This window comes from Ochlerotatus camptorhynchus, unplaced genomic scaffold (assembly GCF_037179485.1).
Source record: "Ochlerotatus camptorhynchus isolate MF236.1 unplaced genomic scaffold, CSIRO-AGI_Acam_v1.1 ptg000021l, whole genome shotgun sequence".
NCBI classification, from domain to species: Eukaryota; Metazoa; Arthropoda; class Insecta; order Diptera; family Culicidae; genus Ochlerotatus; species Ochlerotatus camptorhynchus.
The window spans coordinates 621,456-883,793 of NW_027040513.1; the positions used below are offsets into that span (position 1 = coordinate 621,456).

At 39.4% G+C, this 262,338-nt stretch overlaps 4 protein-coding genes across 4 annotated transcripts; 1 reads left to right on the forward strand and 3 right to left on the reverse strand.

Annotated features, from left to right (window-relative positions):
• Positions 1–9,126: 9,126 nt before the first annotated feature.
• On the reverse strand, positions 9,127–195,048 carry LOC135703848 (regulating synaptic membrane exocytosis protein 2-like). The gene is made up of 5 exons (XM_065225184.1): positions 194,114–195,048; positions 175,680–176,665; positions 49,288–51,041; positions 10,096–10,293; positions 9,127–10,029 (listed from the first exon to the last, which is right to left on the reverse strand). Exons 2-5 carry the CDS (start codon positions 175,702–175,704, stop codon positions 9,721–9,723), a joined length of 2,286 nt encoding a protein of 761 aa, XP_065081256.1. The 5' UTR covers positions 175,705–176,665; positions 194,114–195,048; the 3' UTR covers positions 9,127–9,720.
• A 5,296-nt stretch (positions 195,049–200,344) lies between these two features.
• On the forward strand, positions 200,345–201,659 carry LOC135703568 (mitochondrial genome maintenance exonuclease 1-like). The gene is made up of 3 exons (XM_065224819.1): positions 200,345–200,400; positions 200,459–201,245; positions 201,304–201,659. Exons 2-3 carry the CDS (start codon positions 200,461–200,463, stop codon positions 201,599–201,601), a joined length of 1,083 nt encoding a protein of 360 aa, XP_065080891.1. The 5' UTR covers positions 200,345–200,400; positions 200,459–200,460; the 3' UTR covers positions 201,602–201,659.
• A 15,246-nt stretch (positions 201,660–216,905) lies between these two features.
• On the reverse strand, positions 216,906–232,017 carry NtR. Its single transcript, XM_065225309.1, has 9 exons — positions 231,906–232,017; positions 231,637–231,837; positions 231,056–231,340; positions 230,699–230,999; positions 230,416–230,629; positions 230,171–230,354; positions 229,967–230,107; positions 217,130–217,296; positions 216,906–217,070 (listed from the first exon to the last, which is right to left on the reverse strand). Exons 1-9 carry the CDS (start codon positions 231,988–231,990, stop codon positions 216,951–216,953), a joined length of 1,698 nt encoding a protein of 565 aa, XP_065081381.1. The 5' UTR covers positions 231,991–232,017; the 3' UTR covers positions 216,906–216,950.
• A 12,562-nt stretch (positions 232,018–244,579) lies between these two features.
• LOC135703579 (ovochymase-2-like) lies at positions 244,580–246,815 on the reverse strand. Its single transcript, XM_065224830.1, has 6 exons — positions 246,696–246,815; positions 246,580–246,642; positions 246,430–246,524; positions 245,144–246,370; positions 244,909–245,083; positions 244,580–244,849 (listed from the first exon to the last, which is right to left on the reverse strand). Exons 1-6 carry the CDS (start codon positions 246,745–246,747, stop codon positions 244,635–244,637), a joined length of 1,827 nt encoding a protein of 608 aa, XP_065080902.1. The 5' UTR covers positions 246,748–246,815; the 3' UTR covers positions 244,580–244,634.
• Positions 246,816–262,338: the final 15,523 nt, after the last annotated feature.

Consider the following 262,338-nt stretch of genomic DNA (forward strand, 5'->3'; position numbering starts at 1 on the left):
TCATTATCATTTTCACATCATTTCCATCTGCTGGTCGACCGTAAAGTAAATTCATCAATACCACAGAGAACAGACGTTCAAGTTCGGTCAGAAACTTGTGTAAAATAAGTGGGAACGTCGCCGTTACGTGGCGTTAGCATCTCCTGATTTTCTCTATAAATTTTCCTCTTTCGACCAATTTGGCGCTAGTATCGATAAATTTTCTGTTGAAAATTGCCACTTGCGCTACTAGCACTTAGTGTCTAGTGTAATTTGTGCAACGCCAGCGCCATCATGTTGTCAAAGAGGGTTTTTAAGTGGGGAAGTCGCCGTTAGTGACGCTTAAGTCGAACAGGAATCTTTAAACAAGTTTTTGGAGAAATTTTGTTCGAGCCTCCATGTCTGTTCTCTGTTCCTCCATGTCTGTTCTCTGTGAGAGAAGTATTGTAATATTATGAGCACAAAAGGCTTTCCACACTCCACATTCCGATTTATTTCGCGGACAACGGAAGAAGGAAACATAAAGCAAACTGTTCCTCGATTCATTGATGTTGCAAAGATTTGCTTTGTAAAGATAAGTGGGAACGTCTGCGTTACGAAGCGCTAGCATCTCCTGATTTCCTCTATAAATTTCCACTTTCGACCAATTTGGCGCTAGTATCGACAAATTTTCGGTTGAACATTACCACTCAGCGCTACCGGCAATTAGCGTCTAGTGTAAGTTATGCAACGCCAGCGCCATCATGTTGTCAAAGACGGGTTTTAAGTGGGGAAGTCGGTGCTGGCAGCTCTTACGTCGAATAGGAATCTTTACACAAGTTTTTATAGAAATTTAGTTCAAGGTTGCAAATACTCATTTCTGCTAAAACAATGTTTTTTTTTTATTATGAAATAATTAGATGCCATGATCATATTTTGAATTGGTAGGATACAAGAAGAGGCTGCAAAGAATGTGTTTGACATATTAAACCTGTTTATTTCACTTCATGCACAGAGAACAGACGTTCAAGCTCGGTTAGAAACTTGTGTAAAATAAGTGGGAACGTCGCCGTTACGTGGTGTTAGCATCTCCTGATTTTCTCTATAAATTTTCCACTTTCGACCAATTTGGCGCTAGTATCGATAAATTTTCTGTTGAAAATTGCCACTTGGCGCTACTAGCACTTAGTGTCTAGTGTAATTTGTGTAACGCCAGCGCCATCATGTTGTCAAAGAGGATTTTTAAGTGGGGAAGTCGCCGTTAGTGGCGCTTAAGTCGAATAGGAATCTTTACACAAGTTTCTAGTGAAATTTTGTTCGAGCCTCCATGTCTGTTCTCTGTGTTTTTAGAGAAATTTTGTTCGAGCCTCCATGTCTGTTCTCTGTGCCAAAGTAGAGATTGATGACGTTTATCGTACGCATACTACGTCACGTATGAGTATACGCAAAATGTTTTCATCAGAAAAAAAAACTTCATAGCGGATAATTTTCCTGATGAAAACAAATCACTGACACAATTGATGAATTTACGCGAAACTGCACCAGTGCATGCGACAGCTAGGTTTGAAATCCAAAACCACAAAAGTGATGATGTACTAAAAAATATTCCATACGATTTGACAGGTAGCAAAACGTCATTATCATTTTCTCATCATTTCCATCTGCTGGTCGACCGTAACGTAAAAACATCAATCACACTTTAGCATTCTCTATTGACAAATCCAAGTTTCAATCGGCCACCGTGGCGCTGCAATCGCAGCGGTGATAAGTCCGAAATAATGTGTCAAACTGAATACATTTTTGAAATTTCAACCAAAAAACTATTATTTTGTATTTATTCTAGCGAGTTTCTGTGGGAGTCAAAACATGATCCGAACAAAAAAGTAGTACTCGTAATAATGGTATATAATTCTGAATTTTATCGTGCTTTGTTTTGAAAATATCTTCCAAATAAACAAACATCATCCAGATCACCCGATTCGTCCACCGACTAAATCTATTGCCACTTAAAAATTAATTTCAGTCGGTGTATTAATCAGCAGATTAAATCGTTTTTCGTCTGGTGCTACACCGAGAAATCGGCCTATTTAATAGTTTTTCGTCGATGGATTAAGTCGGCCAACTTTGTCTGCTGTTTAATCGGCAGATGATTTCAAACCTTAACATGTTTTCTGTAATTTAACCACCGACAAACCGACATGAATGCCCATAGCAAAAACAATAAAATTTCTAACCAAAGCACACTACTGACATCTGGCTCCGTGTTTGCGGGAAATATTCAGCTAAGCCATGAACCCGCATGTAAAATTTATGAATTGGTTCGTGTCTGATCTATTCTGTACACATTATTTTTATCTAGATCAAAAAATCCTATGGTTTTGACAGATCGGATCACTGCACATTTAAATCGGCCGTTTACGATTTTCGGGCATAAGTCAGAATTAAGTGTCATGTCGGTTTGTCGGTGATTTAACTGTCTTGAAGTAGCTTTTTATTTAGGAACAATGCATAACAAAATAATTTTATGCATTTTGTATAAGGTTCATCCATGCTGACAAGAAATTTGCATGAAATTACATTGAAATTAAACAATTTTGCAAACAATCAATGAAATTGTCAAGGGCTGTCACAGACTTATCACCGTCGGTTAGTGCTTATTCCTGCCACCAGGCGCGCAGGAGTTTAAGTTGGATTTCTCAATTGATAAATCTACGTTACGGTCGGCCAGTAGATGGAAATGATGTGAAAATGATAATGACGTTTTGCTAGCTGTCAAATCGTATGGAATATTTTTTAGTACATCATCACTTTTGTGGTTTTGGATTTCAAACCTAGGTGTCGCATGCACTGGTGCAGTTTTGCGTAGATTCCGAGGGGCACGCAATAACCTTTAACTCCTACGCAAGCCTTTTTTAAGTACAATAATTACAGTTAACTACATGATTAATTACTTTAATTACGAGCGTCGGAAATGTTTTCATTTAATTACTTTTAAGTACAAATTTCAGTTTTAATTACAAGTCACATAAATTAAGTACATTAACTCCATTAATGTACAACGAGAAATGTACTTAAATTTCCCCCAGCGTACCGTTAGACCCTTTCGTTATTGGCCCGTGAAACAAAAATTTCACAGGCCCTTTTGCTACGTTAAGGATAATGTCAGCTCTGATAAATTGTATCGGTACCGCTGTTATGACTTCAGAATAGACCCTATAAACATACATCTCCTGGGACCTACGAGGAAATCTACGTTGGTGATTGGTGCCAATTCACATGCAACGATCGGAACGTGATTGGAAATCTAGACTAACATTTGAAAGGGGCGTAAGAGCCAAAATGTAAACAAACCATATTTTGCCACATATAGAGAGAATAGTTCACAAACTTCTCGATAAACACGAAAAAGTAGAAGAAAATATCACTTCAAATCACCAAAAACGTTTCTTCTTACATGGCGTATTTCCAACTTTCAAATCTATGATGAATATGGTTGTTACGCCTTGCACCAGAACAACGAATTATATTGTTTTAATATGCCAAACGTATTGACTCTGTAGTATCTAGTCACGCCCGATTTATTTGAAACGCATCCGATTGATATTTCACGTGTAAACAACGAACAAAAAGAAGACCAAAAAATCTCCGGGCGTAATTCCACTCTCACAAAATTTGCGAACGAAGAACCAAGGCGGAACAACAAACAAAAAATCCCGAGGGTGTACTTCCACGGCGTATCACCAGTGTTGGCAGTTCAAAGGGTGGATGATCTGGGGGGTAACAACATGTATGAAATTATCAGGGCGTATGATGTTTTCTTCTCAATTTCACGACAAAGAAAACTTTTTTTGAATTTTTAGTGATGCACGATGATAGATTACACTATTAACTATATGTCAAGCTTATAAAATCAACCAGAAAATGGAAAGTCGTGTAATAGGATTAATTTTTAGGTCAACAAAATTCAGAAGCGATTTTCTCGATATGGTCATTTTGGAATTACGCCCTTTTCAAATGTTAGTCTAGAAATGTAGTCGGATTTCAATACTGCCGAGGTGTTGGCAGGGCAATGAACTATATCCTGGATCACGCCCCTGTCAAAGCACCGGAGAATGCGACAATGAAAGGAATGTTTGTTTGTGCTACCGCTACCTGGTTCAACCTAAGAAATAACGAATTTAATTTGGTTGATGCGAACGAAACCAGAATTACAAAAATTATGTTAACCTTTGCGTGCCTAACGTCTAAATTTGCATAGATTTCAAAAATCAATTAGCTCTAAAAACATAATTTCTCAATATTTTTCTTTACAACAAATTGAATTTGGTCTTGAATCTATTGAAGTTTATGAATACATCTTAAAATATTTTGATCAATTCATGGTTCCCGAGTTATATCGGTTCCCGTTGGGGTCACTTTTGGTCGGCATACGGCTTTATTGTTCTGTAATAAGTATACACACGATGAACATCATGTTTTTTTCTCTCAAACGATGTAATTGGACCAGTGGCAGCTATTTCGATGGTTCACAATCACATTGGGCATCCCGGAAATGTTCCGGTGCCCCGGGAAGTGGCCAATTCTCAACAAGAACCAAAACCCATCATGCGACATATCAAACTTCATGATTTTACAAATCTTGGCCAGTAATGGCCTTATTGAAAGTCCATGGTCACACTAGCCCTTCCGGGAATGTTCCGGTGCTCCCGGGGAAGTGGCCAATTCTCAACAAGAACGAAACCCATCGTGCGACATTTCAAACTTCATGATTTTACAAATCTTCGCCAGTAATGGTCTTATTGAGAGTCCATGGTCACACTAGCCCTCCCAGACATGTTCCGGTTCCCCCGGAGAAGTGGTCAATTCTCAACAAGAACCAAAAACCCATCGTGCGACATATCAAAATTCATGATTTTCCAAACTTTGGCTGGTAATGGCCTTAATGAGACTCGACGGTCACACTAGCCCTCTCGGGCATGTTCCTGTGTCCCCGGGCAAACTTCAAACTTCATGATTCTGCACGGCTAATAATGGTCTTAGACAGTCCACAGCCCCATTTAATTGTCCCCCCCCCCGGGTAGATATCCAACTCCCAATAAGAACCAGAACCCCTCGTGTGACATATCAAACTTCATTATTTTACGAAAATCCGTCGGTAATGACCATATTAAGAGTTCAAATTTGCTATCCCAGACAGTGTCCGTTCACTGGAGCTGGTGAATACTTTGGACATTCACACGCTGCGCTACTTCCGGGAAAAAATCGCAGCTGGTATGCAATTGTCTTCCCAGCAAGGATAACTTGAGTGTGTCAAGTTGATCGGTAACGATCATTTCGTGTCCTGTGCACATGGGACTCATCGTTTCTTATCGGTTTGGAGTTCTGCCCATAGTATTGTTTAGTTGACCCATGGAAATACGAACAATGGGGAGGCGAATTTCATAAATGCTATCGCGTCAATTCTGAATACGGATGTGATCATATGATGGCGATAATACAAATAAAAGCACACAATTGGTTTGAATCATCTTAGTGTCTGCAACCAAAACCTGATTATATTTTTTTTTTGTTAATGAACTCTGCCTTAAATCTGTTAATTATTATTAGTATAATAATATTAAGCTTGAAAGAAATATTGAAATAATCGAAGAATTCACGCGTAACATCAAAAAATTAATGCAAATGCATATACATCTTCCATTGAATCTGTTAATTCAGGCACAAGCTAATATCATCATCTGTCGAACTGTGCTGCGAGCATGGCTTAAAATTCGAACATTTTTTGATCGGGAGGAAATTTGCTCGAGGAATTGCTTGAATTTAAGGAAATGTAAAATTCGAAGACTTGTCGTCACAACTAAGAGATTCCCATTTCATTTGTATGGCAATCACGGCCCTCATTATGAGTATCACTTCCTTTTCACTATATATTGTCGCTAGAGTTGTAAACCGATATAACCCACTCGTGACAATCGATTTTATTCTAGTTCTGCATTAAAGCGCATTATTCAACGAATACAGTGCACTAGATACGACATTATGTTGAACGTACAAAACGAAAATGAAATCGATTGTGGATTATTTCAGTTTCCAACTCTAGCATGGTTCTCCAAGAAATTTAGTATAAGTATTCGCAGAATTGGTCATGTTTGTAGTCTAGTAAAACATTAATATGCGTATTTCAGGGTGTAAGAAGAGTTTTTGAATAAATTAATTCATTCGAGTATGTGTTAAGGGTTTTCTTCAACTTTTTTAAATAGCTCAAGAATAAGGATTTGAGTACGTTTTTAATTACATTTGTGTAGCTTTAATTACATTTATTACAGAAAATTAATTTTTAATTACATTAATTACGTAATCAAATTGAACTACATGTTTTAATTACAGTAATTACACTGGCACTGCTTTGATTACGCGAAATTAATTTTAATTACATGACATACTTAATTTTCATTTTTAATTACTTAATTACATAGTTAAACACCTTGTACTTTAAATCCAACGCAGTCAAAAAGGCTATTGCGTGCCCCTCGGTAGATTCATCAATATAGATTCCATAGATAAACGGAGGAAAAGTATAATGTAGCCAAATGAACTGTCAGTTAGACTCTGAACCATTTGGCGATTTTTTTTTTTAACTTTTGGTTAGAATTTGACAGATGGAAAGTTATTGATTAACCCTGCTATCCGAGCATGGTTATTTCTGACATACAAGAAGTTAAATTTTGACAACCGTGGGTCGAAAACCGGTTGATCGACAGCACGGATCGAACATAGAAAATAACTTTCGAAATGTCACTTTTAACCACGAGTTAAATATAACTCGACAAATGGTCAAACCACAGACAAACAGACATATCTCTCGCAGGTTGCTCATCGAATAAGCATTTAACGGTAAATTTAAAAGTATCGTAGTTGATAGTACCATAGAGGTAACTCTAAGACTAGAAGGTTCCGAAGAAACGTGTTCATCTTTTTGGCTCAACTCTGGTACTCTCTTCGGTCCCAAGCTAATCGATTCACCCCTCGAAACATAAGAAAATCAACGAACCCCACATTTTATCTGTCAAACTTTCATAGCGAATCAAAACAAACATAGTGTAGTACCATAGAGGTAACTCTAAGACTAGAAGGTCCCGAAATAACGTGCTCAACTTTTTGGCTCAGCTCTGGTACTCTCTTCGGTCCCAAGCTAATCGATTCACCCCTCGAAACATAGGAAAAACTAGAGTCTGTGTATAATGAGTCACGCCAACAGTGAAGCCAAGTCTACCTATCGAACTGTCAAACCAGCTACCTATCGTGCAAAGTAAACAAACATTACGATGCTATGAAAGGTCCACGAAAGGTATTGCAATAAAATATAAAATATAATCGAAGAAATGATAATTAACACGCAGAGAGCATTCAATTGACATGGGATACGTTTGGTAATGATCGGTAATAAGAATTTCTAATATTTTTTGTTAAGATAATTTGACAAAATCACTGATTTAATGATTTACTACAGCCGTTATTATTTTTTCTCGCTAGAAGTCATTTGAAGTTGATGTAGAAGTCCTCTGTTGCCAAGTTAAATGAAAGGGAATCTTTCGAAAACCGTGATGCGAGTTCAACTGTTTTTCTCTTGGCGTGACTCATTATACACCGACTCTAGGAAAAACCAATAACCCCTCATTTTATCTGTCAAACTTTCATAGCGAATTAAAGCAAACATTGCGTAGTACTAGAATTTCGACTAGAATGGGGTACGTTAATCGTTTGCTTGGGACCAATAGGCTAGTCAAGTAATGAGCCAATTTAAAATCGTTAGTTTCTTATTGATTGTTGGCCTTAGTGTAGCCAAACGAGCATGACGTCATCATGGTGTTGTTTGAGGGAGAAGTATTATCTGTTTCTTTGGTAACAAAACACGCCGAAAACGACGCAGAAATCATTGCCATACAAATTCCTATGTCGACGATTTCTGCGTCTTTTTCGGCGTGTTTTGTTACCAAAGAAACAGATAATATTGTAATATTATGAGCACAAAACGCTTTCCACACTCCACATTCCGATTTATTTCGCGGACAACGGAAGAAGGAAACATTAAGCAAACCATTCCTCGATACATTGTTGCAAAGATTTGCTTTGCACTTCATTTTGAACTTGTACGCACGAAACAAAACAAAACTGCACAACGAAGAGCTCTATGATGGCATGAACTTTTTTCACGGATGCCAGTAAGATCATTGCCAAAACAACTTTTTATTCCTCTGCTTATCTATGGAATCTATAGTAAGGGAGAACAGCCCATAATGCACCCCTGGGGTAAAATGCCCACTTTTAGAAAAACAGCGATAACTTTTCCTCAGATGCATTTTCCGGGTAACGGTTTGTGATTGTTTTCAACTGGAGGTTTCACAAATAATTCTTGATCATAAAATCATGTATTGACCTGCTGATTCCTTAAAAAAATTACATTTTGTGCAAAACAGGGCACAGTTGTTAAAATCATCGACTGTAAATTAAGCTTTTAACATCATATATCACAAAAAAAATAACAAATTTACGTTTCGTATATTTTTTAGATATTTTACTTGATGAATCACACATTCTATTGAGATTTTGAGACCTTATTTCTGATGTAACATAAAGAAATAATCATTTGAAATACCGCAACCCTTTGCATTATCTACTTGCAGGGGTTATGGTTTGTTTACCATGGGGTGCATTTTACCCCAATGTTGTGGTGCGTTTTGGCCATTGTTGTCGTGCGTCTTGTCCCAATGTTGTGGTGCATATTGCATCATGAATCAGGCGTTTTGCCCCGCTATCATTTTGGAAGCAATTTAGAAAATACCTTGAAAGTCATGGAAAATCATCCTTTTGTAGTTCTAAATCACTCGATTTTTGTAGAAAACATGGTAATGAACCAAACGCCATTACTTTCTTCTTGATTTTAGCTTCCATTCGCCAGCCATTGACGATTTTGCTTAAAGGGTGCGTTTTGCACCATCCTACCCTATCTATAGAACGGACAGATTGCCGGGGGTCCACGGTATTTCAAAATCTCAAAATTTCAAGGGGTTTTCCACACTTGTATGCCAAGCGCTATGGCTGAACTCCGGAATTTCTTTAGTCTATTTCGATTCATGAAATCTCAATTCTATGTATGTATTCCTTTTTATTCGTATGGTTGGGTTTACTGGTACATATATGTAAATAAAGTCAAAAATAATACATTCATTCCATTCCGCGCGTGCCGGAAATAGAGAGTAAAATGATTTAACAAAAGAAACATTGAGTTTTCAAAATATCTGTTCAATATGCGCAGAAAGACACTTGTTTCGCGCTTCGTGTTGTATTCATTTGATGACAATCCTTTGGTATGGTTATACGAACTAATCGTTATTTATGTGGATAGATATTTTCTTTCGACGATGAACTGTGTGCAAACATTCAAATTTTATTTAGGATCATGGACTAGTTGTGTCTGCATACATTGTTCGACGTTGTTTTACATGGAATATGAAACACACAAAATGGTAATAGGTAGTTGTTTTCGAGTTCATAATTTGGTTCGAGCTAAGCTAGCTGCCACGGTTTAATATTTTTTTGGAAGTGAAAGTGTCAATTAGGCACTTTCTTTCACTTTTGTTTTCCAAATTTTGTTCGGCTTCTTAGGACTAATAATTGCAGTTGTGGTTAGAAATCCTTATTTTTAAGGTTGGTAAAAATAAACACTCCACTAATAGGTATTTTTACACCAAATCGAATTTATCAATCTCGCCCTTGCGGGGACGGAGTGTCCAACTTGCGGCGGTTGTTCCTCCGGCCTATCAAAATGACAACGTCGCCAGTTTTGATCGATTTGAACACATTGATCGCCTCCTGATGGGACAGACCCTGGAATGCTTTCCCGTTGACCGAGAGGATTTCGTCTCCCTCCTGGAGGCTTCCCTTCTCCGCTGCCTGACCGTTCGGGTAGATCGTTTTGACATAGATGCCCATGGATCCTTTCGGTGAGTCCTTACCGCCTACAATCGAAAATCCAAGCGCTTTGGCGCCATTACCTTTGACAAAGCGGGCCTGGAACGATAAAAAAAATGTGGTTTTAGAAATCCGATGTCAACTAAACCACATGACTGGCGTTACTTGTCGAATGGTGAATGCATTGGGGCCACTTCGTGGTAGTGTGCAGAACTTGCTTTCCTCGATTTCCTCATCTTCGAGGTCATCTTCGTCGCCGTGGCCATTCTGCTGTTGGGCATCCTGAACCTTGATAAAGGTGACCGATGTGGGCTTCGAGAGTCCACTGGTCGAAACGGACGATTTGTGTGAGCTGTCGGAAATCTGAAACAGAAGAGTTGAATTAATGATTATTAGTTAAGGTACTTTCTACTGGCTTTCTCGATAAAATCAAAAAAATTAACTTTATTTTCACCAATTTTCACATTCCAATTAAACGGAACATTGCCTATACCCAATTTGCATTCCTAAATCATTTGAACCTCCGCATATCATTTATCCATTGTTAAGTCTCTAATCAAGCGATGAAACCGTTAAAATTGGCCACTCTCTCTACTAGCTAGCTACCAGCAAACAAACAGTTCACCGAAACAAACATAACTCCAGAGAGCCAAAGGTGCTACCGCACTGAATGGGAAGTAGGAGTAGGGCACCGCCGTCGCGGACAGCGGGTGCGAAACCGTTAAATTATTATGTATATTCTAATTGTTTTTCCATTCCTTCTGCATAGGTACATACACATTAGCACACTACTGACTGAGTGACTGACTAACTGGTTGGCGTTGTTCGTGCAAATTCCTTCCTAAGTCAGTCACCACACTCCACAACTATAGAATCTCATGGAGATCACGAGAATTGCTGACTCCGATAATAATGGTGGTATATCATAAGTAGCACTTTGACTCGTTATCCATACCCGACTTGACGGGGGAAATGTTGTGCAGGGAACAATAATGCAAATTACACCTCATGCATAGTGTCAGTGGTATTTGCTCTGTATGCAAATTTTTCGAAGGCACGTGCCTCCGGAATTTGGACCTCAGATAGCCAAGTCAGTAAAGGTACGATATTATCAAGCCGGAAGTGGCCGGTTCGATTCTCGGTTTCCGGTCGAGGAATCTTTCGGAACAGACAAACAGACATAACACTATCGCAAGTTGTTCATCGCACAAGCATTTAACGGCGTTTACACACTACTGCCCACAACAGTGTACTCAACAGATGCACGTAATGTTTTAGCGACGAAGTTTCACAGTGAGAAATATTCAATGTGTTATGTCTGTTAGTCTGTGCTTTCGGGTTGGACATTTTCTCGCCTTCCCTGCTCTCAAGCTCTCAATAATTGATAGCTTGAGAGCAGGGAAATCGAGAAAATGTCCGACCCAAAACGACTGATGAAGTGCTCAAATAATACTAAGTTGAGGGCTGGTGTAAAGTCCCACTAGAGACTTAACTCGAGACGTAATAAAGCCAAACAAGCAGAAGTTACTTATTCTGCATTAATTACGAGGAGGATGACACTATCTTCGATGCAGGAAAGATTTAATTTTGCTGTGCTGTGCCTATTCTGATAGATAGATAGATAGATAGATAGATAGATAGATAGATAGATAGATAGATAGATAGATAGATAGATAGATAGATAGATAGATAGATAGATAGATAGATAGATAGATAGATAGATAGATAGATAGATAGATAGATAGATAGATAGATAGATAGATAGATAGATAGATAGATAGATAGATAGATAGATAGATAGATAGATAGATAGATAGATAGATAGATAGATAGATAGATAGATAGATAGATAGATAGATAGATAGATAGATAGATAGATAGATAGATAGATAGATAGATAGATAGATAGATAGATAGATAGATAGATAGATAGATAGATAGATAGATAGATAGATAGATAGATAGATAGATAGATAGATAGATAGATAGATAGATAGATAGATAGATAGATAGATAGATAGATAGATAGATAGATAGATAGATAGATAGATAGATAGATAGATAGATAGATAGATAGATAGATAGATAGATAGATAGATAGATAGATAGATAGATAGATAGATAGATAGATAGATAGATAGATAGATAGATAGATAGATAGATAGATAGATAGATAGATAGATAGATAGATAGATAGATAGATAGATAGATAGATAGATAGATAGATAGATAGATAGATAGATAGATAGATAGATAGATAGATAGATAGATAGATAGATAGATAGATAGATAGATAGATAGATAGATAGATAGATAGATAGATAGATAGATAGATAGATAGATAGATAGATAGATAGATAGATAGATAGATAGATAGATAGATAGATAGATAGATAGATAGATAGATAGATAGATAGATAGATAGATAGATAGATAGATAGATAGATAGATAGATAGATAGATAGATAGATAGATAGATAGATAGATAGATAGATAGATAGATAGATAGATAGATAGATAGATAGATAGATAGATAGATAGATAGATAGATAGATAGATAGATAGATAGATAGATAGATAGATAGATAGATAGATAGATAGATAGATAGATAGATAGATAGATAGATAGATAGATAGATAGATAGATAGATAGATAGATAGATAGATAGATAGATAGATAGACGGATAGACGGATAGAAGGTTAATGAAGATTTCCTGCAAAAAGATGAAGTATGATACAAATTGATGCGAAACATGAAAGTAGATTTTTCGTAGATTAATTTTCGAGCAGCTAGTATTGAGATTTAGATGTGTCACACTACCTGATTAATTACGCCACGCGAAATTTATGTAAAATGTATCCCCTCAGCCCTTGTGCCCGATTTTCTTATACCTAATGCATTAGGGTGGTTCAAAATATCGATTTTGCTTCACCAATCTCAATCGATTTCAAATCAGGTTCTGACAATTCTCCCGAGGGGCGCGCAATTGCCTTTTTGACTGCGTTGGATTTAAAAATACAAGGTGTTCAACTATGTCATTAAGTAATGAAAAAACAGTGTCACTATTGTCGCTAGAGTTGGAAACTGAAATAACCCACTCGAGACAATCGATTTCACTCTCGATCTGTACGTTAAACATAATGTCGCATATAGTGCGGTGTATTCGTTGAATAATGCACACAAGATGCGACGGACGTTATGTTTAACATACAGAAAGAGAATAAAATCGATTGTCACGAGTGCGTAATGTGCATGATAGAGGGTGCTAGCAAATATATTATATTAACAATGGCATGAATGGCTTTTCCAAATATTGCAATGGCGACCAGCAAAATATTGCTGCACGCACCTTCTAGCGTTGAAAAAGGTCAGCAACAATCATTCAATTACAATCAAGGGGTGCGAATATAACACTTATTACAAAAGTAAGAGTCACATTATTTTCATTAATTACATTGTGTATATTACTTTAAAATCTGTCTGACATGTCACTGTGGGCATCAAATAAAATAATATGCTGAAATACATGCATTTGAAATATTAAACAAATTTTCATTTGGTTTACCCCTCGTGACGATAAACAAATACATTGGTAGCCTTTTTGGCCACAGAGGTGCTTTCATCGATAAAAATTTGGTTGGCCAGTTAAGCGAAAGAGTGGATCATATTGTTAATATAATATATTTGGTGTAATATTCAACATTTTTTTCTGTACTCTTTAGATTAGTATGTAGTGTCAATTTTGTCAACCCCTCCGCGAATTAGATCATTAAATAATTTCATAAAATCGTAATTCCAAATCATTTTCATGCATCTTCAAGATGGGTGTTTAAGGTATACTTTGGTCCAATTGATGAATTTACGCAAAACTGCACCACCCAAGTAACCAACAAGCCCGTTAATCGCCCATTTTGGTATATAAGGCTGCTATACGACTGATATAAAGTTCGGAAATCCTATATCTACCTTATATCGCAAAAAGGGCGATTATCGTGTAGTTACCGGGCTTGGTGGTTACTTGGGCAGTGCATGCGACACCTAGGTTTGAAATACAAAACAACAAAAGTGATGATGTACTAAAAAATATTTCATACGATTTGACAGGTAGCAAAACGTCATTATCCTTTTCTCATCATTTCCATCTGCTGGTCAACCGTAACGTAAATTCATCAATAAGACCACTGAAAAAGTGCATGGGTTTTGTAGAACTTTAGAAAATAATTTCAAAAAAGGGACTGACAAAATCGGGTCATTACTGTATATGTCTCCAGTGGGATGCCTTGGTTCCCTTATCATTATCAAGAGCTGACATATACTAATATAAGCAGAAAAAAACTGACATCACTGATAAGTTCAAAATATACTGGCTTGCTTAACGCTTCAGTGGCGCCATCATGACAAATGCAAGCATATTCCCAACTAAAGCCTTATTTGCGAAGAATGTGATGGTGAATTTGATGTCTGTTTGTCTGTGATACGGTGATAAGGAAGTGATACTCATAATAAGGGTCGTGATTGCCGTACAAATGAAATTGGAATCACTTAATTGTGACGACAAATGACAAGTTTTCAACGTAAAGTGACATCCGTTATAAGGCCCAATAGCAGTTTCAAAATGTGTAATTAGAACCTCAACTTTGAGTCTTCAAATTTTACATTCCCTTATATTCAAGCAATTCCTCGAGCAATTCCCTTCCGATTAAAAATGTTCGAATTTTAAGCTATGCTCGCAGAACAGGTTGACAGATGATGATATTAGCTTGTGCTTGAATTAACAGATTCAATGGAAGATGCATTTGCAGTTGCATTAATGTTATAATGTTACGCGTGAATTCTTCGATTCTCTCAATATTCCATTCAAAGTAAATTTTATAATACTAATAATAACTAACAAATTTAGGCATACATTTTGATTTCTTATTCACCTTTCATACATTCTGATAATTAAATACGAAGAGCAAAACGTGCTTAACATAATTTTCAATTATAATTCTGTTTTCGTTCACATCCACCAAATTAAATTCGTTATTTGTTTCGTTGAACCAGTTAGCATAAACAAAAATTCGTTTTATTGATAAATTCTCCGGTGCTTTGACAGCGGCGTGATCCAGGGTATAGATTTTTGCCCTGTCAACACCTCGGAAATATTGAAATCTGACTCTATTTCCAATCACGAACCGATCTTTGTATGTCAATTGGCACCAAAAGGCGAACCAAAAGGTGCCTTGCTAAATTGATTTTCTACGCAAAAGATGTGAATTGCCATAGTTCATTTTAGTAAACAAACCAACACCAACAATCAATACGAAACTAACGATTTTAAATTGGCTCACTACTTGATTAGCCTATTGGTGCCAAGCAAATCGATTAACTAGTGCTACACTATGTTTGTTTTGCTTCACTATGAAATTTTGACAGATAAAATGAGGGGTTCATGGATTTTCCTATGTTTCGAGGGGTGCATCGATTAGCTTGGAACCGAAGATAGTACCAGAGCTGAGCCAAAAAGTTGAGCACGTTTCTTCGGGACCTTCTGGTCTTAGAGTTTACCTCTATGCTAACACTTATTTCTTCTGTGAAACCTTTGCTTATCCGTCTTGCTGCTAGTCTCCCGAAATTCTCCCATGTTATTTTTAATGTGCTACACGATAGCTCATTATCTTTGTATGATGATCTTGAGTTCCTAGTTGTTTCTTATAAAACTGTAACACCAACGTGGAAAATTTTCTTAACGAGCATCACTCCATTTCCATATCGCATGTGCTCCATTTTGCTGCTCTCCTTTCACTTTTAAATTGTTGACTCCATGGTACCGGAAAAGATATAGATATGTGCATTATAAGCAATGCTGTGATATAAACACATCGGGATGGCCGTTTAGAGTGGATCTAACTAATATCTGGAAGCATTTACTTGTGTTTTATCTAAGACAACAAATCAAGAAGACTGGCAACTCTTCCATTTTCTCATACGAACGCTATGAGACAGGTACAATCGCGTTATTTTCCGCTCAAAGGTAAATGCTTCGAACGAATTTGATAGCACACTCAAAAAAATTCACACGTTTGATCGAAGTGTTTAAACACTTGATTTTTTAAATGCAGAATCACATTTACTTTAAGTGTATTTCACCTTGGTTCAATGTGTTATACACGTTAATTTATAGTGTTTCAAACTTTGAAATGTTGAAATTTTTTCACTATCTATTCAAGTGTATTGCACATTGAATCACGCTACTGTTCAAAACAGATGGATTTAAAGTGTTTTGCATTTCAATACGATGTGAATTGCTTGCTCAGAAAGGTAAACATCGAAAACAAGAGTTGTGACTTTTTCCTATCAACCCGCCTCATATATAAGAACAACCGTGGCACAGTGAGATCGAACGAAGACTCTGGCAGCAGCACACCCCAACAGTTCATGATCGAATCGAAAATCAGACCCATTAAAAATATATGTGAAAGCTCTGGCCTCTGGCAGTTTTGTTTATATATTTGTCGATTCATTTTTAGAGTCGGTAAAGTAGAAGTCGATAAAGTAGAATATTGAACTATGGTATACAAAGCTATTGATATCACCATATGAGGCACATAGAATCCAAGTGTGTCACAATTCAAATCCATAGTGTTCAGGCATGGTTCATAGCATAAGATTCACACATGAAATGGATGTGTTTCACAATAAGCGCAAAATTAAGTGTGAGACACATGATGATGGCGTGTGGAATTTTTTGAGTGCAGAGAAGAAGGGTTTTTGTATTTGCTCATTTTTCTATGCGTTGCTTCCAACTACACTCAAGCGCAGCGCTATTGTATCTGTCGCTTGGATTCTGGCAAAGCTGCCAGTCTTCTTGATATGATGCCTTCGATTTTATACAAATAGCACAGACAAACAGACATACCACTCGCAAGTTGTTCATCGAACAAGCATTTAACGGTCAATTTATAAGTATTGTAGTTGGTAGTAACGCCACCTGTGGCGCGCATTGTCAATTCCCTTGAGGTTGACGTTTACACACTACTGCCATCTGTTCAGCGTACTACCCACCACAGTGCACTCAACAGATGCAGGTTATGTTTTAGCGACGATGTTTTACAGTTAGAAATATTCAATGTCTGTTTGGTATATCAATGTTCCGTCATATCGAAAGCGCACCATTTCATTGCACATAACAACGACCAGTGTCATCACTTACGCGCCCTAACCCTCCTTCAGAATGGATGTATGGACCCAATATTACGGAAATTAACCATATGTCATAAATTCAAGATGCAGTTTTACCCTGAAATATATTGATGAATCATATCAGAAGTTTATCGACTCTGAAATTAATTAATAACTAATAAATACCTTGTAGTCTTATATCAAAAAATGGTCTTCATCAAAGTTGTAGCGGATAAAATTTCACATATGAGCAAATAGCAAGATTTTCTGTAGCTCATTATGGCAGAAGCACAGACAAACAGACGTAACTCTTTGAAAAACTTGTTCTTGAAAACATAGTATCTCAAAACATATAACCTCAGTAACGACATCTCTCTGGCTTCTCGCGGAAAACAAGCTTGCTCGCTAACTCGTAAACAATATTGCATAAAAGTTCTATAGGATGTATAGAAACGTCAAAGTGATCTGATGCCAGCGCTGCGGCGAGTAGTTCGCGGAACTGATAATATTCAAATCAACCGTTAAATGCATGAACGAAGATACACAATGAAGAGTTACGTCTGTTTGTCTGTGGCAGAAGGCTAGGACGTTGAGATCAAAAAGTTCACTTTTTCCATAGTAATTCCTATATAAACATCAAAGGGCTAGTACAGTATGCGCTTGCATTCAAATAAACTCACATCTACACATTACGAAAAAGTCATGTAAATTTCGGTTCCCTGAGACCGACACATGTAAGCGTAAGACGTAAGAATCAGTCGATAAAAACGAGAAAATCAATTCAATCAAACCAAGACCAACAATTGAAATGGCCTCAACTCCATTTTGTAAACAAACCTTGTATACCCCATTTTCTCGCGAACCGAAACCTACATTCGCAAACCTAAACCACAATCGGGTAGAGGAGAATTTCCCTCGGAATTTCCCCTACCTGTTCATTCTGTTGGTTTCCCTTGGCGGACTTCGGTTCACGAGAAAATGGCCTTACAAGGTTTGTTTACAAAATAGAGTTGAGGCCTTTTCAATTGTTGGTCTTGAAACGTTCTCTTCGTCGAGTTGCTTATGTTTCGGTTTGAGAACAATTAATTTTACATGAAATGTTTGCTTACGTTCCATGAATTACGTCCACTATGGATTACGTCTCGTGTAAAAGTAGTTATTTCTAAGTGTATAGGGAGAATAATCAGGATTAGAATTCATAAGAATCGATGGAGCTTGGTGGAGAAAAATCGATATTTTGAACCACACTAATTATGCATTGCTTGTCACAGAATCTAACACCTCCCCACCCTCCTTATAGCGTATCATAATATATGTTATAATGCGTATTAGATGTTACAATGGTAATTAGTACTTGTAAGTTACAAGAAGAGGTCGTGAAGTATGTGGTTGACACATAAAACCTGTCAATATTGAGCATTTCTAGCTCAAATCGTTAAAAAAAATGTCAATTTTGTCTCGACCCCTTCTGATTTTAATGAAACATTGCTCACGTGTTCGCTGCTACTAATGGTTGCATTTTTCATTTAAATATGATTTTTTCCTCCAGAGTAACTTTTGAAAAGGGCGTATAAAAAAATTGATTATTTTTTTTTCAAAAAATCATTACTTGAAAACTATTGATCTGATCAAAACGGCATATGAGAAGAAGTTTTAGGTAGTTAAATTATCTTTGCTGAAAAAAATACATTGAAAGAAAAAACTTCGTAAATTAGTATTTAAAAGACGTAAACGATGATTATCTCAAAACACCCCCCCTTCGATCTTTATAATTTTTTTTTTCAAGAAAATTGATGAAATACACTTAAATTTCATGAAAAGTGTATGCTGGTAACTTCCTTAAAAATAAATCTATAATTTTTTTAATTTTTGTTGATTTTTACAAGTTCATGAAAATGCATATTTTTTTGAAAAATAACAATTTATTTGGATTCTACGCATAATTTTCGATAACTTTGCGTATAAAAACTTTTTTCCTAAGTCCAGCCGTTCTCAAGTTAATGCAAATTAAAAAAATATAATTATAACAATTTTCAACATTTTAGGCCATTTTAAAATGTTCGTCGAGATGTCCAGCAACGAGATTTTATTTCATGATTGTATATTAAAAAACAAACAATTCATTCTCAGATATGGTAGCTGTCAGACTTACCCGTTTCTATCTAGAGGCAGCGGAAGAGAAGCACGTTGATGTGGTCAAATGAAAGATTTGTTGAGATAAAAAACAGTATATATTTATTATTTTATTTTACAACTCATATTATTTTAATACATTGAATAATTTGGGTGTATCGTTTGAATTAGAGAATATTTTTACTGCAATTTGGTTGTTTGAAACTGGAATATAGCAATGATATTTTCGAGTTCCAGGAATTGGTTTCACTTTCTTAAAAATTGGATCAAATTCCGTGTCAGCCTTTTTGTATTCTTCCGTAGAAACATAACAAAATGACATTTTTGTTTGAAGATCTTCTTTACGACTATTTGCCCAGTCGTACAGTTGTTTAGGGCTCGTTATAGGGTGCTCGTGTTGCTTAGCTAAACTTGCTCTGGTTGCCATTCTCTTAAGGGTACCGCCAATCACATCACAATGACCTTTGCCGTGTGAAGTTGCAAAAAAAATGCCATTCATTATGCTTATCTCTATATCCAAAAATGCTAGCAAATTTTTTTATGTTTTTGTATTGTGATGCTGCTCCATCTGACATAAAAATACACTTTTGGACTGTTATTTGCAACTTTAAAAATTCTAATAATTTTGAGATAAGCAACTGAACTGCTACTGTGTCATGCTTTGAAATTGATTTAGGTAGAGGTTTACAACACTTGAAATTGTTATCCATCGTAAAAAACTACTTGCTTTTTAACTTGAAACGCTAAGAGAGATGAACTGAATGGAACAGGTGAAGATCGTCCCAATATATATATATATGTAGCAGAATAATTACAATGTTGACATTATACCTATCTTCATTAGGTACAATTGATTATAGCAAACTTTTTTAGGTGTGAGTGTAAGAAGCCTCCACGGGGTGCTTTTTTTATGTAGTTGTGATATCGCGGGATGAGCTCTTAAGGCACAATATGGTATACGTCAGAGAAGTACCTAGATAATTTACCTCAATTACAGGTTTAATAACATATTTGTTTACCTGTTTATGTTTTGAGCCTCTGTTATGACATACACAATTCTATCCAGGTATACAACTAATAGAGAACAGAAAAAAGGCACATGAGTGGGTTTGTTGATTATTTGGGTATATTTGAGAGTATTTACTTATAAACTTGTTTCTTTTCCGCTGCGTCTAAATAGAAACGGGTAAGTCTGACAGCTACCATATTTGAGAATGAATTGTCTGTTTTTTAATATACAATCATGAAATAAAATCTCGTTGCTGGACATCTCGACGAACATTTTAAAATGGCCTAAAATGTTGAAAATTGTTATAATTATATTTTTTTAATTTGCATTAACTTGAGAACGGCTGGACTTAGGAAAAAAGTTTTTATACGCAAAGTTATCGAAAATTATGCGTAGAATCCAAATAAATTGTTATTTTTCAAAAAAATATGCATTTTCATGAACTTGTAAAAATCAACAAAAATTTAAAAAATTATAGATTTATTTTTAAGGAAGTTACCAGCATACACTTTTCACGAAATTTAAGTGTATTTCATCAATTTTCTTGAAAAAAAAAAATTATAAAGATCGAAGGGGGCGTGTTTTGAGATAATCATCGTTTTACATTTTTTAAATACTAATTTACTAAGTTTTTCTTTCAGTGTATTTTTTTCAGCAAAGATAATTTAACTACCTAAAACTTTTTCTCATATGCCATTTTGATCAGATCAATAGTTTTCAAGTTATGATTTTTTGAAAAAAAAATAATCAATTTTTTTATACGCCCTTTTCAAAAGTTACTCTGGAGGAAAAAATCATATTTAAATGAAAAATGCAACCATTAGTAGCAGCGAACACGTGAGAAATGTTTCATTCAAATCGGAAACACTCATGACCAACCGGTTTGCGTTTTGGGCTGGAAATGCTCTATTGCTTTCAGTGCATCACAATAAGCGATTTAACGATTCGTGAGCGCTCACTCTGAGTGAACGGTCGCGAATCATAAGCGAATGATTGTGACGCTCTGAAAGCGAAATTGACAGGTTTTATGAGTCAAACACATACTTTACATCCTCTTCTTGTTACTTACAAGCACAACATATCATTATATCGTCTAATGATTTCATAAAGCATCGTTTATAGCAAGTGAGTGGAAAAGCATTGTTTTATAGCAAGTGAGTGGAAGCAACCCTGCATCACGGCTTACTCCCGTTCATATAGTACGTTCAGACTACAGCGATATAACATGTTATAACGGTTGTCAAATAGTTGCAACACAGAAACCACCATCATGATAGCGCTATAACATGTTATAACCAACAATCAATACGAAACTACCGATTTCAAATTGGCTCACTAACTGACTAATTGGTCCCAAGCAAATCGACTAACGTACCCCATTCTAGTATGAATTCCAGTACTACACTATGTCTGTTTTGATTCGCTATGAAAGTTTGACAGATAAAATGAGGGGTTGGTGGATTTTCCTATGTTTCGAGGGGTGAATCGATTAGCTTGGGACCGAAGATATTACCAGAGCTGAGCCAAAAAGTTGAGCTCGTTTCTTCGGGACCTTCTGGTCTTAGAGTTACCTCTATGTTATAACTCTCTAGTCTGAACGTACTATAACACAACAGCAAAACTAAGGGCAAAATTTTGCACGGTTGAATCAAACGGAAAACTAATCCTGCGTTCAATGAACTCAATTAACCACTTCATTCGAGCAGTTAAAAGGACGTTTACTACCACTCGAATTTTGAAATGAAACATTATTTTGAGATTTTTTCTTCTAGAACCACGAGAAAAGTAGTCAACATTTGTGCGTTTCATAAAAAAAATAGAAATTAGTTGGTCCAGTTTTGTGAAATCACTGGTAGAAAGTCACGCCAAAACTGCTTGACAAAGTGATCAATTAATTGCTGATTTTACATTCATGGTAAGTGGATATGGGACTGGTGTGGAGTTCCTCAACCAGAAGTTTTATTCAGCACTGGCTTCAAAAATCTCAAAACGCACTTTTGCCCCACCTTACTAAATAACGCGTCGGAATTCTATAAGAAAAGATCATACCTTTGGTGCTAACCGCGCAGCATTCTGCCGAAAATGGGCAGATAAAACACTCCGACAAGGCGCTGAAAAGGGGGCGTTTGAACTGAAGTTCCAATTCAGCTACACAACAGCTACTCCGTCATTCTCCGACGGACTTGCGTTCCCGTCAATCAACAGTACACAGCTATGAGCTGCAGGATGGAAGAGCATAACAACGAGAACTGAAACATGAGCTAGCACAAAAGCAACACAGAGCAAATTTGCTCCGATAATGCCCAAATTCCACTTCTGCTTCACGCTAATTGACGGCTGGTTTTGTTCAAGGATCTTTCGCTCTCTACCTAGGATTTGATGATGCCCGGGATCGGAATCGTGCAGCGCATATCTGATTCTTCTTTCTTCATTTGTATTAAACCGTCGTAATTTGTTATTCGTTAACTAAGTAGTTGAAGACGTGTAATTGCTTCCTTATTGAAGGATGATTTGCAAAACCAGATCAACGAGCGACATGAATACAAATTGAACCAATCGAGTACCAGAAATCGCACGAATGTGGTACTGATGGAGCAGTTCCTATTTGACAGGTGATTGAACTCCCGTTGAACTCTGGCTGTAGGGCTGCTGAGGAAGATGTCGTAATTTGACGCAAACCACGTGCTTTGCCAGTCTGGTGCTAATGACGTCTTCCGCCAATTCCCAACTACATACACCACAGATGGAATTAATCAGCCGATGCCCTCTGATTTTCCGCCGTGAGATGACTAATGTCGAATAAACCATCAAACCTAATGCTGGGTTGGAAGGTATCAGCGACTTTCGCTGCGCCCGGCCGGCGCTTATACAGCACACACTGCTATTCGCAGTTTGGGGGGTGCGGCGCAATTTTCGTTCATGACCTCATCGCCTCGGCTACTGTATTTGAGTTTAGCCGGCTTCTTATTTGGTGCCAGGCTTTGGGCAGCGACGACAGTTATGCTCGGCAAATAAAGACCGGTAGCAATGTTTGCCGATCCATTTGCTGTATACATTCATTCTTGACTGGACGGTGTTCTTTTTGAGCAGAGGTGTTTAAGCCATTTACGTTGACGCATATTTTTGTTTGTTTTTGTATTTGTGCTTATATCAAAAGGTTGGGATTGCAACATAGTGGACGTTTTGCGATTCATATCTTTCAAAGATTATCAACTCTGGGTAAACTTTTATCAACTTTGTATGTACACTCAGTTTTGTTTTCACACGATTTTATTTTTTTTTTGAACCGATGCGTTCATACATTTCAATACAACCATATTCTTCTTTGATTTCTTTTTCTGATTTGTTGAAACAATTTGTTGCACTAAATTTGGTAGAAATTTGAGATCACACCATAGAGGTAACTCTAAGACTAGAAGGTCCCGAAGAAACGTGCTGAACTTTTTGGCTCTGCTCTGGTACTCTCTTCGGTCCCAAGCTAATCGATGCACCCCTCGAAACATAGGAAAATCCATGAACCCTACATTTTATCTGTCAAACTTTCACGACTAGAACTAGAATGGGGAACGTTAATCGATTTGCTTGGGACCAATAGGCTAGTCAAGTATCGAGCCAATTTAAAATCGTAAGTTTCCACCGGTTGATCACACGGTCAAAAATACGGGCGAAAAAAATCTCGTTAAAACAGATTTGAGGGTAGGGTGATTTGCCAGTTGTTGCACACATCACATTGTTTACTGTACAGCATTTATTCATGACCATGACGTTTATTTATAAAGCTGCTGAAGGAATATCAGCGATAAGTTATAATAAACTACTGACAGACCTTATATTCTGATTCAGAAATCTTATAACAGTTTTGACATTTTGAACTAGTCTAACATTTTTCGAATTTTTGCTCTAGATAAAAGTATTTTGTTAGACTTAAATAAAATGGGCAGTTGAATTAGGCTTCAAGCAATTAGCCTGCAACAGATTTTTTTTATAAAATATGTTCAATAAGTTGATTTTTAAGCGGGTGGCCATATTGCTCCACTTTCCACTTGGAAACTTCTAGGGAGCTTAAAAAACTTCAAGCTGGTTTCATTTGCTGCAGGAAAACTGCAGAAACTTTTAAGAAGTTCTACGTACTTCAGAAATATCCAGAAAACTTCAGGGAAGTCAAAAGAACTTCAGAGATGTAGAGAGAACTTAAAGAAAATTATGGATTTCAAGTATCTCAGAGAAGTAAGGTCTAGAGTATCTTTAGGGAATTATAGAGATCTTATGAGTAGTTCCAATAACTTCAGGGAAGATCCGGGAATTGCAAAAAAGTGCAGACTTTCAGGGAAGTTTTAAGCTTAAGCAAAAGTTCCCATAAATTCAGAACAGTTCCGTGAACTTCAGGAAAATTTCTAGAACTCTGAAAAAGTTCCGAGAATTTCAAAGTAGTCCAGAGATCTCCAGAGAACTTAAGAAAAGTTAATTGAAAATTTGGGAATTTCAAAGAAACCCAGAGATTATCAGGAAAGTTCAAAGGATTTTTAGGACAGTTCCGTTTATTTCAGGGCAGAACCAAGAACTTCAGAAGAATTCAGAGATCTTTAGGGATACATATTTCATAGAAAGTACAGGAGCTTTAAAGAAGTTCTGGGACATTCAGGGAATTTATGAATTTCCGAGAATTTCACTAAGATTTTGGAAAGATACATGAACATCAAGAAATTTGTGTTTCAAGAACTTCCAAGATATAGCAGGAACCTTAGCGAAGATCAACGAACTTCTAAAATGTTTGGAGATTTTTAGCAAGTTTCATTATATTCAGGAAAGTTTCGACGACTTCAAGCTCGATCGCAGGATGCTTCATGGAGTTCCAAGGAATTATAAGAAATTCCGAGAATTTAGGAGAAATTCCATAGCTTTTAAGAAGCTTTTAGAGCTTAAGAAAAATTATGATACCTTCAAAGACTATCAAGGAATTTAATGGCAATTAAATTAACTTCAGTAACATTACTGGAACTCTAAATCTAGTCCTAGTCATATTCAATCCAAAACCACTGAAAGTCTGATTGAAATACTAAATAGTACTTACTTGGTTTGAAAAAAATCATGTAAAATTCTGCGATATCTAGCGCACAAGTAATAAACGCTATACTTGTCGTAAATTGGCACGATATTTCATTTAAATTTAAGCACGATATAGCAAAAATCAGCAATGTTGTATACAAGCTTGCAAACAATTTCGTAGAGTATGTCAACTTTAGCTCACAAATGATTGAGGGAAGATTTTACGCGATGGTAAAAATTCAGATTCTTTTAAAGGTAGTAGAAATTCGCGAATGAATTAAAATTTGATTTGAAGGGCAATCATGGCACCAATCCAATGCATAACATTTCAAAAGCTATTTAGATCTTATTTAAAACATAAAATTTTAGAAATATGTGTCATGTAAAATTTTAAATCCAACCCACATCCTTTTAAAAATCTTAGCAATATCCAAGCCAAATCCAATCCAAATTGAACCCAAAATCAATCAATTTTTTTTTTCAACTCCTATTCAATCCAATGGAAATCAAATACAAAATCGAATAGAAATTCAACCCAACTCTTATCCAATCCAAATCAAATTCTAATCCAATAAAAAAGCCGAATCCAATTCAAATTCAAGTCTAAATCAATTCAAATACAATTCAAAAAGGACTTTGGGCAATTTATTCATATTCTTTATTGCAAAAATATAAAGAAACTATTTCAGTTTAAATCTAATCCAAATTCATCCAAAATCCAATTCAAATCCACTCTAAATCCAATCCAAATCTAATCCAGATCCAATCCAAATCCAATCTAAAACTCTTAATCAATATTAAAACCAAATTCAATCCAAATAAAATTCAAGTCTTATTAAATCCAATACAAATCCATATCATAACCCAAACCAAATCCAATCGAAATCCAATCCAAATCCAATCCAAATCCAATCCAAGTTTAATCCAAATACAATCCACGTCCTATCCAAATCCAATATAAATTCAGTACAAATCCAATAAAAATCCATTCAATATCCATTCAAAATCCAATCAAAATTAAATAAAAATCCAATCCAAAGCCATTCCAAATCATACATGTCCAGAGAAGTTTAATTTTTTTAGGCGCAGTTTCATAACCTTTTAACACTCTGAACACGATGCCGTCGGTAAAATGTGTAAAGTAGGTAGTTTCAAATGACATCACTAGATTTAAAATTCGTCAATAATATAATCCAGACCCAATCCAAATCTAAACCAAATCCACATTAAAATCCAAACCAATTTCAATCCGAATCCATTTCAAGTCTAATCCATGTCATAATCCAACCCAAATCCAAGAGAAATCCAATCCATATCCAATCAAAGTCTTAAACAATACAAATTCAGTCAAATTCAATAAAAAGCCAAATATATATAAAAATCTAATCCAAATCTAATCCAAATCCAATCCAAATCCAATCCAAATCCAATCCAAATCCAATCCAAATCCAATCCAAATCCAATCCAAATCCAATCCAAATCCAATCCAAATCCAATCCAAATCCAATCCAAATCCAATCCAAATCCAATCCAAATCCAATCCAAATCCAATCCAAATCCAATCCAAATCCAATCCAAATCCAATCCAAATCCAATCCAAATCCAATCCAAATCCAATCCAAATCCAATCCAAATCCAATCCAAATCCAATCCAAATCCAATCCAAATCCAATCCAAATCCAATCCAAATCCAATCCAAATCCAATCCAAATCCAATCCAAATCCAATCCAAATCCAATCCAAATCCAATCCAAATCCAATCCAAATCCAATCCAAATCCAATCCAAATCCAATCCAAATCCAATCCAAATACAATCCAAATCCAATCCAAATCCAATCCAAATCCAATCCTAATCCAATCCTAATCCAATCCAAATCCTATCCAAATCCAATCCAAATCCAATCCAAATCCAATCCAAATCCAATCCAAATCCAATCCAAATAAAAATCCAAATCCAATCCAAATCCAATCCAAATCCAATCCAAATCCAATCCAAATCCAATCCAAATCCAATCCAATCCAAATCCAATCCAAATCCAATCCAATCCAAATCCAATCCAAATCCAATCCAAACCCAATCCAAATCCAATCCAATCCTTTAACTTTTTTTAGAAATTGATAGGCCAATTTTAATGAACCGGTTGCATTTAGGTCCAAGTGTAGATTTATCATCCTATCCAGTATGTTGCGTTCATTAATAACCACCGTGAGTGCCCATGACGATCAAGAAAGAGAAAATATTAACATGTTTCGCATACTCATTCTAGATAGAGCTGGAATTAGGGCGTAACAGCCTTTGTAAACAATGAGATCTATCGTTGATTTTTTCGGAATTCAAGGTACGCCTACACAAAACAATCCATCGGGTAGGAGAAGTCTTCCTCTACTCGATGGTGATGTCGATTTGCCAGGCTTCCGAGAAATCATCGAGAGAAGTCATTGTTTACAAAAGCTGTTACGCCTTTAATTCCAGCTCTATCTAGAATTTAGACTCTTCGAAGAATAGATGAAAAAGTCGGTAAAATTTGAAATGGCCGTTACACGTACACACTTAGATTGTTTTGCTGATATGGGCACCACCGAGCAACTCGGCGTTTTATTTTGCTGGATCTAAGTGAAAAACTTGCTGAGATTCAGCTAACAAACGGGAATTTTGCTGAATCTCGGCAAGTGTTTCACTGAGATCCAGCAAAATAAAACGACAAGCTGCTCGGTGGTGCCCATCTCGGCTAAACAATCTAAGTGTGTACGTGTAACGGCCATTTCAAATTTACCCGACTTTTTCTATTCTATTCCAATGTGAAGCCCAATGCAGTAAACAAAGAAATCAACCTTAGCAACGATTAGCAAAACGTCAACTCTTGACAGTGATGCCGTTTTATATTATGCTGATTGTATCCTACTTGTCAACGTTTATCCTCAAGTACCGAATAGTGTACCATGCTGAGTTTCGGCACAGTGTGCAGAGTTGATTACCCCTTGACTCAACATCAACTTCAATGTACTACGGATTAAGTTCTACACCACTTACTAAACAGTCCGGCATATTCTGGTGACCATAATATGAAATTATGCTATTTAATATTACAAGAGAAAGGCACTTGTGACCGGTAGGCGGAATAATCAGGGTTATTATTCCAAAATCGGATTCAGCGCTACAAAATTAGATGACGTAAATTTGACAGTTAGACAATATATTTAGCTGTCACTTTGTCGCAACGCATCAGCATTGCGGCCAAATATATGTTTCTGCATTTTCATCAACTTTGACGTGTCAGTTACACTTTCTAGATTCACTAGGTCCAAGACCTTACAAATTATCTACAGCGGTAGAGTAAAATATTATCAGAAATTTAAACAGATCTTATAAAAGTTAAAAAGTTTGACACTGTTCTGAATGGCGCCTAACCCCTTAGGCCATTTGGTATGCTAATGTTTCCACACACACACAAATTTGCTCGCCATAGCTTCGTCAGCCAACCGACACAAGTGACAGCACAAAAGGGCAATCATAAAATCTTTTAGCTTTCATCTGGTCACGATGCACTGCAACGTCTATGATCTGGGTGCGAAACAGACCAGGTCGTAAAAAATGGGACTAATCGTTCCAGATTTTGCCGATTAAGCGTGAGAAGGTGCCGTGTGCGGTAGAGATAGCTCCAATCCAACTCCAATCGACGCGGTATATAAAAAAAGCAGCATCAGTTGGATTTTCATCTTTTCAATTTAAATGTTAATTACCTCCACAAAACTATCAAAACAAATGATTGCGTTGAGCGGAGAAATGGAGTAAGAAATTAATTAAGTAGTATAACTGCTTTTCACTTCCTCCTCGCGGGGTCTCTCCGGGTGGCGGTCCGAAAAAGTTGCAGCTTTAGTGAAAGAATGCGTGTCGAGCCGAAAATTGTGCTTTTTGTTTCACTTTCCGAAGCGTTTCATCAGTTTGTTGATGTAAATTTGACGTAAAGGGTAACCTAGGTTTCGTTCACCGTTGAATAATGACTCAATTTACATAGATTTGTTTTTTTGTTTTAGTGATGAGGCATGACACTCTAGATTAAAAGGGTTACGAGCGGTGGTGTGTCACTTGAAAATGTTGGACATATTTACGAAATCTCATTGTCAAAATATCTATATAGCTAGAAATATTTCAACAGCGCCAACTAAATTTCTTAAATCGCACCAATCTACGGATGTGTTAAGTAACGCAACTAATGGACATAATGCAAATACGGAAAGTAAATTTCCATCGATGTGCCCATTCCCAGATAATTTCAACACATTCGCTGCCCGAATGCCGAAGTTTTCGTTTCTTGGCAATTAAAATTACACCATATTTTCGACATTGTTGAGTTGTATTGTTATTATCTTTGATAGAAATTTATATTTTTCGCTGAGTAGTTATAGCGCATTTTACACATTAAAAGTGCGGGCACGCTACCGAAAGTGTTCTTCTACGGTAAATTGTTTTATAATGAATAAGTGCGCTGAAGACACCAAGACAATACAAGGCAAAAGTGTACTTTTATCAGCGATTCCGCACTTTTGAAGAGTCCAGATAAAAAAGGGAAAATACAATATATTTCTAGATAATCATTACAAGAGGTCTTAACTGCTCAACAGATTCTGCTGTGCTATGATCGAATATTTGGATTATCAGATCCTTTGCCCGCAACTTAGTGTACTTTTTTCCTTGATCCTCTCCCTGATATGTTAATATCTGACTTGTACTAACTCTAGTTTTAAAATATCATTGTAAAAATCTATTTAAATTTCGAGTCCGGTTCCGCATTTGAACCTTGCTAAATAAATAAATCGATAAAAAACAACTTAGTGTTCTTTAAGCATTTTCACTAGTGATGGTCTAAACTAACTTCATAATCGATTAGGCGAGAGGTTTCTCCTCTCGATCCAAAAATCACCGGTAAGGTAATTATTTATTTTTAGCATGCCGGCATCGGCGGCCTACCAGGTAGGTATAATGATGATATAATCAAAGGTTTGTAATCAGTTACCCTCATCAACGTGATGGAAAGTAATACCCCCCTCGCACGTGGGCGCCGTAGGGTTTATCCGATAGAAAATCGTCATTCTCCGGTTGACCTGGTTGTTGGAAAGCTTTTTCTTCGGCGTCGTCATCGTCTTCTACAACTTATTGCTCCCATAACCACGATCGCGGCGAGCGCGCGCGCGTCTAAAGTAAGATTGTGAGTAAAAGAAAATCGCTGTTTTTCTTTTCTTGCACTCACCTTCAACCGATTTTGTTGTGGTTTTTAAGGTGTGCGCGCTTCTTACCCGATCGCGATCATATGATCAGCGCAAAGTGATTAACCGATCTCTCAACTCTGTGCCGCATGATGCCGCCCGCCGCCGGTAGGATTGAAGGATTTACGTTCGAAATCTCCCATCTTTATGGCCTGATTAGCGCCCGACTGGCAATGGATGGTGGGGCGTATGTGTGCGGTTTATTTTATTCAATTAAATTGGCGCGATTGGTGCGTGATTATCGGAGCGCCTCCTCATGGAGCAAGTAGCAGTGCCTAATTGGCAGGTATAATCAGATGATTAGGTGGAATAAAGTGGTTTTTAGATCCGAGGGTGCGGACTTTCGCGAAAATTGGTAGTGAATAGCATCTTCTATTGTTGCTATCTATATAGAAAGCCTAGCGAACTGAGTCGACTTTTTCACAAATGATTGAGGCGCTTTATGGGCAGTAGAGTGATGCAAAATTTGAAATTTTCGCTCCACAATACTTAAACGATTCCAAACCAGATCCTGACTAACCCCTCAAAATTTGAACCCATTTGGTGAGAAACTGAGAAGGCACAAACCATTTGAAGTTTGTATGGGAATTACTATGGGAAAACCAAGATTTTTTTTCATGTCTATCTAATAATTCACCATATCGGTCTGCTTCAAAAACTTTCATTTGTTCTTGTAGGAAATTTTCCCAGCTACAACTTTGCTCAAGACCACTTTTTGATTAAATGCAAGGATCAAAAGTTATCAATGGTTCAATGCGCTGATGTCTTATGAGCATGCTCAATCAATTGCTCAGCAGGCAACATTGGTGTTTCTGGGGCGTTGAATAGGACATAAAATCAAGGCTACTATGTCACACTGCAAAATACAGTGTTGCCTACAGAGCAGCTGCTTGATCATGTCATAAGTTTACCAATCTCTTAAATAATTAATAACAATATCCTGTCTCGTTTTACATAGAACCAATCTTCAGCAAAGTTGTAGCTGAGAAAATTTTCTATAATAATAGCTATCGAACTGTTTCGCTGCTCAATACGGAAAAAAGACTAGAAGGTAATGAACAAAAAGTTGAGATTTCCCATAGTAATTTACATGTAAACTTCAAATGGCTTGTGCGAAGTCTGTTTCTAACCAAATGAGTTGTAACTTTGGGAGGCTTTTCAGAACCCAATTTGAAACCATTTAAGCACTGTGGAGCGAAAAAGTCAAATTTTGCATCAGTCTAATGGGCAGCCTTTAATGTCAAATTGTATAGTTTCCCTGCAATAACTGATTTAATATTGTCAGAAAATTTTGAGATACAGGATTCTTGACCATATTCTGGATTGCATGCACACTTTTTTCCTGTACTTTCATACATTCATTGGCATAGCTAGAAAATTCCTGTAAGCATCTCTGGAATGAGACTCATTCATTGCTTGAAAAAATATGTAATTATTAGGTTCACCAGAATTAAATTGAGAGATATTTCATCGGGATATGGTCCGTATGCCGAATAGCATGAGGTCCGGTAAAATAGGTGTTTATGCTGAATGGCTTCGTTAGGTCCTGAGTCCTGAGTCCTGTTAGATCGCTGTTTGAAAAACTGTTCACTAGGGTGGACTAATTTGACAACCCCCTGTTTCTCAGTGCTCATTCCATTACTATTGTGTTCTTTTTTTTGTATCTTTATTAAGGAGACTTTCAGCCCTGGGCTGGTTCGTCTCCGAAAAAAAAATATGTTCTTCAACAATTGTGCCAGATTTGAACGAATTTGGTTGTAATTGAACATTTTTAGGCCAAATGGCAAAAAAAGTGAATTTCAGACTCGACCTTCTCCGAATCGCATGAAAGTTTACATAATTGTTTGTTTGTTAATTACCTAAAATGACATTAACAGCAGAACTTCAAGTTAAGTTGCTTTCATTTAAAAACTCTTGACTGCATTATTAAAGCACAATTTGGTTTCAGACTTATGCCGCAAAAAATGAATCCAAAATTAGTTTTCATTATGATAGGAACTGCAAACTTTAATTACGATTTGCTTTCATTTTGTTAACCGACTTTGCTCGGGTACTGAGTTCCGTGAAAAAAAAATTAAGGGAAATTTATTCAAAGGGCTACGTCTGTTTGTCTGTGGCTATATTTTTTGTGCGAAAACTTAATTTTATATGGATCAATTTCGTTAGATTAAGGATCATTGTTGGACGTTTTATAGATAATTTGCTATATGAGTAATTCGTACAATTTCAATGCTCATTCTTTAGAAATTTATCGGTACATTTTTACAAATTTGTTGCAAAATTTTAAACAAAATATGAAATTTGATACTTTTTATGGATCATTCACACTTTTTTTAGGGATCAGTGTAGGAAATATCGCCAAAATTGTGATGTTTTCATTAGGATGGTTTGTGATGCAAATTTCGCAAATCGTTATTTCCCAAACGAACTTTCTTTTTTGAGATTGACATTTCTCGGCAAAATTCCCGTTTGTTAGATGATTCTCGGCAAGTTTTTCACTGATATCCAGCAAAATAAAATGCCGAGCTGCTCGGTGATGTCAATCCCGGCAAAAAATCTAAGTGTATGGATGGCCATTGACTCATATTCAAAGTTTACTGAAAATTCGGAGACATTACCGTGAAATAATACCGACATAATGAACTCTCTTTGATTTAAGTCGAGCAATGTTGCCATCTACTGGCCGAACTCTGCATCATGGATGGCCACACTGAAGAGCCCTTGAGCCATATTCCACCTTTTCCGAATATCCGGTTTAACAAGTACGCTTTTCATTTATTTAATTATTTATTTACTATATTTACTCATTCAATCAGATTGCATGAGGTTACGTTTTTTTTAAAACTAAATCGTAAATGTGTTCCCCGCCAATGAATGTCCTCTTATATAGAGTTACACTTGTCATACAACAAGCAATGAGTACCAATACGTTCAGCCAACTAATTCCATTTGACCCGAATACGCTACCTGTTCGTTAAAGTCCGGGATACGAATCAGTATATTGAAATTGCATGATAAGGAAAGAGATGTTGCATTGAATGATTTTCAGAGAAATATGATGAGAACCCAAGTAACATTGCATGTTTTATAGTGGGTTTAAAGCATGCTACAAGTCTAAATCATGGTCTACAGAACCCTCATAAAACCAAAATTGTTACTTGGGAATTGTCGTTGAATTACTTCGGTAATTTGACGTACTTCCGGCCACGATGACCGTTGAATCCACACCTATCTGAGGGTTTCTGGAACTTCTACTCGTTCACTTTGACTTGAACCGTGGAAGAGGCGAGAGTGCGAGTAGTTGACACTTAAGTGTACTTAGTGTCGCGGTGTGTTTTTCGTGGTATCCCGAGCAGGAGAAAATAACTAATGAATACCTAATTCTGACCTGATACCAAAATTTGGTATTGACCAGCATGACATAAGAGGTAAAATACCAAAGAATAATACCAAAAATCTACATGTGAAATACTTTGTAAATACCAAAAATTGATACTTGGATACCAAAAGAATACCTGTGTGGTATTTTTTTGGTATTGCATTATCATAATTTGGTATTGGAATGGTATTGTGGGAACATTTTTTTGGTATTATTTTTTGGTATTTTACCTCTTATGTCAGGCTCATCGATACCAATTTAAGGTATCTAGATATTCGTTCCTGCTCGGGATGTGAAGTTTAAAATGTGAGAAGTCTAATGTTAAATTTCTCGTTCCTTTCCGTTAGCCTGTAGAGTTCAAACATTAGGTTAGAATTTACGTGCGGTCAACTTTTTGTGTGTGCAAAGTGTATAGAAAGGTAAGGTGAATAATGTCTTTTGGGTGGAGATTTTACTTAAATGTGTCGAACAGCCGTTCGACGGCTTTTTGTGCAGATTGGAGATTGCACCGCACCGCTTCTAGCGATACATGGCTTTGCTCGGTACACCACACCCATGATAAAAGTTCGCGCTCTCTAGACCCCACGCTTCAGCGTCAAGGTTCCCGGTTTGGGAAGAATCCGGAAGGGAGACACCGTTAACCTATTCTCCGACAGAGCGTTGGCCAAATCCGCCAGCATCCACCACGTGAACTAACGTGCTTCCGTGCATAACCGAACCAGATTAGAAAACCGCACACACGATTAGGGAGAGCTAGCAAACAAAAAAACATATGGAAAGGAACAAGTACGATGTACAAACCTAGGTTAGGAACTCTAATAAATTATAAAATGACTTCCGTTATTTGCCCCTGAAATAAATGTTGTTTTTTCGTAAAATTAAAGCTTTCCATGTAATGTTAATTTTGGTTGACTAGTTTTTTCACATTTGGCGTCGTTCTATTTTGCGTTATTTGTTGTGGTATTTTTTGTTAGCATAATTTACTCCAGGTTGAACTGCCTGGAAATACATTCTCCGCACTCACGTGTCGCGATCGGTGGAGGAAATCTGAAAGGGGAAGTTCCTCCAGTGATGATAAATGTGAGTGGGGATTGTTGTGTTTCGGTAGAACGGCGGCTAGCATCAACTTTCCCTTAAGACTGTTTGAAGCAGCCTCTATCTGTGAGGATCTCAATCCCTCATGGGATTTCAGTCTGCTGAATCGCCCTCAAACACATTTTCGGTCTCTTCTTCACATCAACCCGCCCTGAGGTTGGGTTTCTTGCCGGACAAATCAAACCGTGACGATTGGTCCTCTTTGGAGATGGTGCTTAAGCTACTCGTTTTGAGACAGGAAGCGTATTTTGGGGTTAAAATCTCGCAGTTTGCGAGGCTTCCGTTGCACCGGAACCAATATTTCGTTATCCAGTTCTCTAAGCGGCGTCGGTGGTGTAGTGATAAGCGTGACTGCCTCTCACTCCAAAGGGTTCAATCCCTTCGTAAAGCTGTTGGCCCCCGGTCCATGAGTTAAAGGGTCGATAGGTAAGGTTCATGCACAGACAAACAGACATAACACTCACAATCACATTCATCGCAAATAATCTTTGAGTTGGGAATGTGCTTGCATTTGTCATGGTGGCGCCACTGAAGCATTGAGCAAGCCACCACATTTCGAACTTATCAGTGATGCCAGTTCTTTTTCACGTCTAGTTAGTAAATGTCAGCTCTTGAAAATGATAAGTGGTCAAGGCATCCCACTGAAGACACATACCACATCTGACGAATACAGAAAAAAAAGTTGTTGAATATTACATCAAAACTGCTGCACATTAGTCATTCCGTTCCTAATATTACGTTGTACGATGTACACAGAGATCGAGAACAAATCATGTTGATGACTGTAATATTCTATCAACTTTTACCAGTTATTGATGTTCAATATTTCACCATGAATATCATTGATTGATACATTTTTTTTTTTCTTCTTCTGTGATCACATTGAAATGATGAGCGGTGGTAGAAAGGGCTTTAAGTGATGCATTACCTTGCTTAAAAACTTGTTTCCAGCAAAAAAAGCACACAAAACAAATCCCTAAAAAAAAGTCTTTGCTTCTGAGAATTTTTCCTACGGATCAGTATTTCTGCAGAATTCAATCAATTCTATAGATGTGCGGAAAATTTCGTAGAACCGACATCACTGACTTCCATCTGTTTTGTTTTTATTCAACACAGCTGACGCGTTGACAGAACGAGGGAAAAGCAACTAGTGAAAAATTGGATGCACGAGGGATGCTCCGGTTGCAAAACATTGCTCGGGAATGTGGATGATAGATGGTGCTAGTGCGCATGCAAAATACGCTTGACGATATTTTTGAAGAATTTTCTTCTAAGAGTTATGTCTGTTTGTCTGTGGTTCAGGTGTGAAAAAATCGAACTTTTGGATCACCCTAACATGGAAATGGTCACACTAATGACAAAATAAAGAAGGAACAGAACTTCCAAATTTTTACGAAATTCTTAAAACCACTATATCGTTTTGCTATGGAATGGCTGTTTGATTCTATTCGAACAGTGTTTCCATCTACCGCCTTTTTCCTTGTTTTGTTTTCCGTCGATCTTGTTTTCCGTACTGAGTACCAATGCTACCGACGCCTGGGAGGTAGCTCCCAGACCTGGACTCTACCTATCGACCCATGGACCGGGGACCAAAGAACTTTATGCTTCAGAAAATCCCGGCGACTCCGACTGGGATCAAACCCAGGCTCTTTGGACTATCTACTGGCCTAATTTCAAATCATTCATAGTAACATCCAGCGCTCTTGACTTTGCTGATCATTCGAAATCACTATCTAGGTACGATCCCGAGATATTGAGCTTCCTTAGATTCTACTCGAGCAGTGTTGCCAACGGTATAATTTGTAGCCATTTATTGTCATCATGAACGGCCCTTGACTCATACTCAAAATTTGTAGAAGATTTAAAGTTGCTATCTTGAAGTAATACCAACCGGTGGAAACTGACGATTTTAAATTGGCTTACTACTTGACTAGCCTATTGGTCCCAAGCAAATCGATTAACGAACCCCATTCTAGTCAAAATTCTAGTACTACACTATATTTGTTTTGATTCGCTATGAAAGTTTGACAAATAAAATGAGGGGTTAGTGGGTTTTCCTATGTTTCGAGGGGTGAATCGATTAGCTTGGGACCAAAGATAGTACCAGAGCTGAGCCAAAAAGTTGAGCACGTTTCTTTGGGACCTACTAGTCTTAGAGTTACCTCTATAACGTGCTCAACTTTTTGGCTCAGCTCTGGTACTATCTTCGGTCCCAAGCTAATCGATGCACCCCTTGAAACATAGGAAACTCCACAAGCCCCTCATTTTATCTGTCAAACTTTCATAGCGAATCAAAACAAACAATGTGTAGTACTAGAATTTCGACTAGAATAAGGTACGTTAATCGATTTGCTTGGGACCTCATCCCCTAGGTAAAAAGGGTAAGGGGGTTAGGTTTTTGATAAGTCTTTAGTGGGAATGACACTGATGAAGACTGCACATTGTAGTCGAAATATGTATCTGTCATGGATACCAAAACTATTTAAGTGGAATTAAATGGAAGATATCCTTTTTTCCTGTTTTACACATATTATTGTTTTCGTTCGAACCGTACTTTTCATATAAAACATTCTTTTTCGTATGGAAAAATTGTTCGATCGAAAACGAGAATATGGATGAATATTCTTTTGGCCCAGAATTCGAATCGATTTTCTGTCTTTCGAAAAGTTATTCTGCATAGCTCTAGGTCTCAGGTATGGACAAAATTAAGCAATGTTTGAATTTTTGACAAGCAAATGAATATTTTCATTCCGGAGTGCATGAGGAGGGTTGTTGATGAAAGTGCCTGCTAAGCAAAAATGTTATTTATTTGGAAGAAAAGTTATTCATATCTATATAAAGAAAGAGAGAAGGATAAGTAATTGCCATTTATTTCCACTACCTTATTTGCAATTACAATTTGCAAACTTCTTCAGTGTCTTGTAATAGTACTAATAGTCAATGGATGTAATGTCGGCCTAAATGCCCCTAATTTGGGCCCATACATAAATTCAGCAATTCACTAAATTTTCAATAGCGACCAAAAATACCCATTAGTACCGTCCCAATGACGCGTTTATCTAGATAAAATTGATAAATAGCAGATTTTTAGCGATGGGCTCAATCTTAGATCCATAGGCCAACATTAGAGCCATTTCCTATATTAGTTCAACTGAAGATCTCTGCACATTGTAGACGAAATACGCATACAGTCAGGAATCCTTATTTCCGGGGTAACGGGGGCGTAAATAAGGAACCGCGAATAAGCATACCCTCAGCTTATGGGATTTTCACTAATAGGGGCTGTGGTGGATTATCTCATTTGTTTCAATATATAGAGTTATACTGTCTTTGACAAAGTTGTTGTACTGCCCAAGTAACCACCAAGCCCGCTAACTACACGATAATCGCCCTTTTTGCGGTATAAGGTAAATATAGGGTTTCCGAACTTTATATCAGTCGTATAGCAGCCTTATATGCCAAAAAGGGCGATTAACGGGCTTGTTGGTTACTTGGGTGGGCCTCTACACGTCATCCCCTTTCCGAAAATACCCATATTGTAGCGTATTTGACAGTTTTTCTTGAACTGATGGCCGCCATCTTGGATTTCAAAATGACGCCTGGAATCGATTTCCGGCCTCCACACGTCGTCCCCTTTCCAGAAATACTCATATTGTAGGGTATTTGTTAGTTTTTCTTGAACCGATGGTCACACTAGCGCTGCGTAGTGAGAGTGTTCTGAACTAATATGAACACCATACAAAAGTACATGATCACATGAACAACTTTGCTGAAGACAGTAACCTTCTATATGGCCAGAATTTTGGGATACAGCTTATATACGAAGCTCATGTGCACACTAGTGCTGTGTAGTGAAAGAGTGCTGAACTAATATGGCGACCATCCGAAAGGACTTGGTCACTTGTACAACTTTGCTCAAGACAGTAACTTTCTATATGGCCAGGATCACGAAATATTGCCCGTCATAAGTAACATAAAAGTGAAGCGCTAGCGGCGTAGTTCCCAATCAAACCTAAATTCAATGACACAGGCTTGTTGGTGTATCCCAGCACAACAACTTTGTCGAAGACAGTATAGCTCTATATATTGAAACAAATGAGATAATCCACCATAGCCCCTATTAGTGAAAATCCCATAAGCTATTGGTATCCTTATTCGCGTATAGCCCGGCAATAAGGGTTACCGGCAATAAGAAATCTGGCAATAAGGATTCCTGACTGTATTTTGTATGGGTTGGATGGGTTCCCGAATGTTTTCTGTTATTTCTGGACTAAATTAATACAAAGGTGCTATTTGAAGTCATAGTGTATGCATCTGTCCAATTGGATATCGATCATGGATTGATTCGGTGCGTTCGTCCCAGTTGAATAACATTCTTATAAATTTAGATAGAGGTGGAAGTAGGGCGTAACAGGTTTTGTAAATAATGATTTCTCTAGATGATTTCTAGAAATTCAAGGCACAAACACGCAAACCAACATAACATAACATAACAATGGTTATGTTGTTTTGCGAGGGGAAAGCCTTTACTTTCTAGAAATAAGCGAGGGCAGCCCAGCTCTATCTAGAAATGTATTATCATTTTTCTTGATTTCCTTTTGCAACCTTGTGGGATAACTTGGACCACGCGTGATCTATTGTTCGGTTGGAGCGGTTAGGTACGTGTGATAAGTTTAGGTTTTATTCATGTTTATTTTATGATTCAGAATTCATGAAGGCAAAACTGGTGTAATTATAATATGGTAAGTTTTCGATTTTCAGAGTTGGTTTGAAATGCTATCTAACATAAAGCACAGACAAACAGACATAACACTAGCAAGTTGTTCATCGAACAAGCATTTAACGGTCAATTTAAAAGTATCGTAGTTGGTAGTACCGCCACCTGTGGCGCGCATAGTCAATTCCCTTGCGTTTGACGTTTACACACTACCGCCATCTGTTCAGTGTACTACCCACCGCAGTGTACTCAACAGATGGCGGTAATGTTTTAGCGACGATGTTTTACAATGAGAAAAATTCAATGTGTTATGTCTGTTTGTCTGTGCATAAAGCATTAGTGTGGTAATTTATTAGCTAGAGAGAAAGGTCTGAAGAGGGTAGCTAGATAGTTCCACTAGAGTACAACAGTATGAAAATGGAATAGAAAGTGAAATTGAGCGACAGTACTAGTCAAACGCACACTTCTTTACCTAGGTCATACAATGTCTGAGGAGATTATGCGTGTGTGTGTTTGGCTAGTGCTGTCGCATTAATGGCCCTTCGCTTCTGTTCACCTTCACACTTTAGGTGCTCTGAAACTGACATATACGAGCGTCAATTTTGGCATAAAATTGAGTCATAATAGACGCGAAATTCAGCTGAATCAAACGTACTTTCAAACTTTTCAGTCTCGGAACACTTAATTTTACAATACATGTTTCTTTACGTTTTATCCTTTATGTCAAAGATGAATTCCGTCACGTGTAAGATTAGGTATTTCTAAGTGTGTTCTATTCAATTTTCATACTGCCGTACTCTAGCGGAACTATCTACCTACCCTCTTCAGACCGTTCTCTCTAGGTAAAAAAATTATCACAATGAAGCTTCATGTTACATAGCATTTCCAACCAACCCCCTTGTTTTATTGATTTTAATTATGGAATAAGCATATCTTATAGCATATCAGCAATGCAACTCAGTACTTCATTAAAAAATCAAAATGGCAATGGGGCCCAAGGGGTTGAAATGTGCCATTCAAACTTGAACCACCCTAATGTACGTATGTACACTGCATCTGTCTGATGCATTTCGATTTGCTGAGTGCTAAACAACAATATTTTCATTATGACTATAGCTATAGCTACGGCCACAGTGATCTATTTGAAATGCTTTGATCTTGCTTACTCAATCACTTGTCATAGACAAAAAAAAACTCAACAGTTCAGTGACTTCACCTAGAGCAAGTGCCTGTAAACACTTCCGACAGACGGTGCAAGACTCTCGGAAAGAAATGCACTCACAGCACCAAGGGGAAATCTACCATGCACATGATGCACACGCATAGAATCATTTATGAGAAACCATAACAACGGAATAGGCACCTATGCCACTTGCCACTTCTGAAACAGAGCCCTGAACGTGCTCGGCACTTGTAATTAATAGAATTGAAACGAGATTTATTACTTTTCTCACCCGAGAAGAAAGAACCCATCTAACAGTATAGCATGGGACGATGCGTCACTATGATAGGTGTAGAATTTCTCCTCAGTCATCGAGGGGTTCTCCGGTAGATTCCACCAAGCTGATATGTTGATCAGTTCGGATCCAGTAGAACCCCTCGCCCGTTTGGTTTGCACTGTAAATGAGTGAATCGGCAATGAAGAATTTCCCTCGATGGGTGTAATTATTCAATTCTAAAATCTACACACGTCCATTACGCGCCCTTTTTCGCTGTGGATTCGCCGTACCGTGCGAGATTGCTACCGTACCGATGGGCGTCGGCTTCCTAGTTAACGGCAGCAATATGAAGTTGAGGAATTTGAACTTTCCATTCCGCGAGTCCCTCCGAGATGGTGCTATATTTATATAGCGTTTTCTCGGGCAGTGTTTGACTTTCTTATTGGGTGCACTTGAAGAATGCTTTTTTTTCGTTCAATTTCCTTTCCTTGGAATGAACCCTGCGGCCAGCTGTGATCGGTCAACCGACCGGGTGTTAATTATTTAAATTAGTTTAAAATTTGAAATGCTGCTACCTCTAATCCTTATGTAAATATTGTTACGCTTGCGCGGATATTTTGAGGCCCCTTGGTGACATCTTCTTCTTCTTCTTCTTCGTATTTCAAGCTTATTGCATATCGCATATTAGCTTATTGCATGCTCTCAACTTAGTGTTCTAGCTGCACTTCCACAGTTATTAATTGAGACCTTTCCGATGCCTGTACCATTTTTGCATTGGTATAATTGTGTGGCAAGTCTAATCATACATCTATTGCCCAGGGAAGTCGAGAAATTTTCCAACCCGAAAAATTCCTAGACCGGACCGGGAATTGAACCCAGCCACCTCCAGCATGGTCTTGCTATGTAGCTGCGCCTTTACCGACTGAGCTTAGGGAGACCCCAGGTGACATCTTAAACATGATTAATCCACATCGTCCGAATTTAGAGAAAGCCACCTTCCGGATAGCAAACTACTGAAAAAGGAAGCAGTGGTTTCGGAAACATTAACCCTCATTGCGCTCCAAATTAAATTGGGCAATTTTGTAAATTAACTGGATAAAACTTTGGCTTAACTCGACAGAGTACGTTTACTACTAGCGGCCGGCACGCTCCCGCTTACTCTCCTACCGTGCTGTGGTGAGTACGATTTATGACTAACCTAATTTTGCACCATTAAATCATCACGGGAAGCCTCTTTTGCTGGAAGCCGAGTGGCGTGCTACTCGTTGACCGCTTGTGGTGCAAACGACAACAGCGGCGACGCGAAGTGTTATAATTACAACGTGCTCTTGCGGTGCGAGCTCGAGTTAATCATTATTGCCGGCCTGTTCGTCTGTTTGTTGGTAAATTGCTGAGATGCCTGCCCAAACGGACGATCATTCAATCAGCTCTGCTGATTTGTTTATTGCATCACACATCATCCATCCATCCATCCATCAATCCGTCCATCCGTCTGCCGTTCCATCCGTTAGATCCGATCAAGAACCATACGTCGGTATCGCGTGACCGAAGAATGGTTTGTTTTGATCCAATTCGAACATGGATAATTGCATCGGCGGAGGGTAGGCGGTAGTACGGCATGGTCACGAGATGTCGCCGTAATGATCTGATCTAATGGAGGGCACAATCACTAGCACGATCACGGGTCCAAGTTGACGTCTCAACTGTAAACGGTTTGACCGAGTTGCATAGCGAATCACGCCTCCTCCGGATGGATGGGTGTGGGAAGTTTCTTGCTCTTTTGATGTGGGTGTTCAGTGTGTAGGTTGGCTATGGGAAAGGCCGATGTTTCTACATGGTGAACCGTAGTGGACGTGTTTTGAGACTTGATAAGATAAAGAGTAACTTGAGTAAATGAATATTAATGGCGGTCCTCTTTAGCTGGATTTATGCTTAGGATTCTTACGAGGGTACAATTTTAAAATAGGTCCTAATCGAAATTCTGAGGTTTAGTATAGTAAATTTATTTGAAATTCACCTCAGAATATACTTGAATTTCAACGAAGAATGATCTTGGAATCCTGCTTTGAAATGCCTTGGAGCTCGCCATGGTATTACGTTGGAAATATTCTCAGAACACTCTCAAAACTCTCCTCAAAGTTACATTTACTTCTTCCTGAAATTCTACTCTCCGCAGATTTCCTTCCGAGTTATGCTCAGAATTCAATTCCCAAGGTTCTTCTTGAAATTCCCTTAGAACTCTCTTTCTTAGAAATTATCCTCAGATTGGGGACGACCCCGGCGTAGTGGTGAACAACCATACCTGTCACGCCAAAGTCACGAGTTCAAATTTAACCCCCGGACAAGTCACGAATGACCCAAAGGTGTTAAAGTGACTATAATGTGTTAAACATCTATCTTGAAGATGAATGAGCAAGATTTGAAACTACGGCAATGTAAAATTATTGAAAGATATAAGTCTGATGCACGGAGGTGCTGACAAAATCGGGTCATTGCTGTAGAATGAACGCACTCATATATAAAAAAAAATCAACATTTTGGGCCCTGAAAAATTGTTAAGATTTATGGAACCATGAAGAGTTTCAAGATGATTCTGAAATAATTTTCATGGGCTTTGGGAGTTACGTCAAATACTGAGAAGAATTCCATGGGAATTGTGAGAAGAAATTCAATAGAATTTTATGCAGAATTTTAAACGAAATAACTGTTAAACGAATTCCACGAGAATCTGGATTTGAAGATAGTTCGAAATGCATTCTAAGGTGACCAGTATTCCAAGGGGATTTTACTTAGGGAATGCTAAGGAGTATTCCTAGAGGATAGTTATGGTAATTTTGAGTAGAATTCCAAGGAAGTTCTGACGCTGAACTTCTGAGAAGATTTCCATGGGGTTTGTTAAGAGAATTCTGTGATAAATCTTATGTTAATTGCAACAGAATTTTGAGAAAAAATTTAACATGATTTTTCGAAAATTCCAATGGATTTTTGATTTCTGAAAATAATTCACAGGGAATTCAAAAAATCATTCTGTGGATGATTCCAAAGAAGTTCTAATGAGTGTTCCAATGGAATACTATCAAGAATTCAAAGAAATTTATTTTAAAAGCTCCGAAGGCACCCTGCCAAGAATTTCATATAAATTGTGATACAAAAATTAAAGAGTATCTAAATCTGAGGATGGCTTCAAGGGACTTCCGGAGTGATTTGAGATTTGTGCAAGACTGTTTTTCGATCGCCTGTTTCTTGCGAATTAATGCTCACCCTCGTAAACTAACAACACAAACAAGTAGATAGATATTTACTCTAGTGTAGTTCCTGGAGAGCATTTCCAGCACAAAACGCTGAAAAATATGTCAATTTTGTCTCGACCCTTTCCGATTTGAATGAAACTTTGCTCACATGTTCGCTGCTATCAATGGTTGCATTTTTCATTTAAATATGATTTTTTTCTACACAGTGACTTTTAAAAAGGGCGTATTATAAAAATTTATCAAGTATCAAAAAATCATAACATGAAAATTTTTAATCTGATCAAAATAACTTCTGGAAAGAAGTTGTAGGTAGTTAAATTATCTTTAAAGAAAAATACACTTAAATAAAAAAAATCGTAAATTATTAAAAAAAAACGTAGAACGTTGATTATCTCGATTATCTAGTCGTTCTCAAGTTAATGTGAATTAATAATAATAGTTGCAACAATAGTAGCAATTTCCAAACCTACGACTGGATGCCTTCCTTCAAATAACAACTGAAGTGCGGTAGCGGTCGGTTTTCATCTCTTTTTGCCAGTGGTGGTGGGGGGGGGGGGCACCCCTCACCATCCCTCTCCAAAGGGGGAGTTTGGTAAAGAGAGATGAAAAAACCGATTTGTACCTTCCTTAAAAGTTGTCCTAGCTCGCTATTCTAATATCTATATGCAATCTTCACACTGCCGTACTCTAACGGAACTATCAACTCTATGCTTTCATCTACTCCATCTATCGTATAAAAATTACCACTACAGTCTGTTATTTGAAATTAGCATCTTCAACTAAGTAATAATAATTTTCAACATTTTATACCATTTTCAAATGTTAGTCTTGATGTCCAGCAACGGGATGTTTTTTCTATGATTTTAAATTTAAAAAACAAACAAATTCATTCTCAGATATGGTAACTGTCATACTTACCCGTTTCTATTTAGATGCAGCGGAAGAGAAACACGTTGATGTTGTCAAATTAAAGATTTGTATAACTGTGAGCAACCTTAGGGAAGATCGGGTAGCCAACCCCGGTGGGAACTTTGTTCATAGGCTGACAGGGAAGGGGGGTTTGCTTCGGCAAGTCTGAGCGTCTGTTCTCCAGGAGGAGTGGCTCACAACAGCGTCTGTTCCCCATGTTAGGGGCGGCTGATCAACGTCCGAGCGCTAGTGAAGGACTCTAAGCACAACTGTGCACCCTGGTCCTCCTGAAAGTTAGGGGGTTGGTGTCAGGCCCTGCGAGCCAGCCGTAAAAAAGCATTGCAACGGAAAATCAGCAACAGAGGAATACGAACCGAGATCAACGGCAACGATCTCAGCGACGAAATAGGACTTGCGATTGGAAACTCGGCACGTGGAACTGTCGATCCCTCAATTTCATCGGGAGCACCCGAATACTCGCCAATCTACTGAAGGACCGCGGATTCGGCATCGTAGCGCTGCAGGAGGTGTGTTGGACAGGATCAATGGTGCGAACTTTTAGAGGTAATCATACCATCTACCACACGCAAACCAAAAATCTATTACAATGAATGTTAGTTCCGTTTCCTATCATCCTCTGTTCATGAACATCGCAACGAATGGTAGAAATTGACCATGCAAGCGATGTAATGGTTTTTCGTGTTTATTATTTCGTGTTCTATCTACGCTTTCGACTATACCAGTAAGCTTGTAGAACAACGCACATTGTAGAACATTGTAGAACGACGCACACACTTGCCTCGAATCTGTCCAGCAGAAAAAGCATACGAAGTCAAGATCATCATAGGAGACCTACACGCTCAGGTAGGCCAGGAGGAGGAATTCAAACCGACGATTGGAAAGTTCAGCGCCCGCCAGCTGACGAACGGGAACGGCCTACGACTCATCGATTTCGCCGCCTCCAAGAACATGGCCGTAGCACCTTTTTTCAACACAGCCTCCCTTATCGTTACACCTGTAGATCACCACAGCAGCGGAATCGCAAATCGACCACGTTCTGATTGATGGGCGGCACTTCTCCGACATTATCGACGTCAGGACCTATCGTGGCGCTAACATCGACTCTGACCACTACCAGGCGATGGTCAAACTGCACTCAAAACTTTCCGTCATCAACAATGTACGGTACCGACGCCCGCCACGGTACAACCTAGAGCGACTGAAGCAACCGGATGTCGCCTTAGCATACGCGCAGAATATCGAGGCAGCGTTGCCAGAGGAGGACGAGCTCGATGTGCCCCCTCTAGAAGACTGCTGGTGTACAGTAAAAGCAGCCATCACCGACGCAGCCGAGAGCATCATCGGGTACGTGGAAAGAAGTCGACGCAATGAATGGTTCGACGAGGAGTGCAGAGCGATTTTGGAGGAGAAGAACGCAGCGCGAGTGGTAATGCTGCAGCATGGAACCCGACAGAACTTAGAACGGTAAAAAACGCCGCCTGGAAGAAGCAGAGTGCGAGGAAATGGAATTGCTGTGCCGTTCCCAAGAAACACGGAAGTTCTACCAGAAGCTCAACGCATCCCGCAACGGCTTCGTGCCGCGAGCCGAAATGTGCAAGGATAAGGACGGGAGCCTCTTGACGGACGGACGTGAGGTGATTGAAAGGTGGAAGCAGCACTTCGATGCGCACCTGCATGGCGAGGAGAACGTAGGCACGGGAAACCAGTGCAATGGAGGAAACGACTACGTCAGTGCAGCAGAGGTCGGAACTGACCCAACTCCCACGCTGAGGGAAGTTAAGGATGCCATTCAGCAGTTCAAAAACAGCTGGTAAGGATGGTATCGCAGCCGAACTCATCAAGATGGGCCCAGAAAAGTTGGCCACCTGCCTGCACCGGATGATAGTCAGGATCTGGGAAACAGAACAGCTACCGGAGGAGTGGAAGGAGGGGGTAATCTGCCCCATTCACAAGAACGGCGACCATTTGGAATGTGAGAACTTCAGAGCGATCATAATTTTGAATGCCGCCTACAAAGTGCTATCCCAGATCATCTTCCGTCGTCTATCACCTAAAATGACCGAGTTCGTGCGAAGTTATCAAGCCGGCTTCATTGACGGCCGATCGGCAATGGACCAGATCTTCACAGTACGGCAAATCCTCCAGAAATGCCGTGAATACCAGGTCCCAACGCATCAATTGTTCATCGACTTTAAGGCGGCATACGACAGTATCGACCGCACAGAGCTATGGAAAATCATGATGAACGAGAACGGCTTTCCTGGGAAGCTGATCAGACTGATCAAAGCAACGATGGACGGTGTGAAAAACTGCGTAAGGGTTTGAAGAGTACGCATGAGAGTCCGTCACCTTGTCGCAGTCCCCGGCGAGATTCGAATGAACTGGATAGCTCTAGAAGGTGTAGTGCGACGAGCCGGGCTCAACAGCCGGGGTACGATTTTCACGAAATCCGGTCAATTTGTGTACTTTGCGAACGACATGGACATTATCGCAAGAACATTTGGAACGGCGGCAGAACTATACACCCGCCTGAAACACGAAGCAGCAAAGGTCGGACTGGTGGTGAGTGCGTCAAAAACAAAGTACATGCTAGTAGGCGGAACCGAACATGACAGGATTCGTCTAGGAAGTAATGTCACGATAGACGGGGATACTTTCGAGGTAGTGGAGGAATTCGTCTACCTTTTGGATCGTTACTGACGGCTGACAACAATGTGAGTCGTGAAATACGAAGGCGCATCATCAGTGGAAGTCGTGCCTACTACGGGCTCCAGAAGAAACTACGGTCAAAATAGATTCACCCCTGCACCAAATGTACCATGTACAGAACGCTAATAAGACCGGTGGTCCTCTATGGACACGAGACATGGACTATGCTCGAGGAGGACCTGCAAGCACTCGGAGTTTTCGAGCGACGTGTGCTAAGGACGATCTTCGGCGGTGTGCAGGAAAACGGTGAGTGGTGGCGAAGAATGAACCACGAGCTCGCTGCACTATACGGCGAACCCAGCATCCAGAAGGTGGCCAAAGCCGGAAGGATGCGGTGGGCAGGGCATGTTGCAAGATTGCCGGACAACAACCCTGCAAAGTTGGTGTTCGCTACTGATCCGGTTGGCACAAGAAGGCGTGGAGCGCAGAGAGCACGATGGGCGGACCAGGTAGAGCGTGATCTAGCGAGCATTGGGCATGACCGAGGATGGAGAGCGGCAGCCGCAAACCGAGTATTGTGACGTACTATTGTTGATTATGTCTTCTCTTAAATGTGATGTTGTACAAATAAATGTATGTATTATTTGAATACATTGAATATTTTGGGTGTATCGTTAGAACTAGAGTATATTTTTACTGCAATTTGGTTGCAAATTACAAAACAAAAAAAAAAAATAAAAAAAGTTCAACCCTTTTCAAATGGTACTCAGATTTTTTCAAAGAAAAAAAGTATGCATTGCTGCTTAAGTAGACGAAGTCTGTACATTCACGAAGTTTCATTGGAATCTGAAAGGGTGCTGCCAACAAGTTGTCCAGTTGCCGTGAAACTCGTCGCTGGCGGAAAATCGTATCCTCGGACAAGCGATAGAGATAGCCCACAATATTGAAAAACTATATTCATTTTATGTTGCTCTTCAACCTCTGGACGAAAAAGTCATGCAGAAAAATTACACTCAGAAAAAAATGCACTCAAAATTGGCGGTGTACTTTTTAGAAATATTCCCCACCTTTCTATTGAGGAAAATGGATCATACTTGTAAAATGGAGAAATTGCTTTACTCAATCACGAGAATCACGCTCCATCACAAATTGGAGATTCAATACAACACTAATCGTTATCAGTCCAACAACCCATAGAGCCCATCAACTTCCCATTAAGGCAATCATAAATCATATTCCACGCCATACTCAAATCCCCTTCTTCCAGCCGTACATACCTGCTTAGATTTCCGGTCACGTTCCTTGCCGTTCGCTTCCGCCTTGATGGTTGCCGAGTCCCGTCGATTCCCACTGCTTAGCTGCGTCAGCTTCTGAATGGTGGATTGTTTACTAACATTGCCGCTATAGCTAACGGACGCCGGGTTGCCGGCAGCCTTTGCAGCAGAACCGTTACCACTGTCCGTTTTCTGCCGCACTGGGGTAGCTCCATTTACGGTCACCGCTGCTGAACGGTTGGACTTTTCCGGCGAGGGACTGCCACCGTGCATCATACGGTTCAGCCGGCCAAATAGGCCAAATGACTCACGCTTCGGTTTCGGTGTCACTTCGCTGGTAGTTCCACCGATCCCGATGCTGGATAGATTGATCTTGATGTTCTTCAGCGGGGAATGGCTACGGGGACGGGCCTTGCGCTGTTCGGTTGACTTTTTCGGCAGCGGACTAGCTGACGAGGAGTTGACGCTGGAGGTTTTCGATCGGAGTCGGTTGAGGTTCATGTTTTCGACGCGCTCACGTAGCGATACGCGTCCTCCGATGACGAAGTTTGGTTTCTCTTTGGCGGTGTCGGGTTGATCCTCTTCGGTAGCGGAAATGGATGGTTTCCCATTTTTATTGGTTTGGCTTGATTTGGGTGTGTCCTGATCGGACTTTCGAACGGGAGCGCTGAGATCGATGTTGCGGTACCAGGTTTTGATTCGTTCTTTTCGTGGACTGAGAGACCGATCACGGAGGTGCACTTCGGATTGATCAACTTTTAGGAGGTTTTCGTTGATGTATGGTAAGCTAACGGGTCCTTCCTCATCTTCGTTGGGTTCCTCCTCGTATCGGGAGGGATTGTGAGGGCTCCGTTCGCCGACCAGCGGGGACGGAACGTAGAAGGTAGGTTTCGTTGGAGTGACCTGTACTGGCGTTTGGAACACTTCTTGGACGGAAAGTGCTCGCCTCTTGCGTAGACCTGCGTGAATTCGATTGAATTTACTTCGAAGCAGCTGTTGCACTTCGTTGATGGACGACTTTTGTCCCGGAAGGCGCATGGACGCCGATTTGAAATTCTTCAGACTAGGCAGTTTGATCTCTTTGGCAATTTTGATTCCACTCTCACTTTCACTAGCACCGAGGGAGTTCTTCTTTGTAACACTGGACACTTCATCGTAGTACTGGAGCTTTTCGTGTCGGAAAAGTCGAGCAGCGGACACTTGGGCTGGCTCGACCATGTTTTCGTACTTGTGGACGTTGTACTCCCAGTCGATACTGTGCGCGCTGCGACGCTGGTTCGGAGTGACTCGAATCCTGTGGGCGTAGGTCTGGTGGGCGCCGAGACGCCACAGTTTTACATCTCGTTCGTGGATTTGCCAGTACTCTTCCGCGGCGTAGATTGGTGGAGGACCAATCGTGGAGGACGATGTGGACGTTGAGCTGGAGCTGGAGTGCCGTAGCTCCCAGTTCGGGTCATGCAGATGTCCGTAGTGTGTCTGATCGGCTAGCTGGCGTTCAGGATCGTGATGATGATGGTGGTGATGATGGTGATGTCGATGATGGCCGTGGTGGTGATGGTGATGGTGCCCCTGATGATGTTGCACCTGCTGTTGAACTTGAACCGGAACCGGCCCGGCTGCGATTATTTGGTAGTGAGACGGATGCTCGGCCAGAATAAAATTGGTGTCCGAATCGAGTGACGCTGGGCCGGAGACTGTTTTGAACGATGCACAGCGACGGCGGAGTTTGTTCCACTTTTGCGAGATGCCCGTTACATCTGTAAATGGGTTCGGAGACAGAGAAGAAAGAGAATTATTATTGAAATTAATTGAAATCATTGCTCCGGCTAAAGCCACGAGCGATCAAATAAGACACCATCAGCGAATGCAATATGGAAGGCAGAAAAGGGGCAATGTAAGAAGAAAGAGTGAATGACTGACTTTATTTGTTTCAAGTGCCCCGTGGCGAATGCGGCGACTGTGGGAACGTGGGAGAGATCTTTCCTATTTGGAACTAAAAGCGGTGCATAAATGTGAAGCGTTCCTGTTTGTCAACCTGACCTGAAGTCCAGTCAAAATCCATCAACTGACGCGCCGAGAAAGCTTTGATTCGCGTACAATGCCGCAACTTGTGTGCGGTGATGTATATGCCATATGCATGCACCCAATGCGGCAGCCGTGGTGACTTCAGCTAGCGCACACGAGTACGGTAAATTCAATTTGATGCACTTCATTAGACAAATGTGATGAATATTGCTGTGTGCCCTGTAGGGAGAGATTAGCGCACGAGTTTCGTATGATAGAATGCAATCAACAAACGTATGGCAAGTGGCTGATGCTGGTGATGTGTTGTGTGGGTGAGCTGATGTCAACGAGTAGTGGGCACATAGAATTTGACGTGCACTTACACAACAACTCCTCCGGTAGGTGTGGCATCCAGGGCCCTTCAGGGCTGTCAGGTGCACGTAGTTAAGTTCAAAGTGGAGGTTACATAATTATTGTTTTATTAGTAGCGTTTGAAGCTGTGTTGGTTCGTATCTTTTAGGATTTGAAACTGTGAAGGGTAATATTTGCATTGTTCGTTAGCATTACTGATTTGCAGTAAATTTATGCTTCTTTAAATTGGCATATTTTAAATTAGTTTATTTATTTCACTGTCTTTAATTTTAAAGAACAATCTTACAGACTGCTAACTTATGCCAAGCTCAAAGTTCTACGTTAAACATACGCTTAGACACATTAAAATCAAATCAAATATTCACTTCCAAATACCAAACTTTCAAAACGCGTGTCGATGCCGTGATCAAGCTCGCTTCTTGAAAACACGACAGTCATGAAGGGGTCACAGCATCGACACACATTTTGCAGGTTCGGTATTAAAAAAGTTTGCAATGACATCTTCCATTGCTATCATCGGCATAATGTATCGCAAAATCGTGAAATGCGTTTATTTGTAATTGACATACATAATAATTAAAAGAAGCCCTGACACAATTTTCAGATGAATGTAAAAGTTATTCCTCGCCGGACTTAGTAACGCAAATAGCTTTCAAACCAGTTCAATGCAATACCAATTATTCATCGTAAGAATTCGCTAAAGATGTTTTACTATGCATTGGTAATATATAATATATGTGGTCTAATAAATCAATGATAAATATATGTTTTCAAATAAATTATTCAATGCTGAAAAACGCAATATATTCGAAACACTTTTCGTGAAAAAACCGAGAGTGATATGACTTCTTCTTCTTTTTCTTCGAATTTAAGCTTATTACTTATTACTTCCACAGTTTTTAATTGAGAGCTTTCGATTCCTGTACCATTTTTCCATTAGTATAATTGTGTGGCAAGTACAATCATACTCGATGCCCAGCTATGACGAGAAATTTTCCAACCCGAAAAATGTCTAGACCGTACCGGGAATCGAACTCAGCCACCTCCAGCATGGTCTTGCTTTGTAGCTGCGCCTTTACCGACTGAGCTAAGGGTGGCCCCGAGAGTGATATGAACGGAGTGTGAAAAAACGAACCGTAAAGCTCGATTCAAAATAAATCTGGACGCACGGTTTAATACACCACCGCGCCCCTGGTGTTTGGAACAAAAAACGTTTGACAGGCATTTGTTGATGTTTTATTGACGAAGAACGCATCCCGAAATTACGGATCATGGAACTTGAGAAAAGAAAATTAACTGTGCACAAACATCTAGAGGACCCTTCGTGGTCTGCCTCAAAAATAGCAAAAGTGTTAAAATTCCCAAAGTCAACGGTGAGTCTTGTAATCCAACGTTACAAGGATACTCTGAGTGTGTACAGAGCACAGCGCATGTATCTTAAAAGTGGCAATAGTGACAAAGAGCTGAGGAGAAAGGTGTTGAGGTACGTGAAAGGCAACCCAGGTATCTCCATACGTGATTTAGCAAAGAAATACGATTACAACTTTTCCACCGTGCGTAACATCCTTTTAAGAGAAGGATATTAGTCTTTTTGTGCCAGTAAACATCCGAATCGCTCCCTGAAACAAAATTTAGTGATCAAAAGGCGAGCACGATTACTATACGAACGAGTTTTGACGAAATTTGATGGCTGTATTTTAATGGATGACGAAACATATGTCAAAATGGATTATAAACAAATCCCCGGACGAAAAAAATACCTGGAAACTGGTCGTGAGGATGTCCCTTCCAGGCAGTCTTGTAAGTGGTCACGGTAGTCGACCGTGATAATTGACTGCCTTTGCCTCCGATACTTGCAAAATAAGCTATCATAGTACAGTACCAAACTAAAATGTCGTATGACAGGCTCTGTCATACGACACTGTCGCCGAAGACCGTCACGAATGTATGTATTTTAGTTGTTCTCATAATAAGAGCTGCTGATGGTGTGCTTGTGTGAATTCTGAAAATAGCAAGCAATGATGTCCTAGTAATAATATTTGTGATCAGAAAAGGTTTGATTTACACCAAATTGAGGAATTACAACGAAATCACACATGTCATATGATAGCTATTTTGATCATTTTCTTTTAGCTCGAATGTTATTCTACCGCTCGTGTTGTGTGAGAGAGACGACGGTAGAGCATGAGTGTTCGAATACAAACAGACTGTCGCGCACGACAACGAAGCGAGTGTAGTCAAAAACGTCAACTGTTTCAACCCCTGCTTCCAGGTATAAATTTGTTTTTGCTGATAAGTTTGCTCGGAAACTAATGATTTGGCAAGGAATCTGCAGTTGTGTTTAAGGCCAAGGTTTTCATCACATCTCACACAATGACGTCGAAGGTTTACATTAAAGAGTGTCTGAAAAGGCGGATTTTACCCTTCATTCTGCAACACAAGCCCAACGTTATGTTTTGGCCGGATCTAGACAGCTGCCACTACTCTAAGGAGTTACTAGAATGGTATGCTGCAAACAATGTTAATTTCGTCGCCAAAGAGAATAATCATCCTAATTGCCCTGAGTTCAGACCGATCGAAAAATATTGTGCAATTGTCAAGCGAAAACTTCAAGGATGCGGTAAAGAAGTGACAAATGCACAACAAATGCGTTTAAAGTGGAATAAGTTCGCCGGTACAGTGTCACCAGCGACTGTGCAGATCATGATGGCATCGATCACAAGTAAAGTGCGACAGTTCGTTCGAAACGGTGAAATGTAATAACTTGTTTTATATCGTTTGAAAGCTGAGTAAATACCCTTTTGTTTGACGTTTTGATCAACCGAGTATGTTGTTTAATTCTTGAGTTATGATCACTTGAATGCGTCCAAATTTACGTTGAATCGGGCTTTAATAAAACCGAAATGCCACTGTATATTGAAATCCATTATAGTACAGTGAAGTTCGGTTTTTATCACGGTTTATTTTTCCACACTTCATTTATTTGCCTCTCGGAAAATATTTCGCATACATCACATTTTTCAGTATAGAATTAAAAATTTGTAAACTTATATTTATCATTGATTAATTAATCCGTATGTGAAAATAAAACGAAACTATAATTGCAAAGAATTGTAAAACACTGTTAACGAATGGTTTATCTAGTTCGTTTATTTGGAAAGCTCAATCATGTTTGTGTTACGGAGCCGATAAGTCATTGTTCATTGTTTGTAACAAAATTCATTAGAAATAATTCTATGTCAAGTACGGGGTGGGCCAAATACTCGTGGCTTACCCGAGGTTAACGAATGGTTACTTTGGTTAGTTTTTATTGTGCCCGTAAATTTCTGCAATTAAAAAAAAACAGTTTGGCTTCAGGTCACGTCACGTGACGAATAATTTGGATGCCTCACGGGCGACGTGTATTAGTGCTTCTTTTGTTTATTATGTTTATCAATGATATCTGACGTATTTTACGATTTTAAAATAATTTTTTGCCGATAATAAAGTACAATGGATAGCTAAAAATGTCACTTTGTGTATTGTAAACTGTCCTTATACAGCCAGAATTTCGTAATAATTGATAGTTTTGTTCCTTAAGGCAACATATTAAACCCGTATTTTTTATTTTGTCATTATTAGAGTGGTCCAAAATATCTATGTTTTTTTAAATGACTCTTTTGAAAAAAAATTAAATGAAAGGTAGTTAAAAATATATTTTTTTTTATAAACATCTATTTATTAAAAAAAAAAAAAATTGATTTTGTTTTGAAAAACATTTATTGTATTTGTTTTCATGGTTTGTAGATAGAGGCCGCAATATGTTTTTATATTTTTCCTTGAAAATTAGGGCTTTTTTTTTACACATTTTATCACAATTTCAGCGATGCGTTTTTTTTCCGTTTTTGAGTTATATTTTTTTGAAGTTACCAAGTTTTGGGTTTTCGCTCAATACTCCTATGGGACTAGACTACCATGCATCTGCATCGATTTATAGGGACTGTAACTTGGTCACGATCCACTGGAGGGTGGCCTGCAAGCCATAGATCGAGAAACGCTGGGTATAGCTTATATATTTCTATGACCTCTATGAACTATGAAGCATTCATTCAGGTTAATTCTAATATACGTATCATCACCGTCTCTTTAGCAATCATAAAAAGCATGATTTGTAGATATCTAAATCTAAGACGTGGAATCTAATCAAGCAATTGTCAAAGAAGCATATGTGACAGGTTCTGCGATGGTCCGATAATTTTGTGAAATTGGGTTTCTGCCAGCTGTTTTCAAATAGCATAAAACACCCTTCATAATTCCTAGAAATTGTAAATTACACTCTTATTCATTCAATTTCGCAACCTATCGTCTTCTTCCAATTTTTTAACGCATTATTGATGGTCATGGCATCATCAATTTAGTGCTTAACTTCCGTTCATTCGCTTTTTCCACGATGATGACAACAGCCGCAACACACCGCACCCGTTCGGTCGGTCCGCGGTGATGCGTGGCATCGATGCACCTTTCATCTCCGTTCCATTCCCTATATTGTCTCTCTAAAATTACAACCGTGCTGTCCATTTGCGGTTATGAAGTTGATTGCATTGCGTTACTGTTACTGGGTCAGTGGCGCTTGCCTGGAGACCTCATTTCCGATCGTTATGACCAACTGTTGTAGCGGTAATGGCAAACATCCGCGCTTCTATCGCGGAAACTGTCATCTTTAAGCGTTCTAATCCACTCCCTGACAAGATAATGTGGACCGAGCGGAATATGAAATATACAACATATTTTAACGACGACGTTAACCTCGGTTCCGTGACACCTGCTGCCACCATAGTAACTCATTCATGGGGATCTCAATTTGGACCAGCTGACCAAAATTTTCATTGCCATTGCCGTGAGAGTGAGCAGGTCACGCGGACGGAATAAATTGTGTCAGCTGGTTTATTGAGTTATACCGATTCACATCGCGGCGATACATACCGGGAAGTGTGCACGCGAATACAAACAATAGAAATTAGCGTTTATAGCTGAAACTCGGATTAATTTTGGCGCACAGCAAAACGATATTGGGATAGTTGGGGTAGTGGCGTTTACAGTTAGTGCACAGGTGAAACCGATTGTAATCGGCTTGGGAACTTGAAACCGAACCAAGCCCCTCTATCTGTCCGGGTGATGTCAAGTTCATTGTTGAACTTGCGGAGGTTTTTCGATTCTGGTACCGCTCGCTTGTAGTATACGCATGTACAAACTACGATGGTGGGTGCGGATCGTGACTTTTGTAGAAGAACTGTTTTACATAAACAGAACGCCTTTTTCGGATCGGTTTGCCATTTATTTTGTGAATCAACAAACGTCATTACGCCGGGGATGTACGCTAGCTTGCTAAAGCACAGGTTGGTGCTATGATTAATCATTTAATTAATGATGCACTGAGCTGCAGCCTACGTATGCGCCTTCGTTTTAATTATGGTTTGACATTTTGATGAAATTAACTCTGGCGTTTAGTATCAGGGTGGTTTTGCAATGAGTTTTTTACTTCTCCTGGGAGTATCTCTGTTAGTGATGGCATTTAGATCCATTGAAGGATGTTTATGAGTACAATGAGAATCTGCATTTCATCACAACTGACAACCGTATTGAATCAGAATTTAGGAATAGCTTCTATTGGTTAATGATTTTGTTGAGAGCCTGCACAATGCTCGCAAAAGAACCTTAAGGGGAGGTTTACTTGGATTTGGCTGAAAAACAGTTGAACTTTGGAATTTTTTTTCAGGAGAATGAAAAGACATACGAACTTCCGGTTTCGATAATTATATTTGTCCACTATTCCTTAATACTTGGAAATTTTTTGAAGGTAAAAAAACAAAATGGCGGCTCAAAATGGCGGCTCGCGTGGAGGAGTGTCAGTCAGGTTTTGCTGCAGAACTTCGAGTGCACACCCTCTGGTGGTGAACTGAAATGAATTTTTTTTATTGTGGTTAAAGTTGATAATATTCCCTATGGCTTATACCTAACTAGAACGAAATCCGACAAAAATTGACCAAATTATGGACATTTGAAAATTTAGTGCTTTTTTTACCCCTTTTTTTTCTCACTTTGACCTTGCTTAAAAAATAGTAACTAACAAGGTATAAGCCATACAAAAAATAGTATCCTTCAAAGCGCAAGCCTATGCTCTAAGTTGTTATAAAAAATATGGTTTCGAGAAAAACGCGTTTAAAGTTTTTGTAGCGTCCCTCAGCGCGCATGACAAAGGTTCACTCAAAGCGCCATAACTCGCTAAATATGTTTCGGATCGTAAAATCCTTTGGCCACATATTCTACACACTTGTAGCTTTCATTTTAAGCAAAAAAAACAATTTTTTTGAAAAAATCCAAGTAAACCTCCCCTTAAGAAGAGTAGAAGATGGGACTTGAGGAATTTTTTGAGATGTTGGTCTAATAATAATTTCTTTGTGAAACGCTTTGGGTGTTAATGGGGTATAGACCAGTGGTAGGCACCGTTAATCCAAACCGTTAATAAGAATGTCAGTGAATTTAACGCGTTAACGTTAGAACGTTAAAGCTAAAGATGAATTTAACGGCGTTGTTGTTAACCGTTAACGTTAATTTTAGAAAAAAAAAACACATGCCTAAAATAATTAAAAAAAAATATATAATGATCACACACCATGGACGCCAGAAGGTTTTCGATAAATTCTTCAACACCGTTCACGCTTCACCAAACTGTGCACTACCCTACTGCCCCAATCAGGACTGGCGAATTTCATTTTCAATGAAAGATCTCACGCGATATTTACAGAGATACTTCTGTCCAGTGCTGTAAATTCTCAAAATCATTTGAACATTTTTGATGAAAATGAGAAAAGTAGCTATTCGCTATCAAAGGGGACCTCCTTCGAATGGGTGATATCAGTTGCTTAGTCATTTGACGAAGGCATGGATCATTCTCATTTGAGAAACACTATATATCATACAATTGAGTGTAACCACATAACATATGTGGAACTTCGTGTCAAATCGATCAGTCGATCAGTCAAAATTAAATTTTCGTGATTCGACACTGAGTCTTCATATGGGCCAATGTCAGAAACGCAAGCAATGGCTTCTTTCGTAAATATCTTGTAATTCAAAGTCAATCCATGTAACCCAGCAATTCTATCAGCTATATGGACTTTCCCTATACACAATGGTGGCATCATGGTGGCTTACTTGAGCGAGTTTTCATTCTCAAGAAATTCGTGGAAAAGTCAGTGTTTAAGTTTGTGACATTGGCCCTTAGGAAAGAAAATCAGATGTTTGGTTGCATGCTTAGTACTCGCTATTTGAAAACTACCCAAATTTGAGTAAAATCCATCCTGATCGGTCAAAACTGAATCTATCATAACATGGATAAACTATGTTGGGAGTGACAGGTTAACAATTGAACAACGTTGGTCGGATCCATGCCAATGTTGCTCATGTGTCAGCTTGTCACTACCAACATAGTTTACCCATTTTTGAGAAGGTTCAGTTGTTACCGATCTGAGAGGATTCAACCCACATTTGAGTAGTTTTTAAATAACGTGTAAGTATTGACGTTGACGGTGGCTTTTTAATTCTTTACTCCTATGGTAAAATCCCAAAGTCTTGGCGAGATGGACCGTAAGTGGTCTTAGCCGTCCAAAATAAGGACAACACAAAGAAAAAAAATCCCGAAGTCTAGCGGATTTTGTCTTACCTCTTCACTCCACCATGGTACCAGCGAACCACCGTCTCTTCATGCAAAGATTAACAGGATCTTATGAGATTTTTCACTGGAGTAAAAGGGTAAGATAATGACTGTTTTACGTATTAATTCCAAGAAGAAGAAGTTCCACTAAAGCATTCAAATGAACAACCCTAATAAAAATTGTATGGTTAATTTGCTTAACGACGTGTTCTGGGTATCATCCAAACCATTTATGGAATAGTTCAATGATTTGGGTTATCGGTCGTTTATGGTTATTTTTTATTAGGGAAGGCTTCAAAGAACCGTCAGTAAATATACTTCAATTTCTCAATGCACACTGTGCCAGTGTTGTGAAAATATCAAAAGATCTTATCTCACCAATGTGCATAATCTCATTTGAGTATCGTAAACCAAAAACTCAACACGCAAACAACAGCCGATGATATTACAAGCTGTGATACGGTTGCTATGATATCATGCTAACAAAACTCCCCGGCTACAATTCTCACCAAACTGTGTTGAGTTTGAGCTTCAAGATTTTTGCTGTACATCCGAACACGAAACGAAACTTCCATCACTGTTGGCAGCAGTAACTTCGTGTCTGCCATCTGTGAAGCGTAAAGAAAGATAGCAAACTATGCTTTCTCTTTCTAAGAAAACGATGTGCAAAGGAATCATTTTTGTGGTAAGTCAACTCGTGGCTGCAATTTTACATGTTCTGAATAGTCTCGCAACATCAAAGGAGCTTGTCCAAACAATATCATGCTTGATATTTTATTTCAATATCATGCGTGATATTGAGAGCCCTTGAGAGCGAAACAAAATCAATTGAGTGAGGATTATGCCATCACTGATGCACACTATGTTTTTTTTTTCAGTATTCAGCTCTTATTATACTAGTGGTAGAACATTGATAGCTTCTTAAGATTTGCTATTCTTATACATATATAAACCAGGACGCACGCAAATTTAAAGTAATAAACAAGTATTCGCTTGGAGTTTCTCCAATTTTTCGTCATAATTACAGAAAAGCAATACGTATCACTTTCAAAATTCAATTGTAGACAGTTCCGGACAACTTTGATATTAGGGCGTAATTGCTTTTGTAAACAAACACATCATTTGTCGATTTCTCGCGAATTAAGGCTCAATCTCAAAAACTAACAACACAAATAGGTAGAGGAATTCTTCCTCCATCATTTGGTATAGTTTGTCCGCGAGATTGTTATTTTATTCGCAAGAAATTAGTGATTGACGTATTTGTTTACAAAAGCAATATCGCCCAAATCTCAAAGTTCTCTGGAGTTAACACATGGCAGCTTAAAATAACGTTTTTTTGGGTCATCGCTTAAAATATCTTCAAAAAATGTCTCCTTTTATGCAAACGATAATTTATAATTATGAATATAATTATAAATAAACGATGTATAATGCTATTATAAATAAACAATGTAAATTATTATGGTAATACAAAGACATGAGTTCAAGAGTGCTAAGAAGACATAGGATTATAAACCACGTTAGAAACATTTCAATATAATTGAATACCCCCTTGATCTCCTTTCTCATTTAACAGCTGGTATACTCAGTTTACAGATCGATGTCCTGCTATACCACTTGAAATCACTGAAATGGTGTCGATTTTTTATGACCGAGTTTCATATATCCGGAGTTATTTGAGATTTGGTCGTAATTGCATTTGTAAACAAACACGTCAATCACTGATTTCTCGCGAATAAAAGCTCAATCTCGAAAACTAATATCGCTATGAGGTAGAGGAACGAGTCTTCTATCATTTGGTATAGTTTGTTTATAAGATTGAGCATTAGTCAAGAGAAATCGGCAATTGACGTCTTTGTTTACAAAAGCAATTACGCCCAAATCTCAAATCACTCCGGATATGTTATGTGGTGTAACCTACACATAAACGGAGCTCTGGTCGACATTCCGGCGAAAAAGCTAAGCCAACCCGACACCAACCTGACTTCTACCAAACCCCAACCCGATGTTGCCCCGACATTGACCTGACATAAACCCAAAATTGATCCGACAACAACACGACATTGGGTCGACATCTACCTTAATTTACCCTTACATTGATCCGACATCGGGTCGACTTGTCTGTTTCGGACTATTTTGCTGGGTTTCTTCCATACTCCACTGTAGTATATCAAATGATAGTGAGTGACTCAATTGACAGGGACAATGAGCTTTGAATGAGAAAGGGGCTCTTCAAATTATGGTCATGTGAGAATTCGTTTACACAGAATTGATTGAATGGTTGTATTGGTTCATCTTCAATCGAATGATATAAAAATTTACAGCACTGCTTCTGTCACTATCATCGGATGAGAAAACGATGACAGAGATTTTCTTCAAAATCTCATCGATTTTTTTTTGTCATGAAAGAACGTGACAGTGCTGTGATCATCGTGATTGTCGGCTCCACTAGCCAACGTTACGATGGGACAGCGGGATACTGGATGCTCGATATCCACCAGCACCAATCTCGAACGGCTCAGAGGACCTTTCGAGGAATAATCTCTGGCGCTGAACTATTTATGCCCTTCAATCGTCTACTGTCCCTATGGCTAGTCCTGAAAAGAACTTAAGCTAAACTCTTTCAAGGTGGAACAGTAGCGAGGAACTGTGGCAAGATAGCAGCTTCAGCCAGAAACTAAGAGAACTACGCAGCAGTGAAAGGTCCTCCAAGCGGATACGGAGTCAATCAGCAGCAGCGGTGGTGGTGGTAAATAACGACAGCAGAACTCAATTTGCAGCAGGTCAATTCGGCGACAAAGACGAGCAGCAGATAGCTGCACTTCCCAAGGCTCTAGTTTGAAAGAACTTCAACACTGCTTCTTTGCTGTTTTATTTTTATTCTGCACTGTATAGAATACAAATTACTTCTATCTTATTCTTCTAGACAACACTTCCTTAAAACGTTTTTGAACGTCGTTTGATTTGCGGTGTACAAAAAAAAGTGTTAGCTTGGGTGACCGATTTCCCGCGGTTTGTTCGGGGTTAGTGTGTGTGTGTTACAGAAAGGAATGAGGAAAGGGAAAGGAAATAGAATAGACGTCGTACCGGCTTTGCTTTGTAGCATGGCTGTTGAGTGACGCGATGCTAGGTGCTATGCGACGATGGTTAGGCCAAGAAAATTCGCTATCGCGAACAGTGATTACTAGATCATGTATTGCTATTAAAGTTACTTGTACCAAGGATATCTTAAAAATATATTCACTCTACCGATTACAGCGGAGGGGCAAGAATCCCAAAAAAGTATCAACGTAGTTAATGAACAGCCCCTAATACCATAGAGGTAACTCTAAGACTAGTAGGTCCCGAAGAAACGAGCTTTACTTTTTGACTCAGCTCTGGTACTATCTTTGGTCCCAAGCTAATCGATTCACCCCTTGAAACATAGGAAATTTTACTAACCCCTCATTTTATCTGTCAAACTTTCATAGCGAATCAACACAAACATTGTGTAGTACTAGAATTTCGACTAGAATGGGGTACATTAATCGATTTGCTTGGCACCAATAGGCTAGTCAAGTAGTGAGCCAATTTTAAATCGATAGTTTCGTATTGATTGTAGCTAATACGAAACGCGGAAAAGTTATTTATGCAAAACACCCCCCCCCCCCCTCCCTTATAACGACAACCCGAAAAAACATGGACTTTAACGATCACTTTTTTCCGGCAAATAATTGTTAAGCAAACTACAATGTAGTAAAAAAAAAGGTTTAATTCCGTAAATTTTTTACCTAACAGGGCAGTAACAGAGAGTTTTGAATTTGAGAAAAAATCGCTCACAATATTTTGGATGTTATTCTGTGGGTGATTTACCACCATCTGACTTAAAACATATCTGGTACCTCTATATATGCAATTAGATAAACATCTGAAGTCCATCCTTTTTTACATATTCTGCACAAAAGTTACTTTCTGCCCCGCCCCATTCATTAAAAAACGGTGGAAAATCCTGTCAGGGATGGGGCTTAGCAAGTATTTTTTGTGCAGAATATGTAAAGAAGGAGGGGCGTCGGATATTAACCAAATGCATATACCGTGCATCATAGAGAAAGAAGCTCTATCTACTGTTTCCAATTGGGTTCTTTAAGGGTATTGAGGTAAAGGCATATTCGTAATCTACATTAAACATGGAACCAAAAGCCGAAAATTGATCAAAATTGAAGCACTGGAACTATTTTAAATAAGTGCGATTAAATTAGCAAATATCACCATCTTAGCGCCCCTCAGTGGGACTAAGTATGGGAGCGAGCTGTCAATTTGTTATTTTAGTGTCAAACAGTGGAGTTAATATTTTGCTTTAAACTTTGATTAAAAAATCGAGATGAAAGTCTACGGTTTCGTAAAAAATATCGTTGTGCTCAAAAAACGAAGCTCTTTCAGCTGATGTACACAAATTGACACACTTTTTTTTTTAAGATTAAAGAACCCAATTAGCGCAATTACTCAGGAAGGCTTGTGTGATTACGAGCTCGTGTTTCAATAAAATCCTTTTAGTATTATTAGAAACTAGAAAGTTAGACTTTTTCACCAAACACACATTTTTCATGTCCATATGTAATATTCTTAGAAAAAACACGGCATACATTTAGACGCAGTGCGCAAATGACATGAAAAGGCCCGACCAAAATCCATTACCCTACACCGGGGCAAGTAGAAACGCGTGGGGAAGTTGAAACGGTAGATGTAGCTCTTAGCGGAAGTGAATAATCACTGAGATTATTTCTACTGTTTCAACTTTCGTACTGTTTCAACTTGCACCGGTGTACCTTAACTATGATGTTTACTATCAAAACATTAAACAGGTGGAGAACCTGTATACAAGCTTTTGCTCTGACTTTGAAATTCAATAGCTGAATCCCCTAATTTTCAATTAATGTTGTACTAAGCACCTAATTATTGGAAACCAAACGGTTAATTTGAGAAAAGTCACTATTCTGCAATCATTCTACGAACACACTGTAAAGTACATAATGATGATGCATGGTAATTTTATGTTAGGGTTGAACAAAGAGGTGCTTAAACCCCGTATGATCGTTATACCCCTTCCTCCCCTACTTCGTTGACATATGAACCAACATTTTGTTCAATATTTAAAGTCACCTTCTGACAGGTAAAACAACTGCCTGTTGCGTTATCATAAAATGCAATCTTCACTTTCTTCTTTGCTTCAGAAACCGAACTTAAAACTATTATTATTTTATCCCACAACATGCATGACGTTTTTGCGTACTATACTGAGGTGCAAATCAACAAAAAATGTATGAAGAAATAGTTTCAGTTCCTATTGTAGTCGACGTCGATGTCAAATTTAGTGTACATTGATCACAGCAAAATAACGCAACATTGATGATTATTATATTGATATAGGGGAAACTCTGTCAATTCTTAACCATTACTTTAAATTTAGTTTTAGAGTTTTGAACCAAACCCGAAACATTGAAATACTTCAAAAATTTAAGATAAAGTATAATAATCAAAAAATCATTGCATACATCAATTTTGCGTAGCCGGCGCCGGTGGTGTAGTGGTAAGCGTGACTGCTTTCTAACACCCCAATGGGTCTGGGTTCAATCCCAGCCGAGGTCGGTGGGATTTTTCTGAGGCATAAAAATCTCTGGTCACGTCTTCCTTCGGAAGGGAAGTAAAGCCGTTGGTCCCGGCCCATGTGTGTTGAATGGGTGCGATATCCTACACAGGTCGATGAGTTCGTGTATTTAGGCTCACTGGTGACCGCCGAAAATGATACCAGCAGAAAAATTCAAAGACGCATTATGGCAGGGAATCGTGCCTACTTTGGACTCCGGAGGACGCTCCGGTCGAATAAAATTCGCCGCCGCACGAAGTTGACTGTCTACAAGACACTGATTAGACCGGTGGTCCTTTACGGCCACGAGACCTGAACTATGCTCGTGGAGTACCAACGTGCCCTTGGTGTTTTCGAACGGAAGGTGTTGCGTACCATCTACGGTGGAGTGCAGATGGATGACGGAACGTGGAGGAGGCGAATGAACCACGAATTGCACCATCTGCTGGGAGAACCATCCATCGTCCACATTGCAAAAATTGGGCGACTACGGTGGGCTGGGCACGTCGCAAGAATGCCGCACGACGACCCAGTGAAAATGGTTCTAGAAAGCGACCCAACAGGAACAAGAAGAAGAGGCGCGCAGCGGGCAAGGTGGATCGACCAAGTAGAAGGTGACCTGCGGACACTTCGTAGACTACGAGGCTGGTGAACTGTGGCCATGGATCGAGTAGAGTGGAGACGACTTCTTCGGACAGCAGAGGACAACAAGGCCTTAGCCTGATTGGTAAGGTAAGAATCCTACGCAGGTGTGGAAGCTGCCTTCCTGCACATTCGATTGCCGTCAATGGATGGCAATTGATGTCCGTCGGTGATTGGCACTAGATTGCGGAACAGAGACCGACGTTAAATAAAGGAATGAAGATCAATTTTGCGTAGTTCTACGTCATACTATATATACCCTTTAATTTTTTTAAGTCGGTCGCATCTCAGTACGGAAAACAAATCAAGGAGAGAGAAAAAAAAACATTCCGTCAGGTTCCACCTCCGGGATTACTTCAACACCATGCGATCATCCCAATCCAGCTTAACGAATTAGTCACAAAATGCACGGCATCTTTGTAGCAGTTGTTTGTTCTCGTGAGTGATTAAATCCTCCGCTTAAATTACGCGCATGCGCTCCTACAAATCCCTCGGTACAAAACGTTCTCACCATAAAAGCAACCCGCAGACACGATGTCTGTAGCACCTAGTTCTACCCATAGTGGACATCCAGCCACATCCGAACACCCTCAGTGTACGAATCCCACATGATAACTACACACTGAACCGTTCTACGGTGGATGCTGCGCAATAATCTCGACACTGGCAATGCATCCTCCTCCGTAGCCCGCTTCAAATATGGTACAGACGATTGCCAATGCCAATGTGCTTATAAAGCCGACCCGAACTTGAATCATGAGATCTTCCTCTGGCGAGATCACATTACAATGGACACGTATAAATATCAATTCACGGCAATTTACTATCAATCAGCTTTGCATAAAGCATCGATTTGCATAAATATGAGCTCGGTTGTTAGCTGCTATTTGCACTGCACCAGTGAACTTCTACCGAGTGGCCGGTAGTGGCACGTTCGCTTCCACCAACTCGGGGGTTGAGATACAATAGAGACGGTTGAAGTTTTATTGCCCATGATCAGCGCCTATTTATAGCAGCAGCTCGTTTGATTCCGAGAGCGCAATTGAGTCATTATTGCTAAATGAATCTTTGAACTTGCCCGCAGTTAGCAGGTTCCCTTGTATACTCGCATTGAAGTCGCCAATTTTGACCTACCGGTGAGAGTCCTTCTAAGCTGAGGCATCTGGTAAAAGTATCGATCACGTCCAAAAGTGCAATAAATTTCGAAGGAATTTGAAATGAACCAAATTGCATCACATCATTCTCAATGCATATAGCGTAAGTAAGCGAGAGAAATTTAAACACGAACAAATTATAGGAATACCTAAAATTCAAAGTGCTTTCTGGGCGGTTTTATTTTTTTTTGTTCGAGATTTGTATTTGTAGCACATAGAAACAGAAACGAGCTGCAGGCCATTGTGCGGTTTGGGGAGAAACATGTATATAGCAGCGTCAATTTTGTGCCCACAGTACAGCCAGACCGGTGATGCAGCAGCAGTAATGTAGTTAATATTCACCTTGCGTAAGGTTTGGTATTTTTATTTGCAGGTAATGCATGCAGAATGGTTGGAATTTTGTTGCGAAATACGATCCAGCTTGTTTGTGTGTGGTGGAACTTATTGAAATGGAAATTGAAATGCTAGATGAGGAAGACTTCTTCGTTGCAGCAAATAATGCCTTTATCATGGGCATGTAGAGCAGGCTATTTGCAATCTGCCTAGTTACAACCAGTAGCCATTTTTGTTTGAATTGGTTGGAGCCATTGCATCTGAATATCTCTATTATAACGGTTACCTAACAAAGCGTGTAACACTTTCAATTTTAATTACGGACTACTTCTAAGGGAATCGTCATCCTTATTACACTAATCAACCACATGAAAGTCAAGCCGAAAAAATCGTAATGATCCAGCTCATAAAACCGCATTCACGATGCCATGTGATGGCAGCTCGTTGACAAGCAAAGCGACATTTATGCGGTACATTATGCACCCCATTCATTATGCTGCAGCATTTTAGCACGTTGTGAGCGCTGTCGTCAGGTACCTGCGTTCACGCAACCAAACCGAGTCACATGCATGCAAATAATAGTAAAAATGGAAAACAACACGTTTTTAATGTGCCCTAACAAACAGCAAACACGATATGCACATTAAGGCTATGGGCCGGGCGCAATTATAAGCGGAGAGACACCAAAAATGCGGGCCTTTTATTAGAGTTGTCGCCGTTCATACACACCAGCGAGTGTATCCGTTTTGACACCCGGTATCGGTCTCTTGACGAAATATGAGAGAGAAAGATGATGGTTTGAAAATGTCGGCATTTTGCTTTTACTACCGGCATTTTACAATTTTTATAGACAGGAGAACCCGAGCAACCCTCATCGCTCTCGGCGGAACGTGAGAAAATTGAATTTGATGCACCCCACGGCAAGCACCTGTTTTGGGCTACACGTTGCTAGCGTCGGTAGGTGAAACCGTTTTCGAAATTGCCTTTTTTTTCGAAATCGAACGAAAGCATCGGAGTGAACATTAAATTGGTTGCTTGAATTAAAAATTTATATTGCTCTTTTAAAATGCATCTGTGAAACTTGAAATCGTCTTCGGGTTGCCTTTGAAATGTCGGATTGAATTATTAATCTGAAGAGGCAGCCTATTCCTTCGAATCGAAGTAGGTCCCTTACATAGTTGTGAGCTTGAATCGTTAACTACCGGTAGCTAGAATGTCTTTCATTCATGCAGCGTTTTTTTTTATTTTCTTTTAAAAAAAACGAAGGAGAAAACTAATCACGTAAAACCGATGAAGTCGCAGCAGGCGGTCTCCTTCCCGTTTATAGTTATGGTAAAGGTAGGTGTGGTGGACTGGGCTCGTCGTTTCTTGATTTTAAAATCAGTTTGTATTTCAAGATAATAATCAAATAAATAAAGTCATTTATCTTGTGTTTCAGTCATTCGAAGATTTGCTGCACTCTTCTCTCACCCGTAAGCATTGATAGTTTTTGGTGATTTGATTTGGCTCCCATTCGTTGATCTCTTTAAATCTGGGTTTAGACAGGTCAAGTCAATTGCATTCAACTAACTTGAACGCGAATTGAACGTGTAAACCATGCCATCCAACTGACTTGATCAACTCACTTGAATTGAAAAAAGTTGAACCAGGTTCAACTTTTCAAGCCAATTGAATTCAACTGAGTTGATCATTTGACTTGCCTAGTCTAAACCCAGCTTTACTCAGAGGCAAAGTTATAGAAAGCAAAAAGCTAGGGTAGGGATCGTGTTTTGGTGAATTTTCGACTAAATTTGACACATCGGAAATTGAAGTTTGCAACAACGTACCAATGAATTGATTTTGAAAAAAACACCTAGTCGATAATAGTGTTCCTTTTGAGCTTAAAATTAGCCAATTGGAAACTAATTAGAATACTCGAAAATAGATTAGTTCACCGGGATGCTAACATTGCCATTTTTGGGTGATTTGATTTGGCTCCTTTTCGGCGTTATCTCTTTCAATCTGATGCAAAATGAAAGGAACACAGTACAAAATGTGAGGTAAGGGACTAGAAATACTCAGAGGGAGAGATAGGCGGAGAAAACAAAATACAATTCGGCAGCACGGATGTGTTCCTAAATTATCTTACAACCCTTGCTAGAAGCTAGCATTTCAAATTTTTGATTCGATTTAGGTGCATAATAATAATTGATTGCATCGCAATATTTTGCACATTTCTTGTTGCCATTCATTAACCGGCGAAGATCAATTAATCATTAGAGTTAGAATATTGTTTTTGATTCCAAAAACTAGTTGAATTTGAGAAGCACACAAAACATAAAGGTGATTGAATTTCTGTTCGATTACAATACTCTCAAATTTATTCTAGTAAGAATAAGAAAAAAAAAAATCTAATGGGAATGTTCGATTGGCTCAGATTTTGACAGTTCATTTGGCTCAAAACATTCTCTCCGCTCATCTCTCCCTCTGAGTATTTCTAAGTTAAACTCAATCATTTTTACTTTTACATATTTGTAAGATAAGTATCCTTTAGCTGAACTTTGTTTTTTTTAAGCCTTTTCAGCTAAAGGTCTTTCGGGTAGACTAGGCACTGGACGTTAGTGTATTAGAAAAGATTCCCTCTGTTCAATTCAACTAAATATCCACCAATTGGAACACAACTTTAGTGCAATTATGTGAGATGTTTCCATCGCATGTTTTCGAATCCGCAGCACCCAGGAGAAGGTTACACACGTGCGTTTAAATGAAATCATGACTGACGCAAAAGGACCAAATAAAAGGATGCAACAAGATGGTAGGTAGAGAAGGAAACGATTCAATTCAAATTGCTGTTCGTACGCATCGCCGCCCTTACCACTAATGTTGTTTACGACATGGCAGTGATGGAAAAGGACATGAGACGGAGCAAACCTTAATTCGATGTCTGGTTTTCAAGAAGAAAAGAGCAATCAACAGGAACTGTTTTTGTTTTGTATGAGAAGAACGGAGAAAAAATTTTCGTTTCCTGGACCTAATCCAGATCCCACAGTTGTAGATGCGTACGGCGGCAGTTGAGTGATAATAGAATTAATTATCGGTTGGAAGATTTTGTCAGGTGTTTCTACCGAAGTGGTAAAGCAAAATGCAAGATAAAAAAGGAAGATTTCCTCTACCTAAAGAGAACAAATGCGGGCCTTCAACGGGCCTGACAGTGGTAGTGTAGGTTTGTTGTTGTCGAGAAATAGACGAAAGAATTGATCATGATCAGTTACCTATAATTGAGAGCGTAATCTTTAAGACGTGTGTGAAGTACACAACGTAGGACCTAATTGTTGGCCGAATCATATGGTGCCGCGACCAGGATTTAGTGGACGTCTTTGAAATTAATCAACTGGTTGCAAGCTACCCGATGTTGCTTCATCGTCATCCGTTTGAGAAGATAAGTCAAATTACGGTAACGGCTACATGGTAAATATCGTACTCCTATACCTACTTACACTATCCTATTGGTTGAAACAGTTCAGCTATCCGTCCAGTGTCGACGTGAACTAAATCAGGAGCCCAGTCTTCCGTCATCGATTCAATTTGTCAATGATTTAGAGTCAACTTCACTCGCTACATACTAGTACTCAGGGTATTCATGCCTTGCACTTGGTGAAGTCAGACCAGAATTGTTGTCACCACGAATCTCCCTTCGGCAGAACTAGTACACAACATAGTTCTCTCTCCCTTCAAATTCTCCTAACCATGACGTATTTGGAACAAGAGACACGAGGACGCCGTTACTTCCATCAATAATGGGTTAAGAAGCTTCATGGAAAAACCAGCATCGACTATGGAGGCCAGTATAGGATCGATGATTCATTTTTCAGCATCAGAAATGGGACAGCCTAGGCCAGCGCTGCCCAACGTAAGAGCCGTGGGCTGGACGTGATATCTGGATCTCAGCAATGATTTCATTCTAGTTCAATTTTATTCATCATTATGAATTCTAGCCCAGAATGAATGAGCATTATACAAAATGCAGCTTGGAAAATGTTCATCGAACATAGATAAAGCCATTTTAAAAAGCAAGTTTAGATAGGTTGGGCAGGCCTGGTCTAGGTGCAATCAATTTATTCCTCCTAAATACGGCAGTGGTCCAAACTGTGTACTGACGAATTCATGTCGACGACCCCAATTTACATTGACGACGCACTCCTAAACGAATTTAAATCCTTTATTGTATATTCCACGATTTGATTTATAATGAGTAGATATGTTTCCTTATACCACGCTTATGTAAAGCATTGCAAAATTGAAGGAAATATCCCAAGAATTTATTTAAATCTGGTTTTATAATCCCAGATCCGTGTTGAGTTACATGCATTATAATATCCTACTAGGTCTATATTAATGCGATCAAAAATTCGGTTGCTATATTGTAACTAATTTACACTTTTATACACACTAATTTTGTAACATTGTTGCTAATATGTTTTAAATTAATGTATGATACATATCTAAGTTTGATTCAAATGGGTGATTTATGTAATTTTTAATACGTCGAAAAATGCCGAAAACAATCAAAAATGTTTGCGGTCCTTTTCCTTACTAGGCAGATATCTCATTTTCTGTGAATCACAGGTTTTTGAGGTTCAAAGATGAAATCGAGCTTCACCTATGCGGCGTAAATATGAACTAATCAGAATCCGTCAAAAGTTCACCATTTCTAAACTGGGCAACTTTGTCCAAGGCCGCAAATCTGTAGGAAGCATATTTCTAAGGCGCTAGAGGTACTGGCCACGATACTGGTTTCGCTACCTTACTGTGAAACAACACAGCGAAAAGAAAAAAACTTAAACGAGGGATAAAGACTGACTAAAAGTTAATTGGTACACACAAAAAGACCTGTAATTCGCGATTAAATAAGTTTAAAAAAAGTCCATTAATGGTTGCTTTACAGTACTTTTATTAAAGTAAGTTACAGCATTAGATGGTTACTACTGTGATCAAACTTGCACCAGTTGTTCTCTATGGAAGTGTAAACAAACCACTGTCAAAGATTTTCGATTTCCAACACTAGAGGCGTGCTAGCGACGCGCAAGAGGGGCGTACCAATTTACTTTCAGTCAGCCTTTATTTGCCAACACTGTAAGGGGGCGATCTACTAAATACGTCACGCTCTTGCGTATAATTTTTTATGAAACAGTTCCTGTGATTATTTTTCCTAAGTTCATCGGTTCTCAAGTTATTGCGAATTAAAAAAAAAAACAGGGAATTATATATAACCATTATTTTAGACCTTTACGAATTTTAGTCACGATATTCAGCTATAAAAGGTATTTATCATGATTGCATAATATAAAACAATAAAATCATCCTCATACAAGAAGACTGTCAGAATCACCCGTCCTGTTTTAGACTCAGCCGAAGCAAAACAAATTGATGTTGTCCAATAATTCGACCAGTGGTTGGCAGATTCCAGATTTCAGATGCAACTAATTTGGTTTTCCGAGAAAAAAAAATCCGGACGACTTTTCCATAAGCTGTCTTATTTTTTTAGGAAAACAAGTATCCAAAGATATCTAAAAAGACATAGCCTTTACACTCAATTAGTTTAAATTGAAATATGAGAAGGTACTGCCAACCACTAGTCGAGTTGGCATGAAATCAATCTTGGGTATATTGGATAACATCAACTTGATTTTCTTCCGCTAAATCTAGAACAGGACGCGTGATTCTGACAGTCTCTGTGTCTGAGGATGATTTTATTTTTATATAATATGCAATCATGATATACGTATTTTATAGTTGAACATCGTGACTAGCTTTCTAAAAAAGTCTAATAGGGGAAATGGATGTAATGTATGGAGCCTAATTTGGGCCCATACATAAATTCAGTAATCGACTAAATTTTCAATAGCGACCAAAAATATCCATTAGTACCGTCCCAATGACGCGTTCATCTAGATACAATTGATAAATAGCTGATGATAGAGCCATTTCCCCTATAATGGTATTATATCATTTCGTATTTTTAAATTCGTAATAACTTGAGAACGGATTAGCTTAGGACATATTTTTTTATGAACTAATTCATTAAAAATTATGCGCAGAATCTTTTTTTCTAATTAATATATTTATTAAATATTTTTTAAATGTTAGTAAAAACTAAAATAATTCAGAGTTGGTTGGAAATGCTATCTTATATCAACATGCTGCTTTAGCGTGATAATTTATTAGCTAGAGAAAGTTCTGAAGAGGGTAGGTTGATAATTTCGCTAGAGTACGCAGTGAAACAAATCGGCATGTACTGTTTATTGGATCCATCTTATAATATAGCAATGTCAGCAGATTTAACCATTCTATGTGATGATTGATAGATTCCATTGGATTATCACTTAAAACTATAACTGCGATATGGAATGATTTCTATCGTAATTTCACAAACTTAGTGCTTGATAATACTTTGCTTCAAACGTGGTTAGCTATACGTAAGATGTATATGAATATTGTCTGATATATTTCATGGTGAAAAACTGTTTATATATCATGGGTGGGAACAGATATCACGAAACTAATGGAAAATGTTTGTTGGAGTTGATTTTAACGATTTTTGACGTTTGTTTATATGTCGCGTGTAAACAGACATGTAGAAACTATTGGACAGTCATTTAACTTTGCAGTATGTGAAAACATGTACACACTTAATTTTTTTCGCCGAGATTCCAATAGCCGAGTAACAACTGAGTAAAACAATTGCCGAGACTCAGCTAACGAATAACATTTTGCTGAGATATCTGCTAACAAACAGATATTTTGCAGAGATATCAGCAAAAGTAAATGCCGAAGTAATCGGCTGTTGGAGATTTTACCGAGCTAGATTAAGTGTGTATATCTCATTGGAATAGCTTCCTTTGATTTTTGACGGTTGAAGATTGTAAACAGATCTATCCCAATCATTGCCTTTTAAAAACTCCAACAGCAAACATTTGTTTTCTCATGGTTTTTGGGTTGAATATCACTCCCAATAAAATACATCTTACATGATTGTTCGTCATAAATTATTGAAACAATTTTCAACGATGTTATCGTACACTTATTAGTAGAACTAAATATTGCTAACAACAATGATACTGTATTGAATAATTTTTGTTTGATATTGTTACATAAGATAAGGGGTTCCGGAAAAGAATGTATTGAGATTCAAAAAAAAAATGATGGCTTATTCAGATTCTAGCACTAGCACTGGAACTTCTTGAAGCAGTTCCATGAACACTTACAATGTAGTCGTTATTTTATTGCACACAGAAGCATTAAGAACGATTTGAATACACGACACCACCGAAACGGAGCATAAATTTATGCTATTTTTCTTCACTCTAGTAAAACGAGCCTAACGTTTGCACTACATTCGATGTCGGGAGAGCTGTTCTTACTTCATGCTAATTGAACGAGCTCAATCTTGAAGTCAGCCGTGGTCCAATGGCATCGAGCGCAGACACCGAAATCATCACACCTCAACAGCTCTGGATCGAATCCCAAATCAGTTACAATAAAAAAAAAGACACAACTGTGAAAGCTCCCACTTCACTGCCTGGTTTTTAAATTTATTTTTAGAAATCAATTAAAAAAATATGTGTCAAAAGAAGAAGTAAATTTCATGTGATTTTCACATAAACTTTAATTCGATTGATTTATGACACATATATTATATTGTGGTGAAAAATAAAGATTATTTTTATGGGTTTCAAATCCACTTCAGTTAATTATTATAATTTGACCGATTTTCATTTATCACATGGCAAGATTCAAATAGAATTTACCTGACACATTTTCAATCATATCATTTTCATTTGATTATACTACAGTGCAAATTTATTAGACTTCCGCATGACAGGAATATGTCATATTGGTTCAGTGTGCCAGTGTTAAAATAAAATAGAAGTTGAAAATGAGCGAAGGGCCATTAATGCGACAGTACTAATCAAGCACACACACACACACTCCTTTACCTAACTCCTAACCTAACTATCAAACATTTTACTATCTGACAATTTGCACCATATTTGAGGGCCTAACTTCAGCTTACTTCACCTACTTTTCAGAAAATTAGTAATTTTTCTTTTATTAACAATATTGATGTGATTTTTCGCTCACTGTATTTTTTATATACATACAACTTTTTCTTAAGTGGACCCTACACGACTGTTTGTAGTGACAATAATCGTATTGTCAATACATCCTATATTGACGTCAATACATCGGTATTGACAATATTTCTGTATTCACATCATCAATATTATTGTCTATACTTGTAAGTATTAACAATATTTCTTACCGTGTGGGGTTCGCTTTTGACATCATTTTGTTTGATCAAGATACCGCTTTCAAGCTATGATTTTTTGAAAAAAATAAACCCATTTTTTACATAAGCCCTTATAAAAAATAGTCCTGAAATCTTTATTGGAAAATGTTATTTTGGGTACGCGGTAAGAAGAAAGTACCCAACGGCCAGTACACTTTTACCTACTTTTACCAAACTTTTGACTAGTTTGTCTCTAATGTTGAGACGCACGAAGACTCAAGCTAAAAGTTCCAATCGAACCGTCAAACGCGGTTCCAATCGAGCAATATAAATAACCCGAAGAAAAGCGTGGGAAGTATTGAGATTGGCGTTGAATTTAATTGTTGAGGTTGGTTGTCATTATTAAGGAGATTTTCAGCCAGACGCTGGTTAACAGTTGAGATTTAAATAATTATAATTAAGTTTGCGTATGAAAAGTGAAACTGGACAGTGAATATTATTGTTATTCACCAGCTGTATTCTCGTTACATTCTCACGAAATTTTGTGCAACGCTCTGTGGAATATTTGGTTTCACTCAGTGTTGTTTTCCATTGAATAGCGATACTACCGATACGGTTAAAAAAGTATTAATTTTACCGTGATGCTGAAGCAGACGACAGTCGCTCAAATTAAAAGTCACTTGAAGTAAACACAAAATTGCGGGTTGCCAAACCTTCCATAAAAAGAAATTAGTTGGCCGTGCAACCAGATTTACTTTTATTCTCTCCGCGCGTCTCTTATATAACATCGTCTCTGAAAAAGGGACGAGCAAAACCACCCGGTAGTAAAGTGTGGGAACCCAACGTTGAGTATAATCATATTTACCTACTTTTAGGTACAACTAACTTACTTTTGGGAAGAAAGCTTGTGGAAAATTCCATACGAATTGCTCACAAGTAAATGAAAGCTACTTTGACCTGCTCAACCACTCATGCGTAACCGATTTGCTATTTGGCGTGGAAATGCTCTCATAGTTAAATTTGTAACATTGTTAAATAACTGAACATTGTTGTGAGATCACATTTGAGTTTTGATGCATTATTGGCAGGAGCAGACCAACTGGAACTTCCTTGAATCTCACCTGTATTTCTACTGAAAATTCATTATATGTACATTGATGTGGGTCAAATTTGCATGGCAGATCACACTCTCCACTGCTCTTTTAATATGTATTGAGGTCCCCAACAACTGGCAATTAGCGAACAATTGTAAGGAAAATAAGTAATTGTAGTAACACTTCTAGAGGAGGCTACATTAATCCTAGGGTGCTATAGCCTAGCCCCTCTGTAGTTATGCCAGCTTACTTAAGTGTCCTGAGCGCCATCCCTGGCGCAAAGGGCCAACGTGAAAGATCTCCATCCTGGGCGATTGTTTGCTTTCGCCTTGACCTGGGCCCAGGTCAAATTCCGGTCGACTTGCTTAATCTCCTTGTTTAGGCTTCGCCGCCATGAGCCCCTGGGTCTGCCTCTGCTGCGATGTCCGGCTGGATTCCAATCCAGCGCTTGTTTGCAGATTTCATTTCCGCTCTTCCGTAGAGTGTGGCCAACCCACCTCCACTTACGTTCCCGAATTTCTGTCGATATCGGCTTCTGGTGACACCGTCGATGGAGCTCGGCATTCGAAATCCAGTTGTGAGGCCACCAAGCACGAATTATATACCGCAGGCATCGGTTGATGAACACCTGCAGCTTCTGTGTGATCTCCGCTGATACGCACCATGTTTCGCTAGCGTACAGCAGTACAGATTTCACGTTAGAGTTGAAAATTCGGATCTTCGTGCGGAGACTAATCTGATTTGACTTCCAGATGTTTCGTAAACTCGCAAAAGCAGCCCTTGCCTTCTTGATCCGTGCACCTATGTCACTCTTGGTTCCGCCGTCCGACGCTATCTGGCTGCCAAGATATTGGAAACTTTCAACCTTCTCCACTTCCTGACCAGCTACCGTAAAATTGGATGGATTTCCCGTGTTGATATCCAACGATTTAGTCTTGCTGACGTTGATGTTGAGACCTGCCGCTGAGGAGCGTTCGGCGAGATCGTCGAGCTTACTCTGCATGTCAGAACGCCGTTGTGATACTAAAGCAACGTCATCCGCCAAATCTAGGTCGTTTAGATGCTCCATTGTAATAGGCTGCCAGAGCAACCCACGGTTCGGCACACGGTCGATCGCACCAACCATTATCTCGTCGATTACGATGAGGAACAGTAGCGGTGATAGAATACATCCTTGCCTCACTCCAGCGACTACCCGAATAGGGTCAGATAGGGCTCCGTTGTGCAGCACCCTGCACGTGAAAGCCTCATACTGAGCTTCGATGAGGTTGACGATTTTATCCGGAACTCCCTTGCGCCTTAGGGCGCCCCACAGGTTTTCGTGGTTGAGTCGGTCGAAAGCTTTTTCGTAGTCAATGAAAACCAAGTAAAGGGACTCTTGGAATTCGTTGACCTGCTCCAAGATTATACGGAGCGAGACAATATGGTCCACACAGGATCTTCCAGCACGGAATCCCGCCTGCTGCCGTCGGAGAGTCGCGTCGATCTTCTCCTGTATCCGGTTGAGGATAACTTTGCATAGAACTTTGAGAACACAACACAGTAACATAATGCCACGCCAGTTATCGCATACAGTTGGGTCCCCCTTCTTTGGGACCTTCACTAAGACGCCCTGCATCCAGTCAGCCGGAAAAGTCGCGGTGTCCCAGATATTGCAGAATAGTTGATGCAACATTTGTGCAGATAGCATGGGGTCAGCATTGAGCATCTCTGCTGATATGCGATCGACCCCGGGAGCCTTGTTGGATTTCATGGTTCGGATAGCAGCTTCGATCTCCGGTAGGGATGGCGCCTCAGAATTGACGCGAGTGATGCGTCGCACTCTTGGCGGTTCATGCCGAGATGTTGATGGCTGGTTGACCGACGAAACTTGTAGAAGCTGTTCGAAGTGTTCAAACCAGCGTTTCAGCTGATCAGTGGGGTCGGTGAGCAACTGACCAGTCGCGTCCTTCACTGGCATCCTAGGATTCATCCTTGCTCCACTCAGGCGTCGTGAGATATCGTAGAGGAGACGGATATCGCCTGTTGCTGCGGCTTTCTCACCTTCATCGGCTAGGGAGTCCACCCACGCTCGCTTATCCCGCCTACACGAGCGCTTCACTTCCTTCTCGAGAGCCGAATACAGTTGGCGGGCCTGGTTCTTCGCTCCTCTGGTTCTCGCCCGCTCTATCGCGGCTTTTGCATTTCTCCGCTCCTCTATCTTCCTCCAGGTGTCATCCGTGATCCACTCCTTTCTCTGAGCGCGCAGCTCGCCCAGGTTGTTTTCACTCGTTTCAGTAAAGGCATCCTTGATCGCCGTCCATTGCTCTTCTACGCTGCCACCATCAGGAATATCCGCAGCTCTGGTCTCCAGTTCCTCGACGAATGACCTTTTTACTGCTGGATCTGTGTTGAATCGCCGTCCGAGCCGCTCCTCCCGCCGCTGGACCCGCGCGATACGAAGGCGGATCTCTCCAACGAGGAGATGGTGGTCAGACGCGATGTCGGCACTGCGTTTGTTCCGAACGTCAAGAAGGCTCCTTCTCCATTTTCGGCTGATGCAGATGTGGTCGATTTGATTTTCGGTATGTCCATCACGGGAAACCCACGTGACTTTGTGCACTGGTCGATGGGGGAAGAGCGAACCCCCGATCACCATGTCGTTATTGCCACAAAACTCTGCCAACAGCTCACCGTTTTCGCTCATTTCGCCAAGACCATGGCGCCCCATGACACGCTCATAATCCGTGTTGTCGGAGCCGATCTTCGCATTGAAGTCGCCGATGTAGATCTTGATGTCACCTCTCGGAATTTTATCCACGACTGCATTCAGTTGACTGTAAAAGTTCTCTTTGTCCTGTAACTCGGCAGCATCGGTTGGCGCATAACATTGGATTATGGTTAGGTTACGAACCCGCGTTCTGAATCTGGCAACGATTATCCTCTCATTGATAGGTTCCCACTTGATGAGCGCCGCATTTGCTTGGGCGCTAAGCAGGAAACCAACTCCACGGTGGCGGGGAGCGTTTTCACCTCGAATACCAGAATAGAGTAGTACCTGTCCCGACGGCAGCTTGTGTTCTCCAAAGTTTGGCCAACGGACTTCGCTTAGTCCCAGGATTTCGAGCTTCATGCGTCGAGCCTCGCTGGCGAGTTGTGCCAGCTTCCCCTGTTGGGCTAGCGTTAGTACATTCCATGTTCCAATTCTTGTCCGTTGTTTTGCGCTAAAAGTCGTTGCCGTAATATCAGTCCGTGATCTTTCTCTATTGGTTTCTGTAACAGTTGTAAAGTTTCGGGGACAGTAGGTAGTTAGCCTAAGGTCTCCTATCCGCCGTGATGGGGCTGCCATCTTGGGTATAGCTTTCGGGGATAAGCATTTCTTGTTTCAGCCGCTGGATGCCAGGCAGACGCTGTTTGAGCCGCACCTCCATGGTGGACAGACGCTCAGTTATTGTGTAGATGGGGCTGCCATCTTAGATTTAGCTGACACAATACAGCATTTCTTATTCAGCCGCTGGATGCCAGTCAGACGCTGTTTGAGCCGCACCTCCATGGTGAACAGACGCTCAGGCCGTGTAGGCCGAACCCGCTAGGGGCCCCCTTCCCTGTCAGCATATGACCAAAGCTCCCACCGGGGTTGGTTACCCGATCTTCGCTAAGGTTGCTCATATCCCAGGAGACACCACGAGGAGGTAGGGATAGGAGTTACTGGGTAAGAGGCTAATGGACCACTAATGGGGTCTATTTTATCCTTCAAGTACTCGCGGTACTGGTGGTACGCATTACCCAGTCGTTTGCCCCGCTGGCCAATGGCCAGCGGTGATGAAAAGAATATGATACTTTTACATCATCCCAGTTATGCCAACGGTCCATGGCTTTTTGAAATCGAAATCGAATGAAATTTCTAATCCTACTATCAATACTAGCTAACATTACTACACATTTTAAAACTAAAATACTTGAACATATTGCATACATGTAAAATCGGTGACGGTTACTCAGAATCACCCTGTATACAGGTATCCGGGGAGCACTTGGCCTAATGTAAGAGGCTAGTAGCTTTTTTCACAGAAGTCAAATTAGTTCAGGTAAGTGATGGGATCAATAGTAACTAAATTGGATATATTGGATTAACAGCAGACAGTTTGTAATTTTAAATCTAGTGGGGACAGAATAAGGCATAGTGAAAAATAGCAAGAAAGGGTACGGGCTTAAGATTGAACTCCCGAACTTTCTGCTCAGTTAGCAGAAACGGTAACCACTAAAAAAGACCGTGTTTATCGTAGTTGCTACTTCGTTTCCTTCGAACCAGATAGATGGCGCGCTTGGGATGACCTAGCTTATCCATCTTCAATGTGCAAGTTCACTAATTCAAGCTATTATAGATCAGCACCGGCGCCGGCCATGTCCACACGGTCTTCTGGGAAGGGGAAGGATGATGAATTAGTATGACAACCGTTGTTAAAAAGACCGTCTTTACCTCTGCGTATCTACGATTGTCATATGAAGGAAAGTTGTGTTAGTGTGGGTCAGGTTATATTTATGATCTAGATTCATGCGATCGGTAAAGCAGATCTGTTTCTTTAAATCTAATGGGGAGAGATAATTAGGCATAGTGACCAAAACAAGGAAAAGGACCGGCCTGGGATTGAACTCCCGACCTTCTGCTCAGGAAGCAGAAACGGTGACCACTAAGCTACCGAGTCTCGCCAATGAACAGTTTTGTTCCGTTTCCAATACAAACTATAAAGTTATCCCGCAAATCCACACAGTTCGGAAAAGTAGTGTAAATTTCGGTTCAATATGATGCACATAATTGGAGCGTCACATATCATATAAGTTTACATTATAAATCATGAAAAGTTCTGAGACATTTCATGCAATGTTGCAAACATTGTATACAAAAGCCCATCTTTGTAAACAACATTGTTTGCAAGTTGCTCGGTTGCATGAAATGAAATACAAGTTTACGTGGATGCATGTTTTCATCACAATTAAAATTCAGAATTTTTATCTGTGCAGATTATAACCAAATTCGTTTAAATTTGGCACCACAATACAGATGGAAAGAGTAGTGGAGAGCAGTACACACCAACTGCTCATTTGTTAATAACTTTTCACTCAGTTATTGAAAATCGATTTTCTGTAAAGTAATTGATAGATACGGATCCTAGCTTACTATAGATATGCAAAGAGTACACAGATAAAAATTCTGAATTTAAATTGTGATGTAAACATTCATTCACGTAGACTTGTATTTCATTTCACGCAAACGAGCAACTTGCAAACAATGTTGTTTACAACAATGGGATTTTGTATACAATATTTGCTACATTGCATGAAATGTGTCAGAACTTTACATGATATATAGTGTAAACGTATATGATATGTGACGCTCCATTTATGTGCATCATATTGAACAGACATTTACACTACTTTTTCGAACTGTGTAGGTAAATCTTAACATTTGAATCAACACCAATGAATTTTTATACATAAAGTCCACGATGTGCAGCGAGCATTTCTCACTTGATTTTTACAACGCTAAAACAAATACAGCTTATTACTAGAATTAAAATCTACTTTGTCTAACGTACTTATTACAAGATCAAACTTTATTCTATCTACTGCTTCAAACAGAACTATTTTTTGTCAACTGTGTGCAAAGTTATTAGCAAATGAGAAGTTCGTGACCAAAACTGTGTATGCCAAGCATGGTGGAGAGCGGGGGTTGTATAGTTTACCCACCCTAATGTAGATTTCCAGAAATTGCAGCAGAACTATTGAGACATTTTTAAATGGTAATCTCTTCTACCCATGATAGTGTGCTCAACAGATGGCGGTAGTGGTATAGCGACAGTTTTTTACCGTGAAAAATCTTCAATGCGGTATGTTTGTTTGTGTGTGTATTTAGTTTAAGAAAATTACAAGTATTTAAAAACGATCCACTACACCCAAATGCTTCGATATAGTATGTTGGTATATTGTAGAAAGTTGCTCAAAACTATAAAATCTGTAAATATGCTCAAGGCCTGCTCTTTCTAGCTTTAAGTACAACCAAATGTTGAAATCAGATTTTGTATTTCTACAGTGTTGCCATCTTGCGATCTGGAATTTTTACTTTCCATCAAATGATGTGCGAATGGTGGGAAAGATTACTACCATTTGCATGATTGTGTGAAATAAATTGGCAACAAAATGATTCTAAAAAGTAATGCTGAATGTGCTCTGTGATTTTCGGTAAAATTGAAAAAAAAGCAATGACATTTAAACTGAACATTAGACTGATGCAAAATTTGAAATGTTTGCCCACAGTGCTCATGCAGTTCCAAATCGGGTCCTGATTGGCCTCCCAAAATTTGAACTAGTTTGGTAAGAAACTGACATGGCACAAACCATTTGAAGTTTGACTATGGGAAAACCAAAATTTTTGTTCATTGTCTTCTAGCTAAGACAATAGATCAAGAAAACTGGCAACTCTTCCATTTTCTCAAACATGCGGCAGGCACAATCGCGTCCTCTGCCGCTCAAAAGTTAATGCTCCGAACGAATTGAACGGCAAAGGTTCCATCCTCAGAAGAAAGGTTTGTGTATTTGCTCATTTTTCTATGCGTTGCTTCCACCTTCGCTGTATGGAGGCGAACCAGCCTAAGGCTGAAAGCCTCCTAAATAAAGCTAAATAATAATAATAATTCCACCTTCGCTAGAGTGGAGCGCTACTGTGTTTCTCGCTTGGATTCAGGTAAAGTTGCCAGTCTTCTTGATATGTTGTCTTCGCTTCAAGCCTTTTCCCATATTGTCCTGTAAACAAGTTGTATAATTATTCTGATCGGAAAGTTTATCAGCTACAACTTTGCACAAGATCAATTTTCAGCCAAACGTTAATTAAAATAGTTATTGATTGTTTAAGAAGCTGATATTCTTATGGCATGATCAAGCAGCAATTTTGTGGGCAACATTGTATTCTGCAGTATGACATAGTAGCTTTTTTGCTCTATTCTAGGCGCCAGAAACACCAATTTTGATTGCCGAACAGTTGATTCAGCATTTATAAGATATTAGTGACTTGAACCGTTAATAACTTTCCTACAAGTATAGTTATCAATTTTAAAGCAGACCGATATGGTGAACAAAAAAATGGGTTTTTCCATAGTAATTTTTATATAAAATTCAAATGGTTTGTGCCAAGTCAGTTTCTTACTAAATTAGTTCAAATTTTGGAAGGCTAATCAGGACCTAATTTGGAACCGCATGAGTTTACCCTTGATTTGGTTAAGTTTGATTGAAAGCCAGATGATTTTTTTTTTCAAAAACTGTCCTAACTTATTGATTTAAATTAAAATAGTTTCTATCATTTTTCATATTCACCCTCAAGGCTTTTCGATGGACCAATACCTTAATTTTGACAGCAGGGGGTTTTAATTTTGAAATTCCCGGTGTTTGCCTGGTTTTTCCGGTGCAAACCTAAAATATATCCCGGTTGTTTATATTCAGTAAGCAACGAAAGAATTTAATACATTTCGGATTTAAGAAAATTTACAAGATTGGTTTCGACATAGGGGAAATGCAGGTAATATCGGCCTAAGTGTCCCTAATTTGGGTTCATACATAAATTCAGCAATCGACAAAATTTTCAATAGCAACCAAAAATATCCATTAGTAACGTCCCAATACGCGTTTCATCTAGATAAAATTGATAAAAAGCAGATTTTTAGCGATGAGCCCAATCTCAGATCCATAGGCCAACATTAGAGACATTTCTCCTATGTTTAGAGTCTTAGACTGCTTTAGAAAAAATACTCAAAATGTGAAAAAATCAAGATCAATGATTTTCCCCCTGAACATTTTACAAGTCTTTGAAACTTGAAAGATCTATCTAAGGGCAAACTTTAACGGATTTAAAGTGTTAATCAAAGGAAACGCTGGGGAGGATTCTCAAAAAATCCTGGGAAACATTCAAAAGGAGCTCTGTCCAGATTTCCAAGATAATTTTGAGATATAGTCCAAAGGAATTTTGAGGTGAATTCCAAGGTATATCTGGGGAGTGGAAAGGAAGTTCTGAATTGAATTTCTAGGTTATTCTGAAGAGACTTGTTTTTTTTTATCGTGAGGAATGGTGAAGAAGATTCAGAAAACATTTTCAAGGAAATTCCGAAAAAATATTGGATAGATCATTTTCTGAAGATAGCTCAATCAAAAAAATAGAGCGCAATTAAAATTAAAATTCAGAAGACAATTTCAGGATTTCTGAGAAAAAATCCAAACAATGTATGAGGAGCGTTTTTAGCTAAAAACAAAATTTAAGAAGAGTTTCAGAGGAATTTCTTTATGGTAATATGTAGTGGCATAGGAATTTAATAATGGAATCCTTATTAGGTAATTCTTAGAATCATTTCTCGGGACTTTCAAATAAAATTCCAAGGTAATTACGAAGAGAGTAACTGGGTCTTTACTGGTAAGTTTAAAGAGAATTGTGGTAATCCTGAACATGATATATTGATATTTTTTGACATGCCATGTAGAAAGAATAGTTTCTTTTAGCAATCATGAAGAACAGAACAGTAATAAACATAAACCTTTAAATTTATGATGAAAATTGGATAACATTTATTCCATGTTTAGCCTCTCTAAGCTGTGAAGTTTGAATAATTGAGGTTTTTTAAATACAAGAATAATGTTTCACAATTGTTCTGGTATCGTAGTCTGGTATAGTTTATAACGTAATACGTTACAACTCCTAGTTTGAACATGGCATTAGAGTGACCAAAAATTAATCTTATTAATCTTAAACAATTTTCAATTTATGATTTCATATTGCTTAACTTAATAATAAACTAATTGGAAATGTGAAACATAAGTTGATAAACTTGAAGTCTGCATTGATAAAAAATCATGAAAAATTCTTAAGTTTAATTTAGAAAACTTTCAAATAAGTTTTTGTCGAAAAATAATGTATATTGAAAAAGCTTGTACATCCATAAAAAATACAACATAATTTAAGTGACCGACGACCGTTCCTAAGGTTTATTGATTTTTCTCGGTTCTCACATCAAATTCCTGGGATTTTCCGATTTTCTCGGACACTTTTCAAAATCACTGTCTAGCCCCTGTGATAAATTATTTATTTCTGCTTCGCAATCAACCCTAACTATAACATTAAAATCTCACCAACTTACGTGAAAACGTGTTATCCAAAAGTGGCATCTCAAAATCGTGAATCTAAACGCCATATCCACAACCGTTTATCGCATCGAATCGATCAAATCACAAATCAACGCTCACTCAAATTTAGGCCATAGTATAGTTCCCAAGTAGTAGTAGTAGCTTTCGTCAAGAGGTCCTTCACTCGAACCATTGCCACTAGAAAATATATGTAACGTAAGCCCGTTCGATGCCTTCAAAAGCCCCCGGTGTAGCATCGAGCTCGAGCATAAATAATTTCCATACTAATGAGCTTAACAACCGGGACGTTGCGTCGCGTCGTGCTGTACGTGTGTGATTCCAATGTGCGTAGGTGGCATCACAGCGCAACGCCGCCTCCACATCATTTCTCAGATCTGAACTTGGTTTGTGCGCGAACGACGGTTAAGGTAAATCTGTCATATCGGACACCACCAATCGCAAAACGTGTGATAGTTTATTGCCTCGCTGTCGCTATATGTGGTGATGGAAATTTTGTAGTTTCAGATTTTACGAGGGTTTATCAACCGGGCGCGAAAGTCTAGGTGGCAAACTGTGCTAATGTGTCGATGGATTTGCTTAGTTCTGGGTGCTGACGACCGGGAATAGGACGGGTCATGAGCTTTTAAGTCAAAAGAAATAAAATCCAAGTCTGTGGGAGGTGAAATTTGGAACGAGCTGTACGGTTCTTCGGGTTAATTTAAATTTTTATTGGTCAAATCTACGACAAGTGATGCAATCGCCGGGTGTTCACTAGCTTGAAGTGAATTTCCCTGTAAATCCCATCACCAAAAAGTCTCGTATACCCTAACGGGAGATTTGTCAAATTCAGGCCTTGACATCATGAAATATTGTCAGAGACAAATTGGTCTTCAGCGAAAACTCTAAACTCCATCCCATGTCGATGATGGAACTGCGTTGCTTCACACGCTGAGTGCATTTAAATTGGGTAATATCCCGTGAACACCTTCGGATTAGTCTACCGACCTCATCTGTGACTCTTTTCACGGTCACCGCCTGTGCCAAGAAACCCATCACATACGTGATTTTGTTACTACACATTTTGTTTTTTGGTCCAAAAAGAGCCACGACCAAATTAAGGTGCAATCTAGAGCGCGACCAATCGGTGTTCATCGTTGCCACCATCGTCAAAAAGTGTGCGACATTAATGATTCCGACAGCGTAATCGTATTAGACGAGGGAATGTGCAGGTCGATTGCAGGTCAGTGGAAGGTGACATTTTAGATCATGTGCCGGAATGCTGAGAAATTGTTCGTTCACGTAGAATCACTTTGAAAATTTGTCTCCAAATGACTCCATCACATCACATTTTTTGCATGCCTTTACTCGTCATGAGACCCCAACTAGAACACTACCGGAATTACTTCATATAGACCAATCGAAATTCTTTTGTGGAAAAAAAGAAGGCAGAATCCATTTAACTATCCTTCTGTCTGAGATCGGTGATCGATTGACCCAGTTGTTAAAATTCATGCGACGATTTCTCAATCTTCGCGCAATCCGAAGCGAATGCGAATTGCTGATTGTAGTTCGATGTTTGACTTTGACTGAGAAGTGACCGCAATGTCGTTCGCGAAGGAATGCTCCATTATTGAGATTACGTCTCTATACCGGCCCGGCAGTTGGCTGGGGGGATCCACCTCGCCATGAATACGAATTCCATTCGTCCTTCCAGCCGGACCGGAGAAGTCCAAAGTTCGGACGGATCCACGCTGGGACGCTTGCTGCATGGGTAAATCACTGCTGGCGTTCGGTGTTGATTGTTTTTGCGTTAATTTTGAATTTGATGGCTTTTCAGATTGATGTGAAACCTGACTCTGCTGCAGCGGTGACACCTGTCGGTTTAACTGCCATGCAGATGGTTTTACAACCGGATTGCCTTTGGTAGCATCAGTAAAACGAGATCGTAAAATTAGTTGACAAAAGCTCCAATACAGGGCTATGAACTGGATTTAATCGATTTATGATCAAGTGATTTGCATTTACGCATGTGCGCATGTGGAATGTGGAGTATTTTTTTTTTGAGTTGGAGTTGTTTGATTTAGTATTATTTTGGAAAACAAACATTATGTCAACGTTGTCGTAAAGCAATTTGGTAGGCAAAATGCGTGCCATGGTTATATGTAACAGGTAAAATACCATTAAATTAAAGATATAGATCAATACCGGTGTCCATAAAATAGACTAACAACAATAGCCAACCACAACGACCAATTAATCAACCGCTTTAAGGTGAATGCAATTATCCGATTAAATAAAATTGAATCAAATCATATCGGTCTATTCTATCACGCTCGTCGTACGTTTATTTTTTTTATAAAGTCATTGATATCAGTACACCCAACCGAGAAATGTATAGAATCTTACAGTGATGTAAATAGAACTCTAAGGGTTGGTGTCACTTCTTCCGAGACACCAACCCTTAAGAAGAACAGAAACAGGAATACAATTTAGCGGAGCAAAATTAATAACTCCGAAACTAAGCATTTTCGCGACTTGGTGTCTTGGACAAAGTTTCTCATCATAATAAGGACCATCTATTGACAAAAACAAATAGTTCAAAACTCTTCCGCAAAGATGGCGCCACAATCTAACTTCTTTCTCTGACGTTTTGGATACTTGCCTATGGAGACCTATTGCTTAAATGCAAACAAAAAGAAAAAAACCATATTTTCGACATTTTTTTCTTTAACTTCATATAACTCGGAACGAGTAGGCTGTGGAAATTTTACGTCTTGTGCAAAGTTGTTTATTTTGTGAAGGTGAACAACTTTGCAGAAGACATCAAGTATCCAAAACGTCAAAGAAAGAAGTTAGATTGTGGCGTAATCTTTGCGGAAGAGTTTTGAACTATTTGTTTTTGTCAATAGATGGTCCTTATTATGATGAGAAACTTTGCCGACGACACCAAGTCGCGGAAATGCTTCGTTTCGGAGTTATTAATTTTGCTCTACTACACACTTAGATTTTTTCGCCGAGATGGGCACCACCGAGCAGCTCGGCATTTTATTTTGCTGGATCTCAGTGAAAAACTTGCCGAGATTCAGCTAACAAACGGGAATTCGCCGAGATCTCAGCTAACAAACATATTTTTTTGCTGAATTTCCAGCAAAATAAAATGCCGAGCTGCTCGGTGGTGCCCATCTCGGCAAAAAAATCTAAGTGTGTAGATTGCATTCCTGGCCCAGTGTACAATGGCCATTAGACTGATGCAAAATTTTACTTTTTCGCTCCACAGTGCTTAAATGGTTTCAAATCGGGTCCTGATAAGCCTCTCAAAGTTACTACTCAATTGGTTAGAAACAGGCTTCGCACAAGCCATTTGAAGTTTACATGTAAATTAATATGGGAAATCTCAAATTTCTGTTCATTGCCTTCTAGTCTTTTTCCATATTAAGCTACGAAACAATTCGATAGCCATTCTTATAGAAAATTTTCTCAGCTACAACTTTGCTGAAGATCATTTCTATGTAAAACGAGGCAGGAAAAAGTTATTAATTATTTAAGAGATTGATAAACTTATGACATGATCAAGCAGCTGTTCTGTAGGCAACACTGTATTTTGCAGTGTGACATAGTAGCCATGATTTTTGTGTCCTATTCTACGCCCCAGAAACACCAATGTTGCCTGCTGAGCAGTTGATTGAGCATGATCATAAGACATCAGCGCTTTGAACCATTGATAACTTTCGATCCTTTCATTTAATCAAAAAGTGGTCTTCAGCAAAGTTGTAGCTGGAAAAATTTCCTACAAGTACAGTTGAAAGTTTTTGAAGCAGACCGATATGGTGAATTATTAGATAGACATGAACAAAAATCTTGGATTTACCATAGTAATTCCCATACAAACTTCAAATGGTTTGTGCCATATTAGTTTCTCACCAAATGGTTTCAAATTTTGAGAGGTTAGTCAGGATCCGATTTGGAATCGTTTAAGTATTGTGGAGCGAAAATTTAAAATTTTGCATCACTCTAATGGCCATGCTAGAAGATTGTATAGTGTACAGGTATAGTGTCCGATGTAAGTATAGGGAGTTATTCTACTTATAGCACGGCCTGCACTAACTCGCTAATTGCACATTATTCGCCCTTTTTGCGATAAAAGGGTAATATAGGGCTTTCAAGCTTTATATTGCATAAAGGGTGATAAGCGAGCTTGTTGGTTACATGGGTTGTTCTTCACCCACAAACGCTGTGGAAAAGGAAGAGAGTTGCTGTGGTGGAGATGGTCATATTGTGCGTGCATTTGCCTAAATCGGGTTTTGTGAAAGCTGTGCAACTTGTTCGAGATCCGGCTTGTACCTTTGTCTTCTTTCTTCTTTTGATTGATAATTTATTCTGTATGACAGTCGCTGCATAGAGATTGCTAAAGTATGATTGTGTCAGTGATTTATTTTCATCGGGAAAATTTTCCACTATGAAGTATTTTTTCCCGATGAAAACATTTTGCGTATACGTATACGTGACGTAGTGTGCGTACGATAAACGTTATCAATCTCTATTAAAGGTAATACCAACACACGACCAAGGTGTTCGTACCGGTCGCAGCGATTGTTGGGTTGAGGGTCTCGGATGCGTAGTGGTGACTGTTTTTTCTTTTTCTACTGAGCAGAGGATTGTATGTTCAATCACAGGCTCGTTTACATTGTAGCGATATTCGCATAGATTATGTATTTATTGTGTGGGTTTTTCTTTTAAAACATGCTTATTTAACAACCACATGATTTATCAAATCATTTCCATTTTTTTCTTTATTTATGAGATTTTTAGCCGTAGACTAGTTCATTTCCGTAAAGGGTGAGAAGCCTTAGAAAGAGGTCTTCCAGCGACATTACTTGAGTATCATGCTACTTCAACCTTTGATAAACTACTTAGCTAAAAATATAAACAGCTAGTACAATAACACAGTAAACAGCATACGAAGAAGACAGACTAAAAATATCCAAAAAACTAATATCAAAACATAGGTCCACTGTAGGAGGTCCTTGGGAGCCCCGTCCAGCGGGGATATCCTGATGGCCGAAGGATTCGATGGTGCTAAATCCTGCAGTATAGCTTCGCCGCCCTCAAAAATCGCAGTACAGCTGCTTGAGTTGAGGGTATGTCTGATAGCGTGTCCCGTACGCTGGCAGGAAGACCGTGGAGGCAACGAAGGTGCTCGAATTGTGGACATACGGCTAACACGTGCTCCACCGTCCACAGGTCTTCCTGAAGGGTCCTCCGCTGAAATCCCGTGAGATTAGGGAGTGTCCTTTCCGGAGTCTGGAAAAAATCCTCTGGTCTCGCAGGTTTGTAAGGTCCATTCAATTTCCGATGTCGCCTTTCTTGTTTTTAAATAAACGGAAGTCTGGCAGTCGACCATTCCGTTGCCCACGCTGTCCGCACTGTGCAAGTGATCCATCTCTGCACGTCCTGCAACGGCACCTTGTGCGAGTACCGAGGACCAGATGGGAATGACCCGGCTTGTCCGCCTCGATATTCCCTGGGATCCCACAGTGTCCGGGAATCCATGCGTAGGTAGTGTTTGGTGGCGCAACCTTCAGGATGCCCTGGATCCAGGGGTGGACCGGGACCTCCGCCGAAAGGGGCTGAATAAAACTGTGGAAGTCGGACAAGATCAGGATTGGGCGATCCGCAGAAACCGTGACGGCATGAAGAATAGCCGCTGCTTCTGCCGAGAACACCGAACATTGTTTTGGCAGACTTCTACTCGTTGGGGAAATGTCATCAGCGATTCCCATTCCGACTCCAGCTCTCGATCTTGACTCGTTTGTGTAATGATGCATGTAGTTTGCGTACAATCCGGTCAGCTCTGCTACCGATCTCCTAAGGGCTATGGAATTGTCCTCGGCTCTGAACTTCTCCTTTATCCGGCTGTTGATGTTTGGTGAGAGATCTTGGCCACTGGGGGGAGCTCTGCGTTGACGATTGTACGGAGAACTCTGTCCCCCTCGCTGAGGAGGCAGATTCTGCCGTTTCCAGCGGTATTTGCTGAAAATGTAGCGGCTTTGTTGGCAATGGCTGCGTAGATGCGGTACCGGAAAGGGAGAGTACCGACTTCGACACAGCTGGCATCGGCTGGCGTCGAGGGTAGGAGACCGGAGATGATGTGCGTGTAGCTATTGTACACCGGAGCGAGTCCATACATCAGCCGGCTGGGGCATGAAGTAGTTCGCCTCCTCGTGGTGTGCCCTGGAAACGTTAATTATCGAACCCAAGGGAGAGATATTGCGGCTAAACGAACTACCACAGAGTAAGGACGCTGAAACCTCATCCAGCTCGTCCCAGGAGGTTGATAAGCCCTGCACAAACCTTCGTTGTGCAAAGGCAGGAGTGACACCGGGTTCTTAGAGTGCTTAGCACACGCAGCTGGTAAGCGGTCACATCTGTCCTGTTTGGCCCTGGACAGTTGGCTGGCTATCACGTCTGCTCTAGAACTCAGGCGAACAACTAACAGCGATCAACAAGAGGAAGGCCCTGCACAGCTGCTCACTGTGCAGTAGCGAGTGTCACGTCTGACACAACACTAGTGATGCGCCATAGCGCAACCGGCCCCCTCCCATGACGTAATGCTTTCGGGCGGTTCCGGGGTGGGCAAGGGCCTAGAGCACAGGGTAAGGTTTAGTGGGTCGGGAGCAGGGCGTCACAATATCAGCTTCAATCGACCAAATCGATGCGACGAAGAGACTGCTGGCTTTCTTTTTCTGTTAAAGTCGAACAGCTTCGCAGCATTCTAGAACCTCAGTCGGCGTGCACAAACAAATGTTCAATCGCTTGTCTCTCTTTCTCCCGTCGCTCCATTGGTCTTCCTTTCAAGCTTCGGTGAAACGGATGATCGAAAGAGCGCTCGACTTTGATAGTTTTCTCGTTCATGAAACACATCAACAGAGGTTTCATGACGTATGTGACGGAAAATGAAATTACATATTTAAAACATTTCTCACGTGAAAACACTTGAAGATTACACGTAATATTTTTAATTTATCTTCCATCCATATATTTATCTAAAAAAATGATCAAAAACGGGACATAACGCATTTTAAACAAATTGAAAGAGCGTTGATAGAGTGTTCGTGAAAGGGGATTGAAAGCCATAATGAGGTTTCGTTTAACTAGAAAATCGACGTTAGTTACATTGAAAGCGATGAGCAAAGCAACGACGAGAAGTTCCACAGCCAGCCTTTCCTTCTAAGCGTCTTGCTTTTTTATTTTCGTTTCTTGCTGATACTCTAGCTAGGCATCATAGAAATGAAGCATCGAACTCGTATGTATGAGAGAAACAAAACACGAGTTCATTTTAGAGCATCGAAAATGTAGAGCCCTGGTCGGGAGTGCTACTTCTCCCATCCCCACACCCTGAGTTATCTTCTCAGATGTCTGGGAGCAGATTCCCCCCTGTATATAAAAAAAAAATCATCAGCCGGCTGTCTACGATTAGTTGATTCCATTTACACGACGTTAAGCATACGGTCGTTAGGCATACGGACGTTAGGCATATGGACGTTAGGCATAATGTACGATAGGCATAATGGACGTTGGGCAAAAAGTACGTTAGGCATAAAGTACGTTAGGCATAATCTACCCGATTACATTTCCAGAAGGATGATAATGGGGACCGTCTATTGATTGCTGACTTCGGTGGCAATAATGAAAGAGCCTTAATTTTTGGAACTCATGAAAACTTGCGACGTCTTGGACAGGCAAAGTATTGGGTTACAGATGGTACGTTTGCCACAGTTGCTTGTTTGTTTCGGCAACTCGTCACTGTTCATGGTAGTATCGCTCCCTCACATCAGCAGACGGTTCGCTAGTTTTCATTCTGATGACAACAAAAACAGAATCGTTGTATCGAGAAGTATGGCAGGAAATCCTGGAAACAGCAGGTATGTTTTTTTTTGTTATTGAATGAAAAACCACATAATTCGCCATTATTCATTTCATGAGCTGTTTTTTGGCATCATATTTTAATTCAACCTTAGCTGTTTTTTTTTTATTATTGAATGAAAAATCACAGAATTCACCATTCTTTATTTCATGACCTGTTCTTCGAGGAAAACTTTTTCTTCTTTGACAATTGCAATATGTGTGTAAGAATATATTACGATAAAAGTGTGATTTTTTCATTTTTAGATGCGGTTGATTTCATATCTTGAAAATCTAATATCTTCAAAACTATGCTGAGTTTTCATTGCCAGATTACTTAACCGATATTGCTACTAATTTTAGATCTAAGTAAATATGTAGCTACGTCCCTAATGATATTTTAAATCATGGATTCCAAACTGTGCTTATTAAATAAACTATGTTTGTTTAACATGTATCATTTTTTATTCAACGCTTAGCCTAATTTAAGCATTGTTTACCATGCTCGAAACAGGTTTCTAGAGTTGCACAGCAGCAAGATATTTTATGCCTAATGTCCATTATGCCTAAAGACTTTATGCCTAACGTCCATTATGCCTAACGTCCATTATGCCTAACGTCCATTATGCCTAACGTCCGTATGCCTAACGTCCATATGCCTATCGTCCGTATACCTAACGTCCGTATGCCTAACGTATTTATGACTAATGGGGTACACTCATCTAGAAGTATCATTAGACTGGCCCACAAAAATAAAAGTTCGAATTCGCTACGGTCCAACCCTTAGATTTGTTTCTTTTGATGAGAAAACCGTTCTCTGAAAAATTCAGCTCATTTGGTTGTAAAATGAGCTAGCGTTTTTAGTCTGGATTTTGTATGGGGAATTTTCCGTATTCTCGGTTTTCAAAACTTGTAGTTCAAACCATGAGTAACAACTTTGCTCAAGACTGCACCATGAATCCAGTTAGTTCTATTCAGATATTCGCTTTTGAATGCATATGAGCATTTTGCATATCAACATTTGGACCAAATCCCCTATATAAACATTAACGTCAAAAACATCTGACATATTCAGAGAGTGGTTATCTCACTAAAGAGTCTGGATGTTGGCCTGTGGAAAATATGAAATTTTTTTTAGTGGTAATCTAGATCATAAGTTCCATACCTAAGCCTGTATTTTGTTGCAATATACGATCAAAATTCACATATAAATTCAATAAGGAATATCTCCATAATACTAACTTCAAACATGATGCAGTCTTGCGCAAAGTTATTCCTTATAGATACATGTGCGGAAATTCTGAGCTTAATAGAGTTTGTTGAATCAGTTCTATGCACAAAAGAGTGAAGGCATATTATTTCTGCATACATTCCAATCCAATATAAACCAAAAGCGCCAGCTCGTGCTACATCCGAATGAGCTAAAATTTTCAGAGAGTGGTTTTCTCATCTAATGGCACAAATCTTGGGGTTGTCGTGTTGAAAAGAAAAGATTAATGTTTCCACCCATATAAATGTGAGCAGATTTTCATGATTTAAAAATCCCAGTTTCCTTGGTATTATTAGTAGTTTTATTAGTAGTAGAGAACGTGGAAAAACTCTGCTGATAGATCCCCGTCGGAAGTAGGGGTTGAAACTGTTGACGTTTTTCGACACTCGCTTCGTTGTCGTGCGCGACAGTCTGTTTGTATTCGTACTCTCATGCTCTACCGTAGTCTCTCTTACATAACACAAACGGTAGAACAACATTCGGGCAAAAAGAAAATTTTCAAATAACTGTCATATGACATGTGTGATTTCGTTCTAATTCCTCAATTTGGTGTAAATAAACCATTTCTGACCATGAATGTTATTAATAGCACAATATCAGCAGTTCTAACTATGAGCAAAACTAAAATACAGAAAGTATGTCGACTAAGGTGACCGCTTACAAGACTGGTCGGAAGCAGTGATGGAAATCAAGCGAGCATAATCCGATTTCCAGTTTGTCGTAAACTGTACAGATCGTGATCTGTACAAACTACGACCAACGATTAGTCCTCTTCCACCTTGAAAATACGTTATTGCGTAGGCAACTCACAGATAAAAAAAAAACAATGTTAGACTGAGTCAAGCTCAGAGAAGTGAGTTACCCTTTTCGCTCAATATATCCACAAATCGCAACATGTGCTTATTTCACGAGACGAGAGTGAGTGTCTCTCTGTGAGTAGCATTCTTTGGCAGTTTGGGGTTACAGAGCAAGAGCAAATTTGTTTATTCCCAGGTTGCTACCAGTTCCAACCCAGTGCAAACCCGAACTTTTTGTCAGCGCGAAAGTCGACCCGTGCCAGGTTATAAAAACATACGATCAAACTGACGTTTGCTAGAAAACAAGCCGACCCTAACTTGATACCCAAATTCGCTATAAGCAAGCAGGCGCCGTGCGGGTTTTCGTTGCTTTCCCATTGCTAATTCTGGAAATATCATGTGCCAGAATGTTAGTTCAAGCACTGAACTAGCAATGTTGATTGTTAAATTCACGAATTGACAATCGGAAAACTATGAAAAACAGCGCAGGGCCTTTTTACCCCAGGGGTGCGTTTTGAACCATCCTACCCTAACTTTTAACACGAAGGCTGAAACGGGGCGATGTGCGGTTTCTTTAGGTCAGGAGGATGCAAACAAGTCGATTCTTTCGTTCTCTCGGTTTCGAATGCAGCAACAGACGTGCGTAGTATAAGTAATGTATCGTGAGTGCACACAGCAATGATGTTGTTATCGTCTTGCGCTCTTGAGATCTTGGTAACTCACTGTTCTAAATGCTATCTGCGTATTAGTGTTAAGAGTCAGAGTTCATCGTTAGCTTATGATGAAACCAAAACATCTTGTAGCAGGTGTGTGCGTATTCATTGATCGTTTTGACATCACTGGTCGGAAGTGTTCACTCGGTTGTCGACAGAAGCATGCCACTCTCGATGTGTGTCACGAGATCGTTTGTTTACTCGCCAGCAACCATAGTGCGGTGCTCCTCACTGTTCTTCATCAGCAGTTGTTTCGGTTGATGCGTCGTCGACTTTGGAAAGCAACCGTTTCGTGATGAGTGTGTGAGTGCTGACCACGTTTTGCGTCCATTGCTGCAATGGAAGCGCTCTGCCCCCCGTTGGCGATACTGCCATACAATGAAACCACTGGAAGCCACTCCCGTTCTGATGGAGGATGCTTATTGGATAGCGGAAGATAAAGTGTGTATTGTGTTGTACCTTTTGACTATAGTTTTAAGATGTATTGTATAACAATAAGACATATAATATAATATAACAATATAACAAGAATACTTGGCTCTGTGAAGTTAATTCGATTGAGCCTTATCAAATAAATTAATTATAAGTAAAAAAGATCTTGGTCGGAACTGTGTGGAAAAATGGGGCATCAAAACCGTCTTCCTACAGCCTCACAACATTTGTAATACATCAGTCATAATTTAATTTTATTTAAGTAACTAACGTTGTAGGTTTTCGATCAAAAGTTAAATTTATGTTCATATTGGTTTGTAGATGGTAGAAAACCAAGCGTTTAAACTTATATTTCTAATCACGCAAACTACCAATTAACCACTTCATTCAAGCAGTTAAAATGACGTATACTACCACTCGAACTTTGAACTAAAACATTATTTTGAGATTTTTTTCTTCTAGAACCACGAGAAAAGTAGTCAACATTTGTGCATTTCATAAAAAAAAATTAGATATTAGTTGGTCCAGTTTTGTGAAATCACTGGTAGAAAGTCACGACAAAACTGCTTGACAAAGTGGTCAATTATTCATTAATGATTACACTATTGCCAGTTCACAGAAATCTTAGCATTCATTGATTTTTCAGAAACAAGAAGAAGACACAACCGCAGCTGTTATACATTCCAAGCACTGATACAAAAACATATTATTAAATAAATTGTAGACTCCTAGGGGTAAGACAACTGTACTCAGAGTTAATATATTTGCAGTGAGTAAATTTGAGTTACTCATATTTACTCGAAAACAAACAAAGTAGTTTAATATTTTTCATCAAATAATGTTCAAACAATCCCCGTCTGACAGAATGTTTTGATTTCAAGATTTAGGCTGTGTTCCATTTGGTGAATTTTCACTTAAATTTGACAGATGGATAATTTTCAAATAAACCTGCTATTCCAGCAGACTTATTTCTGACAGACAAGGAATCAACTTTGACAGATGCTTTCTCGAAAATCGGCCGTTCAACAACAGAGGGATTTTCGAACATCATAATTTATTTTCGAAGTGTCAAATTTAAGTGAAAAATTTCCAAATGGAGCACAGTCTTAGTTTTCATTCATTAAAAGATCCAAGTTAGATGGCTCTTGTCCAGGCCAAGGGATGTTTAGGTTTCTTTTGCTTTCTAGGATGGCTGACTAAAGTGTAATGTCTTTAAAGTTCTTAATGATGTGGTGGTGATAGTGTTTCCATATTCCAGTCATTTCTAACTATCCGGGAATCTTAAAATAGCTGAAGATTCTTCCCGGGAATCGGGAAAAATTTTCGATAGTTATTTATTAAAACTTGAACTTCGTCAGGATCTCGCCCGGAAGATTTTTCCGACAATTTCTGGAAGTTTCTTCCAACTTTCCCGTTGAAGATTTCGACCAGCTTCTTCGGAAGGATTCATATGATTTCTCTGGGAGGTTTCGTCTGACTTTGCACAAAAGTTTCTTCCAACATCTCCTGGAAGTTTTTTTTAAAACTTGCCCTGGAAGAATCTTCCACCTTCGTCCATTGTTCAACGGAAGTTTCATCATCTTTTCATTCCAACAGTATCAGATTACAATCAGTAGTCCTACCGCTGGAAGTGGAAACTGTTTCCCATTTCATCCGGACTTCCCACGGAAAACTTTTCTGAATTTGCTTGGAAGTCTCTTCTAACTTCACCCGGGAATTTCTCACAGATTGTGTCAGAAGCGTCTGCCGGTTTCGTTTGGAAGATTCTTCGCCAGGAAGCTTTCCTGACTTCGCACTAAAGATTCGTCAAACTTTCTCCGGAAATTGCTATCAATTTTCTCCAAAAGCTGTGTGGTCATTTTTAAAATAAAATATGTTGCACGTGGTTTTCGTACAAAAAAAACTGCTTCTCGGGAAGTCAAACTAGTTTATTGGGAATGGTGGAATGATAATTCTGGTAAATTGCCCGGGCAGAAAACACTAGATGGTGTGATTTCAAGACTTAGGAAGTAAGAATTTGGTCAAATGTTTTCAGAAGATTAATTTAGCTCATGAAAATTAATACTCAATCTCACAAAATCAGTCAAAGAGGTTTCATATTCTGTTGCACTACATGCCTGGAATGAGGAAACTCATCATTAATAATAACGGTCTATCGTGATAAGCAACATTTTATTTACCAGCATTCATTAAGGAAGAGGGATTTAAATCTCCGAGAATATTTAGCTGGAAAATGTCAGAGTTAGGGTCAACTCTCTCCAGAAGCGTTCGTTGTTTTCCCTGATACTCCTGCAAAAAGACATCAATAGGCAAGAGTTGAAAAAGGTTGAACAGAAACAGGTTGAATTTTCATCGTCTGGTGTTGTTGTGTTGATCGATATTTAGCACAAAAGGAGCATTGTTGAATGCGGTCTTTTATTTAACTGTTCATCCCAGGTGAAAATAGGTTAATTCTCGCCAACTTCATAGTTGATTCTATTCTGAAACTTATATGAAGTTTGTCAATGAGCGATCGTCGAAGGGATGTAGGAACCACCACATACCATGTTTTCATACTGGGATTGTCCAGAATCTACCTTTGGATTTACTGGATTATTTGGAATCCCCCCTGGACAGTCATGAATCCCCCTCAATATTGAGTGAAATTCTTCCTGTGATTGTTCGGAATCCTCCCTGGGATAGTTCATATTCCTTCTTTGGTTTTTTTTCCGAAGTTACCTTTGATATTGTTGGGAAACCGAACTGGGATCGTCTGAAATTTCCCCTAGGCTTGTTCGGAATCTCTACTGAGACTGTCATAAATCTTTTTTATCTGATTCTTAAACCTCATTTTCTGACCTTTCATGTGAGGTTCTGCGGATATCAAAGAACTCTGTTGGTACCGAATATCAAGCATTTTATCATGATATATATTTCGGAAGTTTGAGAGTAACAAATATCGTTTATTGTCCGTTTTAGGACAAAATTAACTGTTTTCCGCTGACCCGCTAGATGGCTTGGTTGACGGATTCGAACGTGTTGATTATAGCTGGATCGCTCAAGGATCGCTATAAAAACTTGCCTAATTTAACTAGATTGCAGGCTAGAATGCAGGATGAATATTCGGTAAATTTTAGGAATAATTGGAATGATTGGTGGCTGGATTGTCAGCTCGATTATCGACTTCATCACTTTGTACATAACATATTTTAAATCTTTATTTTTTCTCGGGGATGCAACGCTACAAATCCACACACAAACTTCATTTATCTTCGATTTTCAATCCGAACATTCATTTGTTTTATTGATGTTTTGTGATACTTTTCGCGTTGTTATGAGGACATAGCCTTCGGCGAATAGTTTTGGTTCAGTGCTTCAAAGCTTCATTGGCATTGGCTGTCAGTGACGATTGTCAATTTCGGTTGTCAAATCTGACTCCAAATGCTATTTTTTCTCTGAATCGGCAATAGTTTACAGCACATTTGAACTTTGTACGCTGATGGTCATTTCCGATGTAAAATCGTGCACTGAATCAAAAAATGTAGTCCTAAAAATGTCAGTAGGATAGTTTTCGAAAAATAGCTAAAAAATGGAAAATCACTTAAAAAAACGGTGTTTACTAAAATACAAATATCTCCGACTGTAATGAAGCTGTAATATTTATTTTAAGGCCAAATTAAAGACGATACAATTTACTTTCGATCATCTTAACCTCATTTTTCAGTTAGATTAATGGTACAGCCACTACAAACATGTTTATTTACACACTGCTTAAAAACTTAGCAGAAATTCGATTTTTCTTAGAAAAATGCAAAAAAAAAAACAATTTATTAATTAACAACAATACTATTAGTTTAGCTTAAAATTTATGTTTAATAGTTCAAAAAAAAATGTCTTAACTTTAATATGGCGTTGAAATTATTGGTATAGTATCAATTGGTATAGTATCATTAAATCCGGAGATATTTGTAATTTAGTAAACACACTTTTTTAAAGTGAATTTTCATTTTTTAGCTGTATCTCGAAAACTATCCTACTGAGATTTTTTTTGACTACATTTTAGGATTCATCACGCGATTTCACATAAGAAGCATTGGTCAAAGATTTAAGTTCATTTATTACATTTATTTGTAAACTAGTGTTATTAATTCATTAAATGTCTCATCACTTTACACAATCTATAATGAAATATAACGCACATATTTAATAGTAATTTACTCTACTTTTTTGAACTGTAAGCGTATTTTAGTAATTCAGTTCATTTAACACCTAAAACCAGATATTGTTTCAGTATTGGTCACTTCTTCGTTAATAAGCAGCTCTGTTCAATACTTCAGTAACCTAATTTGTATTAGCAATGTAGAAATATAGTTACGCTCGGATATATCCACGCCTTACTTCGCGGAGTATTGAAATGTTGAACCTTCAAGAAAATCACCCGAGTGAAAAGAGGAATTTATTACCTACATCCCAATCCGCCACATATGGAATGTTCACGCGCTGCACCGATTGCACCATAAAAAATTGCTGCTAAAAACCGGCAATTTGCCGAACAAGGTGAATAGTTAGTTTTGACATTTTGCACAACAAACACCCAGGACGCACAGCCAACTTCGATGCGGCAATCCAATGGATGATGTTCGATAGGATTAATGTCGAAAGATTGTCCGGTTGCAACTTTGACGTGATCAATTTTCATCAGCTTCTCACGATGGCTAACCAGCAGCGTTGCAGTATTTGATTGCCTACATGATACTAATCCATATTCATAAACGGCTTAGTGTCGGTTCCACGCCACCCGAACTGGTTGTGATAGGTTTTGGATTTGCTTTGACCGTCTCCGTTTGGTATCAACACTAATCGCCTTACAAGGTTTTTGACAGTTATAAAAAAATGAGTAAACTTCGATAAGTGTTTGCCCTAGGCAAGAGCACATTTCTAAATTGTGGAATGCATTATCACCTAATTGATCTGCAAAAGTAAAGCAGCACATATCGGTGCAGATGTGATTAGGTGCGAGCGAAACTAGATCGTAAATCAAGTTTTAAATCACTCATTCGTACGTTCGATCGTTTGCTTGGGCCGCTCGCTTCGGTAATTGACGTTGTCCCACGGTGTATGGTTTTTGCGAATTTACCATTATCTCCCGTGTAGGGTAGAGCATTACTTCGCCATAAGCGCCCATTTCCGTTTTATCTAGCAGAAACATAAAAACTATCAATGATTTCGATGTGAACGAATCAATCATACGTTTGGGACGATAGTTTAGTGAATCCAATTACGTTTCACGGACGCGACGGAATTGAAACTCGTATGACGGAATTGGAATTAAGAAGCAGTGCTAGATTTTGAACAATATCTCAACAATTTGTGACTTTTTATCAAATCCAAAGGTACGTTTAGATGGCAACATTCATTTTGTTGTTGTTAAAAACCGCTTGAAAAAGAGATAAAGTGCGGGTTGTGCTTTAAATGACGGAAATTAGATCTTAACCCTACTGAAGCACATGCAAGTGGAACGGCTAAACTAAACCATTGACACCCTGGCAAGCGGCACGCGTGCTTGTTTTGATAGGAACATATATATTTTAATTAAATGTGACTCTTGCATAATCGCTATTGATGCTTGTTTAGGATAACTGGAATAGGTGATTTATCTATGTCTTTATTGGCTCTGATTTATCGCTTAATGATTTATTGCAATATTGCCAAAAGGGATATTTTGGTTAGTTCGATGGGAGCACGTAATAAATTGCCAATTTACCTAATTCATCTATTAAAGCAATTAAATTTTGTTTTAAAATAACTTGTGCCCTTGTTCATACCAGTTGAACTGCAGCAGATACACAAGACTTATATTGCATTAAGTTTTCGCAACAAAAATAACATGTTTGCAAGCTGTAAAAGCAAAACAAAAACATTCCTTGTTGTGAATAGGGAGAAGTGATTCATCCTCACCCATCGCAGCCGGCTGCAGCTGTTGCCTGTCTTGCGCTGTATAATAGAAGACCATACCGACCCCTTCTCTACCGTGTCAATGGATGGTTACTGTTCGTCAGCTCAGCGTATAATAATTTGTATTTCCTTGGAAAATTATCTGTCCACAACAGCGGATGATTCTGGTGAAATGAATGTAATGTCGATCCCCTTTCGTATGGATGGCTGAATTACTATTGGAGGTCACGGGCACGGCTTTCGAAGTTGGTTGTAGTTTCTCTGTCCCTTTACGTTATGGGTGCGTGTGATCAATGCGGTAATTTCGTGACCATGGAAAGAGGATGGGAGGACTAAATTTGCACCCCTTGTTTGATTTTTTTTTACGATAATGAATTCTGCAAGGACCTTTGAATTTTAATTCCGTTTCAGCACCCTCTTATCAGCAGATGGAAAACATTTGCAATTAATGCCAGCGGAAATTGAACGTGAACACATTACTTACTTCAGAACGCTTGAAGATGAAATGTAATATGGGGATTTGTGTTGGGACGTGGCTAGTTTGGAATCTTTATAATTGATCAACAGCAACAATCTCATCAACCGGATTTTCAATAAATGGGCTGGGTGATATTTGTATAGCTGCGGTGAATGTAAGTGCATAATATTCCCATCGGAGATTTGTTATACAATCAACTCTCTTTACGCGTTTCAGAAAATATTGAAGTTTTACGAGTTATTCCTGATAGGGATCTGTGCATTAAGTTAGGTACAGACATGCCGATGTGGGTTGGTTGAATCAATATTTGTTCCTTCTTCTTATATAATTATAAGAACAGAAATCCCAATTCTCAATCAGAATATTCCGTGACACGACATTTGATCATTCGCGGCAGGACTAAAACATCCGCAACAAAGGAAAAATATTGATTTTCAGAGTGGCCAGTGAATTTTCATTTCGGAATTCCCGGTTTTCCCGGTTCAAATTTTAAAAAGTTCCCGGTTGTTAATATTCAACTAAAACTGAAAGGAATTTACTGAAAAGATTAAAAAAAAATGATTTAAGAGGATTCCCAAGATTCTGGGACATTGAAATTAGTGTGCAGTCTGAAACTAAACTTTTCTTCAAAATTTGTGATTAATAACAATCTTCGTAAAAAAATAATTAAAAAGGGAGATTTTGAAAAATTTCAAGATCACAGATTAGAAAACAAAATCATACTTATGAGTCGTGGAGTCATAATTGTCAAGGTTCTGAGAATAATTGTCAAGGTTCTGGGCTTCGAACGTTCAAGGTACAAAAGGCCCCTAATCGCGACGAGAAGCAGAACAAGTCCGCCAAAACCCGTGCCAGGAAGTTGTACCTCAACATGCTGACGAAAGTTGAATGCTGCATCATGGACGACGAAACATATGTGAAGGCCGACTTCAAACAGATCCCCGGCAACCTGTTTTTCACGGCCAAGGATAAGTTCAGCGTTCCGGAGCATGTCCGCACTCAGAAGATGTCCAAATTTGCGAAGAAATTCCTGGTTTGGCAAGCCATCTGCACGTGCGGGAAGCGGAGTGCACATTTCGTGACCCAGGACACAATGAACGGACAGGTGTACATAAAAGAGTGCCTCCAGAAGCGGCTGCTTCCTCTCCTGAAGGCCCACAACGTCCCAACAATCTTCTGGCCCGATTTGGCCTCATGCCACTACTCCAAGGACGTGCTGAAGTGGTATGCGGACAATAAGGTCAATTTCGTGCCGAAAATGTTCAACCCTCCCAACACTCCGGAGCTCCGTCTGGGGACCGAAGTGTTGGCGAGTCGGCCACTTCGTCCAATAACTGCGAGGTGGTCCACTTCTATGTTTACGGCAATTCCGCAGTGTCCCGCTATCCACATGAAAGTGGAGCCAGGGGGGTGTGGTTTTGTATGGCTTGAATCCAGGGGTGGCAGGCCGTGGCGGATTCCAGTTCCGCGAGGGCGGTAGCAGAGTCGGTTAGTAGGAGGATGGTAGGGAAGCTGCGTAATGAAGGGCTGCAGTCTCGGCCGAGAAGACCGAGCATTGATCGGGGAGTGTCCAGAAGTGTGAGGTCTGTCCGTCAGTTACTCCAAGGCCGACCCTGCCTCCTGCCTTGGAGTCGTCGGTGAAACGGAGTTCGTAGTTGTGGTACCGTGTTTGTAGTAATTCGGTGAGGCAGGATCTCATTGCCGTAGAGTTGTCTTCTGCTCGGAACTGCTTGGCCATGGATTTGTCCACTCGGATGGGGGAAGAATCCCACTCTCTGGCTTCGTTCCAGTGGAGCTGGGCTACTGGTGAGCGATTTCCTGGAGGATTCGTTTTCCTTCTGTGAGGAGATAAAATTCTCCGTCTCCGCTTAATTTTTCGTCGAGGCCCACGGCTCTGGTACAGATTGTTTCCGCAATGTAATACCGGAAAGGGAGCACTCCGATTTCAATACAGGCGGTATCGGCTGGTGTTGAGAGCAGAAGTCCAGCCGCAATTCGTGTTGCCTGGTTATATATCGGCGCTAGTCGGGTGACACACCGCTAGTCGCTGGACGCACAGAGGAGCTCAATTCCGTAGGTCAGTCGGCTGTGAACAATGGCTCTGGCGGTATTGAGTACGATGGCCCTGTTGCTCGTTTTATGCGGTCCGGAGAGGGAGCGGAAGATGTTCAATCATGTTCGACAATTAGTCATTTAGGTGGGTGCCGAACCAAAAGTTCCGATCAATCGTGACCCCGAGGATGAATATGGTCTTCTTTCTAGGGATAGTGTGGCTGTAAATTTTGATTGTTGTCGGAAGTGGTCGGTGGACAAGGCGGCAGACGTGGGAGATTGAGCTCTTTTCGGCAGGTTGATGAAGCTATTTTCTCTAGACTATTCAAAACAATTTTAGTGAAGTATTAAATTGATTTCCAGCTGATCGTAAATATCCTCTGGCTGTTTTTCAAGAATTAATGTTGATCAAGCATTATTCTCAGATACTCTCCCATGATGTCATGTTAGTCATGACGTATTTAAAAGATGTCCAGCTGTTCGAAGATTTCAATAAAATCCTCTAGAGGAACTTAATTCCGAAGATATGAAACTGTTCAAACATTGTCGTCGGTTGTGCAACATTTTTTTTGAAAATAGTTCATTTGACAAAATAGCACAAGCTAGTTAGCCTGACAGAGATGATGATATTGATGTTGTTCATCACAATGGTTAGGTTACTACCTAGTAACAATTTTGCTTATATCATAGTCTTGTAGACCATCATTTGATTTTGAAGAACTCTTTAAAACCTTGATAAAATTTTCAATCTTACAATCTTGTTACTGAAACATCAGTTCGCGAAATTTCTTGAACAACTGTTTGAAGTAGATTGACGAAGAGTGAAAAAGGCTTTTATTCAAAAGGGATATGTTTGTAAGAACTTAAACTTAAACGCTTCCGGAATGTTCAACAGCTTCTGATAATATAGTCCGGATCCATATCTCTCTAGGTGCGGGTCAATGTTTGTCTGAGGCTTGCTGTACTGGAGTGGCGTTTGGAACAGGCCTTGGCCTTCATGACGCTCCACACTGAAAAATCCATGGAGTTAAGATCGGGGATGGATGGTGACCACAAATCTTTCGGTCAGAACAACAGATGTTCCTTCAGCCAATTATGCATGCGGCTCGAGGCGTGGCATGGTGCCCCGTCTTGCTGAAATACCACATTTGGTCCGGTCCATATTGCTCAGTAATCAACGGAAGGAAATACATACTAAGAATGCCGATATACATCTTCGTATTCACTTATCACGCATACGGTAAAGTCTCAACATTCGAAATTCTAACTTTGAAAGTTGTTTTGCATATAACTAGCTCCTTAGCAGTTAAGGAAAATCCAATTATTACCTTACGATTTACGAAGATATGAGAGGTGGGCTTTTATTATTTGACATGCTTTGTAACAGGAGTAGGAAACACGTGACGAAGGGAGAAGATGTACTAATTTTTCTTAAATTTCTCGTGACTTAACTAATGGATCACTGATTAGGTGTACTATCAATTATGATTTTTTTGTAATATAAATATACTCTCCACTTCAAACAGAATGATTACAGAACTTACCATAGCATCACATATTTCTTTGATTTCTTCCATCATATCAAATTTCCTCAACACTCCGAACACGATGCCTCCGGAAAAATGTGTATCGGCAAATTATCAATGATTGAAAAATCAGTGCTCAACAATTTTTTAATAGATTTAAGAAAAACCCTTCAAACTCGCCGGAGCTGCAGCCAATTGAAAAATATAAGGCAATCGTTAATCGGAACCTCAAGAAAACTCAGAAAACAGTTGGAAATGAGAAACAGTTCAAAGCAAATTGACGTTCAACATCAAATATGGTTGATACAGCTGCGGTACAAAATCTGATGGAAGGTGTGAAAAGTAAAGCCCGACAGTTCGCATTTGTAAAATCGGAAGCCTAGTCAAATAATTTTCCTGTATTTTTTTAGTCATTGAACTTCAAAAAGCTAGTAACTCATACCGGAAATCTAAACCAATGCCTTCTGCTTAGTATGTTTCGCCGGTACTGACAAAACACAGCATAAAAATACTCCAACAGTGCAATCGCAATATGCTAGAATGCACCAAAATACGAATGCAATAACGTAACAGACGGAAATCTTGCAAGTAGATAAATTTAGTTAGGGCCTCCCTTAGCTCAATCGGTAAAGGCGCAGCTACAAAGCAAGACCATGCTGGAAGTGGCTAGGTTCGATTCACGGTCTGGTCTAGGAATTTTTCGGGTTGGAAAATTTCTCGACTTCCCTGGGCATAGAGTATGATTGTACTTGCCACACAATTATAATAATGCAAAAATGGTACAGGCATCGAAAGCTCTCAATTAATAACTGTGGAAGTGCATCTAGAACACTAAGTTGAGAGCACGCAATAAGCTAAAAATGCGATAAGCATTAAGCTTGAAATGCGAAGAAGAAGAAGAAGAAGAAGAAGAAGAAGAAGAAGAAGAAGAAGATAAATTTACTTCGATGTGCTCAATCCCAGCTAATTCCAGTTCATTTGCAGGCTGAATTCCAAATTTTCCGTTCGTGACAATTAAAATCGAACCATATTTACGACGTTGTTGTAGTGAACGTGATATTTTTTTGCTATGTGCGTACGAAAATTTCAAGACATGTCAAATATGGGCCCTCATTCAGCTATACATTATAATTTATTCCCGTAGTTTATCGATTGGGATCATCACATATAATTTCACCTGAACCTAAACCGGAATTATCGGATGGAATCCCAGGGGGCTGTTCAGTAACTACGTAGACATTTTTGACGTAGGACTACGTCTTTGATGTCTATATTGGGGTGCACTTTGTGTAAACCAAAAATGGAACATGTAACGAAATTATGAAAGATTTTGAACTTTAATAACTCAGCTGCCCTTGGACCATTTTCAATAATTTTATCACGAATTGGTCAGAAATATTTTTACGCATCGATAACAATGCTTTCTACTGTTGATTTTAAACAAAAAACTATTCAAAAAGTGGTAAATGTCAAGCATTGTCCAAAAGCGTCTAAATAACTAACAAATCGACCAATTACGTACATTCGGGCGTGTGCGAATAGGGAGGATGCAATTGCGTAACATTTTGCACACTCATCGCCATATTCAAAACCACGCGCCCCCAACGACCACACAAAATGCTCTCCAGAGTTGTAATCTTGTAACCAAACTTGGAAGCAGGGGTGCAAGTGATTTTGATCAATTATCTTCATCGACTTTCTGATACGTTTGTTGTTCTGGATAATAGAAGAGCATAGCAGAAATAGTGCGAAATAGGTTAGTGAAGCCATGGACATCAAAAGAGGAAATCGATGAAGATAATTGACTTTCACCCCTCTGCTTCTAAGCCCCTTAAGTTATAGTCATAGCAATGAAAACTAGCATCGCACTGTTTTTGGTACTTGCTGCTGTTGGACATTTTTGAAGGACCACCAACAACATGAAATTACACTATTTTCTAGGGATGCCTAAAAATCCATTTATTCGATTAACGATTAATCGCAAAGATTTTTCCAGCTATTCGATTAAATATTTATCGAATTTTCAATTAGGGCCTGTTCATAAACTACGTAGACAGTTTTTTGGGATTATTGACCCCCCCCCCTCCCCCTGCGTAGACAATCGCCCATACAAAAAATTTAAAATTTATATGAACCGTGGATAATTTTCAACCCCCCCCCCCCTAAACTGTCTACGTAGTTTATGGACAGTCCCTTATTCGAGGAGATGATTTAGCGCAGTAGAGAAAATAAATAAAAGTACTTATTTATTTGAATATGCGTGACGTGTAACAGGATCATAAATTCGCCTAAAAAAGTGTTAAGAGCCTCTCTGCTAAAGGCTAAGATTTACCAACTTGTTGAGAGAAGGAGTTTAACGAGAAAAACTAAAAAGGGGAGGAGCTTTAGCTGGGTGGACACTGATAATCTGCGGCCTTCCAACCTGTCACAGACACCAGTACAACTCTTGCCCAGCAGCAGACGGGCTGAGACTCTTGCGAGTGCCAATCATTGAACCGAAGAATATAGGATTGTCCGGTCCGATTTGCTGATCCAGATGCCTACACGTCATGATCATCTTCCAAAGGCTTTAAGCCTGTACTACCATCGGCCCTTTTCAGGGCCACCAAGATTTTCCAAAAGAGGTATATTTCTGAACATGTCCCAAGTAAAAATCATATCAATAGATTCTTTTCAGGGCAATCATAGTCATATCAAAGAGTATAAACTGAGAGAGCCCCGCTCAATTTCCTATTCCTACACAAAACACAAACTCCTGCTGCACTTAACAAATAACATTCATTACACACTTAGAAAAATTCATATAAATTTAGGTGCTCTGAGAGTGAAATATACGAGCGTCATTTTTGACATAATGCTGAGTCATAACAGACGCGAAATAAAACTCAATCAAACGTACTTTTCGTCGAGCAACGAACTTTTCAATCTCCGAGCACTTAATATTACATGCCATGTTTGTTTACGTCTAATCTTCTATGTCAATGATGGATTCCGTCACGTGTAAAATTAGTTATTTCTAAGTGTGTATATAAGACTACGTAGTCCTACGTCACCATTGCGACAACCCCATAGGACTGTCCCTTGTAATTTTTGTGATTCTTGCCCCCCTCCCCATGCGTAGACAATTGTCCATACACAATTTTTAAAATTAGTATTAGCCATGAACAATTGCACCCCCCCCCCCTCTAAACTGTATATGTAGTTAATGAACAGCCCCCAGGTGCGTAAAATTTCCACATTCAATTACCACCCAATCGGATAAAATAGATGACAACCTTATACTTTCATTGAGTAGGTAATGCTTTACCCTGAGGCCCTTCCGCGACGAAACATGATTACATCGTCGGACGGCTGACTGATTGACTGACTGTGACTATTGGATAATTTGGGTACCCATACATAATTCTTCCGGGAGAGCAGCATGGCAGGGCAATCATTATACACCACCCAGAAAACGAAACTGAATCGAATCCGTTGAAATTGATCGCTAACCACCCAGAAGTGCGCTGTCCGTTCGTCTATGAATGACATTTGGACTGCACTACTATTCAGTGGGGTGGGGAAGCACGGTTATCAGCTTGCCTCCGGGGCGGGGTTCGTTATTGTCACCGAATAGGTTGTCTTTCGTTGATGGACTTTGGATTATAAGACGTATACGAAGAAGGCAATAATAAAACAAAAAGTCATTTCGGACGCGAAGAAATGTGTGTTTCCAATTTCCGTTTTATGTGAATGGCATTCAACATAAAAAAATGACTCAATTTACGAGCATGTGGTGTGACGAAATCTATCGAAGCATGAGCATGGAGTTCTGGAATCGCTTATCAATGACACTTATTGGGGAGTGGTTCTGTGGTATTTCGAAAAGGTTTTTTTTATCAATGAACTGCTTCTCACGACGTTAAGTAAACAAGAATGTGCCGTTTGATTATTTACGATTGCGAAATGCCCCAGTGCAGTACAATCATTAAAGTTAAAAATAATTTCATGTCGTAATACTACATCGAACCACCCGAAAGAAATCATCGTTATCAGTCAGTGTCACTCTGCGCGACCGTGCACATATGATTATGATGATTTAAGTGCCCATGCTCGACTCGATCCCGCCTTTATTGATCTCATAATCATGGAACAACAGTTGCCTTTTATTTAGCTTGCTGATGCGTATGACTCGCACGCAGCCCAAAGAGTAATTTGGTACGGTTCAAACCCAGATGCCCCACATTTTTCGTGCCCATGGGCCTGAGCCAGCGAATGCACGATAATCACTATGAAGGCGATACGCAATGGAGTGTCCGACTGAAGGCTGTGATACCTTCAATTATTATGTAAGGTGACTCTCGGGGAGAGGGTAACTTAATTGTTGTTGAAATATGTATGTCAAATTATGTGAACAGAACCGACTCCATTTGGATGAACCCATGACTGAACCAGAAAGCTGTAATGTCATTCAAGTCAAATTGTTCAATTGTGTTGGGGCGATTTCCAATAGCATTAGATTTGTTAACACTGACATCAGACCAAATATTTGTCTTAAAAACGCAGCTGTTACATGCTTTAATCATCATTGTAAATCGATCCTTAACCGGTTGTTCTGAATCAACCATGCTGATCAAACACAAACGATAAACAACCATAATTCGGCGATCCCTTGAACAAATTCAAACAAACTCACATCGCTTACGCTCCTATGCCGGCAGCGGAGATTATCAGCTGGTCCGACAGAAAACGGGAAGCCCTCACTCACGATGACGATCTGGGCTCGTTCGTTTTATTTTTATTCGTATGCTTCAGTTTAATTATACGTTTTCACTTTCACAATGTAAACCAGCAACATCTGCATATTATGTGACCAGGCGTCGTCGCGAGGCTACATATGTGTGTTCATTTCCTTCCTTATGGATGTTTTTTTTTATCAGCAACGACCGCCACCAGTTTGTCTCTTGATTGCTCTGGTCGCATTCGTAAAACTTCATCATCACACTTTATATGGCCATCCTCTTGATAGTCTTATCGAAAATGCGTCTCCAATCTCCCATCAGCTACTGTTGAACATATTCAATCTGAATATTTGACGTGTTAATCGCTCGGTTACGAAATCAGGGCTAGCAAAGGGTGCTGATTGATGCCATCCATATCAGCTCTATATATTGATTTACCGAACCATCCATTCGCTGACTCAGCGGACGCGACCGTTAGATTACGCCCGTTTGTTTACCAACATGACACCTCTCGTCTTTCCTCGACTGCGACTGGCTCTGCTGACAAAATCGTATCAACTATCAAATCAAACACTAGCACGAGTATAAGCCGCTTTCATTCATAGATGCATCGGCGGATGGACGGCGATGACACCCACCACCCACCATACCAACAACGGAGTTTTAATCGTTTCCGTTCCCATCGACGGGTCGTGTACGATTTTGGTTAATTGAACCCGGGCAACGACCAACGGGGGACGTGCCATCTGCGGTCACACGATTCTTGGATTGCTTCCGCCATTGCCGGGTGTTTTAGGTTTCACGGTAAACAGAAACAAAGCCGATGCGATGTTTGCGGTGTCCAATGTAGTGCTTGTACCTATATTGTCTAATCTAGTGGCATGATGGCGGATTGTGTCACCATCATGCTTGCTTTGTCATCCTCATCGTGCATCGATGGGATGATGCCACGTTTCTATAAAGAAGAGCCATGCATTTATGCATTAGGTTTGAGGACACGTGGGAGATTTAATTACAGTTTGGAAAGTGATAGCTGCGGGGTAGTTCTTTAGGAAATTTGTAATTACGAGTTCAGCGGGTCGATGTCCCCAGTTTTGAATTTGATGGTTCTAAGTAAGCAATTTCATTCCAAAAATGAATGAGAGTAGAGACAAACTTGCCAGCCCTGCTTTTTTGTATAATCCACTCCACTACAGTGCGCGTCAGAATTAGAGGGTCCTGTTTTCCGAGTTTGAAAGAATTCCGGGATTCGGGATTTTATTTTTTGAAATGCCGGGAAATCCCGGGATCCCGGAAAAAATGTCAACATCCTTAAAACTAGCAGAATGCTCAAAAATATATTCGTTTATGCAACATCGAAGCTTGATAAAAAGTATTTAGACTAGAAAATAAGACATCTTTCAGCCTTAGTAGCCAGTTTTCTTTAAATAAGATGTTAAGACGCAACATTTATTTTAGTAACGGCATTTTATTTTAAATGCCTAATCCTCCCACACCTCTATTGAAAGCACAATATAATTTTTCAGAATTTTGAAAATTTATTAGGTTTAGGAGTATTTTGGAAGTCAAATTTTTTAAATATTTTGAAATATAGCTAAGTTACCTATACATTATTAAAAGAACATTAGGTCGAATTGATAGATTGAGCTAGGAAATTCTTTTCGAAAACAATAAGATCTACGAAAATTTTATTACAGTTTTATTGCATAACAAAATTATTAAGATTATGAGACTAGGCCAGTTTTTCATATTCGTACTTTTGATGATTTAAAGATCTCAGATTAAATAAATAAAGGGTTGTGTCCTAGACACGACCGTAGTATGACGTAGAACTACGCAAAATTGATTGCCTGACGATCCTTCACACCCAACTGACTGTCAAACATATCTGGTACCTCTATATATGCAAGTAGATTAACATCCAAAGTCCATCCTTTTTTGCATATTTTGCCCAAAAAATACCTTCTAAGCTCCACCGTTTCGTGACCTTAGTCTCCTTCGACCCCATCGTTGGTTGTCATCACCACCTCCACCCACCATGGGCATGACTATGTAACTATGCGGATTTGCTGACACTAGTATACTAGCCAACTAGCACATGCTGGTAAATGCTGATGCCCTGCTTACATAATGTTGGCTACATATTTGCACAGTGATAGTACACTAGCGCTAGCAAATCATAGATTGAAACACTACATTAACCGCTGACTTGCTCCTGCTTGCTGCAGGACCCAATGCCACGCCATCCGAAGCGGTAATGAGCAGAGGCACGACAGCAGTGCTATTTTATATCTTTTCAGGTTCAAGCCGAACGTGGTACTCGATTATGACGACTGGGTTTGGGGGAAACGTTTATTTCAAGAAAACAATGATCAAATTATCAGTTGAACATTTTCCAAAAGTTTTTTATACAAAATTGGAAAAGTATTTATTTCAGATATTTGTAAAGTAATATCCTATCGATTGGCGAATTTGGATTTTGATTTAATCTATAAATGACAAAGTTACAGGCGTTCAAAACCTAACACTATTTCACTAGACATATTTTCTGATTTGCACCCCAGTATAGTCGACAAAGACGTAGTTCTACGTAAAAAAATATGGCTCTTGAACTTGGATAACATTGTATGAGTCAGACACTTAATTTGGCTACAGAATTATCATGAAAATGCCACATGAGTTTAGAGGATAGTTGTAGAGGAAATCTAGGGAAAATTCTAAAGGATCTTTGGGGAGAATTCCAATGGAATTTAACTAGAAATTTCAGGAAATTTTGAGAAGCATTTAAATAAAATAGAAAAGGGTGAGATTTAAGATTGTTCTAAAGAGATAATGAATTATCGCACTAAGGCTGCATGTTGATATTAGTACTCCGACTCTGAAAATCGTAAAATTAGAGTATAAAGTAACAACACACTTTGATTGGATGTAATTACTCAAGGCGGGAGTAACCATCAATAATGCTGATGATGGTACAGCACGAAATACCACCCTACTGCCTCTCTGAGATGATTACGTTGGCCATGACGAGAGAAGCAAAACAATTGTTGGGTAAAGAAGAGTTGCATTATAACACACCATTGCCTGGAAATGCTGTGGGCAACGTGGGGCTTTAGGTAGTGATAAACGTCGTTAGAACTATTCCACAGCCAAGCATCAAGCCTGTGTCCGGACACTCCCACCCGGTTGAGTCGATCCGGAGCTCATGCCACATCATCGACATCTTCATCAGCAACATTGGCGATAACATCTCTCAACCTATCGCCTATCAGGAACTGAGCTCGGACCACTATCCGGTGGTGGCCGAAGTAGGTTCCTCGGCCAATAGGTTTCAAGTTTCCCGGCGAAATTACCATCGTGTCAACTGGCAGCAGTATCAAAGCTGTTTGGACACAGCAATCGACTACGACGTCCTACCGGAGTCGTTCGAAGAAGTCAATCAGTGTCTTCAAACCATCGAAGAGGCGATATCCCGTGCCAGGGAGCAACACGTACCAGCATCCAGACAGATGAGTAATACTCTGAACCTTGACAGCCCAACCAAAGATCTTATCAAGTCCCGTAACACCATTAGTAGGCAGTTCCAGCGTTCTGGGCTGCCCCACTTGAAGACCAATGTCAATAGGCTAACCAAAATTATCCAGGCCAGGACGGTGGAACTCAGAAATAACGATTTTGTCAACAAGATTAGCTCTCTCCCAGATTGTGCAAAACCATTTTGGAAGATGACCAAAATTTTGTAAAACAAGTCGATACCGATCCCTCCGCTTTCCTCTGTTGACCAGAACTTGGACCCATCCCTGCTCATAACCCCAGTTGAAAAGGCCAATGCTCTTGGCCAACATTTTGTGATTCCACATAATCTTGGCCAAACCATGGTGAGCCCCCATGGGCCTGCCGTACTGGAGGCAATGTCTAGAGTCGCTGACACCCCCGTAGTAGTGCATGATGATAGTAGAATATCGGCTGATGAGGTGATAGCAGCTATCAGAAGCACTAAAAGCATGAAGGCTGCGGGTCTGGATGGTGTAGTCAACCTCGAGTTGACAAATGTTTGAAGCTTGGCTACTCCCCTGCATGCTGGAAGTTAGTCAAAGAGATTCCAATACACAAGCCTGGCAAAGATTCTACCAGTGCCAAAAGCTATCGCCCCATCCGCCTCTTGTCCGCCATCTCGAAGCTATTCGAAAAGTTCATACTCAGCCGTCTGCTGGTGTTTTCAAATGACAATAACATCTTTCTCAAAGAACAATTCGGGCACTCTACCATCCACCAACTCGCACGGTTTACTAACATCATCAAGCGGAATAAGTCCATTTCCAATACATCTGTCATGGCATTGTTGGACGTCGAGAAGGCGTTCGACAATGTCTGGCATGATGGTCTAGTGTACAAGCTGCATCGATGCAACTTTCCGATCTACCTCGTGAAGATCATCAAAAACTATTTGTCGGGCAGATCATTCCAGGTCTACTTGAACAATGGCCCCTCTGATACGTTGAACGTTGATGCAGGGGTCCCTCAGGGTAGCCTGCTTGGGCCTATCTTATTCAACATTTTCACGTCAGACGTCCCTCCCCTGCCGGATGGTGGTATCCTGTCAATGTTCGCAGATGACACCTCCATCATCTATAATGGTCGAGTGATCCGTGCTCTGGCGAGTAAACTACAATCAGGCCTGGATGTTCTGTCCGTCTATTTCAAGAGCTGGAAGATTTCTATCAATGCAGCTAAAACACAAACCATTCTGTTTCCACACTCGAATGCACCTCGACTTGTTCCGCCTGCTAACGTTAAGATCCATCTTGATAGCACTCCCATTGTCGAGTGAAGTAGTCTACCTTGGTCTCACCCTCGATAGCATATTACTATTCCGATCCCACCACATCCACCAAGTGGACATCTTGATCAGGTCGCTCTACCCTTTGATAAACAGGGAGACCACCCTGTCCCTCAAAATCAAGCTTGCTGTCTACTAGCAGATCATTCTGCCGGCTATTGAGTATGGTGTGCCTATCTGGGAGAGTTGTGGTAAGCGCCACCACCTAAAGCTTCACAACAAGATCCTCGGAATGATCCTTAACAGTCCACCGCGAACTCGCAATTCTGAGATTCACCACCTGGGCGGTCTTCAAACACTCTAAGAGCGAAAGACGTTCACGCTGGAAAGGTTCAGAGTCGCCTGTCTGCGATCAAACTACCAGATCATTCGTGATTTGGCAACCTAGTTCAAGTAGTTAGGTAGGTTCCTGTGCTCAAGTCGGTAGGTTATCAAATTTTTAAATTCAAATGAAAACAATCCCATAAAAGGGTATCCTGTAAATCAGCACTAAGCGCAATCATCACATTAGAATATAAAATTAACTAGAACAAAGATGATGAGCCAAAGGCTAACTAATTGAAATATTTAAACCAAATGTTGAAACATAAAAAAAAAACCAGAAAATAAACGCAAATACATTCCACAGCCGCAGATAGTTTATGAACAAGTCAAACACGCACTCTTTTGTCTGTGGATTTGAGAACATACCTTATATCCCCTCAACCATAAAAGTATGAGTTGGGTAAAGGAGGATGCATAATGGTCCTTCGCTCAATTTCAACTTCTTGTTCAATTTTCACACTGCTGTACTCTAGTGAACTATCAATCAATCCTCTTCAGAACTTTCTCTAGCTAATAAATTATGGCAGTAAAGCTTCATGTTAATATTAGTATAGCATTTCCCTTCATCTTTGAAGAGAGTATTATGGGGATTATAATTATAATTCTAGGGAACTCTAAAGCAAATCGAATGGGAGCATTCTAAGGGAATTCGGAGCCTCTTTATTTAAAAGTGAATTAACCGTACGGCAAACTTGACGACATGACTACGATCCTGAAACTACACACTTAGATTATTTAACAGAAATCTGTGAAATTTTACCGAAATCTCAACAGCTGAACGTTCGGTAAACAGTTCGACGATTTTTGACAGAGTTTCTGTGATTTTTCACAGAGGTTCTGTGATTTCTCACAGAGTTTCTGTGATTTTCACAGATATTCGTTGAAAAATTACAGGAAAACTGTGAAAAATTACCGAACGTTCAGCTGTTGAGATTTTGGTAAAATTTCACAGATTTCAGTAAAATAATTTTAGTGTGTACGGCTGAAAATCTGTTAAATGTCAATCAATACATCAATCCATCAATCAATCAATCAATCAATCAAAGCGAAATTTTGAGGAGGGCTGCAAGGACACATCTATAAAAATCTAATTCTTAAAATACCTAAAAAAAAAAAATCTTCGCAGTATTTCATGCTAGTTTGAAGATAGTTTCAAAAGAATTCCTATGAGAATAAAAAAAATGAAAAGAATTTCATGGAGTTTTCTGTAGAGTTTGGCAAGAAATTTTGAGCATATTTGAGTAGTGCTCCAAGAGGATCAGAATCAGTGCAGATAAAAATCATTCCTTCTACACTCAACTTAGCTGACAATGAAGACAACCTTAACAGATAGATCAACTACCTGCATGAATTTGAAATTTGACATAAACACATTCTCTTGATCAAGGCAACCTCTGAGTATCGAAGTCAACATTTGATTATTTTCATATTACTCAAATATACTACTGCAAAACGTGTTGTGTTGGTTTTTATACATAGCTTGATGGCAATTATTGCCCCATGCTGAATTGACGGTAATATCGAGGTATTAGGCTCTGGAGTGGACAATATTCAAAATAATCATTTTGCTCAAAATGAATTAGACTATTTTGCTTTTGAAGACCGCTTCTGATTTTGGCAATTTTAGGTTGGATAATTAAGCAGTAGTGAATATCAACAAACGCGTATTTGTTGATGTATAATAAACTCATGTTTTGCTCGTACTTCACAGCGAAAATACTCAAAATGAATGCAATTCATCTACACTGGGTTGCGCTACTCCTTGCGTGTGATGGTAAATGATAAAAACAGACACTAATCAGAATAAATTTCCAAGAAAATACTAAGGAGAGTTTCATGAAAATTCCAAGCTAATTCTAAAAGATCCTCTTAACCGTTTCAGTTCTAGTTTTTTTTCTAAGACCTAATTTAAGGAAGTTCTATGTTTTCCGTTAGAATTAAGTTATATTAGTACTAAAACAGAGAAATATCTGAAAACAAAACTTTTTTTGGGATTAAAATAAATTTCCTTACAGATTTTATTCAAACATATGTTTTCAAAAAATCCTCGAAGAGCCCAAACATACCATTTGTAAAGGGTGTCCACGATGAAATTGCCACACACAAAATTGATTCGCAAAATTCGAGTTTTCATCCGATTGCCATCAAATTTTCAGGGATTGAGAAATAACTATTAAACTTCATTTTACCATTTTACTCGTATTTTATTTACAGTCCATACGCAAATGCCCGCACCTTGGCCTTAACCCCGGCCATAAGATTCTGCACAACCTGTGAATCAACCTTTTTTTGCATGTAAACCCATACTTTCTTCAGTTCCTCGACTGTCTTCACTACCTTAGGTCGTTTAAGAAGGTGCTGCTTCATAATCGCCCAGTACTTCTCGATGGGGCGGAGCTCCGGAGTGTTGGGAGGGTTGAACATTTTCGGTTGAACGAAATTGACCTTATTGTCCGCATACCACTTCAGCACGTCCTTGGAGTAGTGGCATGAGGCCAAATCCGGCCAGAAGATTGTTGGGACGTTGTGGGCCTTCAGGAGAGGAAGCAGCCGCTTCTGGCACTCTTTTATGTACACCTGTCCGTTCATCGTGTCCTGGGTCACGAAAGGTGCACTCCGCTTCCCGCACGTGCAGATGGCTTGCCAAACCAGGAATTTCTTCGCAAATTTGGACATCTTCTGAGTGCGGACATGCTCCGGAACGCTGAACTAATCCTTGGCCGTGAAAAACAGGTTGCCGGGGATCTGTTTGAAGTCGGCCTTCACATATGTTTCGTCGTCCATGATGCAGCATTCAACTTTCGTCAGCATGTTGAGGTACAACTTCCTGGCACGGGTTTTGGCGGACTTGTTCTGCTTCTCGTCGCGATTAGGGGCCTTTTGTACCTTCGAAGCCCAGCCTTAGTTTTGGCCTTCTGGACAAAACTTCGGCTTAGGTGCAGCTTCTTAGCCACATCCCTAACGGAGGCGTTCGGATTTCGGTTGAAGGCCCCAACTACGCGGTTGTGATTTTTGGTGTTGTACGGAATACTTTTTCCTTCACTTCTGGGCTTCCGATCGGTGGTCAACCGTTCCTCGAATCGCTTAATCACTCGCGACACCGTTGAATTCGCGATTCTCAACGTTTTAGCGATGGAACGATGCGAGAGATCCTTGTTCTCGTGATGAATGCGCAATATTTTATCACGCACGAGCTGTTCTTTCGACTTCATTTCCGCGAGTTTTGATCACAGGACTTTAAAACTTGCAGGATGTAATGCACTATGAACTAAATCCACCCAAATTTTCATTAAATTCTACCCAACGGTTAAAAAGTTAGAGCAATTTCATAGTGTGGCAATTTCATCGTGGACACCCTTTAATCATAAAAGTAAGAGGTTGTATCCAAGACACAACCGTAGATTTGACGTAGGATTAAGTGCTCGGTATCAATATTCGGCGACTGTGTTTGGGGAAACCACTTTTTTTCCATCACGGAAACGCCTCTGATGGCAAAATTACGCATTTTCGTGCACAAAACACACGGAATTTTTGGTTTATTCCATAGATAATAAAAAAAATCGAATATTGATTGGAGGAATTTCTTGCTAAAATTTTCCAATCGCAAGATATTCGCGATCAATAATTAAAATTCGAATATTTTCTTTTTTTGCTTTTTTCTAGTGTTCTGGAGAAACCCCTACCTTAATTTGAAGTGTTTCCAGTTAATTGAAAAGGTCATTGCGAGTATGTTTATGTTTGTGGTCCTAAAAAGAACCGTTTTACCGTGATGGTTGAGTAATGCTGAGCTATTAGGGTGTTCAACACGGGTAAGGCTGGTGAGCTGTATGTTGTTTGGAACGAGGGTGACGCGCTTGGCATAGATGGCCCACGACAAGCAACTGAATCCGATCAGCGGTTGAGGGCAGCCTTGATAGCTAGCTGCTTGCGAGGAATCTTTCGTTGTGACCTGGAGAACACCACCACTCACCAATCACGCGGTGATTGAATGAACACCGTTAGGTGAGACCGTATGGAATTTAATTTTGAAATCTGTGTTAGGGAAAGCGCTTTTCGCAGGCAATCGGTGATAATTTTAATTATCATAGAAGCAGTGGCACATTCGTGAAATGTTCAATAGTAACATTTTGAAAAATGATAAAGTCTTAATTTCCGATCGTTTGGCATATTAAAAATTAAAATCCATCATCTCTGGTTCAAAATCAGACCACTTTCATTCCGCGACCGACTTTGGTTTTTGAAATGGAATCCCCAATGTTGCCATAAAAATAAATGGTATGTTAGATTTAAACTTATGGGAACTGACATCCGATTGATGACCTTGACAAATGTCCAGAAAAAACTCTTTAACAAATTTATGGTGGTCCTGAAAAGAACCGTTTTGTCGTGATGGTTGAGTAATGCTGAGTTATTAGGGTGTCCAACACGGATGAGGCTGGTGAGCTGTATGTTGTTTGGAACGAGGATGACGCGCTTGGCATAGATGACCCAGCTACTGATTCCGATTAGTAGCAGTGCGGCCTCTTCGGTGAATGGACGCTCATGTGGGCTGCACCTCGCTGCTTGCGGGCAGCCTTTAGTTGTGTACTGGAGAACAATGTTCAACGCCACGCGCCAAAAGCACTGCTGCTGCTGTTGCTGATGACGACCGACCGGACACTACCACACACGGTGATTGAATAAGCACCGTTCAGTGAGACCGGAGGAATTCGACTTTGAAACCTGTGTTAGGGAAAGCGCTTTTTGCAGGAAGTCGATGATAATTTTGATCACCATTGCAACAGTTGGACATTTGTGTAGTTTTCAATAGTGACCTATTGAAAATTAATAAACTGTTCATTTCAACAGATTCGCAGATAAATTTCCAATCGATTGTCTTGTTTACAATTAAAAACCGTCCGCTATTGACAGAGTTATATGTGGTCAAAACCTGACCACTTTTCCGGCTCCAGTGAGCATTTTTAAAGCTCATTATATCACGTGAGATTTTTTTGAATTAACCAAACATCTTAGATTCCCCTTATCATCCTGTAGTTCATATCTTAAAGTTCTACAGACTAAACCAAAGTCATGTATGATGTCCTGACTTATTATTTGCATCCATGGAGCTACGTGTGACCTCATCACACCAAGTAAGATGAGAAGTAATACGAACACAATCTGTTCCATTCTCCTAACTATACTGGAGATCAGATCTTAAGGTTCTTTAGACTCAACGAGATATTGTACGATGTTTCAACCAAATGTTGGCTTTCGTAGATCATAGTGGACCTCTTATTTAATGTAGGAAATATAGTAAAAATGACTAAATAATTCAAGTCCTCCAAATCATCCAGAAGTTGAGATCTTGAAGTTCTACAGGCTCAACCAAACTGTTGTACGATATTCTGACTTATTTTTAGGAGTTACGTGGATCCTCATCACATCATGTGAGACATACAGATGTGTTCAAAAATTATCTTACGAACACATTTTTTGAACACACAGAGCTTCATAGAGCTTCCCCTTATATATCATGCAGGATATACGATTGTAATGACAAATTATTCATTCAGCAGAGATTCATGTTCTATAGAAGCATAGACTTTGTTAAGCCTGTAGAACATCAGTACCCAATCGTCAGGATAACTTGTTGCTCCTGTAGAATGTCAAGATCTGAATTCCAGGACAATTTAGAGAATCAAAAACATTTTGTTAATACAACCTCTTAACTCACTTGATCTGATGAAGTCCCACGGAGCTGGATGGATTCGTATAAAAAATCTGGATATCATACAAGACTTTGTTGAGCCTGTAGAACATCAGTACCCAATCTTTAGGATAACTTGGAGACACCAACATGTTTTGTCTTTACAACTACATATCCCACATGATAATATGGTCACGTAGCTTTTTGGGTTCACAAATTTAGTCAAGACATCATAAAATACCTGGTTTAATCAGTAGAACGTCAAGATCCGAACTTCAGGTCAATCTGGCGAATGGAACATATCTTGTTAGTACATGATTTTATCTCACTTGATGTAATGAGGTCCCAAGGAGCTGCATGGATATAATAAATCTGGACATTTTTTTTGACGTAGGACTAGGTCTGTAATTTCTATATGGGGGTACACTTTGTGAAAACCGAAAATGGAACATGTAACAAAATTATGAAAGATTTTGAACGTTAATAACTCAGCTGCCCCTGGACCAATTCCAATAATTTTATCACCAATCGATGAGATATATTTCTACGCATCTGTTAAGTTTAAGAGATTATCATTTTTAAAAATATTATTATTGAAAATTGCATGAATGTGCAACTGTTGCTTTGATAATTAAAATTATCACCGATTGCCTGCGAAAAGCGAATTCCCTAACACAGATTTTAAAGTTGAATTCCGTCCGGTCTCACCAAACGGTGTTTATTCAATCACCGCGTGGTGAGTGGTGGTGTTCTCCAGTACACAACGAAAGGCTGCACGCAAGCAGCTAGCTACAAAGGCTGGCCTCAACCGCTGATCGGATTCAGGTCCAATCACCATGTGTGGTGGTGTCTGGTCTTCGGCATCAGCTGCAACAGCAGTAGTGCTTTCAGCGCATGGCGTTGAACATTGTTCTCCAGTACACAACGAAAGGCTGCCTGCAAGCAGCGAGCTGCAGCCCACATGAGCATCCATATATGGAGGAAGAAGTCGCACCGCTATTGATCGGAATCAGTAGCTCTTTGTGAGTTGCTGTGGGCCATCTATGTCAAGCGCGTCATACTAAAGAGTTTAAACAGAGAGAACCCCGCTCAAATTCCTATTCCTACACAAAACACAAGCTCCTGCTGCAGTTAACAAATAAGATTTATTATATAAGAGCACGTAGTTCTACGTCACCATTGCGTACAACCCCATAGGGCTGTCCCTTGTAGTTTTTCTCTGTTTGGGCCATAAAACCACTGCGACCAGTAATTTGATCTATTGTACTATATCCCGTGTCTTTAGTTTAGTGCATGTCGTCCATCACTATTGAGAAATGATGAAGTATTCGGTTTTTATACAGTTTTCATTCTTGCCTTCATCGCATGGAATCGATTCTACTTGAAAGCATCCGCTATTTATACCCTTCGAAGAGTGAAAGCACCCTCCAAAGGCACGTCCCTTTGTCAGTCAAAATTGGATTCCTTAGCAACAAAATTAAGGAATGACATTGATAATGACCATGCATCAGAACCCTAGTCTTAACCACTTCAAACTAGAGAACAACGAATAGAACTTTAGGAATCACATAGATGAAGACTAACTAACTATTTTTTTTCCGTGGTGTAGTGGTAAGCGTGATTGCCTCTCACCCCAGCAGGCCTGGATTCAATCCCAGTCAGCGCCGCCGGGATGTTCTGAGGCATAACCCGATCCCCGGTTCATGAGTTGATGGGTCGATAGGTAGGGTCCAGCTGCCTCCCTGACATCGGTAGCATTTGTGCTCAGCAAGGAAATCAAATCGAAGGAAAAAAAGGTCATCCTCGGTGGAAAAAAGCCGAATCTTGTCACTATCAATCAGGCATAAAAAGTAAAAATGACTAAGATGTGTTTCTTTGATTACTGAAACAATCCATTCCCTTAGTTTGAAATAGTCAGGACCAGGGTTCTGTATTTTCGAAACAAAGAAAAGAAAATGAACTCTCCGCAAAATCGCTTCATTTCGAGCAATATAATTTTCGTGTAAGTCATCGTGTTTCTTGTTATCAAGTCACGATGAACATTTCTCTTTTCAAACATGACTGGACTATCACTTGTTTCGTTCGTCGAGTGCTTCAGTTCATTTCATTTGAAGCAAAGACTTGTTTCAATTGACGCAATGAATGACTCGAAAACTGCTTCCTTCGTTTTTTCCACTTTCACTTCAATTCGGATCTCATTCGACTTGTCACGACCCTACGACGCAGTAGTAGTATCCGGATAGTATCCGCACAATATAGGTTTCCGATAGAGAAGGCATCCAGATTATATGCAGTAATAAATAAATTACTTTATATTAAAAAAAAAAAAAATTAACGAGGCCATTCTGGCCACCCCAAAATATTTTCGGAACGAGGACGACACGAAGGTATGGAAAATCGATATTCGACGTTATTTTGGAATCCAAAATGGCAGCCATCAAGTTTCCTAAATCGTGTCAAATACCCTAAGATATTGGTATTTTAAGAACGGAGACAACGCGTGGCTGCCGAAAATCGATATCCGATGCTATGTTTGACTCCAATATGGCGGCCATCGGATTTCACAAAAGGTGTCAAATACCCTAAGATCTGGGTATTTTCGGAACAGGGACCACGCGTAGATGCTGAAAATCGATGCCATTTGTAGAATATTTGACACTTCTTCTGAAATTGGAAGCTATCATCTTGAATTTCAAGATGGCCTCGCACATCGATTTCTGTCTTCTAGATGTCAGCCCGATTCCAAAATACCCACATTGATCAGTATTTGACAGTATTTCACAGTTTTTTTTTTTCTGAACCAAAACCGCCATATTCTGTTTAGAGACGGTGTGACATCAATTTTCGGAAGCAAATCGGAAGACGCCGTCTTGGATTACAAAATGGCGTCGTATATCGATTTCCAGCTTCTAGACGTTACCCGGATTCTAAAAAAAACGTTAGTATGGGTATGTGATAGAATTAACAACTTCTTCTCAAACCGGAAGCCGCCATCATGGCTTTCAAAATGACGTCGGATATTGATTTCCAATCTCCAGACGTCACCCCGATTCCAAAAATACCCATATTGATGGGACGACATCAGCATCTCCCATTTTTTTTTCCGAAATAGGAAGCCGTCAATTGGATTTCAAAATGCCTTCGGATATCGATTTCCGGCCTCTAGACGTCATCACAATTCTAAATTTACCTATATTGATGGGTATTTGATAATATTTCCCACTGAATTCGGAAGGCACCATCTTGGATTTCGAATTGCCGTCGCATATCAATTTTCGATCTGTAGACTTCATACCGATTAGTACAAAAATACCAATATTGATGTGTATTTGAATGTATCTCCACTTTTTCGTAAATCGGAAGCCACCATCTTTGATTTCAAAATGGCAACGGATATCGATTTTCATCCTCTAGACATCATCCCGATTCATAAAATACATTTATTGATAAGTATTTGACAGCATTTTCCACTTTTTCATAAACTGGAAGCCGCCATATTAGAATTAAAAATGGCGTCACATATCAATTTTCGATCTCTAGACTTCACCATGATGCAAAAAATACCCATATTGATGGGTAAACAAACCACCCAACAATGATAAATTTTACAACCACGTGCACAGATGTATGCGCTCACGCTTAAATAAACCGAGTGAATAAAAGTCATAAAAACTGCGTGAATTTGGATCGAATAGCTTCGCTTTAATGCAAAAGTAAGTTCATTTGACAATGAAAGACGAAATGAACACGAGTCAAGCCAAAACAATCAGCATGAAAACCGATCGAAAGTGGTTCTGTTGATGTTGACGGGGATCTGCTCGAAGAGAAGACAGAATGACTTTCAATTGAAAGTGATGGTTGACAGCTTCATCGTCGCTTGACGATTTTCGATTGAAAGTGACTTTGTGGGGCCCTGGTCAGGACTAGGAATCGGTGGCAGATCTTACATCCCGTAACGTACCACGAAAAGGTGATCTACCCACGTTACGGGGTGACATCTGGATATATTACAATACTTTGTTGAGCCTGTGGAACATCCCAACCCCCAGGATAACCTAGAGACCCCAACATGTTATGTCATTACAACTACATATCCGTCATGACATTATGAGGCTCCTCGAAGATTTTAGGGTTCACAAGTTTAGTCGAGGCATCGTACAGATACCTTGTTGAATATGTAGAACTTCAAGACTTGATCTCCAGGTCAATTTGGAGAATGGTACATACTTTGTTAACACCTTTATATACCTCACATGATGCTATGGGGCTCTATGATGCGAGTTGGGTGGTAGCAATCTGCTGGTGCACCATACAAGACACCGTTGAGCCTGTAGAACTTGAAGAGCTAAACTTCAGGATGAGTTGTAGGACCAGAGTATATAACAGAATTTTATATACTAAAGAATGCTATTGGGCTTAATGAAGCTCTACGGGATCAAGACAGTGTATGCTACTTTTGGAAATCGTATAATACTTGATTGAACCTGTAGAACTTCAAGATTGAATCTCCAAGATGATCTGGATAACTTTTACTACCACGTTTGTCCTGTTTATGTGTCTTGTATTGAGATATGTCTTCTTGATCATACTGATTCAATATATAGGCTCGTTATTCGAAGGAAACTCGTCAAATTTATGCATGCTTATTATTTCATGATGTTTTGGAAATCCAGGTCATCAAAGTGTTCATGAAAATTCAATTTTTATTTTTCTGAATGTTCTCCCAAAATTTCCTTGGATTTTACCTCAACCGGTCAAATTAACATTGGGCGTGTGGTTTCCCTTGTGAAGTGGCGCTTAAGCCACACGTTTTTAGAGACGGATCGCCCGGGCTGGCTAAAAGTTGCGAGGAGACTCCCAAAAGAATCCTGAGGAAAAAGTTTAGAGCATTCAATGGGAATTTCAAAAAGAAATTTTACGGAAGCTCAATGCATGCTTTTTTGGGTATTTTAGATAAAAAAAAACGCTTGTCAAACGCTTAGGAAAATTATATGGAATATTAGCGGCGGTGGTGTAGTGGTAAGCGTGATTGCCTCTCATCCTAAAAGGCCTCGGTTTAATCCCAGTCAGTGCCGCCGGGATTTTCTGAGGTATAAGATCTCTGATCACGCCTTCCTTCGGCAGGGAAGTAAAGCCGTTGGTCCCGGTCCATGAGTTGATGGGTCGATAGGTAGCTGCTTCCCTGGCGTCAGAAGCATTGGTACACAGAACATAAAATAATATTAAGTGGAATTTAAGCCGAATTGCAAAACAATTGTGAAGAGGGGTAAGGGTAAGGGACTTCCGTTTATATTTTCAAGAAAATAATGAGGAGAATTCTAATTCAAATTAATTGAAATAATTTCAAGTTTATTCTAAGGAGAATTCCAAGCAATTTATGAGAATACCAGGATAATGCTAATGAGAACTCGTTGTAAATATTGAGGGTAATTGAATTTCAAACGAATCCTTTAAAACATCTTATAGGAATTCTTAGAAGATTTCCGCAACAAAATAAACGGAGAGCTTCAAATTAATTTGGTGGATTATTCAAAGGTGGTGTAATTTTATGATACTCTTGAAGTTGCATTATGAAATACCGAATGCAACAAAACTTATAAAGCAATTGCTTTTTTAAAGAACTTCCAAACATAAATGAGAACCAACAAACCTTAATGGTGCATTTCATAGTTAATGACGGATGAAATTATGTACCTGAAAAAGAAAAAAAAAATGTTAATATTCAATCACAACAATTCGATGCTAGAGAGATTATATTGAAATGACATACTGTTTTCCAACTTCTTCCATTGTTTCCCCCCACACATTCTACCCTTTCCCATTACATTCCATTCGTCAGTATCTCGATTTCGAAAATAGAACCCACGAACAAACCTCATATTACCTCAGCCCGGCATCCACCACACCCATAGCGCACGCTTTTCCACCCAGTCAATTCGTGGAAGTAGATGCTAGGATCAGTCCAATATCTTCATCTCGCGCTCCATCAAACACCATTTAGGTCGTGACGATCGACGACACGACGAAGGCTTCCAGCTGAGCGCATTCCAGACCCAGGCGGACGGACGGACGAGGTCTAATGTCACGCTGATTACCGTCAGTCAGGCCGCCAGCGCCAGCAGCGGTGCATCCGCAATTCGGATCCGCCGCTGACTGCTCCCAGAAGCATAGAAACAAAAGCAAGACCAGAACATGGAACACCATTAGGCAATCGATGCCGATCCAGAAAGTGTTTAGTAATCGATTTCGACAGGGTGGATGCTGTGATGTAGTCTTCGTTCGTTACGATTGCGGTTTCACTTTCAATAAGGTTAGGTGCTTGTTATGGTTTTATCCGCCGTGCGCAGTTTCGCTGTGCATTCCGGCTTCCGAGAGGCGGCTGGAGGTGGACCCAAACAAGCGAATGCGCGATCGGATTAATCATCGAATCGGCAAACACGCTGCACGACTGGTGGGTGTTTCAGCAGAGCCTGGTGCATGCTCTACCACGCAACATTTGTATTTGAGGTGGCGAATTTCCACATCTGCGTCGCGTGGTGAGTTGGGGGTGGCAGGATATCTCCGCAATTTGATCTTTGTTCGCTCATTTAGGAAAATTGGAATGTTTTACAGAGCCAATTATAGGTAGTCGATGTGTGTCGTGTTGTTTCACTTTCGATTCGAATTGTGACAACGGACATATGGGCCACATTTACGCGCGCGATCGGTGTCTTTTTCTTGCATGACAACGACGACGACGCGTGCAAATTCTTTTCCCATGAGACACCAACGGCGAAGCTTTTGGCATCCAACCACCTAGAAGAGGCTACTAGAAGAGGCCACTGAACCGCACCACATCAAAACATCAACCGAGAGTAATTAAACGTCACTCAAACGTGCCTTTGCGGCACCGCACTTTTACTCTGTTTTTCCCGGCGAGACTGCATGTCGCATCACAGTCCTTCTGTTGCTTTAAATGTATTCGCTCACTTTTTTCGGTTAAGGTTTCATTTAAGAATTGTGCCAAAAACGACGACCTGGGTCGTCCCACATTCGGGACACGTCATCGTGTGATTACTGTACACTGACGGGTCGGTCGAGTTGACTTGAAGATTTCCCACAGCTCAAGCTTCACACTTGGTTAATATCATCAACTCATCAAGACTGTTTGGTGCTGGTGGCGGCGTTGGTGCTAATCTCAGTAATACATATTCTGGTTATGAATTTGGCTAGCTGCTCGATTTCGCGTGAGTCAGGTGAGGTCATCCGCTTTTGCTGGCACTCATCAGAAGAGAATTTATTGCCGCTGCTGGCGGCGTTCTTGCCCATCATTGTGCGTTGGCGGGTGAGATGTGGGGGTCAGAACTTTGCGGATGGAATCCCAATTTCGTACGGATAATGAATTATAAATTCGAGTTTAAAATGGTATGGCGAAGGGTTAGTGGCTTTTAGAAGAAAAGAAAGGTGAAATATCTTGGAAAATAAAATGCAAATCGTGCACATTACACACAGTTACACATAGTAACTCGGAGCGTTTGGTACGGTATGTCCACGCATCCGTCCACCCCTGCAGATTCATGAATTGCATCGCTGTTGGAATATACTTATTCGAACTTGAAGTTTTTCAAAGGCCATCTTTGCAATTAGGCATAATCTAATATCGTTTTTGCGGTGTAGCACCGGTGTAGTGTAAGCAGGAATAAGTGCGAGTCATTGACAGCTCAACATCATTTGTTTATAAACAAAGCTACACCGCAAAAACAAAATCGACATAGCCTAATTATTTTCCAGGATGCTTTCTCGTACTGGCTGCGTTTGTATTAGATTAGTTTAGATTATATTCCCAGAACATTCACCATTCGAAATACGGGATTTTTTCGTCATTTTGGTGCTATTAAACTTTCCCAACAATTAAAAAAACGTTTTAAAACCAAGTAATATTATTGTGACAAAACATCAATTGTTTTCAAGATTTTGGAACAACAAGCATAATTTTTAACTCTAAATAAAATCAATCAAAGTGTTTTGTTACTTCATACGTGAAGTTAACGATTTGCAGAATTGGGAGGAAATGCAATACTAATATCAACGTGAAGCTTTAATGCGATAGCTAGATAAAGTTCTGAAGAGGATAGAGTACGGCAGTGTGAAAATAGAACAGAAGGTGAACTAACTCACTTGGTGGGTGAGACAAAGGTAATTTATTAAATCCACAGGCAAAAGAGTGTGCGTTTGACTTACTTATATACTGTCTGCGATTGTGCAATAGTTCTAGTGGGTATATGTATTGAAATGTATGTCAATGTTTCAAATCAGTTCCGCAGTAGCCTTGAAACATATAACAAACCCAACGGCAACGGTTGTTCTACGTAACTAATAACACGTTACCGATCGTTGCAGGTTGAAATGCGAAAAATTGCAAATAACGTTCAATTGCATCATTACTGCAATCTTCAACGGAAAACACGCATCGCAATGCACATCACCACATAAGACTAACAAAACACTCATTAGATCGGAAACCGCGTTTTCCGACGCTCATCCGAAAGATCGACGAAGACGATGACGAGCCTCTCGCAAAGCAGCTATTATCCATATGATAGCTGGACCACTACAACCGGTGTGTGTGCGTGTGTGTTCGCTCAAGGACGGATCTATTACGAAACAATAGCGAGGAGAAGATGCATGGCTTTGGTACCCTCCTCCCCGGTAGCACAGTTTCACTGGATGAAGGGGGTAGTCCCCAACCTAGTAGCACTCAGGTGAAAAATGCTCTCCATTCAGTTTGTTGCATCTTTCCGTTTCCCCTGTGTGATGGTTCAAAATCAAGATCGAGCTCCGCACACGGCTCGGATTCGGTCGGCTGAGTTCCCAGTTTCAATCGCATTGTGCCATTTTGGTTTTATGTATGTTTTGTTGTTGTCGTTGTCTCTTTGTCTATTATATTTATTAATCACCAGCAGCATTCCCTCAATGTTGATCGTGTGGCGGTGTTGATGATGGTGAGATAGCAAATTTAAATTTATAATTTCATTTTTCTCCACCTCGGTTGATGATTCATCTTCTTTTGCGGTTTGCTAGTTCCAATTAAAGTTGTGAACAAATGTAAGGGAGCACAATAAAATTATAGAAATAGTTATATGGAATTAATGAGTGTGGCAGGTCTTCGGTTGTCGGATGTTGCAATGGAAATTATGTGGAGGCATAAATCTAATTTAAAACGAAACTTATCTTATTTATTTTTACGTCACACTCACGGCTAGGATGGTTTTACTGGCGATGCTTGTCGCAGTGACTTATCGTTGATATCTATCACAACGTTCACCCCATTGTTTATGGATATTAACCGTTGGAAATGACTTTTCAGTCTTGACAAAATTAAAATGCTGCTACATATTTTGTTTTCATCTGACGTCTGAATCAAGTACCCGGAAACCGGGAATCAAAAAAACGATATCTCGGGAATATCCAGAATCCCGTGAAATAAACAGAAAAGCTTGAAAATCAGCACCAACATTGTTTTTTGTTTGTTTGTTTGTGGTTAGAGAATCGAATTTTTTTCTCTCATCTCATTTCCCAGGAATTCGTTACCGAAAATTTAATTTTAATAAAATCTCTGATTGTTGGTTGTCCCAAAACAGCTCAACAATATGATTAATTTAAAAAAATCCAGAAAAACCTTACGCACTGTCATTAAATACTAGGATGCAAAATAGTACAGAAGTATGAAGAAGTAGCACAAGAGGATCTCAATTTCAATCCGAGGAAGAGCTTTCCCTATGTTGAGGACAGCCACAAACTTCCAGCTGAGATGTAATAGCCAGAAAGATGAAGAAGAAAAATATTGCATATGTTCCACGCTTCTAAAGTCAAGATTCCGCGAAAAACAACTACCCTCATGGGTGGTCGAGAATCGAAGGAAAACTACCAGATTCTGGGAACATATCATTACCCGGCCAGCATACACATATCGCACCACGCAGATCTACCGAAAACCACGAAAATCGTGTTCCGAGAGCGGAGTAAACTTTACGACCCCCCTAGCCCAAGTCACTTCGGAGGGAGGGCGTGCATTGTTCGCGGCTTGTAGCACTTAATTTAGTACCCCTTCATGGTTGTTCGCGACGGGCTGAGCGTGATTTATGCTGCAGCAGGCAGCAGAATGAAATTTTGACATTAAATACCGCCCAATTGAATAGAATCATTATGGGCTCGACCATTCATTGTCGGCGAACGAGGAGGGGCCGGGCCAATAGTTGTATGCCCTTTTGAAGAACCACCGACTGAGATATTTCGTGTTAAAACTCTTTTGCTATTGGAAACAGAACCCAAATCGTTCCGGAATGGTCTCACAATTGGCCCGCTCAGTCAGTGCGTGTGAGAGCGAGGAAACACACCACGATCACGATCGAACCTCACAGGTCCAGAACAATGCAAGATGTGCTGCGCAATTGATGACCGCTTTTAGTGGAACGGATAGTGCAAGATGGCAAAGATCGATGGGGCTAATTGAAGCGTGATTTAATTGGCCACTCAATCGTGTGTCGGACAAGTGGACCCCCATTTCGGACGAACCTTGAGCGTTGACTAATTGTTGCACTTGCGTCTTGCCTGTGTGATTATTTGAAAAATTGCAAAATACTGTACAGTAAGACACCTGCGAACTAGTCGGGGTCCTTAGCGGAGCTCCGATTTTCCTTTCAAGGTTATTTGTCTTGCCAGCTCTTTCGGTGATACCGACACGATCCATGGATTCCTATAGATCACACATCAAGTCTTTTGATCGTCATCCTCGTCATGCCCGGATAAGCGTGACGATTTAAGTGGATTTTATGCTTTTCTACGCCAGACTCGAACAAGAAAAAAAGAGAAGCTCTACGCTGAGTTACCTACCCACTATCGTTAATCGTGCTCCCGTTCCCTTTCTCCGCGAGCAAGAAGCTCGAGACAGTCGAGAGCTATTAAACCCTTCTGACTGACGGAGTGTGTTCCGTCCCGGGGAAGCTCCCTCAACCGGAAACGCATACCTCTAGCTCCGATTGTGAGTGTACCTACATATCCACATGACGACCAGTGAAACGCGAAAGCAAGTTGGCTGCAGGTTAATTTTTTGTTCTGCTATGTGTATGTGGGGATTTCTGCATTGAATATTAAGCAGTTCGTCACAGGCTGGAACAATGGGATTGGGCGCGCACCGGTAGTGAGTGCTTTTTGTGTGGGTTATGCTCTGAGGAGTCCCTCTATTATACGAACTAGACCCCTAGACAATATGGTAAATTAGGCTTGATTTAAACGCGTTTTGAATGGTTCCCTCGCTACAATACTGGTGTGTTTCCGGTTCAAAAATGAAGGTTTTATGCCTAACCTTTCTGGTACCCAAGTTCTGGATCGCTGAAGATTCTATTGTGTGATGCAAATCTCACGCTTCAGGAGTGAAACTGACAATGACATGAATCATGGCACTAGAAGGCATCAAAGGGGTACTTCCGCGGAACAAATAAAAAAATAATGTATGAGCGATGGTCGCAGAGGGAGGTGGGAGGGTCTTAAATCACTCAAAAGGTGTCTACATAGTTTGTAGACGGGCTCCAAGTTCATAATCTTCCTCAATTAATCTCCCATGCTCAGATGCATGTTTCTTATTTTCCCCGAACGGTCTAAAATTTGCGGCAATTAGAAATATTTTTTCTTTAAGCCTCAAATTCCAACTATACAATTGGAAATATGGTAAATTATTCCACAAGAATTATGAAAGTTTTCGGAGCAACTTTTTTCCAATAACAAAATACTATTTAAAAATTACGTAACCATATTTTGACCTTAAGATGATTAAAGTTACATAAGAAGTTGTCATTTGAGGAAAAAAATAATAATCGCAATCATTCCAAATAGTAGTCGAAAACAAATTCTAACTACACCATCTTCCCCTATAAGATACATGTTTCTCCAAACACTGAACAGCAGTATTATTCTTTGAAATGTTCTAATATGCGACTTTTGCGATAACAACTTTTACTTATATTGGTGGTATATGAAATCCAGAGGCATACATGATCATTGTTAAGAGAACCTGGAACGTCCGAAAAAATGGTTTTGTATTTAGTTGACTACTAAACAAATAAACTCTTCCATAATCTAATAAACTCTTCCAAAAACAAGAGAACCTACGGAAACTACACCGTTCGAAAAATTCATGTAAATTTCTGCGACATATAGCGCACATAAAATTAACGCTAGATTTGGCATAAATTTACACGATATTTCGTGTACATTTAAGCGCAATATCGCATAAAATTGCAATATTGTATACAAGCTTGTAAACGATTTCGCAGTTTATGCCAAGTACAGCTCAAAATTAAACGAAGGGAGATTTTACGTGATTCAGATTTTTTTTTCTGTGTAGAGTGGGTCAAATTGTGCTCTTTAGATTTGTGCAGGTCTGTAATGGTGGTTACTCATGGGTACTGCATGAGTAACTAGCTCCAAAATCGATTTGATTTGTTTTACCAAAACTACACGGATACAAATCCGATTCCATTTTCATGAATAAAAAATCATGAAATGAAAAAACTTGCCATCCCATGAAATCGTAACAATGATTCATGATTTCGTCATGGAAATTCATGATTTCATAATGTAGTGGAATCAAGACCGCTACAAGCGTTACACGTACTTGACAAACCTTGTTAATAAACCGTACTACATAGGTATCTCTTATACGCCTTTTGTCTTTCATCTGATACACGTACTGATAGTCTAGTGGTCAAAGTATGGGTTAATGATCTCAAGGTTCTCGGTTTGAATCAAGTCTGATGCTTTGTTTTACTCTTTTTGCATTTTTTGGTTAAAAGTTAAACTCCTTGAATTTAGCTCATGATTTCAACTCGGATGATTCATGATTTTGGGAATGTTTGCTGCGTTACGCAAAAGTTGCTCATGATATCATGAATATTATTCATGGTGTATTTTCATGACATGAAAATACGCTGTGTTCATGAAATCATGAGACATTTGTCTCATTTCGGAGATCGGATTTTTTCCCGTGAGCTGGGTGCTGAAATGTTGATCTAGGATTTACCAATAACTTTCGAGAATATTCAAAGTATTCTGAGTTTTCGGCAAATTTATGGGTTAGTTCTGAGAACATCAAGGCAGTTCCATAGACACCATGAATGTGTTGTCAATGACTTCAAGAACATTTAAGGAACATTACAAGAACTTCAAGAAAACATCTTGTAAGTTTAGGGTTCTTAAAAAAATGTCAGAGAGCTTCGGGTAAGTTTTGATACCTTCAGGAAAGTTACATGAACATCCAAAAAATGTGTTAACTTAGGAAAATATCTAAAACTTCAGGGAAATATTAAGAACTTTAGGGCCGTTCGATTAATTTTAAAAAATGGCACGTACTTTACAGATGTTCTAAGAAAAATGTCCAGAAATCTTCAAGAAAGTTTGAAGCAAGGTTGCAAATACTCATTTCAGCTAAAATAATGTTTTTCGGAATAATAAAACCAAAAGATGGTATGATGACATGTTTTACTTGTAACTTACAAGAAGAGGTTACAGAGTATGCGTTTGAAACATAAAACCTGTAAATTTCGCTTTCTATGAGTCACAATCAGCGATTTGCTGATCGCGGAGTGAGTGAGTGAGTGTGTGAAAAATCGCTGATTGTGACTCTCATGAAGTGAATTAAACAGGTTTAATATGTCAAACACATTCTTTGCAACCTCTTCTTGTATCTTACCAATTCAAAATATGATCATAGCATCTAATTATTTCATAATTAAAAAAAAAACATTATTTTAGCTGAAATGAGTATTGGCAACCTTGGTTTGAAGTGTCATCAGGGAAATTATGGGATCTTTAATGAAGTGCCGAGAAAATATACGAATATGTTGAAAACTTTATGCTAGTTCCATTAACATAAGAAAAATTTCAGGAGCCTTCAAGAAGTTCTGAGAATTTCATGTAAATTCCAAGCATTTCAAGGAAGTTCCGGAAAGTTCAGGGCAGCGATGTTAAAATATCAAAAGATCAAATCTCACAAATGAGCACGATCTCACTTGATTTTCGTAGACAAGAATCAACAAGCGTACAACTGCGGATGATATTACAAGCTAAGATACGGTAGCTCTGAATATCAAGCAAACAAAACTCACCAACTACAATTCTCAGTAAACTATGGTGAGTTTGTGTTTCAACATTTTTGCTTTACACCCGAACACGAACCGAAATATTTACCACTGCTGGCAGCAGTAGCTTTGTGTCTACCATCGGTGAAGAGTAAAGAGAGATGGCAAACTATGCTTCCTCTTTCTACGAAACGATGTGCAATGGAATCAATTTTGTATAGAGTCAATTCGCAGCTACATTTTTACATGTTTTGAATAGTCTCGTAATATCAAAGGAGCTTGTAAAATCAATATCATGCATGATATTTTGTTCCAATATCACGCGTGATTTTAGGAGCCTATGAGAGTGGAAAAAAAAAATCGGTTGAGTGATGATTATGCCATCACTGCTTCAGGGTAGTTTTGAGAACTGTAAGAACGTCCAAAACTAAGGGAATGTGTTAAGATCAGATTTCAAGAACCAATCCAATAAAGTCAGAAAAATTGCAAGAACTGTACAGATGATTCCATTGAGGTTAAAGATCTTAAGGGGGACACCTGTTGGTGGGTTTCAAAAAATCGAAAATATTTGTTTTCCATTTGCGGCATCCTTATACCATCTAGCATCTCAATTGTTGTGTCAATAGCAATGTAATAGCAGAATGAATGTAAGTCGCTGTTAGTCTTGTGTTAAACGCACTTAACCTTCCTAATGCATTAGGAAACAGTGGCAGATTGTTCATTATTTATGATTTATGATTTTTCATCCAGAAGTAAATAGTCATCATGCCATGAACCGTAAGGTGAATCTGGCTACATCCAGATACCCGGAACTGATTCCGGTAGGGCTAAAAAAGGACACTTCCTCAACCTCAAGTACTGGTACCATCCGACGGTTCAAAATTGAAGATTATTCATCCAGAAGTAAATATACATCATGCCATGGACCAACAGAAGGATCTGACCACATCCGTTTACCCAGACAGAACCAGATCCGGGAGGGCCCAAAAAGGAAACATCCTAATCCTCATGTACTGGTACCGTTCGACGCATACTTCCAGAAACGGTGCTTGGTTTCCGGATGTGACCATATCCACTTGTGTGTTCGTGACATGTTTACTTCTGTATGAAAAATCATTAATTTAGACCCGTCGGACGGTACCAGTTCATGACGTTTTGAAATTGTTTTTATAGGCCCTGCTGGAACCGGTACCGGGTATCCCGAGGGGGGCAGCACATCTAAATCTCAATTGTAAATGCACAAAAAATCTCACACTAGTGAATTAATCTTCGAAATATCTTCTTTCATTTCGCGCATCTACTTGCATCGCGTATCATCTTTTTGCAGGAATTCTTCAGAATTGTCATCAATCTTCTTTCTATCTACTCAGCGTGCGAGCAGCTAGCCACAGCAAAACACAATATTTTCTACATCTTAGATAGAACCGTCCCCCTCGGGGTATCCAGATAAGGCGAGATCCACCTGTCGGTCCATGGCATAATTTCTATCTTTTTCCTCTGTTTGAGATCTAACACCACTGCGACCAGTAATTTGATCTATTGTAGTACATCCCGTGTCCTTAGTTTAGTGCATGTCGTATTACACCATCACTATTGAGAAATGATGAAGTATTCGATTTTCTTACAGTTGTTCTTCGGAGTGTTGAAACACCCTCCAAAGGCGCGCCCTTTTGTCAGTCAAAATTGGATTCCTTAGCAACAAAAACAAGCTATGACACCGATAATGACCCTAGTCTTAACCACTTCAAACTAGGGAACAACGAATGGAAGATTAGGAATCACAGAGATGAAAACTAACTAACTCATTTTTTTCTTGTTTCAAGATCATCCTCGGTGGGCCGAGTCTTATCACTATCAACAGGGCAAAGTAACAACGACTGAGATGTGTTCCTTTGATTACTGAAAAGTCTTGTTCCCCTAGTTTGAAGTGGTCAGAACTAATAATCGGTGACAGATCTTCGGGCACTTCAGGGAACCTTCAAGAACTTCAAGGCGGATTCAACAGCTTCAAGGAAACTACAGGAACTTTTGAGAAGTTCTAAGAAACTCAGGGAAGTCATGAAAACTTCAGAGAAGTCCACAGAGAAAAACTGTGAATACTTTATAGAAATTGCAAGATCCTCAGACCAGCTAGGTCCAGAGATCTTTAACCCTTAAATGCATAGTGTTGCCATTTGGCAACATACCTATGTTGGTCTTTAAACATGGTGAAACAACATTTTAATAGTAAGAGCAATATATACTACAAGAAAAAAAAAATCACCACAAAATAAAAAATCATGCATTTAAGGGTTAAGGGGAAGTTCACCGCTTCGAAAAAAATAATTACGGTTTGATTTTTCTAAAAATATTGAAAAAAAAGTATCAAAAATCTAAAAAAATCACATTTTTTCTAATTTTTTAAAGAAAATTCACGTGCAAAAACATGTTTTATAAGTCATTATGGCATAAAGTTGGACTCAAAAAACCACAAAACATCAACTTTTCGGTTTTTCTGAGAGTCCAATTTTTTTTCATGATGAGATAGAAAAAAAAATTTTGCATGTAATTTTTGACAAAAATCTAAGGAAGAAACTGATTTTCTTGGATTTTTGATAATTTTTTCCAATATTTTTAGAAAAATAAAAACGTACCGAAAATATTTTTTTATTTTTGGGCCGGTGAGCTTCCCCTTAAACAAGCTAAGAGATCTTATGGACAGTCCAAAAATTTTCTGGACAGTATTTCGGGGAAGTTTGAAGATCTATCAGGGTTAGTTTCAATTCGTTTTGGACAGCTCCATGAATTTCAGGAAATTTCAAGAAACTTTAAGAGTTCTGGACAACTCAGAAAAGTCTCATACAACTCTTGTGACATTAAAAAAAAACTTCATACATATTTTTTGAACTTCATGTCCATAAATGTTCAGGAAAGGAACTTTATGAGAATTGCGCAAACATCAGGGTGATTTCGAGAAGATCAAAGATGATCAGAGAACCTCAGTGCAGTTCAATTAACTTAACTAGAAACTCAGGGATTTTCCGAAAACTTCAGTTTTGAAATCCTCAGGGAACTCCAGGGAACTTAAGAGAAGTTTTATACCCCGTTCACATTACACCCTATATAACGTTATATAGGCTGTCTTGCAATGAGCACTCATGCATAGGATTTCCAGTGAAAACTTGATGTATGAGTGCTCATTGCAAGACAGCGTATATCACGTGATATACGCTGTAATGTGAACGGGGTATTAAGATTTTTATGCAATATCATAATTTTTAAGGATGTTCCGATTACTTGAAGGATAATCAAAGAACTTCAGAACAGTTCCATTAATTAGTTGCAGAAACTTCCAATGATTTTCAAGGAATTATTTAAAATTCCTTGAATGCCAGGAATGTTTCTAAGAATATTGGGGAAACTTATCAACCCAAAGGTTGATGTTTTGTGGTTTTTGAGTCCAACTTTATGTCATGATAACTTACAAAAAATGTGTTTGCACGTGAATTTTCTTTACAAAATTAGAGAAAATTTACTTTTTTACAATTATGGGCGCTCATTTACACTTCGTACAGACTATGGCTTATATCATGTAATATAGGCTGTCTTGCAATAAGCACTCATACATCTAGTTTTCACTGGAAATCCTATGTATGAGTGCTCATTGCAAGACAGCCTTTATTACATGATATAAAGCCATAGTCTGTACGAGGTATCAAGGGGGCACATGGAGTCGAGGTGAACGGGGGCACACATTTACTAAATCAGCAAGTTACCAGCTTTAGATTTACCGTGACAGCACTGGACCTGTGTAAAGGTCCCCAAACAACGGTGCTAAATATGAACGAATATGGTAGCGAACTGGATTTACTGAAGAACTTTAAAGTTTTTATGAGAAAATGTATGGTACGTGATTGGTTCGAAACTATTCAATTTTGGCGAACTTTGATCCAATACTCGATTCGACTTATATGCATACATATATTGAATTTTTGATTAAGGCCTAGTGCTCCTCCGATCAAAAGAAGAAGAATACCTACTGGTGTATATATGAACTTGTATTATGTGAGGAGTACTTGGCCTTAAACAAAGACATCATACCAAGAAGACTGGCAACATTGTCACAGTAGCGCTGCACTCGAGCGAAGGTGAAAGCAACAAATAGAAAAAAAAAATGCAAATACACAAACCTTTCTTCTGAATCAGGGCCCCACAAAGTCACTTTCAATCGAAAATCGTCAAGCGACGATGAAGCTGTCAACCATCACTTTCAATTGAAAGTCATTCTGTCTTCTCTTCGAGCAGATCCCCGTCAACATCAACAGAACCACTTTCGATCAGTTTTCATGCTGTTTGTTTTGGCTTGAATCGTGTTCATTTCTTCTTTAATTGAACTTACTTTTCCATTGAAGCGAAGCTGTTCGATCCAAATTCGTGCAATTTTTATGACTTTTGTTGATTGTTCACTAGGTTCATTTAAGCGCACGCGCATAGATCTGTGCACGTGGATGTCAAATTTATCATTGTCGGGTGGTTTATTTACCCATCAATATGGGTATTTTTTTAATCGGGGTGACGTCTAGAGAATAAAAATTGATATGAGAAGTTATTTTAAAATCCAAGATGGCGGCTTCCAGTTTAAGAAAAAGTGAGAAATGCTGTTAAATTCTTATCAATAAAGGTATTTTTTGAATCGGGATGATGTCTAGAGGATAAAAATCGATATCCGACATTATACACATAATATCAAATACACATCAATATTGGTATTTTTGCAGTCGGTATGAAGTCTACAGATCAAAAATTGATATGCGACGCCATTTAATTTTCCTAGAGGCTGGAAATCGATATCCGACGCCATTTTGAAACTCAATATGGCGGCTTCCTATTTCAGAAAAATGTGAAAAGCTGATGCCGTCCCACCAATATGGGTATTTTAGGAATCGGAGTGACGTCTGGAGATTGGAATTAAAATTAAGATGGTGGCTTCAGATTTCAGAAGAAGTGTCCAATAACCTACAAATGGCATCGAATATCGATTTTCAGCATCTACGCGTCGTCCCCGTTCCGAAAATACCCAGATCTTTAGGGAATTTGACACTTTTTGTGAAACCCGATGGCCCCCATATTGGATTCCAAAATGGAATCGGATATCAATTTTCGGCATCTACGCGTTGTCCCTGTTCCGGAAATAACCATATTATAGGGGTGCACGACGTTAGGCATACGGTCGTTAGGCATACGGTCGTTAGGCATACGGACGTTAGGCATACGGACGTTAGGCATAATGTACGATAGGCATAATGGACGTTGGGCATAAAGGGCGTTAGGCATAATGGACGCTAGGTATAATCTACCCGATGAATTCCAGAAGGATGATAATGGGGACCGTCTATTGATTGCTGACTTCGGTGACAATAATGAAAGAGCCTTAATTTTTGGAACTCATGAAAACTTGCGACGTCTTGGACAGGCAAAGTATTGGGTTACAGATGGTACGTTTGCCACAGTTCCTCGTCACTGTTCATGAAAGTATCGCTCCCTCACATCAGCAGACGGTTCCGCTAGTTTTCATTCTGATGACAACAAAAACAGAATCGTTGTATCGAAAAGTATGGCAGGAATTCCTAGAAGCAGCAGGTAGGTTTTTTTTGTTTTTGAATTTTTGAATTTTTTTTTTTTTAAATTCACCATTTTTCATTTCATGAGTTGTTCTTTGGCATCATATTTTATTCAACCGTAGCTGTTTTTTGTTATTGAATGAAAAATCACAGAATTTACCATTATTTATTTCATGAGCTGTTCTTTGAGGAAAACCTTTTCTTCTTTGACAATTGCAATGTGTGTGTAAGAATATATTACAACAAATGAGTGATTTTTTTTATTTCTAGATGCGATTGATTTCAAGATATAGTTCAAAACTATGCTGAGTTTTCATTGCCAGATTTCTTAACCGCTATCGCTACTAATTTTGGATCAAAGTAAATATGTAGCTACGTTACTTATGATATGATAAATAATGGATTCCAAACTGTGCTTATTAAATAAACTATGTTTGTTTAACTTGTATCATTTTTTATTCAACGCTTAGCCTAATTTAAGCATAGTTTCCCATGCTCAAAACAGGTTTCTAGAGTTGCACAGCAGCAAGGTATTTTATGCCTAACGTCCATTATGCCTAACGTATATTATGCCTAACGTCCATTATGCCTAACGTATTTATGCTTAATGGGGTACACTCATATTATAGGGTATTTGACAGTTTTGCTGAAGCCCTGTCGCCGCCGTATTGGAGTCCAACATAGCATCGGATATCGATTTTCGGCAGCCACGCGTTGTCTCCGTTCCAAAAATACCCATATCTTAGGGTATTTGATACGTTTTATGAAACTTGATACATTTTATGAAGCAAAATGGCTTCGAATATCGATTCTCGGCATCTACGCGTCGTCCCCGTTCCGAAAATACCCATATTGTAGGATATTTTACACTTTCTGAATCCTGATGGCCGCCATATTGGATTCCAACATAGCATCGGATATCGATTTTTAGCATCTACGCGCAATCCCCGGTCTGAAAATACCCTATTGTAGGGTATTTAACACTTTTTCTGAAACCAGATGGCCGCCCCCAAGTAACATTATATTTTTTATGAAATACTACAAAGCAACTTTAAAATAACATTCATAAAACTATGGTCAAGGCTATTTTGTCATTAATGCATCCATCAAAACCTCATTAAGACTAGAATATGTCTAGTTGGCCCACCCTGGAGAAGATTCTGAAGAGTGTATTATCGAAGCTCTTGAAGATTGATTTACTGCAAAAGGTTGTATGACGAATGCATTGAGAGCCATTTGGAAGTTACAACAAAACTTATTTAGCAACAATAAAAACCCTTTCCAAGCCATTTCCCTTACCCTTGCCAGCACCATATTTGACGCGTCCCTAATGATGACGCACTCGTCTAATTTTTATCGCATCTCGATTTTGACAAGATATTTTTTAAAACGTTGTTACATCAACATCCCTAGAGCACAGGAACTAATACTTGCAGAAGTAACATTTCAAAAATAATTATTGAAAATAGTCAAACATTATTGAGTGCGTCGATTTAGGAACCGCTTCGAACATGGTGCCTCCACGGTAGCCGCTAGCTAAATCCAATAGGAAAACATCAATCAAGATAGAAAAGGATTTATGAATCCGATCTTATCAAAATAATTAAAATAGAAACTGATGGTATAAAAATCTTGTTGAATATCCAAATTTATTATAATAGTTCTCATTAAGTGGCATAGTTTTAAATGCTTTATAAAATGTTATGTGAAATGTACGTGAAAACAACGAAAAAAAATAAGTTCGCCCTCGTAAAACGTTGATTTGATTTTACATTGAAACAAAATTCATCAGATCGAGCTAGGCCAAGATTTTTTTTTAATGATTTTAGCTCATTGTTAAATTTACCAAAATATAGTTATATCCAAGGACCTATAGATTGAAAGTTGAAGATTGTAAAAAACAAGCAAACTAATTGTAACATGGCGGTGACATAAAAGTTGATTTTCATGAGTCTTTTATCGAAAAATTGTTTTGCTTTCAAGAAATCCTAAACAAATTCACAAGGATAAACGCAAGGGAATCAACTATGCGCGCCACATGTAACGGTACTACCAACTACAATACTTTTAAATTAACCGTTAAATGCTTGTTCTATGAACAACTTGCGAGTGCAATGTCTGTTTGTCTGTGCGGATACTATATGTTGATGCCTGCGTCGTCAGGTCGTGACAAGTCAAAGCAGTTTTCGAGTCATTCATTGCGTCAATTGAATCAAGTGTTTGCTTCAAATGAAATAAACTGCAGCACTTAACGAACAAAACAAGCGATAGTAGTCATGTTTAAAAAGAGAAATGTTCATCGTGATTCGATAACAAGAAACACGACGACTTAAACGAACTTGATATTGCTCGAAATGAAGCAATTCTGCGGAGAGTTCATTTTCTTTTCTTTGTTTCGAAAATGCAGAACCCTGCTTCTGATATTGAAACCTTTGCTATCAAACTCGTTCGAAGCATTTACCTTTTGAACGACAGATGACGCGATTGTGTCTGGCTCATAGCGATCTATGAGGAATTGTGAGAGTTTCTAGTCTTCTTGATATGTTAATGCGTCTAGTGCTAGTCAAATGCACACTCCTTTACCTAGCTCATACATTAATGGATGAGGGGACTTGAGGTTTTTCCTCAAATCCACAGACAAAAGAAAGTGCGTTTGACTTACTCAGATCACAAACGAAGTGACAGACGGAGCGGCTCGAAAACTTTGATGACGAACCTCCCGCATAAAGGCGAACCATAACTTGATCTTACCGAAAATGGTTAAAATTTGATTATAATTCCTACTATACTTTAACTGAAATGGTTATGGAACTTTACATGAATGTTTCTACCTTCCACCCCCGCTGATTCCGCTTGTGTTGAAGCAGGGGTTCTACCCTTTCGGTACCGCATCATTAATGCTACCATGTTCAAAGCTGCATCCTTCGCCGCCAAGACAGCAGGAAACGGCAGAATCTTCCTCCTCGACGAGGGGGACAGAATCCTGCAGACGATCGCCAGCATTGACCTCCCCCCAGTGGCTAGGACCCACTGGCACGGAGAGAAGAACTGGCTCTCTTCCAGCATTCATATTGACTATCACATAAAAAATCGATTTAAAGCAGGAGACAACTCCGCGGCCCTCCGTCGCACAGTAATCGAACGCCTCCGAACCCATTACGCCGAACACACTCACCGGTACACCGATGGTTCCCGATCCAACACGGGCGTTGGCATCGGAGTATCCGGAAGTGGCATACTCGCTAGCAGCAGCTTACCACAACAATGCTCCGTTTACTCGGCCGAAGCGACCGCAATCTTCCATGCGGCCACGTCACCAGCAAACCAGCCAATCGTAATACTAACTGATTCCTTCAGTGCTATCCAAGAGCTAGCTTCAGCAGTTCCCACCCACCCGTGGATTCAAGCTACCATCGAATACGCCCCGAGCAGCACCATTTTTACATGGATCCCCAGTCATTGCGGAATACCTGGTAATGAAGCAGCAGACCAACTCGCTGGAACTGGACCGGCGGGTCCGAGATTCACGGACAAAGTCCCCCTTCCAGATTTCCGGAGATGGATCAAAACAACCGTACAGAAAGCCTGGGCCGACCAGTGGTTCAGCACTCGAGAGCCTTTCATCCGGAAGATCAAAGGAACCACGGAGGCATGGACGGACCTCCCAAACCTCCGGGATCAGAGAGTGCTCTCAAGGCTGAGGACTGGCCACTGTCGGTTTTACTATAACTTCGGCGGCGGAGGTCCCTTCCGCAAAAGCTGTGCCATCTGCCATCTCCCGGCCACCGTTGAACACGTCCTCTGCATCTGTCCTGAATTCCAGGACCTCAGGGAATCCTATGGGATTACCTCCAGCATCCGGAACCTACTCGGAGAGGATTCAGCCGCTGCAGACGCCCTGCTAGTTTTCCTCAGGGAAGCTAACCTATACCATGAGATCTAGGAAAGCCATAGCTGTTATATTCGTTTGTATACTCGTTCATTTGTTTATATGTTTAATTTCTTCTGACTGTCGGGACGGCACCGCACGGGATGAGCCTTTGGACCTCGTCACGGTGTCGTCTCGTTCAGTTTTGTGTTATTCATTTTGAACTTGTTGTCGTCTTCGTGAAGAGCCAGGAGAGCTGTCACCTTACAGCCTCAGCAGCCGGAGGGGCATCACATGGGATGAGTCTTCTGGCCCTCATGAAGGTGTTCCCCCCAGGCATTGTCAGGAGAAACTCATTTTAAGCCTACTACCCAAGTAACAATCTAAATGCTTGGAAGATTTATTCTTATTTTATCATTGTTTTACCATAGCATCCCTTCCAGCCTGTGGTTGTATTACGGTTTTGTGTGCTTGTCTTAAAATCAGGCCGTCAAGTCGACTATAAAACTGTTTTATGACTACTAAATTAAAACTCAGACTTCATAGTTTTAACGGTAGCTGTAAGGTGGTTCTGCATCACTACTTATAACTGAAGAATAAAACCACAACAAAACATACAATTATGTTTTATGGTACACTTTTTATGACCGATATAAAACTTGAAGCAGTCTTAGACCTTCATTAAAGCTTCATTACAACTATCATCTTTATCAGAGGCCTAAGATTCACAGATAAGAAATATACTGCTACAACAGAAAATACTCTGAAATTTTTTGTCATTATAAAAAACAAATCTATTCAAATATATGAAATGAAAACCCCTTCAGTGATTCTGAATACGATGAAGATGAGACGATCGACAATATGAAACTCCTGGAGGAACTACAGTTATACGATCCCTACATAAGGCACAGTGCGGTGAAGGAGCTCTTAAAAATATTGAACAAGCGGCTTTCCGAAGCGGCTTAAAGCAACGCAGACAGTTTCACTAAATCCGTTTGGAGATGGCCAGTATTGACATCACGACTTTAAACCTTTTATTGTAAAAGCTTTTAGTGGATCCAATAAGCATTTCTTACATCTTGATTACAAGCGAAAATAAGAGGATCGCTTGGAATGTTGACTTTTTGACAGGTGGTCATGGTTTTTGTTTTGTTTTGATTCGCTGTACCGAATAAAACCAGCAAGCTAGTTATATAGCTTAAATATAACTTAACGCTCTCAATTTGGACTACGAAATGCTAAGATACAACCATTAGGTTTATGTTATGCTATAGAATTCCAATCTAGGAGAATATGTTATATTGAGGTATTTTTAAGGAGTAGCAAGTTATAATGAAAAAAAAATGTCGCCGTATGAACAAATTTCACACAGTATGAATAATTACGCTTTAATTGATAGGCAATAAAACACTTTCATACATCTATGTATAATTAAATAATATGTGACTGGTTATTGCTCAACAGTAGTAACAGTTTTTTACTAAATAGATAATCTTTGAATGACTCTTTAATGCATGGTGCTAATGCAGACAAATTAAAAATATCCCTATTTGTTGGTATTCATATGGCGCACTAAATTTGGCTCCTATTTGGTATAATAATCACCATAAATATTGCACGGCATGCTGTGAAGCATATACAGATTGGTTTAAAATTATAATAAAGTCGTCTTATTTTCAATGTACATTAATATCAGCCATTATTACCAACTGACAAGGATCATGATTTCACATCAAACATCGAAAGAATAAAACCACAATAAAATATTTCTCAATATTAACTATCATCCAAAAACCCCAACTTAAAACCTTCAAAGTTGTCAAAATGTTTTGCGTATCATGTTTTATCAACTTCTTCAGGAGCGATTTATGCGGTTGTAATATAGTTTTATGGTAGTCATTAGAAGGCTGTTAAAACTTTCTGACCTGGAGGAGGTTTTATGTTTTCATTTTTAACAATCACGTCTAGAGTGTGATAAAACTTACATAAATCCTTTGCTCCTAAAGTAGTTCGCATATCAAGTTTTAATTACTGCATTAAAACTGGGCCAATTGGCCATGACATGGCTGTATTGCGGTTCTCAGGAGATTGTTAAAGCAATGTGGTCGTCAGTGAAGGTTTTATATTTTGGTTATATCAACTGCTATAAAACTTAAATAAAACAAAAATTGTTGCTTGGGTATGTCCAACAACTCCGTAGGAGGTTCTCCTTCTGAGACCTCAACAACTGACTAGAGATGAACTAGCCTAAGGCTAAAAATCTCTTAAATAAAGAATTAAAAAAAAAAAAAAACATGAATGTTTGTGTGATAAAGTTTTAACCTTATGTATTATGGTTTTTTGGAAGTGTACTTACAAATAAGAGGTTGTTAAGAAACATAACCATTCAAAATTCTTGTTTTCTCCATATATTTTTGGAAAGAAAACTATATTGGAACCTTTTTACTTATGGATTGAGAATGTTGATGGTAATGGTTATGGTAGTCAGTAAGGTCCATTAATGGTTTTGTATTGTCGGTCAATATTGCCGGCCATGGATGATTTTTTATTGTCGGTTTCGTGGAATATATCGCGAATTGGTGATCATAAATTTACAGGCAACCTATTCGCGATATATTCCACATAAAGTTGATCGACGTTGCAAATCGGGTTAAAACTTTATCACACAAACGTTCATGTAAAGTTCCATAACCATTTCAGTTAACGTTTGGCTGGGATTATAAACAATGTTTAACCATTTTGGGTAAGGATATGCATTGGTTCGTATTTATGCGGGAGGTTCTTCACCAAAGTTTCCGAGCCGCTCCATCTGTCACTTCGTTTGTGATATGAGTAAAACAAACGCGCTCTCTTTTGTCTGTGAATTTGAAGAAAAACCTCCAGTCCCCTCATCCATCAATGGCCTGCTATTGCATATTTTCTGTGTACCACATTGCAACACTACTACTAGAATGTTTTGGTTCTATCTCATTCACTCTACTCAAAAATGATACACTCCTTGCACATTGTCAAAGATCATTGCACACAAAATCAACATTGTTCAAATCAAAACAAACATACTAGCCCATCTGGTGGCACAAGCTTCTAGGAAAATTATATTAAAGGTTCACTATTTTAATTGATTTCTTCGCCAGTTAGTCGTCTGTCACTTCTTTTGTGCTCATATACTGTTTGCGGCTGTTCCAAATGTGAAATATCTCGGAAACGGTTATATTTAGGTAGTTTATCGATGTAATTACTATCGTTTTAAATTATTTTTATAATAATTTTCAGTAATCAAATTGTGATTTTTGATGTATATAATCAATGTTTTATAAACGCCTTTCAAAACGCTTAAAGTTCCTTTCAAAACGTCCGCTTATAATTATTTTTATAAAATAAAATTAAGGAAAACAATTTTTTCTCTAATGGTTTGATGGCATACTATTTTTTTTAATAATGTTTGTGCGACAACACATAAGCCGTTTTCAAAAATAACTCTTGAGTCAAAATGGTCTTCTCACTTGCGAAAATTGTCTGGTCTACAACGTATGAAAAAATCATGTAAATTTTTGCGATATATGGGCATAATTTTACTCGATATTTCATGTCAGTTTGGCGGGTGATACGCAATATTTCAAAAATTACCTATGTGATAAAACTGAAATTGGGTTGCTAGCGGAATGCTTAAATAAAACCGCAAAAAATATGTTATTTCTATTTAATTCCACTTAAGTAATGTTGGTATCCATGACAGCTACGTTATAAATGATATTAAATGGAAGATAACCTTTTTTGCTGTTTTATTTAAGCATTCCGCTATCAACCCAATTTCATTACTTCACAGGATTGTTTTGTTGCTAGCTTTAACCAATATAGTTTGTTATTGAATCTCTTAAAATTCCACACCACTGTTTCTCAGACAGACCAAACTATTCATTTTTGATCATATGAATATGCATATATTTGAATTGATGAACTATGTTATAAAAAATAACCTTGTGTTTCACATAATGTGACTCGAAACAAATACAATAGATGCAGTAACATCACGCCAGACCGGCCAAAAATAATTGAATATATCTTAAAGGTGTGTCAAATAACGCTTTGCTTATTCACGAACAATAACAACCCAGATAGCAAAAAAAATTGTAAAGAATGTCTCACAATGTGAGTTAATCGAGGTTAAGAACACGAACAAACCAACGATTCGATTGTCATCCTTCCATACCCTGTGCTATGTATGTGTGTGTGTGTATTCAAATGACTAAATCGTTCCAATGATCAAGAAATAACACACAATAAAACAGCAAGACGGAAACGACCAGCAAAAAAAAAGCCACACAGTGACAATCAACCACGAAATCCATCAGAAAGATCAAGCTCAGTGTCAAGTTCCCCGTGTAGCAAGGTCGAACGTCATTGAGCGCTCGCACTCGAAATGCCGAAACCGATTCACCGCTAGAGTGTCTTCACGCAACGTTAAATCTGTGTCATTTTGGAAACGGATCGGACGTTGACTTTTCCCCCTGACATTTGCGTGGAAAATGCACTTTTAAGTGGAAATGACAATTTCGCGCTAATTGTGTCCGACTTCGCGCGAAAGAAAGCACGCGCAACCTCAAATCTGCTTCGCGCGAGAAAGGGAATCTCCGTCGTCGTTGTCGCCCAAATGAGGGGCGTATAATTTTTGCCTAACCTCGCTTTCTATACGGACAAACGGCCGTGTCACTTGCTTGGTGAGGATGATAAGGGGGTAAGTGCTTTCTTTGTACATTTTCAAGCCATTTGCGGTTTTGTTGGTGCGGTTTGCGGTGATGATGAGTCACTTGAATATTTGGGCACATAAACAACCACGAGGCCAGTTCAGAAGAAGGGAACACGGTGGTGATTTATGTATATTGAATTTTTCGTCTCTTGATGGGAACGCACTGATGGAAACCACCACCGGTTAAGGGGGGCGTGTTTCATTAGCCTACTTTTGTTATTCGAATTTGGGAACTCAAATTAACAATTGACGAGGAGACAGTTTTTCCCATGTTCCTAAAAGAGAACGGTCTGAGTGTGTATTTGAAGAATGCGTGCTTTGAGGGGGAACAAAGCATCGAAAGGGGAAGAACATTTTTTTTTTCGGTGTCATTTTACGACTCCCTGATGATTGTTGTGGACTGTGATGGATTGAATGTCACTCCGACGGTGGTGTAGCATGTAGATGACATTATTTATCTCACGCCAACCCGTTTTTGTGTGTTAGCGGCATGTCTTTTGGTTACTTAAGAACATCACAAAGCATGCCATGCATGCATCTGTGGGATAGACAGCAAGGCGTGAAGAATGCAGCTTCTCCGCTGAAGGCAATAATTTTCCAATTTGTATTCATCATCGCTTCTCTTGAATTGCATAAATGAATATTATCTTTCCGAAACTATCAATTAAAGTTTATCATTCTTGGAACAATCTCAACTTTTTCAAACTTGGTAGGTCTAAACATTTGTAAAAGATCAATTTTTCAAACTTAATTTTAAAATATTACTAATCGTTTTCCTAATTCATGCAGACTCATCCACTTGATTCTTATTTCACATGCAGGGCAACATTTTCCCTGTTATCTTTACAGCCCATCTATAGCCCCAATAAGTTGTAGAATACAAAGAACGTACTAAAACAAAACGAAACAACTAACTTTTCGCACGTAAACCGTCATCAAGACTGTTCTCATTCTACGTCGGCTTTCGTCCATAATAGAAGAAAGATGTTCAGTTTGTCCAAACAGACCACTAAAAATTGTTCCTTAATTGTGCCCTGTCATCACGGTTTATATACGCTTTGAGAATCCAAGTAAGCGGGAGGATGGTAATGCCTACAAATTGCCGCCGCCTCTGTCAGGTCGTTTTTCTTTAACTTTTATAAGCTTTGTGCGATCAGCTTGCTTGTAAAGCAGTGTCCCACAATTTGTAATTCTCATCAGGTTGAACAAGGAATATGATGCAAAACGTAATTGGAAGCTCAGTACCTCCGGTTGGATATTCTTCTGTATACGGACTTGGGATGAATAAAAGATCACGCCACAGTTGTTCTTAAGGTAAATGGCACACAGTAATGAATCAGTAATTGACTCTGAACTTTCTCATGCTCTCAAACAAAACATAAGAAAAATAAATGAGACCATTTTAAAATAATCAAGAAAGCAAAACAGTTAAAGATTTTTTGAAACATTACAATCAATGCCAACTAAGATATTTCTTATTTGACACTTAGTTCTTAGGGGCGACGCCTCAATTTAATTTGTTTGTAAACAAATTGATTCTTTTATCTTCATCCAGACGCGGAACTGCGTGTAAGGCGGTATCATCAAACCAACCAACCAACCATACTATCTTCTAGAAAGCGATTCTTCCGGTATGCATGAAGATGCAAATGTAATCAAGGATGGGGACGCCAAAGAGTCACGTCAAAAGAATACCCAGAAACAAAACAAAGAACGCTTCTCTAGGCCGGCCCCGGTCGTCTTTGATCCGTAAACTTTCTCTCGCTCAGAATATGTAAATATTTACCGAACGTTTAGAACCTTTCCCTTTCTCTTTTCGTATATTTTCCTCTTAATTCTATGAGCTTCGGTGTTTGAAAAGCGATAAGTGGCCTTTGATGATACTTTATTTGGGGTTTGGTTTTGTAGCAGTTCGTTGGAACTCGTTAATAACCATGTTTTTGTTTTTACGGTGGAAAAAATGTATGTTTTCTGATTGGCCCTAACCTAAAAAGCAAGGCCCCAAATATGGTGCCCCCTATTTCAGCTAGGGAGAAGACATCCTAAATCAGTGTTCGGAGGATTTCAAAAATTAAAATCGCACGCTTCAGATTATTCACCTACAAGTTGTGCCTTGCGAAATTGAACTGCACACAAATCAGCGATGAGTGTTCTGGTTAAAAAGTTCTTTTCATTTAATGGTTATTAGTGTTGCTTTTGGATCAGTGGATGGAAAATTATCAAAACTTTCATATGAAAGCCACCGACAAACCGACATGAATGACCATAGCAAAACCAATAAAATTTATGACCGAAGCACACTACCCAAGTAACAATTTTGGTTTTATGAAGGTTCTGTAGACCATGATTTAGAGTTGTAGCATGCTTTAAAACCACTATTAAACTTACATTGTTACTTGGGTAATGACATCTGGCTTCGGGTTCGCGGGAAATATTTAGCTAAGCCATGAACCCGCATGCAAAAGTTATGAAGTGGTTCGTGTCTGATCTATTCTGGCCAAATTATTTTAATCAAGATCAAACAATCCTATAGTTTTGACAGTTTGGATCACTGCACATTTAAATCGACCGTTTACGATTTTTGGGCATAAGTCAGAATCAATTGTCATGTCGGTTTGTCGGTGTGAAAGCTGCGGATTTTTTAAATTATTGGACAAAATGGTTAGAATTTTATGAATTTTCGCACATAAATCTTATGAACAAAGCAAAAATTGAAACAATTATGGAATTTTAAAAGTTTTTAAGGTCCGGGAAATAAGAAAAAAAAATAACATTTTTTGGGATGTTAGTTTTTTGATCATAGCTCATAAACGCTAGAAGGCTAGATTTTTTTTCTAAACATAAATGAAATAATTGAAAAGGTTTTCATCACTCAAATAGTTTATCTGTGGTTTTCCTCCATCGTGAAAATTTTCGTGGGAAACCACTTTTAGATTATATTTTAGATATAATTTTCATTATATTACAAAAAAATTGTTTTACGATGCTAGGTTCATGAGCTATGAATTTACAAAGTACATGATGAAAACTTGAACTTGAATTTTTGTTTCGTTTATATAAGGATATTATTATGATCATAAACTATTGTGGGTGAAATTTCATAGCATTCTAAGATACTTCGACCCAAGCCTGTCTGATAATAAAACAAACCCAGCTATCAATTGACATTTTTGTGGTTTTTATGAGCTGGCGTTGCGAATAAAGTGGAACCCCGCACATTGCGTCACAACGAAAGGGTTCGACCCAGGGTTCGTTCGTCAAATGACAGATGTAGCGTATGTCAAGTTGCTTTTCCACCAACATTTGACGCTGACGCAATTTGCGATAGTGATTTTTTTTCGTAGACAACGTTATAGTAAAGCATGATTCACGTAAATTGTACTTAGAATTGTACTTAGAAAATAAATTAATCAATGTTTAGTTGACCAGAGCGAGTCACCTTCCTGTATTCCATGTCACCTGGTTGTAGCTAAAACATATTAAAGAACAGCAGCACCACTGATGTTTACGGTCGCTAGTCGACACGAAGCATTTATTATCTGAACAAAATTGTCGATTCGACGTGCCTGTCATTTGACTGTCATTCGTATCCACCTCAGCTGATTTTCAAACTGTGCAACTTTAAGCGAATTCGTTTATTATCGGGGTTGGAACCAGTTCCAACCCAGTGCGAAATCGAACTTTTTGTCAGTGCGAACCTCAACCTGAGCTGGGTTTTAAAAACAAACGAGCAAACTGACGTTTGTCAGAAAACAAGTAGACCCAATCTTGATACCCGATCCAGGTTCGAACTGAATAATAAACGAATTCGCTATTTGACTCATTGAACTTTGTTTACAGTCTTCAGTACACTAAATATAGAAAAATCAGGTTACGCTATACGTTGTCTTCCTGATGATCCTTTAGAGATTGATGATGTTGACACGCACGTCGCCCACTAACGGAACTATTGCTTGATCTGTCAAAATGAGTATTACAGTGGTTTATTATAGCACAAAGAACAGCCGTCCAACTTCAGTCAGGAACTTCTGTAAATATAAGTGGGAACATCGCCGTTACGTGGCGCTAGCATATTCAGATTTCCTCTATATTTTTTTTTACTTTCGAGCAATTCCGATACTGGTGTCGATAAATTTTCGGTTGAAATTTGCTAACGACACTCAGTGTCTAGTGCAATTTGTGATAATTGAGTGCAATGTGAATCTTTATACTAGTTTTTGAAGAAATTTTGTTTGAGCCTGCTAATAGCATATACTAACACTAAGACCAGAGGGTTTCGAAGGAACATGATCAATCTTTTGGCGCAGGAATGTGGGGTGTACAAATTACTGAATATATTACTATTCACCAATGAGTAATATCCATCGTAAAGCCCCCTGTTGAACTGTCAGATGGATGAACTCATTAATTCACTAGCAACACTTTAGGCAGTCATCACGGCGATCGTCCTTTTTCCATAACAGATCATCTAAGGTGTAAGGCGTGCGTTGCTGCAGTTCCGTGTCCTTTATGGGTGATTCTGTCCCAGGGTAATAGCGCAAACTCCACAAGGAAGTACCAGACTTTCGGTTCCAAGCTTTCTGAGTCCCCCTCGAAACTAAAGAAAAATCTACGAACCCCTCATTAAAATCTCTCAAATTATCAAGGTAAATCAAAACAAACACAAATTTGACAGCTTATAGTACGAATATGGTGTAACGTGCCAGTGCGATGTTATTCTCAGCACTGATGAGACTCCCGTCTTCAATCCTCAGGGTCGGCACATGCTCGTAACAATTCCGTGAACTATGAAAACACTTACGTTCACTACGGATAAAACTCCCACTTTATTCGCTTTTATTCGTATTGCTCGGACGATCTCGAACCTAACGTCTCCCACTTCCTTACTGTTATACTCCTACCTTGCGCTAGTACCATAGAGGTAACTCTAAGACCAGAAGGTCCCGAAGAAATGTGCTCAAATTTTTGACTCAGCTCTGGTATCTTCGGTCCCAAGCTAATCGATGCACCCCTCGAAACATAAGAAAATTCACAAACCCGTCATTTTATCTGTCAATCTTTCATAGCAAATCAAAACAAACATAGCGTAGTACTAGAATGTCAACTAGTATGGGGTACGTTAATCGATTTGCTTGGGACCAATAGACTAGTCAAGTAGTGAGCCAATTTTAAATCGTTAGTTTCCAACCGGTGCTAGTACTGTTTGCTTCGTTGTTTTCGGGGTCCCTTCACCTGCCACTGCCTTCGCCGACGCTTCACTTCTTCCGCTGGTCCTGCTTCTCCTTCGTTGGCCGCTCCTTTGCTTCCTTCTTCTCGCTTCGCTTGTTTCGGCTGCAGCCTTCAGTGGACCCTTTTCACCTGTCCCGTGCGTCCCTCGAGTATGGTGACGGACTCGAGGCTTCAACAGTCCCGTGGAACAGTTGGCCTGCCTGGTTTCGTGGTGAACACGGTTAACTCGGGGAACAGGTTAACGATCGTTGATTCCACACTCCGGCGTTTGGCGTGGTTGATTACACGAACGATGAACGGTCTACCGTGAACTTTACGGTGAAACCGCGAAACTTCCTCTACTCTGTTTAACTCCACTCCGAAGTTTACTCTCACTTGACTCTGTTTATCGTCTACTTCCACTTGATTATTATGTACGATGGTACGATGACCCCGAACCGTGGCCGTTGAACCGTCGTACGTGCCACAAATACTCCACGCAATGGCCCCCATTACGCCACCCCTATGGCCGTCCATTCATGACTGCATACTACGGCGGTAGCTAGTGACATTGGCGGTGGCTAGTGACATTGTCCTACATTTTATATGGAAGTGTCTTCTACTGGCTGCGTTCGTGGGCATTCTGGGACGTTTTATCTTTTACAAACATGTAAACCTTTTCTTGGATTTTAAAAACAAAATATTCGAAAACTACTTCTTCAGGTTCCGCTTGACGATGGCCCAATATTTTTCAATTGGGCGGAGCTCTGGCGTGTTGGAAGGGTTATTGTCCTTGGGCACCACCTGCACGGTGGCATACCACTCCATGGTCTTTTTTTTCGTAACGACAGGATGCCAAATCCGGCCAAAACAGCACGGAACAATCGTGTTGCTTCAGGAAAGGCTGCAGACGTTTTTCCAGATGTAAATTTTTTGGTTGACTGTCCCGGTTGCAATGAAAATGTCGCACAGATAGCCTGCCAAATCATATGTTTCTTGCGTACTTCAACAGTTTCATATGTTTGAAAATGTCTGCCACCTTTCACCTTCCGGTTGCCGTATAAAACTCCTGCTCAGGAAGCTGTTTGAAGGGGAGTAGTTTGGATTTTCGCGATGCGCGTGCAAAACTTTGATGCGTTGCTCCTGTTGCTTGAACGCTATTTTGATAAATGAAGAGCAAATGTATAAATCAAAATAGAGGCATCATTCTGCACGCACACACACCTACACAATGAGGGGTATGTTCAGGTCTTTTAGATGCTCGATTAAAAGAAATGCGAAAAGTTGAAAATTTTGATCGTAGCACCCTTCATACTAATAGACTGAGTTAAACTTCTCTCTATTCTCATATCCGAGAAGTTTTTCTTGGACAATCTTTGAAAATTTTACCCACTTTATGAACAAATCCACCTTAGGCAAAATTGAGTCGAATATTCAACTCAATTTTAAGTCGATCTCATCGACTGTGTAGGTTGGGTTGATGCTTGGTTATTGTACAGTATGCACGGCTGATATTCGTCAAATTTCTTATTCAAGAATTATTCAACATCAAAATTACCATGATAAAAAGAATCAATAATTTATGTGAAGTGGATTGTACGTTACAATTACTCCACACAGATAAAACCGAGTATCAACCTAATCTACACTCATACCTAAAATCTATTACATTGAATGTTAGTTCCATTTCCCTTGGACAGGATACGTCAGCTCAAATGTAGCATCCCTCTTATAATATGTATAACGTTTTGTGGCACTAGTCCCGTCCAGTGTTGTTGATTAGAAAGAGAAAAAAAACTTTTTGTTGCAGTATTTTTAAAAAGCGAGATGGGCATCAATAGTATTTTCAGATAGAGTAGTGGATGTGGTATCAAGAATAGAGTTGATAAAAGTGAACCCGTGCCAAAAATGGTCACCATTTTATATTAGATTTTTTTTATTAATGGTATTTAATCTATTTGAAAATTTGAAATCTCGTAAATTCACCCACGAGAAATTTTCTAATAATTTAAATGATACTGTTTTTGATTTGTATAAAATGCAATATCCACCAAATTAAACAATTATTTTGCCCGGTTCTAAACAACAAACATATCGTATATTAGCTATTATTGAATAAATTAAATTCAAACAATCATGCTCCTGCTATCAAAATTAGTTTTACGCTGCTACTGCTTTTTCCCGGTTTCAAGCTAACCAAAATAGAGCAGATTTGAACAAAATTAAAACGCATTTCGCGCCAAATCGAATCGAAGCTGACAACACCCTCTCAGATTTCAATGAAATTTTCTGGCAATCGGATTCTGGCAAAATCCGATAATTCTATAGCAACTTAGCATTCTAAGCTAAAATTATCCATAAAGAATTAGGTATGAATAAAATTTAAATTGAGATCTTCTTTCGTATCAACAACGATTTGGGAAGTCAACGTATCGCATCATAATTCTATATGTCCTTCTGTTATGTATACCTAAACCATTAACATTATATACCTATCACTTCATTCTACCTATAAGCACTATAAAACTAAGGTTGGTTTCATACTAGCAGCAGTCAATCTGATAACAAAAGTTGTGAAGACAAGTTTTAGTAAAATTATTATCATGGACCAAACCCTAGCAGCACACTTGTTATTGAACAATTGTGGTTACTTGTGTGCAACTTATTCCAGTCACAATCAAGTTGCAGGAACTAATTTCAATGGAAGTGTGTCGCTTGAGAAGTAGTAAATTTAGGCTCAAAGGATTGAAATGTTGTGCAAATATAAATAATCCGAGATGCAACCCAAATAAGTAACGAGTCATCTCGTCAAAGATGGTAGAAAAAATACATACAGTCACGTAGCGTGATATCTCATAATAGAAGTCCAGTTATGAAAAAACGCCGATCGTGTGGAAATGAAGTAAATATCCAACCTTCAACTAGTTGGCAGCAGTATAGTGATGATCCAGGTCCATCAACGAGTGGCCATCAATCCGTAGATGAGCTAGGTAAGAACAGTCATCCTGATGATTCTATCAACGTTTAACTGTAACCTCCTAATTGCACTTATTTTTTTAAATTTTCTTCTTTCCTTCATATACGGTACCATCGGTTCCATCATTGGAGTCAGTTCCATCAGCAGATGATCTGCAACGCCCACACAATGTTGAGAAGTATAATGGCTTTGTGGAAACGTTGAATTTATCTCCAATTTTATCGAGGAACATGAGGAGCATGGATTATCGTTCAAAAATCTCTAGAAAATACACAAGCTGTGCGAAAAAATATATTTAGCCTAGATACAGCAGACATTAGTAAAGTAGAGGCATACGAAGAAATGATCGTGCAGCTAAAGGAGAAGTTCAATTCCCCTACAGCTGACAGAAAAGATCAGATAACAGTATTATCAGTATTGCCAAACTCTTGGTCCGTGAATAAAGTCGTAGCAGAATTCAACGCACCAACGTACATGGTGAGGCAAGTGAAGAACCTTGCTAATGAGCAGGGTATTCTAAGCACACCCAACAAAAGAAGTGGGCATGGGATCAACGATTATTAAAAAAAATAGTAGCGGCAAAAAGGTATTCTAATTCAGAAGATGAACGAAAGGTATTCTAATTCAGCAATCGACTAAATTTTCAAAAGCGACCAAAAATATCCATTAGTACCGTCCCAATGATGCGTTCATCTAGATAAAATTGATAAATAGCAAATTTTTAGTGATGGGCCCAATCTTAGATCCATAGGCCAACATTAGAGCCATTTCCCCTATAAATAAATGATAGGAGAAATGGCTCTAATGTTGGCCTATGGATCTAAGATTGGGCCCATCGCTAAAAATCTGCTATTTATCAATTGTATCTAGATGAATGCGTCATTGGGACGATACTAATGGATATTTTTTTAATTGCTATTGAAAATTAAGTCGATTTCTGAATTTATGTATGGGCCCAAATTAGGGACACTTAGGCCGACATTACATACATTTCCCCTTTATGAAAAATCTTGTCTTTTTTCTCTCACATATTATCATATTTTGCCTCAGTAGCAGACAACAGAATAAGGGAATAATATTTTTTGACAAGTTCTACATGTCCAGAATGTTTTATTGAACCCTGAGAGGGTGCTGCCAATTCCGAATACGATTTGGCGAGAAATGCATGATGAGCCCTTTTCATATGAAATTCTCGATTAATCAAAGTGAACTTAAGTGCTGATTAGACAAAAATGAATCGCAAATTGAGCTTCATTAGATTCTGAGATGATTTTGAGCTTCACTGGTTTAGTTTTGTGTGAAAACGGCAAATTAAAAAAAAATCAGTTCAGCCATGAAAATGAAAATATTTTTTTCCTTAAAAGTGCCCATCTCGCAATTTATGGACGGTTGGTAGTATACATAATTACCTATCTTGAGACAAAGTTTCATCCAAATTCACATGGCCATTTTTTTATCGACTTCAAATTTTAAAAATCAATATTTTTCAATTTAGATCTCTAATGGAATTTTTTTAAATAATTTGGACAATTTACCAAAAGTCATCCATACAACTTATTTTTGTAAGAGTTGTCATTTTTCCATATTTTTTTTTTTGAAAAAAAAAATCGGCAACAAAAGTTTAACCCTTGTCAAACTTTAGTCTAGATAAATTTTGGAAAAACTAAGTATAAGCAAAGTGCCTTATTTAGTCAAGGTCCACACATCCAGAATGTTTAATTGAAATCTGAGGGGGTGCTGCAAGCTCCGAATACGATTTGGCGCAAAATGCGTCTATGCCAATTAAAGGGTGTCCACGATGAAATTGCCACACACAAAATTGATTCGCAAAATTCGAGTTTTCATCCGATTGCTACAAATTTTCAGGGATTGAGAAATAACTATTAAACTTCATTTTACCATTTTATTCGTATTTTATTTACAGTCCATACGCAAATGTCCGCACCTTGGCCTTAACCCCGGCCATAAGATTCTGCACAACCTGTGAATCAACCGTTTTTTGCATGTAAACCCATACTTTCTTCAGTTCCTCGACTGTCTTCACTACCTTAGGTCGTTTAAGAAGGTGCTGCTTCATAATCGCCCAATACTTCTCGATGGGGCGGAGCTCCGGAGTGTTGGGAGGGTTGAACATTTTCGGCACGAAATTGACCTTATTGTCCGCATACCACTTCAGCACGTCCTTGGAGTAGTGGCATGAGGCCAAATCCGGCCAGAAGATTGTTGGGACGTTGTGGGCCTTCAGGAGAGGAAGCAGCCGCTTCTGGAGGCACTGTTTTATGTACACCTGTCCGTTCATCGTGTCCTGGGTCACGAAAGGTGCACTCCGCTTCCCGCACGTGCAGATGGCTTGCCAAACCAGGAATTTCTTCGCAAATTTGGACATCTTCTGAGTGCGGACATGCTCCGGAACGCTGAACTTATCCTTGGCCGTGAAAAACAGGTTGCCGGGGATCTGTTTGAAGTCGGCCTTCACATATGTTTCGTCGTCCATGATGCAGCATTCAACTTTCGTCAGCATGTTGAGGTACAACTTCCTGGCACGGGTTTAGGCGGACTTGTTCTGCTTCTCGTTGCGATTAGGGGCCTTTTGTACCTTGAACGTTCGAAGCCCAGCCTTAGTTTTGGCCTTCTGGACAAAACTTCGGCTTAGGTGCAGCTTCTTAGCTACATCCCTAACGGAGGCGTTCGGATTTCGGTTGAAGGCCCCAACTACGCCGTTGTGATTTTTGGTGTTGTACGGAATACTTTTTCCTTCACTTCTGGGCTTCCGATCGGTGGTCAACCGTTCCTCGAACCGCTTAATCACTCGCGACACCGTGGAATTCGCGATTCCCAACGTTTTAGCGATGGAACGATGCGAGAGATCCTTGTTCTCGTGATGAATGCGCAAGATTTTATCACGCACGAGTTGTTCTTTCGACTCTATTTCCGCGAGTTTTGATCACAGGACTTTAAAACTTGCAGGATGTAAATAATGCACTATGAACTAAATCCACCCAAATTTTCATTAAATTCTACCCAACGGTTAAAAAGTTAGAGCAATTTCATAGTGTGGCAATTTCATCGTGGACACCCTTTATCTGTATCATACGAATCTTCTAGCAACACGGCCAAAACAATTACAAACAACCCTGTACACAGAAACAAAATCCATTGGCAAAAATACTATATTGATGGTTTAAATTGAATAAAGGGTGATACGGTCAAAATTTGGTCAAGGGAAAACGCGTGTAAATCGGTGAAATCGTTTATTTAAAAAATCAAATTAAATTTCTTTTTCAAGTTCAATTAGTATAAAATTCAGGAAAAATATTCAGTTAGGCTTCCGCTTTTCCAAATCCGAATTTCCGGGCCTTACGCTTGACCCCTGCCATCAGATTTTGTACAGCCACCTTGTCCACCTTCTTCGCCGCAGAAAGCCAGTTTGCCTTGAACTGCTGCTCGCCCTTAGCAGTTTTTTTGGTCTTCTTTAGGTTCCGCTTGACAATAGCCCAGTATTTCTCAATTATGCGGAGCTCTGGCGTGTTGGGAGGGTTCTTGTCCTTGGGAACCACCTGCACGTTGTTGGCGGCGTACCACTCCATGGCCTTTTTACCGTAATGGCAAGATGCCAAATCCGGCCAAAACAGTACGGAACAACCGTGTTTCTTCAGGAAAGGCAGCAGACGTTTATTCAAACACTCTTTCACGTAAATTTCTTGGTTGACAGTCCCGGAAGCTATGAAAATGCTGCTTTTCAAGCCACAGGTACAGATGGCTTGCCAAACCAGATATTTCTTTGCGAACTTTGACAGTTTCATGTGCTTGAAAACATCTGCTACCTTTCCCCTTCCTTTTGCCGTATAAAACTCCTGTCCCGGAAGCTGCTTGTAGTCGGCTTTGACGTAGGTTTCGACGTCCATTACCACGCAGTCAAACTTCGTCAGCATCGTCGTGTACAGCCTCCGGGATCGCGATTTGGAGTCACTACCTTCTTGTAAGTCGATAGTCCGGCTCGTTTTTTGGCTCGATGCACGGTTGTAGACGATACACCCAGCTTATTTGCGGCATCTCGGAGAGAGAGGTTAGGGTTTCGCTTGAAACTACCGGCAACTCTCTTTGTCGTCTCAGCGGCTTCCGGTTTTCGATTTCCCCCCGATCCAGACTTCCTGGCTGTCGACAAACGTTCCCCAAACACTTTAATTACATTTGTAACGGTTGATTTGGCAACTTTTAGGGATTTTGCCAACTTTGCGTGCGAGTAGCTCGGATTTTCGCGATGCGCGAGCAAAATTTTGATACGCTGCTCTTCTTGCTTGGACGGCATTTTGACAACTGAAGAGTGAATTCCAAAATCAAAATAGGAGCAACATTCTACACACACACACCTTCAAAATGAGGGGTGTTCAGGTTTTTTAAATGCAAAATTGAAAGAAATACGTCAAGTTGATATTGACCAAATTTTGACCGTATCACCCTTTACTCCCACCAATAGATTTTTGCAGAAACGAAATTCATTTAATTTTACTATTTTTTCTATCAAAACTACTATTTCGTTTGAGTAAGCATAGTAGTTTTGACAGAATGGTAGTAAATTTTATTATATTTATAGTCAACCATACCGAAATCATGGTAGATTTAACGGGTTTAAACGTAGTTATACTGAAAATAAGTGTTTTCTGCAAAATATTATTCCTAACTATTATCTTTGTTTCAGTGTAGTAATTTAATCGAGGCTTGTTTGTATTATTTTCAGCCAATCAGAAAGCGGTCTCCGTTTGACACCAAATTGGTCTCAAAATTAAACATCAGCTGACGCCACCCAGGCGTTTCCTATCATCCTCTGCAGCAATTTCCTATCAATCCTGCAGCGAATGATGTAAGTTGACATCGCAGACGATGTAATGGTTTTTACCTTTTTTATTTCGTGTTCCGTCTACGCTTTCGACTATTACCGCTTTGATTCTCTCCAATTCTCGTTCAGCAGAAAAAGCATACGAAGTCGAGTATGAGAGGAAATGAGCGCTTCTTATTCGTACAGCAGTGGAGCGAGCACAGGTCTGGTAATAGCAACATACGTGGTTCGAGTCCCAGTCGGCAAACTTTTTTTTCCATCGACATGATTCATTCCACTCACTAATACACTTTACATTTTTCTTTCTGCATTTTCTTGCAATGGACCGCAGCTCAGTATATCGCATCCTCCGTGCATCCGGTCTCCACTAACATTCTCCGAAGATGAATCTCACATCCCAGCGAATCTTACACCCTCGGGTTTGGTGTAGTTGTACAACCAGATTGTGATGGGTACGTGCCTCACACGTCGTCTACACATGTTACTATGTTGTACAACGTGACCGGGTTGGTGCTGGGTTGCATCGTGTGTGGTCTGTTGTACGACCAAATTGACGAGTGGCGAAGCGTTTGATCAAAGAGGCTTGAAATTGCGGGTGGTGGAGCCAAAGGCTGAAAAATTGGTTGCAGTATATGTGAGAAAGTCGCATAACCATCGCTTATATTATCATAGGTTGGTCAACCAGTCGACGCACAGGTTGATCAACAGTTTGGATTGCGTGTTGTGGAGTCGTACAAACTTTGCAAGATAATCGTAACGCTCTCTGTGCTCTTTTTTGTGCATTTCCACAGTTGTTAATTAATAGGTTATTTAGCCTCTACCATTTTTGTCTTCTTCTCCTATGGCAAGCATAATCATTAATTATACTCTGTGCTTAGGCAATTTGAACAAATTTTCAAGTTTGTCCACCGGATATGCCACATGTTTACTTGCTCAGTGATGGACTGGTATTTACAAGATTCTTCTTTTCGTCTAACGTAACCTAACGTTAAACTTACCGGGTGATACAGCAACCAACAGATCATCCATCACTCGTTGCTAAATTAAGATTTCAATACTGTCGGACATTTAAATTGTTCAATCTATTTTCTATGTTTTTCATACGGACTGAGTTATTGCAAATGCTGCATATACTTTAACAAAATTAAGAAATTAACACCTCCGGTGCGTGCACTGATCTCTAGACGGCATTAATTTGCACCTTGCATGCAGATATATTCCAACCAGCTGAAAGGTACTCCTCGCCATTATCATCATCAAACAATCAACCCAAGGTGGCGTGTCTACCATCCTAAATACCCTCAATAATGCCACAAAAGCCGACAAGAATTCGTAACATGTAGGCCTATGAGCCGGGCCACCGATGCACCGCACAGAAACCGTTTGTTTTTCCTATACAACACGTTTTGAGACGAGATGAAAAGCACTGCGATGTTAGGCACTTACGCAGGCATATCATCATGGAATCATCTCTGCCTGATTCAACATGGGCCGATCAAGAAACAATAAGCCCCATTTTCCCATCCACGACCGACGGCAACGACGCCAACGACGCCAAGAATAGTGCACGAGGAAAAGCGAAGAAGATGTGAAACGATGTGACCGCACCCACTCGTCGGCAATTAAACAATTCCTACAATTGCGCCTCGTCTCGGGTTTCGCCTTTTCTTTTGCCTTCCAAACCGTTGCATATCTTCCACATATCTTAATCGTTCTTTTAGACTGTAAAATAGGGTCGGTCACGAACGTGCTTTCAACATTCGGTCGCAAATGCGTCTTGGTAAACTCTATTGGTCGAATTTTAAAACAAATCCACTTCAAGTCCGTGTCTGTCCATCCAAAGTGCAAATGAGATGAATGGTGGTACAACTGCATAGAAGGGCAGGCATATGTTGTGCATTCAGTATGCATTTGAGTGGAAGAAAAGCCGCTGAAAAAAGGCATATTTACATGACTTCTAATGTTTGTGTGATTGCATCTTTCGTTCCCTCGGATGAGTATCTTGAGATTGCACTCGAGAGTTGGAAATGGAGAAGCCATTGTGCTGTATTCGGTAGAACCCCGGCGGCGGCAGTAACCGGAGGGGATCTTTAGCACAATTGTAAACATTTTTATGCGCTAATTGATATACATTTTATGCAGCGAAAGCATAATGTTCCCAGTGTTTGGCGCTGCTGTTTATTTGCAATCGCACACAGTGGGGTGCATGCGATGGTTTTTTGCTTGGTTGGACATGGACTAGGCCAGTTTGTGGCAGTTTTCCCACATTAAGCAGCTTGCAGCTTGCGGTGTCCCAGCTGGGTGGGTAATTAATGGGTTCATCCGAAATGGATTGAACGTGAGACGTTGGGCTTGAAATAGAAGAAAAGTTGAATTTAGCACTAATTGGATCAACTGTGATTGGTATTGATTCTGCAGATTATGAGGTATAAGCCGATGAAAATATGTATCAAAATTATGAGCAAGTTTCCAAAATTCAAACAATTTAATAACAATTTGGTACACTCAAAAAATTCCATACCTTTTTTTTATGAATTTCCAGGTAAAATTCCACATGATTTTCATGTGACCACACATACTAATCTTTTGACTCAGAAGTACATATGGAATTTATGAGTCAAATGAATAATATGTGTACACATATTAAGTGTTGATCACATTGCAAAAAATCATGTGTGGGAAGCATAAAAACAATTTTTGAAATTTTATTAGCGTAGAAATTTATGTGACTTGGATTAAATACAATGTACAAATAAAACTCCCCTAGTGGATTTTGACAATCATATCGTGAACAATAAATTATAAAAATAATTCGTTGATGCTATCCCACACCAAACCATCCAGTAAGATTAGTGTGTAGCTGTTTATTTATTTTTTATTTTTCTTTATTTATTTATTGATATATTTATTTATTTATTTATTTATTGTTCCAATGATTCATCTGACATATGGTTGTCTTAATGAATTAAAAAAGTATAATTAAAACAAAAACAGGACACGTTCTAATTCAGGACAGTCTTCTAATAATAACAGTTAACGGCACATTAAAGTCAAACATTGCATTAAACGCATTAGCAATGGCTCGGATAGGTTCATTTAACCCATATTGCTAATTACGAGCTGCGAGATGTACATACAAAATTACGCTGTCTAATCACTCTCTCAGGTGCGTAAAAGAAAAGCTGCCGAAGTAATTCAGCGGAATCAATCTCGCTGGTAATGATCTTAGCAGCAAACGCAGCTTGAGCGTTCCGTATTCTTTGTTCCAAGGTGTCAATTCCAAGCAGACGATAGCGATCCACGTAAGACGGCAAGTTAGCCGTGTCACGCCAAGGCAGATGACGAAGCGCGTAGCGAACAAACTTTCTCTGTACACTCTCAAATCTGGCTATCCAGCATGCTTGGTATGGGCTCCAGACAACAGCACTATACTCTAAGCTTAATCTAACGACCTAACGTACTAACGAACAATACAGCGCCCGCAGGCAAAGCGGATCGGGAAGGTCTTCAGATATGTTGAACATAAAACCAAGCTGCCTTTTAGCTTTAGTCAGGATGTCCTTGTAGTGCGGTTTAAAGGTCAATTTACAGTCGAGTGTTACTCCCAAATCTTTGACCTGACTAATCCTCTCTAATGGTTGCCCGGAAATGGAATAATCAAATATTATCGGGTTCAGTTATGCAATTGATAACCACATACATTTTGACATCGTCAGCGTAGAATAGCCGGCAGGTGGCAGTAGACACGAAAGCTCGTTGAAGAAAATCGAAAACAGATTACTTCCTCGGGGAACGCCGGAAACGTTCGTGAACACTTCAGAACGAGAAGCTCCAATCTTAACGCAAAGCGAACGGTTCGTAAAGTAAGATTTGAACTACGAGATGAAGGATCCAGAAACTCCGAGTTTCTCAAGCTTGCTCAAAAGAATGTCTACTCGGTCAAATTCAGCCTTGAGATCAGTGTAAACAGCGTCGATTTGTCCGCCAGAGTTCATGGTCCGAACGTAGAGCGACACGAATTCGGTCAAATTGGTTGTAACTGACCGTTTTGGGTAGAATCCATGCTGAGCCGTGGAGATGTAATTTTTACAAGAGCTGAAGAGCGTCTCATTGATGATGATCTCGAATACTTTGGAGCAGCAACATAGTGATGTGATGCCTCTGTAATTCTGGACATTCCTTTTATCACCTTTCTTGTGGACGGGGAACCTATACGAAAATTTCCACGCCTCAGTAAATCAACTCTCCTGTAGTGACAGATTAAATAACTTCACCAAGGGAGTGAGCAACGACTCCGAACACAGCTTCAGAACGGACGCAGGAATGCCGTCTGGCCCGGCAGCAAACGAGAGTTTCAACCTTTGAAGAGCTAGATTGACGGTATGTTCACTGATGTGAAACTGACGGAGCTCAAATGCATCTGTTGGAGAATCGCTTATAGCAATCGTGACTTGGTTTATTGGTGAGGCCGAAGATTCATTGAACGAACTCATGAAGTGTTGAGCAAAAAGGCGGCATTTCTCCGGTTCAGATTGAGCAGTTTGCTCGCCGAGCTGAACTGACAATGGCAAACCAACTTCGTTCTTTTTAGAGTTTACAAACGACCAGAAACGCTTTGGATTTTTGCGAAGAGATGATTGCGTACGGAAGACATACCGTCGATACAGGAATCTGTTGCATTTCTTATAGTCGTTACTTGTGCGGTTGAACTCCTGCTTCGTAATGTACGAACGATTTTGGCAGTATATTTGTAGCGATTTAGTCCTATACCGTTTCAGTTGACGCAAGTGACCGTTAGACCACGGAGGCTTTGGTGCGGGGTGGGTAATAGGTACAAATTCAGCCAAGATATCCCAAATCATTTGACTGAAATATTCAACGGCATCGTCAACACATCCAGCTAATTCTAATGGTCGCCAATCGATACCGAACGAATAAGTTCCCTCGTACATAACAACGCATGAAAACTTCGTCAAATATTCGCAAAATAAAACGTCAAGCCTGTGATGTTGCTGTCAAATTATGTTTTAAGTTGCGATTTGGAACTGTTTTTACTTTATGCGTTGGCAGCTCCAAACGTTGCTTTGATTTTTGGACAAAACCAGGGGACATTCAGAGAAGAACAGAGAGATTCGGATTTTCCTTCAATATGTATCCTCTTCACCTTTCAGTCCATGACAGGATCAGCACGTCCAACGTGGCTGGTCAGGATTTGCATTTCGTTTGTACAAAATCTGCTCACGCACTTGTTTTATTCATCGCCATCTTGAAAACTAAACATGGAACGTAAACACCAATCATATAGCGAATTCGTTTATTATCGGGGTTGGAACCAGTTCCAACCCAGTGCGAAACCGAACTTTTTGTCAGTGCGAACCTCAACCTGAGCTAGGTTTTAAAAACAAACGAGCAAACTGACGTTTGTCAGAAAACAAGCAGACCCAATCTTGATACCCGATCCAGGTTGGAACTGAATAATAAACGAATTCGCTAATAGTCTATTTCATCAATGACCCCCAGTTATACCTCAGCGAAATGTTTCACTCCTACGAGCAATATTTCAAAAGTTACAGTGATTTTAAGGTGTCTGGATTAATGTGGATATAGGCCTTAATTGCGATGCGACACAAGAATTTTGTCTTAAGAGTTTTGGACAAACTTATTAAAAATTACAAGGGACAACCCTATGGGGTTGTACGCAATGGTGACGTAGGACTACGTGGTCTTATATAATAAGTTTGTTCACTGCAGCAGGAGCTTGTGTTTTGTGTAGGAATAGGAATTTGAGCGGGGTTCTCTCTGTTTATATAGTACTTTCTAGTATGACGCGCTTGACTTAGATGGCCCACAGCGACTCACGAAGAGCTACTGAAATCCGATCAATAGTGGTGCGGCTTCTTCCTCCATCTATGGATGCTCATGTGGGTTGCAGCTCGTTGCTTGCTGGCAGCCTTTCGTTGATTTGTGTACGCGGTGATTGGATTGATTAAACACCGTTTGGTGAGACCGGATGGAATTCAATTTTGAAATCTGCACTGAAACAAAGATAATAGTTAGGAATACTATTTTGTAGAAAACACTTATTTTCAGTATAACTACGTTTAAAACCGTTAAATCTACCATGATTTAAGTATAGTTGACTATAAATATAATCAAATTTACTACCATTCTGTCAAAACTACTATGCTTACTCAAACGGCATAGTGGTTTTGATAGAAAAAATAATAAAATTAAATGAATTTCGTTTCTGCAAAAATCTATTGGTGGGAGTATTTAATTTAAACCATCAATATAGTATTTCTGCCAATGGATTTTGTTTCTGTGTGTGTTCGGGAAATCGCTTTTCGTAGGCAATCGGTGATAATTTTAATTATCATAGCAACAGTGACCGACATTACCTTCGGGTAGGGGAAGTCTTGACATACCTGATGGTGATGTTGAATTGCGTGGGAAAGCCTTGAATTTCATCGAAAGAAGTCATTGTTTACAAAAGCTGTTACGCCTTAATTCCAGCTCTATATGGGAACTGACATCCGATTGATGACCTTGACAAATGTCCAAAAAATACTCTTCTACTCCTGAAAAGGAGTATTTTGTCGTGGTGATTGATTAATGCTGAGCTCTAGGGTGTTACACACATATGAGCCTGGTGAGCTGTTTGTTGTTAGGAATGAGGGAGACGCACTTGGCATAGATGGCCCACGGCGACTCACGAAGAGCTACTGATTCCAATCAATAGCGGAGTGGCTTCTTCTTCCTTCTATGAATGCTCATGTGGGCTGCAGCTCGCTGCTTGCAAGCAGCCTTTAGTTGTGTACTGGAGAACAATATTGAACCATGTGCCATGTGCTGAAAGCACTCCTGTTGCTGCTGCTGATGCCGACGACCGGGGTGATTGAACTGAATCCGATCAGCGATTGAGGGCAGCCTTGATAGCTAGCTGCTTGCGGGGAGCTTTTCATTGTGTACTTAGGATTGGGCGATCTTGGATCGATCTTTGGAAGATCGATTTTTTTCTTCCCGATTTCCGATTTTTCAAGTCGATTCTTTGTCCACGAAAAAATCGAAAAAAAATCGATTTCTTCGATCTTAAAAAAAATATGTGTTTATTTTTTTAAGTGTATTTACATCGAAAAAACGATTTACTCTCACCCCAGACTGCGTGGTAATTTTAACGAACATAACATCAGCATAGCTCCCTATGTTATTAGCAGGATTACAATGACGTCACAATTTGCGTTTTCAATAGTTACGAATATAACAACATTTAAAAGTTTGGTCTACCTTCCTCCTGTGCTCATTGCTCCTTGCTGTCACATTTTGTCTAGACGGAGATTCAGAATGATACATTTTAATTGATTAATCATTAATTATTCAAAACTACACAAAAATTATAAAAAATTATTATTCATTATGAGTTGTCCCGTTTTTCTCGAAAACGATTAAACTTAAGTCATTAATATGTCAATCTGTTTCTCCATGTACTTTGTTGGTAAGCGAACTGAATTGACACACACGGAACCAAAAAATTACCCAAAATTAAGTTCTTTTCACTCATTTTCCATTCAATAAGCTAATTTTCAGTAAACCGCTTATAGTTAGTAGTTTGCATTTGACTACGGCAGCAAAAATAATTACTTACTCGTGAGTATTTTCTACCCAAAATTAAGTTCCATTTACTCAAATTTGAGAATATCTCATATACTGACAAGTAGCTTATTAATCATTTTGTGCGACCATTTTCCACAGAGATGGCGCTGTTCCGCTGGTAGGAAGTGATAAAAATTCCCATATAAAAATTGAGAGAAGTGGGAATAATTCGCTTTCGGTGCATTATCAGGTCAAAACAAATGAATGACAGCCTAAAGAAATGAATCAGGGACTTTGTCGTTCAATTTTTTAAAGAAAACTATTGTTAAAAAAGCTACAATTAAATAAAAATGATTTTCCCCCATACAGTTTTACCTGATTTTCTACCAGCTCCCAGAGAGCCAAAAAATTCAAATTTGAGAGAGAAAATTTGCTCTCACGACCTCAATCTCTCAACATGCCATGTATTTTGTTGACACTCGATTTGTCATTTCCCTTTCACAGATTACAAAATAGAGTACCTGACACTACAAAACATGTCTGGTACCTCTATATATGCATTTACTTTAACATTTGAAATCCCTCCTTTTTTACCTATTCTGCGCAAAAGATACTTTATGCCCCACCTCATACATAAAAATCGGCGGTAAATTCTGTGAGGGGCGAGCTATTTTGTGTGCAGAATGTGTAAAAAAGGAGGGACTTCGAATAATAATCTAAATGCATGTATAGAGGTACCAGACATGTTTTGCACTGCAGTGTCCTCTGTGAACAATTAACGGAAAACAGATTGTGCGTAGTTTCCGATAGATGTCACCACAAACAACAGCAGTGACATCTGATGGAACATGAATGCAGAAGCTTGACAAAATGATTAATTGAACGATAGTCATGAGAAAGTTGAATCTCTCGTTCCGTTTTTGACAACAAAAGTGAGAATGGGATGCAAAACTCAAAATTACCCAAAATTAAGTAAAAAGAACTTAAATTAAGGGTAATTTTTTTTTTCTCTGTGCACACATTGACAGTGAGCAAGTGTAACGTTCATTTCCTCTTTGTTTTCGTTTGCTCGTTACCTTGCGCGAATATATTATAAAGGAAATAATTTATTGGGGTACCAACGTTAACACAAGTGTATTAAACAAATCGTAAGATCGATCTGCCAAAGATCGATTCTTTGGTACCGATTTAATCAGTGGATCGATTCTAGAGCCAAATATAATATCGATCCGGCAAGATCGATGTTTCTCTGAAAATCGCCCAATCCTTTTGTGTACTGGAAAACACCACCACTCACCAAACGGTTATTGAATAAACACCGTTTGGTGAGACCGGATGCAATTCAACTTTGAAATCTGTGCTAGGAAAATCGTTTTCCGCAGGCAATCAGTGATAATTTTAATTATCATAACAACAGTTGCAAATTCGTTCAATTTTCAATAGTGACATTTCGAAAAATGATAAAGTCTTAAATTTAACATATGCGTAGATATATTTCTGATCGATTGGTGATAAAATTATTGAAACTGGTCCAGGGGAAGCTGAGTTATTAACGTTCAAAATCTTTCATAATTTTGTTGCATGTTCCATTTTTGGTTTTCACAAAGTGTACCCCAATATAGAAATCACAGACGTAGTTCTATGTCAAAAAATAAGTAACAGTGAAAAGGCATTCAACAAAATCAATAAATTAAAACGAATAAAAGAAGAGACATGTCACTTAAGATTCAATTTACTTTGATGCATTTTCGAAAAATTCAAAAGCAGTTTTTTTTTTCGATGCATCGTTTCAGATTGCAAAAACCTCGCGTCATTCTATTCCCTTTACTATTTTACAGAAAATGACGCAGGCTGAAATGATGCATCAAAAAAAACTGCGTTAGAATTTTTCAAAAATGCATCAAAGTAAATTGAACCTTAACCGGATATTAGCAATTACATTAGCGACAGTACCAATGAAAGCTGACCGTAGCCTCTTGTTGCACCCAAAATTGGCGATATGTTTTCTTGGAGCATTCCACTTCATTCGATTGAGGAAATCCGATGCACACTTAGAAAATATTACCGAACTCGGTTTGATTTCAACCGAGTTTTTATCTGCTGAACGCTCGCTAGTATGTTTGGTTCAAATAGGAATAACCGAGCTGTCGTTAGTTCTTTTTGTTACCCAAAATCTGTCAAAGTTACCGAAAATCTCGGTTGACGAAAAATAAATTTAAGCAGGAATAACCGAACATCGGTTTACTCAATAATTACCGAACGCTGTCAAACAAACCGACCCACCTGTTGTAATTGCGGAATTCGGTTCTCTTAGGTTTTCACTTCAAATCCTGATTTAAGTTTTGATTAAGGATGCGTTGTTTCGAATTTTCATAATAATAAAACCAGTTTTGTCAAAGAAATGCATAAAATATATCTATTTAATTAGTTTGGCAGAAAAAAAAAACTTCCGTAACGCGAGCTACAGCGTGGAAAAGTACAGTCAAAAAAATATGTAATTTTTTCAGTAGAAGCAAACTATAGCATAAGATGCCTGCAAATAAAATCATACGGTTAGTTTCAAATACTTACAAAATATTTCATTCAAATGTGCATCCTCCTGTTGCAGCTGCAGAGCTTTTTCTATTTTTCTAAAGTTTTGCACACGTCCGACGAGCTCACGCGAAAAAAAATGGCTGACTAATTTTAGACTCAGTTTAGAGAACCGATTTTTCGGTTAAAATTTCCGTCGTGAAGTTGAGCGCAAGTGGAACGTTTGACGTTTAAGCGTTTGACGTTTAACACGTTTTAGCGAATATTCGGTTCAGTTTACCGAGTTTCTCGGATTTCACGTAGCGAATTCGTAAATGTCGATACTTTACCGTACTTTTCGGTTCAGTCTTCATTTCTATCTGTCAAATTTATACTATTTTACCGAAATTCGGGTCTGAAAAAAATGTTTTTTAACCATTTATTCGGTTTCTCGTTGGTAACCGAAGAGGTTCGGTAGAAAATTAAACCGAGTTCGGTATTATTTTCTAAGTGTGTGTGAAATGAAAAGTGAAGCGCTATTTTATGGAGGAAAATGATTCAGTGATAAAGCGTCCTCCTGCTCACCCATTCAATTTTGGGTGCAAATATAGAATCTACAAAACAGGGGGGTAGAGTAGAATGGAAAGGCATTCTTTAAATTACTCTTTCCCATTCATACACATCATTAACATTGTCTGCAGGAAGGGGTCAGCCCAAAACAGTAGCCTATGGAAGTGCTGCACTTCAAGTGCACAAAGGAAAGGAAAAGAAAGACCTCAATCGAGACTCTGGCAGTCGATGTTGTAATGTACGGATGCAATTGCCGAGGCCGGACCGGACGCGTGCCTCGTTTCGTCGTCGGAGTCCCAATTCTTCCGATGAGTGCGCAATTCTCCGATTAGCCCCGAAACGCCGAACCGCGTGCCGGTCGGCTGTGTAAAGTTGAGAAATTAATTGTAGGTATAATGTGCATATGTGCTGGATGTGCATATGCTTTAGCGGGGTTCGTAAAGTGTGGCAATGCCACAGTGCACGCACACCTGTTCGATGATTATAAAGCCCTGGTAACGGTGGGTACTGTGGAGAGTGGAAGCAAGTTCCGGCGAATGTCGAATGGATCAATGGATTCGTTCGATGCGGATTGGAAAGAGGGGTAACGAGGCAGCAATGTACAACTGGGTACATTTCACTGGACACAGCACGCCGCACGCCGTCCATCCGTCGTTCGCTGAATGGTATTATTTTTCCTGCTGATTAATTTAATAAAATATCGACTGGCCGGAAAAAGTGCACATCCATATTGGGAAGTCCATATTGACTGCGCTTTCCGCCGTGAGTCGGGCACGCATGCCGTCTGCTTGAGATCGCGTTTTCTAGTTCATTGGCACACACAACTCAGCCATCGAATGCATTACATTGACCAACTGCCAATGATATGGAATCCTGTTTGGAATTGTTTTATTAAATAGTTGGTCACACTTGTGGGAAAAGAAAACTAACGGCATCGTCTTAAAATGAGTCAAGTTTAATGTCAACAGATCCTGGAATACTCGATCTACGGTCAAAAGACCCAAGCACATTGCATACATTAGTGATAGGTTCTGGAAAATCTGACAGCTAGACAATGGATTCACGGATGTACTTGAAAAGCACTATTCTTTCAAGAAGTACTATGTTTGCGCTGAAAAATGGACAGTATGAGTAAGCTTTTTTTAATATATATTTTACGACCTCGTAAACTGACAACAATGATGACGAATTTCACGCACTCGACACAGCAGCACAAAACAAAATCGTCAACGGAAGGAAAGCATCCATCTTAAAGTTTTTAACCTTTCTCAAACGGAAATCTATAATTCTTCTCCGTATTTTTATTCCCCTTTCCACTTAGAGCAACATGTGTTGAAAGCATTTAGCCACAGTAGTCAATAACTCACCTAAATCACTGTCGCAGAGCACCATTTTTTACCCCGAATGCGATACCCGACTCCACAGAAATTCCAACTTTTTGTAGGTTGCTGCTACTGCTTCTGCAGGCACTTATTGCAAAACAAGGGCTGTTGACTTTGTCCCAATTAGGTTTACAGCTCTACAGCGGTGGCTTCGTCTGTTGAAGAAGCATTCACTTCCGATTGAATAATTAATCGCCGTTTTTCACCGGACTATTTGCCTGCTTGCTTGTTCGACTTTTTTTTTCTCTCTTGTTTGACTAAGCACCAAACGCGGAACCTACACACCCGATGCCTCAGCCTTCTCCTGATTACTTCTTCTCTTCTACATCCACACTGAATTACAATTCGAATTCCGAATGGTAATTTATGGTTATGTAATAGGCCACTTCACTTTTCTGCCACCAGGCGCAGTGAACCATAGGGTTTAAGAGGCGCGTCGTCTAAGCGTGCTTGATTCTTAGATGCTCTTTTCCACTCACGGACACATTCGAGCCTTGTTATGTACAGCGAAACTCACTCAGCTCACAGTGCACGGTCGATTGATGTGGTGCTTTTTCCCCCCAGTTGGGTGCACTTACATGAACCACTCACTCTAAGCGTAAGCAATAAGACAAGAAGCATGGACCCACAGCTAATCTCTTGGATATACTTGGAGGTTCATATGGTTCCTACATCACACCGCGCAAGAAAAAACCACCCACTTGGACAAGGGTTCGCTCATGTGAGGTGGGTCTAAGCGCCATCTATCTACTGTAGCAGCCACGAACCCATCAACTGTGGCTAATAACTCCTCACTACTCAGAACAACATCAACAACAACAAAAGCAGTGTGCGGCTTTCTTAGTAGGCTTTGCTAATCCTTTTATGGAGCGGTACCAATAATGTGGAGGCAAGGCGATCGCAAATGACAGTTATTGGTTGATTATCGGTTCATGAAAAGAGCCGGGGCTGTTGTAATTCTTCATCGGTATCTGCAAAAAAAAGGAGATATAGATTTATGATTGAGTATGTTATTACAAGATGGGGTCGAATCGGTATTTAAACTTTGCAATACAACATTTGAATGGTCAAGCACCAGAACGTCTGTAATTATTTCTAAAAGAATGTGATAAAGTTTATTGCACACTGTGCAAATCAGTCCAGGGCTGCATTCTTAAGAAGTAAACGAAAGAAAAAAAAAACAAATTCATAACACTAGTTTACAAAACAACATAAAAAGTGTGAACTTTAGTGGTTGACCAACGTTTCTAATGCAAAATCCTACGCTGAATTCAATGCCGTGGTCAGAAAAAATAAAAGTAGAGCCATTTTTGAGATATACAAAAATTTTGATTTTTTGAATTTTGGACAAAAGTACGATTACTAAAATGTCAATATCTTTAGAACTAGTGCACCAATTTTAAATCTTTTTTTTAATGAAAGTGAAGCTAAATAAATTTGCTATCGTTCACTAGAATATTATGTCTTAATTAAAAATTTAATTTTGAAGTAATTTAAAAATTTACAGCATTTTTTTTATTTTTCCTGCGAATTTTCCATAAAAATCTTGTTTTAATCAACATTTTTAATGGGAAAAAAAGATTCAAAAAATCATTCCATAATTTATTCTTAAAGTCCATTAAAAACTGGAGAAAATGAGCCTTTAATGGATGAAATCGGTTGGAGATTGTCGAAGTTATGAAATTTTTTGTAAAATCATGGAAATTGAATGTTCCAAGATTGGCCGTTGTCCCGCTCCTAGGTTCATGCACCACTTCCAGTAAGCCTTTCTGCGGACGTGTACGCATACGGTGCATTTCACTAACACTACCAGCTGTCACGCAAAATTAAATGGGATATTTTCAACAATATAATTTACGCTAGTGTTTGTGAGACCGCTCGGCGAGAACCTAACGCAACCAACTCAATTTGACAGCTTTCTTTCTTTAACATTGCTTAACGATGTATACGACAAAACGTGAATTCAAGTGTAAAAATGATCCTCAAAAGTTTTGTTACGCGTGTGGCAACTATATCGAGAACTATATATTTACAAAATCGGTCAATTTCACTGCTTCGTTGCAAACTGCATACAGGCTTTATTTTAAAATTGATCCTGGAGACTTTGACGAACCGTGGATTCCAAAAGTATTATGTAGTTCGTGCAAAACGTGCTTGGCTAGGTGGATGTCAGGCGCAAGGTAAATTGATTTTTTGAATAACTTTAATATAAACAATTTATGTACAGCATGGTAGTGCTTTGCTCTTTCCTGATCGACATTATCTTACTTCATCTATTTTTGATAAGTGTTAAAGTGATAAATTACAATCAACACAATTGGAAAATTTGTTCCGATCTTAAAGTGGTTGCCATGTTGACTGGATTGCAACAGGGATACACAAAATATATGTTTTTTTTTGTGTAAATGGGACAGTCGAGCTCGTAAGGAACACTACGTCCGAAAAGATTGGCCAAAACGGGATAATTTTACAATTGGTAAAGACAACGTTAAAAATGATCCTCTTGTGGTAAAAGAACGCATAATACTTCCACCACTACATATAAAACTTGGGCTATTCAAAAATTTCGTCAAAGCGTTGCAAAAAGAAGGGCCGGCATTCCAGTACTTGAAATCATTATTTCCAAATTTATCTGACGCAAAGATAAAGGAAGGTGTATTTGTTGGCCCACAGATCAAAAAACTGCTCAATGATTCCGCATTCAATACAGTTTTGACACCAGATGAGGAAGAAGCGTGGAAATCGTTCCAGCGTGTTGTCACAACCTTTTTAGGAAATTTCAAAAGCCCAGATTATGAGGAAGCCGTCGATGAATTGCTCAAAAATTATGAGAAAATAGGTATAAATCAAAAATATGGTGTTTGTTACATATAATTAATTTCAAATCCTTTTATTTCACTGAACACAGGTGTGAATATGTCTTTGAAGATACATTTCCTACATTCTCACATGGATTTTTTCCGGAAAATCTTGGGGACGAGAGTGATGAGCACGGCGAACGTTTTCACCAACAAATGAAGATGATGGAACGTCGTTACCAAGGGTTTTGGGATGAAGCAATGATGGGTGACTATTGTTGGTTTCTGATTCGGGAAACAAGTTCAAAACATCGAAGACAAAGTCATTCGATTCTCAATCATTTTTAATAAAACCTAAATAAATTTCTTTTGTATCAACTCGGTTTTAAATCCTGATATGCCTTAATCAAATTGATATGTAGAGAAAAGAATCTCCCATGAAAACTTTACATGCGATTTGGATGCTTACAACGACACCTAGAAAAGGAACTCTAAAGCTGTTGTATTTCAGCAACATTTTTAAGTGTTTTACAAAAATGCTCATAACTTCGACAATTTCCAACCGATTTCATCCATTAAAGGCTCATTTTCTTTGGTTTTGAATGGACTTTAAGAATAAATTATGGATTGATTTTTTGAATCTTTTTATCCCATTAAAAATGTTGATTAAAACAAGATTTTTATGAAAATTCGCAGGAAAAATACAAAAAAATGCTGTAAATTTTTAAATGACTTCAAAATTAAATTTTTAATTAAGACATAATATTCTAGTGAACGATAGCAAATTTATTTAGCTTCATTTTCATAAAAAAAGATTTAAAATTGGTGCAATAGTTCCACAGATATTGACATTTTAGTAATCGTACTTTTGTCCAAAATTCAAAAAATCAAAATTTTTGTAAATCTCAAAAATGGCTCTACTTTATTTTTTTCTGACCACGGCATTGAATTCAGCGTAGGATTTTGCATTGGAAATGATCATCACCTTACCGAGTTCAAAAATGCTGTAAACTAGTGTAATTTGTACATTATATTTGCATAAAAGTTCTGAGGTCGGTAAAGATTATTAATAAATATTGGTATAAACTAACTCATATTTGGATTTATGCATACTGTGACTAGTACCGGAAATAAATATCACCCCATGTTATTATTATTATTATAGTTAACACCTGCATAAAAAAATTGTTTTATGTGATAATGGAATCATAAGATATTATTATGATATTCTGTATTTGTAAGTATCAAGAAGAAGTCAAGGTTGAGGTGTTTGTGTTTGACAATTCCGCTTGAGAGTGAGTCTCAATACGCTATTTTATAATTTTCTCTATCTCATTCTTCAATTTTCATTCTTCACTATCAGCGATCAGGAAATCGCTGATTATGACTTTTTGAAAGCAAAATTAGCAGGTTTATTTAAAATACAATTGGTAAACCCGGATTTTGAAATATCTACACCGCAAAAATAAATGAAAATTAACCGTCACTTAATTTGAGTAGTCGCTGAATAATTGCTAACGTAATGCAATAGCGCACATAATTTTACATTTGTAAAGACGTACATACCGAAAACATTACATCCAAATTAGAATTGGATCCCTTTCGATTTAATTTTAAATTAATGGTATAAATTTAATTGAAACACAATTTAATTTTACATGACACATTCAACTTTAAATCATAAACATTATAATTTTACATCTTAACGTAATTTTTTTCGGCATACAGCGTTTGACGTATATCAACAAACCAGTGCGTCAGCCATGATAGAAGACGTGTTTATCAAAACAAATTTCCTCTTCATCTTTTATCGTATCACTAGCATTACAGTAATAGGTACGCACTGAAAGTAGTGACAGAATCTAGAAGTGTTATGGTAAGTTCCTGGTTTAAAATATAAGCTTCATGAATTTTATGTACAACACTAATTTCTTCAACTTTTCAGTGCGAAATTTCTTCAAATCTGAATATGGAATGGTCAATACGATGCGAACCGCTAGAAAATTAACGGGATACAATGTACCCCAAGTGGCGATAATCGGACATAAGTGTGATCCCGCCAACGGAAGGATGAAGAAGCCCCATCGCTCTCATTCGGGAACTGATTTTCGTAAGATCCGTCGCTATGCAAAAATCGAATAGGTTACTGATCCGTAGCTTTCGATTCCAGCGCTTGGAACGTGGAATTTCCCAGGAATTCAAAAACGGATCTGCGCTTCCAAATCTCGATGGTGGTGGTCCTTTCTGCAGGACCAACGGAGATTATTTAAAAACATCAATTTGCATGCTCTCCACTCCAAGCGGGTCACAGTGATGTCAAAATATGCATTAAAGGAGAGCGTGCTTTGAAGTTATTGATGTCCATTTTATTTTAAAATGTAGTTAGTATATGGAAAGAAATCTAAAATTAAAAATTTACGATGAAATCATTCAAAATTGTCCTAAGAAAAACGACTCCCGAAAATACTATTCATAACCTCAAAAAATATCTATGAGAAAAAATTACATGACGTTGAACTTTACATCGTAACAAAACACAACATGTAATTTTAAAAACTAATGTAAAAATATGTTATTTATCATGGAACCTTATTGTTACATGTAGTAAAACAGAAAATTACACGTTTCGTTCATACTGTGTAATTTGCTAACAGCGACTGTTTAAATACAAGCTTTATTATTGTATTGAAAGTTAGATACAATAGCGTACACTCAAAAAATAATGAAATCTAAATAGTATAAAAGTTACGCTAAATCCATTTTTATTTGTGTTGAGTTTAAAATCCCCTTTTATTCATTTTCTCTTGAAAACTTGTCATTTTTATAATTTCGCCCGTAAATGCGGAACGTCAATAATACGCCCTCATTGAATCGCCCCGAAAGTTGTATGACAACATCAATTCGCCCAATACTATGCGCCTTGTTTTGATTTCCTTGAAAGTGTCGCCCTTCACTTTTCGCCGTGTTTACGTTTCAGCCAGCGTTGCCAGATATACCGATTTTCGAACTAGATACCGATGTGCAGATAAGGTTCCTCAGAATACCGATTTTTGAGGTTTTATGCCGATTTATACCGATTTTTGGCTACCCATGAATCGATAAACAGTCGATGGCTTTTTCTGGTAATTCCGGGGGAATCGGAAAATACTTTTTAAGCATTATTTAAGTTCCTGGATTTTCTTTCACCTTACATCGTTAATTATTTTACGATTCCTCTCGGAAACTTATTTCGACTTCCCTTGGAAGCTTCTTCATCCTTCGTTCGAATAGTTCTTCCATCTTCTCTTGCCAGTTTTTTCAACTTTCCCGGAGCTTCAGGGATGCTTCCAGATTTTGATTGCGGATCTACACTAGCTGCAGGAACTCTTAAGAAGTTCTGAAACTTCAGAAAAGTCCAGACTTTCAAGTAAGTTTCGGTAAATTAAAGAACGTTTCAATAACTTCTGTTAAAATTCAAAACCCGGAAATTTTAGGAAAGTCCAGCGAACTCCAGTGGACTTAAGGAAACATCATAAATATGTTGGATACTTCACAAGTCCAAAGAACTTCTGGAAAATTTAAAGGATTTAAGGACAGTTTAGTTCCAAGAGAATTGAGAGAACTTTAGGAAGCTCCGAGAACATCAGGACAGATTATTAAATTTCAAGGAAATCATTGAAATTTTAAAGGAGTTCCGAGAAACTCAGGCTATTTCCAAAAACTTCAGCAATGAGGGGCTCATGCAAATTTAAGAAACGTAAGGGAAGTTACATGAACATTAAAACATTGTGAAAACATTTTATGGGAAGTTCCGTGCTTATTAATGGCAGTGTCGATAACTTGTAAAAATTAGAAGAATCGGGAAGATCAGAGAACTTCAATGCTGATGTTACAATAAATTCAAGAAAATTGCGAGAGCGCCTAAGAAATTTCTTAATCTTCAAAAAAGTCTAGAGACCTTCAAAGATGATTAGAGATATTCCGGTAGTCTCATTATAATAAAAGAAGTTCCAAGTATTTCAAAGATGATCAGAGTACTCCAAAACAGTCCTATTAACTTAAGGAAAATTACAAGAACTTTTAAGAAATTCCAAGGAAATATGGAATATACCTAAGTAAATTTCAGGAATGTTCCAAAAACTTCAGGGGCATTGCGGGGTCTTCAGGGATGTTTTGGAAAAAAAAATATATGGATCATTAGAACATCCCCCAAGTGCTCTTTTTTCCGGAATTATCTCCTTGTTTCTTTCAACTGTGCCGTTAGCGCTCTGACTTCCTACAGATTTTTTTTTCCAATCTACCTTAGGAAGTTTCTGCCAGCGTCTCCAGGAAGTTTCTGCCAGCGTCTTCGGAAGTTCAATTAAACTTCTCGCAGAAATTTCTTTCGTCTAGTTCTGGAATTTTGTCCAGTTAGTTTTTTTTACTTCTATTGTAAGGTTTTCCGAGCTTCTTCTGGCTTCCTCTGGAAATGGCCACTGCTGGAATTTATTTCCGATCGTCGAAACTTTTCTGCCTTTCTTTAAATGTGAAATCCGATTTTATTCTGATTTTTTTTTAATTTTCGCCAGAAGTTTCTCAATTTATGTTCCTTGGAAGTTCCGCGGGTGTTTTTCCGACTTCTCTCAGAACTTTCCTCTAATTTCCTCCAGGAGAGCTTCTTTCTTCTTTCTCTGTATGTTGTGTTCAGCTTCCTCCAGGAGCTAATTCAAACAGTTCCGGAGTTTTCTTCCGGAATTTTCCGATCAAAGTTCAAAAGTTAAAATTTTCGCTTTCAAAAACGGAGAAAATATAAAATTAATTAAAATTGTGAATACCGATAAATACCAATTTTTTATTGTGTGTGGCAGGATAATTTATCATAATGGGATTATACCATCTGTTCTCTTTTTATGGCCGTACGACTGCGCCCATTGATTTAACATACACGGTAACCGCAAAATACCCAATAATGACTACAAAGTATGCATTTTCGAGGGAGACTGGGACTACCCATTAAATGAGTAAAAATATTACCCATTTATGAGTATTTGTTACTCAAAAATGAATACTCACTACTTGTTTTTGTAGTTGTAATTACTCATAAATGTGTAAAATTTTACTCATTTAATGGGTAGTCTAAGTTTCCCTCGAAAATGCTTACTACATTATGTTTGTTTTGATTCGCTATGAAAGTTTGACAGATAAAATGAGTGGTTCGTGGATTTTCCTATGTTTCGAGGGGTCCATCAATTAGCTTGGAACCGAAGAGAGTACCAGAGCTGAGCCAAAAAGTTGAGCACGTTTCTACGGGACCTTCTAGTCTTAGAGTTCCCTCTATGGTTGAAGGTTGTAGGTAAAGGGTGATACGGTCAAAATTTGGTCAATGGTTTCGCGTATCGCGAAAATCCGAGCTACTTGCACGCAAAGTTGGCAAAATCGCTAAAAGTTGCCAAATCAAACGTTACAAATGTAATTAAAGTATTTTGGGAACGTTTGTCGACAGCCAGGAAGTCTGGATCGGGGGGAAATCGAAAACCGGAAGCCGCTGAGACGACAAAGAGAGTTGCCGGTAGTTTCAAGCGAAACCCTAACCTCTCTCTCCGAGATGCCGCAAATAAGCTGGGTGTATCGTCTACAACCGTGCATCGAGCCAAAAAACGAGCCGGACTATCGACTTACAAGAAGGTAGTGACTCCAAATCGCGATGATAAACAAAATACGACGGCCAAAGCGCGATCCCGGAGGCTGTACACGACGATGCTGACGAAGTTTGACTGCGTGGTAATGGACGACGAAACCTACGTCAAAGCCGACTACAAGCAGCTTCCGGGACAGGAGTTTTATACGGCAAAAGGAAGGGGAAAGGTAGCAGATGTTTTCAAGCACATGAAACTGTCAAAGTTCGCAAAGAAATATCTGGTTTGGCAAGCCATCTGTACCTGTGGCTTGAAAAGCAGCATTTTCATAGCTTCCGGGACTGTCAACCAAGAAATTCACGTGAAAGAGTGTTTGAATAAACGTCTGCTGCCTTTCCTGAAGAAACACGGTTGTTCCGTACTGTTTTGTCCGGATTTGGCATCTTGCCATTACGGTAAAAAGGTCATGGAGTGGTACGCCGCCAACAACGTGCAGGTGGTTCCCAAGGACAAGAACCCTCCCAACACGCCAGAGCTCCGCCCAATTGAGAAATACTGGGCTATTGTCAAGCGGAACCTACAGAAGACCAAAAAAAAACTGCTAAGGGCGAGCAGCAGTTCAAGGCAAACTGGCTTTCTGCGGCGAAGAAGGTGGACAAGGTGGCTGTACAAAATCTGATGGCAGGGGTCAAGCGTAAGGCCCGGCAATTCGGATTTGGAAAAGCGGAAGCCTAACTGAATATTTTTCCTGAATTTTATACTAATTGAACTTGAAAAAGAAATTTATTTTGATTTTTTAAATAAACGATTTCACCGATTTACACGCGTTTTCCCTTGACCAAATTTTGACCTATCACCCTTTAAAAGCGTTATATCTTGTATATTTACATTCATGGTGGTTACTCTTGAATAGTTCATGAGTAACCAGCTCCATAAACTGATTTGTTGTTGTTTTTTTTTAAATTAAAACTTTGAGGAATATCCAAAATATTCAGATAAGTTTCGAAAACTTCAGGTAAGTTCCGAGGACTACATGAAAATCATGCACTTTGGGAAGTTTAAAGATCTTTTAGGATAAATTTTGAGTAGGCCAGGATAGTTCCAAGAAATAAATATAATAAATAAATAAATTTAGTGAGTTTGATGAATATCAGACAAGTTCATGACAACTGAATCAACTTCAAGAACTTTACAAGAATTTCAAGAATTCTTCTGGAAAGTTTAGAGATCTATAAACAAATATTAAAGAGCTTCTGAAAAGTTTTGAGGAATTTAGGGCAGTTCCTTGAACATCCGAAAATGTTTGGAAACATTTGGGAAATTCCTAAAATTCCTAAAGTTCAGGGCCGTTCAATCAATAAAAAAAAACTGCAGGAGCTCTTTTTTCCTTGATTTGTTTTCCGTGCTGAGCACCAATGCTACCGACGCCAGGGAGGCAAGTTCCCACACCTCATGAACCGGGGACCGAAGGCTTTACTTCCCTTCCGAAGGAAGGCGTGATCAGAGATGTTATGCCTCAGAACATCCCGGCGGCACCGACTGGGATTGAATCCAGGCCTGCTGGGGTGAGAGGTAATCACGCTTACCACAACACCACCGGCGCCGCTGAAATTTAAATGTTAAATTGCGTTAACTTAAATTCTTAACTTTCAAACTTTGTCAACGATTTTGATCTTAAAGCTTATTATTTTCCAAACAAATTCTAAGCATTTTAACACATTCAACGTTTGGTGAAAATTGTTTACTTTTCTACTAGCGAATGGCACTCGCTTACTCAAATTAAGTTTTTTTTCCAGTATGTTGTGCTGTTTATGGACTGTTCGGATTTCGAGTCTTTACTGGTCCAGTAAGGAGATAGCCAAAATATTCTTCCAGCAACATTTATCTACACAAAAGTTGCCGCAAATATAATCTTTTTGAAATAACGACAAAAAATTGCAAAGCATTTATGCAATTTCATGTTGAATATGTGTGTTTTGTTAGTCATAAAACTACTCCTAATGAAAAACATCCACACACTTAGAAAAAATTCATGTAAATTTAGGTGCCCTGAGACTGACATATTCGAGCGTCAATTTTGACTTAAAATTTAGTCATAATAGACGCGTAATTCAGCTCAATCAAACGTACTTTTCATCGAGTACCGAACTTTTCAGTCTCGGGCACTTAATTTTACATGACATGTTTGTTTACGTCCATCCTTTATGTCAAAGAAGGATTCCGTCACATGTAAAATTAGGTATTTCTAAGTGTGCAGTTCATTTTTTTTGAGAGTTTTCTGTGACAAGCAAGGCCTATAAGCTATTGGAAAAACGTGATGAACTGGGAAATTTTGCATGCCGAACTCAATGGATGGTCCCTAGCACAAACTACAACCAACAGCTGGTGGTGCTGCTACATGCCAGCGGAATGAATTCCTCAAATTCCCAACCAGAATCACGCCAATTCAGACAAAATCAAAACATCATTAAAATGCAAAGCAAAATCAGGAAAATCTCAATCATGCGTTCATTCCATTCGCTGCATATTTTCCGGTCTTGCTTCCTTGTCTACTCATATCATTGCTGGTTGCCAGTGAACCTAGAACAAAAAAGCATTTGCCCATTTGGATTCTGCGGTAGGATATGTAATTCAATCCATTTCATATGCGCATTTAGCTTTGAAGATCTGTATAGTTATCTGCGCGGGTATTGCCTGACAGTGAAACATATGCTCGCAAAACAAATGCTCTGTGCAATGCATATACATGAGTTGGGTAGGGAAACCTGAACTTTGACTACGACGGAGGGAGATTGAGTCGTGATTTTGGAAGCTGTTGGAAACCTAGCGATGCATATATTGTCGATCTATCCAACGACCGACGACGACGACGACGACGACGACGACGACGACGACTATGCGAGGGGATTCGATGTGTTATTGGACGGGTGCTGGGTACTATTTTTTCTGAGGCCACAGATTGGTTTAGAAGAGGGTGAAACCAAATGCCAAAAGTGCTTGCTTCCGATTTGTGTTTTTTTTTTCATTTTCGGAAGCATATGCGAGGGCTCTCGAACGGGAACGATCGAGTGGAAGTGGATTTTGGATAGGTAAGCGCGAGTTAGCTAGCGGTCGGTTGTAATCCCGTGTGTTTAACGTTTTGAAGCTTCACTCTTGTAGCTACCGAAACCGAGCAGCGGAGGTTGGAATTGAAACGTGTGCTTTGGCTTAGACAATATGGTCAATTAACGCATGAATTGGATCAGTGAGCTTGGAAGTAACAGTGCGCATTCAAGGGTGATCGCTGACCTAGATAGCGGCAAAAATCGTGCAAAGGTGTTATATTTCGTGTGTAAAATAAGATACTCGGAGATTTCTTTAAATGACTTTTTAGAACCAGGCATAGTTAAATATCAACGGATGGGTTTGGGTTTAGTTCACGATTACAATATGTAGCTGACTTATGGTAAATGTTCCTTGAATGAAGTATTAGAATTAAACTATTCTAGTTATTTTTGACACTGCGAAAGGCTTTTTATTTCGTTATTTTAGGCACTCCAAATAAAACTTGCCACATGCCACACACATTAAAATGATGAGAAATTTCTTTTTGACCATATTTACTAATTTTTTCCGTCATTGTTTTATAACTCCTCATGTGTTCTTTTGAATCGTATAGTTTGAAATCCCTTGAACATAACCGTTCAAGAAATAAGTATACGTTGTTACATATTTATCCTTCGTAAATAAAGTTTATCTGAGCACTAAAGTTAAATTGTAGGTGCATTAAAATTATAGATCTTTCGATTTTCTAATATTTTAACCTAACTGATAATGGAATAGAATTAGTCCGAATACATATTCGTTTAATAATTTGCAATTAATTTGCGTAAGGATTTGGCTAAATGACATTAAACCAAACGGGTTTCAATAAAAGCAATGATGAAGAAGTATTTAGTGTTTGAATAACTTATTGTTTTGTCCAGTTTCAGTTGAACAAAATGAAATAAAATCAATGTTGAAGATTTTTTACTTAAAATCTTTAATGTGAACTAATTTCCGCCCCATATTTAAGAAAAATCAACAGCCCAATGTTTCAAAAATTAAATTTCTCCTATTTATCATCAAACAAGTTAAATAATATGGAAATGCTAGAGTTCTTCGAAAATCCTATATAATTCAAAATAATTTTTGATCCTATGATAGAATCCACAATAAATAAAAAAATACATTGTTCAACTTGTTAATACCGTGTTCACTCGGCTGTCGACAAAAGCAGGCCACTCTCGATGTGTGCAACGCGATCGTTCGTTTTCTCGGCAGCAACCATTGTGTGGTCCTCTTCATTGTTCTTCATCAGCAGTTCTTTCGGTCGATGCGTCGTCGACTTTGGAAAGCAACCGTTTAGTGATGAGTGTGTGAGTGCTGACCACGTTTTGCGTCCATTGCTGCAGTAGAAGCGCTCTGACCCTCGTTGGCGTAGCTGCCATAAAATGAAACCACTGGAAGCGGCTCCAGTTCTGATGGAGGAGGCTTTTTGGATAGCGGAAGATAAAGTGTTTATTGTGTTGTACCTTTTGACTATAGTTTTAAGATGTATTGTATAGTGACCAAAAATCCTCGGCTCTGTAAAGTTAATTCGTTTGAGCTTTATCAAGTTAATCAATAAACAACAACTTGTTAGTAGACATTGTAGAGTAATTTAAAAAGACAAACATGTGTAGTACTCTCCAAGCTCGAATAACGATTTTAGTTCATCGGAAAAATGTTCAAATTTCATTTTATATGGAAAAAAGTGCTCATACGAAAAGTTGTTAGTATTGTTTTACCCTAGATTAAATTATTGAACATTATCTAAAGAAGCCTTTATTAAAATGTTAAAACCAACTTAACAATTTTCAAACAAAATATTTTTATATTTTAAACCAAATTAGCCCTGTTGAATCTTAATATCAACATTTCAGTTGAAATTATTTGTTTAGAGATAAATGCTTTAAATTTGACTGCAAATCGAATTAAACCAATTTTTCAATGCAACTTTTTTGTGTTTTTGTGTAACAAAATTATTTATCCCACCATGAACAACTTACATAACTGAAAAACTCAATTTTATTTGTCTCAGCTTATTAAAAATAACACGCCAAAACGCACTCTTAAAAAGAGAATTTAAACTGGCGGGCGCTTAATTTTTTTAACATAATATCTTTAAATGCTGCTGGATAATGCAAGATTTATGTTTTAGGAATCATTCAATATATACGAGCCCATTGAAGGAGGCGGGGGGAGCTGGAATTTCAAACTTTTCGTAAGTGTCATATGAGGAAAGACATTCTTACATTGATGGTGTAGAGGGGGGGGGGGGGGGGCTAAATGGACTTAGGTAAGAATTGAATGGCCACTCAATGCATATGTGGTTAAGCATTTTCTGTAAGAACAACAATACTAATACATAGTGCATAGTGCATAGCTTACAAAAAGGCGATAGCGGGCCAATAGTAATGGAGATAACCCAAATAAATCTCAATCATTGTGACACAGCACAGCAACTGTTGTGGCAGTCGACAACGGAAACAAAGTGCGACGTTGCAATGATTGCGGAGCCGTATCGAGTCCCTCCCGATAACGATAACTGGGTGGCCGATAAAGCAGGGATGGCGGCAATACAAGTTATGGGCAGGTATCCCATACAAGAAGTGGTGACGAGGTCTTACGAAGGTTTTGTGATCGCCAAAATTAATGGAACCTTCGTATGTAGTTGCTATGCATCCCCGAGATGGACAATGGAGCAGTTTTCACCAGATGCTAGATGGACTCATCGGGGAGCTCACCGGATGGAGCTCGGAAAAAAATCCGTTCCCGAAAACGGGAACGGACCGTGAACTAAAAATCACGGCCACCTATCCAGAACAAAATTTTCTCAAATATACACCGTGAACTATGGTTCACGGCTGTGGTTCACGAATATGGGAACTCTTTTTTTCCCGTGAGACCAATCGTCATTGAAGAAGATTTCAATGCTTGGGGACTGGGGAAGCAGATGTACCAACGCAAGAGGGTATAGCCTGCTGGAAGCTCTGGTAAAGTTGGACGTCAGTTTGGCCAACGAAGGAACCATCAGCACCTTCCGCAAAGATGGTAGGGAATCCATTATCGACGTCACTTTCTGCAGTCCGTCGTTAGTGGCAAGTATGAACTGGAGAGTGTGTGAGGAGTACACTCATAGTGACCATCAGGCGATTAGGTACAGCTTTGGCCAACGGATACCTACGGCAATGTGGAAAACGAAAGTATGCAAGCGGAGGTGGAAGACGAAGGCATTCGACAAGGATCTCTTTGTAGAAGCTCTCCGGGTAGACAGCAGCGTCCCAGACCAAAGCGCGGACGAGTTGACCGAATCGTTAGCGAGGGCATGCGACACAACCATGCCGAGGAAATAGGAGCCAAGGAACAGACGGCGCCCAGCTTACTGGTGGAACGAGGCACTTAGCACGCTCCACGCTAGTTGTCTCCGAACCAGATGGCGCGTTCAGCGGGCAAGAACTGATGCAAACAGAGCAGAGCGAAGGGTGGTGTTTTAAGCAGCCAAAGCCGCTCTAAAACGGGAGATAAAGCTGAGCAAGTCAAACTGCTTCAAGGAGCTGTGCCGAGACGCTGATGCCAACCCCTGGGGTGACGCATACCGAGTCGCGATGGCGAAGATTAGAGGTCCAACGATGCCCGTTGAAATGTGTCCAGACAAGCTGAAAGCCATCGTGGAGGGACTTTTCCCGAAGCACGACCAAATGACCTGGCCACCTACACCGTACGGCGAGGCAGAGGCAGACAACACCGAAGGTAGACAAGTCTTCAACGAGGAACTCGTAGCAGTGGTGAAAGGGCTAAAGACGAAGAAAGCTCCCGGTCCGGATGGAATCCCCAAGGCGGCGATCCAGGCGTTCAAGGACATGTTCAGGATAGTGCTGCAGAAGTGTCTGGATGAAGGTCACTTCCCGGACCGATGGAAGATACAGAAGCTAGTGCTGCTGCCGAAACCCGGAAAACCGCCGGGGGATCCAGTATCGTATAGGCCTATATGCTTGCTGGATACAGTCGGAAAGCTATTGGAGAAGATCATCCTAAACAGGCTAACGAAATGCACGAAGAGTGAGCATGGATTGTCGGTGAGGCAGTTCGGATTCCGGAAAGGGAGATTAACGGTTGATGCAATTCGGACAGTGGTCGAAAGTGCCGAGAAAGCGTCTAAACAGAAGCGGAGAGGAGATCGATACTGCGCCGTGATAACGATCGACGTGAAGAACGCATTCAACAGCGCCAGCTGGGAGGCCATCGCCGAAGCACTGCATGGAATGAGGGTTCCTGATTACCTGTGTAGCATTATAAGGAGTTACTTCCAGAACCGGGTTCTAGTCTACGAGACGAACATGGGAGAGAAATCAATCTGGAGCACGGCGGGTGTGCCACAAGGCTCCATCCTTGGCCCAACGCTCTGGAACGCGATGTACAACGGCGTGCTAACCGCTGAAGCTGCCCAAAGGAGTCGAGATCGTAGGATTTGCGGACGACGTCGTGTTGGCGGTAGTAGGCGAGACGTTGGAAGAGGTGGAAATGCTGGCAACCGAGGCGATCGACACGGTTTCCAACTGGATGCAAGGAGCGAAGCTGCAGATAGCCCACCACAAAACGGAAGTGCTATTGGTCAATAACTGTAAAGCTGTTCAGCGAGCAGACATTACCGTCGGGGAGAACGCCATAGCATCAAAGCGCGTGCTGAAGTATCTTGGAGTGATACTCGATGACAAGCTAAGCTTCAATAACGACGAAGTCAACTTCCACTTGACGCAGTTCCTGTCTGGTCATGGTTGCTTCAGGAAGTACCTGCATCGCTTTGGACACACAACGTCGCCCCTCTGTCCGGAGTGTGGAAACGTGGACGAAACGCCGGAGCACGTGGTTTTCGACTGCCCAAGATTTGAGGCAGTGCGAGTGGAGATGCCGGCCCTAAGCGCGAGAAATGTCGTCAGTGAAATGTGCCGAGATGAGAGGACGTCCAGCGTCGTCAGCAGGGCAGTGACGCAAATTTTGTCGGAGCTGCAGCGAAAATGGAGAGATGATCAGCGAGTTAGCAACGCCGGCTAGCTAAGCTAAAGAGAAGTGCTTAAGCACAGCCCCTCCCCCCCCCCCCCGACGAAATACTCTAGGGGAGTTCCGGGGGGATAGTGGCTAGAGGCGAGTAAGGTTTTAGTGGTTAAGAGTCCCAAACTGTGCCAGAAGGAGAAAAGCTGACAAAATCGGGGGTAGACAAAATCGGGGGTAGACAAAATCGGGGGTAGACAAAATCGGGGGCTGACAAAATTGGGTCACCACTGTATTATATATTATACATTATATATTGTATATTATATATTATATATTACATAGTATAAGAGAAGAGGTTATAAATAAATTTATTAATGTGTGCAGCCTAATGAAATATGCCTTAATTACAATAATGCTCAATTTTCATAGCTTTTAAAAGTTCCAGAAATCAGTTAATATATATATTTAAGTTCAAGATTTCTAATATCATCATCATCCCTTCTCAGATAGGGATCAATTTTTTGTCAAGTTTTTTTGTATTGAAAATATTCTAACATAATAGGGGAATTTACGTATTCTCGGCAACCTAAGCAGCGACCTTCTTTCTATAGCCTTTTTCTCTAAGGAACGCACACATATGCAGTATTGGTTTGTTTACAATCTTTTGCTGCCAGCTGCTCTAACAATTTCAGTCGAAAGAATTGTCAAAAACTGTTTTGAAACGCTTTTACAAAGCTCCAATCTTCTCTAGTGAGAGCGAGTATTGTCGGCAACCAGTTTTTCTTCGGCAACCGTTCCATTTGAACTGCGTGTAAATCTGCTGTTCTATTATCGGCAACTCGAAATCAGCTACAATTTGTAGTGCGTGTGTTGCATTTCAAGAAAACCTTGCTAGATTGATTTTTCTAAGTGGTAAAAATATAGTCAAATTGAAGCTGAAAGCATAAAGAATCGTTTGCATGCATTCAGCGAAGTGTTTTCGCAAGAAAATCCAGTGAAAATAGTGTTTCAATTTGTGTTGCCGAAAATAGTCTGTCATGCCGAAGCCGTCATTTCCCCTACCTAAATTCAATATTTCACTTTTCAAAATTCGGTCTACTGACCCATTCGGCCTACGGACCAATTCATTCTAATGACCTATTCGGCCCTCTGGAAATTAAGTATGCATTTTTATTCGTTTGAACGGATATGAAGATGGGTTTCAATGAACAGCCAAACAGAATATAAAGTTTGGTAATTTTTCATAAATTATTAACTATGCCTACCGTCCTTATGGCTAACGCACGTTATGCCAACCATCTATTAAGCCAATTATACATTATGCCTAACATATGAGTGTCTATCATCCATATGCCTAACATATGTATGCCTAATGTCTTTCACGTGAAACTTTCAATAGCTGGAAATGACGAGAATTGTGAATTATGAAATTATCGTATGAATAAAATGTGTACAGCGTAGGTTTGATGAAACAAATATTTTGATGGAAGGGAACAGGATTAGTAATTGAAAACTCTTCTGGACTACATTATACAACCTGCTCACCGCAAAACTGCCAGAGAATCTGAATCAATTTTTGATTCTCGGAAAATCTTCAGGAGAGCTTATGAGAATTTTGCATTTGATCTTAATTTTATTGAAGATAGTGTTGGAAACTCTTGTCCCTTAATGCTTTTATTACTTCAATAAATATTCGTAGCAACATCTGTTCGTAGAAGTAGAGCTGCACGTACACCTCCTTACCCCTACAGAAAAGTCCCAAAGTATAACGAGTAAACAATGGCTAATTTATTGTCCCTACAAATCACTGTTCTTCCCTTAGTTTAACGGAACCGTCATGACGACGAGGCAAACCATCTCAAAATCCCATTTGGACGAAGTGTTACCATTTCTGCCTCCCCCGCACTCCACGGTACACACCAGCTAAGGTACGTTTCTGTGTAATGCATTTATGAACGAACGAATTTCTTACCGTCTTTTGCTTCAACACATGTTGCTCTCTATGCGACCTTTATGTTCTGCCGGAATTACGATGACAGTTGTCGTCAGTTCCCTGTGTTGAGTACGAGTTTTGTGAGGGAGAGCAAGTTATCCAATACCGTTTTATAATCCACAAACATTGATGATCTTCTCCTGAATAATTTTCGAAACTGTCGTTACAAGTCACAGCTAAAAAATAAACCTACAGCACTTCATGAGTTCTACTTTTTTCGTGGTAGTAAATTCAAGTTTCACTCATTCAAACGCTCGAGGGGAAAAAATAGTAGAGCGACACAAAACACATGTGACTCTGTTATCTATGTTCACTAGATTCGTTTCTTCGTTTCTTCGGTCGATTTTTTTCCAGCAAATGGCTCCGCCTTTCCCAACAGCACGGTGCGGCATCAGAATACCAAAAACCCGTCTTGGCACTTCCTTTGTCCCGGACGCAATTATGAATGAATGTGTGTTTAATTTTAATTTTCCCGTATAGTTTCACTGCGGCATATTTTCTCCAACCATCTCATCTTCGGTCGGCACCATTATAGCACTGCACGCTGCAAAGCATCAAACAACACACAACGCACAAGAAAAGCAAATAACAACAAGCATCGGTTTTTTTTATTTTTCGATTTTCACTAGCAACGCACAATCGCTCGTCGCGAAAAACGCATAATTTGACCATAAATCACCACCAAGAATAATTCCATTGTATGCAAAGAGCAGTTCGGAGGTGTGTGCAGAGAAATATACACAAAGAGCCGACAGCGGAGTGAAAGAAAAACTCCAATCAAAGCGAGCGATGATCCTTACAGCAAACAAGCGATCGAGAAGCGCAAACACAGCACTCTTGAAATCACCCGCGAGCGCGTTTCACTAACAGAAGTATAGGGACAATCAGCATGGACAGCCGTACATCCAAACCGGTCGAAGGTTGCAACTGAACTGAATGGAACGCCGCCAAAGACCCGGCACTTGGATTGCGTATGTTGTTGCACGCGCGAGGGAAACGAAACCTGGAGAGGGAGAGAACGACCTAGCGCGATCGGTAGCATAAAAGCATAAGCTTTTTTTTTTCCTATGTTGATGGAAAACATGCTTGCTTGCTAAAAGGTAGGTTACCTACAACACTCAACAGCTGTGGAACGCAGCACGTCGCCTGACGGAGCAGACGGAAGCAGCATGCAAAGTGGAATCGAAGAAAAACAGAGAGCATGGAGGGTGGTTATGCTCTCTCTCTCGATTGTTCAAAGAGAATTTATGCGATCGCGGGCTGCAGAGAGACTAATTCGACAGTGTTGTTGATATGTATTAATCTTTAGGGGAAACTGGCGGCCAATCAGAACGACTCTGCGACTGAATTCAATTGACTCAGAGCATTTTCTTCTCATACGAAATTTACTCATATTTGGGAAAACCTGCATGAACCTAGGCAGGAACTCATAGCTAATGAGTAACTGCAGGTTTTCCCAAATATAACTAAATTTCGTATGGAAAAAAACCCTAATAAAAATAACCATAAACGAACGATAACCCAAATCATTGAACTATTCCACAAATGGTTTGGATGATACCCAGAACACGTCGTTAAGCAAATTAACCATACAATTTTTATTAGGGAAATGCTCTGAGATAATTGGGTTGCTTAGGGGTATTGAGGTAAATACATATTGATCGTTATCTGCTTTAAAATGGAACCGAAATCCAGAAATTCTTCAATTTTGGTCCACTGGAACTATTTTAAATAAGTACGATTACATTAGCAAAAATCACCATCTTAGTGCCCCTTGGTGGGATTTTATATGGGAGCGAGCTGTCAACGAATAGATTTAGTGTCAACGATCAAAAAATTAAATCTTGATTTAAATCGGAATCTATAAAAACATCGATGTGCTCAGAAAACGAAACACTATCAGATGATGTATAAAAATCGGTATATTTTTCGAACAACCCAATTCCAAGGTTGCAAAGACTCATTTCAGCTAAAACAATGTTTTTCTAAATTATGAAATAATTAGATGCCCTGATCAAATTTTGAATTGGTAGGATACAAGAAGAGGTTGCAAAGAATGTGTTTGACATATTAAACCTGTTTATTTCACTTCATGAGAGTCACAATCAGCGATTTTTCACAAACTCACTCACTCACTCACTCACTCAGCGATCAGCAAATCGCTGATTGTGACTCATAGAAAGCAAAATTTACAGGTTTTATGTTTCCAACGCATACTTTGTAGCCTCTTCTTGTAAGTTACAAGTAAAACATGCCATCATACCATCTTTTGGTTTTATTATTCCGAAAAACATTATTTTAGCTGAAATGAGTCTTTGCAACCTTGCCCAATTCTCGATGAACATTTCAAATGGTCCTATCTGCTTTGATCGATTCCCTTCATCGACTTTTTTTCATAACCATTGCTATGCAAACAGATTTCGCACTAATTTAGCCACATAGTTTGATAAAGGAAAAGTTTTGCAGCTGAGTTATTGACGAAAGAGAATGTCGATGAAGAGAATCGATCAATGCAGATAGGGCCTTTTTAAATGTTTATCTAGCATTGCATTTAGTCACTGAGTCGTTCTGATTGGCCGTGTGGTTGAAAGTGACAGATAGAAAGTTATCAAATAACCCTGCTATCTGAGCCTGGAGGGGGGAGGACGTGCTGTCAAATCAGCCTACTGATCATTCTTGTATGCAATTGGTTCCAAACGTAAACAAACCATTTAGGATTATTATGGCTTGTTTACGTTTTGAACCAGTTTTGCGAGGTAGGCGACGATTGTTGGTATTTGACAGCCACCTCCCCCCTTGATCTGAGCGTGGTTATTTTTGACAGGCAAAAAGTTAGATTTTGACAACTGTAGCTGAGTTCTGTTCGAAAACCGGTCGATCGTCAACACAGGAATTTTCGAACATTGAAATTATCTTTCGAAATGTCACTTTTAAAGCCTGGTACGCAGCTGAAAAGTAATGACGTTTTTACGTGCTACGGGATAGGACACGGAATGCTAAAGAAATTACTTTCCTTTAGCATTTCTTGACCCAGTACGCAGTTCAAAAGAAATCGGTAAAGGAAAGATCGATTACATTAGTTTCGTGATCGATATGAAGGTGGCGCATTCTGAATGCAATTTCATTTTCCTCGCGGAATAATGGTCTGACCAATTATTCCGTTAGGTAATTTTAACGTTTGTAGTAAAAATGATGTTTTGGATGCATTTTAACAACATAAAAATTGATAATTGTTGATTTTAAAATTAGACGACACCTACCTATGATCTCAAAATTTAGCAAAAGACACCTCCCTATAGCTGTCAAATTTACTTTTGGGAATATTCCTCAAAAATTACTTTTCCGTTTTCTTTTCAGCTGCGTACCAGGCTTAACTACGAGTTAAGCCTGGTACGCAGCTGAAAAGTAATGACGTTTTTACGTGCTACGGGATAGGACACGGAATGCAAAAGAAATTACTTTTCCTCAGCATTTCTTGACCCAGTACGCAGTTCAAAAGAAATCGGTAAAGGAAAGATCGATTACATTAGTATCGTGATCGACATGAAGGTGGCGCATTCTGAATGCAATTTCACTTTCCTTGCGGAATAATGGTCTGATCAATTATTCCGTTAGGTAATGTTGGCGTTTATTGCAAAACTGATGTTTTGGATGCATTTAAACAACATAAACACTAATAAGTGTTGATTTTACAATCTGACGACATCTCCCTATAATCTCAAAATTTAGCAGCCTATAGCTATCAAATTTTCTTTTGGGAAAAATCCTCAAAAATTACTTTTCCGTTTTCTTTTCAGCTGCGTACCAGGCTTTAAACTTGATTCGGCAATTGAGACACCCAAAGTCAAAGTCTAAGTCTTGATACCGCCCTATTTTCTCGAAACCCAAAAGGATTTTTAACAGGCAAATTTCCAAAAAGTTTCGACTAGATGGTTATACCACAAACGAAGTGACAGACGGAGCGGCTCGAAAACTTTGATGACTAACCTACTATTGCAATTTTTCAGTGTACCACATGGCAATACCACTACTACTGGATTGTACCAACAATCAATACGAAACTAACGATTTTAAATTGGCTCACCACTTTAGTAGCCTATTGGTCCCAAGCAAACGATTAACGTACCCTATTCTAGTTGAAATTCTATTACTACACTATGTTTGTTTTGATTCGCTATGAAAGTTTGACAGATAACATCAGGGGTGTGTGGATTCATGCAGAACATGCAGGGGTGAGTGAAATAGCTTGGGACTGCTTGGGACCGTTGTTCTGGTACTGAGTGAGCCAAAAATAATAATGATTTTCTTCGGGACCCAGTGGTCTTAGAGTTACCTCTATGCTACTACTGGATTGTACTAGCATTTCACCAATTGTATTAGAATGTTTTGGTTCTATCTCTTTCACTCTACTCAAAACTGAAATGCATAAAAAAATGACAAAATGATACACTCTTTGCACACTGTCAAAGAATCATTGTACACAAAATCAACTTTGTTCAAATCAAAACAAAAAAACTAACCCATCTGGTGGATGATGGCACAAGCTTCCAAGAAAATTCTATTACAGTGAACCACATTATTTTAATGGATTTCTTCGCCAGTTAGTCGTCGTTAGTCGTTAGCTGGAAAACTTTTGAATACTTTCTGATCAACCTACAACCTGCCAAATATCCAGTGAACTTTACTAATATCTTGGACTATATGGAGATCTTTCGAATATTTCCTGATGTCTAGGAAGGATGTTTGAAAGAATACCCTGTAACTTATGCAACGTTTCCTGAACATCTACAAAACTTAGGTTTTGCAAAATTTCCTCAACTTCTTCGAAGTTCCCTGTATTTGTTCCAAATTCCATATGTTTTTCCATTTCTTTATATTCTTCAAAGATCACTGAACATCTTTCCACTTCTGGAAAGACACCTAAGACATCTACAAATATTCTTGAACACCTAGAAAGTTCCTTGAGTTTAGCAAAGTTCCCAAAACCTCCAAGAAGTTCATGGAGCTTTTTTGGAGTAAGATCTCTGATAAACTGCAACGAAGTTCCCTAAGCTGAAGCGAAGATCCCTGAAGTTCTTAGAAGTTTATTAAACTATTTCTAGATCTCTTAAAAAAATCCCTGAACTTTTTTAAAATTCCTTACACTTACACACTTAGATTTTTTTTGTCGAGATTGGTACCGCCGAGCAGGCTCGGCATTTATTTTTACTGAGATCTCAGCAAAATTTATGTTTGTTAGACGAGATCTCGGCAAAATTTCCCTTTGTTAACTGAATCTCGGCAAATTTTTAACTGCGATTCAGCAAAATAGATTGCCGAGCTGCTCGGTGGTGCCCATCTCGGCAAAAAAAAATCTAAGTGTGTATATGAAGTTTTACGCAGCTCCTCAAAATGCTATGAAATTCGAAAATCTTCTACAAAGTTTGCTGTTGAATTTCCACAACTATTCCAAGTCCATGAGGCTAAAAAAAATTATGAAATTATGTAAAGATTCCCGATCAATAATGAGCTTCCCTAAAATAAAATAATGTTCCTTTAACTTCTACGAAAGTCCTCAAATTTAAATGAATTCTCTACTTCTACGCAGTTTTCAGAACTTTTCCAAGTTCTTTTTTTTCTACGAATTTTTCTGAAGGTCTATAAATTTCCCAGAATTTCTACCAAGTTTGCTTAATTTCTACGATTTTTTACGAAGTTTCTACAAGTTAAAGAAAAAATCCTGGGCTCATGGCCAATTTGTAGAGCCTGAAGACGTCTTATTGCCATCGAGTTGATATAATATAATTTCTCAAAATTGTTTCTTCTAGTCCAGAATATAACAAAAGTAATCAACATTATGGAATTTAAAAATTACTTGTTGGTGGTCCAATATTATGAATAACTGCTAAATATTAGAATTGAACTTAACAAGCTTGACAAAATATCGGTGAGTCAAAAACAAACACCAAAAATTCTGGAGGGGGCCTAGCCCCATGGCACCCCCATTAGTTACGCCAATGAGTACACTTGATTGCATTTTAACTTCAACGCACCGGTTCTTTGTATTGCGTGCGCCTCGGGAATCAGTTGAGGATGTTATTCCAATAGGGCATTATACGTTAGCAGAACCATCTGCTTTTCAAAACACGAAACACTGCCCTCGCGACTAACGCATCTCCACTATACAAACGTTAGCGTTTGTTTTGTTTATGTTCTTCTCTTTGGTCATATATCACGGCGCCGGCATTGCAGCAATACTAATATTGATATAGTACAACAATAAATTGGTAAGTTTTTAAAAATATATTAAATTATTTTGTGTATTAAAACTACTTGTATCCCCAGATATGCCAGATATGTTCAAATCCATAATAATCCGAAACTTTGCCACAGCAATCAAAAAGACTAAACCAAAACCAAAGAACCTAACTGCGAAAGGACGCGCGGTCAAAAATTTAAATTATGAGAATAAGGCGCTTTTTGGGGCCGTTGTCAAGAAGGAGAATGATGCAACTGCACCACTCAAACCATCTAAATCAAATCAAACTGAAAGTGCTTCCGAAATGCACTGGTTGTTACAAAGTGAAAATCCTTTTAGGAAACACATTCGATCCTCGAATAACGACAGCAAAATTCACATCAATCATTCGCCGCCGTCGCACGGACTGACCATACCATTCAGTGATAAGGAACTGAGATCAGTTCTGACATTCCCGCTTGTTCCTACGGCAAATGGTACACTGGAGAGGACGTGGACTCGCCACGAGCAGTTTGAAACAGATCAGTACAAATCGCCCTCGGTGAGCAAAATTCTGAGTTCAACAATGCCGGAGGCAGCCCGACAAGCTCTTTTCAAGTGGAAGGCATCCAAGATTGCTCTACTAGGGGAAGAAGGTTTCGCGGAGTTTCAAAAGGCTACGCTAGAAAGAGGCAGCAATTTACACTCGTGTTTGGAAAGTTGGCTCAATAATGAGGAAATCGATCGCGAAAGGCTGGATAAGGCTAGGGAGTTGTGGACCAGTATCCACGGATCACTGGAGAGAGTTGAAAGACCGGCTCGGGTGATTGAAAGGAAGATCTACCATCCGTTTTTGCATTACAACGGAGTTGTGGATTGCATCTCATCACTGGAGTATAAATTGAAATATGAATTTAATATTTAGCTAATTAATTAACTTTTTCACTTTCAGCAAAAAACTCCACATCATCGAGTGGAAAACATCGGAGAAACAGAAATCTTCTCTGTCAGCAACATACGATGCACCCGTTCAGCTGTGTGCCTATCTGGGAGCATTGAAGACGGAGCCGGAATTCAGCGGATTGGAAATCACCGATGGAGCAGTGTTTGTGGCTTATACGACGGGCGATCCGGCACACGTGCATTTAATCAATTCAGTGAAACTGAAAAAGTATTGGGCACTTTGGTTGCGACGGTTGCAGGAATATTGGATACGGTATCGCGATGAAACACTGCCGGAACCGATTTGAAGTGGTGTATTTTTGTCAAGTTAACTTTCAAGGGGAAATAAACTGTTGCAGCTGTAAGTTGGGCAGAGCATTTCTTCTTTTATTTGAATTGTTGGTTTAAGAGTTATGGGTGTTCGTGATGCCTTTATTTTAAAATAGTGGCAGTTTGCGTTCGGCAGTGTTGGGCAGTTTTCTCCGTCGTCAAACTCACCGGCGGAGTTGTATCCACCCTATACATCACATCTAGCTGATTTTGGGCTTGATGGAAGATCAGCATACTTTCACGCAAAATAATTCTGCTGAATCTTGCAACAATTCCAACACCTGTCTAAATGACAAAATTATATTTCAGCTATGATATTATCAGCAAAATATGATTTCAGCTATATTTTTTTACTGATTTTTCAGCAATTTAAAATGTTGACATTTGGCAGCATATTGCTAAATAAACTCAGTAAATCGAATTTGTTTTCACTGGGAGCTTGCAGCGTCTATAAAAGATTGTTGATTCAAATTCACAATTAATAAAGACAAAATCACCCAAAATTTATTATATATAACCAGTGTGTGTCTTCACCATGTTCAGTGCCATAGTGAGCCCTTATGAGCCTGCCTTACTGGAGGTAATGTCTAGAGTTGTTTAAACCCCCGTAGTAGTGCATGATGATAGTAGAACCACAGACAAACAGACGTAACTCTTCATTGTGTATCTTCGTTCATGCATTTAACGGTTGATTTGAATATTATCAGTTCCGCGAACTACTCACCGCAGCGCTGGCATCGGATCACTTCGACGTTTCTATATATTCTATAGAAATTTTATGCAATATTGTTTACGAGTTAGCGAGCAAGCTTGTTTTCCGCGAGAAGCCAGATAGATGTCGTTACTGAGGTTATATGTTTTGAGATACTATGTTTTCAAGAACAAGTTTTTCAAAGAGTTACGTCTGTTTGTCTGTGGTAGAACATCGGCTGATGAGGTGATAGCAGCTATTAGAAGCACTAAAAACATAAAGGTCGCGGGTATGGATGGTGTAGTCAACTTTGAGCAGAAAAACTAGTGTATTGACTTCTTCAAACATCTTACCCTTATCTGCAACAAATGTTTGGAGCTTGGCTAGTTAGCCAAAGTGATTCCCACACGGCGAATGAGAACAACCCAAATTTGAGTTTTGTCAACTCATAAATCACATAAAGTGCAGGAACTCAGCGATGAGTAAATTTGCCTCATGTTTTTTCCAGGATTTTCCAGGGAAAAATTCCCAAATTTGAAAAAAGAAAAGATTGGATTCACTCAGTCTATTGGTACTACTCCGAGACTGAATAAAAATTTCGTCAATTTCCTCATTTTCCGGCAGATTTTTTAGGTTTTCCACAGGAAACCATTAGACAAAATTTACTCATCGCTGAGTTCCTGCACTTTTGGCGATTATGAGTGAACTAAACTCAAATTTAGGTCGTTCTCATTCGCTGTGAATACACAAGCCTGGCAAAGATCCTACCAGTGCCAAAAGCTATCGCCCCATCAGCCTCTCTATTTGAAAAGTTGATACTCAGCCGTCTGCCGGTGTTTTCAAATGATAATAACATCTTTCTCAAAGAGCGATTCGGGTTTAGGAAAGGCCACTCTACCACCGACAAACCGACATGACACTTAATTCTGACTTATGCCCGAAAATAGTAAACGGCCGATTTAAATGTGCAGTGATCCGATCTGTCAAAACCATAGGATTTTTTGATCTAGATAAAAATAATGTATACAGAATAGATCAGACACGAACCAATTCATAAATTTTACATGCGGGTTCATGGCTTAGCTGAATATTTCCCGCAAACACGGAGCCAGATGTCAGTAGTGTGCTTTGGTCAGAAATTTTATTGTTTTTGCTATGGGCATTCATGTCGGTTTGTCGGTGACTCTACCATCCACAAACTCGCACGGGTTACTAACATCATCAAGCGGAATAAGTTCGTTTCCAATACATCTGCCATGTCATTGTTGGACGTCGAGAAGGCGTTCGACAATGTCTGCCATGATGGTCTAGTTTACAAGCTACATCGATACAACTTTCCGATCTACCTCGTGAAGATCATCAAAAACTACTTGTCGGGCAGATCATTCCAGGTCTACTTGAACAATGTCCCCTCTAATACGTTCAACGTTGATACAGGGCTCCCTCAGGGTAACCTGCTTGGGCCTATCCTACTCAACATTTTCACGTAAGACGTTCCTCCCCTGCCTGGAACTACAATCAGGCCTGGATGTTCTGTCCGACTATTTCAAGAGCTGGAAGATTTGTATCAATGCAGCTAAAACACAAACCATTCTGTTTCCACATTCGAATTCACCTCGGCTTGTTCCTCCTGCTAACGTCAAGATCGATCTTGATAGCACTCCCATTGAATGGTCGAGTGAAGTAGTCTACCTTGGTCTCACCCTCGATAGCAAATAGCTATTCCGATCCCATGTGGACAAGACATCCAACATCTTGATCAGGTCGCTCTGCCCTCTGATAAACAGGAAGACCACCCTGTCCCTCAAAGACAAGCTTGCTGTCCACAAGCAGATCATTCTGCCGGCTATTTAGTATGGTAAGCCAATCTGGGAGAGTTGTGCTAAGTGCCACCACCTAAAGCTTCATAGGATCCAAAACAAGATCCTCAGAATGATCCTCAACAGTCCACCGCGAACTCGTAATTCTGAGATTCACCACCTGGCCGGGCTTCAAACACTCGAGGAGCGAAAGACTTCCACGCTGGAAAGGTTCAGAGTCGCCTGTCAATCAGTCGATCAAACCACCAGATCATTCGTAATTTGGCAACCTAGTTTAAATAGTTAGGTAGTTCCTCAAGTAGGTAGGTTATCAATTTTTTAAATTCAAACGAAAACAATCCCATAAAAGGGTATCCTGTAAAATAGCGCTAAACGCAATCATAACATTAGAATAATCAATTAACTCGAACAAAGATGAAGAGCCAAAGGCTAACCAATTGAAATATTTAAACCAAAAAAATCGTAAATTTTACTACTACACCATGTTCAGTGATTTGAAATATTTTGCTGGATGCTCAGTAGTTTTTGTGAGCTGTCAATCTTTCACCATCTTGGGAGAGTATCTGAGAAACGTTATTTTAATTTTTTAACAGTTAATGATTTTATGATCATGATCAAACTGAAGTTTAGGAAACAAATAACGGATGGACAGAAATTGTTGATCAACTGGATATTATTTATTTTGTTTTTGAACAGTTGCTAATCAGCTAATCTTCCGAATAATACATGAAAAAAGATAAACGACCATCATCATGGTATACAGAACCCTTATAAAACCGAAATTGTTACTTGGGTTACTTGTTTTTGTATTAAATCGGATAGTAAAGAAGGAGCGTTTCACAAACTCTGGAGAAATAGTGAAATAAAAGAAAAAGCAGTGATTTAAAATAGAGCTAGAGTGTTTCACCCATATTCTTGTTTACGTTCGAACCGTATTTTCCATACAAACAACTTTTGTGTATGGAAAATACGATTCGAACGAAAACAAGAATATGAGTGTTTATTTCGGAAGCCTACCAAGGAGAAACGGACGCCATTTTGGTGGGAAAAGGCGAATCAAAGTGAGGTTATGACAGGGATGGGAGATCCTCCGGATACCGGAGGGAAACATGAAGAAAAAAAGATGACGGAGAACAAAACATACAACGGGCGAAATCCGAATACACCGTCAAGGACGACGCTCCATACCGAGTTTACTTCGAGCTTCGAGGTGGACTTCAAGGAGGACGAATCAACAAGTATTCACTGGGATCAAAGCTGCGCGGTGTACCGATGTACAAAAACCACATAATCGATATGAAGCAGATTGGAAGGAACAAGATCATAGTTAGTTAGTTAGTTATATTTATTAAGCAGACTTTCAGCCTTGGTTCGTCTCCGAAGATCATGGTAGTTTTCAACAGCTACACGCTATCGTCAAACACATCAACAATGAAATCGGTATGTACATGAGCGTGTAGTTTGCATATCTGGAGTAATCATTGCCGGTGATCACTACCAAGGAAAACCTAACAGACCTTTAAAGTGATGTCCCAATTGTCGATGTTTAGCTAAGAGAAATAGGAGACAATACGGGGGCAAAAACGAACCACTTTTATATCAAACGCGAACCAGTTCGTGATTGGCCGATTTGAAGTGCGTAAGATAGAGATAGAGATATAAATATACACACTTAGTTTTTTCTACCGAGCTCGGCTGTGCAAATCTCGGCAAAAAAAGGTTCACTGAGATCTCAAGAAAAGTAACATTTTTGATTGCTGAGTCTCGGATAATGCTTAGCTGAATCTCAGCAAACAAAATAAATGTTTGCTGAGATCTCAGTAAAACTTTTTTTTGCCGAGATTTGCACAGCCGAGCTCGGTATAAAAAACTAAGTGTGTAGATAGAGATAGAGATAAAAGAGTAAAAAGCCAGAGGAGACCTCTTCTTCTTATATGGAAAGAGAGTATCCATCACTTTCAGGGCAAGACGGCTGTCAGACAAAGTGAAGCTATTTTGCCTGAGCAAAGTTCAACCTTTTGTACAGAAGGTTGTTTTCTGCAAAAAGTGTCTGAGATACAGCCATAAAGCGGAAAACTGTAAGAGCTTCCGAAGATGTCACACTTTTGGAGATCGACACGAAGACGAAATCTACGAAAATTGCTAACAAAAAAGCAAATTCCCTGCAAGAAAACACATATAACAGGTAGCAGCGACTGTCCTAAATGGCTACGCCAGGAGCAGATTAAATCCATAATGACTAGAGTGCGTCATCGTTATATGGAAAAATGCAAACTTTACCTCATCAATCGAGAACAACCCTTTTTTGGTTCCATTTGGAGTCCCAAACAACTGTATAAAATTTGGGGACTATTGGTTGTAACTCGGCTTTCCGCATTGCGTTTGAAATTTGTATGGAAATTAGTATGGAAAAACCAACGTTTTTTTGCATTTTTATCCCTATGAACCACAATTTAGCATGAACAGTGCAACTAAGTATGTAGTCGAGAAAGTGCCTAACAATTTGGCCAAAGAAAGTACGGTGCTAAAATGTATCTAGAAAAAGTTATATAACAATTCAAATATTTATGGTTTGAATTAAACACCAAAAATCAATTTTTCTGCCAACCGGTGTACCAATGAGAGTCAGCTTCCAAACTGAAATAATTTCGGAGTTTCTTATCTTACTGATTTGGTATGTTGAAATGAATTATTCAAAAATAGCTTTATCTCATATGTTTAGTTGGAGAGGGGGGGGGGGGTTAATAATATGCTCCGTCCCCCTCACTCATATCAATAGTTTCAAACTGAAATAACTTCGGAGTTTCTTATCTTATCGATTTGGTATGTTCAGGTTGAATTATTCAAAAACATTTGCTCAATTTCATAAGCGTAGTTAGAGAGCGGGGGGAGGGCCTACTATATCCAGAACAACATGTGAAAAGGGCATACAAGCTTTTTGTAAACAAACCTTCTTATGCCCTTTTCTCGCCACCCATATGACACCAACGCAAACCTTTAACATCACCGGGTAGGGGACACTTTCCCCTTCCCGATGATATTGCTGGTTTGCGTGGGCGACCCTCGGTTGGTGAGAAAAGGGCCTACAAAGGTTTGTTTACAAAAAGCTTGTATGCCCTTTTCACATGTTGTTCTGGATATGCAGTTTTTAAAACAAAAATTATTGTTTATTTATTTTCATCAACCGATGTAGACTAATACAAATTTGTTTTTCTTAAGAATATATAAAAAAAATTGTCTGCTATTCTATTTTTAATTCTTGACTGAGACATTGAAAAGTCAATGGTTCCGCATTTGATCGTAAGACGCCATAACGTTGTAGTGTAAATATTTAATATCCACTTGTCCGTTCATTTATTAGTGAGGAGATGTTGTTTGAATTATAAGCAGTTGGAAAATTTTAAATTTCTACATAAAGCTTTTATTTGAAATATTAAACTGCCATTAGGGACACCCGCATATAGAAAACATAGAAGTAATTGTACCGTAAAATGGGGAATCTTTGATTGGGGGAGAGGTAGCTCATCGATTCTTCCGGTTCGCCTCCTAGCATCGTGCTATAAGGTACCAGGCGATAACCAGGGTAGTTAATCGATAGCTCGATGACGTCATTTCGTTGGCGTCTGCAATGGGAAATTATCATAGCAGGCGTTGACGATGGGACGTTGTCGAGTTGTTGAATAGCAACTATCGTGGTAACTCACCGATTACCTGTCGATCTGCCAAATTTGGAAAGACGTCTGCATTGAATTGTCTCATATAATAATATTCCGCCCACTATATCACAAGAAATTGCGAGTAGCTGAGTGGAATGGAGATAAGTTAAGCATTGGGTACAGGACCAAGTCTCCCCTGGGTGGTGCCAAAAGATGAGCGCAATAGAATCATCAAGTTGCCATAAGGCACGGAATGAGACATGGCTGGGTAGTCAAAGTCTTCCATTCGTTAGTCATTTCAGGTGGATTAGAACAGGTTTAGGTGGGCGTTGGCCAGATTTGGATTTTTCAGATGTAATCCTGGATAGGACCCTGTCATTGAACGTCGCGTGAAAGTGGAACTTAATGAAGACCTAAGTACTTTTTCGTAGTTTTTAGTTTTTGGATTTGAAAGATCGTCGGTTACAGTGGCCTGCTTACTGACCAGAAAAACGCGGTCCCAGGTCCTTACATATCAAAGAGATTTATGGTAAAATCGCTTGTGTATCGTGTATTTTGCGAAACTCGTTGTTGTCGTTGGTTCCGGGTTTGAATGGATACACAAATTTGAGCAACGGTATGTGATATGAGGGGCTCGGTGGCCTTAGAGCAACCGTTTTTGCTTACTGAGCAGAACATCATGAGTCTAATCTCAGGCCCATCCACATTCAAGATTCGCCAATCGTTTTATTTGTTAATATGACTACATGGTAATAACAGCAACTCGGTGATTAAAAAGGTGCTCGTCTGCCTAGTGGCAAACGTTTTTGCTTACTGAGCAGAAGACCGTGGGTTTAGTCCCAAGCTCCTTCGCGTTATAGGATCGTTAGGATATCAATTCAGCTTATCGTTTACCAAAACGAACCCTGCTGCTAACCCAACCCTCTTATCCAACATCCCAGTGATTCCTCGTGGAAGTGCAAAGGTGTTCTCGGCTTCCATCAAAGCGAGTGTCATTTCAACACAATCCTTCCCATTCCTTTCTTGACCTGTGTTCGGGCGCGGCCGGCGCTGGTATTGCCTAATTTAAGATCACCAGTTTTTACACATTGAGGATGATTGCTAGTCCCAAGCATCGTCTATTGGTTCTCTGTGTAATTACAGCTGATCTGGCAGTAACAGAGTAGCAACCGTGGGCGGTCAATCAAGCTCAAGCTCAAGCTCAAGCTCGTAAAATGGGGAATCTTTGATAATGCGGGTAACATTGATATTATAATGTAAAGATTAAATTTAAATTAAATTAAATTTTAAATTAGAAACATTGGTTCCATATTGTAGCTTAGGGTATTTCCGTTAATATTGTATATAGTTTCTAAATAGTATGTCTTACATATTTTACAAACATATCAAAATTTTTCGTGTTTTTCGCCTGTTTGAAAAAGCATTCAAACCATTTCTTATGAAATGTATTTCCGGTATAGCCATCACAAATTCAATGTGGTATTCTTATTGCTTATGATATTTTCTGTTTATATACTCATTCAAAGTTTTATATTCAAAGAACTAAATTGTTTGATATTGTTTTACATTCATCGAGCATTATCAAAGTAGCCCCAAATCAAAAACCCGAATTTATCCACCTATGGTGTGATCAGACTCTTCTTACTTATTCAAGTTTATTTATTTTATTGTCATTATCAGTGACCAAGCCCCCCCCCCCCCCCCCGTGTCATCCAGTGACGCTACGCCACTGCCTGGGGGTACCCGGAATATATCCGGGTGTAGTCTATTTGGTGAGGCTACCAATCACCTTATCATCGTATTTTAATGTGATTTAATGGGTTTTAATTCAATTCATATTCAAGCAACTTCCCCGGGGTACCCGGAACATGTCCAAGTGTGTCCAATGTGGTCTGGAACACTTAACACGACTTGCATTTTTCTTATTTTTGAATTCTGTAGTAATTTGATGTGTCGCATGATGGTTTTGATACGTTTTCCGTTAAATCCAGCGTGAAGGCCAATATTCACCGGATCTTATTCCGGCCATATCTCCGGAACCGGTTCACCGATTCCAAAACCGTTCAATAGCGTTCAATGGGACCCTAAGACCTATCATTTGGCGCCGAGTTTGTCCAAATCGGTTGAGCGGTAGCTGAGAAACGTGAGCGCATTCATTTCGTTACATACACACACATACACACATACACACATACATACGTACACACATACACACAGACATGTTCCGATCTCGTCGAGCTGAGTCGAATGGTATATGACACTCGGTTTTTCAAGTGATATCTATACCCTTCTTTGTAAGAAGGGTAAAACTGAAGTTCGGTCACAAAACTAAAAAAAATAGTACAAATTCTTTAATTTCCTTTAAACATATTACTGACAAACTGACTCTTGGATCCTCAGTACTTGCTTTAAAAATATAAAATTTGAAAAACATTCATTGCTGTAAATATTATTTAAAAAATACTTTTAAAAAACTATCAATGTTACCCCGTTTTACAGTACAGTACAGTACAGAATCAAAAAAAAAAAAACAGGAGAAAACGAAAACTCTCGCCTAACTTTTCAAAAGGTCCTATCTAACATTTCACTCTTTACGAGAAAAACGAGGTTGAAGATTGACAAAATCTTTTTTGATACTATTTTAAACCAAATCAACTTTTGACATTTTTTAGACCTTTAATAGTAAAATGCGATAGTAAAATTGAAATTGAAATTATAATCTACCCGTTTCAGACATTTTTTTTCTATGAAAACGTGAAAAATGTTACATAGGACATTTTGCTCTTGTCAGGTGTACATTGGACATGTTATATAGGACGTTTTGTTATAATCACAGTTACATAGGTCATTTATGTTTTCAACATTATTTGTTTGTTTTTAAGCATTGTGAGTGCATAATTCAAGTTATACGAGTTAAACGAACAATATGAGTATTGGACAGTGCATCAACTTTTTTAACGGTATATCGCAACACTGCCCACAGATTGTTTTGGTCGATCGTTGGTGGTCGCGTGAGCTGCTTTTTATTTGATAACAGTGTGAACAACCCCTAATGTTCATTAACTACGTAGACAACTTTTTGGTATTCTTGACCCCCCCTTCCCCATGCGTAGACAATTGTCCATATTAAAATTTTAAAATTTGTATGGGCCGTGGATAATTGTCAAACCCCCCCTCCCCCCCACGCGGAAATTGTAGAAAAATGCTTGACATGAAAATTTCGATGTGCACAAACACATTGTTTTGGTTTGTTTGAACATTTTAGACGTCTTACTCGTATAAACACAAAGGACCGAAGTACAGATCTGCATTGTTTTGGTTTTTCTGATACTTCAGACGTTTGTCTTGATGAACATAGTTAAACGTCTTATGTAACAGTGAAACATCGTTAATGCAAATTTGGACTTCAGACGTTTTGTTCATTTAGAATTTTCTCAATTCAATTGACATTAATCTGAATGTGTGTGTGTGTGTGCATAATGTTCTTAGGTACAAATGTTACAATGTGCATTTATAAACTCGATTTGTTTACATTTGTTACTTAGGACCTTTTGAAAAGTTAGGCGAGAACTGTCTTCATCAGTTTCGTCTCAGACACAAGTACAGTTGGATTTCGCTTGTTGGGCTATCTTTAAGTGAGCTACGTTTCAGTTGGGGTCCCAAGTCAAACGTCATTTCTAACAGTGCTGATTCCTTTTCGAAATTTCGCCGGGCTTCATGCAAAACCAGCAAACGAGTGGAGTAATGATACAGATTATGTCAATGCGATACAACGAGTTGCTTCCTTGATGGTCGTCAACGATATGGCTGAATGAGGGGTGAAGCTAATTTTTGACTTATCAAGAAATCCACCCGAGACCTAGTTCAACAGCAATAATTGCTTCAGGGGATAAAACAGCATCGAAAAAAGTACCCTGAGAAATCGTAGAATATATCAAAATGAAATATAATCATTACAATCCAATGACATTTGTGTGAATATATCTGACGTTGTACATTGCACCAAAAGAGTAGGGAAGAAACTGGGGGTACTCGCTTTACAACTTCTCTTATGAGATTGAGCAAATGTTTTTGAATAACCCATCCAACTCGAGAGATGAGAAGCTCCGGAAACTCCGAAGTTATTTCAGTCTTTATCTTTACTTTCATTGGTATAAGTGAGGGGTGCAAAGGATACAGAAATCCCCCCCCCCCCATGTCTAACTACGTCTATTAAATGGAGCACATGTTTTTGAATACATATGATACCAACTTGACAAGATCAGAAACACCGGATTTATTGCAGTTTGAAGCTTTACTTCCATTAAAATGAGTGAGGGGCGGGGGTATAGTTAGCCCCCCCCTCATCACTTAATATGCCTATGAGATTAAAAAATTGTTTTTGAATAATTCATCTGAACATACCAAATCGATAAGATAAGAAACTCCGAAGTTATTTCAGTTTGGAGTCTGACTTTCATTGGTACACCGGCAGTGTTGGCAGGAAAAGGGATTTTTGGCATTTAATTAGAACCATTGATCTTTGAACAGCTATAACTTTTTTTAGATACATTCTAGCACCATACATCCTTTAGCAAAGTAGTTAGGCACTTTCTGGGCTATACTTTAGCGTATTTAGATGCAATTTTTTTGTAAAATTGTGGTCCCTAGTAAGAAAGATGCAAAAAAGTAGGTTTTCCTATGCTAATTTCCATACAAATTTCAAACGCAATGCGGAAAGCCGGGTTACAACCAATCGTCCCCAAATTTTGCACAGTTTTTTGGGACCCCAAATGGAACCAAAAAAACATTGTTCTGCAAAAAAGATCATAATGACCCATCCTAATAATCGTGAAGGAATATTACACGTACACCTCAACCAACATCTTGGACCCACTGTACTCACAGCAGGATATGCCAACACTGGCGGAAACATTCTCAAAAGATAGTAAGGGCTGTTAATAAACTACGTAGACATTTTAGGGAGGGGGGGGGGGTTGGCAATTACCCACGGCCCATACAAATTTAAAAAAAAATGTTTGGCAATTGTCTACGCAGGGGGAGGGTGGGGGGATGTCCAAAAATCCCAAAAAACTGTCTAAGAACAGTCCCTAACCTGGAATAGCAAAGGCAACAAACGAACAACCCGAGAACACCTATCACACCTGTCATCAAGTTGTATGCCGACAAGAAGAAACTACAACAGCAAAACAAGCGAAAGAGATCAGCACATACGGAATCACCATCGAACACAAAAAATCAATCAGAACCCCTACCAGGACCGTCAACTACATCGAATGGAAATCAGCAAGTGAATGGAGTAGCATCATAGAGGTAACTCTAAGACCAGAAGGTCCCGAAGAAACGAGCTCAACTTTTTGGCTCAGCTCTGCTACTATCTTCGGTCCCAAGCTAAACGATTCACCCCTCGAAACATAGGAAAATCCACTAACCCCTCATTTTATCTGTCAAACTTTCATAGCGAATCAAAACCAAACATAGTGTAGTACTGGAATTTATACTAGAATTGGGTACGTTAGTCGATTTGCTTGGAACCAATAGGCTAGTGAAGTAGTGAGCCAATTTGAAATCGTTAGTTTGGTATTGATTGTTGGTAGCATTGCAAAACCCATACAAAGTATACGAGCTGGAAAAATGGAAGAGCATGATGCAGGAAGAGAATCAGAAAATTGATTCAAGTGTAACGAACAAATATCAAAACAAGGCTATGAGCTTCTATTCGAAGCTTATCAGTGATGAAAGTTTGAGTGTTGACATGAAAGAAAAGGTGAAGAAAGAAGTATAAAAGCATTTTCAACTCAATCAAACGATAATTTAAATGGAAGGAAAAATACAAATAATTCATTGTAACATACAAAGTTTGAGCAAACATTGAGAAGAAACCTGATGAATGTGGGCGTCTTAGTGGAATACCCGTATAATGAGAGAGAGAGAAGGATTAGTAATTTCCATTTAATTCCACAAACTTATTAACTTATCCTTGACAGATACGCGTATTTCGTCTACAATGTGCATTAGTACAAAACACTGAAGAAGTCTGCACATTGTAGACGAAAAACGCGTATCTGTCACGGATAAGCAAAGAAGGTAGTGGAATTAAATGGAAATTACTAATCCTTCTCTCTCTCATTATAGAGAAGAGTTGCAAAGAGTGTTGATCGGCGAAGAATATGAAATTGCATTATTATCAGAAACATGGTCTCAGGAGTCGTGCGAGAAAGGTTCTCGCTACAGGATTTCGAGATACAAAAGCATTTTTCATTCAAGAGAAGATAATTACGGGGGATCTGCGATCTGCCTGAGAAATTATATCAACTACAAGAGAGTGGTCATCGCGAGTTTATCGGAAAGCTTACAAGCGATTCCAGTTGCTATTCCTAGTAGAGAAATCGTAGTGGCATCAGTCTACATTATTCCATTAGCAAAAAACGAAGTTTTCGAAGAAGACATCACAAAGATTTTAGAAACTTTAAAACGTTTCAAAAACGTGATTATCGGTGGTGACTGGACTTAAATAGAATATTTTACATCACACGAAAACGTCCCAACATGACAAACTATCAATACACACTAATCAAGCATTTAGTTGTTCGGTATTTTTTTGTACTGGGCTTGCACGGTAAAACGAAAGATTTGCTGAAAATTCAGTTTAAATCTGGTGAATAACCGACGATCTGTAAAACAGAAACTGAACTTCGGTATCGTTTGATGCAAAATACTGTACACAGAATATATATTTACTGAGAAAGTCGTTAATTCCCAAATTTTTGAGATTTCACGAAAAGTCAGTAAAAATAATAACTGTGCACAAAGAAGTCTTATTTTTTTTACCGACTGGTCAGAAAAATAGCCACCTTGTTTTACTGACCACGAATTGTAAGACTCTAACCTGTCAATTTTATTCCCGCCGCCATTTAGCTTCAGTAAAATATATTCGTGAACCACAGCCGTGAACCATAGTTCACGGTGTATATTTGAGAAAATTTTGTTCTGGATAGTTGGCCGTGATTTTTAGTTCACGGTCCGTTCCCGTTTTCGGGAACGGATTTTTTTCCGAGTACGGGAGCAAGTGTTTTATCGCGCAGTTTTGTGAAAATTTGCAAGAAAACATGAACGACGGAAAGACGGAATCGTTGAATGTATTCAATTACGTATAGTGCATGATTTGGCTATGGCTTGTGACCGATTATTTTCGATTCTATTAGATGGATGACCCAATACCAAAATTAAACCATGAAACTCCTACACATTACGTCCGTGGAAAATTCTCTGAAGGCAACACCGATGGAATTATCTCGTGGAAGAACGTCACTATTCCTTTGAATAGGAATTTCTCAGCAATTCTTTGCAACCTTCAAGTCAGTATTTATGGGGGAAATATAGCAAGTACGGGTGAAAAGTTTCTCCGTAGTTTGGATTGATTTTATGGTTGTTGTTGTTTCTTATCAGTATCCTGAAAATTTGAGAAAAATAAAATGCAATATTAAATGCAATTCAAAATAAATGCAATAAATGATTTTCCGCCCGGGTATCTTATTATTATTAAAATTAAATAGTTTTTTTTTTCTCCTGACAAAACTTTTAATATAACTGGGTAACACGGTACAAGAATGAACAAAATAACTGTCTTGTCAGTTAAATTGCAGCGAAATAAACAACAAAAAATTACTGGGTTTTCCAGTATACGCAACTCGAACCAATTACTGAATGAACAGTTACTTTTGACAGATTGACTTTACGGACAGTTCGGTAATGCAAATTTTTGCTGTGATGATTACTGGGCGATCCGCAATTCAAAAACCCAGTAAAATTTTACTGACTCCAGTAATCTAAAGTTAGTGTGTATGCACACATAATTTGCAATACGTTGTAATATGACAGCCTTGCCAGTACAGATTTCCGCGCCGCCGTGATAGCTGATCAATTGCAGCTTTTTGTTAAATTATAGGTGTATTCAGCCACTATCCCGGACTGCGTGAGGGAAAAAGCTTAACAGCTCATTATCGGAACAACACATCACAACTGAAAATGTCCACCTCACTTGAATGAACGCAGTGGACGGTATGCTACGATAGTTCCGTTTGCAATTGTGATTGTGTCAGTCACGCTGCCATGACACGTGTTGAGTTGAGTTTTCCTCTGATGAATGTTGACTGAACTGACTCAACTTTAACACAAATCATAAATCAGCTTGAAAAAAAAAGATACCTCGCTCCGATTAGTGCACGGATCGTCGTCGAATTTGTGTGTTACACGAAACTTACGCGCTGTTATCTAAGCGTCAAGTCCGATCGACGAAAAGATGCAAATATGACCCAGTAAAAGACTTGCTGATCGGGTTGACCATTATCGAATCGTCTCCAAAGAGGAAAATTTATATCTTCCAACACGTGCGGAGACGGTGAGCACTCACACGTGTTTGTGCGTGAGAGGCGCACCATTTGACAAATATTTTCGATATGCCTGATTTAATATTCAAACAAAAGTGGTAGGTAGTAGACCTCGAAGCAAGTTGAAATAAAAATGCGGTCCATCCTCAATAAAGACTTTGTTCGGCTGGATGCTGGGTCGCAGTTCAAGTCAGGGAGTGACAGGTAGTACATCGTAGTTTGCTTCTCCAAGGCGTGATTTTAGAAAGCGTGAAAATATGGCAATGGGGTCATCCGTTGTTTGGTCAATCGTGTTCTGTTTGATGTTGGCACAATTGGTTGAATTAAGACCACAGAATCGATACAATACCCGACAAGATGTTGGACAGTTTGAAGGTGATCTGCAGAATAGATGCGAGAAGCTTTCTCAATAACAGAATTGAAATGATAATGAAATGTTCCAGGGCCCACAAGCAACAATCTGGTGCGAAAGGATTTCTTCATACTTGAAATTCCGGAGGAAGCCATCGAGGACGAAGTCGAGGAACAGATGAACATGCTGATGGAAAAGAGATGGAAACAACAGATTGCGCTGGATCGGTTCGTTTTGAAGTTGTATGAGGAGTTTCAGAAACGGGAACGCGAGGGTAACCTGAATGCTTACCGTACTAGATTATACTGAAGTGAATAAAATGTTTTAAAATGGTGTTTGTTCTTTATTTGATAGTTCTCTCTAAATTTTCAGATGCTCAGATTGAATAATATTGTGTAGTTGAAAGTTAAAATCAAATTCAAATTTTCTTAAAGCAAGAAACAATCAGTATTCCGGCCATTACCAAGAAGACAATTCTATCCAACATCTTCACAAAGTCACGCCATTCTAGATTTTTCTGATGCAGGGTATCGTAGTTCTGAAAAACAAGACACGTGGCACGTGAAATCGTAAAATGTGATGACAATGAAGACCTACCGATGCTCCATCCAGTCGGAGTATGATTCTCAGGTAAGGGTAGCTAATGAGCCGTGCTAGCCAAGAGTCGGGGGCCATCTTTGCGGCATAGGTTCGTAGCCATTTGTCCAGAATGAAGAGCAGCACGCAGATCCACGAGAAGTAGAGGCTGCAGCGGAAGAATGCAACTGAAAGGAATGGTAAGCAAAAATTGTTTGTGTTTGATGCGTTTGATTTTCATTTTCAGTATACATTCTAAAGATTTAATTCCTAACTATGTTATACTGCATGGATACTTGATATACAAAGAACTATTAAAATGCATTAGCTACTGGTTTGAAGATTTAATTCCGGTTGCTTCATGTCATCGGGCATGTTGTTCGTAATTGTTTGTAGTTATGTGAGTAGCTCAGTGGTCAAGTGGCACCAGTTTTTGCTTACTGAGCAAAAGATCATTGGTTAAATTATGAATAGGATTTCAATGTATTAGGCTTAATTTAAAATCCGCAGGCCGAGTTTGGGGTCATGAAGCAGTGTTAGATTTTTAGCAATATCTCATCAATTTGTTTCTCTTTAGCAAATCTTACGTTACGTACGGAAAGGTAAATAAATTTAAAAGTCATCTGTAGTGAAAACATTCCATTTTGTGAAAAAATCCACTCGAAAAATAGGTGGGTTGTGCTTAGTAGGCCCAAAATTAGATCTAAACCCTACTACTTCTATATTTCTTTTATGACTATGGCATGACCATACTTTCCCGGGTAATTAGCTCAGTAGTATGAGACCCCTCAACTGTGTCACAGGGCCGGCATGTTACTGGGTATTCGGAGGAGCTACGCGGACAAAGTATGCAAACACGGGAAAATTCACATTTTTTAAAACATTTATTACCCTTTTATGTGGCGTGTGGGTGCGGGTTTTCACATATATGCGGCGTGTATACGAGGGTTTAAAATTGGCACTCTACTCACTGCTGAAGCGGGGTCTCGTACGGCGTCGCGACGCTAGCGACGTGATTAAGCAACTGAATTCAAGGCCCATTGCACAACTCCCACCAGCTACAAACTCTCTCTGGCCTACCATCGATCAACGAAGGGGTGCTAAACGTCCCTACGAGATGGAATCAACTGCACGGGATCCTGATAAATGCCAAATTGGGAGCAAACAAACGCAGGATAATGTTGATTCAGTTCCCATTTTCAAAAACAATGTGGAACAATATTTTTGGCTATATCTGTCCAGAATTTACCCAGACATCCCTGTGGAATCCGTACGCACCATGACGAAATCGACAGCGATCCACCAGTAGTGAAGCTCGTGCCGAAATGCAAAGACAACAACACGTTTTCGTTCGTGTCTTTCAAAATAGGACTTGATCAAAGCACTTAACCCTGTAAATTGGCCAGAAGGACTGCTGTTTCGAGAGTTCGAGGATTACGGGTCTCAACAATTTCGATTCTCGCTGAAGACCAAAAAACCAATCACGCCATTAGTACTGCCGGAAGCTTCATCATCCTCGATCAGTTCCATTATGAATCTAAGCTGATCTCTTCCAGCCCGGGACGCAATAAATCAAGCGATTTGGAAGCCCTTAATCCACCCCATCACAATTCAGCCTCTCCTACCGGCGCTCTTCAGTCCCAGTCCTGTGTTTGGGTACGGAGATGTGGTCTTCCACTCTGCTTCATCAGGCAAGTACACAATCGATTCGAACAATACACTTCCGGTAATGCCGATCGCTTCCAGCCGTTCAACACCACTAAATTTATTTACAAACTCACGCCGATGCTTCATGGATGTTCTCGACGTATTCAGTCGATCAACATTATCATCGTCAGCACTTGTGTCACCGGGATGCACGCCTGCAAATCCCACGGTAACCCCTAACCCCATCGTCACAGTCGAGTCACTCCATCAGTCATCCCCGACTCTGTGTACGATATTGGTAAAGGGGTCTTCCAGCCCGTTATCGCAGGCAAGTACACATTCAATATGAACGTATCACTTCCGATAATGACAGTGGCTTTCAGCTTTACAACGCCAGTTCAAGCTCTCGCCGATGCTTCTCAGTTGATCTTGGCGAATCCAATCGAGCATTGTACCCTACTTTCTCATCATCAGCACTCACGCCTGCATACCTTACGGAATCCCCTAATCCACTCGTCACAGTCGAGCCACTAACGCCAGCGACCTGCAACCATCCCGGTCCTGTGTACGAAGTTGGTGAAGAGGTATTCCACTCTGTCGCAGCAGGCAAGTGCGTCCACAATATGAACATTCCACCAGCGTTGCCAGATATACCGATTTATCGGTATTTATATCGATTTCCGAACTAGATACCGATATACAGATAAGGTTCCTCAGAATACCGATTTTTATGATTTTATACCGATTTATACCGATTTTTTTTGAATAATCAAAATTATTATTGCCTGAACTCGCTCGAATTTCGGACATTTTTTTTTGTGAGAGACTTGTATGTTTTTGAAAACCTCATATTTTTTTAGCCTTCAAAATTCTAAAACAGTGTTCACTCGGCTGTCGACAAAAGCAGGCCACTCTCGATGTGTGCTACGCGATCGTCTGTTTCCTCGGCAGCAACCATTGTGTGGTCCTCCTCATTGTTCTTCATCAGCAGTTCTTTCGGTCGATGCGTCGTCGACTTTGGAAAGCAACCGTTTCGTGATGAGTGTGTGAGTGCTGACCACATTTTGCGTCCATTGCTGCAATGGACGCGCTCTGACCCTCGTTGGCGTACAACAATTTGCCATACAATGAAACTACTGGAAGCGGCTCCAGTTCTGATGGAGGAGGCTTTTTGGATAGCGGAAGATAAAGTGTTTATTGTGTTGTACCTTTTGACTATAGTTTTAAGATGTATTGTATAGTGACCAAGAATCCTCGGCTCTGTAAAGTTAATTCGGTTGAGCCTTATCAAATAAATTATTAAACAAAAAAAAAAAATTCTAAAAAAAAATCATCTCTAAAGATGCCTTATGCTTGATACTCTTTTGACTAATGTTTGCATTTCCTCCTTTTGATTAGTCGATGGCTCTTTCCGGTTATGCCTAGGGAATCGAGAAATAGTATTTAAACATAATTTAACTTCCGGAAGTTTGTATTCATTTTTTAACTTTCCCTGAAATTTTCTTCCATCTTACCTTAGAAGCTTCTTCAGCCTTCGCTCGAATAATTCTTTCATCTTCTCCCGCCAGTTTTTTCAACTTTTCCGGAACTTCAAGGATGCTATCAGATTTTTATTGCGAATTCACACAAGCTGCAGGAACATTTAAGAAGTTCTGAAACTTCAGACAAGTCTAGACGTTTGTGTTTGTTTCGATAAATTAAAGATAGTTTCAAAAACTTCTGTTACAATTCGAAAACCCGGAAATTTCAGGAATGTCCAGCGAACTCTAGTGAACTTAAGGAAACATCATAAATATTTTAAATATCTTCACAAGTTCAAAGAACTTCAGGGAAATTTAATGGTTTTCAGGAACTTTAGTGAAGCTCAGAGAACATCAGAACAGATCAAATTTCAATGAAATTACTGAAATTATAAAGGAGTTCCGAGTAACTCAGGCAATTTCCAAAAACTTCAGCAATGTCCTGAGGGGCTCATGCAAATTTAGGAAACGTTAGGGAAGTAACATGAACAGTAGAACATTGCGAGAACATTTTATAGGGAGTTCTATGCTTTTTTAATGGCATTGTCGATAACTTTTAAAAATTAAAATTAAAAAATTAGAGATATTCCCTAATTTCAGGAAAATTACAAGAACTTTTAAGGAATTTCGAAGAATTATGGAATATTCCTAAGTGCATTTCAGGACTGTTCCGAAAACTTGAAGGAAATTGCGGCGTCTTCAGGGATGTTTTATGAATTATTTACTTGTTACTTTCACATGTTCCGTAAGCGCTCTGGCTTCCGACTTTCTTCAGATGTTTCTTCCAATCTACCTTAGGAAGTTTCTGCCAGTGTCTCTAGGAAGTTTCTTTCGTCTTCTCCAGGATGTTCAATTAATTCTCCCAGAAATTTCTTTCGTCTTGTTCTGGAAGTTTGACCATAAGCCAAAGGCTTTTTTGTTCGACTTCCATTGGAAGGTTTTTCCGAGCTTCTTCTGGCTTTTACTGGAAATGGCTACTTTTGAAAATTTACTTCCGATTTCCGAAACTTTTCTGGCTTCCTTTGGATATGACATCCAATTTTCTTCCGATAGTTTATTTAAATTTTCGCCATAAGTTTCTCAATTCGTGTCTCGGATGTTTTTCTAACTTTTCTTAGAACTTTACTCGAACTTCATCCAGGAGAGCTTCTTTCGTCTTTCTGTGGATGTTTTGTCAGCTTCGTTGAGAAGCTAATTCAAACATTCCCCGGAGTTTTCTTACGGAATTTTTCGATCATAGTTCAAAAGCAAAAATTTTGCTTTGATTAACGGCTTTCTCAGTCACTGCAACACTGCAACGACTACGATGTAATTTGCTCGACATTTCGGCCATGGGTTGTGGCCTTTTTCAAAGGAAAATATTTTTTGTCGATATTGCCAATAGTTTAGTCGTTGTTGTGGCTGATTTTTCACATTTTGGTTTCATTTAATGATATTTAATTGAAAAAAAAAACAACTTGTTCACAATTTAGATCACAATTTGAGAACAACGATAATTTTAAAAATTAAATTAAAAAATTAAAGAGTTTTTTAAGACTGAGAAAGCCGTTAAACAAAGCAATTCCTCTCAAATCCCAGTCGTCACCATTGTTAAAAATGTTGCTTTCAAAAATATAAAATGAATTAAATAGTAAATGCCGATAAATACCGATTTTTTAATACCTTCGATACCGATAATCTTTCAAACAATCTGGCAACGCTGCATTTCACGTCAAGCAACGTTTATCGCTTTCAGCTGCCTGTAGTCGTCAAGTCACTTCCACTCAGCAGCACGTTAATGCATCACAGAAGTTCCAGTGTCGGCCATCACAGTGAGTCCAGTCAACCTTACAACGTCCCAACAATGCCATGATGTTCATCCCTCCGTTGAATTCGAAACGAAAAAAAAACATCTTCTCAACGCTTCATTTCTATCCACACTCAGAGTATCCTTGTAACGTTTGATTACAAGACTCACCGTTGACTTTGGGAATTTTAATAGTTTTGCTATTTTTGAGGCAGACCACGAAGGGTGCTCTAGATGTTTGTGCACAATTAATTTTCTTTTCTCAAGTTCCATGATCCGTAATTTCGGGATGCGTCGATCAATCGAGAAAACTTTTCACCAATTTCTTCGTCAATGAAACATCAACAAATGCCTGTCAAATGTTTTTTGTTCCAACCACCAGGGGCGCGGTGGTGTATTAAACCGTGCGTCCAGATTTACTTTGAATCGAGCTTTACTATCAGAATGTTAGAGGCATGTGAACCAAAATTGTGCAGTTACTTTTATTTCTTTCTAGCTTTCACGGAAACTTGGCATCGAGCTGATATCAATAGTGCTGAAATTTCGTCCGACTATACATTTTACCGTTGTGATCGCAGTGTCAGACTAGTCAGTATTCTCGCGAAGGAGGAGTATTAATCGCGGTCAAAGCTCACCTCAACTGTGAAACTATTGCACTGTTGAATTGTAACTAGTTATCTCGAGCAAGTCGCCGTCCGGGTACGATTGGATTTACGGTCTCTTTACATTGTCGCTATTAGCCTTCCACCAAACTCATGTGCCGACCTGTAACGCAGTGCAGCATATTGCAAACTGTGCTTCTGTCGCTCACATCATTGTATCTCTGGGTGACTTTAACCTCCCCAATTCGCGTTGGCAATAGGACGAGGATGTAAATGGTTTCATTCCCTTGAATGTTTCTTCCAAGCATGAACAGGCACTCATTGAAACTATGTTCTCTGCAGGCTTCTCGATCTTGTATTCGTCAGTCTTCCAGAGCGACTAGACCTTATTGAACCCGCCACGCCTCTGTTGCCCGTTGGCAATCACCAGGTGCCTTTTGTTATGCTGTTCGATGAGAGTATCGATGATTTAGTAGTACAGAACGAGTCGGACGATAATCTTTGCTACGATTTCCGCTCGTGCGATTATGGCCAGTTGAAAACGGCTCTGGCTGCCATTGACTGGAATTCTTTATCGCTAACCGGACGATTGGATGGAATATTATAAGCATCCAATGACAAGCTTTACGCAGGCTTAACGAATATGTTCCTCGGAAAAGATGACCGTTCAGTTCAGTTTCCAGTAAGCTATGGTGGACCTCCGAACTTCGGAACCTTCATAAGAAGAGCACGTCATCGTTTCTTCCTTTCAAAGTCTGAGAACGACCGTGATTACCTTCGCGAAGTAGAGCTGCAGTATAAAACAGTTCTATTATCCACCTATGATAACTACTTATTCAGGATCCAGGACAGCGGCAAACAAAACCCATCGTGCTTGTGGGATTTCGTGAAGAAACGGCAAGCATCCTCTCGCATCCCATGCAACGTTAGCTTTAATGATGCCCACGCTAATATAAATGTGGATGCAGCAAACCTTTTCGCCTTGTCCTTCGAGGCGTAGCAAACCCAATAAACATTGCAAGCTTTATAGAGGTTTTATAACATTCTACAAGTCTAAATCATGGTCTACAGAACCCTTATAAAACCAAAATTGTTACTTGGGAAGTGTCACCTGTACCAAGGCGCGATTGTTTTGCTCACATTCCTTCGCACAACATCAACCTACCCGTTATTCAGTTTTCCGCAAAAGAAGTAGCAGAAGTCATCGATGAACTTGACATCAAAAAAGGACCTGAGATGGACGGTTTACCACCCCTGTTGCTGAAAATCTGCTCGCTTTTTCAACCGATCGCTTCATGAAAGATCCCTTTCCGACGGCTTGGAAAGCTGCTTACATCGTTCCTATTCACAAGTCTGGCAAATGTAATCAGGTGACAAATGATCGCGACATATCTATACTTTGCTGTCTCAGCAAAGTTTTTGAAAGACTGGTGCACAACGTTCTAATCAACGTGGCGCCTCCCAGGCATGGAAAATCATTTGCATTCATTTCATGCATTCATTTACATTCATTTGCCCCTAACTTTTTTCATCAACAGAATTCCGCAAAATGATGTATGAAGGTTTTGTAGGTTTCGTTATTAACTACAACCTTTGTCAAGAACTCAAAGCTGTATCTCTTATGCATGATGAACCAGAGCAAACAGAATCCACTACTGTTTTTCAGTGAATGTGTTTTACATTCACTGAAAAACAGTAACGAGTTCTGCCCGCTCTAATTCGTGATGCATAAGAGATACAGATTTGAGTTGTGGGCAAAAGTTGTAGATAATAACAAAATCTACTAAAGCTCTATATATCATTTTGCGGAATGCTGTTGATGAAAAAAATTAGAGGCAAATGAATGTAAATGAATGCATGAAATGAATGTAAATGATTTTCCATGACTGGCGCCTCCCATTATTTTAGATGGTCAGCATGGCTTTATGAAGCATCACTCTACAACAAGGAACCTCATGTGTTACGTCTCCCCACTGTCCCGTGGAGTAGAAGAGAGGCGGCAAGTTGACGCGGTGTATGTTGACTTTGCGAAAGCCTTCGACACTGTACCGCATATTCTAGTCGTGGAGAAACTAAAGCACGTACGTTTTTCAGATTGGATTACAGAGTGCATATCATAACTTGTGCGATCGTACCGCATATGTTACGGTCAACTCGGCTCGATCGGGTTAATAACAAGAAGTGTAAAATTATTATCGTCGGCCGCTGTCATAACCCCATTTTTCATCAATACAGGACGGTAACGGCATCATTGGAACGTGTGTCGTCCAACTGTGACCTCGGAGTTACCATCGGCTCAAAGCTCAGATTCAACGAACACGTGAGCATTACGACTGCCAAAGCTTTTTCTGTGCTGGGATTCATACGTCGCCACGCTTCTGAGTTCACCGCTGTAAAAATACTCTGCTGCTGGTTGGTTCGTAGTATTCTGGAGTACGCAGCTCCGATTTGGTCCCCTTATAAAGTAGCGCATGTTCTCGTGATAGAACGAATACAGAAACGATTCTTACGTTTTGCACTTAGACAACTTCCCTGGAACGATCCGACCCATCTTCCTCCTTATGCCGACCGATGCATGCTGATAGGATTGGAGCCACTATCTGTCAAACGAGTAACGATGCAGCGGCCATTTGTCTTCGATGTCATTGGAGGATCTATCGACTGGCCTGAACTTCTCGCACAGATTCCGCTAAAAATTCCTTCTCGGTGGTTTCGGAACTCAGCTTTAATAGCAGTCCCATACCATATAACAAACTACGATAACAGCAACCCTTTCGATACGTGTCTTCGCTTGTTCAATGTTGACTGCACACTTAGAAATTACTAATTTTACACGTAACGGAATCCATCTTTGACATAAAAGATGAGACGTAAACAAACATCTCATTTAATATTAAGTGCTCCGAGACTGAAAAGCCGTTGCTCGGCGAAAAGTACGTTTGATTGAGCTATATTTCACGTCGGTTATGACTCAAATTGATGTCAAAATTGACGCTTGTGTATGTCACCCTCAGAGCACCTAAATTTACATGATTTTTTCTAAGTGTGTGTGTGATGAATTTAATTTAACTTGACTTAAAACGTTTTTAGAAATACACACTTAGAAATACATAATTTTACACGTGACGGAATCCATCTTTGACATAAAGGATGAGACGTAAACAAACATCCCAAGTAACAATTCAGTGACCATTTAGCATCCACTCTGATTTATGATGGTTTTATAACGGCAATGAACAATCTATTTAGTTTAAATATAGCATTTCAAAGTGTAAAACATTCCTGCTTAGTAATTCAGCTTTTTAATGTTTTAAAAAACTGTCTTTTTTATCAATCCCTCCTTAAAACTGTTCTGTAATTCAAGCATAAACGTCATTAGCAATTGTTTATTAATGTCTTGATAAAAAAAAAACTTTATAAATGTGTTCTATCTTTATAAAAGCAACCATAAAACCATTAGGTTTTGCATTAGAGCAAAAAGCATTTATTGTTGCTTTTTTGGCTTTTTAAAGTGCATCATGAACTCCCCAACTACTCTGTTTACAAATTGAGCTTAAAATATGGTTCCTCATAGTTAATAAATGCCAAATTTATGACAAGGAAATCTCGAAGGATAGACGAAGTAGGATGAAAAATTCAAGCCGATTTCAGCAAAATTTACTTCTTTAGAAGAACCAGCACACCATCAACGACTGACCATCTGGCGGAGAAGAGTAAAGTGAGCGGGGCCCTCGAATTCATAAAACATTGTCGAATGTTTAAAAACATACCAGCCTTCTCCAGATCTTGCGAATAGATGATAATCGAAATAAAAACCGACAGCAAACCACTGAAACTGTTAGTTAGTGGAGATTAGCTGGTTTCCGATCCATAGCAGCGATTTTATTCGGCTAAAGAATCAATTCTTCGAAAATTTCATTCAAGCGTACATCCCTGCATCGTTGGAAGGTGCACTTCTGTAACCATCCGGAAGAAGGGGATCTTTTTCGGGAACGATTGCGCTTCCAGCTGTTGTAAAACAGTATCGCAAACTATCTGAGTAACTGCTCCTAATCCATCGGGAGAAAACCACCTGGAAAAATCCTGGATCTCACAGCGCAACTATCGAAAGATAAACAAACTTTGACGTTTAACTTTTTGCAGGCAACTTTGCCTCCATAAATGCTGCCATAAATCTGAACGGGTTAGGATCAAGCAAAATGGCTTTAGATAAATACAATTCAGCCTGCAAGTTTTCTTCATAAAAGCCATTTTAAAACCTTATTAATTTGTTAAGGAATTCTTGAATGCAAAACAACTTTTTCACAAATGACTCATGAAAATCAACGTTTATGCCACCGCCATGTTACAATTAGATTGCTTGTTCATTAATATTTCCTTAGATATAACTATATTTTGGTAAATTTAGCAATGAGCAAACATTTAAATGCAAAAATAAAAAAAAAACTTTGCCAAGCTCGATCTGAAGAATATATTTTTTTTTTCACTGTTAAATAATTAGTCAAGTCGACGTTTTACGAGGGTGGACTTAATTTTTTCGATGTTTTCACGTACATTTCACATAAAATTTAATATGGCACTTAAAACTAGGCCACTTATGAGAACTATTGTAATAAATTTGGATATTCAACAATATTTTTATACCATCAGTTTCTATTTTAATTATGTTGATAAGATCGGATTCATAAATCCTTTGCTATCTTGATTGATGCTTTCCTAGTGGATTCAGCATGCGGCTAGGGAAAATGGCTCGGAAAGGGTTTTTATTGTCGCTAAATAGCTTTTATTGCAGCTTTCAAATGGTTCTCAATGCGTTCGTCATACAACCTTTTGCAGTAAATCAACCTTGAAGAGCTTCGAGAATACACCCTTCAGAACCTTCTCCAGGGTGGACCAACTAGACATATTCTAGTCTTAATGAGGTTTTGGTGGATGCATTAATGACAAAATAGCCTTGACCAGGGTTTTATGAATGTTGTTTTATAGTTGCTTTGTAGCATTTCATTAAATTTAAAATTTTACTTGTTAAATATGTCATGTAAATATGTAAATAAATGTTACTTGTTAAATATGTCATGTAAAATTATGTGCTCCGAGACTGAAAAGTTCGAAAGTACGTTTGATTGAGTTGAATTTGGCGTTTGTTATGATTTAATTTTATGTCAAAATTGACGCTCTTTTATGTCAGTCTCAGAGCACCTAAATTCACATGATTTTTTTTCTAAGTGTGTAGTTTATAAGTAGAAAAGTTCAGTCTGTACGTCGAAGACGGTGAAAAATAAAATATAGTAAAAATTCCTTCCTTACTCCCGCCTGATTGCAACCCAAGCAACACAAGTCCATCATAATAAGTTGCTTCAACTTGATTGTGACTGAAATAAGTCACATACTAGTAACCACAACTATTCAGTGACAAGTGTGCTGCTAGGGAAGGACGTGGCTGGCGCTGAGACTTGTACAATGAGAATTGCCGGTAGCTCCATGCAGTTGATTCATTGCGAAATTTAACTGATTATGATCAATTACGGAGTAGCAGAAATTGGTATGTGCAGTCAGTCCAAGTTAAGCTAGACATGTTTTCGATCCAAAGAATTTTAATCGCAGCCGGGGATGGAGGGACGAGCTTGGGGTCTCGCCCGTAATCCCGCACAACTTAATTCATGCTTTTTGCCCCTTTAATGTTTATAGACTTCTTGGTCCGTGTCTCGAAAGTTCTGAATATCATGGTAACTACCCAAGTAACCAAAAGTTCTGTTAAAAGGCTATTTGTGGCTTAAGCAGCTTGGTTGAAGGTGGTCTATAGAATTCTAAGCAGCATCATTTTTAAGTCGTTATAAGAACATGAAAGTTTCGGTACCATAATTGAAGAGCATTCTAAGCAGCCCCAGCACGAACCGCTACGTCATCTGAGATATATTAAGGTGAGCTGTTGTCCCGCCTACTGTTGGAGTTTTCAGTACCAGCCAACTTACTTGAATACGAAACGCAATACCTTGATGTATTTTAAATTGGTGCGGCAAGGTATTCCAACACACTTGTGGCGCAGTAATTAGCATCCGTAGATCGCATGCCGAATATACGGGTTCGAATGCAGGAAATTGCTCTTTTTTATGTTTGGATAGAATATTGATGCACTGCATAAATATAAGAATTATGCTTCCATAATAGCTCTGTCGGCCAGTTTGGGTTAGAGGGAATACACACACACACACACACACACACATACACGCACTGCATAAATATAAGAATTATGATTTATTTTAGCCACTGATTATTTCATATTTACGTACATTAAATTTTGTTACTAATAAAGACTTGTGTGGATTGTTTCATGTGGGCAATGACTTTCAAATTGCTAAGAAGTTCCGCAGGGAACTTTTAAAGTATCTTGGGGGGGGGGGGGGGTCTTGTTTGGAACTTGGACCATGTTTTCAGCTTTGCCCGAAGTTCATAAGAAGTGCTTAGGGATGCTTTTTGGAACTTTTTTTGAACTTCAAGTTGCTAGGAGTACGCATCGGAACTTTATGGAACTTGAAAGTGGGTTTTATCATTGAATGTGGAACTTTGGGTTGCTCGGGAAGAAAGTGCTGTCGGAACTTTATTTGAACTTTATGGAACTTGAAAGTTCTGTTGGAACTTTATTTGAACATTATGGAGCTTGAAAGTTCTGTCATAACTTCATTCGAACTTTATGGAACTTGAAGGGTCGGAACTTTATATGAACTTTATAGAACTTGGAAGTGAGTTTTGTCGCTGAATGCGGAACTTTTGGTGACTTGGGCAGATAGCGTTAGACGGCGGAATCAAGAAGGCTAGCGCTGCCTTTGCGAGTTTACAAAATGTTTGGAGATCAAGCTGTATTTTAATTTCAGACATAAAATCAGTTAAATGATTGTTTGGTGACCTCACAACAGGAACTAGAATGCTGAGCTCCATTGTCATTAGAAACTTTTATCAACAGATATTCGAGAACGATAGTCCCCACCTCGTCACACAAAAGGGTGGAAACGAAAATCCTAAGAAAACTTTCAATTGGTATCCTTCGCGACATCGTAGCAGAAGCAGACCCAAGGGCTTACTCCTCAAAAAAATCAAGCAATTTGACAGAATTTTGACCTGGGCAAGGCAAAAGCAAGCCAGGATGAAAATCTTTCAAGAAGGGGCTCAGGGTAGTAAAATGAGTGAATGGAAATGTATTCAATATCAAACGGTGAATAATAAACTGAAACATATTGTGATCCATCATGCTTGATACAAATGCATGAAAATCGGCATTAAAAAAAAACAATCCCCTTATACTTACATATTTTAGGATTCATTGTAGGCGGCACAAAAGCAGACATCTGCAGGAAAGCCGCAATCAGCATCACGGTTCCGAACGTATTGGCAAAGATTCTCAGTATCCCATCCAACCAAAACGACACCAAAATCATCACGTTGGACGCTAGAAGCAGATAATGTGGTTGAATAATATTTGCATTAAAAGTAGAAATCAAATTATCCTTACTAAAGTACGGAGCATACAAAATCGTATCGTAAAACTCGTTGTTCCGCCGCAGGTGCAGCCTTAGAATCGATTCCATCCGCGGATTGCCATCCTTCAGCACAAACAACTCGTGCGTGTTTTCATGTTGATGCTTGGTAATCTTCTCCACATTCCAGTCCGATTGGATAATGTTCGGGTGGAAGTTCTGAAATGAACTCATCAGCTAATATCTCATTGACGGGAACGTCAAAATGTGTAAATCTCACCACCGCATCGGGCATCAGCTTCAGTGGCGTCGTGACGTGCTCGGTGGCCATGGCCAGGTCACATTCGTTGGTCTCGTGTGGCCATTCGGGCGAGTCCCGCAAAGCGCAGTAGGTATCCGTGGTGATTTCCTTCGATAGCCACTCGAAAGAACCGTCGTGGGTGAACGAAACGTGATCCAGACCGAACATTTCATTCACCGTCAATTCGGCGTCACTGATTGGGAAAAGATGATTTTTATAAATTTGTAGTTTTTTTTTTTGTATGGAGCATTTGAAAACCTACTCCCTCACATAGACGCTAGGAGTCCAGGTGAGAAACTGAAAACCGACAATTCTGGTGATGTTGCCATGCTCTTCCGGTATCCAGGAGGTCCGATTATCACGCCAGGCTCCCCGAAGGAAGAACCTAGTTTGAAGCGTGTTCTTCCAGGAGTCGTATGCCACTCGAGTGAAAACCAGCTGCTTTATCTCGATCGGTGTGAACCACTCGGGAGGCCTAAAGGTCGAATTCATCTCCAGCTCAAACATCAACTGCTCCCTCGGTGTCAAGAGCTTGATCGATTCGAATTCTTCCAACTGAGTTACTGAACAACACTATTAGCTATCTACCTTCACCTGCAAACATAACTTGAGCACTTACGGGAATCATCATCCGAGGCACAATCGTAGAACCATTTGGCGTGAGTCGAACCCCAGGAGCTGAAACTCAAATACTGAACCGCGATCAGGTTCTTATCGGTAGCGGACATCAGCGGCAGCTCCTGACCTTCGATACCAACCTCGATCAAGCCTTCCCTGGTAATGCGAATTCGCAATGGCAAAGGATCGATCGGTGATAGCACGTTCTTCGTACTTTTCGTTTTAAGTGGATTTTTCTTGCGCTGTTTTCTTATCTCGCTGAATGTGTTTGCCCCAGCGCCGATAACTAGTAAGGCGAGAACGAGCGAGAACGCAAAAAATGCACATGGCACCACGAGATGTGTTAAAATGTTATAGGGGAAATGTCTCTAATGTTGGCCTATGGATCTAAGATTGGGCCCATCACTAAAAAACTGCTATTTATCAATTTTATCTAGATGAACGCGTTATTGGGACGTTACTAATTGATATTTTTGGTTGCTATTGAAAATTTAGTTGATTGCTGAATTTATGTATGGGCCCAAATTAGGGACACTTAGGCCGACATTACCTGCATTTCCCCTATATATCTTAGATACCAACCTATTTCATAGACCTGAGCATCCGGGCTGGTAGAATTGGTATCGGACAGGAGAATGTGAGCATCTTTTGCGGCCACCACAAACAGACGCAGATTGACGAGTGTTTCGTTGTCCAGGTTGTGATTGTCTAGTTCCTCCAGCTTGAAATAGGTGTGGTAGTTGTAGCCACTTATTGCGTTGAACTGCTTGCACTTGTCTAAATCTAAATTTCCACCGATAGAAATGTCTATTAAAACCTGATCCACGTGGAATCGACTTCTCCAAACCAACCTGCATAGGTGACGTTGTATTTGCTTTCCGTCGAACCAAACTGGAAAAATCCTACCGTTAGAAAAATGGCCGTGAAGAACCACATAATTGGATCATGCAAGGAAACGACGGCTTCCGGAGCTTGTACATAGAAGTTGTATTCGAATTGAAGTGCGATATAAGACTGAGAACGTTTTCTCGATCTCTACGTTGGCTGGAGGATGCTGAGGTCAGTTTTCGAGAGACTTTGATAAGAAATTCCCCTTTGGCTGCTACAGTGGAACGTCGCTTTAGAATAGCTTTGGCATCATTATTTTGAGTTGAGATAAATAACAAGAAATACACACTGTTCACAAGGCTGTGTCACTTAACCATACTGTATATAATCTTGACCATTAAAGCATAGCGTTCTTCTCCGTAGAATGGAGTGGTTTTTCCGTTTTAACAATTAGGCCATTGGATTTCAATCGTTGGTTAAAGCACAGGCAAACAGACAGAACACTCACAAGTTGTTCATCGAACAAGCATTTAACGGTCAATTTAAAAGTATCTCAGTTGGTAGTACTGCCACCTGTGGCGCGCATAGTCAATTCCCTTGCGTTTGACGTTTACACACTACCGCCATCTGCTCAGCATACTACCCAACACAGTGTACTCAACAGATGGCGGTAATGTTTTAGCGACGATGTTTTACAATAAAAAATATTCAATGTGTTATGTCTGTTTGTCTCTGGTTAAAGGGTTTCATTCATTAATTTTGATTTGATTTTTTTAATGGTTCACATATTTCTTACAAGTCACGTTGTGTATGGTAGATCAATATTATAGCCAAAAATAATCTGCGCTGAATCCATCACTATTTGAAAATAAACCTTTTTACAAGGGGTGTTCAACCATAGAGGTAACTCTAAGACCACTGGGTCCCGAAGAAAATCATTATTATTTTTGGCTCACTCAGTACCAGAACAACGGTCCCAAGCAGTCCCAAGCTATTTCACTCACCCCTGCATGTTCTGCATGAATCCACACACCCCTGATGTTATCTGTCAAACTTTCATAGCGAATCAAAACAAACATAGTGTAGTAATAGAATTTCAACTAGAATAGGGTACGTTAATCGTTTGCTTGGGACCAATAGGCTACTAAAGTGGTGAACCAATTTAAAATCGTTAGTTTCGTATTGATTGTTGGTTCAACTCTGCACATCTCAATCTGTGCCGAAACCCTTATCTGCGCCAAGCGTTGTGCCGAAGTGTGGCAATCAAGGTTTCAATCACAGTATCCCATGAGTTTGGCAACCCTGCAGTTTTGACTTTATATATATCGTTCCAATATTAAACGACCTATTTGAGTTCATATGGAATACGAGTGCAAGTCCTGTTGAAAGTAAAATGAGCATAAAATAACAAGCGTGCGTCATTCCTTTCTCTTGGTTCGACGATGCCAAACGAATGTTTCATGAAGGAACGACAAAATCGGTCACAGCAAAAAATACAGCAAGGATTACGAGTTCAAGTACCACCACGCAAGCATCATCACAAGCACAGATTCTGATTTTTGATTCATCTCGGAAAAGGCAGAAGTAGAAAAACTATCATTCGACTCCGGTAAAAAACACGAATGACGATGCCACTTATTTCAAGATTTTTAGGCTATTAGTACGGCCTCCAGAACTGAACAAAATCAGGCTAGAGAGTGCGTCCCATACAGTTCATGGAGAGGACCCACCTTCAGCTGCTGCTCGATTTAGTTGTCGGCCATACGTCGCATATCCTCAGCAATTTTACCTATCAATTCTCCTCGTTAGGTGTTTCAGGGACTGCAGGCATAAATTTCATACTCTAGCTCCAACTGTTTTCAAAATGCGCCTAAAATATAGTTTGTATATTATACTTCGTATTTTTTTTAAATATAGCAGCACTTTTGACCTCATCCCATACCTTTTTAATTCTAGAAACTAGCTTGATACATCTCTGTGCGTCTATGATTTCTATATGGGGGTACACTTTGTGAAAAACGAAAATAGAACATGTAACAAAATTATGAAAGATTTTGAACATTAATAACTGAGCTGTCCCCTGACCAATTTCAGTCATTTTATCACCAATCGATCAGAAATATTTCTACGCATCAATAGCAATGCTTCCGACTGATGATTTTTTAACAAGATACTATTTAAAAAATGATAATGTCAAGCATTGACCAACGTACAAATAAAAAGTGATAATTTTACCACTGCTTTCATGAAATAAACGTTCTTGCCAAACCTAGTCGTCATAATCGAGTACCAGTTGGTTGCACATCATTCTACTTTAACCTGAAAAGATATAAAAGAGCGCTGTTGTCTAGCCTCAACTCATTTTCGCTTCGGACGGCTTGGTGAGCAGGCAGCAGAATCAGCAATAGCAACAGTAGGAAAGTGGTGGCAGGTTAGGTAGTCCACTCTTCTACCTAACAAGCAACAATGACTGGTCGTGACAAAGGAGGAAAAGGTCTTGGTAAAGGAGGCGCCAAGCGTCATCGCAAGTTCTTCGTGATAACTGCCATCCGTATGGCAGTTCTCCGGTTTGATCTACGAGGTGTGCTGAAGATGTTCCTGGAAAATGAGATCCGTGATGCTGTCACCTACACTGAACACGCCAAGCTTAAGTGGCCATGGATGTCATCTACGCTTTGAAGCGACAGAGACGCACCCTGTACGGTTTTGGAGGTTAAATCATCACCAGCTTTGGTAACAAAACGGCCTTCTTCAGGGCCAACAAGCTTATTACAGTAAAGAGTTTGAATGTAATTTATCTGTGCCTGTTTGTGCATATTCAGAACCACCCACCCCCAACGACCACAAAAAATGCTCTCCAGAGTTGTAACAGCGTTTCATGTCCTTGACTACGAAAGTGATCCCGTTGGCTTCGTACTACTCCAGGACAACATTTGAATAGTGGCACGACGCTAGATCCGGCCAGAAGATCGTAGGGCCCTCGTGTAGCTTCAACAGAGGAAGCAGACGCATCTGTAGACAGTCGTTGAGGTAGATCTCCCCGTTTACAGTTCCGGTAGTGACGAATGGCGTACTCCGCTTGCCACATGAGCAGATCGCTTTTCAAATAATGTATTTATTGGCAAACTTTGAAAGTTTCTGCTTTCTTACTTCCTCCGGAACATCAAACTTGTGCTGGGCGGTGATGAACAGTAGCCCCGGAAGCTGCCAGAAGTCCGCCTTGACGTAAGTCTCATCATCCATAATGAGACAATTGTTGTATCGAATGCCTGTGGGTACGGTTTAGGAGGAGTCATAGCGCACGTTGTCGATAAAGAAGAAAAGCCAATAAGCTTCACTTCATTTTCGCTTACTGATGCGCAGAAATCGTATCCAATTTTGCATTTAGAGGCACTTGCAGTGGTTAGTACGATAAAAAAGTTCCATAAGTTTTTGTATGGGACGAGATTTTCCAATTTACACTGACCACAAGTATTTTTGGAAAGGATGGCAAGAATTTAATTTTTTTGACGCGTTTGCAAAGATACATTTTGGAGTTTTCAATCTACGATTTTGATATCATCTATCGACCGTCATCAAAAATGGGTAATGCTAATTACTGTTCTCATTTTCTGTTACCGCAAGAAGTTCCACGTGCTTTACAAAGGGAATATATCAAAACAATCAATATCTCTGGTGAATTACCAGTGGACTATACAAGGATTGCGAAGGAAACACAAAACGACGGGTTTCTTCAACAAGTTTTGTCATTTATGAAGAACGGTTGACCTAATAAACTTCATAGGAGTTTTAGGGATGTTTTCTGCGCCATCAAGATTTAGAAGAGCTTGATTGATGTTTGATATTCCAGGATCGTATAGTCAAACCTGCAAAGCTTCAGGATTTAGTTTTAAAACTGCTTCACAGAAATCATTCCGGAATCAGAAAATTTAAGCAGCTAGCCAGATGGTCGGTGTACTGGTTTGGAATAAACAGTGATATTAAAAATTTTGTTAAACATTGCAGAGTTTGTAGCCAAATGTCTGTTGTTCCCAAAAAATCAACGCAAACTACGAGTTGGATTCAAACCAGCCGCCCATTCAGTAGGATTCATGCAGATTTTTTTCTATTTTCAGCAAAAGGTTTTTCTTGTCATAGTTGACAGTTATTCGAGGTGGTTAGAAGTCGATTACATGAAACACGGTACGGATTCAATGAAGGTCAGAAGCAAATTTATGTTTTTTTTTTTTCAGGTTTGGTCTTCCAGATGTCATTGTGACAGATGGGGGTTCTCCGTTTAACTCCAAATATTTTGTTGACTTTTTCAGCCAACAAGGTATTCAGCTCATGAAAAGTCCACCGTATCACCCCTCCAGTAATGGCCAAGCTGAACGAATGGTTCGTGTGGTCAAGGAAGTTTTGATAAAGTTTCTGCTTGATCCTGGTGTAAAAGATATGGGTATTGAAGATCCAATTTCTTATTTCTTGTTTAATTATCGCAAAAATGGTACAGAGGACTCTAAGTTTCCTTCTGAAAAACTTTTCAATTTTCCACCGAAAACGATACTGGATCTAGTCAACCCAAAGAGTAGTTTTAAGAAGCATTTGACGACTCACAGTGGTGAGGAATTTCATAGTTTTAACCAATCTATTTCAAAAACTTTAGAGCAACTGATGTTAAAAGGTGGTTAGATGCCAAGTTCTTGAAACAAATATCTCAAAACGTGTTTCAAGTTTCAGTAGGTGGTCGGATTTATTCCGCGCATTGCGACCAACTGAAGTTGAGAACCGAACAGCCCAGAACTCTTGTTTGTGGTTGGAAGCCTGGCACTAGGAAACGACAGAGAGAAGACGACGATGAAAACGGTGATGATTCAGACACTAGCGATTTTTATGGTTTCCTTGTAGATTCCATTATTTACGATCTACAGCAGCAACCAGCATTTGAGGTCGGCAATAGTTTGTCGAATCCATCAACAAGTGGCAATAGTTTGTCGAAGCATGCATCAGGCAATAGTTTGCCTGCTATCGACAATGCGTCGAGTAGCAATAGTTTGTTACCTTCATCTGGTAGTTCAATGCTGTTGAGGACAAACAATCGTAATCAAAGAGGTTCCACTGAAGATGGTGCGTTCGAAGAGTCATCCAAATTTCAAGTACAACCAAATCATGGCTTAAGTGTGCCATTCGATAAACGGAACCATGGTCACCAACAGAAATCGTCTGGTCATCGATCAGAGACAGAGCCAAAGCGTGCAATAGAGTACATCCTCGGTGTAATACCTCTGCCATTCGAAACCTCTTATAACATAAGTTATTTCAACAATGAGGCTTCGTCAGCATCTGGGTGTACAGTTTCCGGGCCCGTGACTTTCCCACCGTATTTTACCGTTCGTCACGATTTGGAGCCTTCTGCAGTTTATACGTATGCAGTCCCTCCGGGTCCTTGGCTCTCCGAACGAAAGACTTGGACAGATTCAACTTTTTGGCCACATCCCTGACCGAAACATTGGGATTCCGCTTAAACGCTTTCACGACACGCTTGTGATCCTGATCACTAATAGAACATCCATTCTGATCGCATTTCTCCTTCCGCTCGATGCTCAGAGTTTCGTAGTAACGTTTAATCACACGACTCACCGTTGAATGCACGATTCCGAGTTGTTTTCCGATGTTGAGAGAGTTGAGGATTTTCCAGGTGCTTGCGCAATTCGCGAGGTCAGGTCAATGCAGACGAGGACTTTTGAAAGCCGTAAACTTGCTGATTCACGGCAATGTCGGCCACCAAATCATCACCAAAACTCATGACGGACACATTATCAGCACTTTCCCCAGCTAATTTGCCAACCGGACCGTGTTCAAACTCGCACAAGGTGATGATACTCTCGACAGAACTACACGCCGAAAGCGTGACATCCGAACACGGTGAACCGGCCTCCCGGGAGACAATGAAAATCACAAGCACACTTACACACCACTGGTTACAAAAAACACCTGTGCAAAAAACGGATCCGATAAACGTTACTCTCTCGAAAGCAGTTGCGAGCAAATCAACATCAACGCCCTCCGTGTCGAGCTCTTTCATGCATCTTACAGCGCGTAAATAAACTGAAATTTAAAATTATCACTCAGTCCACATCGTGCTCTCTTGCCATGTGGATCTATTTGCTTTTTGCTGAAGGAAGTGTTACTACTACCTAAAGCTACAACAAATTTAAACAGCACTTTTCAGTGCTCAACCTGTAATAATTTTCTACCTTGTTCAACTCTTATTCGTCTTCGATCCTTGTTTGGACCCTACCCGAGGTAATCCTTCTTGGATATCAATTTGGAAAATTCCTCTTCGATCCTTCAGATTCTTATAGTAATCTGCAAAAGAAAGGGGCAAACTCTTGATCCCCCTTCTGTTGAAATTAATTTGAGTAATCAATTTGATTTGCTCACGGATGATGAGAATGATCCATCATACAAGAAAAGTTCTAGTAAACTTTCCCGGTTTAATGCCAAGAAGGAAAAGATTCCCCCTATTGTGATAACCACTACCGATTTCCATGCTCTTCGCATGGAACTTTTGAATTTCGTGAAAGTTAAGTTTTCACTACAAATTGGACGTCGGGGATTTAAATGTCTTCTCAAGTATCTTACTGAGAAGAAGCACAAATTTTTTACTTACGACACCAAAACTGAACGTGTGTTCAAGGTTATCATGAAAGGACTGCCCAGTGGTGAATCCCTGGATCAGATCAAAGATGAACTGGCAAAATTACTTGGAGTTGTGCCACTCCAAGTAATCAAAATGAAAATGAAATCCCGTCCTGGCGATTCGCGCAACGGGATTTCTAAGGATTTTTATTTAGTTCACTTCAAGTCTAGTGAACTAAACAACCTTAAGGCCTTAGAAAAAGCTAGCCTTATGCTCCATGTCCGAGTGAAGTGGGAACACTTCAGGAAGACTGGAGGAAATTTCCAAAACCTCACTCAGTGCCGTAAGTGCCAGGGATGGGGTCACGGAACTAAAAATTGCTACATGCCAGCTAAATGCATGAATTGTGGTGATTCCTCTCACGCAAAGGACGACTGTCCTGTGAAGGAAGATCCTAAGAAATTTAAATGTTCAAATTGTGGTGAAAACCACAAATCCAATTTTTGGGAATGTAAGACTCGCAAAGCGATCCTAAAATCTCGTTCTAACCGACAGGTAGGAAACGCTCCACGTTTCCGACCAGGTACAAATTCCTCTGCTGTTAACAACGGTCGAGGAACAAATTCTACATTCGTACCCTTAGGTACAAATAAAGGGCGTCCACGATGAAATTGCCACACTATGAAATTGCTCTAACTTTTTAACCGTTGGGTAGAATTTAATGAAAATTTGGGTGGATTTAGTTCATAGTGCATTATTTACATCCTGCAAGTTTTAAAGTCCTGTGATCAAAACTCGCGGAAATAGAGTCGAAAGAACAGCTCGTGCGTGATAAAATCTTGCGCATTCATCACGAAAACAAGGATCTCTCGCATCGTTCCATCGCTAAAACGTTGGGAATCGCGAATTCCACGGTGTCGCGAGTGATTAAGCGGTTCGAGGAACGGTTGACCACCGATCGGAAGCCCAGACGTGAAGGAAAAAGTATTCCGTACAACACCAAAAATCACAACCGCGTAGTTGGGGCCTTCAACCGAAATCCGAACGCCTCCGTTAGGGATGTGGCTAAGAAGCTGCACCTAAGCCGAAGTTTTGTCCAGAAGGCCAAAACTAAGGCTGGGCTTCGAACGTTCAAGGTACAAAAGGCCCCTAATGGCGACGAGAAGCAGAACAAGTCCGCCAAAACCCGTGCCAGGAAGTTGTACCTCAACATGCTGACGAAAGTTGAATGCTGCATCATGGACGACGAAACATATGTGAAGGCCGACTTCAAACAGATCCCCGGCAACCTGTTTTTCACGGCCAAGGATAAGTTCAGCGTTCCGGAGCATGTCCGCACTCAGAAGATGTCCACATTTGCGAAGAAATTCCTGGTTTGGCAAGCCATCTGCACGTGCGGGAAGCGGAGTGCACCTTTCGTGACCCAGGACACGATGAACGGACAGGTGTACATAAAAGAGCGCCTCCAGAAGCGGCTGCTTCCTCTCCTGAAGGCCCACAACGTCCCAACAATCTTCTGGCCGGATTTGGCCTCATGCCACTACTCCAAGGACGTGCTGAAGTGGTATGCGGACAATAAGGTCAATTTCGTGCCGAAAATGTTCAACCCTCCCAACACTCCGGAGCTCCACCCCATCGAGAAGTACTGGGCGATTATGAAGCAGCACCTTCTTAAACGACCTAAGGTAGTGAAGACAGTCGAGGAACTGAAGAAAGTATGGGTTTACATGCAAAAAACGGTTGATTCACAGGTTGTGCAGAATCTTATGGCCGGGGTTAAGGCCAAGGTGCGGGCATTTGCGTATGGACTGTAAATAAAATACGAGTAAAATGGTAAAATGAAGTTTAATAGTTATTTCTCAATCCCTGAAAATTTGATGGCAATCGGATGAAAACTCGAATTTTGCGAATCAATTTTGTGTGTGGCAATTTCATCGTGGACACCCTTTATCACCCCTTCTTCAAATGTTTCATCTGTACCTACTCCCCTCGCTGCTAACAATGTTCAGCGAGTTAATGCAGCTACCTATGCTGCTATTGCAGCGGGTAGAAATCAAAATACTAACCAACGTTCTAACGGAAATTTTAACAATTTTGACTTAGGAAGCATTACTGCTTCTAAAATGGATTTTTTACAGAATTCATTAATTGACATGATTTCTGATATGCTTAAATCTAACTCCACGTTTGATGCTATTCAAACTGGAGTAAAATTTGCTAATAATATTGTCATGACTTTAAAATTCAGTAATGGATTTTAAAGCATTAAATATTTTAAATTTGGAATGCTCCATCTCTTAAAGATAATGAAGACGAGCTATTTAACTTTTTGAGAGTTCATAACGTGCATATTGCCGTTATAACTGAAAAGTTCCTTAAACCTGACCATAAGGTTAAGAAGGACGCAAATTATTTGATTTATAGAAATGATCGTCTTGATGGACCATGTGGTGGCGTTGCCATCATTGTTCATAGACGAATCAAACATAAAATTCTTTCTTCATTTGAAACCAAAGTTTTTGAAACCTTGGGAGTTTCTGTTGAATCAAAATTTGGACAACTTACGTTTATAGCTGCCTATTTGCAATTCCAATGCGTAGGCCAGCAAAAGAATTTTCTCAAGGGTGACCTTCAGAAACTTACCCGTCATAGGTCTAAATTCTTTATTATTGGTGATTTTAATGCAAAACACCGCTCATGGAATAATGCTCAAAGCAATTCCAATGATAATATTCTGTTTGATGATTGTTCTACAGGTTATTACACTATTCAATATCCAAACAGCCCAACATGCTTTTCTTCTGCAAGAAATTCCTCCACTATTGATTTGGTCTTAACTGATTCATGTCAACTTTGTAGCCAATTGGTTACCCATGCTGACTTCGGTTCTGATCACCTTCCAGTAACTTTTGAAATATCTTAAGAAATAATTTCTAATCCCAACAGCTCTATTTTCAATTACCATAGAGCTGATTGGGAGCAATATCGAATATTTCAGGAATATAGCTTCGATCCAAACATTCCTTTGCAAACCAAAGATGACATTAATTATGCTCTTGAATCTCTGACTACTTCTATAGTTGAAGCAAGAGCTGCCTCAGTACCAAAATGCGAGGTTAAATTCGATTCAATTATAATAGACGACGATCTTCAGCTCTTGATCCGTCTTAAAAATGTCCGCAGGAGACAATATCAAAGAACACGCGATCCTGCCATGAAAGTTATCTGGCGGGATTTGCAAAAACAAACTAAAAAGCGATTCTCTGCCCTGAGGAACAAAACTTTTGAAAATAATGTTTCCAAATTGGACCCGAGCTCCAAACCCTTTTGGAAACTCACAAAAAAATTGGAAAAAACCTCAAAAGCCTATTCCAGCGCTTGAAGAAGGTGGTAAAATTTTGATCACAAATTTGGAAAAAGCTCAGAAACTTGCTAAGCAATTTGAGAGCTCCCATAATTTCAGTTTGGGTCTTACTAGTCCTATTGAGAATCAGGTTGCTCGGGATTTTCTGAATATTTTCTCTCGGGAAAATATTTTTGATGATTCCTGGGGGACTGATTTGGACGAAGTAAGGTCTATAACTAAAAATTTTCAAAATATGAAAGCTCCAGATGATGATGGAATTTTCTATATCCTCATCAAAAAACTCCCAGAGAGTACCTTGTCTTTCTTGGTAAAATTATTTAACAGATGTTTCCATTTGGCATACTTTCCTGATAAATGGAAAAATGCAAAAGTTGTTCCAATTTTAAAGCCGGATAAAAATCCAGCTGAAGCTTCTAGCTACCGTCCAATAAGTTTGCTTTCTTCAATAAGTAAACTTTTTGAAAAGATAATTTTGAATAGAATGATGCTTCACATCAATACGAACTCAATTTTTGCAGATGAGCAGTTTGGATTTCGCCATGGGCATTCAACTACTCATCAACTCTTAAGAGTTAACAATTTAATTCGTTCAAACAAATCTGAAGGCCACTCAACTGGAGTTGCTCTTCTAGACATAGAAAAAGCATTCGACAGTGTTTGGCATGAAGGTTTGATTGCTAAATTGAAAAAGTTTAATTTTCCACTTTATATTATGAAATTAGTTCAAAATTATTTAACTGACAGAACTATTCAAGTAAATTATCAAAATTCCAAATCTAATCGACTACCTGTTAGAGCAGGAGTTCCTCAGGGTAGCATTCTTGGGCCTATATTGTATAACATTTTCACTTCGGACCTCCCTGATTTGCCTCAGGGTTGCCACAAATCTTTGTTCGCTGATGACACAGGCATTTCCGCTAAAGGAAGAAGTCTTCGTGTTATTTGCAGCAGACTGCAGAAAAGTTTAGATATTTTCTCTTCTTATATAACGCTTCCAAAACTCAACTTATAATATTTCCACATAAGCCTAGAGCTTCGTTTTTGAAACCTAGTAGTAGTCACATAGTCACTATGAACGGAGCTCCAATTTCCTGGTCAAACCAAGTGAAATATCTTGGATTAATACTTGACCAAAAATTAACTTTTAAAGATCACATTGAGGGCATTCAAGCCAAATGTAACAAATATGTAAAATGTTTGTATCCTCTTATAACCAGGAAATCCAAACTTTGCCTGACGAATAAACTTCCAATATTTAAACAAGTTTTTACACCGGCCATGCTTTACACTGTGCCAATATGGTCTAGTTGTTGCACTACCAGGAAAAAAAGCACTTCAAAGGATTCAGAACAAAGTTCTGAAAATGATTTTAAAGTTGCCTCCCTGGTACAGTACTACCGAAGTACATAGAATTTCGAATGTTGAGACTTTAGAACAAATGTCCAACGAAATAATTAATAATTTCAGGCAAAAATCGTTGCAATCCTCAATTGCAACGATTAATTCCCTTTATACTTAGATAAGATTTAGTTTTCGTTTTTAGTTTTAAGATATCAATTGTTATACTGACATGCAGGTTTAAAATACTGAATTGTCAAGACAGGAACAATGTAAAAACACTTAGATATATATATATATATATATATATATATAATAACAATTAAGGCTGGTAAGTTACTGTAGTAACTGGAGCACCTAGGTTAAAATGAAATGTAATTTATGTTGAATTTAGAACAAATAAAAAGTTAAAAAAATATATCGCTTGCGATGCCACAAATTTCTGGTCCGGGAGACAAATCAAACAACGTAGTGTAGTAAATAATGCAGACCGTTGAAAAATAAAATGTTTATGGCTGTAAATCATGCAGAACGAATAAACCAATTGCACCATTCTAAATGCATCGCACCATACGGTCCCACGCTAGCAAGAAGATCGAATTACAGACCTCCGTGCCGCCTGGGATTCTGCTGCGACAAGCAACGATTTAACACATGTTGCATTTCTCTTATTTACATACTACGTGCATATCGATCGCCAAACCACAACTGCCTATTGACCTGATCGAGTAGTCCAGGCACCTGCCATTATATAAAGCATATCAAGACCAACAATTGAAATGGCCTCAACTCCATTTAGTAAACAAACTTTGTAAGGCCAACCGAAACCACAATCGGGTAGAGGAGAAATTCCCCTACAAATTAGAATTCGTTAATAAGATCAGTAACCAGCGCATGTGCCGAGTATCCCCAGGGAAGTGGTAAAACCTTTTTAAATCAAAATCCATCATTCAACCCATCAAATCACATGGGATTCAGAGCCATAACCATAAGCGTTCATATTGAGGATCGTAAGAACTATATTGGTCACATCCGGTCATGTTACGGATACCCTAGGGGAAGTGGACAGAATCTGTCTCGATTCAAATCTCAAGATGCGATATGTTGTCAACATTCTTAATTTAATAGAAGCAAGCCTAAAAACTTAGTTTAAAAATGGGACTGACTTGCGGTTATTTTTCGCTGTGGGACAAATTGAGTTGGTATTGTTTTTCATTTTTCTTGAACAAACCTCCTTCTTTCAATAGCACAGCTCAAAAACATAAAAAGATAAACTGAACAAGGGACTTGCGGTTACCAGCAGCGTTAGCGATTGAACTTATTCGATCAGAGCACCTACAAATGGACCGTTGCCTATCAAGCACGCTCAAGTCTATATATTTCCAAAAATAAATAAAAGCACATGTTAAAAACCATCACTGTGAATTACAAATAACTATTGGGGCAGCAGACGATCGGCTGGTGTCCCTCGAACGCACAAGTCTTGATCTTTGCCAAACCTTGACGATGCTCCTTCATTAACCGTTGACAGCCTTCGGCCGGAACACATCGCCCCAAGCCACCCCCAGTTGCTGGAAGGCACGGATTGTCCACAAAATATTCATGCTGAGATGACGGTACTTGCAAATCTAGAGCCTCAACTGAAATAGTGTAAAGGTTTAACAACTATAAATTTATAAACTACAAGACAGTTCCTCACTGATGTGTTTCAATACTACGGACTCGATCCAGGTGTAGTGTTGAGCTGTAGCTACTGCTTTGAATCGATTTCCACGTCCTCCACAGCTAGAACCTTCCGTGTTCACACCGTACAGGAATGGAATATAGACTTTGATTTTGGAATGATAGTTAGTTACGGGACCTCCGAGCCCGTACTGAAAAGAAATCAGTTGATCAAATTAATCAGAAGAGTTTAAAAATTTTCAGGAACATACCGTACAAGTATCCGGAATCAAATTCTCCCTATTCATCGCACAGATTAGACCTTCTTTACACAGATCATCCTGAGTGATAGTTGCATTAACAACCAATTGCTTCCGATCATCCGGTCGGATGGCCGACACGAAGACCTTCTTCTCTGGAATGAAGTCCTTCTTCCACAGGCATGCGGGACCAGCGAACTTACGGGTCGTCTCAAAGTTGATAAATTGTTCTAACGTAACAACAGCCAAGTTATTTTGTTCCCTTTGCGATTCAGGGTGTAGCGTAATATCCGATATGTTCGCTCGATCGGTTCCCAGCAACACAAAAGTAGGTTTGTTTGGTCCCGACACACAATCAGCTGAAGTGATGACGTGCCGGTAGTCTATTAGCGCACCTCCACAGATGGCGACATCGCTTTCATCGTTCATCAGGTCTACGCGAAAATCGGGGGCAACCAACGGATACTGAACGGAACTTTGGATGTCCTTATAGTGTGACACGCATTCCGTATCTCTGGCACATTGCTTAGGGTCAAACGAAGCACCCGTCTCCTTCTGGATCCAGTATATGTAGGATGCAACTCTCGTATACAGTCCCATTGATCCAGCACTGCAACCCGTTCCAATCGAGATGATTCCTGCTACGAATGGAATCTTCTTCTTGGCACCAAAAGGGTCAACCAAATCCACCAGAATCGGACCACCGGAATCACCCGGACAGGCATCCTGGTTCGGTGCAGCAGCGCAGAATTGACTTTCCAGTATACCGTCCGCTATTTTACGATGCTTCGGGAATCGATCGGTGCATTCCACTGCTCCCAGCGGAGCTAGTTCAGCTTTGAGTAGAACAGGGCTCGAACCTGAACTAAAATTAGTCGATCCAAATCCCATCACCGTTAAGCTGTCGAAGTTCAAATCCAACCCAGTCCAAAGACAAGCCGAGCAAACGAACATTCCCGGTTTGACGGCCTGTTCCAATTCTATCAAGGCAATATCGTGGTAAGCTCGTGCAGCTCTAAAGTCTGGATGTTTGAGGAAGCGCTTGATCGCGATTTGCTGAGCATTTTCATCACCCTCGGAATGGAATAGATCAACGTCTCCGAGTCTAACCGTATCTGGTGGCTGTTGTTCGCCGTCCACCACACAGTGGGCGGCCGTCAGAACGTAGTTCAACGTGATCAACGTCCCACCGCAGAAATAATCTATCTTCGACGAACTGCGAGTCCATCCAATGGCGGCCTGCAAGTTGAGCGGGTCAGTATTACGACTCGAAAAACAAAAATTCGATAAGAACGCACAAAAGCACTATACTCGCCCGGTTGAACTGGATCTCCATTGTGCACTGATGTAAAAAAGACATAACTCTTGTTGGTGTAGAAGCGATCGACACAGTCTGGAACAAAAATTTCAAATTAGCTCTAATCCGCGGTTGCTGAAATTCGTCGAACCATCAAGGCTGCTTCTCGTGGTGTAATCTTCTGGTGGAATATCCGTGAATGTTTGGCACTTGACTGTGGAAAATGAACATTAGAATTAATGATTTGAAAAGATTATTCCAGCTTACCATTGGTTAAAACGAATAATATCATTAACGCCGTAGTTTTGAGAAGGAGCATAATTACGAATGATTTAAAAGCCTAGCAAAACGATCTTCGCTTTCCACTTGGGTAGGTCAACGTCACTCGAAGGCCCAAACGCAACTGCCACGGACAGAGTAACAGTATGGAAATACCTAACTCCAAAACCAGTTTTGTTAACGATAAATGTGGGCAGGAGAATCCTATAGGTGACGTAGGTGACGAGTGAGTTTTAAAATGCGAAGAAGCTGTAGGTGAATCACTAGGAAAGGACAGGTAGTAGATAGTAAATAAATAAAGCGTAAATTTGTTTTGTAAACAGTAGCGGAATAGGGTTTAAACATGGCATCCCATGCCTGTAGGTGATTGTTATCCCAAGAATGGAGTCCATTTGGCGGATGAGTTTTGGATGTTCTTTGCTTAACAGCTTAATTACTAACTCAAACAGTGATTTATTTTACTTTGATAGGTACATGGATAGAAAAAAAAAGCAGTGGGTTATGTCCAACTAAGAGATTATTTGTGTTGCTGATTTCAATAAAAAGTGTGAAAAATTGTATTCCCAAAACAACAAAGCAATATCCATGATATAAACATTCAATATCCATAAATAAGATTCCATTTAAAAATTCCGACTGCATGAGGAACTGATCTTTACAGCCTTGAGTGTTTTAATTTCTGTGCTTTGGTCATAATGACCTTGGAGTGCCTCAGGGAAGTGTATTTGGGCCCCTTTTATTTATTATGTATATTAATGACATGCGACGAGTTTTACGGTTTTGTGATATTAATCTTTTTGCTGACGATACTGTGTTATTCATTGCAGCTAAAGATTTAGAAGAAGCCGTTTCACGCTTGAATGAAGATTTGCGTTCTCTAAGTAGATGGTTGAAGTATAAACAATTGAAATTGAATATAAGTACAACTAAATTCATGGTAATTTCGCGGAATCGTGTAGATGATGATGTCTCTGTTGTTATTGATGATGAGACACTTGATCGCGCTCAGGAAATTAAATATCTTGGCGTGATTATTGATGACAAACTCAAGTTCAATTCTCATATTGACAATGCCATCAAGAAAATTGCCAAGAAGTATGGAATCCTATCCTATCGCTTGAAAAACGATTTAACTATTGGTATTAAAATACAGTTATACAAATCAATCAACTCCCCTCATCCAGACTATTGCCCTTCCATTTTATTTTTGGTCAATGAAACACAAATATCGAGATTACAGCGTTTGCAGAATAAAGTAATGCGTTTGATTTTAAGATGTAATAGATTCACTTCCTCAGCTTTTATGCTGGACGCTTTGCAATGGCTGTCAGTGAAGCAAAGAATTGTGTTTTTGACTATGGTGTTCATTTTTAAAGTAGTTAACGGTTTGCTGCCTCGATATTTGTGTGATCGGATTGAAAGAGGAAGTGGTTTTCATAGATATAACACTAGAAACGCGGATGAAGTAAGAACACCACATCTTTTGAATAATGCTTCACAAAATTCATTATTTTTCAAAGGTATAAATGTTTTCAATTCGATGCCTAGACACATCAAGCGTGCAACTACACTTACAGAATTCAAGAGACGCTGCATTTCACATGTAAAAGCTGTTTATTGAGCAGTTAAATTTTTATGAATGGATAAATCATGTATCTTGACAAAGTTATCACTAACGGATTATTTTGTATGGAGACTGTCATCAAGACATTTTAGTAATTTGTGTAGCATATACAAAAAACTACATTGTTTGCCTCGATGGTGATGATGGATTTTTAGTTTTTTGATTTTGTAGTAGTAATAATTAAAAATAGCTTTGAGTAGTCTACAATGGTTTGAGCCTCGCGCGCGGAATACAGGTATAACTAATACGTGGAAATTGTGGCAAAAGCCTTGAATTAGTAAAGGATTGGCTGGAAGTCGTTTCCTTGGATATAGTCCTGGCACTGCGGAAGCTTAAACGTGTAAATCCCAGGTCACGTGTAAATGGAAGTATTGTCGAGGACTATACTTGGACTTTTGATAGCTAGTTACACCTTTGAATGTTTTTGGTTGATGCCTATAGCATATTTAACAGGACATTTATATCTGTATTTGTAACCAGCTCGATTTTGTTTGCAAACCTGGTTAAAATGTTTATATTTAATTATCTTAAAGATATCTCGTCCAGCTCAAACCTTTGTAGGGGTAAGAGGTGGGACCATCATCATCATCATCATCATCATCATCATCATCATCATCATCATCATCATCATAACGTTATTTAACCAGACAACCAGAATGCACGTGTCGTGTCTCCAGATCAGCGTTGCCAGATTGTTTTCAAGCTTATCGGTATCAAATGTTTAAAAAATCGGTATTTATCGGTGTTCACTATTTAAATCCGTTTTATATTGCGTAAATTCAAACCTTTGGACTAAGAACGAAGTAGTAAGTCGGAAGAATTTTCCGGGAATATGTGAACTAGTCTCTTGATGATACCGAAAAAACTTCCAGAGAAAGAATGAAGAAGATTTTGTGGTGGAAGTTTGCAGGAAATTCTTAGAAAAACATCCGATGAGGATCTCCCAAGACAAATATTGAGAAACTTCTGACGAAAACTTAAGAAACTGTCGGAAAAAATCAGATAACACACCCAGAGGAAACCAGAAAAGTTTTGGAAATTGGAAGCCAATTCCAGGGGAAATCATAAGAAGCTCGGAAAACCCTTCCAACAGAAGTCGGAAAAAACCTACGGAGAATGACTTATGGAGAAACTTCCAGAGGATGAAAGAAACTTCCAGAGGATGAAAGAAACTTCTGGGAGAACTTTCTGTAGAAGATGGAACAAACTTTTCGGAGGCGCTGGGAGAAACCTGCTTAGGTAGATTGGAAGAAACTTCTGGAAAAAGGCGGAAGCCAGAGGGTTTACGGAACAGAAGGAGAAGTTGGGAAAATCTGGAAGAAATAGATTTCTGGGCGATGTTAGCTACATTCCCTGAAGTTCCATAATGATCAAATGATCCAGCAATATTCCTGATATTTATAAAACATCCCTGAAATCCCACAATTTCTCGGAAGTTTTCAGAACATTCCTGAAATGTACTTCGAAATATTCCTTAATTCCTTAGAACTCCTTGAAAATTCTAGCAATTCTCCAAAAATTAATGGGGCTGTTTTGAAGTTAACAAAGTTTTCATGAACCTCTGGGAACTTTGCTGAAGTTTTTGAAAATTCCCTTAGTTCATTTAAAGGTTATTTTTTTTTTCATGAATTGGTGTGTCCTGATGTTCCAGAGTTTCCTAAAGTGACCTCAATTCTCCTGAACAAATGGAAGTGTCATGAAAATTATTATGTTTCTATGAAGTTCTTTGGACTTGTGAAGTTTCCAAATTATTTCAGATGTTTCCTTCAGTTCACGGGAGTTCTCTGGACTTTCCTGAAATTCCCGGGTTCTCGAATTTTAACAGCAGTAAATGAAACTGTCTTTAATTTATCGAAACTTACCACCCTTACATTTCTTTAAACTTACCCAAAAGTCCGAACTATTCTGCAGTTTCAGAATTTCTGAAAAGATCCTGCAGTGTTCCTGAAGCTAATGGAACCGCAATAAATCTCTGGAAGCAATTCTGAAGTTTCGGAGAAGTTGAAAAAACTGACGCGAGAAGACGAAGTAGAAGGCGACCTGGGGACCCTTCGTAGACTACGAGGCTGACGACGTATGGCCATGGATCGAGTATAGTGGAGACAACTTTTTCGGACAGCAGAGGACAACAAGGCCTTAGCCTGATTGGTAAAATAAGGGAGAAGACGAAAGAAGCTTTCAAGGGCAGCCAGAAGAAGCTTCCAAGAGAAGTCGAAATAGATTTCCGAAAGGAATTGTAAAATAACCTCGAAAATAACTTACAGGGTAAGGTGGACGAAAATTGCTAGGGAAAGTTGGAAGAAACTTCGAAGGGAAGATTAGAGAAATTTCACGAAGTTGAAAAATTAACATTTTGATGGATTTATTTGTTCACTGAATAAAAGTATTTCTCGATTTACAGGAAATACCGGGATGCGCCATCAGCTGTTTCTCGACCCCTTGGTAGCCAAAAAAGGCATTTTTAAAGAAGAATTTTTCTAGGGCTGGCTCAAAAATTTGAATGTTTAAAAAGATAAAAGCCTCTCACAATAGTTTCAGTGCGGGCGAGCAAATATCATTTTGATTATTTAAAAAAATCGGTATAAATCGGTATTAAAACTCAAAAATCGGTGTTCTGAGTTACCTTATCTGTACATCGGTATCAAATTTGAAAATCGGTATAAATACCGATAAATCGGTATATCTGGGAACGCTGCTCCATAGGGTAGATGTACCAGTTTATGGCTATATGTTCCAATTATGGTGTGCTCCAATTATAGAATATGGGAATCCCATAGGCCATAATTGGAACACACCATAATAGGAACAAAAGATGGATATACACAACTGGTACATCCTATATATCTGCAAACTAATAGTATATAAGTAAAAAGGGGCCATATTCGTGCAAATTTTAAATTACTTTGATAGCGATTTAATTTGACATCATATACGACTTCTAGATAGAGCTGGAATTAGGGCGTAACAGCTTTTGTAAACAATGACTTTTTTTTCGATAATTTCTAGAAAGTTAAAGCTCGCCAACGCAAATCATCGTCACCAATGAACTCACCAATGGAAGACTTACCCTACACGATGGTTATTAGACTGATGCAAAATTTGAAATTTTCGCTCCACAGTGTTCAAACGGTTTCCAATCGGGTCCTAATTAGCCTCCGAAAGTTTAAACTCATTTGATACGAAACTGACTTGGCACAAACCATTTGAAGTTTATATGGAAATTACTATGGGAAAACAAAACTTCTTGTTCATTGTCTTCTAGCCTTTTTACATATTGTAATGTAAACAAATTCTTTTTCTATTCTTATGGGAATTTTTATCGGATACAACTTTGCAGAAAATCGTTGTTCAGTCAAACGTCAATTTATTGTTTTAGAATTTGATAATCTTATGGCAAGATTAGCAACTGTATTGTGGGCAACACTGTATTCTGCACTGTGACATAGTAGCCATGATTTTTGTCCTCTATTCTACGCGCCATAAACACCAATGTTGCCTGCTGAACAGTTGATTGAGCATAATCATAAGACATCAGTGACTTGAATCATTAATAATTTTTGTTCCTTACATTTGATCGAAAAGTGGTCTTAGCTGAGAAAATTTTCAACAAACTTAGCTATCATTTTCTAGTAGAGTGAACTGGTGAATTTTGAGATCGATATAAACCAGAATTATGGTTTCTCCGTAGTAATTCCCATATAAACTTCAAATGGTTTGTGCCAAGTCAGTTTCTCACTAAATGAGTTAAAATTTTGGGAGGCTAATCAGGGCCCAATTTGGAACCGATTGAGCACTGTGGAGCGAAAATTTCAAATTTTGCATCAGTCTAATGGTTATGTTAGTTTGCGTGAGATTGCCTTGAGTTCCTGGAAATCATCGAGAGAAATCATTGTTTACAAAGGCTGTTACGCCCTAATTCCAGCTCTATCTAGACTTAAACTGCTGTAACAACAAGATCAGTTTGACAAGTCTTACGGGTTAATCTGATTTAATTGGCACTCTTGTACGATGAAAAAAGTTTGAATTATATACGATGAAACTGCGATTAAAATTTATTTATTTATTAATTTAAAACTTTCATCTGACAATTAATTCTAATGAACCAGGAGCCATAACAAATACTAAATGTGTCTAGAATTGAAAATACGTCTCCGGAAATGATCCGCAGGTTCCCCAAACTCGAACAACTCTTCTACTGTAGAGAAGGTGCGAGTCATACTCGTAATAGGTTCATGTTGTCCAAAAGAAGAGCGGTGTGAGCCCTGACGCAATAGGAACGATGAGCGTAGAAATCTGCTTGGTGCACGAAAGTTCAGGAAAGAGAGTAAGTGCGTGGAATCAATTTCACCACCTAATAGCTTCGCGACGAATGTTGCCTGTTGAATTTGAGATCGACGTTCTAAGTATCCATGCTTAGCAAGCGACATCTCTCAGCATAAGGAGGTAAGTTTAGTGGATCTCTCCAAGGAAGTTGCCTCACTGCTCGACGAATGAATGAATACGTTCTATTCTAATGCTCCAGGAAAGTTGGACATGAATCCACACAACAGATGAATTTTCAAGAATTGAGCGCACAATTGAACAGTGCCTTTAAATAGTACGGATCCGAAAAATCTTTTGAGATTCTTAATACCAACCCAAGCTGACGATTTTTCTTAGTGACTACCAATGAACTTACTTACTTACTTAAGGGTCCTGTGCACCCCCAGCGGTGCAAAGGGCCAACGTGAAAGACTTCCATCCTGGGTGGCTGCTCGCTTTTGCCTTGACCTGGGCCCAGGTCAGATTCCTATCGACTTGCTTAATTTCCTTATTGAGGCTCCGCCGCCATGAGCCTCTGGGTCTGCCTCTGCTGCGATGTCCTGCCGGATTCCAATCCAGCACTTGCTTGCAGATTTCGTTTCCGCCCCGTCGAAGTGTATTGCTATCGAATTTCTTTTGCTATCGGCTTCTGATGACATCGACGATGGAGCTCGGCATTCGAGATCCAGTTGTGAGGCCACCAGGCACGAATTATATACCGCAGGCATCGGTTGATGAAGACCTGCAGCTTTTGAGTGTTCTCCGCTGATACACAACACGTCTCGCTGGCGTATAACAACAAAGATTTCACGTTCGAGTTGAAAATTCGGATTTTGGTGCGTTGACTTATCGTTTCGTAAACTCGCAAAGGCAGCCCTAGCCTTCTTGATTCGTGCACCTATGTCGCTCTTGGTCCCGCCGTCCGACGCTATTTGGCTGCCAAGATATTGGAAACTTTCGACCTTCTCCACTGCTTGCCCCGCCACCGTAAAGTTGGAAGGGTTGCCCGTGTTGATATCCAACGATTTGGTCTTGTTGACGTTGATGGTGAGACCCTCCGCAGATGAGCGTTCGGCTAGGTCATTGAGCTTACTCTGCATATCAGAGCGCCGTTGTGCTAGTAGAGCAGCATCATCAGCCAAATCGAAGTCGTTGAAATGCTCCATGGTGATAGGCTGCCAAAGCAGCCCACGGTTCGGTACACGGTGATAGTATACATCCTTGTCTCACACCAGCGACTGCCCGGATAGGGTCGGACAAGGCTCCGTTATGCAGAACTCTGCACGTGGAAGCCTCATACTGCGCTTCGATGAGGTTGACGATTTTATCCGTCTTAGGGCGCCCCACAGATTCTCGTGATTGAGACGGTCGAAAGCTTTTTCGTAGTCAATGAATACCAAATAAAGGGACTCTTGGAATTCATTGACCTGCTCCAGCGGAGCGTGACAATATGGTCGGCGTGTGTTGAACCGCCGCTCGAGTCTCTCCTCCCGTCGCTGGATCTGCGCCATGCGTAGGCGGATTTCGCCGATTAGAAGGTGATGGTCAGACGCGATGTCGGCGCTGCGTTTATTCCGGACATCAAGAAGGCTCCGTCTCCATTTTCGGCTGATGCAGATGTGGTCGATCTGATTTTCGGTTTGTCCATCACGGGAAACCCACGTGACTTTGTGCACTGGCCGATGGGGGAAGAGCGAGCCCCCGATCACCATGTCGTTATTGCCACAAAATTCTGCAAACAGCTCACCGTTCTCGCTCATTTCGCCGAGACCATGGCGTCCCATGACACGCTCATAGTCCGTGTTGTCGGAGCCGATCTTCGCATTGAAGTCGCCAGTGTAGATCTTGATGTCACCCTTTGGAACCTTATCCACGACGGCATTCAGTTGACTGTAAAAATTCTCTTTGTCCTGTAGCTCGGCAGCATCGGTTGGCGCATAACATTGGATTATGGTAAGGTTACGAACCCGTGTTTTAAATCTGGCAACGATTATCCTCTCATTAACAGGCTCCCACTTGATGAGCGCAGCACTTGCCTGGACGCTAAGTAGGAGACCAACTCCACGATGGCGGGGAGCGTTTTCACCTCGAATACCAGAGTATAGTAGTACCTGTCCCGACAGCAGTTTGTGTTCTCCAAAGTTTGGCCAACGAACTTCAATCAGTCCCAGGATTTCTAGCTTCATGCGTCGCGCCTCGTTGGTGAGTTGTCGTTGCCGTTAAATCAGTTCGATGGCTTTCTCTGTTGGTTTCTGTAACAATTGTAAAGGTAGGTGGTTGGCCTAAGGTCTCCTATCCGCCGTGATGGGGCTGCCATCTTAGGTGTAGCTTCCGGGGAAGAGCATTTCTTATTCAGGCGCTGGATGCCAGTCAGACGCTGTTTGAGCCGCACCTCTATGGTGAACAGACGCTCGGGTTGGCGAAGCATTTCCTCTATCACCGTGCTATGGTTACCGCGCCAGTGTTCGCTACCATTGAACGATGTAAGTCAAATGTATGCTTAGAGTTCAACATTACACCAAGGTTGCGTACTTGTTCTACACTTTCTAGTACAAATACTTGTTCTACACTTTCGAGTACAAATCCATCAATTGAGCAATCGAATATGATGAAATGTCATGACTACATATTTTGATATACTGAGGGAGAGCTTGTTTAAATGGCACCAGTCAACAAGGTGGTCCAACATTTCTTGAAGCTGACGGCAATCTTCGGCGTCCTTGACAACGATGTATAGTTTGAGATCATCGGCGTACACAACCACTCTGCAGGATGAGCGTCGCATCGTTGAAGAAGATTGTGAACAGCAATGGTCCTAAATTGTTGCCCTGCGGAACACCGGAGATTGCAACAAATGGTGACGAAGTGTACGAATCCAGCTTGACACGGAAAATTCTATTGGAAAGGTACGATTTCAGTCAATAAACCAATCCGTCCGAAACTCCTAGACGATACATTTTGCGAAGAAGAATACCATGATCGATACAATCGAAGGTCATTTTCAGGTCAGTATCTACTTGAGTCCTATTTTCCAGGTGCTTTATACAAGTTATGCTGAACTCCAATAAATTAGATGAAACTGAGCGTCCTGGCATAAATCCGTGTTGTATTGCTGAGATGTAGCTTTTGACATTTAAGAAGATAGCATCATAGAGGTAAGTCTAAGACCAGAAGGTCCCGAAGAAACGTGCTCAGAGCTGTCTTACATCAACGTAGAGAGAGCAAAGTCAGTGAGGGCCTGTTCATAAACTACGTAGACAGTTTTTTAGGATTATTGACCCCCCCCCCTCCCCCTGCGTAGACAATTGTCCATACAAATGTTTTTAAATTTGTATGGGCCGTGGATAATTGTCAACCCCCCCCCCCCTAAACTGTCTACGTAGTTTATGAACAGGCCCTGATGAAAAATATTGTATGAGCTCCTTAGGCACAATATCGTAAACGTCAGAGAAGTACCTAGAGAATTTATCTCAAATACAGGTTTTATGTAATATTAGTTTATCTGTTTGTATTTTTGCCTCTGTTATGACATACACAATTCTACACAGGTATATAACTAATAGAGTACTGAAAAAAATCACGTTAGGGGGTTTGTTGATTATTTGGGTATATTGGAGAGTATTTACTCATAAACTGGGTTCTCTTCCGTTGCGTCTAAATAGAAACAGGTAAGTCTGACAGCTACCATATCTGAGAATGATTTTTTTTTTAACTAGTTCGTTTATTTACTAGGCTCAGTCGTGTGTGACACTTTGCGGAGCCAAAATCAGTAATGTTTGATTTACATTTTAAATAGCAGTATTTCTAGGTTAGTATTGGGTACCAATTACTCGTGGCGGGCTCGAGGTTAATAGGTAACAATTTCAATTGGAGGGATCTAGGTAGGAAACTGGTTTCTGAAGCCTCCTTCAGAAACTACTCTCGGACGGTTGACCAAATCCTGGCTGGGCAGGGGCAAGTAGCACAGGTACAGGAGGATAATAAGACTGGGACTGTTTGGAAAGGAGGGGATGGTCACATCAAACTCTAACATCAGACAAACAAAGGAATTCGTAGATCGCTTGCATGTAGGGAAGATCACGTGTTCCCAATACATCTCTTACTTCACGGAAGGGTTGTCTACCTCGGGCCACTAGGGTATCCAATAGACGTGCTCTGAAGGCGTCATTACCCGGGCAATACCAAACTGCGTGATCGATGTCATCATAACCGGTTCTGCACCTACATATATTGCTGTCAACGAGGTTTATTCTATAGAGATGTGCGTCTAGCGAGTAGTGGTTGGACATAAGTCTTGACATCACTCGAATGAATCCCCGACTTACATCCAGACCTTTGAACCACGCTCTCGAAGAAACATTTGGAATAATGGAATGTAACCACAGCCCAAGAGAATTATTTGTCCAATCGTTTTGCCAACTTAAAAGAGAACTCTGACGTACTAATGGGAAAAATTCATCATGTGAAATTCTTCTATCATAAATCTCGCCTTATTGTGCGCCCACCTTTGCGAGAGAGTCTGCCTTCTCATTGCCTGGGATTGAGCAATGTGAGGGACCCATACAAAGGTAATCATATATGATCTTTCGACCAGCAAACTCATCTGCTCCCTTACCTTTGAAAGGAAATAAGATGAGTGCCTACCTTGTTTCATGGACCGAATAGTCTCAATCGAACTGAGACTATCCGAGAAGATGAAGTAATGGTCTATGGGCATATCGGAAATCATCCCCAATGCGAAGTTGATTGCTGCTAGCTCAGCAACGTAGACGGAACAAGGTTCCTGCAGTTTCCGAAAAGCGGTTGAGTATTCATTGAAGACGCCGAAGCCAGTGGATCCATCAATGCGTGATCCATCAGTGAAAAATCTTCTATTGCAATTGACTTGTTGGTACTTTTCAGCAAAAATGCGGGGAATTGAGATAGGTCGAAGTTGATCTGGAACTCCTTGAAAAGCCTGTTTCATGGAGAGATCATAGCAAATGGGGGAACTGTAGTTAGTAAAGCATACACGAGAGGGGTTATAGCAAGGAAGGCTAATATCCGATGACATATAATTAAGATAGATTCGCACGAATCTAGACTGGATGCTCAATTCGAGCATTTCTTCGAAGTTTTCAATCACAAGGTTGTTACTGACACTACATTTAATCAATATTCTTAATGAGAGCTCCCAGAAACGGTTCTGCAGGGGTTTTACGTCCGCTAGTACCTCTAGGCTCATATTGTGTGTTGAATGCATACAGCCAAGGGCAATACGTAAACAACGATATTGAATGCGTTCCAATTTAATTAGGTGGGTTTTTCTTGCCGAGAGGAAGAAAAAAGAGCCATACTCAAGAACTGAAAGAATAGTCGTTTTATATAATTTAATGAGGTCTTCCGGGTGAGTACCCCACCATGTCCCGGAAATTGATCGTAGAAAGTTGATCCTTTGTTGGCACTTTTGTTTCAAATACGTAATGTGGGTACCCCAAGTGCCTTTTGAATCAAACCAGACTCCAAGGTATTTAAAGGTAATGAATTTTTTGTTTTGTAATATAAAATCATGGAAAACCCATCTTGCTGCTGGACATCACGACTAACATTTGAAAATTCTATAAAATGTTGAAAATTATTATTACTATTATTATTAATTCGCATTAACTTGATAACGGCTGGACTAACGAAAAAAAGTTATTATAAAGATATTTATTAAAAATTATGCGCAAAATTCAAGTAAATTATTATTTTACTATAAATAATGCAATTTCAAAAACTTTAAAAATTAAAAAAATATAAAAAATAGATTTTTTTAAAGCAAGTTACCAGCCAAAACTTTTCACCAAGTTTCAAAACATTTCTTCAGTTTTCTTGAATAAAAATTTATTGTGATAGAAGGGGGGGTTTGAGATTATCAACGTTTTACGTTTCAGTGTATTTTTCCTTAAAGATATTATTTTAACCACCTACAACTTCTTTTCATATGTCACCTTTTTTTATAACTAGTTTGTTTATTTGGGAGGCTCAATTGCGTTAGCTTTACGGAGCCGATAGTTCATTGTTCTTTGTTTGTAACAAAATTCACTTAATTCTATGTCTAGTAGGAGTTGGGCCGAATACTCGCGGCTTACTCGAGGTTAGATAGGTACATTGCTGAAGGATAGGATCAGGGGAGGAGCTTGTGGGACAGATGTCAACTTGGACCTCCAAGGTTTTCAAGTTATGATTTTTTTTTTAATACGCTCTTTTCAAAAGTTATTGTGAAGAAAAAAAATCAAATTTAAATGAAAAATGCAACCATTGGTAGCAGCAAACATATGAGTAATGTTTCATTCAAACCTGAAAAACTCATGTCCAACCGTTTTGCGTTTTGGGCTGGAAATGCTCTTCTTACGTTTGCTGGTCCAACGACCTTCAAGATTTGGCCTGCTGTACAATGGCGCACCAACTAGCTGCTTGACTACCGTTTTTTTTAGCGCCCTATATTTCCTAGATCTAACTCCACTTGGTATAACCACCATGCTCAGTGTGCTCCTCTGCGTCTTGTATCGGCCGTAATTGTTGTCAGAAATTCTTACAACGTTTCCCGCCGATTGTACCCTTCCAGCTTTAGCGGATTTCTGGATACTGGTTCACTATATACCATATAACGCTACGATCCAACGCGACAAGAAACTACTTCATGGTAAAGTAGGATTAAGATGGAAGTGCTCGGTTATTTCATACACACTTAGAAAAACTAATTGTACACGTGATAGAATCCATCTTTGACATAAAGGATGAGACGTAAACAAACATGTCATGCAGAGGTAACTGCTCCGAGACTGAACAGTTCGTTACTCGACGAAAAGTACGTTTGATTGAGCTGAATTTTGCGTCTGTTATGATTCAATTTTTTGGTAACATTTCCATTTTTGAAATTTTTGATAAAACTACTAATATCTTGTAATCTATAATGTGTAGACTCTGAAAAAAGGTACGCATTGTAGATCAAACACCGACAAACCGACATGAATGATCATTAGACTGATGCAAAATTTGAAATTTTCGCTCCACAGTGCTCAAACGGTGCCAAATTGGGTCCTGATTAGCCTCCAAAAGTGAAAACTCATTTTATAAGAAACTGACTTGGCACAAACCATTTGAAGTTTACATGGAAATTACTATGGGAAAACAAAACTTTTTGTTCATTGTCTTCTTGCCTTTTTACATATTGTACTGTTAACACATTATATTGCTATTCTTATGGGAATTTTTATCAGCTACAACTTTGTAGAAGATCATTTTGCAGCCAAACGTCAAATTAAATAGTTATTGAAGAGATTGATAATCTGATGGCAAGATTAAGCAACTGTATTGTGGGCAACACTGTATTCTGCAGTGTGACATAGTAGCCATGATTTTTGTCCTCTATTCTACGCGCCATAAACACCAATGTTGCCTGCTGAACAGTTGATTGAGCATAATCATAAGACATCAGTGACTTGAATCATTAATAATTTTTGTTCCTTACATTTGATCGAAAAGTGGTTTTCAACAAAGTTGTAGCTGAGAAAATTTTCAACAAGCTCAGTTTTCATTTTCTAAAGTAGATTGAACTGGTGAATTTTGAGATAGATATGAACTGAAATTATGGTTTCTCCATAGTAATTCCCATATAAACTTCAAATGGTTTGTGCCAAGTCAGTTTCTAACTAAATGAGTTCAAATTTTGGGAGGCTAATCAGGGCCCAATTTGGAACCATTTGAGCACTGTGGAGCGAAAATTTCAAATTTTGCATCAGTCTAATGATCATACAAATTACAAAGAAATTTCTGATCAAAGCACAAAACTGACATCTGCCGCCGTGTTCGCGGAAAACATTTATCCTAGCCACGAACACGCGTACAAAATTTGTAAATTGGTTCTTGTCTAATCTATTTCGGACAAATCAAGCTGAAAATTGCATTAGGTCCTATGTAACATTGATCGATTCTCTCTTTCGTTAATACCATGAGCACATAACCGTTTCTTGTTGTGTTTGTCATATTAGATGCTAGATAAAAGCTTCTTTTATCGATCTGTGTGCTGAAAATACCTGGGAATGTCTTAACATGGCCGTGGGGATACAAAGAGTCGTCGACTTTCTCTGAATCTGTCAATGTTACTTAGGACCTAATGCAATGTTATGCTTGAAATTATTTTTGTCTAGATAAATCAATTTTATGGTCTTGACAGATGGGATCGCTGCACATTTGAATCGGCCGTTATGGATTTTTGATCAAGAGTAAAGTTTAAGTTTCAGGTCGGTTTGTCGGTGGATCAAATACAGTCTGTAAAGGATAAGCTTCACTCAAAAAATTCTACACGTTTGATCAAAATGTTTAAACACTTGATTTTTTAAATGCACAATCACATTTACTTTAAGTGTATTTCACCTTGGTTCAATGTGTTATACACGTTAATTTCTAGTGTTTCGAATTTTGAAATGTTGAAAATCTTTCACTATCTATTCCAGTGTATTGCACAATGAAACACACATACTGTTCAAAACAGATGGATTTAAATTGTCTTACATTTCAATGCGATGTGAATTGCTTGCTCAGAAAGGTAAACATCGAAAACAAGACTTGTGACTTTATCCTATCAACCCGCCTCATATATGAGAACAACCGTGGCACAGTGAGATCGAACGAAGACTCCGGCAGCAGCACACCCCAACAGTCCATGATCGAATCCCAAATCAGACCTATTAAAAAGATATGTGAAAGCACTGGCCTCTGGCAGTTTTGTTTATATATTTGTCGATTCATTTTTAGAGTCGGTAAAGTAGAAGTCGATAAAGTAGCATATTGTAGAATATTGAACTATGATGTGCAAAGCTATTTATATCACCAAATGAGGCACATAGAATCCAAGTGTGTCACAATTTAAATCCAGTGTTCAGGCATGATTCATAGCATAAGATTCACACATGAATTGGATGTGTTTTACAATATGCGCAAAGTTAAGTGTGACACATGATGATGACGTGTAGAATTTTTTGAGTGTTGATAATATCAAGCTAAACATTGAATTAGGTCCTAAGTAACATTGATCGAATCTCTTCGTCGAGTTTCTCTTTTCTCGTTAATAACTTAAGCAAATACCCGTTTCTTGATGTGTTTGTCGTATTACTCGTATTAGATGCTAGATTAAGGGTTTTTTTTATCAGGTACCTGGGAATGTCTTTACATGGCCGTGGGGATGCAAACAGAAAGTCGACGGAAAAAATCTGTCAATGTTACTTAGCACCTTATGCAATGTTCAGCTTGATATATGAACATTACTAACCCTTTCTCTATAATTATCAAAACTAAATTCCGCCCAAAAAAATCCCTCGCTTTCTTCCATCTCCCTTGTTCAACAATTCAACATCTATCAACGGCGAGTTACTCACAGAGAAACAACCTCAAAAATAGCCTTGCCCGAAGGTCGTGTTGCAAGCGGAACAGCATTATCGAAATAAAATCAACAAAGCCATACTAATAGCATTCCACGACCACATAAATCGACGAAAACACACGCAAAACCGGTTTCGATACTAAAACGACAATAGTGCCACTTTCACTTCAACCCAAATGATTAACGCTTTTTTGAATAAAATTACGATAAAAACAATACATCGGAATCTGCTTAATCAGGAAGACTACGGATGGCTTGCTTTTTCTCATATTCTCTTTTCCGGAGAAAAGTCACCACAA

What these genes read in the sequence shown, in the direction of transcription:
- LOC135703579 (XM_065224830.1), bottom strand. Translation starts at nt 246,747, where the DNA reads ATGCTCCTTCTCAAAACTACGGCGTTAATGATATTATTCGTTTTAACC. An exon ending in CACGAGAAGCAGCCTTGATG is followed by an intron (nt 246,525 to 246,579) that starts GTTCGACGAATT and finishes TTTTTGTTCCAG; the next exon opens with ACTGTGTCGATCGCTTCTAC. An exon ending in CGGGCGAGTATAGTGCTTTT is followed by an intron (nt 246,371 to 246,429) that starts GTGCGTTCTTAT and finishes CTCAACTTGCAG; the next exon opens with GCCGCCATTGGATGGACTCG.
- LOC135703848 (XM_065225184.1), bottom strand. Translation starts at nt 175,704, where the DNA reads ATGGTGCTCTGCGACAGTGATTTAG. An exon ending in GTGACCGGAAATCTAAGCAG is followed by an intron (nt 10,294 to 49,287) that starts GTATGTACGGCT and finishes CTTCTGTTTCAG; the next exon opens with ATTTCCGACAGCTCACACAA. An exon ending in ATGCATTCACCATTCGACAA is followed by an intron (nt 10,030 to 10,095) that starts GTAACGCCAGTC and finishes TTATCGTTCCAG; the next exon opens with GCCCGCTTTGTCAAAGGTAA.
- LOC135703568 (XM_065224819.1), top strand. Translation starts at nt 200,461, where the DNA reads ATGCCAGATATGTTCAAATCCATAATAATCCGAAACTTTGCCACAGCA. An exon ending in GATTGCATCTCATCACTGGA is followed by an intron (nt 201,246 to 201,303) that starts GTATAAATTGAA and finishes TTTCACTTTCAG; the next exon opens with CAAAAAACTCCACATCATCG.
- NtR (XM_065225309.1), bottom strand. Translation starts at nt 231,990, where the DNA reads ATGTGGTTCTTCACGGCCATTTTTCTAACGGTAGGATTTTTCCAGTTT. An exon ending in TGCCTCGGATGATGATTCCC is followed by an intron (nt 231,000 to 231,055) that starts GTAAGTGCTCAA and finishes AGTGTTGTTCAG; the next exon opens with TAACTCAGTTGGAAGAATTC. An exon ending in TCCGACTGGATGGAGCATCG is followed by an intron (nt 217,071 to 217,129) that starts GTAGGTCTTCAT and finishes CTTGTTTTTCAG; the next exon opens with AACTACGATACCCTGCATCA.